Here is a 262,063-nt window from a genome sequence, read left to right as displayed (position 1 = left end):
TTTTTTTTTTTAATTCTGCGGAAGCAGCAATGGTCTGTGGCCAATTGATTTGGAAGCCCTGAGAATCTGCCTTCAAAGACCCTGGATTCAGGATGGTCTCCAGCATCATTTTCACCATTCCCAGCTGTGACATCTAAAGTTTCAAGGATAAATTCTCTCCTCCTCTGAGGATTACCACCCGTCTCTGCACAAACGTGGTCTCCTTTGAGCAGCATCCCCTTCCATGTTCATATCCCTGGCACCCCAGACACACCAGCTACATACATGCGTGTTCCGCTTACACCTTTCTCTTTTTTAATGAATGAAAGAATTGGGGACTGGGCTGGGTCTTCATTGCGAGGCACAGGCTTTCCCTAGTAGTGGTGCTCGGGCTTCTCACTGTGGGGGCTCCTTCTGTTGCAGAGCCCGGGCTCCAGAGCACAGGCTCAGCGGTTGTGGGCAGGCTGAGTTGCAGCACGGTATATGGGATCTTCCCTGACTGGGGATCGAACCCGTGTCCCCTGCACTGGCAGACCACTTCTTAACCACTGAACCACCAGGGAAGCCCCTGTCTCTGCTTTTTAGTATGCTCTCTAGGTTGGTCATAACTTTGCTTCCAAGGAGTAAGCATCTTTTAATTTCATGGCTGCAGTCACCATCTGCATTGATTTTGGAGCCCCCCAAAATAAAGTCAGCCACTGTTTCCACTGTTTCCCCATCTATTTCCCATGAAGTGATGGGACCGGATGCCATGATCTTAGTTTTCTGAATGTTGAGCTTTAAGCCAACGTTTTCACTCTCCTCTTTTCACTTTCATCAAGAGGCTTTTTAGTTCCTCTTCACTTTCTGCCATAAGAGTGGTGTCATCTGCATATCTGAGGTTATTGATATTTCTCTTGGCAGTCTTGATTCCAGCTTGTGTTTCTTCCAACCCACCGTTTCTCATGATGCACTCTGCATATAAGTCCAATAAGCAGGGTGACAATATACAGCCTTGACGTACTCCTTTTCCTATTTGGAACCAGTGTCTTGTTCCATGTCCAGTTCTAACTGTTGCTTCCTGACCTGCATACAGGTTTCTCAAGAGGCAGGTCAGGTGGTCTGGTATTCCCATTTCTTTCAGAAGTTTCCATAGTTTATTGTGATCCACACAGTCAAAGGTTTTGGCATAGTCAATGAAGCAGAAATACATGTTTTTCTGGAACTCTCTTGCTTTCTCGATGATTCAGCACATGTTGGCGATTTGAATCTGATTTCTCTGTCTTTTCTAAATCCAGCTTGAACATCTGGAAGTTCACGCTTCACGTATTGCTGAAGCCTGGCTTGGAGAATTTTGAGCATTACTTTACTAGTGTGTGAGATGAGTGCAATTGTGCGGTAGTTTGAGCATTCTTTGGCATTGCCTTTCTTTGGGATTGGAATGAAAACTGACCTTTTCCAGTCCTGTGGCCACTGCTGAGTTTTCCAAATTTGCTGGCATGTTGAGTGCAGCACTTTCATGGCATCATCTTTTAGGATTTGAAATAGCTCAACTGCAATTCCATCACCTCCACTAGCTTTGTTCATAGTGATGCTTCCTAAGGCCCATTTGACTTCATATTCTAGGATATCTGGCTCTAGGTGAGTGATCACACCACCGTGATCATCTGCATCGTGAAGATCTTTTTTGTACAGTCCTCTGTATGGTGATCTTCTAAAACTGTAAGCTCATATTTCTCTAGGTTCGGGTCCAGTGGAAAAGGAAGGGAATTTCTCTTTCAATAATCCCAAACAACAGTCTGTTCATCTCTTATATCTTAGTTACATGCCCTCGTGTGAGCTGTTCACTCTGGTCATGCACGTTCTCTGTTAAGATGGATCCTCTGGAGCCAGGGCAGAGCAACTCTACCTGAAGCCTGTGAACTGAACATTGGTCTGGGTGGATCCTCTAAGAAATTTTAGTTTTCTTGGCAAAAACAGTGGGTAAATTCCTTCATCCCTCTTGAATCTGAGATGATAAAATCCAACTTTTCATGACATTTTTCCATTTTATCTCTGGACCCAGTGATAATGAGACATATTTACTAAGTACATGTTATGTGCCTAGAACATTATTATCTTTAATTTTTTTAATTTCAGGAAATCCAGCAAGAAGCATTTTGAATTAGAAGCCATGCACACACACACATTTCAACATTTAAGAAAATAAAGGCTTAATTGGGAACCGTGTCTGTGATTTTTGATTCTCTGAATTGATCTTGTGGAGATCAGTTTGTAGGTAATATATAAAGTTCCCATCTTTGTGATACTTGATGAGAGATAATTTTGTTTTATAGTCCTGAGGGAAGTTACACTGATGATGCAAACCAAGAAGTTCGTGGACCACCCCAACAGCATGGCCACCACAGTGAGTTTGATGATGAGTTTGAAGATGATGATCCCTTGCCTGCTATTGGACACTGCAAAGCTATCTACCCTTTTGATGGTATGATTTTCTTAATGCATTGTATTTGATAAAATTGGTTCCTTAAAGCCTACATGTGTACTGAGTCCATGTCCTTATAGCTAAATACAATTGCTAGAAAATTATCCAGGCTTATTAGTGTGAATATTAACTACATTACAAATACAGAGATGTTCCTTCTATACGTGACATTGAAAGAAAATTGCCTATGTTACCAGTATCCTAATAAAGATTATTGTTTAATTATCAACTTTGGCTGATAACAGAATTTCCCAAAGAGACCTTACTAATGTACTCATCAGAGCTGAAGCTGCTTGAGCATAAAGCTCAACCCAGAAAGTGGAAGGCTGGTAGATACCACTTCATGCTCTTCCTTGTAAGTTGTTATCATTGAGTGGCTGGTATAAGGCAAATGGCATAGCTGACTGCCGCTACCATATCCTGAGTCTGTTGGGCATATTTTCAAATGTTGGAAGGAGAAAATGTAGCTTCTGACTGTGCCATCCTTCTCCTGTGGTAGTTGGAGAACAAACTGAGGGAAGGAAGGTGTGGTCCTGTCACACATTTTTAGTTACCCTTCTCTTTCTTGGACTTTGAAAAATTGTTTTCCTTCATTTCACCAAGGAGCAGAGTAACACCTTCACAAAGAAGTTGGTATAAAATGGTGTATGATTTAAGGTCCTTCCCTACCCATCTATGATTTTGGTTTTTAAATTGAGTAATTTTCAGTTATTCCTCACTCTGAGAAAACTGTGTTAAATAAGATCTTGTAATATAGACAGGAAGGGAAGAATTTAGCATATGTTAAATAAAGATTCATTTGTGAAAATTGTTACTGTTAAGCAGCTTGGGAATGGCTAAGGGATTGGGAAGAAAGAGAGGCCTGAGGCTGATGAGTTTTAAAGGAGGTTTGTGCTTTATGACTATGATCATTCTGCTTCTACAATCATATTCTTCCCTTATTTCTTCCAGCCCTTTCACTGTCTTGTTACTCTTTTCTTGATCTAAACTTCATGAATTTTCTAGATAGCACTGCCACTCAAATTTGAGGAAGGAGTTAGAGTAGTGAAATTAAGTTCGTGTACCCTGTCAAATCATACAGTATTGTTGTAGCTCAGAGACTTCATCTTTCACGGTTCTGCTGTTAATGCCAGCCTCACAGGGTTATTGTGCAGTTCAAATGAGATAAGTAGATGAAAGTGTAGGGCAGACTACAAAGCGTCATGAAGGTGTTGGTCATGAGAGTCAGTGTGCTCATAGTTCTATTGTATTGAAATCCAGCAGGGTTTCACATTGTTTTGTATTTGTATCTTTTATTCAAAATTGTTGTTATGCTTAAATTATGGTTGTGCTATGAAAACTCTCATTTAGGACATAATGAAGGCACTCTGGCAATGAAAGAAGGTGAAGTTCTGTACATTATTGAGGAGGACAAGGGTGACGGATGGACAAGAGCTCGGAGACAGAACGGTGAAGAAGGCTACGTTCCCACATCATACATAGATGTAACTCTAGAGAAAAACAGTAAAGGTGCAGTAACTTACATCTAAACTAATCGGCAACTTTGTAACACATATGACATAAGAATGATAACAAAATCAAAATGCAGTCAATGGGTGGGAATACATAAGAAAGCTTAAAGGGCATCCAAGATTTATTGTTCACTATGTGAGCTGAGCGTAGGCTCGATCTTAAGAGATGTGAGTATTACCACAAGAAGCTGTTCTTGTGACGCTTTACCATTTGAGTGATGTTGGTGTGAAGCTTAATTGATGATGCCTTTTGCTCTGTGTTCTGCTTAAGTCTGTGTGAAGGATTTGTGTTTTTCTGCCGTATAAATCATAGAATTTGATCTACTGGGCAGGAATCCATAGGTAGAAAGCTCCCTACCCCGTTACACTTTGCTTCAGGAAACACAGTGATGGTAGTAAACTCAAGTAAAACTGCACTGAAATGCTTGCTAATACCCAAAAGAGTGGTTTGGTATAGGAGTTTGAAATTGTAGCTACAGTTTCTAGGAAAAAGTAATAATAATTAGCTAATGGATAAAATACGAATGTAATCATTTTCGTTTTTGTCCCTGTTCTTAATTTTGGTTTCCCAAAGGAAGAAAACGGGCATGTAGCATATAATCTCTTTTGTAGTAGGCTAATCAAGAGATGCAAAATAAATGGGCCTGGTCTTGCTCTTAAGTGAATAAAATGGCTTTCTTTTGAGACCCAAGGATATTTTCAGGTTTTCTAGTAATTTTCAGTAATGTACAAGCTTTCTTCTGAATTAATGCTTGTATTTTTCATCTTGAAATGTCTTTTGAGAAATGTCACTTTAGTGATACTAGCATTTAGCAATTATACATAGGAAAGTGGATTCTAAATAAACTAAGAGGAAATCTTGCATGGTGGGGAAGTACTGGCAAATTTTGCCTGAAAGAAAAAATGACTTTTTTTCACTAACTGGGTTGGAGGAATATATCTGTACTATCATCGAGGGCATTTCCTCATTTTAACTGAATTTTCAGTTATTAGGATAGTTTTTTTTTCAACTAATTTTAATAAGCATTTGTGGGAAACACTGTACAGTCAAGATAGGCAGTGCTAGTTGTCTAGGGAAGTAAAGTGAGGAAGCAGTTAAGAGACTGGTCTTTAGTTTTGCTCATGTTCCAGCATTTTTTGGTGTTTTTAATAGCTGACTATAAAATGATTTTAGAGACATTTGGGATGGACGCTTTAAACTGGACATCCCTTTTGGTCTTACCAAAGGTCTTCAGTAATTGTTCTTTTCTTTTTCCTCCTGGACTGCAGGTTCCTGAAGAGGGTTTCTGAGGAAATGGGCAAGATGTTGAAGGAGGTTACATGCAGCTGCTTTTGGGGGGGAGGTGTTAGAGTTGTCAGGCTCAGAGAGAGTGAGAGAAGCAAGTTGCATGAGTGCATGCAGACATGATTATTTTTTACTAACTTCATTAGCATTTCCATGTGTTGTTTTAAAAAATCATTGTAATACCAACACTTAAACTTGTCATTTGTAGCTATTCATATAAAGGAAAAAAAGCCAACAATGGCTAACCTTTTTTTCCATCTGTTTTACTGATGTTCAAATTGGAAAGAATGCAGAGCTCTTATTAAATTTGACTGTCCTGACAGGACTGTCTGTCCCAGCTCTGTTTTAATTGGCTGTTAGACCCATTGTCTGTCAGAATCCTTGCCATTTGTCAGTGTCTGCCTGCGCCACCTCTGTGCTTGCTTAACATCCTGTTGCATGTCTAGAGTGATCGGGTTTAGATTTTTAGGCATGTCTTTATAATCCCTTGTTCTTGTGAAAGCCTTTGTTTTGTTTTACATTTGTGGTGCAAATCACTTTGTCAGACATCTCCACCACTAATGTTCCATCCTAGTATTTGTGTGTGCTGCTATAATGTCCCCACTACAGAACATTCCAGTTTTGGCATTATGAAGAAGTAGTTTGTGAACCTGAAGTATTTATGATCAGAAAAAGAAAACATCTCTGCTCTAGCCTACAGCCCAGTTGAAAGAACTCTTTGAAACATGATCGATCTTCAGCCCCTCAGCCTGGGAAGAACCTATAGTCAGCAATGAAATCCTGGCATAATAAACACAGAAGATACTCACCGCCTCAAGACAAAGGACTGTTGTCAGAAGTCAGCTGCTTCCATTCAAATGCTGCCTTAAACTAGAGTGCCTAAATCTGTTGATTGCCAACTCTACCACTACAGTGTCCCACAAAGGGCTTCATGTGTCAACTCAGTGTGACCTCCTTTAACTTGGCAGTGCTGCTGCCGCTGCCACACAACCTCCATGGGGGGCTTTTAGCGCTCTGCCACGTTTGATGGTGCATCTTCAAATTTACACATCAAGCTAAAGACATGTCCGAGTCCATTTTATTTAATCAGTGTTTTCAATGAGAAGTTTTATGGACCTCTCCCCTCATTGTCTTTAATTTGGGGTTACCGTGTTCTCATTTAATTAGTACAATGATAGTCTGTTTCCAAGTGATGATTTTATTTGAACTGGATAAAATATAGTGAAACTTTGTAATGATCTATGTGCACTTTTACTTGTAAAATGGGAGTTTCTGTATGTTTATACTTGTATATATAATTGTCATCAGTGCCCCTATTGCTCATGTTGTCCTGCCTTGCATTTGTGATTCTGTTAATGACTTGTATCTTTACTGATTTCTTAGTGGCATTTAATAGGGAGGTGGGTGGGGGTGGGGGGGATATTTGTAACATGGAAGATTGATTAATTTGGTTCTTTACTGTTTTGAGGGAAGAAAGAAAACGTGAAATGGTCTATGTATTGTTGGATTTCAAGCAATATTTTAGAAGCTGTGTGATTGCTTTAATAATTTTCCCCAGTGTTATTTGAATTGTACTACCAGTTATATTAATACTAAAGCTGAGTGGCAGTGGTGTGAAAGTGGATGCCATCGTAAGATCAAGTATGCTCCTGTTACACAGCTGACGTACAGTTTATTACCTTTAAGACTAGTAAACTATGAAGTTTTAGATTTTAAATCTTGTTACAGGGTTATTTATATAATGTGACATTATTCAGTACTGACAGACTACATAAAGTAGTTTTAAAATCCAGTGCTATTTTTATTTTCAAGGTTAGCGGTGAAGAGGAAATGTGATCTGGCTCTGTTTGTCTTCTGTACAAAGCCTGAAGTGCTTGTGTTTTTTTGGCTAATAGCCACAGAGGGCAAAGTTTAAGGCTTTCTTGTGAGGACTAACTGTTCTTTTCAAGCTACTGTTTGTTTTTCTTAAAGCAGGATTTGCTTCTGTAGGAGGCAGGTTCCTTCATGTGGAATAGTGCAACCTGTATATGGATTATTACAATAAGGAAGACATTTGTACTTGCACAGTTTAAATCATTCTTAAATTTGAACATGTGAATTGTCCAAAAGAAATCTTTAGTTTTTCAGTAATTTTTACTCTTTCTGTGCACATGTTGATTTCTTAATGTAAATGCTTTGTTTAAGATAGTGTTCTCTGTTGAGAATATTTTCATGGAATAAAATAATCTTTTCATGGTCCATTAAGGTGTATAGAATTATCTCTTATTATCGCTATGTGAATTAAAGAGATGTATTGGTTTTGTTATTGAATGTGCTACGCTCCAGGTAATACAACATAGATGGCTATACTCCATAAATGGAAGCATTTGTGTTGGGCAGCAAGTTTTGCAAAGCAGTTTTGAAAGTTATATTCTAGGTTTAGTTTCTCTCAAGCTTTCCTAAAGAAAAAAAAAAGTTAACTTTCTTTACAGTGAATAATAATTTGTATTTTTTAATCTTTGTTCTACAATAGTTGTGTTAGACTTTTTTACACCATCTTATACTCTGCATCCATAAGAACTGTCCGTATACTACATAGCTTGATCTAGTCTCAGGCTGGTCAGCATTTCCCTTGCTTCTGCTTTCCTAATCAGTCAGAGTGAGTGCCTGTGTCTTCATGGCATCTCAAAACATGGAAACAGAATGTTGGCCACAGTTAGTGTCATCATGAGATTTTAGAATGTCTTAATTTCAGAAGATTAACCTTTTTTAAAAGGGCAAATACAAAACTATGACTAGTAAGTTCTAGAAACTAAAAAGGAATGAAACTCAGAGTTGATCCTGAACAATGAGGGGTGGTAATTGTTGAGATGAAAATTTAGAGATCCATGCCAAGCTTCTAAGTAGGGACATACACAAAACAAAACATCAGGAAAACAACGCCTATCAGAATACTCAACAATGAAAAGGACTTCTACTATCTGAACCAAAATCAAGGAAGTCATATCCTACTTGGTAGGGAAAGATAACATCCTTATAGCAGTATTAAGGAAAGAGTAAAAGGAAAAGGGTCTCCAGACTTGTTGTAAAGGATAGATTTTCTTTGTGAAGAACATATTAGTGCAAGTGAAAAAAAAAAAAAACACCAAAAGCAATGAGCTCATATACCCGGGATCAAATATTGGGTTGTCTAAAAGGCTTGTTTGTTTTTTCCCATAAGATGGCTCTAGCAGTGCTTAGTTTAACAATTATGTTAGATTGTATTGTAACAACTGTCATATCAGCATGCATTATTTTTGTTTAGCCATTTTAATACTGAAGATGGAAGGAAAAAAGCAACAATTTAGGCATATTATGTTTGTTATTTTAAGAAAGGTGAAAACTCAAATACAAAAAAAAATGCAGTGTATAGAGAAGGTGCTGTAATTGATCAGATGTATCAGAAGTGGTTTGTGAAGTTTTGTGCTGGAGGTTTCTCTCTGGACAGTTCCACGGTCTGTTGGACTAGTTGAAGTTGATAGCAATCAAATCAAGAACATTACACCACACGGGAGATAGCCAACATACTCAAATCAAGTGTTGAAAATCATTTGCACCAGTGTGGTTATAGTCATCTCTTTGATGGTTGGGTTCCACATAAATTAAATGAAAAAAACCTTCCTGATCATGTTTCTGCATGTGATTCTCTACTTAAACATAATGAAAATGTTTTTAAAATAGTGATGGGCAATGAAAAGTGCATACTATACAATAATGTGGAACGGAAGAAATCACGGGACAAGCAAAATGAACCACCACCAACCACACCAAAGGGTGGTCTTCTCCCAAGAAAGTGATGTGTATATGGTGGAATTGGAAAGAAGTCCTCTATTATGAGCTCCTTCTGGAGGACCAGACAATTAATTCCAACAAGTCCTGTTGCCATTTAGACCAACTGTTTGTTCCCATTAGACCAACCAAAAGTGTCCAGAATTAGTCAAGAGAAAACAATCTTCCATCAGGAGAACATAAGACTGCATGTTTCTTTGATGACCAGGCAAAAACCGTTAACAACTTGGCTGGAAAGTTCTGATTGATCCACCTTATTTACCAGACATCGTGACTTCCAATGTCCCATTTATTTCCATCTTTACAAAGTTCTCTTAATGGGAAAAATGAAAAAATTCCTCAGAAGACTGTAAAGGGCACCTGGAACAGTTCTTCGCTCAAAAAGATAAAAGTTTTGGGAAAATGGAATTATGAAGTTGCCTGAAAAAATGGCAGAAGGTAGTGGAACAAAATAGTGAATACGTTGTTCAATAAAGTTCTTGGTGAAAATGAAAAATGTGTTTTTTTTTACTTAAAAAGCAAAGGAACTTTTTGGCTAATCCAATATATTCCTGGCTATAATCACTGTCTGTAATCTAAGAAACTATAGATAATGTAAGAGATGCCAAAATGTGGGGTGGGGGATTAGAAAATATAAATTGAAACATTTTTTTATTGATTTAAATGTGTTAATTTCTCCTGTACACCAAAGTGATTCAGTTATACAGACACATATATACATTTGTATGTTATATACACACAACACACACAAATTCTTTTAAAAATTCTTTTCCATTATGATGTATCACATGATATTGAATGTAGTAGGACCTTGTTTGTCCATTCTACATTTACGAGTTTGCATCTGCTAATCCCAAACTCCCACGCCATCCCTCCCACCTCCCATAGCAACCACATGTCTGTTCTCTATGTCTCTTAAGTCTATTTCTATTATGTAGATAAGTTCATTTGTGTCATATTTTAGATTTAACATAAAAGTGATATCACATGGTATTTGTCTTTCTCTTTCTGACTTGATAATGATGACAATCTCCGGGTCCATCTGTGTTCCTGCAGATGGCATCGTTTCATTCTTTTTTACGGCTGAGTATTATTCTATTTCTGTATATGTGCTATATCTTTATTCCTCTGTTGATGAATATTTAGGTTGCTTCCATGTCTTGCCTATTGTGAATAGTGCTGCTGTGGGCATTGGGGTGGATATATCTTTTTGAATAATAGTTTTGTGTGGGTATGTGCCTGGGAGTGGGATTGCTAGATCAAATGACAACTCTAGTTTTTTGAGGAACTACCATACTGTTCTCCATAGTGGCTGCACCAGTTTATGTTCCCACCAACAATGTAGGAGGGTTCCCTTTTCTCTGTACCCCTCTGGCATTTGTTATTTGTAGATTTTTTTTTTTTTAATTATGACCATTCTGACAGGTGTGAGGTGGAACTTCATTGTAGTTTTGATTTGCATTTAATAATTAGTTATGTTGAGCATTTTTTCATGTGCCGGTTGCCCATCTGAATGTCTTTGGAGAAGTGTCTGGGTCTTCTGCCCAAAATTTGTAGAATAAATTCTGTGAACTTTGACAACTCTTAAAAGTACTGGATAATTTTTGTCAGCATTTAAGAGAAAATATAATGGGCACCTGACCTGGTTCCTAAGAATAAGTCACATTTCAGTAGCCTCATTTCTTCCTTTAGATATAAATAGGAAATTCTACAGACATTAATTGCCCTGATTTCAGCACAATTTCAGTAATTAACAAGATTTCTTACTCATTTGTATAAGATTGTAATGGCATTATTGTAGAGAATGGGAGCTTGCAATGAGCTGATTTGCTAAACCCAAAATGTCAACCCTGAGGAGATAAGACCCATCATGAAATAAACATAAATCTGTCAACTCAAGAAATAGAAAATTACCATTTCCATCTTCAAAGATAACTACTATCCTGAATTTTATGTTTCTTGTTTTTTTCTTCATTTTACCACATGGGTTTTTTTGGTTGGTTTTTTCCTAAACCTGATGAGCTTTCCATGTTTTTGAGCTCTGTAAAGATGGTGTCACAGCCAGTGCACACTGAGATAGCTGCAGTTAATGCTGTGGAAGTGTTTCCTTACTGGTTGGCAGAAAATAATCCTGAAAAGTAGTAAAACTTGTCAATCCTGTAAGTTTCACTACATGTGGTTTATTTCAGAAACCACGTTAAACTCCGTGATGCATTTCTGGCTTGAGTACTGGAGACAGAGTTGAAGGTCTTACTATAGATATATGTTATTTCAGGTGTTGGAGAATCTTGGTTTTATAAGCCCCTTGAGTGGGAGGGGACCTTGGACAGCTAAGCTGAGGAGACCTCCCCTGTTCATCCTTCAAAGAATTGCCTCTTCCTGCTCAAGGGGAGGAGACATATGGAAGGAAGATGTGGTAGCACCTGGGGAGACTGGAAGGGCGTGTGGTAGACACTGGTGTTTGGGGGCATAGCCTCTTGTGGGGCAGAAATGGCCATTTCACCACTCAGTGGATGTGCATTTGAGCAAACTCGGGGAGTTAGTGGAGGACAGAAGAGCCTGGAAGGCTGCAGTCCCTGGGGGTCACAAAGAGTCAGACACCACTTAATGATTAAACAACAGTAGTGGCCCTTTAGGTTTTTTTTTTTTTTTTTTTTTAGCATTTTGTTTTATTTGGCATCTTATGCTGTGGTGGAGGGTAGCCTGCCTTGGTCATTAAAGAGGCGTGAGGAGAGGGAATCTACCAGCCTGTTTCATAACCCAGAAGAATATGGTAAGTGACAGCACAACTGCTCCCTTGGCTCATCTCAGACAAACATAAAGTACAAGTTCCCAGTTCTGGCAGCCAGGATCATCAGTCCCCACCCAGCTTGCTCCCTCTCCCTCATCTTTTGTGCTGTCTTTCTTCTAACTGGGTGCTCCTGCCACTGGCTCTTGGCATACAGCCTGCATCCAAATGGTACTGTTCTAACCAGTGAGGTGAGATGGGGATCAGCTGTGTGTCTACTGTCTCTGGGTGCCAGATAGCACATAAGTAAATTAATAACTAGCAACTGGAAGGGGAAGTCATTGGAAGAGTTTTCAGCCCTGTGTTAAATCATGGAGGCATTATTTAGGTGGTGGTAGTCAAGTCAACAAAGTTATACCAACCCAACCTTAATTATTTTATGGAAATTATTATTGATTGATTTGTACCACTTTCATTGCTTGATAAACATGTATATTTAAATAGTAAAGGGGATTATTTTAGTTGACTTGCACATTGATTTGTACATTAATTCATTAGTTCATACATGATTTATATATTAACATCCCACTTGTTAAGTATTTTCAATATTGCATAGTATCTTCTATTTATTTACTTATTTGGCTTTGCTGGGTCCTTATTGCTATGTGGGCATTTTTCTAGTTGCAGAGTGGGGTCTGCTCTTCACTGAAGTGCACGGGCTTCTCATTGTGGTGGTTTCTCTTGTTGTGGAGCAGAGGCTCCAGGGCACATGGGCTTTAGTAATTGTGGCACCTGGGCTCTAGAGTGCAGGCTCAGTAGTTGTGGCCTATGGACTTAGTTGCTCCGTGGTATGTGGGATCTTTCCAGACCAGGGATCGAACCCACGTCTCCTGCATTGGCAGGTGAATTCTTTACCACTGAGTCACCAGGGAAGCCCCTGCATGGTATCTTCTGAGAGTTGCTTTTTCCACTTAATAGATTTATCCATATTTATGCATAGTTCGTTTTACTGTGTATAGTATTCCATTATATAAATATACAGAATTTATCTGTTCTCCTGTTGATGGATATTTGGTCTATTTACTGAATTTTGCTAGAATAAACAGTGCTCGTATGTACATCTATGTGCATGTTTACTAATGTAAGTTTCTAAGATCTATGGCTAGGAATGGAATTGCTAAGTTATGGGTTATATTTATCTTTAATTTAAAAAGGTAACGCCACGTTTTCCCCTTGAGGTGCTTGTAACATTTTTACAGACTTACAAGTTAATGTATAAGGGTTATTTATTCTCCATATCCTCACCAACAATTTAGGAGTAAGACTTCAATTTTTCTTTTTTTCAGTTCAGTGGATGTAAAATAGCATTTTATTATAGTCTTGCTTTTTCTTGATTATTGATAATGTTGACCATCATATCATATTTATCATTGTGTTTCCTCTTCTGTGGAAAGCCTCTTTATATCTTTTGCCCATTTTTTCCTTAGGTTGGTTTCTGTATTTATTCATGGGTATTCTGACCAGGGTTGCAATCATCTCAAGGCTTTGACTCAGAGACTGGACTGGAGAATCCACTTCCGAAGAATCCACTTCCGAGATCATTCACATGATCCTTGCCATGTGGACCTCTTCATATGTTCATCACTATGTGTGGCATCTTGCTTTCTTTAGTGAGTGATCCAAAGGAGAAAAATTCAAGATAGAATCAGCAATCTTTTATAGCTAATCTCAGATGTGAATACCATTTCTTGGTGATGCAAACCAACCCTGGTATAAGTGGGAGGGGACAACACAAGGGTGTGAACACCAGGCGGCAGGGAAGGTCTGGGGTCATCCTGGAGGTTACCTGCCATACTAGGTTATTTTTACGTGCTGCTGATACCTTTCAGTTTTTTCAGTCTATCTAGGATTATCTTTTGAGGAATAGAAGTTCATTTTAATGTAGATCGATGCATCTTTCACATTTAATGCTTTCCTATCTAGTTTTAAGAAATTCTTCCTTGATTCAAAGTAAAAAAGATACTCTCCAGTGTTTTCTTCTAAAAGTGTTATGGTTTTGTGTTTCACATGTGGGATCTTAATTATTCTAGATTTTACTTCAGCATATGAGACAAGGAACCACCTCCTCTACCTTTCATTTGCTTCACCAATTGTTCAAGAATTATTTAAAGAATCATCCTTTCCCCTACTGATTGGCAATGTTATGCTCCTGTCATATATTAAATTTTTAATGACAGTTTTTTGATTACTGTAATTTAACTCATTATTGACTGGGGGATTTTTGCAGAAATGAATGCCTATGGCTGGCGATTTTTATTTTGGCCCAGTCAGTAATTAATTATGTTATTTCACTAACACTTTGCAGGTTATTACATGCAGTAGTTATATCTATAAAGTCTAGTTTTCGTGAAATGTTTGCAATCCACTCTAATGCAGAAGCAAAGGAGCATTCTCCAGCACCGTGAGTTGCATTTTCACTTTCTGTATCAGAATTAGTCACTAAAGTTTTTTGTCTTTGTTGGTCTAATACTCACATTGTCTGAGTCAGAACTATATTCTGAAGAACTGTTATCTGTGACACCAGTATATATGTTGCTCAGCCAATCAGAGAAAGTATCCATTTCTGCATAAGATGCACTGAAAATTTTTTCTTCACTCAAAATTTCACTATGTGTCCTTTTTGAAAATTTGTACATTTATAATATACATAGGGTTGGAACAAAAACCTGAGCACAAAATGTAAACAATAGTGACAGTCAAAAGTTGTCTAATGAACCCTGGATCATTTTAAGCTCTAACAACTTCACATGGTGATGTTAATTGTGCGTGCATGCTGAGTCACTCAGTCATGTCCCAACTCTTTGCGACTCTGTGGGCTGTAGCTTGCCAGGCTTATCTGTTCATGGGATTCTCCTGGCAAGAGTATTGGAGTGAGTTGCCATTTCCTCTTCCAGGGGATCTTCCTGACCCAGGCATCAAACCTGTGTCTCATGTCTTCTGGGTAGGCAGGTGGGTTCTCTACCACTAGTGCCACCTGGGAAGCCCTGATGTTAATAGTATCACTCTCTAAAAACATATTGTCTCCAGTCAATAGTGTGTTTTAATCATGAGCTTTTATATTTGGTAGAGCAGATACACTCCTCCATCTGTCTTATTTTCCTAACCATTGATGGTCTTGACTTCCTAGCCATTACAGTTTTAGGAAAAGCTTAATCAAGCTAACTTGAAAGGTCCTATTGAATTTTGAGTGGGGTTGCATTGAATTTATAGATCGTATTAAGAACTAATTGTCTCTAATACTGAATATTCTAGTTGATGAACATGGTTCCTTCATTTACTTCTTTTCAGTGGTTTTCAGATTTTTAATAGAATAACATTAAAAAATTTCTTCACCAAGTTCTGATAGTTCAGTTCAGTCGCTCATTCGTGTCTGACTCTGCAACCCTGTGGACTGCAGCAAGCCAGGTCTCCCTGTCCATCACCAACTCCCGGAGTTTGCTCAAACTCATGTCCATTGAGTCGGTGATGCCATCCAACCATCTCATCCTCTGTCATCCCCTTCTCCTCCCATCTTCAGTCTTTCCCAGCATCAGGGTCTTTTCCAGTGAGTCACCTTTTCACATCATGTGGCCAAAGTATTGGAGTTTCAGCTTGAGCATCAGTCCTTCCAATGAATATTCAGGACTGATTTCCTTTAGGATGGACTGGTTGGATTTCCTTGCAGTCCAAAGGACTCTAAAGAGTCTTCTCCAACACCACAGTTCAAAAGCATCAATTCTTCGGCACTCGGCTTTCTTTATGGTCCAACTCTCACATCCATACGTGACTACTGGAAAAACTATAGATTTGATTAGACGGACATTTGTTGGCAAAGTAATGTCTCTGCTTTTTGATAGGCTGTCTAGGTTGGTCATAACTTTTCTTCCAAGGAGCAAGCGTCTTTTAATTTCATGGCTTCAGTCACCATCTGCAGTGATTTTGGAGCCCCTCAAAATAAAACCTGTCACTGTTTCCCCATCTATTTGCACGAAGTGATGGAACCAGATGCCATGATCTTAGTTTTCGGAATGTTGAGTTTTAAGTCAACTTTTTCACTCTCCTCTCTCACTTTCATCAAGAGGCTCTTTAGTTCTTTGCTTTCTGCCATAAGGGTGGTGTCATCTGCATATCTGACATTATTGATATTTCTCCCGGCAGTCTTGATTGATTCCAGCTTGCGCTTCATCCAGCCCAGTGTTTCTCATGATGTCCTCTGCATATAAGTTAAATAAGCAGGGTGACAATATACAACAATATACAAATATTCCTAAGCAATGCTTAACATATGATAAAATATTCAGAAAATGTATAAAACATAATTGTACAGCTTAAGTTATTAGAAAGTCAGTAGCTTTTAAGTCAGGCAAAAAAGCATTACCAGCACCTCAGTAACCCACCACATTCCTCTCACAAATTATACCCTATTCTTTCTCTCATAATTATCCCAACCTTTTAAAAAAATGAATTTTAAATTTCTATATATTTTTATGCTTTATGTCTCTTGTAGATATATAGAGTGATTTTGTTGTAAATTTAGTTGATCACCTCTGACTTTTAACTGGAGGGTTCAGTATGTTTACATTCATAATGACTATTGATAAGGTCAGACTTATTTCTGCTGTCTTTGTGCCTGCTATTCATCTTACTTTTTTATATCTCTTTAAATATATTTTTGGTTTGTTGTTGTTGTTCAGTTGCTAAGTCGTGTCTCACTCTTTGCGACCCTGTGAATTGCAGCAGGCCAGGCTTCCCTTCACTATCTCCCAGAGTTTGCTCAAATGTATCCATTGAATCAGTGATGCCATCCAACCATCTCCTCCTCTGTTGCTCCCTTCTCCTCTTGCCCTCAATCTTTCCCAGGATCAGGGTCTTTTGCACTGAATCAGCTTTTCACATCAGGTGGCCAAAGCATTGAAGCTTCACCTTGAGCATCAGTCCTTCCAATGAATATTCAGGGTTGATTTCCTTTAGGATTGAGTGGTTTGATCTCCTTGCTGTCTAAGGGACTCTCAAGAGTCTTTTCCAGCACCACAAATTGAAAGCATCAGTTCTTCAGCACTCAGCCTTCTTTATGATCCTTTTTTAAATACTCATTTCCTGTTTGAGTTCATGTTCTCTTTATACACATTCATATATGAATGCTTTGCATTCAAAATGGGATAATTCCAGTATCTGAAGTTGTTGGGATTCTAAATCTTTTACCCGTAGCATTTTATTTTTCATGACACTGTTTCTGTTTGTGTTTTATATATATATATATATAGTGTGTGTGTGTGTGTTTTGTTACTGCTGTAAATCAGTTTCTTGGTTTTGAGTTTTATAAATTTTGTCAAGTTTACTCCAGACCTATTTGAGGACAGGCTTGTAGTTGCTTACCTGTGGAGACTCAGGTTTGATTCCTGGGTCGGGAGATCCCCTGGCGGACGGCATGGCAGCCCACTCCAGTATTCTTGCCTGGAGAATCCCATGGACAGAGGAGCTTGGTGGACTACAGTCCATGGGATCGCATAGAGTTGGACACAACTGACTGACTCACACTTTCACTTGTAGTTGCAAATCCTCGCCAAAGACCATTATCATTACAATTATTTTTCTTCTTGTAGATGTTCCCTCGTAACCTCTCTTTGCTGGCAAATTATTTCTTTTCCAGCCTGCTAACAGGGGTCCTTTAAGGATTCCTACTTAATGGAGGCATTTCATGTTCAGCTCCCTTAAGATACCATCTCCCATTCATTGAGTTGTTGTATTTGCCTTTAGGGCTACCCAGGGTTTTTAACTTCCTTTTACAGAGTTGATTTCAATTTGCTGTTGCTTTTGATGAGTGAGGTGGGAAGTAGAAGATTATTTCTTAGGGATTCCCTTTTCATTCTGTCAAACTTCAAATGAAGTGAAAGTGAAAATTGGTCAGTTGTGTCTGACTCTTTGTGACCCCATGGTCTGTAGTCCATGGAATTCTCCTGGCCAGAATACGGGCCTTTCCCTTTCCCTTCTCCAGGAGATCTTACCAGCCCAGGGATTGAACCTGGGTCTCCCACATTGCAGGCGGATTCTTTACTAGCTGAGTCACAAGGGAAGCCTAAGAGTGCATTAAAAGGTATGTTTATGAAAATTTAGTTAGAGGGATTTCTAAGAGCATTGGAGAAAAGTGGGATATAAAACTATTTGTGTGATCCCCATATTATTTAGAAGACAGGAAGAAAAAGCAGATCGGTAAGTGACAATTGGTGGCAGAGTGATAGAAGTTTATTATTGATATTTTAAAGACTTGTATTCAAATTCTACAATAGAAAAAAATTGAGACAGATACTGTTAAACTAGAAAGTATCCCCTTTGGGAAGTCAAAAACATAGAAAACTTATACTTATCAGCTAGAGGAAAAGTTACTTAGAGTGAAATAAGTGAAATAATGTCATGAAACACACTAGCATCTGGTGCTCACTTCATACCAGCCGCTGTGCTGCACGCTGGGCTTGAGGGTTAACTTGACCAAAGTCCAGCTGCTTGCAAGCACCAGAGCTTTTGTTGTAACTTAGGTGTTCTGGTGTCAGCTCCACCTTTATCACTATTTTACCCGGTCCCCTGAGCCAGATACCTTAGATTTTCTGTACCACTCTCTTGATTTTGGTTTACTATCACGATGTGGTGGCAAGGGAACAGGGTGCCCCAAGAAGGTAGGAGGTAGAATTATTGTACTACAATAAATTGTTTAGTATTAAAGAGACTGGATACAGTTGTTTCACAAAAAGATATATTTTCATATGACTATTTACATTTTTCATATTTAGTTAGAGAATATCATACAACTGATATCTTCAGTTTCATGCTTTTAAACTCTTCTATTTACACTTATCTGACATGGAATTAAAACTGAAATGGTCATATACCTCAGTAATAGAAAGCAACCAGTCAATATAGCTGGGTCTTCACTTAAATTTGCTGATCAACATTAGCAACAGTTACCTTAATAAATTATCATTTATTTTAAAATCAGTAGTAATTTTAAACAGTTCATAAATAAGTATGCTCTGTGCAATTTACATGTTTAATATCCTGTGGATACTAAAAGCTGTATATTGTCAGATTTGCACATTATTACTTTATCAAATGATAAGCTTTCTCAGAGGACAAAGTGGATAAGCTTGAAATTATATCCTAAGCTTCTCTGGAGAGTTATCAAAACTCCATCTGCTTTACAGGAGGAGGTTCCAGTTTACGTGAGAGGGCAGTTAAAATCTGATTGAATTTTTCATATCTCTCTGTCTGATTGACTTGTGCACCTTTGCTGCCCCATAGCAATCTCATTTGGAATTCAGTCTTGAAGACTTCACTCATTTCTTCATCTGGTTGAAAACCTAATAAAAACAAAACCATAAAAACTTCAGTTCTGCTTGAAACAGTGTTGAAAATAGACTGAAAACTTGCTCGTTTAGAGTAGGATCAAAATGAACATCTCTCAGAACTTAAAAAATGCCCTCAAGGGAAAATACAGGATCTTTCTATATAAGGAAGGGGAGAACACCCCCCACCCCCAAGGACCTGAGCAACTTCAAAGAAAGAATAACTAAGTCACTAAGATATGACAGAATAAAATTTGTGTGCGCAAGCCACCATGGTTTTAGTGCAGGAGTGTTCAAAGTATTTTTTTTTTAAAGCTTTTATCATTTACTTGTCATGATTCACCCTTTTTTTAGCTGCACAGTTTATAGAGTTGTGTAAACATCACACCACTTTAGAACCCTAGAAAATCCCTAGTACCTCTTCTCAGTCAATCCCTGAACCTACCCCACACCATTAATCTGCTTTTCATTGCTATTTTGCCTTTTCTAGAAATTTGATATTATTCCATATTGTTGCCTGTTAATAATTCCTTTTCATTGCTGAGTAGTATTCAGTTATATGGATATACTGCATTTTGTTTACCGAGTGGTAAGACATTTGGATTGTTTCCAGTTTCTGGCTGTTACAAATAATGCGAACATCTGTGATTAAGTCTTAGCATGGACATGTGTTTTCATATCTTTGGAAGTACTGGGTCATATGGTAAATATGTTTACTTTAAAGAAACTGTCAAACTCTTTTCCAAAATGTCTATACTGTCTTATATTCTCATCAGTAACATAATGAAGAGTGCAGTTGTGAACTCTGTTGTCATTCTAGATGGTGGTGGTGGCAGCTCACTGTGGTTTAATCTTATATTTCTGTAATAACTAATGCTTTGAACATTTTTCCATATAGATATCTGTCATTGTATATCCTCTCTGGTATATTGTCTATTCAAGTCTTTTCTTCTCATTGAGTTGTAAGAATATATTCTAGATAATAAGCCCTTTATCAGATGTATGTTTGCCAGATACTTTCTTCTAGTCTGTAGTGTGCCTTTTTACTTCCTTAATGATGTCTTTCAAAGAGCAAAATGTAAAATTTTGATTTATCAGTGTTTTATGGTTCATGCTTTTTATGTCTTAAGAAATTTTGCCAGACACAAGGAATTTCTGTGTTTTTTCATAGAAGCTTTACAGTTTAGCTCTTAGTGTAAAGAGCTCTGAGTGTATTCTTTGAGGTAAAATTGAAAATTTCTTTGCATGACATTCAATAGTTCTAGCACATTTGTTGAAAGATTACTTTATCCAGTGAATTACCTTGCCACCTTTGTCAAGAAACAGTTAACAATCATATGTTTGGGCCCATTTCTTAACTCTCTTTTCTGTGTAAGAGATCTGTTCTACTTATGGCCAAGGATGCTCTCAGTCAAGCTCTATGAGAGCAGGGGAAACCTCTAGCTTGAGTCATACAGACAGATGTTTCTCATCCTTGATTACTGCTGGAGTAGTTGGCTCTGTCATTAAATACAGTCCCAGCATCTGAATCATAGTCTCTTGGGTGGTGGAGAGGATAACAGAAGCCTTCTATTTCATTCTTCCATGTGATGCCAAAATATCTTTGGCAGATAAGCAACTGGAGGCCAGATGACAACTTCCATTCATTCAGTTAATCTGCTTTAAGCCCCTCTCCTGGGCAGGGTACTGGGGTATGTTGGTGAGCAAATTTCTGCCCTTACTGGGTTCACAGTTAATTCCAGCAATAAGAACTTGCTGTGAAAACCTGTAGCAGGATCAGCTGAGAAGTATCAAATACCTTTAAGGTGATTTGCTGTAAAACAGCTTAAAACATACTTTTCTCAAAATCCACTCTGATATATTGGCTTAGAACATCTAATGTAATATACTTATTGGTTTTGTATAAGCAGGCATTCTAATAATATCTACTGACTTGAATTATATATGCTTTTATTGTTTGAGCCACCAGGGGAGCTCTTATAATTAGCATCTGAGTCCTATACTGCCAACCCTGCTGGACTTTCTGAGGAAAAGAAACACGTATGTATTGCTTATACCTATAGCAGACATAGTGCAAGTTGTTTAGCCCCAAATTCTGTTTCTGAATTAACAACTTTGTTTTAGGTCAAAATAATAGACCTCTCCTGCCCCATATAGTTCTTAACCTTCTGGATCAAACTGTAGGTCCTTGAAGAGTTTTAAAAATTATACAGGGGTGAAGAGACAAGGCCCTTTTTCTTGTACTCACTTTTCAGCCCTCCAGCCTTCCTGCACAAAGATGCCAGGCTAAAAACAAATCTAACCATGTGATGACATCTTCTTATATTTAAAACCCTTCACTGGCTCTTCCTCAGCCACAGTCCTACATGGAAGGCCTTCCCACCTCTATCCCACTCTTTAGCCTAGCTGGCCACTCCTGAAGACACATGTCGCACTAACCCAAACCCAAGTTTGGATGTACTTGTGGTTTGTGCTTTTCTCCAAACTCTCAATCTCACAGCCTTGGCTTACGGCGGACCCTTTGATGCCAAGAGCAGAGGAGCTCATGTCCCAGTGTGTCTGGGAAGAAACAAGAATATAGATAAGTCCAATAGAACCCCAACTCCTCATGTGGGCCCATCACGTTTTCTAATAATGATTATTAGTGGTACTAATGGTAAACAAACTGACAGATTCTTTCTTGATCCTTTCTCTGTTTTCTTATACCACTGACACAAAAGAAGAGAGAAGCAGGATCCTTAAGTCAGGGAGGAATTAAGAGTAAGTAATACAAGAAATGGAATTCCCAGGTCTTAATCTTTCCTACTTGGTCTTTTTCTAATTGAGAGCATCGATGCTGTTTTCATTCCTTCATTCCAGTTACTGTGCAGAGTAGAGAGCAGCTCTTACCTGCCAGGATCCTCTCAGCATTCATCCGGTAGCTGTCTGCAGCTTCCGCCATGAGTCGGGCCGTTGCCAGATGGTTCAGCATAATCTCACAGCTTTCATCGTTTTTTTCCCACATGTCAGTTCCTTCAAAAGTGACAGCCTCGCGCTCCATTAAGGTCACAAGAGGCATCAGCAGTGGGACTGATACATTGTTTGGGGGAACACATGTGGACTCTGAAAAACAGGGGCAGGGATAAAGTTCTCCACATCATGTTTTTTTTCCCCAAGTTAAATGCAGAGAGTTTCAGTTGAAGATGGCAATGTAGGAGAGTCCTGGGCTTACTGCCTTCTGTGGACACAGTGAATCTATGGCTAAGTATGGAACAACTTCCGCTGGAAAAAATCCTAAAGACTGCATTGTGCAAATTAGAGAAGACCCACATAAAAGCAGGTAAGAGGGGCTAGGAGACTATCACACTATAAACCCTCCCCTGGGGCAGTGACCCACAGTCAGGAGGGAACTCAAAACCTGGAGCTTCAACCTGAGGAGCAAAGGGCTTGAACCCCACATGTAGCACCCCAACTTTTAAGATCAGCACCTGAGATACAAACCCCCCAAACATCTAACTTTGAAACTCAACACTGTACCTCTCTATAAGACCCCAAGGCTATAATTGTCTGAGAAACAGGTCTTAAAGGGCTTACAAGCTTGAATTCACCTAATCCAGAGCTTGGTACAGAGGCAGCCAATTGAGAGGTGCCTAGATATTATGCAAATTAGGCTCATTTGCCAATATTAAAGTTTTAGCCTGAAAGAAGGGCTTAGGAGGCCCTCAGCAAATGAAAGCTGATAAATGATGCAGTCTTTGTGTGTGCTCTCTGCCTTGCTCCAGCTCCTTGATATATCCTAGAAAAGAGGTTATGCCTTTGTCCAGCTACCTCTAGAACACTATACATTGCCTAGCTCTGATGGCCAAAGGGGCTTATGCCCATGGATCCTATAGGACTGTAACCTTTATAATGCCACAAGAAAAGAAAATTATAGGTCAGTATTTGCAAACTGAATTCAACAATACATTAAAAGGATCATATGGATTGATCAAGTGGGATTTATTCCAGGGAAACAAGGATGGCTCAATATTCACAAATCAGCATGACATACTGTGTTAATAAGATGAAAGAAAAATAATTTGATCTTAATAGATGCAGAAAAATCATTTGACAAAATCTGACATCCATTTATGGTAAAAAAAAAATTCCCAACAAACTGTATATAGAGGGAATGTACAACAACATAATGCAGCCACATATAACAAGCCCATAGCTAACATCATATTTGAAAAGCTAAAAACTTTCCATCTAAGAACAGGAATAAAAGGATGCCAATTCACCACTTCTGTTCACACCATACACAAAAATAAACTCATATAGACACAATACCATAAAACTCTGAGACAAGAATATAGGCAAAACATTCTCTGGCATAAATCATAGCAGTCTTACCTTAAATCAGTCTCCCAAGGTAGTAAAAATAAAAGCAAAAATAAAGGGGACCTCATTAAACATGTTTTTGCAAAGGAAACCATAAACAAAATGAAAAGACAACCAACAGATGGGAGAAAATATTTGCAAACAATGTAACTGACAAGGGCTTAATTTTGAAAATATACAAACAGCTCATACAATTAGCAAAAAAACAAATAGCCCCCTGAAAAAATAGGCAGACGGCCAACAGATACATGATGCTCAATAGACAATAGATGCTCAACATTGCTAATTATCAGAGAAATGTGAATCAAAACTACAATGAGGTATTACTTCACAGTGGTATCACATCAAAAAGTCACAAATAATGCTGGAGAGAGTGTTGAGAAAAGGGAACCTTCCTATACTGTTGGAGAGAATGTAAATTAGTGCAGCTACTATGGAGAACAGGATGGAGATTCTTAAAAAACTGAAAAGAGTTGCTATATGATCCAACAATCCCACTCTTGGGCATGTATCTGGAGAAAACCCTTAATTTGGAAAGAGGCCTGTACCTCAGTGTTCATAGCAGCACTGTTTACAATAGCCAAGATATGGAAGCAACCTAAATGTCACTCAACAGAGGAGTGGGTAAAGAAAGATGTGGTGTATGTATGTACATAATGGAATACTACTCAGCCAGAAAAAAGACAATGCCATTTGCAGCAACATGGATGGACCTAGAGATTATCATGCTGAGTGAAGTGAGTCAGACAGGTAGATATCTCATGATATCACTTATGTATGAAATCTAAAAAATGATACAAATGAACTTATTTACACAACAAGGTCCTTTTGTATAGCATAGGGAACTATAATCAATATCTTGTAATAATCTATAATGAAAAAATATTAAATATATAAAAATTATTTTGCTGTACACTAGATTTACACATCATAAATCAACTATAACTTCAATTTTAAAAGATGCATATGTGTGTGCACACACACACAATGGAATATTATTCAGCCATTAAAAAGAATAAATCCTGCCATTTGTGACAACACAAACTTGAGGGTATTATACTAAGGGTTTTATGCTAAGTGAAATATGTCAGAAGAAGATAAATAGCATGTGAACTCACTCACATGTAGAGTCTGAGAAAAACAGAAAGACCCCTTGAGCTCATGGATGTAGAGGACAGATTGGTGGTTGCCCGAGATAAAGGGAGAAGTGAAATGGTTGAAGGGATCAGAAGGTACAGATTCCCAGTTATAAAGTAACTCCTGGAGATACGCTATACAGCATGGTGACTATAGTGAACACTATATTGCATATTTGAAAGTACCTAGCAAAGTGAATCTTGAAAGTTCTCATCAGAAGAAAAAAAAATTTTTATACCTATGTATGGTGATGGATATTAACTGGTCTTATTGTGATCATTTTGCAGCATAATCAAATATTGAACCATTATGTTGTACACCTGAAGCTAATATGTAAACTGTATCTCAGTTTACAAAGTTAAGCTCAAAATGAGGTGACTGGTATCCTATGTCTTATTTTAGCAACTGAATACCTACAAGCAACTCTGTCATCTGATAAAGGCTTGATGACTCATTGACAATCCTGCAGATAACTTGGAGCCTTTATAACATGCCCTGCTAAAAGCTTTGCTCAAACCAGAACAGATAATGACACTGCCGAGCAGCCCCCAGGCCGCCTGTCCTGACCCTGTGCTCACCTCTGCCTTCATGCAGGATTTTGCTGAAAGGCTTCAGCTGTTTCTCATAGAGGATGGCGGTTTGTGTGTACTGGTGCCGCAGGGCAGTCCATGTTTTTTCTAACCGTGTGATCTGGAAGAAATAAAAGTGTTATAGCTTTGGGAAAGGCTCTTTTTAAAACTACCCTGGTGCTTAAGTTATGAAATGGATGATAGATGGACATGATAGAAACTCAAAGCAGTTGAAAGGAGAGTATAGAGAAAAGCTAATCCCTACCCACTCCCTGCTCCATGTTGCTTTCATGACCCATTAGACACACACACCTTTTAAAATAAATGCATATCATACTATACACATATTTTCCTGTTCCTTGTTTGGAAGTTATTTCACATAAGTACATAAAGAACAGCATACAACAGTCTTGTTTTATTAAGCTTCTAATGGTCCATTTATGCATAAACCATAGTTTAGCTAATTTCCTATACATAAGAGCTTTAAACATTTTTCTGTTATAGAATTATCTCAAAGATTTTGCGATGTGCACAAGTAAGAGAATATCTGGAGGATAAATTTCCAGAAGTAAAACTACTGGGTCAAGAAATAAAATCTTGGTAGGCATTGCCAACTGTCCTTCACAGAGTTTATACCGATGTAAGGATGTAGAATTATGATCTTAAGCATTTTAATGTTATTTTTAAGTAATAAAGTCTGAGACACATGGAAAATTGCCTAGGCCACATGATGCCACTGCTCATTTCTTTGGAATCATTTAGTCCGGACCAACATATGCCACTGACTCTGACTATCCTAATAGTCCCCCATTCACACCCTAAAACCAGCAAGCCCATGTCTGATGTCTTCTACATGAAACAAGGAAGGGGGGAAAGGGAACTAATATATAGGGAATGAGAGCCAATACTGTTAGGTATTTGAGGAATTTCATTTAATCCTCACAGTGCTCTGTGAGGCAGTATTTTGACTTCATTTTACAGATCAGAAGACAAGAGATTAGGTAACTTGGTCAAGTTTCACAGCTAAATGGCAGAGCTGAGATTCATTTCCTTGGCCTCTAAGAACTCCCTGTGTATTCCAAGAGGAAGGTGAGAAAGGATCACCATCAGCAGGTCTGCTGGGAAGGGGAGGATGTGGCTTATCTTCCTCCGGCCACCCACGATGCCACCATTTCTTCTCCCGCCCCCTTCTTCCCTGCCCTGAAGCATCCGCCTTTCTGAAAGGAGCCCTTATCTCTGGGCTAGGCCCACCTCCTGGATGCTCTCTCTTGATACCAGAAACAGAAGAGAAGGCAGCACAAATGGCTGTGGTCCAGGGTCAGGTTTAGGTGACCCGACACAGAAGTGACAGGACTCTCCTCTCTGGTTTTCCCTGGGCCTGCCACTCCCCACCACAAGCAGAGCCCCGAGCACTCTGGAGGACTCTGCCCCCTCACTGCTGAAGTGCTGCAGAAAGGGAGAGGATGAAGCTGCCATGGAATGGGAGGACCACCTACATAGCCATGTTCATGTGCTTTGGGGTAAGTCCCTAATTGCTGAGTTTGAAGTCATGGACAGCAACCATGTTAATGTCACAAAATTCCCCTTCACTACTCTCAGAGGAAGCTCTGGGCTGGGAAGCTATATGAAAAGCTAGCCTATTAAGTTCTCAGAATTATAGGCAGTTTTGGATAGAAGGAAATAAACATGACATAAATTAAAAACACCCAAATGAAAAATGATAACTCCTGTTAGTATAGCAGAAGTCAGTATATCATGAAAATACAGCTGAACTTGCTTATTTCAAATATTGACCCAAATAATTTCAGTGTATCTAAAGAATTTGAAAGTTCTTGGAATATTATAATGGGAATTGACCCTTCTCAAAATTTCCTGGTGAAAGCATGAAGCGTTTCAGCTTCTTGTTTGAAAGGTGACCTTGGTTTCATACAAGGAAATTATGTTAACATGCAGGATTTCAGAGAACCTGTGGCTGGCTGCGAAATAGCCAAACTAAATGAGTGGTGGCTTTGGTATGACTGGTTGCAGATTGGGTTTGTGGGACTGTGATCTCGTACTCGAAGTCACTGAGCATCTACCTCTATGAGGTCCACTTGGCTTCAAAAACAAATTTTCAGTTTCAACCCTCATTCTAAAAACAGGCTGTCAAAGCAGATAAATTCAAAGTGCCTGATTTCAGAAACTCTGCTTTAGGGGACTGTATGGCAAATGAGCCAGGAAGCTGAGTCTTTTAACAGGAGAGTCTGCTGTAGGTGACCTGAGGAACATACTTTGAGATAAACCACCCTAGGGATCCTCAGAGATCAGCTCCCCAAATGTCTTGGTTTCCTGGTCATAACCCCAAACAGCCTGCCCGCCCAGTGACCCAGATGGAAGCAGTCTTTCTTACACAACACACTTGAGCCAGATGTATCACCCTAACTGGTTCTTCAGGAACATCTGTTGTTCTTGAGGATGACTCTTCTTATTATACATCACAGAGAAAGTGTAGGTAGTCAGTGATTATCTGCTGTCTTTAAAAACAGAGCCAGAAACTTGCAACGCAGCTCTTGTTTGCCCCTTGATCAAAGCAGCTTTCACTAAGACACGATTTACCTTTTGAATTGACTAAAGTCACCTGTGGTTTGCCAGGCATGGACTTGAAGACCACTTTGCAGGGCATTAAGTACACCCAGGCCCACAGGGCTGCACACAGCAAGTGGAAATTTACCTGTGGCATTTCCAAGGCCTTCATGATGGCTGAGAAAGAATAGAGGTCCCCCATGGAGTCTTTCAGTTCCACTGCCACCTGGATGATCTTATTGAGGGTGGCTGCTCTCTCCTCCAGACTGCCCGTGCAGCCCAGAATGTCCACTGCAATGCCGATGGCCATCGTGTTGTGTCTGAAAGGAAGGAGATGAGCGATCAGGCTCAGGGCTAATAGGACCAGGAGGAAATGAAACCAAACTGGCCAAACTGCTTTGCACCATTTGCTGCTGTCTTCCTGAGACACACTGGCAGCTCACACAGTTAGGGTGCTGATTGCAACAGAGGGACCACCCCCATCAGAGTGACTGCAGAAGGGCCTCAGTGGGCATCCTGTGGAGAATCAAAAAGGACAGATACCCCAGGACATGGAGTGTTCAACCCTGGAGCAAGCGGCATGAAAGGGCCTTCCTGTGCTGAAGCTGCTCAGAAGTGCACGTGCTCCTTGTCCCTCTCACCATGACAGGTCCGCGGAGACGCCAGGTCCCCAACACACTGAGGAATCCTTTCCTCAGGGAAGTCCCTAAGCCCCCTGGACTGGGGGATGGAAGGGACAGAAAGATGAGATAATATGCTTGATCCAGGAAGACAACATGGATGTGAGAACAAGGGATGAGGAGCTAAGAATAGAGTGGCTTGGGTCAAGGGGCCAGAGAGTGAGTGGAAATGTGGACAAAGACTCAACAGTGAGCTGGCAGGATTTCTCTGTAAGGTCAGACCCTCATAGAAAGAAATTTTGTATCTACCAACAATCCTCCCTTTCTCACCCTGAACACCACGGGTCAACTGCGCAGACCCAGAACAGGAAGCAGAGTGGTCTTTTCTGTACAGACAATGGGATGGATATGAATGGGGTTGCAGAGAGGTCTCCTTCCTGGTGGCAGCAGGAAGCCTGCCTCTCCCTCCCTCTGTGGCCCAGGAATGGGCATTCCCCACCTTGGGCCAGAGTGAAAGTGAAAGTTGCTCAGTTGTGTCTGACTCTTTGTGAACCTATGGACTACACAGTGCATGGAATTCTCCAGGCCAGAATACTAGAGTGGTTAGCTGTTCCCTTCTCCAGGGGGTCTTCCTAACCCAGGGATAGAACCCAGGTCTTCTGCATTGCAGCTGAGCCACCAGAGTGGCCTTGGGTAAATTTCTCTCCAGGTACTGGTACGAGTGCTGAAGGTGAAGCGCTGATTCACAGCTATGGTCGCTACAATATGACTTGCCTCTGAAATTCTGGGGCCACCTTGTCCTGGAAATTCACAGCTAAGGATGATATTCCACGCTTCCTGTGCTGGTCTCCTCCTCACTCTTCTAGAGCAAAGAGAGGAGTGATTCATCTAGTGGCTAGCATTACCAGTTTCTCCAATGATTTTTAAATCAGTAACAGGCTCTGCTGTCTCTGAGCGTTTGCACATGTGGGTGTGCAAGGTGGTTGCTCAAAGTGTGACCTTAGGCTGTTACCTGACTGCTCCACTCCCCTAGTTCCTCATCTCTAAAACGGGAACAAGGGCTGTTGTGAGAAAGACTGTGTGTGTGTGTGTGTGTGTGTGTGTGTATAAAGATAATTAAAGTGCCTGACTCAGCAGTACCTAGCAAATAGCAGTTGTTCCTACACTGGTATCTATGTGTGCATTTCTCCCTCTGTATCTTGGTCCCTTTTGCCTGTCTCTCTTTCCTTTATCTTCTTTTGCTAATTTCCTGTCTTTCTTAATCAATGGATCTTTGAAATAGACTTAAAGTATATTTTTATTATGTTAAACTTATTGAAGAGTTCTGTTACCCATTTGCAAAGTGTTAGGGTTGAGATGAACATTTTAGCTGTTTAATAGTAAACTAACTTCCCATGTTGCCTTCAATTGATTCTTTAGTCAATGTTTTTTTCCTGTGTTTTAATGGCCCTTAATAAAAGACAGGTTCTCTATTTCTTTAAGACCTGGCTTTATATCAACAGTTAATTGGGTAATTATATCCATCCATTCGAACAACATTTGCCTCAAATCTCCTGCACACACTGCCTTGGGAAAAACAGCTCAGCAAGGCAAGTGTGTAGCAGAAGCTCCTGAGGTGGGTAAGAGACACAAAACATTTCAGAAGGACATCTCTGCTCACTCGCCTTGGAATGGGTGGTGGTAAGTTTAAAATGGAGGGGGGTTTATATTAGACTCTCAAACACAAGGGTATCATCTGATCCTGCAGGACTGCTATAACCTTTATTTAGTAGACATATTGTAATGGAGAGAACCACTCCCCAGGCCCTAGCAGGTAGATCCCACAGGTCAGTTCTGGATGGGGAAAAAAGCAAAGAGCCAGACCCCAGGCAGGCAGCAATCAGGAGAAAGAGGAAATGGATGTAGACAAGAGTGGAAGTCAGAAAATAGCCCAGAGAGAAGCCACAAGCCTGCTGACCTCAGCCTGCGCACCCATAATGCATGCCCAACACAGCTAATGAAACTGATAAAATTTAAAGGCCTGCAGGGCTTCCCTGGTGGCTCAGCGGTAAAGAATCCACCCGCCAATGCAGGGAATATGAGTTTGATCCCTGGTCTGGGAGGATCCCACGTGTTGCAGAGCAAAAAGGCCCACAGGCCACAGCTATTGAGCCTGTGCTCTGCAACAAGAGAAGCCCCTGCAATGAGAAGCCCGCACACTGCAACAAAGAATAGCCCTTGCCTGCCACAACTAGAGAAAGCCTGTACAGCCACGAAGACCCAGCACAGCCACAAATAAATAAGGCCTGCAACTGGGGAGTTTTCAGTCTGAAAAGCATCACAGGAGAAACAGGGATGCATGGCAGCACAGCTGGTCTCTGCTGAACCAACGACCATGGGCCCAGACCAGGAGGGAGGGCAGGTTAGTGGAAATGAGAAGCCAGGCCCCTGGGGCACGGGGAGGGAAGAGGATGCCTTGGAGAGCAGGGCTGGCATCTAGAAGAGTGAGCAGGGCAGGCAGGGAAATTCAGAAGTCAGACCTACCACTGCCCAAAGACACTGAACAACAAGCTGACAAGCATGCCAGGACAACGGCAGCAGGGCCACGTCCTGCCCTCCTGCCCCCAGAAGTCTCCGTTTGGCACTCTGGGTGCTTCCTGCGGGAGGCAAAGCAACCGAGGCACTGGAGCCATTTATTTGCTTCAGTCGGGTAACCTTGAAAGCAGCTGTTACCAACTCTCCCAGGCCATTTGAAATATAGTGTTTACTTTCTAGGGGCTAGCGGGAGTCTAGGACTACAAAGTCCACAAACCACATATGGCTATATTTATACACTTAAAATGCTGAAGAGTAAAATAAAACATTTCATCCTTCAGTTGCCACATTTCAGGTGCTCAGTAGTCCCCAGTGGCTAGTGGATGCTGTCAGGAGATTGCTGCCATCAGTGTTGTATTGGACTGCACTGTGACCCAGAACATCACAGAAAACCATGGGCGGGGATGATGGTGCTAGGGCCCCAGCTTCTGAAGCATCACTGTCCTCTTCTCAGGAGAAGCCAGGGCCCTGGCTGCCCACTAAAGACCACTCGAGTGCTGTGGTAACTGGGAAGCTGGTTGGAAAAACAGAAAACTCCAGATAACAAAACAGTCTTGCCCCAAACAACTATCTTTTCATGTGTATCAAAAAGGCCAACTTCTGTGATAATATGAGATTCTAGTCTAGTGCTTCTTAAAAACGTGCCCCGCTACTTCTGCCTTTCTAATTTCTAAATATCTGACGTGAGTGGGTTTTAATGGCCAGCCAGGGCCCTGGCTTTCCATGAGAAGAGGGCAGTGATGCTTCAGAGGTCGGGGGCCTGAGCGCCTCATCCCTTGCCCTCTGATCCCCCATTTGTCCACACTTCAAAAAAAACACTGTTCAGACCCTGTCCTTCCCAACTCCCCCCACAAATCCCCACTTCATTCCTAAAGCAGACAGGGGCCGCAGCTCAGGCTGGAGGGACGCGGCACGGCAGCCCCGCTCCGTCTGCCTGCAGCACTGCTCCCACCCCAGGCCAGCAGGGGTGACGGTCACCTGTGTTCCAGGGCTGAGCCTCTGCCGGCTTCTCCATCTGCCCATGGAGCAGGGTCGCGAACGTGCTTATCTGTTCCCTGACTTCCTCTTTGCCACCTGAGCTTCTCCAGGAATTCTCTGGTCATGGCTTCTGGGAAAGGCCTTCAGGGGCCCCACTTCCTTGAGCGAGGTGGCCCTGGGGCAGAGGGTACCTGGCCTCTCTCTGAAACCTGTAGCTCTGACAGCCTGTGGAGTTGAAAGGACCATAAGTACAGAACAGCACTACTCACCTTTCAATGATGTCCAGGCGCAGCTGGTGACCGTAAGGCAAGGTGATGAGCTCCAGCCCTGAGTTCACGCCCATGTTCTTCCTCATCTCTTCCGAGACTTCAAGTATCCTCGCGACCTGTCAAGAACACAGGTTGAAATGAACTGGACCAGGAAGTGGGCTTGCTGCCAACATGGAAAGAAATACACTAAACTGGGAAACTGTGGATGCACTTGACTTGTTGCACTTCTTTTTGAGCAGCAGCATCTGAAAATACAGTTTTAATATACTATTTGGAGGCTTTTGATACATATACTGGAATGTAAAACCTGGCAGGAAAGTACCTAGATTGGTCTGCAGATTTGGTGTTTCTGCCCGGCCAGAGAATGGTGTGGTTCTTCGAGCTTATGTCTAACATGGCTGGATCCTGCTGCTAGATTTGCCGCCAACAGCAGGACTGTGTGTGCGTGGAGCAGACTGATCCCCGGCAGTGGAAAAGTGGAGCTGCGTCCAAGTGCCACTCTGCTGCAGGCTCTGCCGTTCATGTTCTCACTTAATGGCAGGGCTGGCTCCTATTACCCGTAATTACGCCTCTCCTGGGCTCAGTAAATGCATTGTACATCTGGAAACTATTAGAAACATGTACGGCTATGTGAAACCCGAGGTCTCAAACACACCCACTTCTCCCCCTGAGAGGTCTTTCTTAAAGAAAATCTGGTTTGTTTGTCCCACTCAGCACGCCCCATCTCAGTTCCAGTGTGTGATCACAGCTTATTGGAATCAGGTATTAGTTAACTATAATCACAGCTTATAGTTATTACATTACCTCCAAATGCTACAACTGAGTCAGGGCATCTCTAAGACGGGGCTGGTGACACTCACAGAGCACTGATATGTTGATACTAACAGTGCAACGAGCAGATGTGCGTGTGTGCTAAGTCGCTTCAGTTGTGTCCGACTCTTCAACCCTAGGGACTGGAGCCTGCCAGGCTGTCCATGGGATTCTCCAGGAAAGAATCCTGGGGTGGGTTGCCATGCCCTCCTCCAGGGGATTTTCCCATTGAACCGGCATCTCCTGTGGCTTCCGCATTGCAGGCAGATTCTTAGCTGCTGAACCACCAGGGGAGGTCCAGCTAACAGATATAATGGGTCAAACCGTCCCTGGACATGTGGCAGGCACAGGACAATTCCCTTGTTCCTGTGGAGTTGTCCTCCACTATAATTATCCTGAGCATATGAACAGTCCAGGTGTCTTCATAACAGTCCACCAAAAACATCTGGCAGTTTAGCTGATATTATTAACCTTGACCTTTAACTTCTGTAGTTGAGCAAAGGCACCACCATCAGCCCTGGGGACGAGCTGTCCAGTGCAGACTCCAGAATAAGACTCAGGATTCATCTGCTCTTGGCCTCAGTTTCCCTTTCTCTAAACAACTGCTGAGTTTACCTTCCTCAAGGACTTTGCCAAGGATTAAATGACCCTAAAACCCGAGCTCTTTACAAAGCCAAGTTATGAATCACTGGCCACGTGCAAGGGGGAAGAATTCTGGCCTGATCTCTGGAAAGAGATTTACGCCTGGACCATGGCAAGGCAGCCCAGATGCACACCCTGGTCACCTGCAGCACACACACTTTGCTTGTTTAGACATCTGCCCTGTTAGAGGCTCCAAACCTAACACATTCAATAGCAATAACAAGAGTCAGAGGGTTGTCGTTGATTCACTTTTATTCTGGAAGCTGTTTTCCCCTCTGGCCTGTTTTCCTTCAGTGTAAACATGCAGTCCCCTGGTCACTTTCCTGACGTATTACCAGGAAATGCCAACACCTGGTTGCCCCAAGGCTGAGCTCTGGGACAAGGGGTCCTGAGGTCACAGTGCAGCCTGGATTAGGTCTCCTGGGAAAGCCTGGGGCCATGCTGCTCAGAGATGGAGAGGAAGGACGAGCACTTCTAGAGGATTCACTGTGAGCTGGACCCGTCAGAGCAGGATGACACCCGTCCCCATGAGACCCGGCTGCCTTCTGCTCTCCTGATCTTAGCCATCCTGGCTCTGCAGGGTCTCCTAGTTCCGCCCGCTCCTCATCTGACTGCCTGGGGAATGGCTGTGGTGACCCAGCCTTCTTCCCAGCTGCCAGGAACCATCTACGGAAAAATGAGGTCGCCGTCTTGGTTGCCCTCTGTAGAGGACTCTGATGGGCGCTCTGCACTTACGGGCCTGTCTCCCTCACTGAAACACTGCAGAGTGCCCTGAAGGCAGCAGAAAGAGTCCAGAAGTAGAGACTTAAAGAAAGACAGATTTTCCAGGCCCTCCCCCTGCGGACCTCATTTCCCTCACTACCCATCCAGAGTGAATCCTCCATAAACCAATACCCCTCCCTCCTATGGTTCTTGGCCTCTCAGTCTCTGCAAGTGTGCGCTGCCTGCCACCTGGAAGATGCTTTTGTGTTCGGCATCACCAACTCGTATTCAGGCTTCAAAGCTTGTCTCAGAAATCCGCACCCTGACCCCTCCCTCCAGTACGTTTGAGACCCTACCCTGGAGGTCCTGCAGAGCACCTGGACTGTGGTCCGAATTCTATGTCACTGTCGCTCCTGCCTCTCCCACCATGACCTGGCCTGACCTGGCCCACAGTTGGTGTTTAATCAAGGCTCAATACATAACACTAGGGAACCGTCACCCAGCCTCACTCTGGGGCAGGCACCGTAGAGGGCTTTAGTCTTCACAAGCACCTGGGTTGTGGCGCTCTTCTCCCTTTAGAAACTCTTGAGAGGCAGGGGAGGTGGTGTTAGACTCAGGCAGCTCACCCCCAGAGGCCAGGCCCTTGGCCACTGGGCCTGTCTCCGTCTAGCTTCTGCAGAGACAAGTGGGTAAGGCAGGGCGTTACCCATTCACAGGGTGGGAGCGGCTCAGTGGACGCCCACCCAGCCCCAGCCTCAGGAGGGGCTTACCCTGCTGCCTCCGGGCACTCAGGACCACCCACAGCCCCCACAGGCGGGGCTCTGGGCACAGGTGGGAACCAGCACTTGGGCCCTGGATGCTGCCCTTCGTCAGCTCTAGGCTCCCGGGTGGGCTGGTCTGGTTGTAGTTAGAGTCAGATCAGTGACAACAGCCTTTGTTTTACTTCTTAGTAAAACAAGCTCGCTGCTCTTGCTCTGTTGGCAAAGCCCTGAAATCAGTAGTTCAGGAAGAGGATAAGGAAATGAGGGAGGAAGGAAGATGAAACAGCCCCACCCTGGGGACTGGGGGTGGGCTCATGGTCAGGGTCTCCCGCTCAGGTCTCTGCCTCGCTGCCTGGGGGCTCCATCCAGGCCTCTTCCAGGGGTGCCTAAAAGCATACGGGGGGAGTGGGACCCCCACCAGGAGGACAGACGCAGACAGAGAAACAGAACAAAGAGGAGGCTACACATTCCTTCAGCTGAGAACAGACAGCCAAGGCAGTGGGAAGGTTCCAGACTCTGCTGTGAAGAGCAGTCGGGCCTCTCACCTCCTCCTAGACTACTACCAAGTCCTGCCTGAGAACACAGCGGGGAAGCATTCATTTCCTCCCAGAAATTAGGCTGTTCTGTAAACCCAGAGCCATGTTCCCACAAGGAACTTCCACCACCGAGAACTCAGACAGGTTCACACCAGGCTCCTGGCCTGCTGGTGTGGTTCTGCTGTCTCAGATCCAGGGCCTATTCATACTAACTAGAACAGGAGACTAAATCCTCTCCCTGCCCAAACAGGTTTAGCTCCCTCTGAATGAGGTAAGGTCTTAACAAGGAAAATTATCTGACCACTTGGGGCCCTGCTCAAGGACATCCAGCGAACCACACAGACAGCCCTTGTTCCTCCAACACAGCCCCGTTCCTGGCAGCCCCTTGGCTGTTCGCCCCAAAACAGCCAGCGAGTGCTTAATATTCCTCAAGACTGCTTTGGGAGGTCCCATGTGCCCTGTGAGCCTCCATCAACCAAGGAACTCCCTGGGGAATGCTTGGAGATTAGATTTCCTGCCATGATTCATGACCCAGGAAATTTATTTAGGAAAACCAGTTCCTCAATAAGCCCTGACCTTTGAAGCTAATTGACTTCACTGAGCTACAAACGAAAAAGGGCTTTAAATCTAAGGCCTCATCTGTTGCTCAAATGAAGGGATCTGTCTCCTTATATTAAGGGGTGGGCTGGGCACACCCCAGCCTTAAACGCTTGCTTTCGAGAAATTACTCTGAAGGATGAGGCTGTCTTGGGGCCAGCTATGAACAAAAGCCACCCATATCTAAAAGAAATGCCTCCTATCAAAAATGTTGATGATAACAATTAAAAAAAAAAATGATGACGTAAATAGAGGTTTATATAGTCACATGGAAAGACAGTCATGCTATGTTGTTCTATGAAAGAAAAAAGGTTTGAAGTGGTATGCATAGGCCTGTGGCATTTCTGTGGTAAACAAATAGATATGCATGCAATTATTTACACATCTACTGGCGGAACAAATGTTAACAACGGTGATCACCAAGAAACTGGATTTTGTGTGGTTTTCATTTTTTCTTTTCTCCTAATCTGTATTGTGTAATTTTTCTAAAATGATATCTTTTATAATTGTTTTATATTTTTTCTAAACTGAGCAAGTAACTTTAAAAATTTTACCCTAAAGACCATTTTCATAACAATAAAAATAAATATATAATGTACATATGTAGCATATAATAAAATAAAAACCACGAAGGCCCTGCTACTCCAGAAACTCCATTTTCATCTACAATCTACTCTTCTTTGGACTTGACTTCACCAGTTCTGATGGAGTGAGGCAGAGGGAGAACTGAAAATCCACACGAGCTGGGAGAAGGGCACGGCAGGGGTTGGGGGAGGAGAGCAGGGCCCTGGGTGGCCCTGTGTCCTTCTGTCCCAGGTGAATTTCACAAGTTTCCTGCCTGGGCAAGGGTTGTCACAGCCTGGGTTCCCACCCCTTCAATAAACCCCACACCCAGGTCATCATCTCCGTTGTCCTATGAGCAAACAAGTCACAAAGTAAGGCAGAATGAGGCCCAGACAGAGCCCCCTTCCAAGCCTCTGGAAATCCCTCCAGCACCTACCTTGCAGTCCGTGCTGAGCAAGTGCTGGGCGATGACCTTGGGGTCATTGTTGGTGAACAGTTCTTTTGCACGCTTCAGCATCGAAGTTTCCAGGGGCTTGTTCTCAGGAGGAAGCAGCTTCGACTCAAAGTCATTGGGCTTGAACGAAGAGGTGGTCTCTAGGAGAGGCATCACAAATGTGTCCTGGTCCTCCCGCCCTGTGTCCCCTGGGGCTGGCGGCGGCTTCCAAGGCCTTGTCCTGTCATCATCATCAAGGATCAAGTAGCTGGTGTCAGAGTTCCGGGTGCTCAGCCCCCCATTCTGCTTAGCTGTCAGCAACTCCACGTAGCTGTCCTGGGCACAGAAGGGCAGCCTAGATGCCCCATCATAGCCGGCCGCCAAGGCTGGGTTCAGTTCACAGTAGTTGGCTTCAGAGCTGAGCCAGATAGATGGAGACGGGGGAGCTTTGAGCAGGGGTGCCTTGCAGGGCTTGGGGGGCGGCTTGGGGCATAGCTGGCTGTCTGAGCCCCTCAGCGCCTCCCCTGGCCTAGCATCCGAGGAGACCCTCCGCACCACAGCTGGACTCAGAGTTGGCTCGCTACCCGTCCTGAACACTGGTGAGCTCGGGCAGGGGCTTGTGCCCACACCTGGGGACTGAGGGGGCAGCTTACCACCTGTGGAGGATAACAGAGGGTCAGAAAAAGCTCGGCTGTGAGGAAAACACAAAACAGACAAAACTAGAGTGACAGCTTCTGGCCCTCAATTCATACCCTAGAGTTTTGATTTTTACCCTCAAAAGACAAGCCAGTATGAACACTACAGGTCTGGTCTAGAGCAGTCAAGAGCATGTCAAGGGCAATGGTGGCCCCACGCCACTTCTTGGGGAATTCTAAATCCTGGTGACTGCCCACAGCTGGGCAGCTATGCCATTTTGTGGTCACGGAAGGTTATACAGTCAAAACAGGGAAATACATCGAGCTTGGAGGGCGGTGAGTAAACTAACCTTGCCCTAAGAAACATGTCTTTAGTCACATAGTGTAAAAGAGGGAGGGCCCTGAGTCACTCTCAAAGCCAGAGTGGATCCTGCCAGCTTTAAGGAAGAGACAGACACACATGGGGAAGGGAGAAAAAGATGCTGAGAAAAACCACTTTCAAGTAGTTCATGAAGGGGTGAGAAGAAAAATCACCCTGTGGTTCCCCAAGGAAGGTCAGTTACAAAAATAATGAAAAACAATCCCATTGCCTATTAACACAATTGCTTAGCTGGTTCCCCCACATTCCATACCATCTCACTCTTCCAGTTGTGACAGCAGAATGGAGAGGAAGCGGGGTTTCTACTAGGAACCCCAAAATCAACCCACTTACCCTCTCTCCAGGGAGGAGACTAAGGGGAAGGCGTGTTCATTATGATGACCACCAGTTAGCAGCTGGGCTCAGGGTCAGGAAACCTAGGTTCAAATGTTGGCTTTACCACTTACTAGATGCATCTAGACAGGTCAATTATATCCATGCCTCAGTCTCCTCACCCCAAAGAGGAGAATAACCATGCTCACCTTAAAGGCTTCTTATGAGGCTTAAAAGCTAGCAGACATTAAGCATCCAGGCTTTCCTGGTGGCTCAGATGGTAAAGAATCTGCCTGCACTGCAGGAGACCTGGGTTTGATCCCTGGGCTGGGAAGATCCCCTGGAGAAGGAAATGGCAACCCACTCCAGTATTCTTGCTTGGAGGATTCCACGGACAGAGGAACCTGGCGGGTTACAGTCCATGGGCCCACACAGAGTTGGACACAACTGAGTGACTAACACACACACAGACACAGAATACATGGGGTCGCAAAGAGTCGGACACAACTGAGTGACACGCACACATACAAAGCATCCGGCTCAGCGATTCGCATCTGGATACAGTTCTATGAACCCCTCAGCCTCCAGACGTGGAGTCTCATGTCTTTCCCAAATTACGTGACCAGATGGAGCAGGGGAGAGAGCCTGCAGAAAATCAGGGGAACACTGTCACCCTCCTCACCCCAAATTCCCAAAGACCTACCAATTGGCAGGTAACTTTCCGACTGGTGGGCTTTGAGGGACAAGGCTCTTCTGTCCTGCATGTGATCCAGGCAGGCTGGCTGGCTCCCACTCTTCTCTTTATTTCTGAAGCAAAAGACAGATAGGGCAGAAACATGTCATTAAATCGTAAAACCTTTAGGCAACGTCATGGAAAGTTTTAAAAAAAGAAAAAGATTGCTCAGAACGAGCGTGCTCCTGTACAGCCTAAGAGTCAAGGAATGTCGGCTGGAGGAGGAAATCACTGACGGGGTGATTAGTACATGACTGTGCCATGGGCTTCTTGCTGTGTCCCCAGGAGCCATCCAGTTAGATCCTAGGCTGCTGCTTCTGAGTCCTTCCATCCTGTTAAGCAGAGCAGGGTAAAGGTTTCAAGACACTCTCAGGAAAATCTGATAAACTGGAATGTGTACTTTCAACAGCGCCTAAAATTACTTACAGACCCAGGAGGAATGACTTGTATAACTAACACGCGTCCTCTGCCAAGCCTCACAGTGTCACAGTTAGGAAGGAGACTGTGGGGCAGTTTCCATTTCAGTGGAAAGTTCAGTGGAAAGTTCACCGTCCCCCAAATAACCTGCAGGATTGCCCAGGGAGGTTGTCATGCCCATTCAAAAGGACCCCACTGGGGGATCCCCTGGCCAGCCTCCTCGGGCTGAGTCCGGGAAAGGGCCGAGGGTCATCAAGCAAGCTGGGAGGCACAGAACACAGCATCGCAGGGAAAGTAGACCCTAACGACACAATTCACCAGCATGGCTCTGCCCCTTGCCAGTTCAGACTGGCAGTGTCTCTAATCGTGAAGCAGAGCGCAGCAGCGCAGGGAAAGCAGGCCAGCAGACCCTGACGACACAGTTCGCCAGCATGGCTCTAACCCTGCCCGTTCAGATCGGGAATTACTCTAATTAGCACCAAAGAACAGAATCTCTCGTTAGCTAAAACAGAAAGCACTGCACCAGTCGAGTTGTAAGGAACTTTAGTCGCCACCTCCAACCCCCAAACTTATGTTACAGAAATTGTGAAAGTTCTTTCCTACCTTTGCAGACAACCAGAGGAAAAAAAAACAAACCAAACAGCCCCCGAACTCCAGCAACAGAGAAATTCCAGCAACCCCTCAGAGATAAGGCAGGGCAGAGGGCAAATTCCAAAAGGCAGTGGCTTCAGTGAAGCGATATTTAAGCAGTGATCCCTGCCAGTAGTCAGACTCCGTGGTCATACACTGGCCTGGAATGTAACCTGGCTGAGCGCACACCTTTTCGGGGGGTGGGGGGGGGGCAACCATCTGGCCTGACGTCAGGGAATGTGGGGAGCCACTGGCTGGCGGGCAGGCGGAGGGGCAGGGCTTCCAGCCATCTTCCTTGTTGAGTCCACCCCACCCCCACATCTAGGTCTTTCTGGACCTGCAGCCTATGCCAAGTGTGATAAGGCTTAGGGAGCTCTGCTTTCAAAGGGCAATCCCCAAGAGTGGCTCTGTTAGGTTTGTGTTATCAACATGGAGACTTTCTAAGCTTTTCTTTCATTTTTATCTTAAAATTTTTTTTTTTTTTTGTATTTTCAATTCAGGTTGCTGAAGGTAGACCAAGGGGCCTCCCTTCCCAGCACTGTTTCTAGCAGGGGTTCTGTGGGTCACCCTGGCTCTGTTCACATTAACTCTCTACTCATCAGTTCATCAACCAACCCCTACTCCCAAAAGAACAGAAGATAGCATTTTAATATTAGGCTGGTACAAAAGTAATTGCAACTTTGGACTGTGAATTTTAAATCTTATAACTAGGCTCAAACACATCTTTATTAATCAAAATAAGAACCATTACAATCAACGTGTTTCTTTGCCAAGGAGAAATAAGTTTGTTTATTCCCGTAGCATAAAAATCCATGCTTTGAGATTCAATGAACTCTTTCGGAAAGCATTTTCTGCCTCCTGCTGGATGTGGAAGTATTTTCCCTGTGAAAAGTTGTTGAGATGAGAGGTCAGGTGAATATGGCAGATGAGGCAAAACTTTGCAGCCCAATTTGTTCCGCTTTTGAAGTGTTGGTTGTGTGACATACGGTCAGGTGGTGTGGAGAAAAATTGGGCCCTTTCTGATGACCAGTGGAGCTTCCCTGGTGGTTAAAGCATCTGCCTGCAATGCAGGAGACCCGGGTTCGATCCCTGGGTCGGGAAGATCCTCTGGAGAAGGAAATGGCAACCCACTCCAGTATTCTTGCCTGGAGAATCCCATGGATGGAGGAGCCTGGTGGGCTACAGTCCACGGGGTCGCAAAGAGTCAGACACGAGTGAGCAACTTCACTTTCACTTTTGATGACCAATGCCAGCTGCAGCTGTTGCAGTTTTTGGTTCATCTCATTGATTTGCTGAGCTTACTTCTCAGATGTAATGGTTTCGCTGGGATTCAAAAAGTTGTAATGGAACAGACTGGCAGCAGACCACCAAACAGTGACCATGACCTTTTTTTGGTGCAAGTCTGGTTTTGGGAAATGCTTTGGAGCTTCTACCCAGTCCAACTGCTGAGCTGGTTGTCGTCAGCTGTCATATAAAATCCACTTTTCATCGTGCGTCACAATCAGGTTGAGAAATGGTTCGTTGTTGTTGCATAGAATAAGAGAAGATGACACTTCAAAATGACAATTTTTTAAATTTGTGGTCAGTTCACGACGTATCCACTTATCAAGTTTTTTCACCCTTCCAGTTTGCTTCAAGTGCCAAATAACCGTAGCGTGAGTTCTTTGGCAACTTCTCATGTAGTTGTAAGAGGAGCTTCGAAGATGCTCTCAAATGGTTGTTGTCAACTTTCAATGGCCAGCCACAATGTTCGTCATCTTCAAGGCTCTCATCTCCTTTGCAAAACTTCTTGAACCACCACTGCATTGTACATTCGTTAAAAGTTCCTGGGCCAAATACATTGTTAATGTTGCAAGTTGTCTCTGCTTTTGACCCATTTTGAACTCGAATAAGAAAATCGCTTGAATTTGCTTTTTTTCTAACATCATTTCCACAGTCTAAAATAAATATAATGCATAGCTTCTTGCCAACTTTCCTTTTTTGGCAGTTAGATAACATGCACAAGGACTCTTCGCTGCATGAGAGACAAGTCCCGCATTAACCCAGGGCACATCACTTGTAATAGACGGTGGGGCTAGCTCAGCATTCAGTTCTCTGAACTCTTCTGCCCAAGATCCCCCAAGGGTCAGCCTGCAGCTCCCAGGCTCTCAAAGTCTTCTGTCTTAGGAATCTCATCTCTTCTGACCTAAGTCAATCACCCTTTCTGTGTGGACCAAGTCCTCATCTAAGCTTTCAGGACTAACTTTGCTCCCTAACTCCAGAGCTGTTGCTGGACATGGGCCCTTTGCAAGCCCACAGTCGCACCTCAGATGGAGCAACTGGTTTTCCTCCAAAGTCTACCCGCTCTGGTCCCTCCTGCGGTATCTGACTTGCCCGTCTCCACCTCCCCACAAGCAGAGTCTCAGGAAGCCTGGTTCTGAGCCTCCTGACTTTCCTCACTACTCCATCTGCATGGCCTGATCGTTCACAGCTCACTAGCTGCCTTCCTGCTCCTCTCCCCTCTCACCCTTCTTGCACATCACCGTTCCGTCTTGTTCTTAGGACACTGCATTCCCCATGTTAAGTCTCTGAGGCTCCTCAAACCCCTCAGTCTGGCACGAAAGCCTCCCTGATTTGGTGCGGTCATCTCCCTAAACCTCCCTCTGTCAGCCCCTGCATGGACAGACCCTTTGTTCCATTCCTCCAGTTTCCGCACTCTGAGCCATGCCTGCCCTTTTCTAACTCTGCAACTCAGGCTCTGTCCTAGCCCCCTCCCTCCAGGGGGACACCCTCCCCTCTGCAGCATCTATCCAAATGTCCCCTAGCTTTCAGACCAGCTGGGGAATCCTTACCTCCTTCACAAGGTCTCTCCTGATCAGCCTTCCCCTTCCTCAGCAACTGCACCTTTTTTTTTTGGCACCAGCTTGACTGGCAACTGGGCTTCCCAAGTGGCAGGATTTATAAGGAACCCACCTGCCAACTCAGGAGACCTAAGACACGAAGGCTCGATCCCTGGATTGGAAAGATCCCCTGGAGGAGGGCATGGCAACCCACTCCAGTATTCTTGCCTGGAGAATCCCGTGGACAGAGCAGCCTGAAGGGCTACAGTCCACGGGGTCACAAAGAGTTGGACACGACTGAGGCGACAGCGTGCAGCACAGCTGGGAAGTAACCGTGCACTGTCTTGGGTCAGCGATTCCGATGACACTCGGAGTCCCATTAACATCTCTCATTGTTCCTCTGCTCCTGTGGGAAGCTTGTCTGCCGAGCAGAGCTGGGCCCTGGCCAGGTGAGTGCCCCCCACGGTCCCAACACCACCCGAGGAGGCCCTGACTCACCTGAGGAGGTTGCCCCTGGGCAAGCCCTGCTCTCGGGCCTGGGTGCCGCCCACAGTGAGGCTCAGCCTCTTGGCCGCATCCAGTCTCCCCTCCGTGAGGCTGCCCTCGTGGGCCGGGTCTGGGGAGGAGGCTCCGTAGCGCTCCTCCAGGCAACGCAGGGGCACCGTCCTGTTGACGGGCTGGAAGATGACGGCTCCGCTCTGCTGCGAGATGGGCCGCCGGTTGCCCACGTAGCAGCGCACCAGGCCGGGGATGGAGTCGAAGCTCTCCATCTCAAACTGGTACTGCACGCGGCTGTAGGCCTCGCTGAGCCGCACCACCGTCCGGCGGATCTTGAAGTGCTGAGGCAGGTTCTTCCACTGGCAGGTCAGGACGAAGTTCCCCGGGCTGGACAGAGAATCACGAACCAGGAAGTCACCATCTCGCTGCATGAGGTTTTCTGACACCTGTGGGACAGAACGGTGAGTGAGGAACAGGCAAGGCAAGCTTAGCTGCACTACGGGCAAGCCTATAATGTCTCTTCTTCCTCAGTCGGCTCTTTATTTTGTCAAACTCTGAGAAGGCTCATTCATTCATTTATGAACTATTTGTTGATCACCTACTGTGTGGCATCACCGACTCAATGGACATGAGTTTGAACAAGCTCTGGGAGATGGTGAAGGACAGGGAAGCTTGGTGTGCTGCAGTCTATGGGGTTGCAGGGTCGGACATCACTGAATAGCAACAACTGTGTACCAAGTACTACCGTAGGCACTGCATTTATAGCAGTGAATGAAGCTGACCCTCCACTGTCTCAGAGCTTCTGTTTTCACCGGAGAGCTTCTATTCTAGTAGGACAAAAAAGGAACAGGTATGCTATGTCAGATGTTGTAAAGTTAAGGAAAAAGTAAATTGGGATGGGGGCTGTCCTTTTAAATACAGTGGTTAGGAGGGTATCAGGAGAAGATGACATCTATGCAGACCTGAAGGATGTGAAGTGATAAAAACTAAATAAGAAAATTTGTGTCTGGTGGGTCTGATTCTTTCTCTTCCTGCAACACCTGGAGGAGGATGTTGGTTGTCATCTATGAGTCATCCTCAGAGCCCTCTCCTACGAAACCCCTCTCCAGGCCTGGTGGGTGGGGAGGAGGAGGGCCTGCAAGAAGGTGGAAGCCAGGGACAGTAGAACTAGACCTCTGAGAGTGGCTCTGGGCACACAGATTATTCTGCGGGCCTGGAACAAAGTGGCTAGTCTCTCATCCCACAAAGTTATTGGGAAGGTTATATATTTGCATACATAATATATGAGGCTTCCCTGATCGCTCAGTTGGTAAAGAATCTGCCTGCAATTCAGGAGACCTGGGTTCAATCCCTGGGTTGGGAAGATCCCCTCAACGAGGGCATGGCAAACTATTCCAGTATTCTTGCCTAGAGAATCCCCACAGACAGAGGAGCCTGGCAGGCTACAGTCTATGGCTTTGCAAAGAGTTGGATACAACTTAGCAACTAAACCACTGCCACATAATATACACAAAGCACTAGTACAGTGACTGGAACATAGTAGATGTTAAAAAAATCATTAGCTATAAGGATATTGAAGTTTGTAACAAAAGGAGAATTTAAACTGTGTCTAGAATGGTTGTTCCCATAGCTAGTCTGCCTGGGTTTGCATTTTGGCTCTTCTGTGAGACAAGTTAAGTGGACAAGTTACACTCCCGTTACATCATCTGTAAACCAGGATGATATCTCCTACAGAGTAGCTATAAAGATTTAAAGGAGCAAAGTGTTAACTATGTATGTGTTAGTCACTCAGTCCTGTCTGACTCTTTGCAATCCCATGGACTATATAGCCTGCCAGGCTCCTCTGTCCATGGGATTCTCTAGGCAAGAATGCTGGGGTGGGTAACCATTCCCTTCTCCAGGAGATCTTCCCAATGCAGGGATCGAACTCAGGTCTCCTGCATTGCAAGGGGGCTTCTTTACCATCTGAGTCACCAGGGAAGCCCTTAAGAGTAAACTATAACGATCATTATTGTTACAGTCTTTAGATATACAATCTAGATGATGTATAGCTGAAAATTTATACTCATGGCAAGTGGGAAACAAATTTTATGATCATGATAAGGAGAGTGATGGTGATGACAGACATCAGATTTATAAACTTTGATAAGTTTTCCAGGACCTGCCAACATTTAATCAGCTAGCTCAGGATAGTATGTTACCATGGTTACCTTAAAATTTCATCTTAGCCTTAAAAATGTTTTCACACAGAAATTCCACTTCTTGGAATTGAGCCTGAGGAAATAATTATAGTGATGAACACAGTAGTTATCTTAAAGGGTGTTGGGAGAGTGCCCAATACAGAGTGGAGCAAACATACAATGGATGCAGACAATGGGGGCTGGTTGAGAACAACATTTTATAGCAGGAGAAAATTCCCAGGTTATATCACTTCTGTTAGACAGTGGGCTGCTAAGTTATAGGCAAAATGAGCTCAAACTTGATTTGGAAAAGTCTGGCAGGATTTATATCAAACTATTCCTAGTGGTTATCTCCAGAAGGGAGAATTATGGGTGAGAGTTTAGTTTGCTTCCTTTTTATTCTATTTTCTATAATCAATTTTAAACTAAAAGAAGAAAAACAAAGTTGAAATAAGAATTATTTCTTTGACTGTGCTGAGAATCTGCTACATTAAAAAAAAAACAACCCATTCACAGCATGATGCCCCTCCCCCACCCCCCGCCTTTCCTGTCCTGTTGTCCTGAGTGACTGACTGGTTGGATCATGTTACAATAAAAACTCAAGGAAAATTCTATACCTCAATTCTGCACTTATTTTTCAATTTCTATACTATTAAATAAAAAAACATTATTCATGGCTATGACCCAAAGGACAATCACACAAAGTATATTCTGGCCATGTGGTCGCTGGTATAATTCCTCTTCCCCATTTCTGGGCCGGGGGCCGGATAGAGGAGGGGTAGAGAATGAATAATTGCTGGCCCCACTAGGGTACAGGCGGCCTGTTTCTCTGGGTCACCTGCCCTGATGATACCCTCTTTTCACCTGAAATTAAACTACAGCCTTAAGAAGGAAGCAGGCTCCACAGGGTATGAGGCTGCAGGCAGCTGGCCAAGAGTTCAATTATCTGAACCACAGCCCAGCCTCATATTCCCCGAGGTGCCACCCTGCACGGCTGCCTTCCGCTGGGCCCATGTTTACAGACCACAGAACACCTGCTTTTCCTTCATCCCCTCACTGGCCACGGGCAAATGGACTTTGAATTCCTGACCTTAGCTCTTCCCAAGATCTCCTTAGAAACGGGCCTGTGTTAAGTCACCGCAAGCCACTTCATGTTATTTTGTTTGGGCTGAACTGGGGCTTGCTCCTAATGGCCCTGGGCACATGACCCTGCATGCAGGTGGGTACCTGTCGGGGGATGCGGCCGTGGTACCAGGCGTGGCTGCGCAGATCCTCACTGCTCAGCAGCAGCTCCTCCTCCAGCTCCTTCTTCAGCCTCTCGGGGGTCCTGTCCATGACGTGCCTCTCCTTGGAGAACTGCAACACAGGGTCCCCAGTCACCAGTGACCTTCCCACCCTGCTCAGACTGGCGAGCCCAGGCCAGCCACCCGGAGAAGACGGCCTTGCAGTCAGCTGCTTTGCTATCAAAGCGGTATGTGCCCAAAGCCCCGGTCAGGTAGAGGAGCCTGGATAATGATTACAATTAGCTGTGACCTTTCATTTCTCTGGCTGCGAGTGTGCAGTAAAATTTTCACCTGTACGCGGGGACTATGACAGCAGTTAGCCAAGCTGTTCCTTTTATCGGTCTGCTCGTGTAGCAGCTGAAAACATGGGGAGCAGGGTGGGGGGCACCAGGGAGAGAGAGAGGTGTGGGGCAGGAGGAACATCGAGGCTGCCTAGGGAGCTTCTTCATTCTCCTTCTGAACTGTCCTGACACCCAGCTGGGAAGGACACGGTCCCCACCTGGCCCTGGCGGGACAAGACTGTCCAAAGTGCTGCCTTGATGACCTGAACTTTTTGCTACTGGCCAACTCCAGTTTAGGACTGAGTTTGCTTTTAGAAACGTTTAGAGCAATTGGACAGAGTACTGTCTCCTGCATCTACTAACCGAAGTCTGAGTTTGTGTTTTGTATGTATTTTAATTTCATTTTTCTAACATTTTTTTATAACAGACTGGAAATTGAAACTGAAAGAACTGGCTCTTCCCTTCAAGCAATTTGAGAATCACTGTATCTAGGTCTTTGCCCAGCGGCCAGGACAGGAGTTCTCGGTGGGTAGCACTCACTGGGGTTTAATTTAGAACCCACGCCCACTTAAAACATGAGCTGAACTTGGACACCGGCCTGGTTCCCAGCAAAATCAGGCTCAGGGACTATGGCTGAAGGTCATACAAGAAGGAAAAGGTCATGTCCTTGTATTTTCTCAATTTGCCCAGCTTGGCCTCAAAAGCCTGTAGGAATCACAAAACTATCCTCATCATTCTGCCCTGCACCTTAGCAAGGAAACAGCCCCCAAACTGCCTTCACTCAAGGAAAAGACTGGCGGCTTCCATGGTGGCTTAGTGGTAAAGAATCCACCTGCCAATTCAGGAGACACAGGTTTGATCCCTGATCTGGGGAGTTCCCGCAGGCCGCAGAGCAACTAAGCCCACGTGGCACAACTATTGAGCTAGTGTTCTAGAGCCTAGGAACCTCAGCTACTGAAGCCTGTGCAGCTAGAGCCTGTGCTCTGCAACAAGAGAAGCCATTGCAACGAGACGTCTGAGCACTGCAACTAGACAAAAGCTCGCGCAGCAGTGAAGACCTGGCAGAGCCAAAAGAAAATAAATACATTTTTTTAAAAAAAGAAGAAGAAAAAGACTTCGGATTTTACTGCTGGATTCTTATCCTCAACCCATGAGGGCGCTGGCCGCAGAATGACTCCCGGGCTGCTTTCGAGGTGAGGCTCTCTGGCTTACCAATTATTTACTTCTCCCACCTCCCCTTCCCCTCCACTCCTCACAATGCAGGCCCTCGGGAGTGTTTGATGAATGAGCTGAATTTCTATCAAAGCGATGCTGATGCTGGCTGCCCACGGCGCCCGCAGGCATTAGCAGTGATGTCTGACACTGTCGGCTTCGATCATTAATTATGTACAGGTACATCTGAAGACAGCTCCTGGGGAAGACTTGAGTACAGAATGTAGGTTGTCAACCAGGTCACATGTGCTATTGGTTTATTGTCTGTCTCGCCTCCTGCTAGTCAATCAGCTTCATGAGACCAGAGCCCATCTGCCTACCTCGCTGTTGCCCTCGAGAAGTGCATGCACATGTGGGGTACTCCCTCCTCACTGAATAAACAGATAACCCAAGATGAAGAAGGTCTGTAACTTTTCTTAGTTATGAAAGTTCTGTTTCCTTTCAAATTATCTGAAACCCTGTTGTAGTTGGGTGTGTTGCCACACAGCTACAGGATGATATTCCTCAGTCTCCCTCTCTTACTGGGAGGTGCAGCCACATGACTAAGTTCTGGCCAAAGAAGGATAAACTGCCACGCTGGTGGGACTTGCAAGCTGAGATGTGATGGCTGGAGCTGCAACACCATCCTGGACCATGAGGAAGAAGCCAAGCAACAGGAATGGGGGTGGGGGTGGGGCAGGCAGAAGGCCTGAACAAGCCCAGGTCCCTCACAGCAGTAAGGCCAACACTCCAGCCCCGGCTTGCCCATTTCCAGGTCTTCCATGTAACCTCTCTTTTTTAAGCCTGTTATTTTGGGTGTTCCTGTCACTAGCAGCTGAGTTAAATCCTAGCTGATACTGTGACCCAGGCCTCTACTTAGCCACCCTGACAATCTGTATGCCCAGCCCCAATCCCTTGTCCTGAGCCCTGGACCCACTTCTTCTTGGTCTGAGCTCTGAAAATGCAGCAACCAGCAGGTCCCATCCTCTGCATAACCCTCCACTGAAACTGTACTTGCCCTGACCCCTAAAGTTATTGCCATACTTCCCTTTGCATTCTCCTTGCTCCCTGATACCCAACACCCAGGCCATGTCCCACCACCCTCACCCTCAATCTCTTTCTCAGCACCTCATCAACATCAAAGTTGTTTTTAACATTTTATACATAACAATCTTTTACTCTAGGTTTTGAGATAATATTGTTCACACTTGTTACCAAAAATATAAAGTCAGCTCTCTTGTTACTTCTGTCCTAAGTCCTTAGAGGAAAGTCCACAATTACCGCTCTCTTCCCCTATGGACTTGAGAGGTGGAGCACTCTAGGGAAGTACCTCGAGGAGAGAGGAAAGATCAGAAAGACCGACCCTCTCAAATAATCTCAGACAGAAACCAGACTTCAAAAAATAAGCCCTTAAGCTCCGGCATAATTTGTGAAGAGTCAGGAGGTTACACAGTTGTCTAGACTTGTATTTTAAAAGAGGAGGAGGAGAAGGAAAAGGGAGGGAGATGGGGAGAGGGGAGGGTGGGAGACAGTCACAGTGAGCAAGAACTGCAAAGGGCTGCTTATTTCAAGCTGGTGAGGGCTGGTTCTACCGCATTAAAAGGAGCCAGGTGGGCTGCTGGGAGCGTCTGCTTCAGCAGATGACGTGGGCAATGTCTCCCAAACCACTGAAGAGGCAATTCAAAAGTCACCCACATGTGATTGATCACCCTCATGATGAAATAGTGGTTATTTGGAGGGAGGATGCCTTCTAGACTTTCACTTGTAGTTTTAATCATATATATTAACACAACTTTTATTTTTCTCAAGTGCCTATTTTATGAACTCTTGACCTTGGTGACTCTGATTTTGCCACTGTAGGTTAGTATTTTGATCAGCTATCAACCCCATGGTTGGTGAGGGATGACCATATAAGAAAGTTTGGCAAAATGTATCCATCTGAGAGCACTGTGACTGGTACTTGTGCACCTTGAGGACCAGGAATGACCAGGATGCGTCATCCATACCTAGGACACTTGGCAGAATTCTGATGGCTGCCCCCAAACAACAGAACCTTTGCTAACTGTGCACCCTTCCACTTAACTGCTCCCATCTGGCAGGCATTTGAAATTTCTTCTGAAATGCCTCCATCTTGGATAATTTGGGGGTCTTACTGGCTCCGAAGTAAATTCTAGTCATTTAAGGTAACACGACAGTACCTCAGCAACGTTTGTTTTTTTTTTAATGTATTTGTTTTAATTGGAAGCTAATTACTCTACAATATTGTAGTGGTTTAGGCCATACATTCACATGAATCAGCCATAGGTGCACATGTGTCCCCCATCCTGAACCCCCCTGGTTTTTATCCCATTTGCATGGTCATCCGTGTCCTCTGAAATTCTAATTGATACTACTAATAAATCCTCCTGCCCTTCCTTAAATTATCTTCTAAGGAGAGCCTAGATGAGAGAAGCTCTCACTCATACACTGTTCACAGGCACTGTTATTTTATGCTCAGCCCAGAATTCAGCATGAGGAGAGACTGAATGAGGGACAGGTCCCAGCCCTCCGACAGCTTCCGATCTTGGGAAAATAGGGAGGACACAGCACATCTTTCATACCCGGTCCAGTCCCCATAGCCTTCTCTCCAAGCTGATCTCTTCCAGCTCTTTCACATGTGTTTCCACACACATCTTCTGAATTCATTGTGTTTCAAGGACTGGCTGGACACAAGTCATTCCCAATCTGCAGTGGGCACTGTGCACGCAAGCAAGTGTCCTAATTTCAGCTCTGCTCTCAGGAGGGTCACACTGGACAGATGTGCACTGCTCACCGACCATTTGGACTTTACATTCTTCAACTGCCAGACAGAGACAGCATGGAAATAATTAGGAAGAATCAGTCTCTTAAACAAATGCTATAGATGCTACTAATGACCACCTTATAGTTGTATAACTTTTTCTTCAGGCTCAAATTCTCCATTTGTCCTTAACTTTGAACTTCATTCCAAGAAGACAAGTCTGATTCCTTGTCTCTTTAGGGGAGACCAGAGACAAGGGACTTCGGTTTCTCTGTATAGGCTCTGGCCACCCCAAACTCCACCACACACAGTAGCTGGGGCATAATTTCCAGCGGGAGGGAAGATGCCAGGCTTTGGATCAAGAACATCCTGCCCATGAGCCTTGCCAGGTTCATTCTAGGGACCAATCCCACTTACAGCCACCAGAAGAGAAAGATGCAGTCTGGACATACATCTTCTACTCCACATCTTGCCTGAGTTGGATCCATCAGAGATTTGAGAGCAGTTGCTTTTTTTTTTGGAAGGGGACAGAAGGGTGTATGAAAATGTGCTGTGTACGTAAATTAAGTAATAAGCATACCTTGATCAGGAGAGAAAAGGAAGGAAGGAAGGAAGGAAAGGAGGGAGGGAAGGAGGGCTTGGTAACTACTGTGTCAGAATTACCCAATCACATGGCTCCACTTCTAAAACGTCTGGTCCCAGTCATTAGCACTGGGGTCTGGGATTAGAGGTAGGCAAACTGATAACTATGGCAAAGGAAGGGATGAATGAGGTCCACAACTGTCCAACCACATTGAAGTTTAGCTGGAAAATTCATAAATTACTATAACTGTTGCTTCTCATGGAAACCTGAGTCTAACTACTACTTTCCTATTGCTGGCATTTTCATAACCCTAGTATCAATGGATGTTACAGCACAGCCTTTAAGAGCTCGGGCCATCCTGCCCGCTACATCCACAGGCCACTGTGTCACTCACCAGCTGTGTGACTTTGGGCAAGTGACTTTATCTCTCTGTAGAGCTCCCAGTCTTCACAATGAGAATAATGTATGATGAAAGGTTAATAAGGATGAAATGGATCAATATCTGTGAAGCACTTATACTGTGGTACACAGATAGCACTGTTAATGGTTTTTATAGACATATCAGAACACTCTTCTGGTTAACTAGAATGGAAGGTTTACGTTTGAGATGTTTAAGGTCTGATGCACAGCCATGATGCAGGGGGCGGGCTGGGATCTGGGAGGAAAGCAGCCTGGTACTTGCGCACATGTCTACTGGCTACCTCAGTCCTCTTAAGAAGCCTCACTGTCCACCTGCCCCAGGTCCTCAGGTCCAGTTACGTGGCCAGGGCCGGTCCTGGCTTGCTGAGGTTGGCTCTGAAAATCACTCTAATCTGGAATGCACATCTCTGGAGCCTCACATGGCAGGCAAGTCTGGTCTTGACTTGCTGGAATAGCTGGAGCCGAGGAGATGCTTGGAAAACACATTCTGGAGGCACAGAGCCAGCTCCGCCGACGTGCTGGGAACCTCGATTAATGAGGAAACCTACATTTCAACAGTTCTCCGAGGAAAAAAAGCTGGTCCAGCCAGGGGAGGAACAGCTTGGGTCTCGTCTTGAGAGGGCAGCATGATGTGTGATCCTGCATTTCAAATCAGGCATGACAACGGGACCCAGCCTCTCAGGAGGTTTGCATTCCTAAGTGTGTGTGAGGGGGGGAGGGGGCGGCGTTGGTAATGAGGGAGGTGTGTGAACCGGAATCGTAATGGGTGGGAAAGGCCCAGAGCAGCTCATTTGTGTGTAGGAGACAGTTGAGAGGATTAGAAAAAGATGGCATCTGCATTATAATTAATATTTATTTTACTCTCTCCCTGCCTGTAAGAAAAGCTTCCCAGTTCCCACAGAATTTTAAATTGTGCAAGGTCATGGAAAGACCATGTCCCCAGGCTGGGAGCTGTGTGTGGAAAGGAAAAGATTGTGAGGCGCCATCGTGGGGCCACCGACAGATAGCTCAACTGGTAAAGAATCCGTCTGCAACGCAGGAGACCCCGGTTCAATTCCTGAGTCAGGAAGATCCCCTGGAGAAGGGCATGGCAACCCGCTCCAGTATTCTCGCCTGGAGAATCCCCATGGAGAGAGGCTCCTGGTCGGCTTCTGTCCACGGGATCGCAAAGGGTCGGACACGACTGAGTGACTAAGCGCAGGACACAGCTCAGGCTGCTGGCGGGCAGTGACAGCCTGGGGCCTGCCCTCACTGGGGCACAGTCTCCTAGAAGCCAACACAGGGAGCGGTTCAACACATCCCTGAGCACTGAAGACAGAGACTGAATTCTTATCCTGCCCCTCCAGATCCTTAGTCTGGGGAGGAGGAAGGAGAGGATAGGGTATCAGGGTTGGCCCTTGAGGGTAAAACTTGAGGAGGGAGAGTGCTTTGGGCATTTGAGCTAAGAGCACCTGGGCTCTATCAGATAGAGGTTCTGGTTGGGGGGGGAGAGGGGCTGAAGCAGACAGAGACATCCCGTCACAACATCCCATTTCTCCTCACCAAGAGAGCTCTATCTTTTCTCTACGTAAGTGGTTCAGACCTACCTCCCTGGCCATTGCTGGCTGACCCTGGTGAGTGTCCCTCACCCAAGCTGGCCCAATCAGAGTTCTTCCTGGGATCTTTCTAAGTGAACTGAGTAAAAGACACCCTACCTGCTCTGAAAATATCATGAGACTGGACGTACGGAGGTTGCTTCACTTTTTGACCTACAATGTGGATGAGACTGGGCTGGGAGAATGAAATCACTGTGGGAAGAGAAGAGGAGCAAGAGATGGAAGTGTCAAGTGGCATGCACGTCCCTAACCCCAGGGGATTACATCAACTTGTAAACTCCCCTGTGACCTCAGTTAGTCTGCACTGGACTCCTGTCACTTGTGACCAGAGAAGTCCTGAAGCTGGAAGGTGGGGATAGGACAGATCAGACAGAGGGGCACTGCAGGCTGAGGGCTTAGACCCCCACACTCCAGACAGTGAGGGTTGTTGACAATTTCCACCTGGGATGGCAACAGGTACAAAGAAAGAGATGCTTTTAGACAGATCAATCTGGCTGCAGAGAGCAGAAGGGACTGGACGGGGCTGGGGTTAGTGGCACAAGGCCAGTTCAGTCTTTTGAAAGGTGCTGATGGTGCCCAAATCCCCATTTCCGGCCTTTAGAGCTGGTGCCGTGGTAGGATATTTACCAGAATTCACTTCAGAGCTCAGATGTCGATATGGATAAATGGAACTCATCTTCTCTGGAAAGCCTGCTCTTTTCCCCCTCCCCCAGACACTGGCATCCCTTCTGCCCTCATTACTCACACAAGAACCCTCAGACCTGGTCCATAAGGGATACAGACATGCATCCTGCCCTCTCCTCCCAGATTCCTGAGCTTTGAACACATTACATTTCTCACAGCCTGGTGAGTTAAAGTACCACCCTGGCCGTATACTGGTATCTCATATAGAGAGCCAGGTCTGAATTCGATAAAAGGCCCAGGTCATGAGAAGGTGTGGATACATAAGTGGAGACATCTTTGTGGGTCCCCAGAAATAAGTGGCAGAGGCTTCACCGATGGGGAAAATGCACAAGGTCACTGCTAATAGGTGGTGGAATCCATGAATGTGTTAGTAGCTCAGTTGTGTCCAACTCTTTGTGACCTCATGGACTAGAGCCCGCCAGGCTCCTCTGTCTATGGAATTCTCCAGACAAGAATACTGGAGTGGGTTGTCATTCCCTTCTCCAGGAGATCTTCATGACCCAGGGATCGAACCCAGGTCTCCTGCAATGCGAGCAGATTCTTTACCACTGAGCCACCAAGGAAGCCCCTAAATCAGCAGATTTGGGGCATTAAAGTTTTTTGGACTTTATTTAAAGGGTCCACATGTTCCAAAGGGTCACAGTATTCTACAAATAAAAACCAAAGGCCAGAGATGCCCTTCTCCATCTGGCTGTGAGCTCCCTTTCTGAGGTACGCTGACCAGGGCCCTGGTCACTGGGACCTTCCCCAACTTCCCAAACACAGTCTCTCACATCCCTCCTCCATACTCTCGTCCTGTGGTCCAGAAACAGCAACCCCTCTGTAAGGGCCACCGTGCAGCCTGGTTGGAGCCCAGGCTGGCGAACGGGGAGAGGCCAGAGGAGGGACGGACGAGGAGGCAGGGCCTTGAAGGCCACACTGAATTAGTCTGATTACATCAAAGGGGCAGGGAATCCACTGTCACACACTGCGCACTGGGGCCAAGGCTCTCCGCCAGGCATGAGCTCCCGGGGGCCAGAGGCCATGGCTCATTAGTCTTGGCTCCCAGAACCTGGCCTGTGGCTGGCACACAGCGTGTGCCAGTAACCACGTATTGACGGGAACCCTGCTTGCCTTCTTGGCCTCCATGGGGCCTCCTTGTCACTGGGTGGGGAGAAAAAGAAATAGTTTGAAGGCTGGTCAAGAACAGGTGACGAAAAACAGTCATAGGTCAATGGAACGCAATAGAGAGCCCAGAAATGAACCCATGCTTTTATGGGCAATTCATCAACGACAATGGGGGCAAGAATATACAGTGGGGGAAAGTCAACCTCTTCAATAAATGGTGTTGGGAAAACTGCAGTTACATGTAAAAGAATCAAATGAGACTCCTTTCTCACACCACATACAAAAATAAACTCAAAACAGATTAAGGACTTAGATGTGAGACCTGAAACTATAAAAACTTCTGGAAGAAAACATAGACAGTACATTCCTTGACATCAGTCTTCATACTTTTTTCCTCCTCAGGCAAGGCAAACAAAAGCAAAACCAATGGCACTGCATCAAACTAGAAATCTTTTGCACAATGATGGAAACTATTAACAAAATGAAAAGGTCTCCTGCTAAGTAGATGACATTTGAAAACAATATATCTGATAAGGGATTGATACTTTAAATATACAGAGAATTCATACAACTCAACAGCAAAAAACCAAACAACCTGACTTTTTAAAAAATGGGTAGAGGATCTAGATAAATATTTTTCCAAATATGACCTAGTAGATGGCCAACAGGCACGTGAAAAGATGCTTACCATCACAAATCATCAGGGAAATGTAAGCCAAAACCACAATGAGACATCACCTCACACCAATCAGAATGGCTATTATCAAAATGACAACAAATAATACAAGTTGGAGAAAAGGGATTCCTGGTGCACTATTGGTGGAAATGTAAATGGGTATAGAAGCTGCGGAAAACAGCAGAGACTTCTCAAAAAATTTAAAGTAGAACTACCATAACATTCAGCAAAATTCCACTCCTGGATATTTATCTGAAGACAACAAAAATACTAACTAGAAAAAAATTATGTCCCACTGTGTTCACTGCAGTGTTATTTACCATAGCCAAGATATGGAAGCAATCTAAGTGCCCATCAATAAATGAATCAATAAAGAAGACTTGGCATATATACACAATGGAATATAACTCAACCATAAAAAAAAAGAAACCTTGCCACTTGTGACAACGTGAATGGACCCAGAGGCTTTCATGCTAAGTGAAATAAGTCAGGAAAAGACAAATACCATAGAATTTCAGTTATATGTGGAATCTAAAAAACAAAACAAGGAACAAACATAACAAAACAGAAACAGACTCATAGATACAGAGAACAAACAGAAGGGAGTGGGGCTGGGGGAGGACAGAAATAGGTGAGGAAGATTAAGAAATACAAACTTCCAGTTGTAAAATAAATGAGTCAGGGGATGAAATGTACAGTGGGGGGAATACAGTCAAGAATTATGCAATATATTTGTATGCTGACAGATGGTAACTAAACTTATCATGGTAATCATATGAATGTACAGAAATATCAAATCATTACGTTACATAACAGGAATTAACATAGTGTTATATACATCAACTGTACTTCAAAAACAAACAAACTCATAGAAAAAAAAGATCAAATTTGTAGTTACTAGAGGCCAGGGTCGGGGGAGGGAGAACTGGATGAAGACAATCAAAAAGTTCAAGATAAATAAGTTCTAGGGATATATGTACAACATGATAAATTAATACTGCTTCAATATTATTGCCTGGGAAATCCCATGGAGAGAGGAGCCTGGCGGGCTACAGTCCATGGGGTTGCAAAGAGTTGGACACGACTGAGTGACTGAACACATATGCATGTATGTTACAAATGTTAACACGTATGTTAAGAGAGTAAATCCTGAGTTCTCATCACAAGGAAAACAAATACATTTTTTTCTATTTTTTTATCTACACAATATGAGAGATGTTCACTAAACTTATTGTGATAATCATTTCATGATGTATGTAAGTCAAATTATTACGCTGTATACTTTATATAGTTCTGTATGTCAATTATATCTCAATAAAACTGGAAGAAAAAAAAGAACAGGTGATCTTGGCCACCTTTCTAGACTTAACTTGCATCTGTCTACATCTTGGAGTATTAGTACCCACTTCACTGGGCTACCTGACCTCATGTACCTGGCATTTAAAAAAAGAAAAAGGACCCGGCAGTGTGCCTAGTACGTAGTCTGTGCTCATATGGAACAATGTAGAATTTGAAGCCCCTTTAAAGATGCCTCTTAGCTACAAAAATAGAGTTGCTTCACCCACTAAAGAATTTAAAAAAAAAAAAAAGAATTATACAATCCATCAGAAGGTTTTAGAGATATCTGGTCTTTGAGAATTTAGCTCTAATGGAGTAAAAAAGCTAGGAGTTGAAACTACCAATTTCTACTCAGGTGTAGGTGTGTTTATTCTGTTCATTTCAGTTCCAAGTTAATAGTTGCTGGGTTTTTGAGTACCGCTAAATGCTTCCATCTGTGCAGGGTGACGCTGATCACCTGTAAGAAGGCACCATCCCTTGGTGACATGTGTCTCCGTATGGACACACACATGCAGTTACTCCGGCCAGTCACACGTCCCTAGCACACAGGACAGGGAAGTAGCCTGAGAGTGCAGGGAAGCTGTGTGTTTCGTACAAGGGCTGAGAGGTCCTGGTACAGAGATGACGTGTCCTTTGGGGCCCAGGCGGCTTAGTCATGAACATGATTTTTGTTGAATTTTTAAGATTGGGATGATTTTCTAGTCATTCATTCTATGATCGAGGTTGGGAATTGACTTGCTTAAGATTAAAAAGGAGGATGGACAGGAATGTGCACAAGAAAAGAGAGAGGGAGGGAGGGAGGGAGTTTCTGGGCTATTCTATCCTAGTTTAGAACATCAGGCCACAACAGCCAGAAAGCTATCAGGCTCTCAAACAAAGGTCTCTTTCTTCTGCACAGGGATGATTTTCTCAGCTGAGGGAGAGATCCACAACCATCCAGGCTGCTTGTCAGGCTCAACCAAACAACTCCACAGGTCACGTTTCTCCAGAAGTCTCATCCAGAAATTACGATCACAAACAAAAGTATCAGTCTCACTGCAAGTAAAACTGGTCTCATTTCTGAGCAAAGACCATGCCCTCTGATGAGCTGGTGGGAAACCCCTCTGGGTCTGCCATGCACTGTCTCTAAGCTGGCTGGAGCCAGGGCAACACAGGAGCAGGTAAACAGACCCTCGTCTGAAATGCGCTGAACTCCTGCATGTGATGATGTGATGGCTGCACCATTTGGATCCCTAACAAACGCTGTAAACACACCAAGAGGTGGAGCTCCCCCACCTTGGGAAAACCACACTCTCAATCACCTTTACTGGAGTATTCTGAAGCCTCACCAAGGACTGTCTTATAAAGTAAATCCACCTAAAAGTAAGATACTTTGGAGATTTCAGAAACTCAGCTCCTTTGTGCTGAATTTTAAGTAGTGGGCCAGTTTATAACCACATTCCAAAGTATATCAAGGGCTTTCAGAGATCCAACTGGTATTTTTACCGTTGAAAACCAGCATAAATTGATCATGAAGGCAGGGAATGAATAAATCCCAATTACTTCTGCACTCTTAACCTTAACCACAGGCTGAAAAACAAAAACCCACTTCTCCACCAGTTTCAGGCCCAACAATTTTTAGTACAAACCCTCAGCTGTTTCCATCCGAGGTAGAATGGAAGGAAATGGGATGGTACTTGTGGCACTCCTAAGACCTTGAAATGAAACAATTCATATACTGGTTTCTGGGTCACCTTTGATTGATACTTGCTGGCTTTCATGGCTTGCCCAGAAATATTTTATTATAATCCAAAGAAAACTGAAGAAAAGCTTGCATTCACTAATCCAACTTTTCCCACTGGGGTGCTAGGCTAGACAAATACAGTTTCTCACTCTAGTAACTGACTAAAACCAACGTCTCTACTTAAGAAAACACTTAATTTTGCAACTAAAAGTCCAAAGGGAAGAAATGTTAAATTCAAATTTTAAGCCTCCTATTTGGTAGGTAAAAGCAAATAGTGGCATGGGCATTTGGGCCTGGCCCAGCCCCGTGGTGGGCACACAGTGGTGGCCTGGCCATTGGCTCAGAGATGTGTACAACACAGGGACGTGATATCTAAGGAGGGGCCCTTCATACACAGCCATCGAAAATTTGTACACAACTGTTGCCCGGCAGATGGCAATACAGTGTCTTGGGGAAGCGGTGCCTTATTCTAATTCACACAAAGGTACGCTACAAGCTAGGAGGGAAAGGCCCTGGGCTGTCCCAGGGGCCTCTCGGCCTGTTTGGTGTTGGGCTCTTGACAAATGGGGATCTCTGGTCTCACTTGGGCCCCTTGCCTCTGAGCCCACTCCTCTCAATCCCGAGATTAAAGCTCAGTGAAACAGTCTTTGGGGGCAGGTTCCTAACCCACACATACTTCATCCTATTGGCCAGAGTTCTGCAGAAACAATCAGGTAGTCTTAAGTCAAGAACTTGATAGTCACTGGAACACTGTGCCTTCAATTAAACTCAAGGACTTCCTGAGTGTCCGCTGTGCTCCTCCCAGGCTAGATCGGAGCGGAGATGCAAATGTGAGTAAGAAATACCCCATGGCCTGACCTGGGCTACAGCTTCTCTGAGAAGAGGAGACATCTGAAGGGAATACACAGCAATAAATCACATGATGTTCTGCTGAAGTTCTCAGTGTTCTGTCTTATTAGAGGTCAGCGAGGGCACCTGGATACTTCTGAGAAAGGAATCCATGCCAAAGAGATTTCTGAAACACTTCACTTAATTTGATGCTAATGTTCAAGCTCCTGGGTGATACAAATTTCTCCTTTCTAAATCCTAGAAAGAATCTAATCTTCAGCAAAGATTCTACAGATGGGTTTTGATGCCGTTTTCCCATTTTATAATTAAACCTGAGTAATTTATCACACTTTACATCAGATTCTCCAGTGCCATTAAAAACGGATTTGCAATTTGCTGTTAAATTAAGATGCTTTATTTTCTTCTCTCTGGGTGATTTTCCTTTTCACAGACAAAGGATGAGACAGGGGCCATCAGATTCTTAACACAGGAAGGAAAATGCCAACAACACCCTTCCATCCTGCAGCCCAAGTCCAAGAGATTTCATTTTATTCATTATCAAACCTTATCAAGCTCTTATCGAGAGGCTCAGAAACCATGAGTAAGAAACGTGAAGAGGATATCTGTGGACCTCTGTGCTTATCAAGGTTCTGAGAAATTCTCACTAAAATTCTGCTTTCCATGTGTGTAAATGAAAAAGACTGCTTTCATTTTAATTTGTGCAGACCGCAGCCTTAAAGCAGCGTACCCACCAAGCAGGCAGCAGTAACTTAATCCTCCATTCCAAACTAATTACACTAGAATCATTCTGATTGGTACCCGCGGCTCCCTTTGATGTTAAACTCCTGTTGCCTTTTATCCCCAATCATTCTCTGGGCAAGGTGCCCCCCGCCCCCCCCACCTTCCCATCCTGCTAGATCATGAAGCTATTGCTTTTGAAGTTCGATTTCATTTTGATGAAACACCAAGGGATTGAAAATTATTTCTCACTGAAGGAGACCGATTTCAGTCTGAAAACGGCAGGAGGAATTCTAAGTGTGACAGAGTGCAACACATCCAACAAGAAGATGGCTCTTCCTTCCTTCAAAAGGTTACTCACACATGAAAGAACTCGCCCCATGTACTCATACACTGTAGGGGCTCCCCACCCCACCCCCCAAACCCGGCCCCAGGGGGTTTGCCCATCACGTTTCTTACCCTTTGGACAAAACATTATTTACTCAGGGGCTCACTCAGGGGCTCCAAGGGGGTCTCACCTTTCTCTGGTAATAGATACACTGAAACATGATGAGATTTTCAACAGGCCATTTGTTAGCATCCAGCCCTGCTAAAAGCTGCAGCAGGTACCCTCCCCTCTAGATCAAATTGAGATGATGATTTCCTGGAGCAGACATCCAAGTAACCCCTGTATTCTGGTTCCTCCCAGTGAGAAGTCGGATGTGCCCACACTTTCAATGAAGGCTGGAGGTCCCTGGTTGCACTTAATCATTTATTGGGTCAGTGATATGAAGGGCTTCAAATAAAAGCCGAGTACCAGTTCAACTAATGAAAACCTCCTCTAAACTGCTTTGCTCCCTTTAACCATGTCCTCAGGTGACTTCTGATAATAACCCCCCTCTCTCATAGGGTTGGCACACAGGCTAAATAAGACAATGCAAGTGAAATATTAATCGTTCAGTCTGGCAGTGAGATTCCATTCAGTAAGAGTAGTGCTTTGTTAACATCTACGGAGAACGAAAAACAGAGTCTTCCCTGGCTAAGGCAGACCCAGGATAAGGGTTTGGAGACCCACTGACCAGAGTTCAGGATGCAGAGAGCGCCAAACCAGAAACCTTACCACTGGTAATTCAAGCTTGTTCATTCAACATCTTAATTCAAATTATGAGTGACTTGGAACACAGCCGTACACCAAATGGATGCCCTATTTGCTCTTAAATAAGAATATCAGAAAATAAAAATCAATTCAAATACAATCCTTTACAAAAACCAACCAACCCCAAACCCAAATTCTATCCTTTCTTCACCTCAAATGAATGAGGCATTACTGAATAAACAAAATGCATTGTGACTGAGAGACACTAGGAGATGTAATTGAAAGAAAAAAGAGATATGCCAAACACGTGGAGAAAAATTCAAAGATTCAGAAAGCTTTTCAGTGTGGGGTGTGGAATAAATGAATTCCCAAATTCTCTCTTTCCAAAATAGCACATGACTAACAACTGTCTCAGAAAGTGCATTATATATCAGAGATAAGTATATAGTAGGTTTTCAGTAAAACTAAATGATTCATCACAAAATGGGTTTTGGCCAAGCATCAACGTTATGGTTATGGTTTCCAATAAACAAGTCACATGCATGCCACTTTAAAGATATATATTTCTCTCAGAAGAATTCAAAGGTCTTGACACCCACATAACTCATCTATTAAGTTTTTTTTTTTTTTTTTAAACACAAACACCATGTTAGATGTCATGGGCAGGATCAGGGAAACAGCAGCTGGACTTAGCGGGACAAGACACCTGATACAATACAGTTCATATCTCATGAATCATACAATGTCCTTGGAGTTAAAGAGGTAGCAAGAATAATTATATCTCACCAAAGAAAACATGACCAAGGCCGTGAATTTTCGTGACTCGCTTAGACTTTTGCAGTAAAGGATTGCCTGAAAACTAGAATCCAAGTCTCCCAAAATATACAAAGAACTAAACATGCTTAGTCTGTACAGAAAGGATGTGGGGAACATGAGGGCTGTGTTGACATATACAAAGGTTTGAGGTGTTCTCATCCTAAGATGACAGGTCACACATTCTTGGTTCAACTCCATAGAGAAATGAATCCAGACTCCCTCCTGTCTTATTTCTAGGTGTCTATTCATACCAACTAATTTGGCTTCAAATAGACATGCTGGAGGGGGAAAAGCATGCATCTGAAGGGTTTACACCCATTTAACTGAAGAATAATAATAGCTGGACATTGTAGGGCACAGATTCTGACTCAATACAAGGAACAACTTTCTAGTAATTAGAGTTTTCAAATGTGGGAATGTATTGCCTTTAGGGTACAGTACACCTCCCGTCTCAGGAAATGTCAAATAGAAGGGTAATGAAATGACCTCCTATGAAGATTCAGGGTCAGATGACCAGTTAGGAAGTTATTGCAGAATTCCAAGCAATAGCAGGTAATGAGGGACTATCCTGGTGGTCCAGTAGTTAAGAATCTACCTTCCAATGCAGGGGAAGGAGGTTCGATCCCTTGTTGGGGAACTAAGATCCCACATAACCTCGGGGCAAATAAGCCCACGTGCCACAACCACAGGGCCCATGTGCTCTGGAGCCCACACTCCACAATGAAAGATCCCTCATGCAGCAACTAAGACCTGATGCAGCAAAAATTTGTTTTTAAATTTTAAAAATAAAATGGTAAATAATATTTTTAAAAAACAGACAATGAGACCTGGACTAGTACAGTACTGGTGGCAGAGAAAGGAGGAAGGGGCATATGAGAGAAGAGTTTAGGAGTAAAGTCATGAAGACTTATCACTGATTAGACATGGAAGATGCAGAGGGAGAAGAGACATGGGAGCTACTGGAAGACGACTGAGCCACCAGCTTCCAGTGCAGAAGCACGAGCGGGGAGCAAGTCTGTGGAGGAAGATGTACATCCTGAGCCGTCTGGATGCAGCAGCTCACCAGGTGCTGAGAAGGGCTTGAGAATCCTCAGTGCAGAGGGGGTGTGCTGTCTCAAATGCCCCCCAAGATATGATGAGTTACAGAGGGAATATGAGAAGAGGGCTAGGGGACACTGGCTTTTAAGAGGCAGGCGAGAAAGAGAAGCTGAAGCACAGGTATCTTAGTCCCTTTTAGCTCCTGTAAGAAAAATACCACAGACTGAGTGGCATAAGCACAAAACATTTCTTTCTCACAGTTACTGGAGGCTGGGAAGTCTAAGATCAAGGCACTGGCAGACCCAGTGGTTGATGAGAGAGTGCATCCTAGTTCATAAATGGCCACGTTCCTGCTCTACCTCACATGGTGGAGGTGGGGAGGGCAAGAGCGCTCCCTTGGGTCCCCTTTATTTATAAGGGCACTGATCCCAATCACCAAAGCACCACCCTCTTGACCTAATCACCTCTCAAAGGGGCCACCTGCTAGTACCATCATAATCAGGGTTAGGGTTTCAACATGAATGGGGGGTGGTGATGGCAGACACAAACATTCAGTCCGTAACACCACGGTAGGATAGGTCGGGAAGGATGTAGGAGAAATAAGCAGAGTGCATTGTCCTAGAGGTAGAGAGCAGATTTCCAGGAAGGGATGGCCAACGGTGCCAAGTGCAGCAGAGAGTTCTAATAGCATCAGAACTGGACAGCAGCCACTGGACTTGGCGAGGACAGGCCTCTGGTCAGGTCAAGGGGGCTGAGTGGCCAATGGGAAGTGAGGAAGCAGAGACTGTGTTAACCAGCTCTCCGGATGGAGGAAGCCAGGGACCAGGAAGGAAGACATCGAAATGATGATTATTTTTAGAATAGGGAAGACTGGAGCTAAGAGGAAAGTGCTGGTAGAAAGGGACAGATTGAAGGTGCCTGCGGATTCTTTGGGAAAGGGGGTGGTCATGGGCACAGGTGGCAGGGCGGGCCTTGGTCTAGGAGAGGGACATTTCATCCGCAGAGAATGCAGGCAGGAAGCGAGGATCATGGATTCAGACACGGATAGAGCCGCAGCTTGTGGGGGCAGCAGTAGGGATGGAAAAGTATCCTGCCTGATGGCCTGAGCTGCTGCTGTGGAGTCAGAAACAGGATCTTAGGCATGCTAGAAACAGGCTTAAAGAGAAGCTGGAGGGGGAACATGTGAGTGAGCTGAGCAAGGACAAGCAGAGCTGATGGGAGGCTTCAAGGACAACAGCATGAGTCAGGGGAGACTCTGGTTACGCTCCTTAAACTCATCCTGCACACGGGAGGCTGACACCCAAACCTTCACCCACTCCCCGTTCTAAGTGTGCACTGGCTCCCCGCTGCCCTGTACCATCTGTGTGCTGACCTCTCCTCTGGCCTCATCTCCTTCCATTCCTTAGCTTCAGCTTGAAGTCCCATGTTGATGTTCTTTTTCTCCCCAGGGTGTCTTCCTCCTACCACTCCTTTAAATCTTGCCCAGAGTTACCACCTGAAGGAAGTTCCCTGACCCCAAATTGGGTTAATACCTCTGCCCAGCATTTCACATTATGCTGTGACTTCTCCCTGCCTCTGCATCACCAGGTACCTTGGAGAGAGCTGCCTGCATGTCCATTTCGCTGACCGGACACAGAATTATTCCTTTAGGACAGAAACTTTCACTCTGTCTCCCCAGCACCCATAGGCCCTCGAGACACATGCTGGGCATGGGGGTGGGGAGAGTAGATGAATTCTGAGTGGGAGGTTGGCTCAATGCTCCCTCAAATCACAACTAAAATTAAACTAGAATTAAACAATTCTAGCTTTTTGGTTCTTTGTGTACATGTGCTTTTGTAAAAATGCACACATATTAGAGTGGACACTGGGGAGAGTTCTCCACACAAACTGAAAGACTGATCATAGCTCTTTCATAAGCTGGAAAAATAGGCCGTGACATTCTCATGGCCAGAGCCAGATCCCAGCAGTAGCTCCGGGGCTATGGACACTCCCTGAAAATCCAGATGTGGTCAGGGATGCTACAGGAGTGTCCACCCCAGGAGGCACTCCCCACCTCTCCCCACCAGGACAGCCCAAGTCTCCTCTGCTGCCCCCGGGGATGTCCAAAATGTGCATCGGCTGGAAGGCCCCACACCTGTCTTTGAAGACATCCTTAAACCCGGCAACAGAGGCCTGAGCCCTCCGTGTACTGCCTGCTTGCACGTGGTGCATGATGACCTTTGTGGCCCAAGCGCCCCCACTCACCAGCATCCTCCCCTGAGTCAGGCACAGCCTCATCTATCTGCTGTCCTGGAGGTACCGACCCGCTAAAAAATTTTCCCAGGATCCCAGTCTCGTGTCTGCTTCCCACCCATGTCTCTCCAACAAAAACAAGGTCTCGGCCAGGATCCAAGCTCTGGGGTCTGTGGTGCAGGGGGCCCTGGGACCCAGCCTCTGTCAGGCATGTCCTTCCCCTGGTACTGAAACCAGATTCCCGCAGCCTCCAGATGCCAAGGGAACACATTTAGGTTTCTTTAAAAAAGCTGTGCTAGGCTTTTTTTTTTTTTCCCTTCCTTTGGAGGGCAGGAGAGAGAAATGAGCAACTACCAACCACCACAAGCAGGGGCTGAGTCACTTAGACATTTCCCCAGTGGTTTTCTTTTACCTCGCGCAGCAGCTCCACGACAAAGGCAACTGAGGCTACTGCCAAAGCTGGGACGTTCAGCAGTGTGCACACTGTCACAATAGCACATAGACCAGAGATGGTCACAGGGACAATGAGCAGGACCTTCCCTCCATCGTGTTCACTCTGACACAGAAAGGCAGCTCCCAATGAAAACAAGCTCTGAGGACCCAACTCTCCAAGGATGGGCAGTTGAGAGAGCCCAGGCCATAATGTATATTCATAGAGAGGCTCTAGATACATACTTCTTTCAGGGATAAGGGAAATGATTTAAAACAAAGCAAAACGCAATAGCACGATTTAAGCACTTCCCACTACATGGAACTTCGTGGCTACAAAGACAGTCACACCTCTGTAAGGGAACATTTATGCTTAAAATCCACTGCCTTCTAACAATAACTTCTCGTTGACTAGACCAGCGCCGCCGGACTTACTGACTGGTTAGCTGAGACTTACTGATTCATTTATCCTCCGATTCCCTACTCCAGCCTCCCTGTTGGTGTTCAGAAAGGTGAAATTAAAAGACACCTGCTACTTGGAAGAAAAGCTATGACAAAACTAGACAGTGTGTTAAAAAGCAGAGACACTGCTTTACCAACAAAGGTCTGGATAGTCAAAGCTATGGTTTTTCCAGCAGTCAAGTATGGATGTGAGAGTTAGACCATCAAGGAGGCTGAGCACCAAAGAACTGATGCTTTTGGATTGTGGTGCTGGAGAAAACTCTTAAAACTCTTAAGAGTCCCTTGGACTGCAAGGAGATCAAACCAGTCAATCCTAAAGGAAATCAACCCTGGATATTCACTGGAAGGACTGATGCTGAAGCTGAAGTTCCAATACTCTGACCACCTGATGCGAAGAACTGACTCACTAGAAAAGATCCTGATGCTTGGAAAGATTGAGGGCAAGAGGAGAAGGGGGCGACAGAGGATAAAATGGTTGGAAGGTATCACTGACTCAATGGACGTGAGTTTGAGCAAACTCCGGGAGATAGTGAAGGACAGGGGAGCCTGGTGTGGTGCAGTCTCTGGGGTTGCAGAGTCAGACAGGACTGAGTGACTGAACAACAACAAATTCTGCACTTGCAAGGTAACGCCTGTCTCTGGTTCCCCTGAAGTTTCTTGTACAATCACACCTACCTTCCTCAGGAGCAGCCATTGATATGGTGGCAAGTTTCAGCTTCTGTTCCTCTGCCCACATGCAAGGAGAATCAGAGACACGAGGGGCCAGAAGAAATAGGGGTTTGTCCCCATGGCCAGTTCCAGAAGTGGGCTCTATTGTGCTTCCCCCAAATTCCTTCTGCAGTTCTCTATGGATCGAAAGGTGGCCCTGCCACTGCCCCAGGAGGGAGACCTAGTATGTGAAGACCAGTTCTGTGTCTCCCTGAAGTCTCTCCTGAAAAGCTGAGGTTCACGCTACTCTTTCTCAACTGAACTGTTAACTGAAGTATTATCAGGGACAAAATTACCTTGTTCCATGTTCAGTTGTCTTCCTACGGTATTGGAGAAGGCTTCCCTGGTGGCTCAACGGTAAAGAATCTGCCTGCAATGCAGGAGCTATGGGAGATGGAAGTTTGATCCCTGGGTCAAGAAGATCTCCTAGAGGAGGGCATGGCGATGCACTCCAGTATACTTGCCTGGATAATTCCATGGACAGAGGAGCTGGGTGGGCTATAGCCCATGGGGTTGCAAAGAGTCGGACATGACTACAGTGACTTAGCACGCATGGTACTGGAGACACGCCACTGGTCCTGAGGCCACAAAACCTGATTTCTACTCCTGGTTCTCCACTAAACGATTCTGGGGCAGGGAGTTTCTCTGAGCCTCGGCCTCTCCTCTGTGGAAAAAGATAAACTATTGCCCTGCCTGACTCAGCGTGCCTTGAGACTCCAGTGAGATAACTTGTGAAGAAACTCAAAAGTCTTTTGCAAACGTAACGCATGACACTGTGGACTAATGCTCTCGTGGGAAGTCCTTCAAAGGCAGGAACCTGCCTCAATTGTCATTAATCACCCCCCGCCCCACCTAACAGAGTGCTTACACATGAGAAGGCTACAACATTTGACATTTAAGGATTTTCAAACTTGAATGTGCTCCACTAATGTCATGGATCTGCAATATCTTCATGGCGAACTCTTTTCCACTGGGTATAAGCAAAACATCCTTTCCTTTTCTTATTCGAGATGCAAGGGTCTTTTGTGAAATGAGTGCCTTATGTGAACCCTTCTGGGCTGTGAAAGCCATGACCCTTGACATGGCCTCAACTCTGAGAGCACCAGCAATGCCTGCATATCCTTGACTTCCTCTCATTCCTGGCCTCCCAATTAATTCCTTTCCGGGACATTTGTATACAAGTCCACAAGAGGCCCTTAAACACAAATGAAATTCTGCATTATCTCTGCAAATAAGATCTTATTCCCTGAAAGCGCCTGTGTACTTGGTCTCCTACGTGATGAAGGAGCTCTTATATTTTTAGTTTTCTTCCCATACAACAAACACTATTAATAACATTCTACTTTCTCCAGAGATGATATGGATTAGACCAAATGGAAAGTTACCATGGCTACTGCAGTGTTATTTTTGGTATGAGAAATTCATGCCAAGAGAAGCAGCATCCATGGTCAAGAACTGGAGCTTTATTTCCGCTTTGCTATCAGGCAATCAATCCTAATTTAATTTTGAAACTCTAATTACAACAGAAACTAATTATGAGCGGCAGGACCTGAAACCCCTAATTAAAGTGGGAGTCAATAAAGCGATGCAGCAGGAGGAGGGATTTGAGCACAGGGGCACTTTCTTTCCCAGGTAACTATCTAAGTAAAACAAGACAGGGAAATGCATACCAAGGGTCAATGGGGAACCTTGAGCTGGGTCTGAAGGTTTCAGGTTCTGGTGAATGAGCAGATCAGGCCCTCTCTGGGCTATGACGATGCTACAAACTAGGGGTGGGAGAGGAAGCCTAGGTAGAAAGGAAGGTGTTTCCATCAACAGTCAGTCACCAGGAGTGACCGTGTTGGGGAAGCCAGAGGACAGTTACAAATATGAGAATTGGATCATAAAGAAGGCTGAGCGCCAGAGAAGTGAGGCTTTCAGATTATCGTGTTGGAGAAGACTCTTGAGAGTCCCTTGGACTGCAAGGAGATCAAACCAGTCAATCCTAGAGGAAATCAACCCTGAATATACATTGGAAGGATTGATGTTAAAGTTGAAGCTCCACCACTTTGGCTACCTGATGTGAAGAGCAGACTCACTGGAAAAGACCCTGATGCTGGGAAAGACTGAAGGGAGGAGGAGAAGGGGGCAACAGAGGATAAGACGGTTGGATGGCATAACCAATTCAATGGACATGAATTTGAGCAAACTCCTGGAGATAGTGGAGGATAGAGGAAGCCTGGCATGCTGCAGTCCATGGGGTTGCAAAGAGTCAAACATGACTTAGCAAGTCAACAACAGCAACCCCATGTTACTGTGGCCTTTCTGGGCAGGTCCTGGAGGAAATAACAGCAGAGGAACAGGGGTCGCCAAACAGAATCTCACCACCCAGACCTAGATATTTATGGGTTATTTCTTAATATACCAAATGCTGAGTTGCACTTTACTGAATTAGCAGAAGTTGGCTTATGGGAGGACTTCTATTAGAGGGTAAACCTACTGCCAATCCCTGACGTGCACAATTCCCTTTGGGACCTCCCGGTCTATCTCTGACAGCTTTAAAATACTGTTAATGGCATGACTTCATCTGCCCCACACTAGAACGATCCATATTTAGGCCAGAAACCACATGGTCCTCATCACCCCCACTGGGCTCCAGGGTAGAAAGGGGCTTTTAAATGAGGGAGAAAACACTTTTAACCTATGATTACTCACGCTCCTTCAAATCCCCTGACAAAGAGACAGAAACGAACTTTGCAGAATGGTTAGAAATCTACTCTGAACACTCCAAAAGGGCAGTAAAACATGAAGCAGCCTCTCCTCTTCGCAGTGTATACTTTTCTACAAAGGGCTCTTTCTGCCTTTAACAGAGTTTCCTGTTAAATTTTCCTGTTGTAGCTTTTTCAACAGCACGGAACAAGTCAGTCCCTCAGGAGAGGGAGGTCTGCTGTCAGGGTGGGAAGAATTCCTTGAGAGCTTTCTTATTCCTATTTCCCATGAATAAATGAGGTCCCCAGTCCTGCCAGGGCCAACAGGATTTTCGCAAGGCAGACAAGCCCCCGGATCAACGACAGCCTGTACCAAACAGGATTCTTAAGTGTTGTCACAGGTGGGCAATAGAACAGAGGCTTGGTCTTGAAATAGTCAAATGAGGTTGTTTGAATATTTTTTATCAAAACAAATCGTGTATTGACATATTACGCAAAATCTTGGGTACTGATGTCTTGTAACAAAGGTTAAAAACGGGAGCAGTAAAAAAAAAAGTTCTGAATGCAAAAATGTTTTGGAACGTGACTATGATTTGAAAGGAGATATTTGATGGTTTTTGTACTTCTATACGTCATTGACATAAGGGAGCAGCGGGGTAAGCGAAGAGAGGGGCTCAGCCATCTCACATTTACTATGAACAAGGGAAGACAGGCAGAGAGAGAAAAAAGAAAAAATAGTCTTGAGCTACTTTGGTATAAAATTTCAGCCCAAGGAAATGGAAAGTCTCCTGAAAAACAGAGCTTTCTCGCCAAGCAAGACAAGGTGCCCCCTTCTTTGTGGCCCGATTCTGCTTGCAGGGGAGACATGCCACTAGGAGCTTGTGAAGATCCATCTGTCAGAGCAAGTGCCTCTGATTTTAGAGCCAGTGGGCTGCCAACTTTTTCTAGTGCTTTCAAGCCCTCCCAGAGTATCAGCTCTACCTTACATTTCTAACCACACCTACCTTGACTCCAAGGAAAGACCTGCGGTGATAGAAGCAGCACAGAGCGGCCGAGAGGGCATGGAAGGCATTGCATTCCTTAGGCATCTTTCAATCTTCAGTCCCTGGACCACACACTCTCTTTAGGGTTAACCGAGAGGGGTCTTGTGGCGTGACACCCCAGTCCTGCCGCAGCAGCTGTGCAGAGGAGGGAGGAGTGAGCGGCTCCTTCTCCCAGGCCAGGCTGGGACTTTCCCTCTTCGCTGAAGCCAATACGATCCACTCGCTCAATTCTGGCAGGCGGGTGTCCAGCCTGCCATGCACTCGGTGCCAGAAATCCTCATGTGACCACACTCGCTTTCTGATGAAATTCTAACCTCTCTCAGAAGAGGCTTTGGGCTTTAGCTGTCCCCTCAATTTAGAGACCCAGCAGAAATCATTATTCCCCCAGGGCTGAAGGCACCAGGCACTCTGCTTCTAGAGGCTGTGTCTGTTTGCCTGTCACCCCAGGACCTGGGAGTTCAAGAAGCACACATCACACCACTCCGCGATGAGAGAGAGGCTCCTTTGAGAAAAGGACCCAGAGGCGACCCGGGTGTGACTTTCCCCTGGGAGCGATCCTAGAAGTCCTGAGAAACCCGGGACTCTCCCAGACCACCCCTCAGAACTGTTTATTTTTAATTAGGATGCTCCTGGGCAGCCAGTTTGCAGCTGATGACGCTGGCACGGCCATCACTATTGGCAAAGCAATATTGCCTTTTGGTGTTTAATTAGCAAGTCTGTCAGCAAACACCCTGAGCAGCCCTGCCCTTCCCACCTGGCCATGCAGCAGTCTGTTAGGAGGATGGGGGACAGGCTGTGTACCCTCTTTTGACCCAACTGTTTTTCTCACTCCCTTCCTTCACTTTAAGTACTTCACTGTAACTGTTCACCCTGCCTAACCCAGATTCAAGGCATGAACCTTGCCACTAACACCACCAAGCGATTCTCCAGCACTTCTTAGGCCTTTATCCCTACCAAGAGCCCCCTGACACCTTAGCAGAAAGGAATTGCTTTTCTTCTTTCATTCCAGTCAGAGTGGATTCCCAACAATTCTTCTGTCTTTCTTTTTTAATCAAACCCAGATTTCTGCCTGTAGCGTTTCCTCTCCTACGTTCCAAATATTAACTTTCTGTGGCTTCGGCCACTCAAAAATGGAATGTGTCCTGAAGCTTTCTAAAACTTCACGCAGGCAGAAACTTGTAATGAGGAAGAAACAGAACCTATTCAGTCCAGAAAGGAACAATACCAGATGAGGCATGAGGGAGGTATGAGAAATATCCAACAGGGTTAGCCTCAAATCCTCAGGAGGCCTCGGCCTTTGGACTAGGTCAAGTCAGCCTGTAAAAATAGAGGATTGTTTGTTCAACGCCTGGTGAGCAGCTCCTGTGCTTGAATGAGGGCTCTGGAGAGTGACAGCCCTCACACTTCCCCAAAGGAGCAGAGGTTCAGCCTAATAAACACCCCGAAAAGGGCATGGAGCTGTCATCACAGAACAACCAGGGGGGCTGACTTCCTTTCTGGTCCCTCAACTGGCTCCCTCCTCCCCAACCAGGATTCCAGGGCTCAGATGTGCTGCCCTGGGTCCTGGGAGGTCCACCTGAGACCTTGGAAGCAAACACCAAGGTTGGGAGAATTTGTGGCTTTTGGAGCTGCAGGGGCCCTTGGTGATGGTTCAGTTGGTGGGTCAATACCGTCCCCCCAAGGTCTATGAACTGAACCTATGAGGAAGCATTTTCTCTGTTTGCCCTCATTTCCATTAGATGGGGTTCAAAGGGTAATAAGTCCGCATGAGCAGCCAGGGCCCATGGCCCCAGCAGTTCTGTGGAGGTGGCTCATCCATCTGACCAACAGCCACCAGGTAAGGTGTCCAGTTTGCACCTGCCATTCCTCTTTGGCTGAAAATGAGTAAGAAACATTGTCAGAGTGAGAAACTCCTCCAAAAGGCTGGAAAGGGACCATTCTCAGCTCAGGAAAAAGAAGAGAAGCAGCTCCTTAAATCCTGAACAGAAATTCAGTGAGATTAGTCAGCCAAAGCCTCTGAATTTCAATACCCTACCCCCACCCCCAGAAAGCGTGAATGAAGTGCATTCCTGAAAGAAAATTTATTTAAAAACACTCAGACTTGTAAATTACATAGAATTATGTAGTCAGGTGCTCCAGGGCCAGGGTGAAAGCAAAACAAAAGACACGCAGGTCACTGCAGAATCGCAGCTCTTGTCACCTGAGGTTTTCCCTGTTTATACCAAAAAAAAAAAAAAAAAGAATGTCTCCAAATGCACAAAGAATTGGTTCTGTCAGGATTAAAGAATGAGCTAATCTTATTAGGTAACTGTTTCCTAAGCACTGATTTTTTTTTGTTCCACACCAAAAATAATTTCTAAAGCAGCACTCAAAGGTTTTAATCAATTTCCTCTTGAAACAGCCAAGAAGAGAGACTAAAATAACATGATGTTATTGCAACTAAAGATGATAATTGCATGAATTTGTAAAGTGCCCTTCACTGACTTGTTACGCTTTTAAAGTCTCCCATCCACACTGATCAATTCCCCCACATTCTTCCCACAATGACGATTCTATTCTAGTTACAGAGAAACAGGACCAGAATGGTGAGCCACTCAACAGAGAACAGACAAAGGACCCAGAACTCCAGCCTGTGCTTTTGCCAGAACCTAGTATCTGATCAACAAATAGATTTTTCTAATGTCTTATAATTAAACTTGTCACACAGCCTCATGAAAACAGCTTGTGACCCGGGGCAGGGAGTCATTGCCTGATGATTTCCTACATGTGATTTAGGACCAGCCAAATTTGTATTCAGGGCTTTCTAAACACCATGCCCTTCTAGATAGGGGTCAGCATCTCTAATGCAACCCCAGCAACTGATAGAGGCGGGAGGCCAGGAGCAGGTAGCACAGAGCTCTGGGAACGCACTGTGCTCTCTAGCGCCCCCTCTGGCTTCCTGGGAGGTTCACTACTCAGCACCAAGAAAAACACCTGTTTAAAAAAAAAAAAAGAAGCCAGTGCTGGGCGGGCAGGTGAACCCTTGAAAATCCTCATGACCTCAGGTCAGATGCTGCCCACCATGTCTGGGGATAGGATTAGAGTAGAACAGAGGAAAGCTCCTGCACAAGCCATTCTTTCCCTGGGCAGCCCTAATACGAACCTGCCCTATTTAGTAACCATGGAAACAGGAGCTGCCTGCCAGTCATATTTCACAGAGGAGGCTTCTTGCCGGCAGCAGCCCTCGGGCTGGGAGGTGCACAGAGTCCCTTCCCCCAAGTGCCACAGTCCCCACTAGAAGATCAGCCTCCCTGTGAGGTAGGTGCCCTCTCTGACACGGAATGGCCAGGGTGGGGTGGCTGGGGGGTGGCGAGGTCTCCGAGGAGGAAGATATGCCTCCCAGGGACCTGCTTTTCCCTGGCAATGCTGCCCACACCTCCCCTCCCTGGGGCCAGCCCAGAAGCAAGGCGTCCAGCCTCACACACGACACACACCGAGGTGCTCTCGGTCACTGCCAAGCAGCCCCGAGGACGGTGACACTGCCCACGATGGGCAGCAGGCTGTGCCTGGGGGGCACTGGTCCAAGGGATGAGGCCTGACTGGTCTCTGCCCACAGGGGACACACTCGGAACATCAGTCAAGGGATGAACAGCAGTCCACACACTGAGACGCCTCACCCCCCTGGGAAGATCCATCCCTCCTGGCTTTTGGCCTCCACTAAACCTCAGCGAGCCAGCTCTCAGTGAACCAAGACAGCCCTAAGGAGCTAGCGTGTAAGGCGTTCCTCCTGGGGTAGTGGAAGCAGGAAGAGGAACCTGCACTGGCCCACTCCTAAGGACCCAAGGCCGCCTTCTGCAGCCCCTGCTCCCTGAAGGGCGTCCCGCCCCGGGCCCAGGAAGCCCTGGGCAGGAAGGAGGCATGCTTATCAACAGCCCTGCTTTCCTGGCACTGGCCTGTCTGCGTGATTCTGATCACAGTAACCAGGAGGTGAGGGGGCAGGGGAGGGGCTGGGGGGTCTAGGAGCACCCACCCTCCATAGGAGCCACAGGGCCGGAGGCGAACGGCTGGGAAACCACTGAAGAAGGAGGAGGCCCAAGGAAGAGGTCACCTCCTCCTCACGCCAGACTCAGCAGCTACACAAGATGCCAAAGACAGTTCAACACATTTTCCTATAGGCAAACGTGATTTAGATCCTGCTCCAAAAGGGAATGCAAACTGGACTTGGTGGGAGGAGGGCGGGAAGCGCCGGCCCAGCTCTTAGGGCCGCTTTGTGTGTTGCCGGCAAAGAGAGAGGAACGCAGAGGGTGCATTTACAAGCATCTGCTGTGCACATCTCTCTCTGAGGGTTCCCTCAGATTCCTCAAGGGGATGAAAGAGTATGGCTGTGAAATGGTCTCTATCCGGAAGCAGTATTGATCCGCTCAGCACATCAACAAAGAGACAGGATTCACAAACAGATTTCTCTCTCTACTGAGCCCTCTGTCCCCTCCACAAATTTGGTTTCTCTAACAGGCTACTGAAATTGTATAACTGGTAACGTGAAGCACGTGAAGTACAATCAGGTGAGCACCCAGCCCCGACTGCTTCCTTGAACCATCGCATACAATCTTGTCCCATACATCCCTCCACCAACACCATCACCATTTCCTGACACACCCCCAGAAATCCTATATTAGGCAAGCTCAACTTTCTAATTTTAGCATTAAGGCAAAATTAAAAGAACATGCATGAGGCATAATTCCAGCCTCTCAAACAGCAGATTCAGACTTTCTGGCCGTCTCAGCCTTCTTTGAGTCTATGAAAACCATGGACCCTCCTCTCAGAACAAAAGGCACATATTGTGATGTTCAACATACAGTTTCAGGGGATTCCTTGCCCTCTGAAGCCCTCCCTTACACCCCTGGGAGTCAGACTCATCTGAGACAATCCGCCACCCACCTCCCAAGCTTCCTTCCATCCTACACTTGCTGTGTGGGCGTTGCACACAGAGCCCTCATTTGTTCTCCTGTCATCGTAGCTCCTAGACCTTCTTCGCTATATGCTTTTCTCTTTCCCCTTCGAGCAACTCACAGTGACCACAAAAGCCCCTCAGAGATCCCCCACCCCCATCAGAGTGCTGCATAAATGGCCAGAATCTGCAAAGGCTCCAACCAGATCCAGCCACACTGGCTCCCAGCTCGGCTGCCACTGGCTCGCCCCTCTCACAAGCACTTCTGCAAAATGCATCTGCCAAAACAGCTTCAAGACAGCATGTTTCATGCGCTGCTGGGAGGTGGCAGGCTAGAGGGAAAGCAAGGCTGGGTTCAGGTCTTTGTTGTACCACTAGCAAGCTGGGTGTCCACGGGAAATTTCTTAACCTCTCTGAGCCCTAGTTTCCTCCTCCAACTTAGCAGTTTCTTTTTGGAGGATCAAGTGAAATAGGAGATAAAGGACTAGACACTCAGCCAATGTGTGCTTTCTTGCCCTCCAAAGGAAGGGCTCACAAAACCTGTCCTCCCAGACTATTCCTCCCTCAGGGAACACACCCAGCTGCATCCTAAGTCTCCTGTCCCTAACCCAAGGGGCAGGCTACAGGAGCCATGTCCTGCAAGGACAGTGTGGACAGCAAAGCCCTGAGCCGTTGACCGGCCCCAACTAGTACACAGTAGCTCTTAAGACTTGAAGGCCAGGAAACAACGAGAAGGAGTTTAGAGCTTCTTTAGCCATGAGATATTTTTTAGCCTTCAAATTTTAAGATCACATATTAAAACTGCGCATATGGTTTGAATCACACTTGCTCAGATAGCTCAGATGATTTCCTATGCCAGAGTCTCTGTCACTTGGGGAGTTGTTTGTTTTAACACACAGCATGTGAGTCCATAGCTTCTGCCCACTTGGCCCTCACTCAGGGGGACTCCTGGGTCCACCCGAAACCACCATGCTCTCCATGTCCCACCACTGTCCCAGCCAGTCTGAGTGGGGGTCCCGGGGCCCCTCCTTTCCCACTGTCCCCACATCAGGTTGACCGCAGAGCTGGGCTTCAGCCTATGTCCCACCTGGATGCCCTGCCTGATGCTCCTTCAACCTCCCCCACTGCCTGGCCCTCCAGATACTTGTCCTGAGACCAACCCTTCCACGTGTATCTAGAGTCCCCAGAAGGGCCATCTCCCATGTGCCTGACTCTTTCATACTTTACCAGCCCATGGAACTGGGTACATGGATGCCAACCATTTCTAGAATTGGAAGTGTCTGGACTAGCCCTTCCTTGGACGCTGTGCCTGCCTCACCCTGCTGCTCTCTCCAGACATTCTAGGTCACCTTTGGTTCTGCTTTCTGTCTGCACCTCCTCCTCACCAGTCCCTGACGGCAGGGATGGCCAGAGTTACAGTGCATTCTTCTAAGGCTACACCACCCAGAAAGGCTACCGAAGTTCTGAGTGGAGGAAGCAGCCAAAAGGGATGCTTGAGAAGGCAGGAACCCTGGGGCAGAGGGCGGGGTCGGCATCAGGTGAGAGGTGGATCAGGCAACCTCAACTCATTCCTGCCTTGAACTGGCCAAGAAAAACAGAAAGTGATCTTATTAATCTCTTCCCCTCTGTTTTCAAGCAAATTCCAGCCACCTCAACAAATTATTTCTGCTGGAAAACATCATTTCTTCATAGTCATAAACTGATCCTGGGGATCATTGGAGGGACATGCTGGATATTTATGCATCCTGCCCAAACAGCTATGAGAACCAGTCTAGACCAGGAGTTCTGAACCTCGGGGTGGGAAGGGGCTTCCATGAACCATTGGAAATTGTATACAAACCGTTGTATGAGTACCTGTTCATTGAGGGGAGGGGTCCATGGTTTTACCCAAGAGTCATGTGACTTAAAAATCCTCACTGATCCACAAAGACTTTCAGTGGCTCTTAAAGATGTAGCCTCTGAGGGTCTTACTTGGTCTACTTTCTAACGGAGAGACGAGTACAGTGGATACCCTGGTCATCATGGACATGAGCAAAGACAGCACCCCTGCCCTCGACCACCATGGGCACAGTCAAGTCTTGGCAAGGCTGCAGTTGGTAAGAGGAGATAGAGAGCTCTGAAGCAAGCAGAGCCACCTTCATTTCTGCTGTTGGAGTGACTTAAAACACCTGCGAGAGGAGGAGAGCTCCTTCCCCCAGCTGGCAGAAGGGCCTGTCTGCACGCAATACTAAGCAAATACAGAATAGCTTCCAATGTGACCCTCAGCAGCCCCTCTCCAGCCACAGCCTTCTGAGATGCAGTCCCTCCCACTAGACCGTGGCATCTTTCCACTTCTCAGCTGGGCTCCTCAAAGGAGCCTTCAGGACCTCATATGCAAGGTCCTCAAGAACCAGTATTTATACAGAAAACTTTTACCATAGTGTCTATTTAATACTCACACTAGGAGACACATATTATCTCCATTTCACATGTGAGACTGAAAAGTTCTTAGAGTTAATAATTAAAACGACTATGAATCAGAATGGCTGGCTCTATCGGACGCGCTCATGGAAGCAAGGATACCACCTGGTTGCCTGGAGTATCTTATCTTGTGCAAACCCCAAAGGCAGAATTATAGCTGCTGCAACCACCCTCTCCCTCCAACCGAGTGACAGATATTCTTGGCAACACAGACAGCAGGTCTCCTCTGAAATAGCCCCCATCAGAGGTCCTCGTCATTGCTGATGGGAAGGGGCAGGACATGTACAGATGGACACTGAGGCCAGAATCTGAGAAAAGCCAGAAGGCAGCAAAGCTGATAAGTGGAGGGCTAAGGGACAGACCGTCTTTGTGGTAAATGGAGATATCAACTGTGCCCATTTCTCCACGGGAACAGGCCGACTTGGAGGGTGAGCTGCATGGGAAAGACTGAACTGATTACCAGCTCAGAAATGACATTCAGACAGTCAACACTCGTGGAGACAATAGGTTCTTTCTGTCAGTGGTTCAAAGGACAATACAACCCTTGGCCTTGTGTGTGTACCCAGAGGAGTGGGAGGGCAGGGAGGAGGGAGTTATCAGGAAGAGCAGCAGGAACCTACCTGGACCATCCTCTAGGAACAACACACCAGCCTCAGGGTTAGGCCACTTGTGGCAGAGATGCAGGGATTTCTCCAAAGTCAAACTATACAGGGGGATCCTAGCCCTCTGCACCACCTCCCTACCTGCCACCTATAATTTCCCTGTTAACAGTATGGATCTAATAACTAAGCTGGGAGGCAATGGATATCCAGCATATAAGTAAACCAGGAGGGAGACAGGTTAGAGAAAGGCGAGTATAGGACTTGAAAAGATCAAAACAAAAATATCTTTGTAAAACCTAGAATTCATATGCCAACATTTCATGTAAGTATCCTGAATAGACAGTGACAGTGACAGACATAGCCTGATAGATTCTGATCCTCTACATTCAGGGGGGAAATGATGTAAATAACAGACAGTGGTTATTACATTTAAAACCTTTACCCCATGGCACGTGTACTCATGCTTGTAATGGTTGTGAGAGCCAATCAGGAAACTGAACACGTAACTCTCCAGGCAAGAATACTGGTGTGGTAGCCATTCCCTTCTCCAGGGGATCTTCCTGACCCAGGGATTGAACCTGTGTCTCCTACTTTGCAGGCAGATTCTTTAACATCTGAGCTACCAGGGAAGCTCCTAATGGTCCAGGAGTGGACATGTGACCTAAGTTAGATCAATCAGAGTCCTTCCCTGGGATTTTTCAAATCAGAGCAGAGGGAGAGGCCCACTTTTCCTTTCAAACCATAAGTTTTAAGTTTATAAGCTCAGAGCAGCCAATAAGCCATGTGCCCCCAACTACACGGAGAAGCTGATCTGAGGAGAATGCAACCAACATGCTGAGAGAAGCAGATTCAAGGTCTTAGAGTCTGGATGTGTTTTCCTTCCCCAGAACAGTCATCAACCCAGGACACTCCACCCCTGCCCTTCCCAGTGATAAGCTTCCTAGCTCACATCATCAGTTTGAGAGTTTATAGGTTCACTTTATCAGTGTAAGATTAGGTGAAACCTGAGAGTGAAATATAACACATTGTGTTCGGCTCTGCTAGAGTTCATATGTATAAGACATCATCCCTAAATCTGGAAATGTTAAAAAGGAGTCAACATAAACTGTTGCTACACGAAAACATGTATGATATGTGCCCTGGTAACAGGGTGGTACACTCATGTTTTAGTGATGGGTGGAAATTAGTGGTGCTTCACGGCCTACTGCAAGGTCACGCCGTTATAGAAAGGAGTTGTCATGAGTTCTCAAGGATAAAGCTGGCATGAGTTTGCCTGCAGGGAAGACAGAGGGACTCATGGAGTCGGAAAGCTCTGTGCCACTGACTGTAGGTGTGAGTTTTGCTCCCGCACCCACCATCCCTCCCAGGCTAGGGGAAACCGCTAACAAACAGCCCACTCCATCCTGCTCATACAGGCAAGAGCAGCATCTTAAGATCCCAGAGAACATTTCCAAAGGCTATTCTGTTTGGTAGAAAGCCTGAGGACCTGATTCAGAGGTAAAGGCTGAGATGTTTCTTTATAAAGGAGAATTTTATCAGGTACGATGGATTACCTGGGAGTGCAACTCTCATGACTTCTAGGTCAAAAGAAAGGAAATGTACAGCAACCCCAAATTATATTTGCGGTTATCTTCCGAATGTGTCCCCTAGGTAATCCTTAGGTGGGCACATCCTGGAAGGAGCCCTGGTGCCCGGGTTGTGTTGGCTTATGGGGTTTCCTTTGCTCATTGCTCTTGTTTATTTATCCCAGTGAGAGGGTCCAGCTCCAACCCTGTCTTCAAGCATCCAGCTACCGAAACACTCATTAAAATGATCTGTGTCCTTGTCTGGTGGCCTCAGGACCCAGGTCTCAGTCACTGTCATCACGCCAATACCCAGCCTGATGCCAGAACATTTGGAGATAGCATAGGCAATTCTCAATCTGGATCCACAAACACTTTGGAAGTACGATGCACAGTAGGTGTGTGTCCGTATTTGCAGACATGGGTTTCTTACTCATATTTGCAGAAATACTATTAACTATTTCGGACCCCCACCCCGCCCAAATAGTTAAGAACCACAGAGGCACAAGATATGACTTGGCACAGGGGGGGATGTGGTCCTCATGGGTGAAGCCTCCTTGCCATCCCCGTGGCTGGATTAGGGCTGGTTGTCACTTCGGTGTTCAGAAGCACTTGCCTCTCTCAAACTGGGAACTACCCGGGTTCCCAAACAGGAAGAGGCTCCCAGGACACAGTAATTCCCAATGCCCACCACCTGTGCTCTCTGTGAGCAACCCTGGAATGCTTTGCAAACCAGGAGAGAGGACATGGCCCTGTTGTGCTTAGGCTCCTTCCAGGAAACACCATGGGAAGACAGAGGGGCAGAGACTGGATCTGATGGATGCAGCTGGACCGCACAACTAATTTCAAAAAGCACCCAACTATGCCTGTGAAAAATAAAGATCCAACTGGGGACTGGTGGCCACAGGAAACAGGCCATCAGCTTCATCATTTCTTCTGTACCAGAAGCTCTTTTGAGAGTGTGAATGGGGGCTTTATGTAGTAAGTTCTCATAGACAAGCTAATAAATATGTGAAACGGCCTCTCAGACCAGGTTCCTGCAGCCTGGACACTGAGATCACTCAAGGAACAATTAGATGCCATCTGGAGAGAGCTGGGACTGGAAGGGCTGAGTGGCATGCTCTGGTTCCCAGGGTGTGACACATCCTCACTTTCACTGACAGAAAGGATGGATGGGGTCAGCCAGCGGATCCACGCTGGGGCAGAGAATGGGCAAATGCACAGTGATGAAGAAAAGCTTAAGGGCCAGGGGAATGTTCACATCCAACCCGCCCCAAGGAAATGTACCCCTTGAATGCACTCACACCCCCAAGCTGAGTATCTTCGCCATGAACCAAGCTTGTACCTCACCAAGACCTGGGATTCCATGGTTCTGATGTAAATGCAAGCAGAGCACAACAGCGAGTGCTGTGGCGCAGCTCTTCACAGCATACAGTGAGCAATGCCTTGACTGCATGAAACAGAGTTAGTGCTTACTGAGGCTTCACAGTCCACTCAATTGTAAAAACAGGTGGACAACTGTGAACCCATATTTCTGGGATATAGTCTCAGTTTTTCTTATTTTTACATGAAAAATTTGGCCTTCCCTGGTAGCTCAGATGATAAAGAATCCGCCTACAATGCAGGAGACCCAGATTCAATCCCTGGGTTGGGAAGATCCCCTGGAGAAGGGAATGGCAACCTACTCCAGTATTTCTGCCTGGAGAATTCCATGGATAGAGGAGCCTGGTGGACTACAGTACATGGGGTGCCAAAGAGTTGGACACGACTAAGTGACTAATGCTTCTCTATTTATGATCAGTACTTTAAATGTAAATGCAATTGTTGAGCAAGCTGGGTTAAAAAAAAAAAAAAAAGGATAGCTAGAGAAAAAATATGGATTAAGATAAACAGATAGTGATTATTTGTATTCTAAGCATTTCTGAAGCTTTATAACAGCTCAAGTAGCAGGAGGACAGCAGTGCTCACAGAGGTTTCAGGGCCCACAGGGGCCTCTCAGAGAGTCCATGAGGTCAACACTATTTGTGTAATAATATTGGGACCTGTTTGCCTTTTTTTACTGAGTTGATATTAATGCTGACAGAACAAAAGCCACGATAGGTAAAACTACCAGGACCATAGCAGTAAGCAAGGGGAAGGCGTAAACTCTTAAGTAGTCATTGTGTTTCTTGACCAATATGTTTTTTTTTTAAATTTCTTTTTTAAATGTTGAAAATTAGAAATATACCACTTTAAAAAAGAGCCCGTTTCACTTAAAGAGTCCTTCGTGAAGCACTAAGAATCATAGTAGTTTCCCCTCATATGCAGACAATATGCTCCAAGACCCCCAGTGGATGCCTGAAACCACAGACAGTACCAGACCATATACATGTATATATATATACACACACATACACCATGTTTTTTCATATATATATATATGTATATATATATATATATATTAACATACCTATGATAAAGTTTAATTTATAAATTGGTACAGTAAGAGAACATCTGAATTGCCAACATGACTAGTCTTGTGCTTTGGGGCCGTTATTAAGTAAAATAAGGGTTATGTGAGCAAGCACTGCAATACCTTGAAAGTCAGTCTGATAAAAGATGGCTACCAAGTGACTAACCAACATCACCACCACCAAGTGACCAAGGGACAGGATATGTTGGACAAGGGGATGATTCATGGGTTAGGTGGGCAGGAGTGGGAGGGCATGAGATTTCATTAGGCTACACAGAATGGTGCATGAATTAAAACTTATGAATTGTCAAAAAAAACACTTGAAAAGATACATGCACCCAATGTTCACAGCTGCATGGCTTACAATGAATTGCCAAGATATGGAAGTGTCCATCAAAAGATGAATGGAAAAAGATGTGTATACACAAGCGTGTGCACACACGCACACACACACACTCAGCCATAAGAAAGAAATTATATTTTGCCATTTGCAACAACTTGGATAGACTTGAAGGGCATTATGTTAAGTGAAATAAGTCAGAGAAAGACAAATAGTGTATGATATCATCTATATGTGGAATCTAAAAAATACAACAAACTAGTGAATATAATAATAAAGAAGAAGACTCACTCATGCAGAGAAAAAACTAGTGGTTACCAGTGGGTATAGGGAAGCAGAGAGGAGTAATATAGGGGTAGGAGATTAAGAGGTACAAACTATTAGATATAAAATAAGCTAAAAGGATATATTACATAATGCAGAATGTCATCAATATTTTATAATAACTATAAAAGGAGTATAACTTTTAAAAACTGTGAATCACTACATTGTACACCCATAAGTTATATAACACATTAACTATACTTTAGTAAAAAAAAATATTGTACCACCACATAAAAAGAAACTTATGAAATGTTTCTTTCTGGAATTTTCAGACCACGGTTGACTGGGTGACTGAAGCTGCAGACTGGAGGACTACTGTATTACTTTATTACATCTTGGCCCTTGAGTCCACGTCTCGAACATTCTGTGTGGCAAGACAGCATGCAGACATACAGCTCTTCTGCTGCACACCCCACATAACGGTTGTCTTGAGGGAAAGCAACTATGCCACTAAACTCTGGGCTGCACTAGCTGCTTTTCCATGGAGCACCATTTTTACTTCAAAGAGTGTCTGACAAACAATGGTTATTCAGACATGAGAATTTATTTGGCAGACATTTTCTAAAAAAATGAACAAAGTGAGCCTGTCACTTCAAGAAAAACAACTGACATTATTTGTTGCCATTGCTAAAACCTGAGCTTTTAACTGAAAATTAGAATTTCGGGAAACTTGTATTTATCACTATAAGTGGTAAATACTTTAATGATTTTCCCCAATACTTTAATGATATTTTTCATGAGTGATGATAATAATGAGTGTGAATTTTTGGTATTGTATAGTGATGTATGTTAATAGCTGTAATATCTGCATAACTTAGCAAACCAGTATTTTTCAAGTGATCAATGCATGATGATACAAAATCATGCACAGTTAAAATCCATTCACATTGCCAGACAGACCAATGGATTTTAAGGGAATAGAGTTTAAAAAAAAAAAAAGAAAAGGTCACTGATATGACTTCAGATTCCACACTGCAATTAACCTTTATGGAACTACAACTTTACAAGTTTTAGTGTAATAACAAAGAAAAATATCTCTAATGATCAGAAAAGGCTATTTAAAATACTACCCTTAGGGGATGAGAGGTGGGCAAAATGGGTGAAGGGGGTCAAAAAGTACATATTTCCAGTTATAAAGTGAATAAGTCCTGAAGATGTAATGTAAAGCACAGTGACTAAAGTTAATAATACTATACTGCATATGTGAAAGTAGCTAGCTAAGTGGTCTTGAAAGTTCTCATCAGAAGAAAAAGATTTTTGGTAACTATTGTATACTAATAGATGCTCACTGGTCTTATTGTGATCATTCTGCAATATATTCAAATCATTATGTTGTATACCTGAAACTAATAAAATGTTACACTAATTATACCTTAATACAAAAAGAGTATTCCTCCCTTTTTGAAATAAATTTTAGAATTGAAGTATAGCAGACTTTGTTCAAGCATAGTGATGCTTCCTAAGGCCCACTTGACTTCGCATTCCAGGATGTCTGGCTCTAGGTGAGTGATCACACCATCGTGATTATCTGGGTCGTGAAGATCTTTTTCGTACAGTTCTTCTGTGTATTCTTGCCACCTCTTCTTAATATCTTCTGCTTCTGTTATGTCCATACCATTTCTGTCCTTTATTGAGCCCATCTTTGCATGAAATGTTCCCTGGTATCTCTAATTTTCTTGAAGAGATCTCTAGTCTTTTCCATGCTATTGTTTTCCTCTATTTCTTTGCATTGATCACTGAGGAAGGCTTTCTTATCTCTCCTTGCAATTCTTTGGAACTCTGTATTCAAATGGGTATATCTTTCCTTTTCTCTGCGTTTGGCTTCTCTTCTTTTCACAGCTATTTGTAAGTCCTCTTCAGACAGCCATTTTGCTTTTTTTCATTTCTTTTTCTTGGAGATGGTCTTGATCCCTGCTCCTGTACAATGTCACGAACCTCCGTCCATAGTTCATCAGGCACTCTATCAGGTCTAGTCCCTTAAATCTATTTCTCACTTCCACTGTATAATTGTTAGGGATTTGATTTAGGTCATATCTGAATGGTCTAGTGATTTTCCCTATTTTCTTCAATTTAAGTCTGAATTTGGCAATAAGGAGTTCATGATCTGAGCCACAGTCAGCTCCTGGTCTTGTTTTGCTGACTGTATAGAGCTTCTCCATCTTTGGCTGCAAAGAATATAGTCAATCTGATTTCGGTGTTGACCACCTGGTGATGTCCACGTGTAGTCTTCTCTTGTGTTGTTGGAAGAGGGTGTTTGCTATGACCAGTGCGTTCTCTTGGCAAAACTCTATTAGCCTTTGCCCTGCTTCATTCTGTACTCCAAGGCCAAATCTGCCTGTTACTCCAGGTGTTTCTTGACTTCTACTTTTGCATTCCAATCCCCTATAATGAAAAGGACATCTATTTTGGGTGTTAGTTCTAAAAGGTCTTGTAGGTCTTCATAGAACTGTTCAACTTCAGCTTCTTCAGCATTACTGTTCAGGGCATAGACTTGGATTACCGTGATATTGAATTGCCTTGGAAATGATCAGAGATCATTCTGTCATCTTTGAGATGGTATCCAAGTACTGCATTTCGAACTCATTTGTGGACTACGATGGCTACTTTACTTCTTCTAAGGGATTCTTGCCCACAGTAGTGGATATAATGGTCATCTGAGTTCAATTCACCCATTCCAGCCCATTTTAGTTCACTGATTCCTAACATGTCGATGTTTACTCTTGCCATCTCCTGTTTGACCACTTCCAATTTGCCTTGATTCATGCACCTAACATTCCAGGTTCCTATGCAATATTGCTCTTTACAGCATTGGACCTTGCTTCCATCACCAGTCACATCCACAACTGGGTGTTGTTTTTGCTTTGGCTCCGTCTCTTTATTCTTTCTGGAGTTATTTCTCCACTGATCTCCAGTAGCATATTGGGCACCTACCAACCTGAGGAGTTCATCTTTCAGTGTCCTATCTTTTTGCTTTTCATACTGTTCATGGGGTTCTCAAGGCAAGAATACTGAAGTGGTTTGCCATTCCCTTCTCCAGTGGACCATATTTTGTCAGAACTCTCCACCATGACCTGTCCGTCTTGTGTGGCCCTACAGAGCATGGCTCATAGTTTCACTGAGTTAGACAAGGCTGTGGTCCATGTGATTAGATTGGTTAGTTTTCTGTGATGGTGGTTTTCAGTCTGCCCTCTGATGGAGAAGCATAAGAGGATTATGGAAGCTTTCTGATGGGAGAGACTGACTGAAGGGCAGCTGGATCTTGTTCTGATGGGCAGGGCCATGCTCAGTAAATCTTTAACCCAATTTCTGTTGAAGGGTGGAGCTGTGTTCCCTCCCTCCTGTTTACCTGGGGCCCAACTATGGTGGAGGTAATGAAGATAATGGTGACCTCCTTCAAAAGATCCCAGGCATGTTTGCTACACTCAGTGCCCCCAACCCTGCAGCAGGCCACCACTAACCCACTGGAGACTCCCGGACACTCAAGGGCAAGTCTGGGTCAGTGTCTTGTGGGGTCACTGCTCCTTTCTCCTGGGTCCTGGTGCACAAAGTTCTGTCTGTGCCCCCCAAGAGTTTATTTCCCAGCCTGTGTAAGTTCTGGCAGCTCTGTGGTAGGGTTAATGGCAACCTCTTCCAAGAGGGCTTATGCCATATCCAAGTGTGCTGCACCCAGAGCCCCTGTGCCTGTGGCAGGCCACTGCTGACCCATACCTCCACAGGAGACGCTCACACACAGTTCTGTCCCAGTTTCTGTGGGGTTCCTGGGTCCTGGGGTCCACAAGGTTTGTTTGAGCCCTCTTACCATCTCTGGCAATGAAAGTGAAAGAGGAGAGTGAAAAAATTGGCTTAAAGCTCAACATTCAGAAAACTAAGATCATGGCATCTGGTGCCATCACTTCATGGCAAATACATGGGGAAACAGTGTAAACAGTGACAGACTTTATTTTTTTGGGCTCCAAAATCACTGCAGATGGTGACTGCAGCCATGAAATTAAAAGATGCTTACTCCTTGGAAGGAAAGTTATGACCAACCTAGACAGCATATTAAAAAGCAGAGACATTACTTTGCCAACAAAGGTCCGTCTAGTCAAAGCTATGGTTTTTCCAGTAGTCATGTATAGATGTGAAAGTTGGACTATAAAGAAAGCTGAGCACCAAAGAATTGATGCTTTTGAGCTGTGGTGTTGGAGAAGACTCCTGAGAGTCCCTTGGACTGCAAGGAGATCCAATCAGTCCATCCTAAAGGTGATCAGTTCTAGTGTTCATTGGAAGGACTGATGTTGAAGCTGAAACTCCAATACTTTGGCCACCTGATGCAAAGAACTGACTCATTTGAAAAGACCCTGATGCTGGGAAAGATTGAAGGCGGAAGAAGGGGACTATAGAGGATGAGAAGGTTGGACGGTGTCACCGACTCAATGGACATGAGTTTGGGTAAACTCTGGGAGTTGGTGATGGACAGGGAGGCCTGGTGTACTGCAGTCTACGGGTTGCAAAGAGTTGGACACAACTGAGCGACTGAACTGAACTGATAGCGGACTTACAATGTTGTGTTAGTTTTTTGTGTACAGCAAAGTGATTCAGTTGTATATACGTGAGTGTGTGTGTGTGTGTGTGTGCATATGCTCAGTCGCTAAGTCGTGTCCAACTCTGCGATCTGATTGATTGCAGCCTGCCAGGCACCTCTGTCCATGGGATTTCCCAAGCAAAAACATGGAGTGGGTTGCCATGCCCTCTTCAAAGGGATCTTCCTGACCCAGGGACTGAACCTGGGTCTTCTGTGTCTAATGCACTGAAGGTGGATTCTTTACCCACTTAGCCACTGGGGAAGTCTCAATGTATTCCTTTGCGGGTAATTTTCCATCACAGGTTATCATAATATCCTGATTATGGTTCCGTGTGCTATATAGTATCCCTTCCTTTTTTAGTTACCTATCTGTGTCAGGCCAGATTTTCTTCAGACTTAAACCAAAATAACGTAACACAACAGACGGAAGCCTGAAGCAGATGCGAGACTCAAACTCGTTCTATTGGACACTAAAGAGATCTGCAAAATGTAAACCAATGCCATCCTTTTTTCCTCTCTAAATTTTGTTCTGGAAAATGGCTGTTTTCATAAAAATATGCTATTTATATTCCCATAATAGGTTTAATATTGTTATTTTTAATGAGCTAAATAAACATTAAAAATTCCTACACTGTAATTTCTAATACAATAAACCAATAGCTAAAACCCACTTAACAAAAGTTCTTTGCAGCCCTCGGTAATTTTCAAGCACTGAGAAGGGGTCTTGAGACCAAGGAGTTTGAGAATTTCTGCTCTCGTACCTCTCACCTACTTGTTTTATATAATTCTGTTTAGGCCATAAGTTTTCAGCATCAAATCTGGAGGAGGCTAAGGTATGTCAATAGAGGAGTATTTTTATTTTTATAACTATCATAAAAGCATTAATGATTATTAGAGAATATTTGGAAACAGAAATGTGAAAAACAAAACTCATGCGTTGCCAGGAAGTTAGTTTTTACTTATTACCCAACACCCAATCCTTCTATGTGTTTATCTTACAGAAATTCTCACACAAATGCACACCCAGCCATCTCAGGGGAAGGCCGTGCCATCCTTTCCAGTACGGTGCTTCATCCTTTTCTCCTACCCACGTCTAGTCCCACAGCAAATCCTGAGGCTCTGCCTTCATAGTATATGTCTAGAATCCCCCTTCCTTACCACCCCTTCTGCCATCACAGATCCAAACCATCACATCTCTCATCTGGATGGTCACAACTAGCTCCCAAGTGATCTCCCTGCCCCTGCCAGCAACACGCAGGCCACAGTGATCCTGAGACGGCTCCCCATTCCACTTTGTAAAAGTTCACATCCTTACGGGGACATCCTGGCCCTGTGCAACCCGCCTCGCGCCCCTTGCTCACTCCCTCACACCAGTTTTCACTGCTCTCCCTCAAGGCCACTCCTTGGGCCCCACTGGCCTCTACTCCATTCCTCACGGGAAGAGGTGAGCTCCAGCTTTATGGCCTTGTCCTTTCTGCGTCCTCTCCCCATCAGATATCACTCTTTTTTTTGGTTACCCTCCCTCCCTTTTTTTCCTTTGCCCACATTTTTTTTTTTTTTAAGCCATGAGGCTTGCAGGATCTTAGTTCCCCAACCACAGGTTGAAACCAGGCCCTTGGCAATGAGAGTGTAGAGTCCTAACCACTGGACCATCAGAAAATTCCCCAGACATCACTCTTGACTTGCCCCTCCTCTAGGAACTCGCCTTCTGGATGAGGCCTTCCCTGCTACCCTCTTTAAATTTAACATCCCCTTAACTCCAACAATTCACAGATCCTTCCCCTGGTGACTTTTTTCTGCTGAGTATGTATCATTACCAAACATGGTGTACTCTGCTGTCTTCTTTGTCTTGTCACTATTCCATCCCATAACATAAGCTCCATAGAGGCAGGGACATTGTTCTGTTCACTACTATATCCTCAGGCCCTGGAACAGTGACCAGCAGATGGCAGATAGAAACTTGATAAACATTTGTTAAATTATATGCCATGTCTAACAAATGTGACTACATTTGTTAAACAACAACAAAGCTGTTTTTAACAAGAACCCAAATGTCAGTAGGAAATCAGTTAAATATAACTATCTCATACAATGGCATAGTGGATAACCATTCAAAATAAGGAGCTAGATCCGAACGTTTAATACGGAATGATGTACAATGAAAAAAGCAGGTGAGCCATATGTAGTTACACATAATTTTTGGCAATCAATCAATCAATCAAATTGTTTCCCAACTCAGCCTTTTTGTTCTCTTAACAGTTTAACCATCTCAGAATTTCCTAGGGACACCTGAAGTTTCCTCACCTTTTCCATTCAGTAAATAAGAGAGTCCCTATTCTTCTTTGCTGGGCTTCCCAGGTGCTCAGTGGTAAAGAATCCACTTGTCAACGCAGGAGGCCCAAGTTTGATCCATGGGTTGGGAAGATCCCCTGGAGAAGGACATGGCAACCCACTCCAATATTCTTGCCTGGGAAATCCCATGCACAGAGGAGCCTGGTGGGCTACATACAGTCCATGGGGTCCCAAAGGAGTCAGACACAACCTAGCGACTAAAAAAAACACCACCACCTCCCTACTGATCTCTCCTGCCCCAGGCAGCCTGGGCACATACTTTCCCACAGGCTGGGGTCTCCCTCTCAGTCTCTAACATGTTCATAGCTCTCTTCTGCCTCACCTAATACCAGCTTCTTTCCTTTCAGGTATCAAATCACAATTCAAACATAATTTTTTTTCAAGAAAACTTCTTGGTAACAACATGTGAAACTTCAGATCAATGCCAATCCCCCACCTCAAAATCTACATACAGTACTGCAGCATGTTAGAGTTTTTGTCCAAGAATGTTAGACAATTTATTCTAACAGTAAAATGCCTTGACAATTTTAATTTGTCTTATATGAAGCTAAAGAAAATGATTTGCCATTTTACAAACTTTAAACAGAGGCCTTAGTTCTGAAGTTGTAAATGTAATGCTATGGCACACTATTACATTTAATATTATGCTTAAATGTCTCAGTATTTGTCTGAATACTAAATACTCAGTCATGTCTGGCTCTTTGTGACCTCATGGACTCTAGACCACAAGGCTCCTCTGTCCATGGGATTCTCCAGACAAGAATACTGGAGTGAGTTGCCATGCCTGCTCCAGGGGATCTTTCCAACCCAGGGATCGAACATAGGTCTCCCACGATGCAGGCAAATTCTTTACCATCTGAGCCACCAGGGAAGCCCACTACATTTATTTTTTTTCCATTTATTTTTATTAGTTGGAGGCTAATTACTTTATAATATTGTAGTGGTTTTTGCCATACATTGACATGAATCAGCCATGGATTTACATGTGTTCCCCATCCCGATCCCCCCTTCCGCCTCCCTCCCCATCCCATCTCTCTGGGTCTTCCCAGCGCACCAGCCCTGAGCACTTGTCTTATGCATCCAGCCTGGGCTGGTGATCTGTTTCCCCCTTGATAGTATACTTGTTTCAATGCTGTTCTCTCTGAACATCCCACCCTCGCCTTCTCCCACAGAGTCTAAAAGTCTGTTCTGTGTCTCTTTTTCTGTTTTGCATATAGGGTTATCATCACCATATTTTTAAATTCCATATATATGCGTTAGTATACTGTATTGATCTTTATCTTTCTGGCTTACTTCACTCTGTATAAGCCCATTACATTTAACATTAAACCTCCCAGAATCCACAGGCGGATTGCAGCCAAATGCTGTGCTGTTGTGTCGTTCAATTACCACTAGGGGGCAGAATTTAACAGCAAACGATTCCAATACTGAAGAGCCTGACCTCCCACTAGCCGGTTGAAAAGTGACTGGAACCCCATAGCTGATAACAAGATCCCAGAGGTCAGAAGCATGGAGGTTGCCAGAACTACACTTTTAAACAGTGTATAGTAGTATTAGTAGTAGTGCAACTCGCTCAGTCGTGCCTTGACTCTTTGCAACCCCATGGATGTAGCCTGCCAGGCTCCTCTGTCCAAGGAGTTTCCCAGGCAAGAATACCAGAGTGGGTTGCCATTTCCTTCTCCAGGGGATCTTTCCGACCCAGAGATTAAACTGAGGTCTCCTGCATTGCAGGGAGATTCTTTATCATCTGAGCAACCAGGGAAGCCCTCTTTACCATACACTTCTGCCTAAATGTGTGAGTGTTAATGGTGCAACTGTGATCCCAAAGTTTTATCCTATACTATGTTGGCAAGAGCAGAGAGGTCAGGTGTGGGAACCTCCTTGCTCTCATGAAATAAAAATCACCGAAGAATTTCTGAAAAAATTTTAGAGATGTGAGTGCCACTTATTCTGGGAAACTTAGAGATCTTCGGAACAACCTCACTGCCTCTCCCCTCAATTTAAATGCCCTTCTTATCTGGTTTTTAGGATCATCAGTCAGCCAGTCAGTTGCTAAATGTTTACTAAGAGGACAAGAAAGGGTCCTTGCCCTCAGAACTCACATTCTGAGGACTTGCCCTGAGAACTCACAGTTCTGAGTTCTGAGGAGTCGGTTGTTGTTGTCAACAGAACTATAGAATTTGGTACAAGTGCTATGAGGATAATAGAGTAATAACACTGACAGGGAGGTCAGGGGAGGCCTCTCTGAGGCAGTGAAATCTGAGTGGGGGTGCACCAGGCACATGAGAAGTAGGACAGTTACCAAACCAGCATTTCCTGAGTGTTATCTACATGGCAGGCCCTGCGCTAACAATTTTGTGAGCATTAACTCATTTAAGCCCTACTTCTCCCATTTATTGTTGAGGAAATTGAGCTCCAGGGAATTCTAGGAACTCACCCCAAAGTCACACAATCGTGAAGAAATGGCTAAGATGGGGCTGTGTATCTGTAATAGTTTCCTAGGACTGCTGTAAACAAGTTACCACAAACTTGATGGCTTTAAAATAGAAACATATTCTCTGACAGTTCAGGAGGCTAGGAGTCCAAAATCAAGGTGTCCCAGGTCCACCCGACCCCTGAAGGCTCTGAGGTGGGATCCTTCCTTGCCTCTTCCTGCCCTGTGGTGGCTGCTGGCAGTCCTCGGTGTTTCTAAGCCCACGCACACATCAACTCCCATCTGTCTCTGTCATCGCTTGGCGTCCTCCCTGTGTGTCCAAATTCCCCTCTTCTTATAAGACACCAGTCATTGGATTGTTTAGCTGTTAAGTTGTGTCTAACTCTTGTGACCCCATGGGCTGTAGCCCACCAGGCTCCTCTATCCATGGGATTTCCCAGGCAAGAATACTATCATTGGTTGCCATTTCCTTCTCCAGGGATTTTCCTGACCCAGCGATTGAACCTGCAACTCCTGCTTGGCAGGAGGACCCTTTACCACTGAGCCACCTGGGAAGCCCAGTCATTGGATAGGCTTACCCTAACCCAGCACAACCTCACTGATCGCATTTGCAATGATCTTCTTTCCAAACGCAGTCACTTTCACAGGTACTGGTGTGTTAGGACAGATGTCTTAGGACTTCAACACATCTTTTGGGGGTACACAGTTCAACCCAAGACAGCAATCTAGCACCCTCTTCAAACCACTCAGCTGTTCTACCACAAAAGAACCTTCCAGCCTAAGGAAAGGCAAAGACCCAGGGCAGCAGGAAAAGCCAGCATGGAAAAGTTTGTGAGTAAGGTGGATGGCAGGAGATGAGGTTAGAGATAGGCCACAAGGGGAGGGCCGTGAAGCCCAGCTATAAAGCTGATTCTGGTCAGAGGCCATGGCTTCAATCCTTGCTTATGTGTTAGTTCTCATCTCTTCACCACCTCTCTGACTGATTGGGATCTCAGAAGAGTCCTCTTTCTTCAGCCAAGGATGAAGGCTGTAGCACAAAACAAGAATGTGAACCTGCCATATCCCACTTACAGGCCAGACCAGGCTCCCTCGAGCACCTGCAGAGGGCAGTCCAGGCTTCGACCTTGATTCAAACCATCAAGTTTAGGAGTGTAGGGAGAATTCGATTCTGAGTTGTGACACTGACAAAATACATCTCAGGATGTCCTGGCAGAGCAATGTCTGGCCTGAGGAGTTATCCACTCAAGCCCCAGGCAAGAGCAGTCAGGACTGTAGCTGTTTCCACACACCTGCTCACCCAGCAGAGTGCTAATGTGACAGGACAGACGCTGCTGCTCAGAGCAGACAGGTCTACCTGACGAGATGCCAAAATATGTCCAGACGCAGTGTTGGCAACAGCATCATCTCTAAGATTGTGCAAGATCACACAATTTGCACAAGGACTCACTGCTGTGTCATCAGGCAAGGTCAAGGTGATGTTGATGACCCATGACTGCATCATGGAAGGGTCGGCATGAAAAGATGAGATTTTTGTTGAAAGCCTGCTACACATTGTTCAGAAGTGAAACAAGGATAGTGTATGTGTATACAGCCTAGAGGAGGGGTCTGCAAACCTTTTCTGTCAAGGTCCAGATAGTAAATAGTTCAGCTTTGCTACCTGTTCCGTCACAACTACTCAACTCCACCCTCATAGTGAGAAAGTGGTGATGCATCAGTGAATGGGTGTGGCTGTGTTTCTGTAAAATTTATGCATACTGACATTTGAATTTTACAACTTTTATATTCTTGTTTAAAAAACAACAACAAAACAAAACCATGTAGAAACATAAAACCTATTTTAGCTTGTGGACTACAGCAATAGACAGTAGGCTAGAATTGGTCCCAGGCTATAGTTTGCCCCCCTGCACACCCCCGCTGCCCCACCCCCCAGGCTAATGATAGCCCCAGATGCTTAACTTAACATCATTGTGGTAACATGGTCTTCAGTTGGAAATCTCCCTTCCACCCCTAAAATCCTTACTGCTTCTCCATCACCACCCCCATTTAAGTCCTGCCAGGAACTGTCAACTCACCTCATACAATGACTCTTAATTCTATCTCTAAAAGGCCTCCAGCACCCGCCCTGACTTTCCATTCCCACTGTCACTATCCTGGGTTAAGTTTTTTTTTTTTGGGGGGGGGGGAATATTCCTTTTTAAAATATACTTAATTGGAGGATCATTTCTTTTCAATATTGTGATGAGTTTTGCCATATATCAACATGAATTGGCCACGGTATACATATATCCTCTCCATTCAGGTTAGGCTCTTGATGACACTTTCCCCCTATCCAGCCTGACTTGACTCAACAATTACTAACACTCAGAATCTGCCCCCAAACTATCTGCCGAATGAACCAAAGCAGTAAAATGCCCACAAGCTCAGCTCTCTCTCCATCTGGTCAGCAGTAGCTGATGCAGCCCATCTCAAAACCCAAAATCCCCCCTAGACAGATGGCAGTACTTAAGGCTTCAGTTTGCTTTTTTAAAGTCGGGCTTGGTGAGGTATAATTTGCAAATAGCAAAAGTCACCCTTTTCCGTACAGTTCTATGAGATCTGAAATGACCCCAATCAAAGTATTTCCATCATTCCCCCAAAGTTGCCTTATTCCCTTCTGCAGTCGACCCCTCCCCCTCCCCCTTCAACCACTGATCTGTTTTCAGTACTGTGAGGTTTTATCTGCATCCAACGGTCCATTCCTTCTTAATGCTGAAGAGGATGTCACCGTGTGGGTCTGCAGTTTATCCGCTCAGCAGTCAAAGGACACTGGCGCTGTTTCCAGTTTTTGTCAGTTAGAAATAATGTCACTATAGACACTTACATACAGATTTCTAAATAGACATATGTTTTCATGATGAGGTTTCACTTTTTATAGATGGCCACATTTTCACAGACCTGCAGGATAGGATTCCATGGAATGAAAGAATATCCTCCATGCCTATTCTCACCCTGCCTCAGCAATCTTTTAAAACTATAGTAACATTAAGCATCCCAGGAGTATTTGTAGAGAAGGTTTTTGGGGTGGAGTGGGAGGAGCTAGATGGGAGCTGTCTTTCCTTGCTCCCAAGATGAGCCCCAGGGCTGTTTCCCATCCACTGCTGGCAGTGTTTGATCTTCTGGTCCATGGGGCTGGCACTGGCTCTCTGGATGTGCACACTCAGGCAAAAACCTGCAGAGCCAGCCAATCGGGCCATTATTTGGTTCGTATAACTTGTTAAAATCTCAGGGAATGTACAGCGTGCCATTGTTTTTGTAAGTCCCTTTCATGACTTTGTGAGCTGGCTAATTCAGAGCAGACTGGCCTGATTTCCCCTGCTGGAAGAAAAGACTTTCCTCAAAGACAGCTATTTAACCGTGACCATGGCTGCAACCATCTTGAGCACAAAGCGGGGATGGGGGCTGCAGCCTTGCCGCCCCTGCCCCCACTGAGGCCCCCACAGCCCGGGGCACTTATTCTTGGCGCTGGAATTCGCATAATTACTCCTCTTTTAATCTGCTGGGTGACCTAATGTAGTCCCAGCCAGCAGACTGCAGGAAATGGTCTTGTGAGATCTGAGCCTTGGGCAGACTGTCAAGTCTGTAAGCCCCTCTTAGAAAGAGCATTTTGGAGCATTAACCCCATAAAGGACGGGGCTCCAAGTGGCTCTAGACTCCTAAATAGCCAGTGCACACCCAGAGGAAGAAGTCCAAGGGCTCTGGTCTCCTCTCCAGGGTAAGGCTCCAGTTCCATCCCTTCACCTAACCTGCAAAGCAAGCTCAGAAACTGCAGATCTTCTTAGAAAAGCTCACAAGTGGCTCCAGCAAGAGTCCACCAGGGCTGACGACAAAAGAAAAGGCTATTCATTCACTAGGGAGCTTGTTGGAACAAAAGGCTACACTCTGTCCTGACACTTGCTAACAGCGGAGTCAGGAGAGCTGTTTGGTCTGCAGGCACTGTGCTATTTACAACCTGGCCTTGCCTATATAACCTTGGTTAATTTGAGAAAACAGTCTCCCCAATGTCTTCCCTACTATGCTATTATTATATTTATTTTTCCAATTTGTCTTTCTTAAGGACAATTTATTTTAAAACAAAAAATCTATAATAAACATTTCTTCTAAAAGGAAAATCACAAATCTATAATGAACATTTCTTCCTAAAAAGAAATCACCCAGCTCTGCTGTAGCTAATCAGTTCCTTTCCTAAAAATATATACTTTTAAGTCTCTCTCAGAAAAGACACTCTATTAATATAACTGTAAGGCTATGTGTGAAGAATCTAGAAAGAATGAGAATCTTCAGTCTAAAAGGCAGAAAAGACAGGAAATACTACAAACTGATAAAACTTAGTGTGAGTGTGTGTGGGGGGAGCAACTCCTGAAGGTTAAAGAAGTAGCCCCAGGAAAATATGAAGAGAATGATAAAGAGTGAAAATGGAAGCAGGTTTCACAGGTTCAAGAAGGGGTTACAGAAGTGAAAGTGTATGGATTATAATAGCAAACGCAGGTGTGTCGGCGGAAATCTCCAATCTTTTGAGGTAATATGACGGGTGGGCCATTATTATCTGTCACATCCTTGGTCTTAATGTTGGAGACACGACATAAAATGCCACCCTTGTTCCAATCGATGTGGCAGTTTTATGATCAAGAGTGACAGATTAGGAAGCCCTCCCCCCTCCAGCTTGCCATAGGATTTATTGTTGTTGTTCATTCGCCCAGTTGTGTCTGACTCCTTGCAACCCCACGGACACCAGGCCTGCCCTTCCCTCACCATCTCCTGGAGTTTGCCCAAGTTCACGTTCATTGCATTGGTTCCAGTCATCTCATCCTCTGACACCCTCTCCTCCTTCTGCCCTCAATCTTTCTCAGCATCAGGGACTTTTCCAATGAGTTGTCTGTTTGCCATCAGATGACCAAAATACTGGAGCTTCAGCATCAGTTCAGGGTTGATCTCCCTTAAGATGACTGGTTTGATCTTGCTGCCCAAGGGGCTTCCAGGTCTTCTCCAGCACCACAGTTGGAAGGCATCAATTCTCTGGCATTTTGCCTTCTTTATGGTGTAGCTCTCACAACCATACATGACCACTGAGAAGACCATAGCCTTGACTGTATAGACCTTTGTCGGCAGAGTAATGTCTATGCTTTTCAACAGACTGTCTAGGTTTGTCATTGCTTTCCTGCCAAGAAGCAATTGTCCTCTGATTTCACGGCTGCAGTCACAGTCCACAGGGATTTTGGAGCCCATGAAGAGACAATCTGTCACTATTTCCACCTTTCCCCTTCTATGTGCTGTGCAGTAATGGGGCCAGATACCATGATCTTAGTTTTATTAATATTTAGTCTTAAACTGGCTCTTTCACACTCCTCCTTCACTCTCATCAAGAGGCTCTTTAGTTCCTCACAGTTTTCTGCCCACAGAGGGCTACCATCTGCATCAGTTCAGTTTGCTTCAGTCATTCAGTTGTGTCCAACTCTTTGTGACCCCATGAACTGCAGTACGCCAGGCCTCCCTGTCCATCACCAATTCTCGGAGCTTGCTCAAACTCATGTCCATCGAGTCGATGATGCTATCCAACCATCTCATCCTCTGTCATCCTCTTCTCCTCCTGCCTTCAATCTTTCCCAGCATCAGGATCTTTTCCAATGAGTCAGTTCTTCACATCAGGAGACCAAAGTATTGGAGTTTCAGCTTCAGCATCAGTCCTTCCAATGAATATTCAGGACTGATTTCCTTTAGGATGAACTGGTTTGATCTTCTTGAAGTCCAAGGGACTCTCAAGAGTCTTCTTCAACAACACAGTTCAAAAGCATCAATTCTTCAGTGCTCAGCTTTCTTTATGGTCCAACTCTCACATCCATAGATGACTATCAGAAAAACCATAGCTTTGACTAGATGAACTTTTGTTGGCAAAGTAATGTCTCTGCTTTTTAATATGCTGTCTAGGTGGGTCATAGCATTTCTTCCAAGGAGCAAGCATCTTTTAATTTCATGGCTTCAGTCACCATCTACAGTGATTTTGGAGCCCAAGTAAATAAAGTCTGTCACTCTTTCCATTGTTTCCCCATCTATTTGCCATGAAGTGATGGGACTAGATACCATGATCTTCATTTTTTTGAATGTTAAGTTTTAAGCCAGCTTTTTCATTCTCCTCTTTCATCAAGAGGCTCTTTAGTTCCTCTTCACTTTCTGCCATAAGGGTGGTATCATCTGCATATCTGAGGTTATTGATATTTCTCCTGGCAATCTTGATTCCAGCTTGTGCTTCACCCAGCCCAGCATTTTGCATGATGTACTCTGCATATAAGTTAAATAAGCAGGGTGACAATATACAGCCTTGTCATACTCCTTTCCCAATTTGGAACCAGTCCATTGTTCCATGTGTGGTTCTAACTGTTGCTTCTTGACCTGCATACAGATTTCTCAGGAGGCAGGTAAGATGTTCTGGTATTCCCATCTCTTGAAGAATTTTCCACAGTTTGTTGTGATCCACATAGTCAAAGACTTCGGCGTGCTCAATAAAGCAGAAGTAGATATTTTTCTGGAATTCTTTTGCTTTTTCAGTGATCTAATGGATGTTGGCGACTTGATCTCTGCTTCCTCTACCTTTTACAAATCTAACTTGAACATTTGGAAGTTCTTGGTTCACGTACTGTTGGAGCTTAGCTTGGAGAATTTTGAGCATTACATTGCTAGCATGTGAGATGAATGCAATTGTGCGGTTGTCTGAACAGTCTTTGGCATCATCTGCATATCTGTGATTATTGATTTCCTCCTGCCTATCTTGATTCCAGATTGTAACTCATCGAGCCCAGCATTTCTCATGAAGTGCTCATGGTATAGGGTAACAGCACACAATCCTATCATACTCCTTTCTTGATCTTGAACCAATCAGTTGTCCCATACAGGTTTCTAACTGTTGCTTTTTGACCTGTAAACAGGTTTCTCAGGAGACAGCTAAGATGATCTGGTATTTCCATCTCTTTAAGAGCTTTCCACAGTTTGTCATGATACATGCAGTCAAAGGCTTAGCGTAGCCAAGGAAACAGAGATAGATGTTTTTCTGAAATTCCCTTGCTTTCTCTATAATCCAGCGAATGTTGGCAATTTGATCTCTAGTTCCTCTTCCATTTCTAAACCCAGCTTTGACATCTGAAAGTTCTTGGTTAGCATAATACTGAAGCCTAGCATGCAAGATTTTAAGCATGACCTCACTAGCATGGGAGATGAGTGCAACTGTCCGATGATTAGCACATTCTTTGGAACTACCGTTCTTGGAAATTGAGATGAGGACTGACCTTTTCCAATCCTGCAGCCATTGCTGTGTCTTCCAGATTTGCTGACATAATGAACACAAAACCTTGATGGCATCATCCTTTAGGGATTTGAATAGCTCTGCTGGAATTTCACTGCGTCCACTAGCTTTATTAAAGCAATGCTTCTTAAGGCCCACTTGACTTTGCACTTCAGAATGTCTGGCTCTGGGTAACTAACTACACCATCGTAGTAATCCAGTTCATTAAGATCTTTTTTTTTTTTTTTTTTTAAATACAGTTCTTCTGTTACAGGCCTAGGGGATCTTAAAAGTGTGGAACTAGAAGGGACACTGGCCCATCCCCTGTTTTCTAGTTGTGGGGAAAATGGAACTGATCTTGGGTGGCCTCAGTCTGCAGTGGCTTGAAGCAGGGTTCTTATTCCTGGCTAGAGACTGAGGTCAGGACACGGCAGTGGAGCATTGAATCCCAACCTCTCGACCACCAGGGATAGTGGCTAGTGACAAGGCCGTGGCCTGTCGGCTTTGTAGAAATGAATTTCCACAGAGAGAAGGAAAGTAGTAAAACAAGTAAAATGTTTATTAGTAGGAAAAGGTATGTGTGAATAGACTCACATGGGTAGACTCAGATAGAGCTGCACCCTCATGGTGGTTTGAATCACTTATATGGGGCATTTCTGCCAGGTTTCCTTTGGCCAGTCATCTAGCTTTGCCTGGTTCTGAGTCCGTATTTGGTTTATCTTGGGGTCTTCTCCTGTGTGTGCGCATCTCTTAGCCAAAATGGATTCTAGAGAAGAGGCCTTATGGGTAGGTTGACATCACCTACTATGGCATGATGCCCCTTTCTTTTTTGACCTCCAAGGAGTCTTTCTGCACATGTATAGTTGGGAAAATGCCCCTTTCTTTTTTGACCTCCAAGGAGTCTTTCTGCACATGTATAGTTGGGAGTCTCCTTTATTTTGAAAATGAGGAATATGTGGTCTCTATACTATCTTATCTGGGCAGGGCTCAGTTTCTCTTCCCTCCGGTGCCCCAACAGGGGAGAAACTCCACTTGCTTAAGCCTGGGCCCATCTATCTCCTGCCTCAGAAGCCATAGGGAGAAGGGGGTAAGTCCAAGGTCACACTGCTAATTAGACAAGAATGTGAGACAGGCTCCCCTCCCTGGAGATCTTAGGGGCTATGTAACTTGGAGTCTCCTATTGGAATGCTATCTGGGAAGGATAGCACACTGAGCTATTACCATGTATTCATATTTTAGTACAATTATTTTTATCAAATATTCTAAACAGTTAGCTGACAGAGGTCTAAGAAACTAGACACAGTAAATACTGAAGGCAGTAAAAATATGGCAAAAAATAAACGGGAGCAGTAAGCAGGGCTTCCCTGGTGGCTCAGATGGTAAAGAATCTGCCTGCAACGCAGGAGACCTGGGTTCGATCTCTGCGTCAGGAAGATCCCCTGGAGAAGGGAATGGCTGCCCACTCCAGTTTCTTTCCTGGAGAATTCCATGGACAGAGGAGCCTGGCAGGCTGCAATCCTTAGGGTCGCAAAGAGTTGGACACAACTGAGCAACTAACACTTTCACTTTTTCACTTTCAAGCAGGTAAAGCAACCCAGAAGAGAAACTCTACTACACAATTTTGCCTAGGGCTATTTCCTCTAAAAGCAATTTCCTCTATTTAAAAAGAAAAAAAAAATTAGTTTTATCTAGGGTAAGGAATGCTAGGTACGCACAGGAAAATTCCAGAGCTTACACCACTAACCAAAGTCACTACCTTAAGAGCAGGAGGAAGGTGCAGCTGCATGGAGGTTTCTGTTTTCCAGTCCACAAAAAGGGTGTTGTTCAGATACAGTGAAAGAGAATCAATTATATGTGATTACAGAAAAGTACCTCATGACTATACTTAACAGTTAAAATCAGACCTCGAAGATGATCATCATGTTTTAGGCTCCTGGCTTGGGGGGGTGTGGAGAGAGGAGGGAGATGGGGACATAAGGAAAAGGTAGAAAAAGAAAAAGCTCCCCTCTCTGGTGGTCAGAAAAGTAAAGAGACAGAAACAGGAGAATAAAGATACCAAAATTCCTGGGGGTTCTTTGGATCTACTCAAATTTTCTTATCACATCCAAAGAGGGAATTCACCACGTAGGGTAACAAGGTGTCCTTGGGAGGCCCCAGCAGAAGGTCAGCCTGCTGAAGAAATGAAAGAGCTACCAAACAGTTCTAGAGCTTCCCTGCCAAGCACTTTTCTCTCCAGTCTTCTCACAGAGGTGCTCCTCGTAGCCTGGCAACCGGCCCCCAGGTCCCCGATCATGCCTCTGTACTGATGTGCAGCAGCGCCGGCTATGAGAAGTCTTGGGAGGATACAGAGTACAAAGTGGACAGGACTGAACAGCGGATTCCTTCTCCACCCAGTTCTCTCCTGCCACAACACAGCAGCCCCATCACCCCGTGAGTTATGGGGTCAGCCTCAGTGTCTCCTCTCCTCTAGACATGAGGAGGAAGGGTGGTCCCAGACCTTTCTCTCTTCATCTGGGTACTGGAAAAACCAGCTGAAGATGGTTAGAAAGTCTCCCACGTTAAGGGAGACCTGGGACTGTGACTCCCAGCAGGATGAGAACGGCTGTCGGCTGGCCACTGCTGCTACTGCCGAGATGGACTCAGTCAGAGATCCGCTCGCTGCCCTCCCCCATTCTGAGGTCACAACGAACTCCTAAAACTCTGACTCTCAGAAAGGGCCCTACGTGACGCAACATACTTCATACAGAATCTCTACTTTTCTCCACGCCTGAGACATACTATGTGTACAAAGGGATGATGGGGAAGAAAGAGCTCAAAGTCAGGGGGCCAAACTGCATTCACCTTATCTACACCTCTCACCTCCCTCAATCATCTTCAGCCACCCTTCAGGCTCTAGGCACCAGCTGGCACCAATTTATGAGGCCTTTGAGGCATGGACTGGTCAGAAGCACTTGAGAGGGTGGCTAAGTTTGAGAAATGCTAGGAGACTGCACTGGCCCAAGACAACTGACTCATGGATCCATTCAGACCTTGAGGCCCAAGGCCTCTATGAAAGTGTTTTCAGAGCTTTAGTGCCCATGGAGACAAATGAAAATACCTTATATTTGCTCAGTAAGTCCCCAAGCCATATCTCCAAACCAAGGGCAAAATGAGAAAGAAAAAAAAAAAGTGATGAGGGATACAGAAATGTCATCTCTAAAGCTCTGACCAGATTCAGACAAGGTTGAGAGCAAAAAGTAAGCTTCAGAAGACCTCAGTGAGTCCTAGAAAAGCGGACTCCTTGAGCCACCACCAGGAGCAGATCTATCACTGCCAGGGAAAGTGGGGGAGCCCAGCAGACAGAAGCACCAACAACCCCAAGACATCTTCTTTAAGTCCCAATTTTTAACAGTATCTTTTATTTGTCTCTTGAAGTCTATACCTCTGATTGAGTTGATGTTCACTGCTCTTTTTAAAATTTATTTTTAATTGAAGGATAATTGCTTTATAATATTGTGTTGGTTTCTGCCATACATCAACATGAATCAGCCATAGATATACATATTTCCTCTTGAGCCTCCCTCCCACCCCTCTAGGTTGTCAGAGAGTCCCGGTTTGAGTTCCCCAAGTCATATAGCAAATTTCCACTGGCTATCTATTTTATGTACAGTAGCCAATACCTCTTCTGAGTCAACACGACAACCTGCAATGACCAATTCATGAATGAGATGCAATAGCTTAGAAAATATTAATACTAAAGTGAGTCCTTCCCAAAGTCTCTGCTTAGGTTTAGAATTCATCATTGGATTATCTCAAAGGCTGGGACTTTAGTAAAAGAGAAAAACTGAGCTGTGGAGTAGTGAGGAGGGAAGTGAGCACAGTCTGAATGAGCCGGCAGCAGGAGAGAGCCAGTTTCTGGGACGTGGAACAGAGTGAGTTCTAAAGGGCTGCTGTGATTAACACACTGAAGAATTCTAGGACACACTTTTTTATGTTACAGTCAAGTCAGATCATAGAGTATGACAGTGTCCCCTAATTCCTTGCGGTGCACAACCTGCCCAAAAGCATACGTGATGCACCCAGGAGGGATACAGACACACCACTTATAAAGTTCTGACCAGATTCTGACTCAGTGGCTCTGTTGGTTTAGGATTACATATTTGCTGCAGTTAAGCTGCAGCTCAGCCATGGTAGAAGAGACAGGAAACATGATACCCACCTCCATTCCAACAAACTCCACTATGACTGCCTCAAGTGACCACATGGTTCTACTAGAGTCTTCTCCTCCAGTAGAAGCTTTAAACCGTCCATCCTCTGGTCTAAAAGGAAGAAATGCCAAGACCCAGGGGCAGGCCCAGTCACAGGCACACAAAAAAGCAAGAACAGGCTTAAATGCTCTGAAACTGGGAGGCTGACCTTTGAAAAATAAAGACGAAGTATGGCTCCTAGGGGGCAAGCACTTTAAGTCCTAACTTGTGCCATGATTTCTCCTAAAAATGAATGACACACTTTGTCATGACAGATGAGAGTTCTCTTTTCTGTAGTAGGTGCTGGACATAATTACAGTTCTCAAAAATAAAACCAAACAAACATACACACCTGAAAACTGGGTGTGTGTGGCAGAAGCAGGAAGTGAAAGGCATTTTAAAACCTGTTTAGAAGTATTGAGTATTCAGATACATTGAACGTCAGTCCCACTGGAAAGTAAAAGAATTACACTGCTCATAGGTACAGACTAGCCACTGAACAAGAGGGTGGCTCCTGAGACGGAGCGGATGGCTCAGAAAGGCTCCCTGGTGGCGCAGTGCTTAAGAATCCACCTGCCAACGCAGGAGACACGGGTTCCATCCCTGATCTGGGAAGATCCCACATGCTGCAGAGCAACTGTTGAGCCTGTGCTCTGGAGCCCAGGAGCAGCAACTACTGAACCCGGTGCCCCAGAGCTGGTGCTTCACAACAAGAGAAGCCACCAGAGTGAGAAGCCTGCACTTCGCAACTAAAGAGTAGCCCCGACTCACTGCAATTAGAGAAAAGCCCATTAGTGCAGCAATGGAGGCCCAACACAGCCAAAAATAAATGAGTAAAATAAAGTCTAATAGGGACCCTTCAGTCCTCCACTGAAGACAAACAAAAGTTCACAATTCCTCGTCTACCATTCGAAAACCCAAAAACTCTGAAAACTGAAAAATTTTAAATAACTCATTAGGCAGCACAACAAACCCTAGCTCATTTGGTGACAAAAACAAAATGTGATTTACACGAAATCATCTGTAGTCTATTCATCTCACTTTGAATATTCTTACATTAAACTGCTGCAGTAATGAGTTTCAGCATGGGACGGTGACTCTAGCCCCCTTTAGAGGTTAGATATATGTACCATATTACCTTTCTAAAAAATTTTGAATTTTTAAAACACATCTGGTTCCCAGGGCTTCAGACAAGGGGGAACGTTTATAAACATATAACAGGGTGACATAAGAGCTCTGCAAAGATTACTAAAGGCCCAAGAGAGTCAAATTATATCCTGGTGGTTTCCATCTAACCAGCTTCCCACACAAGCCAGAAGACAACATTGTGTTAGCAATGGGAAGCCTGTTACCACAGGGCCCCTACCACATGTTAAATCCTGGTTCCTACCTTCACATATTCCAGAGTTGGGTCCAGAAGATGCTGATCCCTGAAAAGAGAAAATATAAACATGAGAACAATTGGGAACAATTCATTCTCACACTGGGTACAATGTATCTAACATTATTTCACCCTATTCACTCACATTATTAAGATGAGTCCACCTCCCCGGACAATATCCACAGCAAGGAAGTTAGAAAAGACATGTCTTTTCTTGTAAAATTCAAGCCCCAAATATTAGACTATTTATGGCTAGTAATCCTAGAGTCACTAAAGCACAAAAATCTGCCTAAAAGTCTGAGGTAAAGAGCTGTGAGGAGTAACAGAGACACCAATAAAGGAGGCCCTGCAGCCTTCGGACCAGACGGCTGTGCCACACCCATTTTGACAGAAAACAGAAGCTCAGGCGGGGAGAACAGCTGCCTACGATCACCCAGCACCCAGGTAGGTGACTTTTGAACCCAGCTCTGCTTCTAAATCCCCTTTCTGTTTTGCTGTCAAGCTGAGCAACTCATTCTAATTTTCTTTGGTACCCCAGTGGTTTTTCTCTCCCCTTCTAACGTCTGCTCAGATCTATTATGATACCATCAGGATTAACGAGACAAGTAAAAGTGAACGGCAGCAGTGTCACTGCGGAGGCTGATTTATTATAGTGGAAGAGGATCTCAGGCAAAGGAGGGGAGGGGGACACGTGAGAGCTGATGCTTCCAATACTGGCAGAGTTATAGCGAGGTGCCCACCGTAACACAGGATGGGAAAAGACAGCTGCCTTTAGAGACTTAAACTTCAGAAAACCAACACATTCCCCTGCAGAGATGAGATCACTTTTTAAAGAAGAGTGGCTCTGAAGCTGGTGGGAGGAGTCTTCTCAGGCAGGCGGGGAGGCTCTCAGTACATCTACAGAAAGCACATGGCCCTCAGGAGGTGGGGGATCCCCACCCACGGGCAGCCGCCTCCGCAAGAATGAGCTCAAGGCCAGACCCTTGGGGGCTTGGACACTTCCCTCTATGGAGAGACCCCCGGGAGACTGTAGCACTTCTCTGCCGAAGGGGGGCCGCAGGACCCCTGCTGGGACACAAGGAGTGGCTCCCACAGCCCAGGGGCAGCCCATCTTGTAAAATGGACCCCAGCCTCAGAGCTGTTCCTGGACTGGTCTGTCCACTGAGGGCTGCACACAGAGGCAGGCTGGCTTCCAAGACGCTCCTCTGGGCTGTGCGAGCACATGAGCTTCTGAAATGAGTCCCTTTGTAAGGCCAAAGTATCTGAGAAGGGCTTAAGCTCAGAGTCCCTGGTGCACTTCCATCAAAGAGGGGTATAAATCAGTCTTTCAGAGCCTTAAAACCAAGCATACTCCTTGCCACTAAGCTCGTGTTTGTTAATCAGGCATCTTTTCCCGAAGCGGCCGAGTCTGTCTGCTGCGCTGGGTCACCAGCTCTCCTTCTGCAGTCTGGACATCGAGTTGATGCTTCCAGGCTTTGTGACCATGAGACCACATGGCGAGGGACTATCAACTTTGTCAGCAGGGCTTTGGCCAAGCTCCCTTTTAAGTTCTCAAAGTCGTGGGTTTCTACTGAAGTAACATTTTAGGCTTATAGGCATCCAGTCTCATGCTAATCATCCGGTACGGTGGTCTGGCCCTGGGAGTGCCGAAAGATGTTACAGCCACTTGGACGCTGTTTCTCATCTTTTTCAAGTGTCTATTTTTAGGTATGTTCTAAAACGTCCATTATATACACTCATACACGTGTGTCTTAATGCATGGATAACAGTGTAGGTGTGTGCTGTTTATAGCATTGATTTGGTCCTGGGGATCTCTCCACACTAAATAATTGAAGACTCTGAAAAATTTTGTTCATGTGGGTTATATCTACTGATTACTGATATTAGTAATTAAGCTTGAGAAATTTGCAAGGTGTTTGTTAATTCATACTTTAAAGGTAAATCCATTAAAATGTTTACGTAAATAACATTTTTATGAAAAACGTGTTTTTATAGCAAAAATTTAGTGAGAATAGTGACACTGACATATTTTTGCAGATCTTGTTAACACCTGGTTTACTAGAAGACAGGTGAATTCTCATATCTACTTCTGTATTCAAAATGTTGTGATATTTTGGTTGAAACAAATGAAGAAAATCTACCCTCATGCAGTTATGTAATTGAAAAGGGAGGGATACTTTAATAGATTTTTCATATAATTATGGCTGTTCTACTTTAAGAACATACCAAACCTTGACAAGTAGTAGTTTCTTAAAGGTTAGCTGTGGACTCTGAAGCCATATCTCTTACTCTTTTCCATCTCTCCTGCACTTTGAATGGATCTTTTGTCCATGTCTGATTCTTTAACCACTATTCTGGAAAATATTGGTTCACTGAGTTATGCAGATCTGCCAAATTTTGACCCAATTCATTATAATGTTAAAAAAAAAAACACATTTGTTAATATGATCACTAATCTCATTAGAAGTTACTGCCTATAGGGAATTGTCAGGCTCATGGTGGAGGGTTCCATGAGTCTTCTAAAATTTTAATTTTTCACTGGAATTTTTTCATTGGCAACTAACAAGGTCAAATATTTTCCCTGAGCTTCATTTCACTCATTTTGGAGGAAATAGCTGCCAAATACCAAGACTACATAGTCATGATCTGTAATTTTAACTCTTTTTTTAGGTGTTCGAAGGTCATTCTTTTAATAAATTCTTTTTAGAATTTTGCCCAGGATCTGCTCTTCTCACCAGATTTACCTGTAAAAATCCTTTTCTTTTTACCTTTCGAAAGCTGATTGCTCTCTTTCTTTTCTAGAGATGGACCTGAAAACTGAGCTCCTTCTATCAGGACAGACCCCTCAAGCTCTGTTGGGAAGGGGGTGCGGTAACCAACACGGATCAGGCTGGGCGCTGTGTCTGGGTGGTTCCTGAGGCAGCCCCAGCTGCAGTCAGTAGGGTCTCCATTCAGAGGAGGGGTCACCTCCAGGCAGGGTGGCCCTTGTGAGACAGGCTGGGACCTGGGACCCTTTACTGCAAGTGTTTGTACCCAGACAAATATCACCTGGAGCAACAGAATACAAAGAAACCATAAGGGACTAAAAATAACTGCATCCACCCATGGTTGGGGCAGGTCCTGAGCAGCACGATACAAAAAGGCCAAAATTCAGCTGCCATTTCTGGGCTGCTGGGAGCAAAAGCAGCGTACTGCGCGCCCTCTGAACCCAATAGGACCAAGGGGGCTGGAAGACCATCTGCATCACCCTTCTAGCCCAACCCACCAGCCTTTCCTTCCCCTCATCCCATTTAAGGGACCAGCTCTCCCCCACCGGGGGCTGGTGAGCAAGGGCACCTGTTACTTGTTTTCACTCCCTTCTGTGGCATCACAAAGAACCCTGCCTGAAATTCTTGGCTGATCTCTTATCAGTTTCTATTGATTAAAGAGTCCAAGGACCCAGCTTGGTAACATACCTGCTCTCCCTACCACCCTGCTTTCCTGCCCAGTGGCCCCAGCACAGAGGAGCCTGGGGTGTTCCCCCAAGCATCCCCCCCAGGCTTGCATGGACTCCAGTGTTCCCATTTGATCCTCCACCACACACACTTCTCTTGGCAGAAGAGAAGGAAACAGGAGGTGCTGGCTAAGGATAAAAACTGAAGTCTCCTCCTGACTCCACCCCCAAGTGAACCCTGCTGAGAGTTCTGTTCATTCTGTAAGCAGAACAGTGCGTGGGTGCTAAGTCGCCTCAGTTGTGTCCGACTCTTTGCAACTCTATGGACTGTAGACCGCCAGGCACCTCTGTCCATTGGGATTCTCCAGGGAAGAATACTGGAGTGCATTGCCATTTCCTTCTCCAAGGGATCTTCCCAACCCAGGGATCAAACCCGTGTCTGCTGTGGTACCTGCATTGCAGGCAGATTGCATTCTTCTGCTCACCCTTTTCAGAGAGGCAAGGGAGTGAAGACAAAGAGAGTATGTTATAAATCCAAAAGCCTTAAAAATCATTGCCTTGAACCAAATTAAGAGTATACTGGGTTGGCCAAAAGGTTCATCAGGGTTTTCTGTACCATCTTACAGAACTCAAGCAAACTTTTTAGCCAACCCAAACATTTTAATGCAGAAGAGCTGTGTCTCCTTTCTCAGCCAGCCTAACCCTAACTCTAATCCATCTAACCACAAAGAAGACACAAACTAGAAACACAGCAGTTGGCCCTGTAGTCCCAGCCTCTAATCTGAAATAGAATATCCAATTATTCATATAAGACTGTGCAGCAAACACTCCTTAAACCACAGCTTTATACTCTCCAACAGAGTTCACTAGAAAACAAACAGAGAAACTTGGCAATATAAATGAAAAGCTTTTTTTGATCTTTTTTTTTTTTTTTGCTTATGCCAATTATGAATCCCCACCCATGTGAACCCATGATGTTGTGTGCATCTCTACCCCTGACAGTCTGGTGGGCACCATGGGCCCTCTGTCAAGCAGGCTGCCCTGCAGAGCATCATCCACAGACCTCAGGAAAGCAGCAGGATGAAACCGGACTCTCCTGTTATTCTGTTCTTAAGTTTATTAAGTTTTAAATAACATCACTGTGTTTACTCTGGTTAAATCATTCTTTCCAGTGTCCCACTTTCTCCAGTTCATACTGAGGATGTCTCTCTGGGAGTCCCAGAAATGTTACACATATTTACTATTTTAGTTTGTTTCTCATCAGTAACCAGGTTAATAATTTCCTCTCTCTTAAAGGGACACTTGAGCTAGAAGTGTTTGCTATTTTGAGTTAAGAGGTTCTCCACCTTGAATACACAAACAGAATTTCACTGACATAGATCTTTTCTGAGCAGTTCAAATGCAGATGGAGATGGAAGTGCCCTATGTCTGTCTTAAATGAGAGGATGTTTTAAGTGAATGGATGTTTACTTATTTAAATATTATAGACTAAATTAATGGCTAACAGTAATGTCACACGAATGTTCGTTTGGATACAACATAAAAAGGAAATGCCTGTGATAACGTGATTATTTCATACAATGGAGGGATGTGAGAAACTAGATCCAGCTATTTCAGATCGGGGCTCCCCTTAAACTCCACGAACACTGGTGGTGGTTTAGTCACTCAGTCATGTCTGACTCTTTGCAACCCCATGGGCTGCAGTCCATCAGGCTCCTCTGTCCATGGGATTTTCCAGGCAAGAATACTGGAGTGGGTTGCCATTCCCTTCTCCAGGGGAACTTCTAGACCCAGGGAATCGAACCTGGTTCTCCTGCACTGCAGGCGGATTCTTTACCAGCTGAGCCACCAGAGGCCTCCATGCACACCAGTGATGTGCAGAATTCGCACTCTTCCTCTGGTGCCTCCATGCATGTTTACTGTAATGGTATTTATACAATGGTATCTCCCTTTACAGGGTGAGCAATCCAAGAGAAACGATGTGCTCACTTCACACTCAGCACAGTTCTTGTATTCATCCCAAAACATTAGCAAGCAACTACAGTAGGCCAGACAACAGAAATACAAGAAGCAAAGACACAGGTGCTGCTTTTATAGAGAGGCTGCAGGCAAGAGGGAAAACAGATCAACCGATTCAGCACAATTCAAGTTAGAGTCAGTGGGAGGGAAGCCCCATAGACAGGCCTTGAGGCAACATCTGAGTTAAGGTTTGAGGGCTGAGTAGGGACTTGTCCCAGTGAAGCAGCTGTGGGCAGCTGGTGATGAGAAATCCTCAGGCAAAGAGAGAAGCATGTGATAATACAGTACATATGGGGGACCACAGCACTGAGGAGTTGACTTTCTGTTAGCCCTGGCCACCATCATCTCTCATGTGGACTCTGCAATACGATCCCCAGTTCTGCTCCATCTCTACAACCTCCACACATCAGCCAGCACGATCCTTACTCAGATCACTGCCCTGCTCAAAATCCTCTACTAGCTCTCATCCTGTCAAAACAAAACCTTGAGGTCCCCACTGTGGCCTTTGTGGCCCTGGATGGCATGACCTCGGCCAGCTCTCCAACCTGTGTTAGGCAGAATTTCAAAGATGCCCCTTTCCTGAGATTCCTGTCCCTTGATGACTTAATCAAACACTAATCCAGGTACTGCTGTGAAGGGACTTTGTAGATGTTAATAATGTCACAAGTCAGCTGACATGGGAGATTTGACACGAGGGAGTCTGTTGCCAGCGTGATGTTATGAGAGGGTCTGTGACAAGACAGAACCCACAGGAGATGAGAGCTGCCCCTGGCAGATGGCCAGAGCCCTCAGTCCTACAACCACAAGGAACTGAATTCTGCCAACAACCTGAATGAGTGTGGAAGCAGACTCCGCACCCCAGAACCTCAGGTGAGAATGCAGTCACTGACATCTTGAGTGAGACCCTGAGCTGAGAACCCAGCTGAGCCACATGGGACTTCTGCCCTACAGAATCTGTGAGGTAACAAATGAATGTTAGGTCACCAAGTTTGTGGTAACTTGTTATTCCGCAAAATAACATTGACACACTTGTTGCCTATTCCATCAAAGCCCTACCGACTTTTCTGTTGTGCAAACACATCAGGTCAGCTCCTGCTGCTGTGGCTTGGCATTCGCTGCTCCTTTGCCTGGAACAGTCTCCTTATATATACTTGAAGGGGCTTCCCAGGTGGTGCTAGTGGTAAAGAATCCACCTGCCAATGCAGGAGACCTAAGAGATGAGGGTTCAAAACCTGGGTGGGGAAGATCCCCTGGAGAAGGACATGGCAACCTACTCCAGTATTCTTGCCTGGAGAATCCCATGGACAGAGGAGCCTGCTGGGCTACATTCCATACGGTCGCAGAGTCAAATACAACTGAAGCAACTTAGCATGCATATACTTGAAGGCTCACTCAGGCCCACATCACTCAGATCTCTCTCAAATATCACTTCCTTAACCAGCCTACCTAAATGAACACCACCACCACACTCTATCCCCTTATCTGGCTTCATCTCCCATACTATGTGATAATTTATGATATGTTTATTTGCTCGAATAATTATATTGATATGTTTATAGTCATTGATTATATGATATAATCATATAATTATACGATATAATCATTGATTATATGATATGTTTATTTGCTTGAATAATTATATTCCCTCGAATATAATCCTGAAAGAGTGGGGCTTTCTCTGCTTTGTTCCCCTTGGTGTCCCCAGGGCTCCGCACATAGCAGTTGCCCAGAAACCACTTGCTGAATTAAGGGATAAAAGAACTACTAAGGGAAGCAGGGGGTTGGGGGAGGTAATAGGTCTGGTGAGGGCTTGGGAGATTGGGATGAAGAAGAGGCAGAGCCAGACTATCAGGGGCTTGGATGCCGTGTAAACATATTTACACTTTATCTTGAAAGCAGTGGGATTTGTTGAAGGCTCTCATGTTGGAGAATAACCAGAGATTTGTGTTTTAGAAAAATCTCCCTGCAGCAGTGTGGAAAACAGATTAGTGGGGTCCAAATGGAGCCAGGAAGACTAAAGGAAAGGATACTATGCAGTGTGGGTAAGAGATGAGTAGGCCTGGGTTAAAGTGACAGACAGAGCGTGAGGGAGACTTAGAAGGGAGAATAGATAGACCTTGGTAAATGGCAGGATGTAGTATGTGAAAGGAAAGACAGAGGTAAGGACACGCACTGAATTCTTTCTAAGGGAACCAGGTAGATGGTACCTAGCACTTGGTAGGGACTCCATACATTTGCTAAGAATGAATTAGCAAACACCTTTGCAGGTGGCACAGTGGTAAAGATTCTGCCTGCCAATGCAGGAGACGCAAAAGATGTGGGTTCTATGCCTGGGTCGGGAAGATCCCCTGGAGGAGGAAAAGGAAACCCACCCAAGTATTCTTGGCATGTACAGAGGTGACTGGCAGGCTACAGTCCGTGGGGTTGCAAAGAGTCAGACATGACTGAGCACACAGGCCTGCTTGCCTCAAGCACTATACTGTACTGACTACCAGGATCTGAATTAGAAAGACTTTATCCCTTCACCACCCATTTTCCATGGTTAGTAGTGCACACATGATTGCTGCCACTGAGCTACTGAATACCCCAAATAAGTTCTCCTTCCATCTCAACAGATAGTTATTTTCTGGAGTCCTTCACATCCCTCAAACTATGAACACAGAAATCCCTCCCTTAGGGTATAATAAAATATAATATTTAAGTAATCCCTTCGCACCAGCAAAAAGAGTTAACTCATGAAGGAAAACCAGGGAACAATAAAACAAAGGAGCTGTGCAGAAGCTAGATAAGACCGGCCAATTTTACATAACGCTTTGGTCCCCTCCCTCACCCCACCTCAGCTGCCACCGCTTGTTTATGTCTTTTCCGCAGGACTGTAAGCTCCGTGAGGTCAGAGGCTACTTCTGTCTTGCTCATCAATGTATACTAAGCACGTACCAAAATATTTGTTACATAGTAGCCAATTAATAAATAAACAAGGGCAAGGACAAATGAACATATAATGCACAATTAACTACCTTATATCTGTATAATCCAAACAAAGACTCAGAAAAATAGAAAGTTCCACACTGGGGGATCTTCATTTGCTTAACCTGGCAGAACAGGTAGTCTCAAATCTAAATGATAATCAAATTACAAAAGTATTTTCAAATATATCATTGAAGTCATAAGAAAGGGAAAGTCTCAGGAAACACAGACATATAAATAAAACAGGTACAAAAAGAGAACAAATTAAGAACACAAAATGTGAACAACAACAAAAAGATAAGGAGGAAAGCAGGGAGGCTAAGCCCTGGGTCCGCAAGATTGAGCAACTAACTCTGAAGTTAGTTCCCTGCATAATGCTAGAACAATCAGACCAGGAATACACCACCCACTACAGAAGGAATGTGCTAAATACAACACAACACCAAAACATGCTCTAGCAGAGGAAACCAAGAAGAGCTACTATCTCCACCATAGATTCTGATGGAAAAAAATAGCAGTAGTAATAGTCTCCCCTAAGGATGTGTAAACCACAAGTCATCCTTTGGGATGCAAATTTATATGACGTGCTTTCATAGAGAATCCAAAACTCAGAAAAATATTAAAGTGTCTGGGTTAGTGGCACCATTAATTAGTCAGGGAACAATGTAAAAGTCCTTTCTGGAGGAAAACTTCATCAACAGAAAGCTACACAGGATATCCACAAGTTTGGTTAAACATAAACTCCCTTTTAGACATAATTACATACACCAGAAAACAAGCCCCAGTGACAATCTCCAAAATTAGCAGAAATGACAACAGATTGAGATCCCTAAAGAATTCAGATATTGGAATTTCAGATGTAAGTTATAAAATAATGATGCATGATAATTTTTTTTAAAAGATGGAATAAAAAATGTGAATAAACAGGCAGATACAAAAATAATCTAACATCTAGAAATTAAAAAAATAATTGATCACAACATCTAGATATAAATATAAAAATAATCTTATAAATAAGCCAGACATTACTAGAGAAAATATTTATGAATTAAAATAAATTATACAAAACACAGCAGAGAAAGAGTCAAGGAAAATATAAAAGAGACACAGAAGGTAGAATGAAAAGGCTTACTTATATGTAACCAGAACTCTTGAAAGAGAGAACAGAGAAAGGCAAAAAGCAACAGTCAAATAATGACGGGAAACCTTCAAAGTTAATGAAAAATACTAATTATCAGATTCAGGCATCCCATGAGTCCTAAGCAGTATATAACAAAAATAAACACATTTTAAGGAAGTTATAGCCCACCTAAAACAAAGAGAAGATCTGAAAAGCAGCAGGAGAGCAAAGAAAGGTTGCCCTGACAGCAATGACAATCAGACTGACAGGAGGTTTTCATCAGCCAAAAGGGAAAGCGAGGAGCACAAAATTTCTTGCCCAGAAAACCACTGAGAACAAGGGTGAATAGAGACAATCAGAGACAAATAAAAGTAGAGGATACCCTTCAGGAAAAGGATGCCAGAGGGAAAACTTAGGATCTAAGACTGAATGATGCACAAAGAGACTGGTAAATATATATGCAACTCTAAAACAGCACTGATGTGAAAACAAGACAATGTCTAATCCGTGCAGTTAAAAAACAATCAATCAAGTGTTGGTAAGAATGTGGAGAAACTGGAATCCTTGTTCACTGTTGGTGGGAATGCAAAATGGTACAGCTGCTGTGGAAAATGGTATATTGGGTCTTCCAAAAGTAAAAGTAGAATTCCCATACAATCCAGCAATTTATCTTCTGAATATATACCCCCAAAATTGAAAGCAAGGATTTTGAAGAGATATTTGTGCACGTTTATAGCAGTATTATTCACAGAAGCCGAAAGGTGGAAGTAACCCAACTGTCCATCAACAGATGAATGGATAAACAAAATGTGCTATACATACAACGTGATCTATACTATGGAATATCATTTGGCCTCAGAAAGGAAGAAAATTCTGACATATGCTAGAATACAGAAGAGCCTTAAGGACAATATGGTAGGTGAAATAAGCCAGTCACAAAAGACAAATACCTATAAGGATTTCACTTATGTGAGGTACCCAGAGTATCAAAATCATGGAGTCAGGAAGTAGAATTGTGGTGGCCAGGGGCCGGGGCGGGGAGGGAATGGGGAGTTGTTGTTTAATGGGTGCAGATTTTCAGCTTTGCAAGCTGAAGAGAAATCTGGAGGCTGGTTGTACAACAATGTGAATGTACTTAACATTACTGAACCATGCACTTAAAAATGGTTAAGAAGGTAAATTTTATGGCATGTGTAACTAACCACAATTTTAAGAGACAAACTAAAACACAGGGCAACACTGACATAGGAGCCAAGTGGAAGGTGCCCGAAGCGCATGTTCTAAATCCTGCATTGCTCGGAAAGAAGGAAAGGTATTGTTTTACTCTATTATGTTGTATAAAGTCATTTAAAGGTATTTTTAAATCACTAAATGAATAGGAAGAGAGTTTTTTTTTTAAAAGACAATTCAAAATAAGGCAGTTAAAAAAATGACCATAGGTTAGAAAAATGTACGAACAGTACAGACACACAGAATAAGAGGTAGCTATAAACCCAAATCTATCACCAAACATGGTAACTGTTAACCAGATTAAACTGAAGACAGATTTGCACAACGTAGAATATAGCACATGTAGGATACAATCAAAGTGGTTATTTTGGAAGAAACTAGAGCCTTAAATGCTTACTTTTAGAGGAGACTGAAATTAACTGTTTCCAGCTTAAGTTAAGAGAACAGAACAAACATTTTAAAAATAGACTAAAGATTTCTTAAATGCAGAAATAAAAAAAAAAAAACGATACAGTAAGGGAGGAACAAATGAAGCCTGGTTCTTCAGGAGCCTAATAAAAATAAACCTCCAACAGATATAATCAAGGGGGGAAAATGAGAGAAGGCACAAAACAGCAGAGAAATAAAGTGGGGGTATAATCAGAGATCCCTGGGTCAGGAAGGTCCCCTGGAGGAGGAAATGGCAACTCACTCCAGTATTCTTGCCGGAAAAATCAGAGGAGGAAACTGGCGGGCTCCAGGCCTTGGGTTCACAAAGAGTTGGACCATGACTGAGGGGCTGAGTGCTCACAGCACATAATCATAGATACAAGCGAGCGCAGTCAGAGAATATTATGAACATCTTTATACCAATAAATTTGAAAGCTTAGGAAAAAAACAAATTCCGGGAAAAATAATACTAAAATAGACTCAAACAGAAAACCTGAAGAGTCCTATCTATAACGATTAAAAAATTGAATCAGTTGTTCAACAGCTACAGATCTAGATGGTTTTCCTAACCAGGAAGTTCTGCCAAACTTTGGAATTTATTACTATGAAAATTATATAAACTCTTCAAGAAATTTGAAAAAGAGGATATTATAATTTTGATGCTAAAGGACACCAGGTTAATAAAAGAAAGAAAAAGAACAGGTTAATCTCACACATGAAGAGACACACACAAAAAAATCCTAAAACAAAGTGTTGACAAACCTATTTTAAGAATCCAAGAATGTATAAAAATACATCATAATCAAACAGGGCTGACTCCTGGAATAAAGGGTCAGTTTAACTTGAGAAAATCTATTCACCACATTAACGTTAACAGATTAAAGGAAAAATCATTTGGGGGTTCTAATTAATGGGGGGAGGAAGAGGATTTAAAAAAATACCACCAACTTTTCATGATCTCAACAAGGAAAAAGCTAACTCATCACAAACTATAAATAAAAAAGGACAAATATATCTGGTTAAAAACCTCATTCTTATTGGTGGAAGTACTGAGTGAGTGAAGTCGCTCAGTTGTGTCCGACTCTTTGCGACCCCGTGGACTGTAGCCCACCAGGCTCCTCCATCCATGAAATTTTCTAGGCAAGAGTACTGGAGTGGGTTGCCATTTCCTTCTCCAGGGGATCTTCCCGACCCAGGGATCAAATCGGGGTCTCCCACATCACGGGCAGACGCCTAACCGTCTGAGCCAAATCATTACTAAAACCAATCAACCGATGAGAAACAAGATGAGGATGTCCCCTGTCACTGCTCTGATGCACTGTCCTGGAGGTCTTAGTCGGTGCACTTAAATAAGCAAAAGAAATAAAAGTGTAAGAACTGGGAAAGGGAGAAGAAAACCGTCACGGTTCACAAACGATGACTATAGAACACACCAAGACTCTATACAAAGCTGCTAAGTAAGGCACAGTTCCCAGATATGAAGGCACTGTGCAAAAATCATCAACTTAAAATTACTGAGGTGAGGGACTAGAAGGTTTATACATCTGAGTGGAGTTCTAGCTTGCGGGTATCCACTTACCACAAATGACCTCATTCCTAGAACATTTAACTGAAATGCAATACCAAAAGACTTAAGACGAGTGTGACCAATAGGCTTCTTCACGTGTAGTAGTCATGCCAAAGAGGACCAACACTGCAGCCTAGGGGACTACTGGTTTACCTTAACCAACCCATGTACGGGGGCACATCAATAATCAGGAAAGGTGAACCCAATAACTGGGAGGAAGTTCACCCTTTGTTGGCAACCTCGTCCTACGTGCATGTGGACATGGCCTTGGAACTTAGAGACCTCAGTCACTCTGTCCTCCAGCACGAAGTTCTATCAACATCTCAACACCTTGGGGAGCTGTGGGGTTAGAGGTGTGGGGGGAGGAAGAGACAGCAAGAGGCTTTGCATCTATTAAGATTTTCTTCCATTGGCCGATATTCCTGATTAAACCCATGTTGTTTCAGGTAAGATTAACATGTGGGAGAGTATAGCATTCTCATCTTATATTTTATTAGATGCTATACATGATTCGAAGGCCTTGTCCATCTCACCAGCCTCATCTCCTCAACATGCTCCTTATGCTACAACAAATCCAAGCTATTTGGAATTCCCTGAACCAAGAAGTCTATAGAGTTCCCATCGTCTTTCTATTCATTTCCATCTTCTCTGACCACTCTTTCCCCTTCCTTCCTCCCCAGCACCAACTCACAGAATTAATAACATCTCATTGGCACTTATTTTCTATGCATTATAAAACATATAAAGAAGTACACATATTATATTGAATTATAATTGTCATAATATAAAACTTTACTATAACAAATAATAACTCAATACAATATGTATACGCTTGTTTATTTCCCTTACTGGACTATAATCTCACTGAGAATAGGGACCATATTTTATTTCATTCACCTCTGTAGCCCCAGAGTACAGCGGCTCAATCATTATTGGTTTGAATGAATGAGTGTGAGTGTGTGTGTGTGTGTGTGTGTATGTGTGTATGCGTGTGTGTGTGAGTTCTCTCCACTTTGCAGAAGATCTAGACTCTAACCCTTCCCACCACACTCCATGGGTTCGTCTAGGGAAGAATAACATTGGAGAGAAAGAGGGAACATGAGAGAAATGTTGTTCTTGGACTGACGGGCCTCCTCATGAAGGAGATAATATAGCCACAGGCCTGTGACTGAGCGGTGATGGCCACAGACAGAACTCCCTTAGCAGTGGAAGGTCATTGCTGTCAGGCCAGCACCTAGCTCCCCAGCCCCTCTGAGACTAGATATTTTCAAAGTGGTCTTGAGAAGCTGGATGCTTCAGCTGCAAATGAATATATCTGGACACGTTTGAAATGCCAGAGAGGAGGTTAACCAGGGAGATAACCAAGAGGACTGAGAGTGGACCACAAGGTCATTTCCAACTGTTTATGGGAAAATGAAGAACTAGATGCTTAAAACAGGACTGGCCTGGTGAGTGGAGAAATGACATCACTTGGAAAAACACGAGCTAGTGTGTAGTTAGATGGACAGTTTCTCTACTGATACTGGAATCACATTAAAGTTGCAATAAAGAGTTACTTTATCCTAATTAAATTTAAAAGCACAGCAAAGGAAACTATACACCAGATGAAAAAAAGCGACCCTTGGAATGGGAGAAAATAATTACAAATGAAGCAACAGACAAATGATTAACCTCCAAAATATACAAGCAGCTCATGCAGCTCAATATCAGAAAAACAAACAACCCAATCAAAAAAATGGGCAGAAGGCCTAAGTAGACATTTCTCCAAAGAAGACATACAGATAGCCAATAAACACAGGAATATATGATCAACATCGCTCATTATTAGAGAAATGTAAAGCAAAACTACAATGAAGTACCATCTCACACTGGTCAGAATGGCCATCAGCAAAAAACCTGCAAACAATAAATGCTAGAGAGGATGTGGAGAAAAAGAACCTTGTTGCTCAGTTGGTGGGAATGTAAACTGATACAGTCACTATGGAGAACAGCATGGAGATTTCTTAAAAAACTAGGAATAAAACTACCATTAGTACGTACTCAGCTGTGTCCGACTCTTTGTGACTCCATGGACTGTAGCCCACCAGGCTCCTCTTCAAGACTACATGGACTGTAGCCCACCAAGGCTCCTCTATCCATGGGATTTCCCAGGCAAGAATCCTGGAGTGGGTTGCCATTCCCTTCTTCAGGGGATTTTCCCAATGCAGAGCTCGAACCCTCACCTCCTGTATGAGTAGGCCGATTCTTTACCACTGAGCCACCTGGGAAGCCCCATGTAAAACAGATAGCTAGTGGAAATTTGAAGTATGACATAGGGAGGTCAACCTGGGGCCCTGTGACAACCTAGAGGGGTAGGAGGGAGGTTCAAGAGGGAGGGGACATGTGTATACTTATGGCTGATTCATGTTGTTATATGGCAGAAACCAAAACAACATTGTAAAGCAATTATCTTCCAATTAAAAATAAAAATAAATAAAAAAATTTTTAAGTTACTTTCTCATGCAATGCAGGGGCTTATTATATGCACTGTCTTTGCTAATTAAAAGAAGGATGTGCTCTGTTAACATTGTAAGTGAATGCTACTTTAATCTTTAAAAAAAAAAGAAGCCAAAGGGGGAAAAAGAAATCACCCATAAAAGTTAATTATGAAATTAATTATAAAATATGCATACGATTGTGCTTTAAAAAGGGATGTAGCTTTAAAACAGAGAACTAATGCCTCCTTAGCCGGAGCTTGGAACAGACTCACGGCCAGCGAAGTGAGTTCAATGGCTGAGGTGAGGTACCCCGCGTGGGGGCCTCATAACCCAATTCAGACTACTCTCCTGCCTGTCCTTTTAAAAAAAACAAACAAACAGAGAACTATAACACTCTTAGATGGGCATTTCCGACAATATATTTTGTTTCATCCCTTTGCAAAATAAATAAGAGATTTACTCACCCACATCTCAAGACATACTTCTTGATTTCATTTGTTAAAGCTGGCTCACTTGTAGTTGATAGGATTAAGGTTGGTGCTTATTTTATATTCTCCTCCCAGGGTTAACCCATGACATGAGTTTTCACTAATACAAAGAACCTTAGGGGTATGCCTTGATGATTAAACCGCTTTGCTTTAGAGTAGAAGAGTGATCTAGACAGAAGCTCACTGCTCTGTAGTGGAGGAATTCACCTTCTGTTTCTGTTTAGAGAAAACAATTCACCAGATGGGAGCTGGGCAGCCAAGTGTAACCACTTCCCTTGGTCCAATTATTAAACTCAATTAATGCTCCTAAAATCACATTAGCTTCTTTGACAACCAAAGAATACTGCTGACTCACTCTAAGGTTGCAATTACCTAAATCCTGGAATATTTTTTTCACATGTGGCTATTAAGCCAAACGCTATACATTTATTTTGTTTTTTGGCCTCAGTGCAAGTCTTTGTCTCTCCTGAGTCCTTCTGGTTGGGCTTCCCCGATGGCTCACCAGGTAAAGAATTTGCCTGCAATGCAGGAGACACGGGAAACTCGGGTTTGATCCCTGGGTTGAGAAGATCTCCTGGTGAAGGGAATGGCAACCCACTTCAGTATTCTTGCCTGGAGAATCCCATGGACTGAGGAGCCTGGCGGGCTAGAGTCTAAAGGGTCGCAAAGAGTTGGACACGACTGAGTGACTGTGTGTGCATGCACACGCGCACACACACACGCACACACACACACACACACACACACACACAGTTCTTCTAGTTAGGTTTGGTCTGTTGTTTCAAAATGCCAAGATCTTTTTTGGATCTTCTATCTCTTTGACATATCAGTTATTCCCCCAATATTCATAACATCCACCAACATGATGTTTATGTCAGTATCATTGTCTAAAAGATACTTCAAAGTTGGCTAGAAATGGACTAAGGACACAGCCTAGAGAGTGTTTCCTGTACCATCATCTGGCCTGCAATCACTTTCATCCTAAGGATATCACTGATGACTGACACCTGAATATACACCTTCTCAACGGTCCTCTAATCTACCAACAAAGTAACCCCAGGAAGGAAAGTGAAACTAGTCTGACCTGCTTTTTGGCAAAGCCCTGCTAATTACTACTGGTTGTTGCTTCCTTCCTCAAGAATTCAAAAATCATTGTTCTAATAATCCTTTTTAGAATATTTCCTGAGATGGATGTCAATCTTACCATTTTATAGATTAATTTTATCTCCCTAGTTCCGTTTTGGAAATTAAAATCCTTATCTATCTTCATCTCTCCTGTCACTCTTGGTGATGCCAGCATTTCTCCAATGCTGTGCACTGCTCTGGTGGTCTCAGCCTTTCTTCTCAGGCCTTGGGGCTTCAGCTTATTTGGTGGCATTAGAGCCTCTTGTCATGGCCTCATCTACTATCCTCCTTCACCTCTATCCTACCCTTTCCAATCAGAGAAGTCATTTCCTGAACCAAAAAAAGAAAAAAACGCAAGCTGAACAGAAGCTCAGCAGTTGGGTTTCTCTCACATCCCCCTCTCTTTGGTTTTATTATTCCAAACATAATTTCTGAAAGCCCTTTTTGTTACCCATAGCATTCCTCACAATCCTCTGCTCACTCTGCACTCGATTTCTTTCCACAGCCCAGAGCCACCCTCTGATACGGGCCTCGGCTGCATGGCCCGACCTTCCCTAAGTCTGGGTCCAAGGCCAGAACAGCCCAGAGCAAGTGGTGGCACAGTGAAGGCAGGCTCTGAGGGAAGGTTACCTAGAAAGCACAGCCTGCAATCCCCTGGTCAAGGAGAAAAAGTAACATGATTCCTGGAAAGATGTTAGAGTCAGAGGTCAAGAAAAGTAGAATTGCTTATTGAGCTACTGGAGTGACTAGAGGGCAAAAGTGTGGATGGGAAGGCAGGTCAGCAGCAAGGAGAGAAAACAGGTGCAGGTGAGCTCAGATGGCTCAAAACCTGCATCCCCTTCTCCCAGGGCCATGAGCTCCTCAACTGGACAAAAGCCCTGGCCTGTCTTTGAGTCTCCAGCACACAAATACTCAGTGTACTAGTGAAGGAATTTATCAGATCAGCCCTGGCTCATCATTGCTATCGTCGGGGGGATCCTGTACCTGGGTCAGTCCAGGCTGGAGACAGTCCTTCCTATACATCCTTAAACACAAGTGCTCCCTGGATGGTCACAACATACCTGTTCCTCCTTCAAGCTCTGGTCAGCATGCTGTTGTCAGTTGTCCTGAACTGCATTTCCCTTTCAGAGCCTCAGACCATGAGACCCTCTTTGTCATTTCCCTCAACTTGGGGAATCTTTCTTCCTACAGCCCAGGGTAGACTGTAGCTGAGGACACAATTCCTGTCCTGGTGACCAGGGATCCTAAGGCCCGGCTGCTTCACAAACTCCTGTTTCTTTCACTTCAGCAGCCAATTCCTATTCCTATGAGTCAGTTTCTATCTCATCTGAAAATACAGCCATGCCTGATGAATGTGTTCATGACATACACCGAAAGAATGGCAATTAAACCGCCTCCTCAGGCAGATTCCTTAATCATGTTAAAACAGCACCATTTAAATCTCCTACATATCACACTATGGTGATTCTCTACAGGAATCCAAGGTTAATACCAAGCGGTCCTGGTTGACGAAGACCTGATGTGGCCATGGGTCAACTTGTGTTCAGCAGAACTCCAGGACAGCATTAAGTTAAAAGCCACTGTTGAAATCTTAACTTGGCAGCAGTCAGTCAAACTGAATAGAGTAACAATGAGGAAAACCGTATCAAGGCCAGTATGTCTCTTGGCAGGCACAGAGGGTCTGGCATCAGTGAACCATCAGGCTTTGGGCTGGCTAAGCCCAAACACAGCACTTTTGATAAAAGCAGATGCTTTGTTTGGCGGGTGTCTATCTGCCCTGCCTCCACTCCTACTGGCCCCATCCACCCTGCCCCCAACCATTCCCCTCCCCACTCACTGCTAAAGGAGTGTGTTTGTAAAGGTTTCTTCTCAACTAACTCAGAGACAGAATAAAAGTACTGCTTTTATTCTGTCCGACTCCTTGTGACCCCACAGACTATACAGTCCCCGGAATTCTCTAGGCCAGAATACTGGAGTGGGTAGCCTTTCCCTTCTCCAGGGGATCTTCCCAATCCAGGGATCGAACCCAGGTCTCCCGCGTGGCAGGTGGATTCTTTACCAACTGAGCCACCAGGGAAGCCCAAGAATACTGGAGTGGGTAGCCTATCCCTTCTCCAGTGGATCTTCCCAACCCAGGAACTGAACCAGGGTCTCCTGCATTGCAGGCAGATTCTTTACCAACTGAGCTGTCACGGAAGCCCCAAAGTGCTACAGTTTTGAGAAAATAAAAGGAAAGACTTCACTCAGCCAAACATATATAGGAACAGGCACTCCAGGCCCCTTTTCCAGGGCAGGCACCTTAGAAAAACAGCCCTCACCCCTCAGGCAAAAGTCTGAACACCAGCCACAGTGGTCTATGTAACCTCTGTCCACGGAGCTGTCGGGGGATGCATAGAACCGCCAGGGAAGGAACCAACCGCAGGCATAATCACCACACTGCTGACACAGGCCCAGAGGGAGGGCGGCCCCGGGGACACGTCTGCTTTAATCAAATCAAAAAACGGTTTATAAAAAGAATCAAGTAATGAAAAAATGTGTTTTGTTTTACTACGTACTTAAAAGATTAGATCTTTTCCTGTTGAATTTTGTCTCTCATCCCCACCTTCCTTTGAACACCAACCATGTGTGGTTCCTGCCTCATTTCTCTGCTCCCCTCTGAACACTCAGCCTCCTATGCTGACTCCCCAGAATGGTCTGTGCTCGCGTTCCTCCTGGCTGGGCCCTAGGGGCCCTTGCCTTTATGCTCTATACAGCTCTCTCCCTGGCCAATGGCATCCATTTCTGGCTTTAATATCATTTGTATGCAGACTCCTAACTTTATAACTTTAGCCCAGACCTCTCTCCATAGCTCCAGGCTCACAACACCAACTGGTTGGTTAACACCTCCAGTAGACACGCATACATCTCAGACTCAGCACACATAAAACAGAAGTCTTGATTCTTTGCAATCGAACCATCACCTCCTCCTCCCAGGAAAAAGCAGCCCGATCACCAAATAAAGCCCTGCTCCTCTCCACTCTTCCCCGCTTCCCCACCCAGCTCCCCGAGTCATGCTTGACTGTCCCACTCCCTCATCTCTCTCTATCTAACCCTCAGTAATTCCGGTAGATTCTACCTACAAAATAGATCTTGAATCCACCCACTTTCATCTCCTCTACTACCCTCCCAGGAGAAGGGGATGACAGAGGATGAGATGGTTGGATGGCATCACCAACACAACGGACATGGGTTTGGGTGGACTCTGGGAGCTGGAGATGGACAGGGAGGCCTGGTATGCTGCGGTTCATGGGGTCACAAAGAGTCGGACACGACTGAGTGACTGAACTGAACTACCCTCCCAGAACAGACCTCCTCTGTTCCTGAACTTCTGCAACCGCCTCCTGCCCTCCTTCCAACTCCTATTCCGCCTTCAATCACTTCTCCACTGAGTCTTCTACTAACTGAGCCAGATCATGTTATTCCCTTGCTTAAAACTCTTTAAAGGCTTCCCTTCGAACTTCGGAGAAAATCTAAACTCCTGAGTGAGGTCTAGACCGGAACTAACAGAAATATAATGTGAAAAACATGTAATGTAAACTTTCCTAGTAGTCCATTGAAAAGAAAGAGGTGAACTCAATAATGTTTTAACTCTATATTTCAAAAATATTATCATTTTAATACATTGTAATATAAAATATTAATGAAGTAGTTTACATTGTTTTTTTATATTAAATCTTCAAATGTTCCCTCCTGGAGAGAGGCCTTCTCTCTCCCCAGTTCAAGGAACTCAGGGCTGTCTGATATGACCTTCCTTGTACCTCCTCATTCAGTTTAGTGCCCTAAACTGGGCACTCCCCAAGGCAAGGCCCACATCTATAATTTATTATCCACTGGGGACCTGGTACCCAGCACAATGTGCGTGCTGAGTTACTGTCGTGTTCGACTCTCTGTGGCCCCATGGACTGAAGCCTGCCAGGCTTCTCTGTCCATGGGATTCTCCAGGCAAGAATACTGGAGTGGGTTGCTGTTTCCTGCTCCAGGGGATCTTCCCGACCCAGGGATCAAACCCACGTCTCTTGTGTTGTCAGTCAGATCTTTCACCACTGAGCCACCTGGGAAGAACCCAGCACAATACCTGACACTAAATAAACTCAATAAATACTCAGCAAAGAAGAAACAGTGAAGACACTGACATTAAGCACAAGGACAAGGGCTTGGGCCAGTTCACCAGGGACAGACTCTATCTCAGTGCCATGGTGTGCTGACTTTCCGTGCGCCATGGGGTTGTCAGACCTGTAAGCTTGAATGGTGGCCAAGATGCACTGCTGCAGGGCCGCTTAGAGCAGACCCAGATAGAGGGATTCCGGCCAGACTGTCAACACATGGGAAACTTTCTCCCACGGAAACCTGCAGGCATTGAACGTGATCTCAGGTTACATACGAGGATTAGTAGCCTCCAAGCGCTGGCCTTTGGCCTTCCAGGAGGAAGGAAGGGCAGAAACCAACATCTAAGCCCCTGTTCCATGTCAGGTCCTGGGCTAGGTGCCTTCATGTGGGGTTGTATTTGACCCCCAAGCCACCCTTTGAGGACATGGAGGTCAGAAAGATGAAGTAACTTACACAAGGTCACAGAGCCACCCAGTCTGTTTGCTGGAATCAACCCCAAGGTCACTAGCTGCTTTCTTTGGTATCCATGGGTACATCAACATCCCAGCAATATGACCAGTGGCCTTCAGGGTCAGGCGTCACCCAGCAGAGTTGGCAGAAGAACAAACTGCTATGATCAGGTGGAAGTGAGAGCAAGGACATGACCTGTTCCAGCCAGACTCCCAGAGGCAGCAGCAGGCTTACGAGTGAAAGTCAGAGCAGTGCCATTCAGTGGAAGCTGCAGGCTTAGTGACAGCAAATCTTCACAGCACCCCTCAGAGGCATTATGCTCACCCTCGGTTTATAGTTTCGAACCTGTCCTAGTTCACACACCTAGTAGTGGATGAACTGAGACCTCCTGGATTACATGACTTGCGTTCTCTCTGTCCACCCCTGACTATGTTTGCAAGTGATTCTGGAACCACAGACATAAAGGCTGGGTCAACATGGAAGGTTTCTCAGACTTCTCTAATTTGTAAATAACAGCACAATCCAAAAACAGGAACACCCTCAGTGCCTGTGCCTGGGGCCTTGGAGGAGAGAAAGCTTGAAATTCTGCAGGCAATCCTGCAGCTAGTCTCTTAGAGACAGACTGGGTGGTGACAGCAGTAACAAGGCTGTGAACAGCAGGGTGGCCGCGGAGGTGGCGGAGGGCTTATCACTCCTGTGGCCCCAGTCCAGTCTCCAGAAGGGATCTCCTAATCAACAAGAGCAACTTCCCCAGCTCCTACCTCCTGGCCTGGCTGGGATGGCTCCCCAGTCCACATGTGATAAGAATACGAGTCATCTGTAACTGCAGAGCATCTTCTGTCTACAGTGTGCTTCAACCTATCCTGAGGGGTGTGACAAACTCATAGCTTCTGACTCACAGAAGACTGACAAACCTGACTTTTGCTCCAATAACATGCAGGAGGCCTGAATAAACAGGAATTTAAAGCAGGTTTGTGGGGGGCTGGGGGAGGAAAGATGTTGAACAGCTCCACTTAACAAGGATGGCTTTGTGTAAGTCTGATCATTTTCTTGGTTGTGGTTTGCAATCAGTTAAAAAAAAAAAAAAGTACTTCAGTTTTCCCTCAGAACAGCTGAGAATGCACAGATCCCAGCCTTTAGGTTGAAACCATCCCTGCGGGTAGAAGATTTAGGACTACTGTCAGGCAGCTCGTGGGCCTGCAGGCATTCCCCATTCTCTGGGCTCCCCCAACCCTGGATTGGTACCAGATGCCCAGCAGGGGCTGAGCTCACCTCTGACCCAGCTGCACCTGGCCTCAGCACATCAGGGGCCACCAGGGCCAGGACATGCACCATTGCTTGGAATTTGCTAACCCATCTGCAACAGCTGCACTTAAACACCAAGGGGCATTTCAAACTGTTCATAAAACTTAACTTCAAAATTTAAAAATAAAAATTCAGTGCATGGGTTACTACTTTCTGGAGACATTCTTGGCTGTTAAGCCATTGCTACTCTGCTAACTCAATAAATGTACCATCTACTAAAAAGAATTTATTCATATTAAATAGCCTTTTATCAAATTTAAGCCCAACTTTTTCTCTGTGCCCAAAGAGCTTCCAATTGATAGACAGCAGACATGCCCATGTATAAAGCATGCAGATGCTTGCATGTGGACCTTCACGTAGTAGATCCTTCTGATTAACGTTGTGCTAAAGACTACTCTATTTGCATGTCTGGGGGAGCATAAATCAATAGTTCTAGAACTTGGTGGCTGTGGAAACAACTTTTCAGATGAGAGCACCGACACAGCGCAGAATTAGTGTTTGGAGAAGGGTCTTCTGCCCAGAGCCTGTGTCTTAACACTTCAGCTTCAAATTTGAAGAGCTGACACTATGACACAGAAGGTTACTTAACTGCCTGGGAAAGGATACGGGATTTTAAGTTGGAATAATTCTGCAAACTTTCTGGCCCCCATCAGTTAAAACACTTGTGACTAGTCAGTCAGCTCCACTCATGCAGATTAATGAAACACGGCATTGTCCAGCCACATGCTTCCACAGCACAGGGGGTAGAAGGAATTACGCTCTCAGCAGCTGTTCCCAGGAATGTGCGCCTCCACGTACCCATGGGCAGGGAGAGGACCAACAGTGGACTCCAAGCGCTGACCCTTCACCTATCCCGGCAATGCTGACCTCTCATAACAGGAACCAGTCTCCTCTCAGCCCAAGGAAGGTCCCAGATTGAAATAAAAATTCATCCTTGAAGACAGATGAACCCAAGGGACACCAGCCAAACAACGCTAATGTCAAGAGGAAATCCCATCTGCAGACTGCTCAGAGAAGCCTTGCTCAGCCTGTAGAACAAAGGCTCCTTCTGTGACACCAGGCAGCAGGTTTAAGAGCGTTGGGCTCCTCACTTTGGCTACTTTTCAAACCACAAGTATATCCAAGGGCAGCCAAGATAACAACAGAGCCAAGAGATACGGGTCTCGGAACAAGGAGACCAGTTCCCCTTCCAGGCCCGCCTTCTGCCTGCTCTTGGCGGCCAAGGCTCTGGCCTCCTCAAGGGGGGTGTCTGAGACGCTGCAGTCAGACCCTGGGGACTGAAGTGTTCATGCGAGAAGATAACTCAGAGGATGCCCACTGCAGAGCCAGCCTTCTTGCAAGGCTACAGAGCACAGTGTTTGGGGAAGGCACTATGATAGTTTCTGAGTCCTAATCCTAGCTCAGTCACACATGAGGGTCTAATCTTAGGTGCCTCAACCATTCAATCCCTGAACCATTGAGCTTATTGATGACAACCTGATGCTGCTGCTAACGATGAAATCTGCTGTCACATAGGGTTATGATGTTCAAACAAGATAACTTATGAACAGGAAGATATTTTATAACTATAAAATGTAAGGGATAATAATTCATGTGACTATGACACATGTTTATATGACAGCTTATTAATGCAAATTGTTAGGTCAAAAGGAAGACCTCCTCTGCTTTGCCTGGGGCCTTCCACAGGGTTGATATTTACTTAATATTCAATCATAAAGGTGACTTTTTAGTGATTAACAAAGTAAACAAATTTGTTGGAAAAACAGCGAACTTGCAACTTAGAATATTTCACAAGACAAGGAGGTGCTGTCTGGAGCACTTCCCTCTGAGTATAGGCGGGCCCACATGAGGAGTTGTGGGGGGTCACTCCCCAAGATGGCTCCACCATCGTCATGCCAACCTCAAGTGTGATGGAATGGAAGGCTTGCAGGCTTGACATCTGGGCAAGTTGAACTTCAGCTACTCTTAGCTGAAGTTAACCCCTGAATTCACTCTGAAAAGAAATAAGGCCAGAAGAGTTTATCTGAAACAAGGCAAAAAAAAAAAAAAGAGAAAGAAACCAATAATCTTGTTAAAAGTAGACCTAACTAGTCTTAGGTCCCTAGAGTCAGGGATTCAGAACTCTAAAACACACACGGCTCCCAGCTTCCAGTGGTGAGTGAACCAGGGTGGTGGGTCTCACAGCTCTGCCGGGCTGTCAGAGCTGAGTTAGGAATAGAAATGCTGTTTCTCTCTCGAGGTAATTCTGTCCAGCACCTTAGTCACACTTTCCACTCTAAAGGCTCAGGTTCTCATTCAAATAGCCTGTGCCCAGCTTTTCACTTTCACAAAATGTTACTTGTTGACACTCTGACTTGTTCCAAAAAGTAACTGAGGCAGCTCATAATCTTATTAGGAATACTTAAAAGGATTTAGGGAGGAAAAAAAAAAAGAATATAAGGTGCTTTGAAGTCCTCAAAACTGAGAACAACTCAGGATATTTTTAAGATGTGTCAGGTAAACAAAATACATTAACAATAAGGCTGGGGAGTGGGGGAAGAGGACTTTAGATCCTTTGACACTCAGCATAATTTTGAAGGATGTGCATTACTTCCTGTGCTGACCTTTAACAATAAGGTATTTTTAGTTAAGAAAAAAACACGTGGATTTAGATGAACATAATTCTGAATCAGAAACAAACCTAAACCAGCAGTACTTGCTAAGTCTTCCACAGCCTGGACTTTAAACTCATGACTTGTGTCCACCTCCGATAAGATCTGAGATCTGATCTATGTCCACGTTAGTCTTCCCGTTAAAAAGCTTTGAACTGCTGGCAGGCTGACAGCCTGGGCCTCAGGAGTTTATTGAGAACCTCCTCAAGCTACAAAGGGTGACTCCATTACTACTCCCGGCCCCTGGGAGATCCCCCTGGTAAGAGCAGACACCTAGCCTGGACTTTGTGAACCATCTCCATGTGGTAGCCCATGGATATCTAGCTCAGTATAGAGTTTAACTTAATAAATAAAAAGTGGCCACAGGAAGCCAGGTAATAGCGGTTCTGACTCCAGCCTGGGCTTAATTCTGGCTAGCTGGAAGTTATTCTCCTTTGCTGCCTCACAGCCTCCTTAAGACAGGGCAGTGACGGCTCTGCGTCTGCATCGCCGTGCATCAGGTGCCCATGATGTGATATCAACATTACCGTGCACAGGTGTGAGCTTCCATGCGCACCTGTCATCAGCAGACCACCCACCTAGACTCTGCAGAGCAGAACCATCTGAAGCCCAGAACACCCTGGGAAACTGTGGGGTCTGATGTCAGAAACACTGCAGACTCTCCAGTGCTTTCTCCAGAAACTATCTGGGCTTCCACTTATCTTCTCCTGTAATGCTGCAATTATACAACTCATTCTGAACTCTTGCCTGTCTAGTCCTTTCCCAACATGTGTAATATTTGTCTCTCAACATGCCACACTCCAGCCACAGGTCACCCTAGCTTGTTTTCGGTTTTTCAAACATGTTCCCACCCCCGGTTCCTTGCACTTGTTCTTCCTATGCCTGGACAGCCTTCCACTGACTCCTCTCCTCAGAGACTCTATAAAAAAAATATAACCCCAATAAATCTCCAGTATATTACTATTTCCCCTATATCACTGACTATAATCTGCCATTGTCTTGTTTATTTACTTGTATTTATTATCTGGATCCTTCACGACAATGTTTGCTCTGGGAGGACACCATTTCTCATGTTCCACTGCTATCGTGTCAGGGCACATATTTCCCCACCCTGTAAGAGGGCAATGATTTGATAGCTAAGATGTCGACTATGTCAGACCATCCCTTTAGTTAAGATACTCAAATGATATGGGCAGAATTTTACTGGTGAAGCAATAGTGCTTACAAAATCAACATATTCTAACTAACACAGGTGTTCAATATACAGGTATTGAACAAATAAATGAGCTAGGACCAAAGCAGTTTTCTTTGCTACAGGGCTGGACAGAGAGAGAGATGTCAGGAGATACAGCAGAAGAAACCATCCCCCTGCTTACCAACAGCACTGGCTGCTGGTCTTATTCAACAGAAAATGAGGTGCAGCGGTCCTAAACCAGCTCCACCAGCAGGGTCACAACTAGGCCCATTTCAGACCCAAAGAAAAAGCCTTTACGACCATGAGGCTTATTTACCCAGGTCCCTGGTGGACAGAAGAAGAAATCAATTCCTGTTCTAAGGTATTCTGAAGCTGACTTGATGATGGATCCAAAACCAAACACAATTTTATTTCAGCTTGTTGACAACTAAACACAGGTATCCCCACTTTTTGAAAGTGCGCTTGACACCACTTTGCTTTTACAAAACCACCTACATTAGTACTTGATTTCACTAACAGAAGTCTAAAGAGGAATTTTGCTTTTGTGGAAAAAGGTGAAATACGAAAAGAGCGTTCAGCGTCTGTTTCCAGGAAACTGTTGCACAGGCAGTGCACACGCAGAGCAGCAAGAGTAGCACCACCAAGTTCCCTCCAGAACTACACGCAGCATCTCAGCATCAAGTCACCCTGGCCCTGAGCTGTCCACGAGCATCTGTGCTTTATCTCCATTTGTTTTTGCATCCATTAGTTTTATGCATCCATTAGTATGATATGTCCTAGGGTAACTACTGCTTCACACCATCTCAGCTTATGGAAGTTTTCATAGGCATGCTCTGGATAATGGGGACGCCTACACAATTATAGACATCCTAACTATAGAAATCCTGGCATCTCTATAGAAATGGATGGATGCAGTTCATAATCTGATGCAAAAAAAAAAAAAAAAGCCGTGGTTCCTTCTGAGGGATTTAATGATACAGGAAGCTGACCTTAAAATACTCATAATATCCTCCAAATTGGATGATGTTAAGAAACGGTTCTTTTTTTACATGTTACAGTTTTTTATGCTGTGGCTATATGTTTTTTTTTTTTTTTGGCTATATGTTTTTTAAAATAAGAGTCCTTGTCTTTGAAAGACATATACCAAAATATTCACAGATAAAACGAAGTCTGAGATTTGCTTCAAAATAGTAACAGAGCACAATAAAGCTTTGCCTGAAAACAATAATAATACCAGAGGAAGGAAAGTGGGTGGGGTACAGACAAAGCAGCCAACCACGAGTTGATAACTGTTGAAGCTGGGTGATGGGTCCATGGGAGTTAACTAAACTATCTGTTCTACTTTGTGCATGTTTGATATTTTTCCTAAAAACAAATTTTTTTTTTAAGCCCTTTAAAACAAATCATTTTCATTTGTGAAATTAAAGAAGCTACCTGAAGGTGAAGGCTTCGCCTTTCCAGTCTTGCAGGTGCTGCTCCTGGATGACGTCCTGGCTCAGAGGTGAGTGCTGCCGTGGGGATCTGGAATGGGGGAGGGTCCCCACATGACTGAAGTTATCACAGGACCTGATGGGAGGAGGGCCTTTCTTCTTCCGGGGAAGGGTGCCATGTATAGACACATCTTGATAGGCATCTGCACGACGCTCAACGAGAGGGGACTTGCCGCTCAGAAGGTCCATGGATGAGGCGAGGGGGAACTGGTGATTCACTGGCATGTTTCTGGGAAGACTTGCAAACTTTCCTGCAGCCATGATCCTCAAGTCTAAGGGGGGAAGAAGAGAGTGAAGCCATAAATCTAAGAAAACTATGAGAATTGACTTCCTCGTAACAAAAGAAAATGCTCACGAAGTGTTAAAGGATAAACATCACTTGTGAAATTTACTGTGATGGGAAGTTGACTTATCCCCTTTTTCATCCTATAGAGGAATTCTCCTGGTCTGGCAGCAGGTCCACCAATGTGTGTGTGTGTTAGTCACTCAGTCGTGTCCAACTCTTTGCGATCCTGTGGACTATAGCCCACCAGGCTCTTCTGTCCATGGAATTCTCCAGGCAAGAATACTGAAGTGGGTTGCCATCCCCTTCTCCAGAGGATCTTCCTGACCCAGGAACTGGACCTGGGTCTCCCACATTGCAGGCCAATTCTTTACTGACTGAGTCACAATGGAATAGGGCAAATACATTTCAGAGCCTTTAGAGACATACGAGCCAGTTTATTACTTCATATGACTGAAGCTGACGGAAAAGCATGACTAACAAAAAAGAATACTGAGGAAGGATAATGAGCTCATGCATTCCCACCACCCTACAAGCAATAAGAACAGGTGAAAATGGCAGGAGTTCCTTAGCTGCTAGAACACCTTCATCCAACTCCTCAGTTGTGCTACCCAGAGAGACAAGACAGATTGCTTCTGGTGAAGACCTGGTGCTCATAAATAAATCAATGTACGCTAATTAACGAAGACGGTCAGGGTTCAGGAGGTGGGCCACTCTTCCATACATCAGTGGGCTCAGCTGGAGAGGAAAGCCATGGGGTGGGGGCTCCATGTACAACTGTCCCCCCGAGGGGTCAGGGACCCGCCTATCACCAACAGGGTTAAGCAATGTGCATAGGTGCCTGCGGAGTCAAGGAAGAGTGGGAAAGGCAAAAAAGAGAAAAAAAAATGGTCGAGAGCTGCATGGAAAGAAACGAAAAACGCTGTGTGTGAAAGCAGCCTTAGCAGTTGTTCCCAGCCATCACCACTAGCAGAGCATTCACCCTGAGCAGGGTTAGTACCTCTATCCTCTCAATAACTATGGCTTTGATCTAAGCCAAATTAAATGATATTTTAAAGGTCAATATAGGGCTTCCCTGGTGGCTCAGTGGTAAAGAACCCACCTGCCAATGCAGGAGACACGGGTTCGATCCCTGATCCAGGAAGATCCCACATGCCACAGAGCGACTAAGCCTGTGTGCCGCGTCTACTGAGCCTGTGTTCTAGAGTCCGCGCTCCACAACAAGAGAAGCCACCACAATGGAAGCCCAGGCACCACAACTAGGAGAAGCTCCTGTTCACCACAACTAGAGAAAAGCCTGTGCAACAATGAAGACCCAGCGCAGCCAAATAAATAAAATTATAAAGGCAAATAAATAGAGAAGAAGAAACATAAGCTTGAATAAAAATTAGGGCTACTCCCAGGAGACAGAGGGTTACAGAATCTGTATCCCTAGTCACGGTATTAGATGGATCCAGAGATGACAGCTGCACAGCTAAGCCCCACGCCCTGGCCTTCCCCGAGCCTGATGAGGAACACGCCTCTTCACCCTGCAGTCCGTCCTCAAGCCGGGCAATCCCCGTTCCTCACAGACCACCCTCTCCCCTGCAAAGGGAGCGGTGCTGAGTGAAAACCATCACTCTCCAGCACCACTGCAGACAGTGCCACAAAGGACCTGGGGACCTGGGACTTGGCTTGGGGACAATCAAGAGGAAGAGACTCTGGTAGAATAAGAGGTGGAACCAGAGCAGTCAGCAGAGTACGCAGAGGAAACAATTGACAACACACACACACACACACACACACACACTCAGTCCACTGTTCCCACACGTGACAGAGACAGACACCGAAGTGCTGGGTGGAAGGAGACCCTTCATTTAAGGCATATAACCTGAACCCCGTCCTCAGTTTTCTGCCTCAGAACCTGGTAGTTCTGAAGCCCATCTGCTCCATGCGTAAGTGGGACCACACAGAAGGCCCGGCTCCCTCCCAGCGGGTGCAGACAATGGACTGTCAGTCCCCGTGTGGGCCCCTCCTGGGTCTGGCCAGTACCTGGCACGCTGTCAGCACTTGTTTCATGTTAATCATCATTATTAAAAAAGAAACCAAACTCCTCAGCCCTCTCCTGAACACGGGTGACGTAAGCCGACTAGGATTCCCTCATCCCACCCGTACACACTCACAGTCATGAACTTTCACCTGTCCGAGTTGTCAGCACCTTTCTTCTCCACAGACAGGCTTGGATCAGTCCCAAGAACCTGGTGGGGAGACCCAAAGCCCCACCCCGCATCCCACAGAATCTCTGCGTATGCAAAGGCCCATAGTGTTGATCGCGTCTATCTCCAGGCTAGGATGACAGACAAGAGTTACACTGGCTCCAGTGTCTCCAGCAGCCTGTTTCCTCTCTGCTTATCCAAGATCTATCTATTTCAAGTCTGAGCCAAAGTGCTTTAGAATGCCCTTCAGCAAGTTATCCACACCTCGATGTATTCTCGAGGGATGTTAACATCTGCTTTTCCTACTTTCAACTCAACAAACATTTAAGTGCCCACTCCAGATAAGATACTCAGAGAAACAAAGATGCATAAATCTCAATCCCTGACTATGAACTCGAAGAGAATACAGTTGACATTTGAACAACTCAGGGTTAATCTGCATGTAATTTATAGACAGCCCTCTGTATCCACAGTTCCCCCACATCTACAGATTCAACTGACCATGGACTGTAGTATTTACTACTGAAAAATATCTGTGTGTAAGTGCACCTATGCAATTCTATGCACCACCCCCACCCCCACTCTGGGTGGCTCAGTGGCTAAAGAATCCACCTGCAATGCAGGAGACTTGGGTTCGATCCCTGGGTCAGGAAGATACCCTGGAGAAGGAAATGGCAACCCACTCCAGTATTCTTGCCTGGGAAATTCCAAGGACAGTAGGAGACTGGTGGGCTACAGTCCAAAGGGTTGCAAAGAGTCAGACACGACTGAAGGACTAAACAACAACAAAATGACCAATGCAGTTCAAACCTGTGTTGTTCAAGGGTCAACTGTAATATAACTCATTGATGGGACCCTTAAGATGCTTGGGGGAAGAACAATTAATTTTGATAAAAGGGCTTAAGGAGGATCTCAGAGAGGGTATCACTGGAGATGAAGGATTTTGAAAGGCTGGAAACTGTAGGGAAAAGCCTTCTAAGATGATGTGGTAACAGCAGATGCATAAAGGCGGGAAGTACCCACACAAGCTCAGGAACCTAAGTTGTGCAGTGCGGCTGGAGTGAAGCTGAGAAGCAGTTCCTGGAAGAAGCACAGCTTAGGGCCAGATCACAAAGTCTTAAAGGGTGTGTTGAGGTGTTTGAACTTGACTGTCAGTGCTAGGGAAACTCAGGAAGAGATGGATGGAGTCCAGTCTGTGCCAGGGTAGGCAGCTCTGGTGATTCTGGAGGGGAGAGAAGGGCCGTGGGGAGGTCAGTCAGGCACCAGCAACGAGCCAGCAAGGAGTGATGAAGGACTCCGACCTGGGACAGTGGCCACGGGAAGGGAAAGGGAGGGCAGAGCGAGGGGCTAAGAGCTCACGGCCTCTTGTATGGGAGGAAGGAGGCCACAGCCATGGGAGGACAGTGCTTTGCTGTAACACACTCAGTAGCACAAGGGGTGACCCCCTCAGGACGGAGGGTAACAAGTTCACCACTGGGGCTGCTGAGTGTGAGGTACCAGTAGGACAGTTCTGTCTCGCAGTCTAGATACCCGTATGTTCAATTAGAGGCCAGTACAGAATGTAGATTTTCAAGAGTCATCAACATGAAGGGAGTATTTAAACCAGAGAGTAGATCCCTCAGCTTGTTATTATCAGATGTGATAACAGATGTGAAAGTACCTCTTAAACTGTCAGGAACCATGCAATATTCCATGAATTATATCCCTGGCCTCTCTCACCTGGACTGCTTCAAGCCTATAAGGACCAACGCCAGGGATGAGTTCTAAAAAAGCGGAGGCTCTCAACCTGGATGCACATTAAGAGTCCTCGGAGAAGCTTCAAAAATTCTGACACCCAAGCCGTGAACCAAACCAATGAAGTCACAATCTCGGTGAATAGGACCCTGGCATCAGTCTTATCAAAACCCTTGCAAGTATCATTCAATGTGGAGCCAGGTTTGAGAACCACCAGGTAAGTGAGTTTCTTTGGTACAGAGCAACTGACACTCAGATTACTTTCTGGGTAACAGAAAAGAATGACAAAGAGGAACAGTCAGCCAACAGGAGCATTCACTAATTCTTCTATCCAACACACATCTAATGAGGGCCTGCACTGGGTGGGTGTTGGGGATGGTGTCAAATAGGTGTCCTCACGAGGTTCCCATCCTATGGAGGAAGCAGACAGTAAGTAATGACCTTATGTATTGGTGAGTCCCCAGGCTATGGGGGCACGCAGAGTGGGAACTGGGGTCTAGATGAATCTAGCAGCCAGGAAAGGCTTCCCAGAGGAAGGGGTACTGACCCAAAGGCCGTAAAACAGAGTTTAATAATGGGAGGATGAAGATCATCCTAGTTGAAGTTTCCTGTGTTACAGTTAAATTTCTCAGCTGCAGATAAATTGGAAATACACAGGCCAGGCTCTCCTCAACAACCTGTTGCCTCTAACTTGGGACTCTTCCCCATTAAAATATAGCCTCGTCCTGTGACTATTCACTGGGAAAGACTGGTTCCAGCCTGGGTCCAATGTCAAGCTTGAATCAATCCAATGGTGAGGGAGGTGGGCCCTGGCCAGAGACCCAACTTTATAAAAACAAACAACAACAAACTAAAGTGGGGTGGGGAATGGAAGGGCGAACTACAGGTGGAAGAAACTCATTTGCAGTCTGTAGGTTGCTCTGTTTCCTACTTATTTTTATTTTTTCCAGACTCCAGGAACCTGGGGGAAATCCAGAGGTGGAAGTGATGGAATCTAGGTTCAAGGTACGTACTTTCCATTCTGCCAGAGAAGCCACCTACCACAGCTGACCACTAGGCAGAATCTCAGCACGTGATATGTATACGGGATCGCAGAGGATCAAGCTCCTTCCCTTTTCCAGATAAGGAAAATAAATGTTCATTCACTCAATATATATTCTCTGAGGGTTTACAGTGTACTAAAACTGAGGCTATAACAGAATAGATAAGCTCCTCCTCTCATGGAACCTACACTGCAATGGGGAAGTTCAATCAACATAGATAAAAAAACAAATTAGGGAATATCCCAGTCATAAGTGCCCTAAAGAACATGAAAGGGTGGTCTGAGAAGAGCTTTTTGAAGAGGGAACTGTGACATGAGACCTGAAAAGAGAAGGAACCAGTCAAGAGAAGATTGAACTCCCTTCAGTTCCAGGCAGGGGATTCGGCAAATGTGAAGGTCTTGAGATGGGAACACATGGGTTGGAAGAGCATGATGGAGACTAAATTCAAGTCTCCAGTTTCTGGCTCCCAAGTTTTCTCCACTTGGAGATGTTTGTGTCTCGATGTTCCTAGCCATTATGTACTATTTAATTTTTGAAAATCAGACACGGTGTGACTCAGAACATAGGCTTTGAAGTAAGCCACTCACAGGTTCAAATCCCTACTCTGCCACTGACTTACTGTGTGGCCTGGGACAAGTGACAACCTCTCTGACAGTCAGTTTCTCATTTGTAAAAATGGGTTAACAACATCTACTTCATGGAGTTGTTGTGAAAAGTGAATACAATTGTGTATGGAAAGCCCTTGACATACAGCAAGTATTCCAAAAATAGCAGGTCTCCTCTAAGCAGGGCAGAGACCATGTCTGTCTTGCTTGTCATTGCATCCCCATCACAACGAGAGCTCACAAATGAAGTCACTGCTTCTGGGGAAGACTGCAGCCAGGAAGGATGAGGAGGGAGATGTTTAAACCGAGAACAAAGAGGTAACGACACCCAATCAAGTATGACAAGAGCATAGATACACAGGCACATGAAGTGAGCCCACATGCAGTCTTTAAAACAAAAGCCCCGGTGAGACTTTGGCCATCTGACTTCACCTGTGCAGGTAATCAGACACAGCGTCCTGACTTCGTCTAAAGCCCGATCTTGAAATATACACAAAGGTCAAAGACTCTACATCTTGATAGCAAAACATGAGACCCACGTGTACGTTCAAAGAGCTGAAATCTCAGTAGAGATGACAGTGAGCCTGACATTCTCCCAATCTATGTGCTGCCTTCTTGACCCTGGTCAGCAGTTATGCTCTGAAATGCTTGTGAACAACAGGCGTGACTCCTTTCCTTTACAGTCTCAAAGAAACTGATGATCGCAAGCAAGTTGAGGCAGAGATAAGCAGTCTGTTTGGATTTTTCAATCTTACTTCTGAAATGAGATATTTTCAAGTTAAATTCACAGACAGTCATGGGATGTGGGCTTTAAGAGCTTTCCGTTGTATTTTAAACTCTGGAAGTGTAACCCCCTCCGCTGCCCTGTTATGACCACGACAGAGAAGTTACAATCCAGATCTGTAGCTGTGTATCTTCTCTGCAGAGGCAGATAGGAAGAGGAGATGGCAAACCTCACATATAAAGCTGGCTTATCCACTCAGAATAAAGTTCTGCTTGGGTGTAGGAATTAAGAGTATCCCTTTACTTTGAAGTATATTATGAAGTCTAGCCAAATGATTGAAGTATGAATAATTCTTCCATGGATTGAATTTCAAGCAACACAGCACAGGATCTACATGATAAAAGTCTTAAGATTAGCATCCATTCGACAAGCAGTCCTTTCTATATGAATAGGAGATTGAGATCTCCTGTTAGTCATTCTGGAAATGTCAGGCTTCTCAGGGAAAGTTGGAGTCAGGGCGTGAGAGAGCCATTAGTGTGCAAGTTGTTTACAGCTACATTCCATATGTCCCCTTGTACACTCACGTACAACTGCTCGGCCTGTGGCTTCCCCTGTATTAACTGAGCAGCCCCTTCCCACTTGTGACTTTCTGAACCGAGGTCTCCCCTTCCTCCCGGATCTCGATTCACTCCTTGGCAACAAGCAGGGAGATTGTCCGTTCTCAAACTGACCTTCCCTCCGCCAATGTGTCTTCCTTGGAAAGATTTGTGTAGCCGTGGTAGATAAGAGTCAAGGTTTAAAATGCATGGCTGAACGCACGGCTCTACTTTCTATTTCAGCTAATGGCTTCAGGTGAAACATACACGAGGTTAAGAGAACAATCTTTCACCTCCTCACCCTGCTTCAAGCGAGTTAAAACCAAAACCAGAGTTTTCCATCACCCCCACCCAAGCCCAGCCACGACCCTCTGGGTTCCTCCACGAAACACACCGCCTCGACAGCTGCTTCGGAGCCCACTGAACTTCCCACGACTGTCCACACCTGATCAAACTTTTAAGGTGGAGGCAGCCTTAGCGGGTAAGGAAAGACGGGCTGAGACCGGAACCCACTTCGCGGTGCGCCCACCGTTCCTCCTTTCCCTGCCTTCACCTCCCCTTCCCTTCCTTCTCCGACGAAAAGGGAGCCACACAACCAACTATTCATTCTTTTTCAACAAAGGGAGAGAGGGAGGGAGCTGTTGTCAACAGTTACGGGGCGGGCTCCTTCGCTTGCTTTGCAGACTTTCCAAGAGATTAGTGGAGAAACTCGCCTCCTCCAAGCCCAGGGCTTCCAGCGGAGCAGCCCCTACCCCCACCTCCCTGGCCCTCGCATCCCGCGACCCTCACCGGCTTCTGGGGCCGAGAGGGAGGGGACCGGGAGGCGCGGCTGGACGCTCAGGGGGTCGGAGAAGCCAGCACCCGGGAAGATGCAAAGAGCAGAGATGCTCGCTGCGTGTCGCCTCCCGCCGCAGGCCCCGTGTGGGGAATCCTAGCCGGTTCAGAGGCCCCCTACGGGCGCAACCCCATCCCCAGTTCAGCCACTCCGGCCCCCAATCGCCAACTCGGCTGGGGGAGCGGTAGGGGGTCGCTGGCTCTACTTTCCCCATAGCCTAACTTTCGCTAACAAACTTCCCAGTCAGTCCTCCAAGGGAAGGGGGAGGCCGAAGGGCCCCGGGAGAAGCCGCACCTCCGCGGGACACGCGGCGGAGACTCACCTCCAGCGCGGCGCCCGGGTTCTCCCGCTGGGGCTCAGAGGAGCCGCACGGTCGGCCCCGCGCCGCAGCTGTTCCCGGAGTAGGAGCGGCTCATGATCGGTGGAGCGCGCCCACCGGGAAGCCGGCGCGCGTCTCTCTGTGCGCGGGGCGGCTGGGGCTCCGGTTCCCTCCCCGGCCCCCGCCCGGGCCCAGGCAGCAGCCGGCGCGCCTCTGAGCCGGCGACGCGCACTCGGGCCCTCAACTGGTGATTTGCGGCTTCTCGGCCCCACCCCGGCGAGCCTATTCGCGCAGCCTTGCGGAACCCCCCGCGACATTTACATGCGCTAACCTAGCGTAGCCCTCCTCTACCCGGATTTTAGTTTGGCTCTCCTCGTACCTCCTGAGAAGCCAGTCCTCAGGTGTATGTAGATCGACCACCTCGTCACTGTACCCCCAGGGGAGACAACCTCCCCAATCCACCTCTCCCCTCCCCGCGTAATTTAACTACCCGACAGATCTGATTTGCTAGTCTGCAGACACCTGGCTGGCTTTCTGTTTAAAGGGGTTTTGATGGGATAAAGACCCAGGTAACCACAAATGACCAAAGCCCTGGGAACAAGCAAATCAATTACACCCATCTGGACATGGGTGTAATTTACCCTCCCAAGTGGGAGGTGGAAGCTGCACTCTAGTACTAGATGGCTTGGGAGGGTAAAAAATTGGAGCCTAGTGGAGGACTACCAGTTATCAAGACCTGTTATAAAGCTGTAGAAATAGTAATTGGGAGCAAGGATAGACAATAGAATAGAGTCCATAAACAGATCTACATTATAAGGTCACTTGATTCACATAGAAGATGCTGATGTGATGCACTGGGGAAAAAAAGGTGGTCTTTTCAGTAAATGATGCTTGATCAACTGAAAAGCCACATGGAAAAAAAAGAAGAATCTTGACCTCTACCCTGGTGGTGGTGGTGGTGGTTTAGTCGCTAAGTCGTCTCTGACTCTTGCGATCCCATGGACTAGATCCTGCCAGGCTCCTCTGCCCATGGGATTCTCCAGGCAAGAATGCTGAAGTGGGTTGCCATTTCCTTCTCCTGCCTTATTTTATACCAAAAAAAATCAGTTCCAGACGGATTTTAAATCTAACTGTGAAAGATAAAACAATAAAAGCATCTAAAGTAAATATCAAAACAATTTTTTTCGTGACCTTAAGGTAGGCAAAGACTTCTTAAACACTCACAGTACTAACCATAAGGGGGAAAAAAACCAAAACAAAACCCTGATCATTAGAAAACATTAAAATTAAGAACTCCTGGGCTTCCCCAGTGGCTCAGTGGTAAAGAATACACCTGCTAACGCAGGAGACTCTGGTTGGATCCCGGACTTCAGAGGATCCCACATGCCAGGGAGGGACCAAGCCCTTGTGCCACAACTTTGAGCCTGTGTTCTAGAGCCTGGGGGCCCCAACTACTAAAGCCCATAAGCCCTAGAGCCCTTGCCCTGAAACAAGAGAAGCCAGTCAGTGAAAAGCCAGCACTGCAGCTGGAGAGTAGCCCCTGCTCGCAGCAATGAGAGAAATCCCATGTAGCAACAAAGACCCAGAGCAACCAAAAATAAATAATTAATTTAAATATTAACAACTCCTGTTTAAGACACCATCAGTGAAAAATCAAGCCACAGAGAAAAGATTATTGCAACATACATATCCAAAAAAGGATTTACATAGGATATATAAAGGACATTCACAGATCAGCAAGAAAAAGGCAGAAAAACCCAACTGAAAATAAGCAGAATATTTCAACAGGCATTTTGCAAGCGGGGATAAACAGTTATTTCTCAAAAAGTCAAAAAACATACTAAAAGGTTCTCAGCTTATCTCAGAAATTCAAGTTGAGGTTGCATTGTGATCTCCCTTCACACCCACCAGAATACCTAAAATTAGAGAACTTTGTATAACATTTTAGAGACCTGTTTGGCATTATTTTCTATGTTAACATAGAGTGTTTGACCTAGCAATTTCTTCCTTAGTTATATACCCAAAAGAAATATATACAATATTCACCAAAAGACATGTTTAAAAATGTTTATAGCATTTCTCTTTATAAGAGCCCAAAAGAAACAACTCAAATGTCCATTAATAGAAGAGAGAAAAACTACGGACTACTATAAGGATGAATGAACTGTGTCTACACTCAACAAGATGTGTGACTCTCATGGTATGTGATGTTGAGTGAAAGAAACTAGGCACAAATGGGTGTATGTAAACTTCAAAAACAAAACATATCTATGATGTTAAGGGTGAAGACAGTGGTTATCTTGAGCGGTGTGTAGTGATAGAAGGGGAACCCAGAGTTGCTCTGGGTGCTGCTAATATTCCCTCTCTTGATCCAAGTGCTGATTGCATAGACATGTTCTATTTAATAAAAATTAACTATCTCTCATTTTATAAAAATTGGTTTTTTACACTGCTCTGTCCATATGTTTTCTTCTAATAAAAATGTTTTTTAAATGTGCCATGTTGGTATATTTTATATCATTTTCATTCCTTTGAGGACAAGCCATTGGCGAATCTGCAAAATTCTAAGTGTAGCATCCTCAAGAATCAGTTTCTATCTTTTACCTTATGGGTGCTTTTGTGGGTTGGTCTTTATCTTTCCTACCTCATTAGAAGCATAAACTTTTCATTTTTGTTAGATTTTCCCAAAGTGTTTAGTGCAGTGAATGTCAAACAGACCAGCTGCTATACTTCTAAACTGAATTATTAGAAATGCATTTACTGACTTTCTGCTACTCTGAAGTGCCACTGAGAACAGTGGTAAAACTTTGGTTTTTCTTGATTTTCAAAATTCCCTGAGCACCTACAATGGGTAAAAATTCTACTAATGAAGCATCATGACAAGGTAGTAACAAAGACTAGAAGACAACTCACACCCAAGAGGCCTTAGGCAAGTCACTGTTCCTCTCTGACCCTCTATTTCTTCATGAGTGAATGAGCAAATAAATGTTAGGAGTCAAGGAAATAATAGATGTGAAAGTGCCTAGCATATGATAGTTCTCTTCAACTATTACCAGATCTGATGACACATCTATCACAATACCTCTGTGACACAGGAGGCATCTCTATCATTAGATAACATTAAATCATTAGATAACATTTATATGGAAGGAATGGAGAAGGAAATGGCAACCCACTACAGTGTTCTTGCCCGGAGACTCCCATGGACAGAGGAGCCTGGCAGGCTACAGTCCATGGGGTCGCAAGAGTCGAACACGACTTAGCGACCAAACCACCACCACCACCACCACCATGTGGGAGGAAACAGACTCAGAAAGATTAAGTAATTTCAACCACAAATTCATTCAACAAACATTTGATGTGTGTCTACTATGTGCTGAGCCATAGCTAGTGAGAAACAAAGTCAGGATTTGAAGCAGATATTTTAACTTCAAGTTCAGTGGTCTTTCCACCACATCACAACTACTTTCACATTTGTATCTCCATTGCCTAGCACATAATGGGTGCTCAGTACATTAATGGATGAGTAATGGGAGTATTTTTAATATAATCTTTTGATTAGGTAATATGATTCTTGTTACACAAATTTTATATATACACAAACACACATATATATGTGTATATATATGTAATCTCACACACCCCATTATATATACATGAAATGGTATGCAGTGATAAGTTCCCCTCTCTAACTCTTTCTCCCATCTGCCAGTCCCCCTCCCACTGTAGGTAACAACTGCTTTTAAAATGTGTGCCTGACCAAGTTTCTCTAAGTGTGTGTATTATTCCTCACTCCTACACAAAAAGTAACATACTATATCCATAGTTCTATACTTTATTTTATTTTTTTCACTTAATATATCTTGCAGATTTCCCCATACTAGTGCACGGTATTCCTTTGAAGAGAGGTATTGTACTATATTTTATTCAATCAATGCTGTATTGATGGACATTTAGGTTGTTTCCAGTCCTTTCCTATTACAGACAATACTGCAATGAATAATCTTTTATATACAGTATTGATATGTATATCTGTAAGGTAAGTTTCCAGAGGTAAAATTGGCGAGTCAAAGGTATGTGCCTTTGTAATGCTGATAAGTAATACCAAGTTGCCTTCCACAGGGATTACACGAGTTTATACACCCCAGCAATATAAGAAAATGTCTATTTCTCCACATCCTTTCCCAAAGGTATTAATTTTTGAATTTTTGCCAATCTGATAAGTAAAATGTGAATTTTAGTGCAATTTAAATTCTCAGTTCTCATAATAAGTGCTCATGTTGAGTAGCTACTTGTTTTTCCTTTTTGGAATTCGCACTTTCATTTTTCTATAAATTTGTAGGTCTTTTTATTATTTTTATAGGACGTCCTTCCATATTAGGAAACTTAGCTCTAAGATTGTGGTATGAACTGTGAATATTTTTTCAATGATGATATTAAAGAAAAAGTTGATATATGTAAAGCAATGTTATTTCAGGAAGCTCATTCCAGAAGCCACATGGAATGAACTAGAGAAGAGAGAGCCAAGGTGGGACACTAATTAGAAGTCCACGGCAATAGCCAATTGTCACACAACAAGAGTTTTGACGTGGCTGATGACAGTGGAAATGAAAGTTAAGGGCCAAAGTTATTACCAATAAATAATTAGCAAGAGTTAATAATCAGCAATGATAACAATGACAGTAACAGTAGCTACAATTGTTTTAGGAGTAACTACAACCCAAGAACTGTGCTAAGTGCTTTACAAGTTTTAAGCTGTGAATATCATCGTCCTTAAAACTCATAAAGTTTTAAGCTGGTACTATTGCTGCCCCTATTTCACAAATGAGAAAAGTGAAGAAGTTAAGGGACTTAACCCAAATTCACTCTAGATATAAGTGGAAGAACCTAGGCTAACCCCAGGTCTATCTGACCCAGCTGCCTGGCAGAGTGAAGGACAATGATCAAAGGTCTGCAGGCTGAGTGCCTGACTAATGCCTGGCTTGATGACAGATATAGAGAAGCCGGGGAACAGCTGCCTCTGACTGGAGAGCAACACGCTTACTCATAGGGGCACTGAGCATTTTTCAGTCTTTCACGTACATCATCACTCTTCCCTCAATGTCTCTGTGAGTCAAAGGAGGTAGTATTATCCCCATGTTACTGATGAGAAGACTGAGGCACCATGAAATCAAACAACCAGTTCATATGTTCTATTCTCTGAGAAACCTTCTCTGAAACCCAGAGCAGGGCATATTCCTAGATTATGTGTGCCTTACAGTCTTCTTTCCTTCCAAGAATTTGTCACAGTTCATAATTACACATTTATTTTTGTTTAACACCTGTTGCTCTATAGTCTGTAAGATCTATGCCTGGTTTTGCTTTTACTTTGGTCCTAGTTTGGAGCACATAATTTGTGTGTGTGTGTGTGTTTGTGTGTTAGTCGCTTAGTTATATCCGACTCTTTGCAACCCCACGGACTGTAGTCCACCAGGCTCTTCTGTCCATGGAATTCTCCAGGCAAGAATACTGAAGTGGGTTGCCATTCCCTTCTCCAGGGGATCTTTCTGACCCAGGGATCGAACCTGGGTCTCCTGTGTTGTAGGCAGATTCTTTACTGCTGAGCCACTAGGGAAGCCCATAATTGGCAGGCAGGAGATATTTATTGAATGAATGAATGAGCTCCAGGCCACTAGACCCTTCATCTTTGGTATTACATCATAAAGCTCCCTAAAGCTAAATAATGTAATGCCATGGATATGGGCTGTGCTGTAAACAATTTGAGGATTCAAACTTCTTTAAGTGTACAACTAGCTTCCACTTTAATGTTTAGACAGCAAAACCCTGGGCTGCTTTAACCAAAGAGACATATGAAAAGACAACACAACCAGTGAAATGGAGTTGATGACTTCAGGCAATGCACAAGGCTTTGTCAGGGAGCACTTAGCTAGGCACTGATCACCACCTGCCACAAAGTAATTGGTTGAGCCTCACCCCGTAACATCATTAGTTACCAGTAGCTGGAACAGGCATTGGGCAAAATGCACTTTAAGGAAGAATAACTCCTAAAATTTAAGCTTTACCCCTCTACATGGTAACAAGTAAGGAACAACAGATGTTTAAGCTATCACTGATGAAGGTCATACAGAAGATCTGAACTTGAACAATCATAGACAGAGAAACTGAGAATTCCTTGGGGTTACTGTCCCAAAGAAGGGGCAGCTCTGACATAGACCAGAGGAGCAAATGCTGTGGTATTTTCGGAATTCTTATCCTCTGAAGAGGATCCATGAAGAGCTAGCCATGGGCCTGGTGTCATGGGAATCCCAGTCTTCCAAGCACAGAAGTCAACTCAGCTTTCAAGAGGCCTATATGATGGCCATAAATGCCCAGTAATATCAGCTAGAGAAATCACTGTAGGAGGACTACACTTCAATAGATCCTCAATAAATACTTACTTACTGAATGAATGAGTGAGTGAAAAAAAGATGGAGTTCTTGATAACACAGGCTCATTTTCTACACAAGGCACATATTTGAACCACCAGTTCATGGAACTTGGACCCTCATCCCCAGTTACTTCCTTAATTTGATGACAAGTTTTGCATTAATTAGCTTCTCAACTTAGGCAATAATTGGAAAAAATACTCTAAAATGCCTGTGGATAATTATGGAATTCCAGATGATTTTAATGTTCTTATTTACACAGCTCCAGACTTCGCTGGTGGTTCAGATGGTAAAGAATTTGCCTGCAATGCAGAAGATACAGGCTTGATTTCTGAGTCAGGAAGATCCCCTGGAGAAGGGAACACAACCCACTCCAGTATTCTTGCCTGGGAAATCCCATGGACAGAGGAGCCTGGTGAGCTATAGTCCATGGGATCACAGAGTCGGACACAACTGATCGACTGAACACACATGCACATAGCTCCCTCTTTCCATTTTTTCTTCAGTAAGCATGTATTATTTTTATTATTAAAAATGTCACTTAGAAAACCAATTCATTGAGCCCTACCATATGGAAATCATTACCAACCCAGCCTGATATGCAGGTGAGTGCATCAACAGGAACTTCTGGCCTTGAGGGGAATACAGGACAGGTACAGAGAGGAGGACTGGCTGTGACAGAGGTTCCCTGTGCTGTCGAGAAACAGGGAAGGAGAGTGGAAAGTACTGGGGGACAGATGCTGTTGAAAAAAGCAGACGCTGGTGAAAATAAACAAGAGGAGTTTTGAAGAAGAAATGCTTTACTGTGGAAATGAAGAAAGAGGAAACAAACGTTTGTGAGACCTGGTGCAATGGCCACCTGGCTGCCCTCTTGAGTTACAACCGGGAAGGGCTCAGCTTAGAGGCTGCAGGCTGCCCAACGGGCAGTCTACTGGCAGGTAGAGGGGAGCCCTGCCAGCACCGTTCTGGTGCAGAAGGAACCTGGACAGTCAGAGGAAATGAAGGGAGTGTGAAGCCTACCAGCTCCCCTACACAGGAGAAGCCAGGCTGATGGGAAAACCTGATCCACTTGGATGTCCTCATTCAACCTTTGAGAGCAAAGTTGGCCTTCCAGATGAGTAGGCTTCAGCCTAGGAGCACGGTGTGTGAAACTTGGCTGAGACACTCACACCTACCATCTTATTAAAAAAAAAAAAATTCTTCCTAGCAATCTTATCACTTAAAACTCTGTCATTAGTTGCTCATTCCTTTGTGTTAGACACTGACCTCTACCATCCTCTTTTTGTAAAACAATGTTAATCCTTAATGGATGACTTAATAGAACACAGGCTCTAAAACCGTGCCCACTGCCCAGGAACTCTGCTTCTAGGAATCTGTCCTGCAGAAAAGCTCACTCATCCGTAGACAGGACGATATTCACAGCAGCGTTATGTGCAGTTAAAAAAAAAGTGGTTATCTGCACAGAGATACCTAAATTGTAGCATGTCTATACTATGCAGCTGATAAGAATGAGATAATACTATAGGTACTGACACAGAATGATACCTGTGAAATATTAAGTGAAATAAACAAATTGCCTCATTAATGCAAAAATAGCGAATTTGTGTGGGGATTATGTGTCTACATGTATAAAACGTCTGGAAGAATTTCCCCCAATCATACTGAGGAGTTAAATGGACAGAAAAGAGAGAGGGGACTTTGCTTTTTCCTTTATGTTATCCTAATCTGTTTGCATTTTTTCCAATGGGCACTGATTGCTTTCATAATTAAAAATAATTTCTACTGGTGGCTCAGACAGTAAAGAATCCACCAGCAATACAGGAGACCCAGGTTCAATCCTTGGGTCAGGAAGATCCCCTGGAGAAGGGAATGGCTACCACTCCAGTATTCTTGCCTGGAGAATTCCATGGACTGGTAATTTCATTTAGGAGCCTGGCAGGCTACAGTCCATGGGGTTGCAAAGAGTTGGACAGGACTGAACAACTAATGCATACACTACTGTGTATCAAGTACTGTTCTAAGAGCTTTATGCATATTCACCGATTTAATCCTACAATAATCCTGTGAGAGGGCACTTTCTTAACCCTTTCTACAGATAAGAACTTGGTCCTTGCCCGGGTCACACAGAGATATATAAAGGTATTGAGCTTTGAACCCATGCCAGTTGGCTCAGACTTCGTGCTCTTAATCACTATAGTGCCTCAAAAAGATGACATAAATAAACAGATAAATAGCACTGCTTTTAGAGTCAGACACACCTGAATCCCAGTTTTTGCTGATTAACTGTGTGATTCTTAGCAAGTGTCTTACTTCTGGGTCACTTTCTCCATTTGTAAAATGGAGATGATCGTCACATAACTCATGAGACCATTATGAGAACTACACAAAATATGTTTAGTGCCAGGCATTTAGCAAGTACTTGATAAACACAAACTATTTCCTCTATTAAGCCTAAATGACCAGCCCTTTACTGTATGTTAATTTAATTGGCTGTTTTCTTGATTGACTGCCTGGCAGCATCTGGCGCTTTAGAGGTAGGGAGGAGTTGGGAACACGCAGGGAGCTGGGCTCAGACCCAAAACTTGAAAAGTGCTGAATTAACACTTCACAGCTTGGCCTACAGCCAGTCCCTGGTGGCTCAGATGGTAAAAGCATCTGCCTACAACTCAGGAGACCTGGGCTTGATCCCTGGGTCAGGAAGATCCCCTGGAGAAGGAAATGGCAACCCACTCCAGTACTCTTGCCTTGAAAATCCCATGGACGGAGGAGCCTGGTAGGCTACAGTCCATGGGGTCACAAAGAGTCGGATACGACTGAGCGACTTCACTTTCACTTTTTCACTTTCTTTCAGTCCAGTTAAGAAAACAAAATTAACAGTATTTAGGTGAGTTTCAAAATCATTCTGGGGTAAAATGTCATCTTTCCATTTTTAGAGTAAGGGTATTAAGGTTCGGGAATTTGTCCAAAGTCACAAGCCAATTAAATAATAGAGCCAGGACTGAAATTTAGCCTTTCTAATTCCACGTTAACCCTCTATTCACAGATCCCACTGCCTGAGTTAGATAGCATCACTGACTCTATGTTCATGAGTTTGAGCAAATTCCAGGAGACAGTGAAGGACAGGGAAACCTGGCATGCGCGGCCCATGGGGTCAAAAAGAGTAGGATCTGACTGAACAACAACAGCGGCCACAACCGTCTGAGTTGCAGTGGGGATACCCTGGTTGGGCAGTGGTGATCACGGCTTCTCAGAAGAAATGTGCTAGAAAAGTGATGAGTCTGGGAGGAACAGTACCACTGGGGGAGTGCCCTACCCATTCAAGTGCGGCTGTTGCTGACGGTGGGAAATGACCTCCCTACACTGCAGGGATGACAAGTGTGACAGACCGCTGTGGGTGGGGTCCACACAGCGCAGGGGCAGATTCAGTTCAGTTCAGTCACTCAGTCGTGTCCGACTCTTTGCGACCCCATGAATTGCAGCACGCCAGGCCTTCCTGTCCATCACCAACTCCCGGAGTCCACACAAACCCATGTCTATTGAGTCAGTGATACCATCCATCCATCTCATCCTCTGTGGTCCCCTTCTCCTCCTGCCCTCAATCTTTCCCAGCATCAGGGTCTTTTCCAATGAGTCAGCTCTTCGCATCAGGTGGCCAAAGTATTGGAGTTTCAGCTACAGCATTAGTCCTTCCAATGAACACCCAAGACTGATCTCCTTTAGGATGGACTGGTTGGATCTCTTTGCAGTCCAAGGGACTCTCAAGATTCTTCTCCAACACCACAGTTCAAAAGCATCAATTCTTTGGCGCTCAGCTTTCTTCACAGTCCAACTCTCACATCCATACATGACCACTGGAAAAACCATAGCCTTGACTAGACGGACCTTTGTTGGCAAAGGAATGTCTCTGCTTTTAAATATGCTATCGAGGTTGGTCATAACTTTCCTTCCAAGGAGTAAGCGTCTTTTAATTTCATGGCTGCAATCACCATCTGCAGTGATTTACCCTGCCCCTTTCACTCTGCTGTTTATCTGAATAGCAGTCATTCTACAAAAGGGACACAGGCCATTGTGGAGGAGGCAGGGGGCTGCAGGCACGTGGCTGCTGGAAGCTGGGGGAGGGTCCAGAGCACAGCCCAGCCCTGAGCTCTCAGCTCTGCCTCTCAGTTCAGTCGCTCAGTTGTGTCTGACTCCCTGCGACCCCTTGGACTGCAGCACGCCAGGCCTTCCTGTCCATCACCAACTCCCTGAGTTTACTCAAACACATGTTCATTGAATCGGTGATGCCATCCAACCATCTCATCCTCTGTCGTCCCCGTCTCCTCCCACCTTCAATCTTTCCCAGCATCAGGGTCTTTTCGAATGAGTCAGTTCTTCTGTCAGGTGGCCAAAGTGTTGGAGTTTCAGCTTCAGCATCTGCCTCTAGCCTCGTCCTGATCCTTGCCTATTTTCCCAAAGCACCAGAAGTCAGGCAGGAGCCAAGGAGGAACTGTTCTCTTCTCTTGTGAGACTCCAAGCCCGCCACCCATTTTTGAGGCTCAACCAATCCCTGGGAGGTTGGGGTCATTACAAGCCTCCAGAGAGAAGGGAGAGCAACTGGGGAAATGGATCAGAAAGAGGCAGAGTTCTCAACCTTTTTTCCAGCCAGACATTAACATTGCATAACTTACTCCCATGTGAATGCCTGGGGTGTTTGAGCCCAGGGCATGAGGTGCGATTCCACAACTTTCTCTTTCACTCAAGACACCCTTTGGTTACTAAAATGTGGATAAATATTACAGCTGGGTTTTTTTTTATGCTTTTGTCTCTACTTTTATGTATGCTTGGAAAACGCCATGATGAAACATAAAATTTAAAAATCCCTTGGATGTGTAAAAGTGGTGTTATGATAAGGACAAGGTTATGTCTATCAGTTTATTTTTTAAATAAATTATTTACAGCCAGTGGTACTGCATTATCAGTAGTGAGGTAACTCCGTACCCCAGAGGCAGAGCAGCTGGGACAGCAAATTGGAAAACTGGCTGAGGTCATACATCTGATCCTTTTCTTTACTCCGATTCCTTCCTCATATGAACCTGTCCCTCCCCAACATCCTCTCCCCCCATCCCACTCGGTTGATGTGGGGCACATCTTAGGTGGTGGACATTTGGAATTCCTTTGATGGTCCTGTTGGCAGTATTGAGGTCACCAAATAGAACAAAGTCAAACTCCTTGAAAGAAAAGCAACGACAAGCCTAGACAGTATATTAAAAAGCAGAGACATTACTTGGCCAACAAAGGTCTGCCTGGTTAAAGCTATGGTTTTTCTAATAGCCATGTATGGATGTGAGAGTTGGACCATAAAGAAGGTTGAACGCTGAAGAATTGATGATTTTGAACAGTAGTGCTGGAGAAGAGTCTTGAGAGTCCCTTGGACTGCAAGGAGATCAAACCAGTCAATCCTAAAGGAAACCAATCCTAAATATTCATTGGCGGGACTGATGCTGAGGCTGAAACTCCAATACTTTGGCCACCTGATGTGAAGAACTGACTCCTTGGAAAAGACCCTGATGCTGGGAAAGATTAAGGGCAGGAGGAAAAGGGGACAACAGAGGATGAGGTGGTTAGATGGCATCACTGACTCAATGGACATGACTTTGAGCAAACTCCAGGAGATGGTGAGGACAGGGAAGCCTGGTTTGCTGCAGTCCATGGGGTTGCAAAGAGTTGGACATGATTGAATGACTGAACAACAACAAAACACCCTGGAATTAGTGTTAAGCGTTGGCATTGAGGAGTAGGTTACCAAATGTTCTATGGGAGAAAAGAGCCTAAATTGCAATGATAAGCAGGCAGGAATTTGCTATATGACACGGGGAGCTCAAACTCAGTGCTCTGTGACAACCTAAAGGGGTGGGTTAGGGTGGGAGGGAGGTTCAAGAGGGAGGGGACATATGTATACCTATGGCTGACTCATGTTGATGTATGGCAGAAACCAGCACAATATTGTAAAGCAATTATCCTCCAATTAAAAATAAATAAATCTTTAAAAATTTTGATAATAACAGCTATGTTTCCTAGCACTAGACTAAGTGCTTTACCTACGTCTCAATCCATCCTTTTAGCAACACAGAGAGGTAAAAGTTAGTAAACCCATTTCACGGGTGAGAATAGAGGCAGAGAAATTAGCCAAGTTCACATGGGTAAGATGTGGAGGGCACTTGACTGGACTCTCTGACTTCACTGCCTACATCACCTCCCATCATGAGTTTGGGTTGAATGGCTTGAGAATGGTGGGGAATAGCGGTGTGACTCTTGAAAGAAGCAAGCTCGCTGGGGTGGGGTAAGACCTGAACATATTGCTCAGCACTTGGTAGGAGGGGCTCAGTAGATATTTGTGAACTGGGTTCTTGAACAGACTTTCAGAAACAGGATGGGGGTGGGTAGGAGTCTCCAGTGCATTGGGGTCCACAGTCTGGGCCTCCACACACTCTTGAATATCCCTCCATGGCAGGAAACCATGTAGACGGGTCACAGGTGTATGCCGAGTCCTTGAGCATTTCCTGCCCTGAGTGGTCAGGGAGTGGCAGCCTCACCGTTCCTGGGGGCTTGTCAGAAATGCCGATCTCGGCTCCACCCCAGACCTACGGACTCAGAACCTGTGCACTAACCAGCCTCCCAGGTGACACGTGCAAAGGCCTGGCTCAGCAACCTCCCACAGGGGAAGGTGTCAGCTGTCATCCTGGGCATCCCCCGTTTGAGGCTTAGGCAGGCTAAGACCATGTGCAGCCTAATCTCCTCCCACTGGAAAGACCCATCTGAATGGGAGTGGGATATCTCAGTTGTCAGCATTTCCAGGAAGTTCAAGCCCCCGTGTACCCACCATGTGACCCCGTCTGTCTCAGGGCTCATGAACTCGGAGGGTGTGACAGGCGAACTTCCTCACAGTGTGACCAGGCAGTGACAAATGCACCACATGGAAGGAAATTAGTGAATAACCCTCGCATATTCTGCATTGAGTCATGCTGGCCTTCCTTGGGGATGTGCTACAGCTGATTAGACTTGCGGTTTCTGTTTCTTTGTTCAGAGTATACTGCTAACGAACACCCTAGAGAGTGTCACACAGAACGTAAGTACTGGGGACAGCAGATCAGGTGGTTCCCGACCTGGAGGTACCTTATAAGGAAATAATAATATACTGTTACCACCGTTGGTCACAGAGAGAAAATAAAGGACAAGTAAAATGCTTCTGCCAACACAGACTGTACAGTAATGATTTGACAACTAGTAGGGACAGAAACTACTAACAGGAACTCCAGGGACCCTCCCCCCACTCGCCCCCCCTACCCCGCAAGCTCCCTCCCCTCTCCCACACTGCCCTCTCCCATTTGCTCTGGCCTCAGTGTAGAGTGTCATCTATAGTGACTGATGGTGGCCAGCCCTGCCCACTGCTTGAGTTCCTACAACGGGCATCTCTGCATGGTTTGCCCATTCGATCCTCATGGCAGTGCCCTGAGTTAGTATTACGATCCCTACTTTACAGATGAGGAAATTGAGGTTAAGTTGCCCAAAGTCACATGTCCAGAAAGTATTAGAGGAATATAGATTTGACAGGGTTCTAAAGCTCAGGTCTCTCCTTCCACTCCTGGCTACTTTAAGCTCACCTGGCTCCTTGGGGAGTTGCAGGGGAGGGATACGCAGAGAAGGGAGGAGAGGGTGGTACCACACCAGTGGCTGTCGATTCCACTTGTGTGTCCCTCTGGTGCCAGGTCCCGGACTCCACTTGCTCTGCATGAAGGGGAGAAAAGGGGACCCTCCCCAGTTCTCAGAGAATTATCTAAGCCCATCAAGTTTGGGGGATGGTGTTAACTCCTTTTTAGAATGGACTGTTTACTGATTCTGTTTGGAAACAGAGATGAGGTAACTTAATAGAGCACTTTTGCTTTGAAACCCAGATGACAAGTACTACCATCTGCTCTTGGAACCTGGGAGCCAGACAATAAGGGCATAGAAAGATGGACAGGACAGCCAGTCAAAGGGAGCAGGGTCAACGAGTTGATTCAAGTTTCAACCACCCTATTTACAGCTGAGACAACTCTTCAGAGGAGAGATGATCCAAACCCAGACCCACAAATGACTCAGAGCACACTGTTCTGTCTCTCCACCAGGACACCAGAAACTGAGTCTGTTATACTTCTTTCAAGGTAGAGCTCCCCAGGTAGATCCTTGCTCAGCATCCCAAACGTGAGCCCTCTGGACATGAATCCTCTCCTTCACCTCTCTCCAGGGCTCTCCTCTTGCCTGGCCCATCTCTCCCTGTTCCCTTCCCAGGGTCTCTTCCAAACCTCTCCTCCATCCAATCTTCTCTAAAGTCCTCTTTCCTACCCTGATATCAGTGTTCTCAAACTTGCCTGATCATCATAAGAATCACCCGGGAAATTTGACCATGCAGATTCCCAGCTCCTCCCCCTAGAGGTCTGGATTGGAAAGATCCAGGTGGAGACCAGGAGACCCCATGTTTAACAAAATCTCATGTGTCCTTTTGATCAGGCACGTTTGGGAAACCTTGACTGTCCTCCCCCTGTTTATGCTGGAGCTGGCTACAGTCCTCAGCACCGCCTACTCCTGTCCTGTGATAGCACCTCTGAGGCCCAAAGGACACGACCTCTCAGCTCCAACAACCTGCACCTGTGCTTCACTTCCTCTACCATCTTGTTTCTCTCCTTTCTTTCACCAAAGGCTCTGCAGTTGTCTCTGCCCCAGGCCTTCCACTGACATTGTTCTCCCTGAGGCTGATGATGATTTACAAAGTACATGATCTGGTGGACATGATTCAGACATTGTGTAATTGAACTTTTTGCTAAGCAGACATTCATGACTACTCCCTTTTTCATGAATCTTCCTATTCCCTTGACCTCTGAGACACCATTTTCCCCTGACTCTCTTCCTACATCTTCCACAGTTTCCAGTCAGTCTTTTCTGCTGGTCCCCTTTCTCCAGCCACCTTGAAAGTAGACATAGCCAGGTCCCAAGCTCAGCCCACTCTTCCTGGTCATCACATGCACTTTCATTGTTTTAATGCAACCTGCTTCTTGTGCTTCAGTTTTACATTCAAATGGCCTGCTAAGTGTTGATTATGGCATGGGCAGTTCAAAATTAGCACTTCCCAAACCTAACTAACCCAAAAGCCGGGTCCTCCTCCTTTTGTATTTTCATGTGTCAGGATGATACTTCCATTCAACTGGTTGCCCAAGCTAGAACCCTGGAAGACATCCTGGTATTCATTTCTCTCCATCACCACACCCCCACAATACACAGCCAACCACTCACCGAGTTCTGAGGATTTCATGCCTAACTAGTCCTCAAATTCACGCCCTCCTCTCCTTCTCCCCATCATGTCTCCAGTCAGGGTCCTCATTCTCTCTCACCTGGACATCATCTCCCAGCTGGTCTCTCTCCTTCCCATCCTGCCCTCTCCCAGTCTGTCTTCCACTCAGTCACCTGAGTGACATATCTAAAATACAAGCCTCATCCCATCTCTCCATCACTTAAAGCCCCTCAGGAGCTTCTTGCCACCCACAAGTTGAAGTCCAAACTATCCAGGATGGCTCTCCTGAACTCATCAGTTTATTCCATGCCTCCATGCCAATGCTCACAATTTTATCCTTCCTTTATCTAACCAACTTTCAGCTCACCCTCTTCCCTCAGCCTAGGCATCATCAAACTTTTTGGCTCTGTTTGGCAAGGTTAGTGATCCTTGAAAGTATTCCTCTAACACTCTACACTTACCAGATTACATTGGCAAACTCAACTGCTAACTGTGGAAAGAAAGTTTGAGGATAGTTTTATAGGTTTACAACCTCCCTCCAGCCCTAGTTGTTACCATAGTGACTGAGAGCTGGCTCTTCCTTGCACCTGTGAATGTGTCTGAAGCCAACCCTCCCCTCCTACTGCCTCTCAGAGTGAAGCAGGAGGACCACCCAGGAGTCAGCCCACCTTTATCCCGGATCCTCAAAGGGAGTGGCCTCTCCTGGCTATTGGCAAAGCTTCCAGAAACTTGGCTTTGAACCATTCACGGCTAACAGGTGGTCCAGATATTCTGGCAGGGACCATGAGTTTAAAGTAGGGGAAGATGGAATCATAAAACACCATGTTTTCAGAGCACCTAAGGCCCAGGTCACTGGTGAGGGAATTATGTATGCTGGGAGCATCCTGCCCACATACCTGCCTCCTTCAGGAATCCTGAGACGTCAGAGTAAGCCTTTACGAGGTCTATTTACAAACCAATCTGCTGGCCCTCTGGGAAGAAAAGTGAAGAGGTTGGACCGATGCTAGAATCCTCAGAGCTCCAGAGTGTACTCCCTTGAACACAGTGGAAAGCGGATGCTGACTTCAGCTTCTGCAGAAGCTCCTTGGATAAGCAGGGGATTCACACTGGTATAGGAGATGGGGTATATAATACTGCTGGGCCTTGAGTGCCAAATAATGTCAGAGAGAATAGTGTTGAATTGGAGTCTGTGGAGCCCTTCAAGTGTCCTCTGGCCTGGCCCTAGTCAGGGGTCACAGCTCCTTCTACAGAGGGGGCTGGAAAAGCTGACAGTGTCAGTCTCTCTTTTGTGGCCTATCAAAAGCCATCCATGCTATGGGGAGGGTTACAGCATAGTCAGGAGCAATGAGTTCAGAAGAGGCAACAGAAGCAGCACGGCCAATCCAGGTCATTAAATCAGAGCATGGAAAACAGGGTTGCCATGTACAGCTGTGCACGTTGTTCACAAGGTTGCTCCGATGAAGCAGTAAATGAGGCCTGAAATCCAGCCTGTGCACCCATTTGCCAAGTGGTGTGTCCTGGTATAGAATCACATTTTCTTAGAAAAGGAGGTCCTTGTTTTTAGCTTGCAAAAAGGGTTTGTTTGGGCTTGCAACAGCCCTAATGGAGAAGACATTGATAACAGTAGTGAGAAAGCTTAGGTGATGGCCAGAGTAACTCAGGACCTGGCAGAAAATGATGAGCTTGGTATACTCATGACTATGGCCCCAGCCACCTAAACCCTAATGTCCCGTTCCTGAACAGGCTGGAGGACACCTGGTTAAGAGGGGTTTTGGAAGCCCAAGGGACCCTCCTAGTGGGGGGCTCAGAATTTCAGCCTACTGAGATGTTGCCCAGCCTCATGGTTGTGTCCTTCTTGTCACCCCCTCACCATCACCCCACTCCTTCCTGCCCATCTCCAGTCATCCAAGGCCCCCATGGCCAGAGGAAAGATCAGTATATTCAGAGTGTGGCCCCAGCCACCTAAACCCTAGTGACCCATTCCTGAACAGGCTGGAGGACACCTGGTAAATAGAGGCAGTCTCCTGAACTCCATCTGTGACCACCACTTCTTTCTGCTGCTAATGGAGCCCTCAACTGGAGACAAGGCACCCAGCTTGTGAGTGAATGCCAAAAATGAGAAGGGGCTGCTGAGTTTTCCCACTTTGTTCCTTTCTTATTTACAGCTTTACCTTAACAGCCTCTACTTTTGGTTCTCACTCCATGGGTTGTAATCTGCCAGGGGAACTTACAGGATTACAGCCTCATTCTGACAGCTAACCGCATACAACATAAGCGAACCTGGGGGTTGCCTCCTGCCTTTTTGTCTTGGGACAGAAGGTAGCCATGCAAGTTGAGGAGCCTCTTGGGCGCAGATGTGGAGAGGAGGCTAGAGTAGGGGAAATTAGTTTTTCCGCACCTCCAGCTTTTTGATGTTGTCCGTACATGGTCATATTTAATTCTCCAACAACACTGTAAAATAAATATCATCTCCATTTATAGATGAAGAAACTTTGCTCCAGAGAGAAGAAATCTCCCTGGTCAGCTAGGAATCTCTAGGGATCCAATCTGAATTTCCTGGTCTGTCTGACTCTGACACATGGGGTTTTTTTTTTTTTTCACCCACAGTATGTCACCTGCAAAGACTCTCCCTTGAGGAGAGAGAGACTCAGAATAGCGAAAAGGAACTGAAATAAGCTTGAGGAGTTTTGCTTTAGCAACTAAAGCATATCCCCCTAGGATTTCCCTTCCCGTTCATACTTCCAGAACATTCTCAGGAGACATTTCATTTCTTCCCTCTCCCCCATGCCAAGGATTTTACACAGGTAAAATCATTGCATTAAAGCTGTACCTTGTGAGGGGGTGGAGTGCATAGAATTCTTGAACTAATTACATGTGAGCCAACAGGGAAGAAATTTCTTTACCTCCAGCTAGCTTCTCAACCCACTGCTCAGCCAAAACAGCATTTCTCAGAGAACAATTGCCAAGACCCACAGTTGAATTAATAAAATGTGAGAGCAGGAAGGGGCTGTAAACAGTCATAGCCATGTTTACTGAGAACTTGTTATATAATAGCCAAGCTCTGTTCCAGGGACATTACGTAGAGACCCATTTAATCCTCAGAGTACAAACAAGGAAACTGAGACCCAGAGAGGCCTCAGCGCTTGCCCAAAGTCTCCCAGCTCTTATGATGAGGCCTTGGAATCAAACTCACACAGTCAGACTCCTACAGGCAGCTCTACCTCCAAAGATTGTTTCTCCTCGCTGCCCCCAAACTCACTTCAGGGGTGAAGAAACAAGCCCAAGTGCAGAGCCAGGCAAGACGCCGGATCTTCTGAGGGAGAAGCAGGGCTCATGCCACCATCCAGCCAGGGGCTCTGAGCACCCAGGACTCCAGCTGTATGCTAACTGCACTTCACTCAGCTCAGATTTTAGATCCCACATAGTGCTCCGAACCAGAAAATTCTTAAATATCTATTATCTGTCCAACATCTGTACTGCACTTGAGCATCCCTGATGGGCTCACAGAAGGCTAAATATAGCTCCCCTCTCCCCTGCTCAGCAGCCGGATACAAACAGAAGCCAGGAGGGATGGTGGCACTTCCCGCATCCAGTGGGGCTCGGCAACGACTCTAAGAGTCTCCTGCAAGGCCAGCAAATATTTTGATAATCTTTCCCCTACAGGATCCTCCTGTGGAGAACAAATGGACACAGTCGGAGCTATCTTCTCAGCAGATTCCACAGGAAGTTACATCAGTGGAGGGGATTTTGATGACTTTTGGGAAGGGAAGCAGCCTCAGAGGCAAGGGTGTGGGGGGCTGGTGGTAGACAGCATCGAGGCGGAGGCAGACAGGGTGGTGGTACTAGAGCAGCCTTCAGACTCAGTCAGACCTGGGCTTGAGGACAGGTCCTGCCACTGGAGGCTGTGTGACCGCACAGATTGCTTTGCCCATCTCTGGTCCATAGCGTCCCTATGTAAAATGGAGATGCCAAGAGCACTCACCTCCTAGACGGGCCCTTGAGAATCACACACAGTAACAGGGAAGAGTCATGCATGGGGCCTGGCCTTTGCAGGTGCTGAAGAACCATAAATATAATTGTCCTCGTAGGATCTTTCACTTTCTTTGAAAGAAGCTCATAGGATGTGTTGTCAACGGTCACTAGGGCCCTTTACAGAGCTTCCTTTAGGGGGCCTGACCCAAAATATGCTTTCCGGAGTAGAGGAAGATCCCTGAGTGACAGGCCACCCCTTGGCCACAAGTTCCCACCAACTGGAATAGAAGAAACTCGAAGGCCCATCCCTGCTGGCCACTATCTCCCACATACGTGTCTGGTCAGGTGGGCAATAGGAAAGCCCCACAGATTCCATGCACGAGACATTTCTTCACAAAGGCATAATATTTTGAAAAAGATTTTTAAAAATGAACAATTATAAGAAGCAACACAATACAAAGCCATTCACAAAAATGATGCGGTACAGACTGGGCAGCACAGCATAGAGTGCAGTTGAGCAGGACCACAGCGGGGGGTTACCTATTTGACATTAGTGACGTGTGTTGCTCCCCTCAAGCCCATGTTCTGGGCCAGCCCCCAGGGCTTCTTTCCAAAGATGCATTTGCCTCTCTTTTCTGTGTCTACAGGCCCTGCAGGAGAGGGACACAGAGGGCTGCCCTGGAGGCCAACATTCTTCTGGTGACTCACCAAGCAGGTAGTGGGTGCCTGAGGCAAAAGAACCACTTCCTGTGTTGCTGAGCCACCAGTCATTTAACTGATATCTGCCCCATTGCTGTCTTCTCTCCTGAGAGTAGCTGAGTCACTGGCAGAGGCAGGGTGGGACCTGACCCAGGAAAGGGGATGGGTGAAGATCCCAGAAAAGGCATGAACCTGTGGTTTGGGGTGGAGTGAGAAGTGGACACACTACTTTATCCACAAAAGAAGCCTCACCTTCCTAAAGGTATCGACCCATCCCACCTAAATCCGGGGAAAGACACTGTCGTGGTGGAGAGTATTAGGGCCAAAACACATGCCCTTGTGCACATCCCACCCCCACGCACATCCACACCCACACAACACACATGCCCTTGTGCACATCCCGTCCCCATGCACTTCCACACCCACATACCCATGTCACCGTGACAGATGCCTTCCTGAAGCTGAACCCAGGCTAATGCTTCCTTCACACTATCCAAGCATCCTGTTTGATGTTATAGGAGGAAAGTAGGAAAGTATGTGTTTGATAGAGTGGTGTATGCAGGAAGGTTGAGGGATGGGACAGATTTCACGTAGGGAGGGAGAATGTTGCAAGAAACCCAAGCACATGTGCCAGAAAAAGTCTTGAAAAACAACTGCAGTTTAACGGTCTCCTGTCTGTGCTGTCAACTTAGCTCAGGCCTGAGGTCAGGGGAGGGGCATGGCCAGCTTCTTACAGCCAGCTGACCTGGTTCTCGGACACAGCACCTGGTTTTGAGCAATGAAAGTAGCCCCTGTGGCCACCAGGCCCTCCAGAAGCCCATGGAGTCTCTAGGCTTAGGCCCAGATCCTGCCTGATGGAGCAATGATGTGTCCTGTCCATGATCTGACTCTGCAGCTTCAGCCCTAGTGTTCCCTTGGAGGCAGCCATGGGCCATGATACTTCAAGACAGAGGTCAGATCACAGCCTGGGCCCTCTCTGGAAACCTCACACCAGCCAGTGGCATGGAACTGGGCTGGTTCCAGCCCCACCAGGAGCCCTGGGCATCATATTTCAGCACTTCTGCTTTAGCTCCTCCCACAGGAAGGAGAGGGTCTGCTTCCAACTTGTTTCTCATTTCAAGAATACTGCAGTCCCCTTGGGAATCTTCACCTTTTCATTAGAGTCACAGTGGCAGCTAGCTACCCATGCACTTCAGAGGCTTTAGGGCTGATTGCCATCAATTCCAGAGCCGTGGTCTCTGCGAAGCAAACAGGCCCAGGACCCCCAGAAGCATTCTGCTCTCTGTGGTCCAGGGTGGGCCGCCGAGGCCGGCGCCAGACTGAAGAACTCATAGGTGTGCCTGCCATAGCAGCTTAGACGTGATGAAGAAGTGGAATTTTGATCAGGTCAAGCCATCCTCTACTTACTAGAGGCGGGGGAGGTTACACATGCTATCTTGTGGTGAGGGATCTTACTTGGAGAGATAAAGAATATATCCATAAAATAAGAAAACTACTTTTTAAAATTATTCATTTTTTAAAGGTCAGTGTTGCATGTGTGTATATCAGTGCCCATGCTGGGGACTTTTTAAAAAGGTGAACACCTACACACACTTTCCTATTGTATGTACATATAAAGATAACACATACTACATTTATATAATGTATTATGGTTTACAAAGTACTTTTATATGTGCATTCATTCATTCATTCATTAACAAAACTTCATGAGCCCCAACAAGGAACCAGACACTTTTCCTTGGCATGCAGTGACATAGCAGGGAACAAGGCAGGAAAGACCCCCACTTTCACTGAGTGCATGCTCTAGTTGGGGAATCAGACCATAAACGTCAGACAAGGGGCCAGCAAGGTAATTTCAGGGAGCAATGAGTGCTCAGATCATGAAGTTAGGTAAGGCCAGCACTATATTGTCCAGCATGGCAGCCATTAATTACATGCGGTTATTTACATTTAAGTCCGAACTGATTAAAATGAAATAAAATTAAATATTCAGTTCTCCAGTTCACACTAGCCACATTTCAAGTCCTGGAGAGCCATATGAGGATAGCAGCTAGTGGTACAGATAAAGAACATTTCCATCATTGCAGGAATGTCCACAGGACAGCAATAAACTTGAGTGACTGAGCTGATTTTGCCCGAGTGGTCAGGGAAGCCCTCTCTGAGGAGGTACCTTGAGTTGAAACCCCCAAATGAGAACTAATAGCCGACAGACCTGGGTGGGGGTGGAGAAGTGGGCAGAGAGTTCCAGGCAAAGGTCCAAATGTTGGCGTGAGTTTGGCAAATTCAAGGAACAGAAAGGAGGTGGGTGGGATGGAGTATAATGGGCTGGAAGGTGGGGAGAAGGGAGAATGGTGAGGTCAAAGGTAATAATACAAACAGCTAGTGGCCATTGAGTGTGTGCCAGGCATCCATGAGGTCAGCTCTATTCCTCCTTTCACAGATGATAACACAGACACAGAGGAGTAGACACGTTAGCAAAAGTCACACAACTTCTGAGGGGCTGGGCCTGGGATTTGCATTGGGCAGCATGGCCGTGGGGCGCTCAGCCTCTCCACAGAGACTTGGGCTGGTTAGGAACTCCCTGTGAGGGGTTGGGACCCTACTTGGGGGTCATGGGAAGTCATCGCAAGTTCTTAGGCAGGACAGTGACCTGATTTATTGCTTTTTTGAGCGCTTGGTCTGCTCATAGCAAAGAGAATAGACTGCAGAGGGGTTTACTGCATTAATCCAGAGATACCATCACTGTGTTTCCAACTAGGATGGCAGCAATTCTTTCTATCTTTTAAAGCCTAGTGAACACTGCACTTTTTTTGGTGGGGGGGGGGGCATTTATCTTCAAGGACTTGGGCATAATGCTTCATTTAAAAAAACTCAGAACACATTAGACACACCCCAATAATCATTTAGCAGTAGGAAAACCAGTTTTTGCCAGTCTTCCCTAATTCCAGTTAAAGATTCTTTCCCATATTCTTTAGATTGTTGTCAATTAAGCCAACCATCTTCCTAAACAGGGAAGTTGGTCCTGGCTCCACCAGGGTTGCTGCTACAGATAGGAGAAGAAGGTGGAATCATGCCTTGGGTGGGAACCCAAGGTGTGGGGTTCGTGTGTGACAGATGACCTTATGAAGTCTTTACTGTATTTGTTACAATATTGCTTCTGTTTTACCTTTTGATTTTTTGGCCCCCGTGGCATGTGGATCTTAGTTCCTCAACCAGGGATAGAACCCACACCCCCTGCATTGGAAGGTGAAGTCTTAACCACTGGACTATCAGGGAAACCCCCCTATTGCTTCCTCTTTCTCTTCTCAGAAGGGATGGGATTAAGGGGAGCAAGAGGGGTCAACTTGTATTTCCCTTCCAGCCACAGTTGCCTCCTGAGGCCCAGGGTGTGGTGGCCCCTTTGGGGCACAGGTTTAGGTCTAGGTCACAGCCCTGTGATTCTCCATATCTAAGACCCTTTCTCCTGTGTCAGGCTAGCTAAGCTCTCAGCAGCTCCCTTTCTTCATCCCTAAAATGAGGATAATTGTTGCTAACTATTGTTCTATCTCATAGTGCTGTTGTAGAATGAAACAAGTAGAATTAAAGAAGTAAAACAGAACAACTATCCTTGCTGGCTATGACATCAGATGATTAGAGGGTAGGGAAAAAGGTGGCCAAAGCCCAAAGCCCGGTCTCAAGGTGATGACGAGTAACGATCCAGAAGCACCCAGGAAACAACTGCCCCGGAGCCTCTGTGGGTGAGGTAGGAGATTCTCCTAAGCTCCAGGTGCTGCCCCAGAGGCCGCTTCCTAGGCTGGATTGATACCTCCGTGTAGCCCAGGCCGCAGTCCTGCTGGCTCATTGCTGCTGGTGCTCCGGGGGCAGAGTGGCAGCCATTGGGCCCCTTCCTACCTTGCCTGTGCCCTTCTCCCTGGCTGGGTTTGGTTAGGAGCTGCTCCTACAGCCTTCTCAGTCTGGTGTGAGGAAGTTCGCGTGGCGCAGGCGAGGCCAGGCCGCTTTCTGTGTTCTGCCGGAGGGTGACTGACGCAGGTAGCAAGCTGGTTGGACCCAGGTCTGCGGTCTCTCCTGAGGTCGCCTCTCCGGGCTGCGGGGCTCACACGGCTCATGCCACCCCAATGCCTCTTTGCATGTGGTCTCAACAGCTGATGATATCATTCTAAGTAACAGTGACCCACAAGACAGCAGTTCCTTTTTTTTTTTTTGTGCCAGAACCACTTTATGTAGATTGAGCCTTTCTGCCAGGTAAAGAAGGTCTTGACCTTTCAGTAGTAGTAGAGGGAGGCCAGTAAAATGTGATTAGGAGCTAAACCGAGTTTGAAACTGGCTCCATCACTTACTTGGGGACAAATTACTTAATCTCAGGTTCTTCATCTGTAAAACGGAGATAGGCTGTGACTGACAAGTAGTAAGTACTTAAATAGGTGTTTAAAAAGTAAATTTCAATAACAGGGGATTGGTTATACAAAGTCAATATAATGGAATACCACACAGTATTCTAAATCTCTATTATAAAAGAACTGTGATATGGAACTATATTCATGATCTATTACCACGTGAAATGACAGACACTAAAAAAAACCACAGTATACCATTATTTTTGAGAAGAAAATAAATCTATATATGGTGAAAAATATAGTGAACATACATATACTAAAAGGGTGTTTTTCTATCTTAAAATATGAGTGTTCTGTGTGTTATTTTAGTAATAAAAATAATTAGAAAACAATAAAAATTATTCAGTAGTTACAACAACACTTTTTCAAACATAGTAGATGTACATAATCCAGAATAAGTGATCATGCTTTAAAATGATGATCATGGTACTAATAGTGATTCTAACAGTTCCCAAGCCCAGATCACTCAAAGCTGAGGCTGACACGTGACCACTACCACATGCTTTAATGATTAGCAAAGTGTTACCATCAAAAAGGAAAAAATAATAACATCTTACACTTATACATGGCTATAAATACTATTTTCCTTCTAGAATAATAATAATAAACACTGACCGTACCAACACAGCCAGATTTAAATCTTACCTACACAACAGGTGACCAACACATATAAATAACATAAACAAAGAAGGAAATTGCAGTATGTAGACACAGTGAATTGAGCATGCTTTGCAAGGTGGTGCGAGAAGGGAGAATTGCATGAGTAGACAGGATAGGGTGGGGTGGGGGAGCATTCCTCCAGCCATTGAGTCAGAGGTTTCAAGAAGGAAACGGAACTTCAACTTCGGGGCCTGCTAAAATAAAGGAAGCAGATAAGCATCTCTTTTTACTGCTCACTTGTGTAGAACTTGCAAGGAGAAAAGAATAAGAACTACTCCCTGAACCGTGACCTTCGGCAATGAGCCGCCTTCTCAGCTCTGTCCCCAAGCCACTTCTCACCCTGCTCTAGGGGCTTTCAAAACAATGAAAATCCCCAGACAAGCTGGATTTGGGCTCTGATGGATGGGACTAATGTGAAAATGAACCCTCCGTGTGTCAAAGAACAGGCAGTAGGATGAACCCAAAGACCATCTTATCGTCACTTCCAAGACCTGGCTGTACACAGTCCTCCCAGGAACACTCGCAGTTTCACACATCCCTTGCCCGAATCCAGCCAACAGTGGGTCCTGGGCAAGCTGTCATGATCTCTTTCATTTTCATATTTCTAGCTCGTAAATTTTCTACCTAGCATCTGATTACTCTCAGGAGATGTCAAGAACTGTGAAAAAAGCAAAATGCTAGTTTCTGAAATCATGCTGGCTAAATGAAACTTCTGACAGACAGAAACCTGTTTCAAAACTCACACAGACTTAGAGAATGAACTTATGGTTGCCAGGAGGAAGGATGAGGCAAGGGGAGGGATATGGACATGTACCCACTGCTATATTTAAAATGGATAAGCAACAAGGACTTACACTACGGCACATGGAACTCTGCTCAGTGTTATGCCTGGATGGAAGGGGCATTTAGGAGAGAATGGACACATGTGTATGTATGGCTGAGTCCCTTTGCTATTCACCTGACATTTTAATCAACTATGTGTGCATGCTCAGTCACTTCAGTTGTGTCTGACTCTCTGTAACCCTGTGGACTGTTACCCTCCAGGCTCCTCTGTTTATGGGATTCTCCAGGCAAGAATACTGGAGTGCATTGCCATGCCCTCCTCCAGGAAATCTTCCTGACTCAGGGATCAAACTTGGGTCTCTTACATCTCCTGCATTGGCAGGTGGGTTCTTTACCACTAGCCATCTGGGAAGCCTGTTAATTGACTATACCCTAATACAAAATAAAAAGTTTATCTTTTTTAAAAAAGAAACTTGTTTCAGTTCCCCCTTCTATCTTTGCAATGTCACCACCATAAAGTCCCTTGTGTAACTTGCTTTATTCACAGACCATGTTGAAATCCACACGAGAAAGATCATTGCAGTAATCCCTTAAACACCTGAACTAGCTGGAATTACTTCTTTCCAAGAAAGCATGGGGTCCCGGGTCTGTACTGGCTCCTCCCAGGGCTGTGCCCAGAGCACAGGCAGGAGAGGTTGGCAGGCTGTTCTGTTTTTCAGTGAGAGCTGGCAGTGATTATAACACCCAAATAGATGTTCTCTGTTGATGGTTGTGGGGGATCAGCTTTTAAGCTTATTAAAACAGGGGTCAGGAGAACTGATTGCATATTTGAAGAAGGAAAGGAAAAGAATCACTAGGAGGAGAGACACAATCACCTGAGAAAAAGTCCTCCTTGTGTTTAAAGAAAAGGGAGGCTGGGGAGCCCGCATGAAGTCAGAGCTTTTTCCTTCCAAGAGCAGCTGGTTCAAAGCCAGGGAGAAGGAAGGGATGAGGGCTGTCACAGGCTTCCTGAGGGCCCCCGACTGGGAGGCACATGAGGTAACACCAGGCCTTCCCCAAGATGAGGCTGTTTCCCTTGTCCTTTCAGCAGGACCTGCTTTCTGACCCGGAGAGCTGGAGAGGCCATGCTGATTTACAGCCGCCTCTCTTTCCCCTTCTTTCTGATCCTCCCAGTCTGTGGTCTGTTCAAAGCACACTCAAGGGAAACAGAGGCTAATGAATCTGCCTAACCGGAAAGTGGTTTTGAGCCAGCACCAGTGCAGTGACACACGCTTTGTCTTATAACGGGTCCCTTGCGCTTCAGTGGAGCGGGGCTGTGTCTGCGCAGGTGTTTGCAGAGGCGCCCAGAGCCCAGAGCCCACTCCCTCTGTGGGGACCCTGTACACGGATGTCTCCAACCCCTGGTGTTGGATGAGGGCTGGCCGTGGTGCGGGCTCAGCGGGCAACCCTCCCCCCAGAACAGCAAGGAAGAGGGAGGGGAGAACCTCCTGGACTAGAGATGAAAAGAGGGAGAAGAAGGCAACTTCGATGAAAAAGCAGTTGTATTTTTTAAAAAATTCTATGTATCGTTTACAATTTTAGATTGGTGGAAAAAAATCCTTTACCTGGTTAACGTAACCCTTCTCTGTAAGGACTGGAGTTTTGCTCCTATACCATTATCTTGGTAGAATTTATTTCTTTGATTAAACAGCATATAATTCTTTCACATCTCTATCTCAAATACATACTTTTTAAAATGAGAAAAAAGACATGACCTTTTCAGAATTAAGTCACAAAATAAATAGATCTGCTCAGTGCTGTGTTTTCTTTGCTTTCCTTCTTCAAAGCTGTTTTGGGGAACACGTGTATCTTTAGATTTCTTTTCACTGATGAAAAAAAAGGTTAGACTGGCTTGACCAAATCCACAAGGGCATGAAATAAGATTCCAGGAGAGTCACTATTTTCAAAACAGTACAGATCCACTGCTGGTGGGACAGGGTGTAGAAGAGCTAGAGGTTGAAAACCAAGAGAGGCTGGCCAAGAGATGGCCCCTTTCCTCGTGTGTCATTGCGCCTACTGCAGGGACCGTCTGGGAAGCCAGGCAGGCACAGCCATGCTGTGCCGGGAGCAGCTTTCTCCTCAAGGCTCTGGTTTTTGTCGCCTCTTCCGTTGCCCTTTGAAGGGGATTTCTGCGTGGGGAGAACTAAAACCCCAAGTCACTCATTTGGAGGGACCTTATCTTGGCAGGGCTGATTGCAGAATCTGAAGAGCCCACCAAGCCCTGCCCCCACCCCTCGGCTGTAAATCATCACTCTTCCCTAATGGATGGCTGCTACAGCTGAGAGCAAGTCCCCAAGGTGTAGCCCTGAGTGATGGCCATGAGCTCAGATCCCTGAACCCTGACTGTGTTCCAGCTCGGCGTTAGCTGCTGCCCCTGATTCCACTCACCTCCCTCTACTGTCCATCTGCTTATCTTCCACTGAAGTGGCCATTCCACTCCTTGAATCCTTAACACACACAGTCTCATGCCTGTTTTTTTTAGGTTTCTGAATACCTACGTGTCTCTAAGAGCCTCCTGCTCCCCCTTTATGCTTCTAACTCTCTTTATGCGACCGTTTTGCAGACTCCCTAGGCTTCTCCGGTGGCTCAGATGGTAAAGAATCTGCCCAAAATGTGAGAGACCTGGGTTTAATCCGTGGATCAGGGAGATCCCCTAGAGAAGGGAATGGCTACCCACTCCAGTATTCTTGCCTGGAGAATCCCATGAACAGAGGAGCCTGGTGGGCTACAGTCTATGGGGTTGCAGAGTCGGACACGACTGAGCGACTAACCCTTTAACACGAGGCTTCTCTGTGGTGTCTCCTCCCTCTTTTCTTCTCCATCCTTGCCTGTCTCTGGACACTGCCCTTCCCTCTCTTCAGCCATTTCCCGTTTCCTCGCTGGCTCCTCCTCCTTTCTGCCCCTTTTCTTTTTCACACTCTTTCTTTTCTCCCATCCTCCTCTGCTGCCCACCATCAGCCCCACCACATCACTGACCCCCAGGGTACCTGGATGAGCATCACAAGGAGATGAGGTGCAGTCCCTGTCAAGGATGGCTAACTTGGCTTCTCAAGGGTTTTCCCTAACTCTCATGGTTACAATTCATAATTAAGGGCAAATGAGGACAGGACTCCTCACAGCTGTGTTGCTATTCTCTTTATCTCATTTGTCTTAGAACCTTGACTTCCTGGGTCCCCAGGGTTGGTCCCCTAACCATCCAGTTTCTTGTTGCTCCTGAAGAAAACTTCTTAGTAAGATGCCCAAGGCCACCCCTGACAGCTCTGGTCGCCACTGATCTTTCAGTCTCATATAGTGTCACGTTTGCTGTTTGAACTCCTAGCACATTGGTCTTCCTTCAGTTTCTCAAATTTGCTAGATACCCTCCTATCTTAGGACCTTCAGTCTCGCTATTCCCTCTGCTTGGAACATTCCACCTCTTCCTCTTGCTTTGTCTAGTTAACTCCTTTTGTTAGTTATCTGTGGCTGCGTAACAAATTACCCACAAACCTACCAGCTTAAAACAGCAGACGCCTTTTATCTCACAGTTTCTATGTTTCAGGAGTCTGAGAGCAGCTTAGCTAGATGGTTCCAGGTCAAGGATCTCTCAAGAGGTTCCATCTACGGGGTGAGCCTGGGGCCCAGTCTCTGGAGCTGGAGGGTCCCTCCCCAGCTTTTTTACTTTGCACTTGGGAGACCTTAGTGCCTCTCGGGCTGTTGGTGACCTGAGTTCCTTGCTGCATGGCCTCTCCATGGGCTGCCTGAGTGTCCTTAGCATGTGAAAGTCTGCTTTTCCCAAAAATTAATGATCAGAAAGAGAGAAGGGGCCCAGAACAGTAGCTGTAGTCTTTTGTAGCCTAATCTTAGAAGGGACAGATCATGTTTTCTGCTATATCCTATTGGTTGAGCAGACCAACCCTGGCACAGTACAGGAGGAGACCACATATGGTCTGAAAACCAGGACATGGGAGTCACTGGGGATCTTCGTGGGAGGCTAGCTAAATGATCACTTCCTGTCCCTTGATATGTATTTGTAGGGTTTTGTGATTAAAGTTTACAGTCCATTGGACCATAAGCTTTTTGAGAACATGTATCTATTTTGCTCATGTATCAACCAGCCTTTGCTATAGAACAAACCAACTGAAAACTTAGTGGCTTTTAAAAGTGTTCATTTATTATTTCTAAAGTGTCTATGGCTCATCAGAGTTCTGCTGACCTGGACCAGGCTCTGCTGATCTAGCTGGGCTTGTTCATGCATCTGGCATCAGCTATTAGTTGGGTTAGCTGGGCTTGATGGACCTGAAATAGCCTCCCTTCTAGTGAAGGCAGGTGACAGGTCATTGGCTGGGACAATGAAAGTGAATGGGCCTGTGTTTCTTATTATTCAGCAGGCTAGGTGGGTGTGTTTCCATGGTAGCTCTAGGGTTTCAAGAACACAAGGCCTCTTGAAAGATTTGGAAAAGGTACAGTGTCACTCCCACCACTTTATATTGGTCAAGGAAAGTCACAAGTCCAGGGTAGATCCAGAGATGGAGAAATAGACACAACCTCTTAAGGGAAGAGACAAAAAGTCACACTGTAAAGGGGCTTGGATGATGGGAAGTGGAGAACGCCGCCATTTTTGTAAACACTTTTCCATGGTACACCAGAACTAGCACCCACTGTGTGACCCCAGGCAAGTTTTCCTTTACCCAACTGAGCCCCATTTTCTTTTTCCACAAAATGGGGGTGCCTATCTCAGAACTGGGGGCTTCCCTGGGTGGCTCAGTGGTAAAGAATCTGCCTGCCAAGCAGGAAACACCAGTGCAATCCCTGGGTCAGGAAGATCCCCTGGAGAAGGAAATGCCAACCCACTCCAGTGTGAGAATCCCATGGACAGAGGAGACTGGAGGGTTACAGGGGTCACAAAAGAGTCAGACATGACTTAGCCACTAAATAACAACATTTCAGAATTGCCATAGGGTTCAAGTGCAATTGGATACACAAGTGTTGAACATGGCGGCAGGCACTGAATAAATGTCATCCCCTTCCCTTTACCCTAATGCCCTGCATCACCTTGACATCTGGCCATGCCAGTCCCAGCCCTGGCTCACCCACCCTGTCCCAGGAAAGCTACATCTCTGCATCTCTTGCACATAATTAGTGGCATCAACATGAGTACAGTTAAACTCCAAGTAGTAGTGCAATTCCTGCTGCTACAGATGGGCAGGAAGACCACCAGTTGGAGGTGAGTTTTGCCACTGCCTGGCTCAGCTCTCTAATTCTGAGACCCAGGGGATCTTCCTCTGTGCCTCTCAGGTGTCTGGAGGCTCAGCTGCCTTCTCGTTTGCCCTCCAGCCATGTGCTGCTTAGGTCTACTTTGTAATCTTCTAGACAATTCTGCTTTCCAGGTTGGCTGCCTTATCTCTACATCCTTCCCTTTTCTTCTTTACATCTCCTTCATTCCCCCTATGCCTCCTCTAACCCCCAACCTATCTTTTTTTTGAGCTTTTTCCATCTGTCAGGCCATATGCTATGTACTTTTTCTAACTGCCTCAGGATTTTTTACACCAACCCTATGGCATAAGAACTATTACTACTATTTCCCTGATGAAGAGACTGAGGCCCAGACAGTTCACATAACTTGCTCCACCACTCATGTGGTGGGTGGTAGAACCAGGATGAAACCTGAGTTCTGATCCCAAAGCCTTTACCCTCTTCCCCAACCTTAGACCCTCTATCTTCTTGTTGCCTAGTTGTGCGTCCTGTGGCAGTGTCCTGCTAGAATGTTTCTTCTCCTATGTGGCTGGTCTGTGTGTTATTGGTGTTTTGTGAAAAATTACCACCTTCCTGGATTTCCCTGGTGGTACAGTGGATAAGAATTTGCCTACCAATTCAGGGTACACAGTTTCAATCCCTGGTCCGGGAAGATTCCACATACTGTGAAGCAAGCCTGTCAATGCCATAACTACTGAGCCCCCAGTCTAGAGCCTATGCTTTGCAACAAGAGAAGCCACTGCAATGAGAAATCCACACACTGCAACTAGAGAGTGGCCCCTGCTCTCCACAGCTAGAAAAAGCCTGCTCACAGCAATGAAGAACCAGCACAAACAACACCACCAATAATAAATTAATTTTTTAAAAAAAGGAAATAGCCACACACAAAAATTTACCACTTTCCTCCTCAACTCTTCATTCTCCTTTTCCCTAGGGAAGTGCAGTTCGACAGAACTTTCTACAGTGATGAAGATGTTCTCCACATTGTCTATTATAGTAACCTCTAGACACGTGGCTTTTCAGAATTTTTGATATGTACCTAGTATAACTGAGAAATTGCATTTTGAATTTTATTTAATTGTAATCAAGTTAACTTAAAATAGTCACAGGTGGCTAATGACTGTATCCGCCAACTCTAGGGTCTCATCTTGGGGAAGGGAGGACGAGGAGTCAGGGTGGGGAAAGGATGGGGAGAGAGGACTTCTGATGAAGCCACAGGACTATTTTCTCTTGGATATTGAGCTAAGACTAAATTCACATAAGGAAAACTCATTTAATGATGTCCAGATTCCTGGTTCAGGTCAGCAAGAATGTTTGGGCCTAGGAACTATTTTGAGGCTCTTCAGCGAGACAGACTTCCTCTGCAACACTCAGACTGAAATGAACTCATCCCAGTGTAGAGAAACAGTGAGCAATCACTGCCGTGAAGTGTCCTTCAGTGTGTGCTAGGGAACTCAACATTCAGTCAACATAATTTTTGGCATGCTGTTTGCAATTCTATAGAGCCTCCCAATCTATATAATTGAATGCAGATTTTAAAATCTGCACACAGAAACTGAAGTGCTATTTTTTTTTTTTTTAAATCAAGACAGCTTCCAGGACTTCTACCCAAAGAGACTTCCAAAATGGTTTAGAAGGGCATGGCAACCCGCTCCAGTATTATTGCCTGGAGAATTTCACGGGCAGAGAAGCCTGGTGGGCTACAGTTCATGGAGTCACAAAGAGTCGGACACGGCTGAGCGACTAACACTCTGCTGCTGCCGCCAAGTCGCTTCAGTCGTGTCCGACTCTCTGCGACCCCACAGACGGCAGCCCACCGGGCTCCGCCGTCCCTGGGATTCTCCAGGCAAGAACACTGGAGTGGGTTGCCATTTCCTTCTCCAGTGCATGAAAGTGAAAAGGGAAAGTGAAGTCGTTCAGTCGTGTCTGACTCCTAGCGACCCCATGGACTGCAGCCTACCAAGCTCCTCCATCCATGGGATTTTCCAGGCAAGAGGACTGGAGTGGGTTGCCATTGCCTTCTCCAGACTAACACTATAGTGAGACTTTAAAGATGAACCAATTTCTATTAGAAAAATCTGCTCAGTTCTGGAAGCAAAACAGTCATTCTTTAACCCATTTATTCACCCAACTTTTCATCTACCACCCACAAATATTGTCTGAGTTCATAGCAAGTTCTAAAGTGCAGGTAGGGAAGGCAGAGTTTAAAAAATGAGAAAGAAAAATAACTTTTATAGATTCAACTTTTTAATTTTAGAAGTAAATAGGTTAGGTTTCTTGCTAGTAACCCAAAGGATATGGTGTTTAGTCCATGCTCTTAGTATCTTTTACCAGGTATTTTTTTTTTTATCAGCATAGAAATTTATTTGAATTCAAAATAATATGGTTATATTTAGGATAATGTAATAATTATCTAAAGCACATATCATTGGCTCTGAAACACTTCTAAAGAAGTCATTCTTCTGAAGTAAAAAAATATGTAGTAAGAAAGTACAAGGAAGCAAAAATATATTTAAAAAAAAAGTCTGCTGAGTACTGGGAGTTGTTACAAGAGGGACACACCAAGATACTATAACAGGGTCCAATTTACATAACATGCAGCAAGGTGTTATCTTGCTTTATCAACTCTTGGAAAATAAACCATAACCTCAGAATGCAAGACCACCACCACTGGGTTAACAGGACAAACTTCCTGAGGGACACAGGGACACATAGTAATTCACTATACTTCTCCTTTCCCTAACTTGTTTCCTCATACCAATTTCTTTTCCTTTCTTGAGGATAGGTTTTATCCTGTTGAAAAAAACTGGTCTTATTTGTGAAAGTGTGAAAGTGAAAAGTGGAGTAAATAATATTCTGATTGAAGCAGGCAACGTTTCAGCTGAAGATGCTCAGGAATTAAACTTTTGAAAAAGGTCAGTTGGCTAGCTAGCAGAGACCATCAGTGGCTTGCAGAAAAGGAAAAAAAAAATTCAGGTAATATGTGTTTGCTAAATAGATAAAAAGAATAAGCAGTTAAAAATGGGTGAAAAATCCCAGGGTTTACTGTGACCCAGACAATCAAAAGCAGACAGGTGACCTCTGATTAAGCCCATTTACTTGTGGAGTGAGCTATAAGGGGCTCCAAGAGAGTCTGGTTTCCAAAAGTGTCCACAGTCAAAGGGCAAACTCAGAACGTCTCCTCCTCTCGTAGAAACTGGAACACGGATGAGAAGTCTTTTTTTGAGTAGCCTTTCGCGCACATCAGCCTGTAGATCTGATGGGCTTGACTGCCCAGAAGGATTGGGCTCTTGGTGCTGGTAGCAGAGTCTTGTGCTAATTCCAGATCCTTTGCCATGAGTGTTGTTCCGAATCTGCCCTGATAGTTATTAGCCGAGGGAACTCCATCCATCACCCCAGGTACAGGATTATAAGTGTCACTTGACCAACATCGTCCTGAGCTCATATTTAGGATTTTAGCCAAGAATTTTGGGTCAAGCCCTAACCTGATTCCCGGATTCATAGCTTTAGCAGTTCCAATCATACTAATAGCTAACAGCAAGTTGTTGCAGATCTTCGCAGCCTGCCCTGTCCCAACAGCGCCACAATACACCACATTGGAGCCCATGCACCCCAGCAACTCTTGGGCAGCAGCAAATTCTTCTTCGACTCCTCCTACCATAAATGTGAGGTTCCCCGACTGAGCGGCTCCCACACCACCAGAAACAGGGGCATCCATGAAAACTGCTCCCATTTTTTCAACTTCTTTGGCCAGTTCTTTGGAAACCATAGGATCAATAGTACTGGAATCTATTAATAGTGAGCCTTTCTTCACTTTTTTTAGAATTCCATTTGCTCCAGAATAAGCTTCTATAGCACTGATGCTGGTGGGCAACATGGTAATAATTCTGTCAGCTTTTTCAGCTACATCTGCTGGGGAAGACACTACCTGTTCACCTGCATCTATAAACTCTTTGCAAGCATCAGGGAACACATCATAAATAATAAGTGGATAGCCATGTTTCATGAGATTTTTTGCCATTGGATTCCCCATGTTGCCGACTCCAATGAATCCAAATGGAGTCTTAGAAGCCGTTGACCTAGAACACACTGCTGTAAGGTTGGCCACCGCGGGAGGCTGCCAGCGGCTCCAATACCGGAGGCCGGAGGCGGCTCCACAGAGCCGTAAGGAGGCTGCCATGCTGCCCCCGCCCCGCCTCCCCACGGTGACCTCCGAGGCTCCCGGCCCACCCACTGACTGCCAGGGTGCGTGGTATGGCGGGCGGGCTCTACCAGGTATTTTTTTATCTGTTCATTTATTGATCAAATATTGCCAAGTTTCTTTAATGCAGACTGTCCATTTAGTTATTGTCACAAGAATTTTGAGGTTATAAAGCACTTAAATTGTACTGTTATTAGAGAAGTTACCTCAGTAAACTGCAGTTTATCTCTTCACACTTCTCTCTGGAGTGAGGGTCCTTGAGAGCTAGCACATGATCATATTGACTACAGTGTCCTCACTCCCTAGAACACCACCTGGAGCATAGTGGGTGCTGGTTAACCATAGAAATATGGCATTTGGCTAGATCCATGATCTACACAGCCAGCAGTCTGTCTCTAGCATGGGAGTCAAAAATCCCAAAGGAATCTGAAGTAACTTGCACTGAGATCAGCCTGCCATGAACTCACTGAATCCCTCCTTTCCTTAGTTACGTTTTCAGTCTCTAGTGTCTCAAAGAATAAGAAATTGTCTAAGAGCAACAGGATCGTCTTTCTTTCCTTTTTAATCCACTCTCTCACTTTCTGGGCATACGTTCTAAAACTTCACCGAGTTCAAAGGTTGTCCTCTATCTGCCCATAGCAACACAATATTTGGTGAAGATTTAAAGATTATAATACTTTCATCCTTGACTTTCATAGTTTCATAAACTTCTGTCACACTCATTTTTAACTTGTGCCTTTACAGATCAAAATGTATTCTTCAAAGAACCTTTTTTTGAATATGAAAGTCACCCATTCTGCCTGTTTGTCATCTATATATACTCTTCTCTGGATGTCTCTCATAAAGTCCAGTAACAAAACCTGTATGGGTACTGATTCATTTATTTGAACACTTGTTCAACAAATGTTTATTGCACTACTATGCGCCAGGGGCTTCCCTGGTGGCTTAGTAGTAAAGAATCCACTTTACCCTGCAACAGAGGGTAAAAATCCAGTGAGTTTACCCTGCAATGCAGGAGATGCAAGTTAAATCCCTGGGTCTGGAAGATTCCCTGAGGGAGGAAATGGCAACCCACTCCAGTATTCTTACCTGGGAAATCCCATGGGACAGAGGAGCCTGGTGAGCTACAGTCCATGGGACTGCAAAAGAAATAACTGAGCAAAACAACAATTATGTGCCTGGCATTACAATTCCATATTGAGTTAAGACTGAATGAAATTACAAACCAGGAATGCCTTCTTGTTCTCCCTCTGCTATGCTCCCTTGCTCAACTTCTAAACAAATACTGTTGCCTGTTATGGGCAGAATGGGGTCACCTCAAAATTTATATGTTGAAATCCTAACCTCCAACACCTCAGAATGTGACTGCATTTGGAGATAGGGTCTTTAAGTAATTAAGGTAAAATAAGTCATATGGCTGAATGCCTCTCTAATATAGCTGGTGTTTTTTCATATGAAGACACAGAGAGAAGCTGGCCACCTATAAACCAAGGAGACAGACCTCAGGAGAAGTCCACCCTGCTGACATCTTGATCTTGAACTTTCAGCCTCCAGAACTGTGAGGAAAATATATTTCTGCTGTTTAAGCCACACAGTCTGAGGTACTTTGATATCGTAGCCCTAGCAGACTAATACCTTGGTAATTCAGCACTCCTCTCTGTATCTTTTCTTTTTTCTTATTTTCTTTTTTTTTTTTTACCTTCTTCTCTTTGTTTTTTCTTATTTTGAACTGTTGATCTCTTAGAGATGTTTACTTTCCACTTGTGTATCTTCTTTCTCTGGCTAGTTTGTAAGTTCCTCAAAAAAAAAAAAAAAAAAAAAGAGGGAAACAACACACTGTCTTTGGGATTTTCACCTACCCCTGTGCAAAAAGTGGGGCCATTTTAAAGTTAAGGAAGCGAATGACCTGGGGAAATAGACTAAGTTGCCCAACATCTCTCAGCTGGCCAGTGGGAGAGATGGAATTCGCAGTAGACCTACCTGGTTCCAAAAGCTGCCAGACTTGCCACCTCACCAGTCTGCCTCCTTGAGTGACTGAGCTGGTGGCTCACAATTACCTGAACACCTCAGGGCTGGCCCATAGCAGACACCTGAAAACTATTTATGGATTTGATTTAAATAAATGCAGATGCTCTGGTTGATCCAGGGCAATTCATTTGAGAGCAGACAGCACCTCTCCAGGAGAAATGGAAAGACCTGAGGGGTTAGGCATCATTATCTCTTCCTCTCCCCAGCTGACAGATAAAAGCTTCAGGCTTGGCCTTCACTCTGCATGTTTTAGATTTGTGTCAGAACAAGGCACAAACCTTAATGCATTTGAGTAGCCTTCAGTCAACTTGCAATTATTTGTAGCGACAGGGAGCAAAGATGACATATGCCAACACCACCAAGTTTCCCAGGGCCAAGAGTGTCAAAACTTTTTTCTAGCTGGAGGTCAAGTATTTCACCTCCAGCAGAGAGGCCTGCAGAGAGTGAATGCCGCAAGAGCCTTAGTCAAGCTGCAGGGGTGGGAAGGGCAAGAGGCAGGCCAGGAGCAACTGCCCAAGGAATCAAGCTGTACTGTGGCTTAAAACATTCTGGAAACAATGGCTATTTAGCTGCTCTTTTACAGTGAAAGTGCTTATAAAAATAGATCTGACCTTACGTGCTTTTCTATTTTCTATATTCACGTGTATTTATTATCTATTCAAAAATCAATGAACTTTTTTTGGAAAAAAGATCTGCGTAATCCTACATCCAAAGCCTAAAACAGTGTAGAGTTGACTTAAAAGCACTGGCCTGGAAGTCAGTGGACAGGGTATTAGTTCCTTCACTGCCACTAATTTTGTTTCTAGAATACACATTTCTCCAGCTTAAACACCCAGAAACCCAATCAATTACAGCGTAAATTCCAACTCATTAGCCTGACCAATGAAATCGGGGTGATCAACTTCTTTGCAGATTTCCCTAGAAACAGACCCATAGATAGGATTTGGGGACAAGCTGTACAAGATCCCTGAAAGAAGGTGATCCACACAGCAGAGTAAGGCAGTGGGGATGCGAGAGACGGGGAAGGGAGAAACACCAACAAGGGTGCCTTATGAGCTGGCGATCACTGTGGGGAAGCTTGGTTCAATTTCCCCAGGTTCCTCCAAAAGACTGTGTAGACACATTATCTGATCAAGAGCTTGGAAGCTGGGGGATTTGTTCATCAGCTGCCTTTCTCATTGGCTGGCCTGAGGGGACTAACTCCGCAGCACTTCTGGTCTGCTTCATACAAAAGCTGAACCTGTTCTCTGGACCAAAGAATGCATTCAGGCAGAGAGACGCAGGTGCCTGAACTAGGAGACTGCAGATGGGCTGGAGAGAACACAAATGTGGCCACAGTACTGCACAGTTCTTTCTATCAAGAGATGGAATCTATTTCTTCACCCCGTTTATCTGGACTTGTCTTTTAGGGGATAGAATGCAGAGGTTGCAAGGTTATGGAAGGTCTTGGCCTGGACCTCAGGAGACCTTATAGTGTCTACTTTTTTACTCTTAAAACTGTGCTGCCACTATATGAACAAGGCCAGGCTACTGTCAGTGCCCTTTTGCTTACTTCAGAGCTTACCTGCAGCTTTGGACAGTTCCCTTCAACGCTTTATTGATTAGCTTCTGCTGTATAACAAACCACCCCAAATTCAGTCACGTGAAGAGGGTCTGCTTCCAAGCTTACTCATACGGCTGATGACAAAATTCTAATAGTTCCTGGCTGACTGTTGGCCAGAGGTCTCCATTCTTTACCATGTGGGCCCCTCCAGAACTTTGCTCACTCCACGGCTGTATTCTACTGGTTAGCAGAGATCAACTGTGAAACACTCTAGGCAAGGGCTACCCAAGGATGTGAATACCAGGAGGTGAGATCACTGGGAGCTCCTTACAGACTGCCTACCTCACTACCTCTTCTCCATCATCCACCAGTGTCCTCTGCTGCATACTCCACTCTTCAAATCACTTACTCATTCCCTGAATATGTAATAATGATAACAGCTATTAATGGTATTGCAGGCCTCCAAAGTGCCAGGTGCTGTGATGTGATAGTTTATGTATAAAAGCCACATTCCTTCTTGACCCATGTACCCTTGTCCCCTGGGAAAAGATCTCCTGTGATATTGTGACACAAGAGCAAACATGTATTTGGTAATTGTCCCCAGTTCCTGGCACAGAGCTCCTAAAACCCTTGGAATTTCTGAGTGACGGGGTAAGAGGAGTGTCTCTGTTAGTCATAATGAGCCCCTTTCCACCATCCCCGCCTTCCCTGGATAGCGCTGCCTTCGCACGGCCAGTCCACTCCCCAGCCACGGGGCCTGGTGGAGAACCAGGCAGGACTGATGCTGTCAGGCTGCTCCCCGCTTCTGCCGCTCCACTGGTGAGGAATGTGACTCCTACCTGCCTTTGTTCTTTTCCAGTGAAAGGAACTCAGAATCACTTCAGTCAAACAACAACAAAAGGTAGAAAAGATGAGGACTTTCTGAGGCGCAAATGGAACACACTCCCACGCATACCATACACACCAGGCCTGGGAGCTTGGTCCCTGATCTTCCCTGTTACCTCCTCCTTGCTTAGGAGGAGAAGAGGAGGAGGAAGCCCGCTGGAACCCCCAGTGCTCTGGGGCGTTCCCTGCGCTCTCAAGGTGCAATCTGCCTTACCACACGCCCACTCTGGGTACTGGGGGTGCATCAGGGTGCTGGGCAGCTGCAAAGAGCCTGAGCCAGCTCCCTGGGCACTGCTGGCTGAGACCATGGGACCCCTGGTAGCAGTGTGCAGATAGCAGCCACCGCAAATGGCCGGACTGACATCTCTGGATGCCTTAGAAGCTGAAGGATGCCTCGGGCAGGAAACATTTCAGAGGCATTTAGGTGGGGCAGGAAGGAAGGGTAGGGAAGGCCCTCTGAAGTCAGCACAGTGAGAGCCAGCCATGAGGGGGAAGCGGATGGTTACTTAAATCCTGCAGACCAGCGCCCAGGACCGATAGCTCAGAATCCTCAGGAATCTCTTGAGTCTGGTAGAATACAGCAATAGACTGCCCATGTTGTAAGAAAATCCACCTTCACTTTGTCCACTCAGAAGAATCTTAGCACCCTTTCAGATGTAACCTGAATGTCCCCTCCCCTGGGAAGTCCTCCTTGACTGCACACAGCAAGCATTCCTCCATAGGAGCACACATGGCCTTGTATTGTGATTCTCCCTTTAATGACATTGAACTTTCCATAGCGATCCACTGCCTGGTGGCCCAGAGACCTTGGAAACAGACTGGCACTCTCAGAAAATGTATGTTGAACTAAGTATGATGGGGAATACTAAGGAAGTTTCTGTATGTGCTCTAAGAAGGAGACACTCCACTCACCAGGCCCGATCTTCTACACTAATGAAATAAAGGTGTCTCTCCCACAGGTTCCAGGGGGAATTGTTCTTTCTGAGCTTTCGAGGCTGTGACCTCTTAACTCTGGAAGGGCCAGGTGGTAAAGAAGGGAGGGGGCAAATCCTGGAGCCAGGGTTCTGTGGGCTCGAATTCCGTCTCCACCACCTGCCAGTTGTGCGGCTCTGGGCAGGATAGCAGACAGCAAAGTACTGACCAAGGGGACTCTGGGTGAGAACTGAACATGGTACCACAGGCCTGGGTACCTACAGTTGTGTCTGGCACAGGACAAGCAGTCTGTAATGTCAGCTCATATTATTCATCCTGTTTCCCCGGATCACAGGAGCAAGGCTCCAAACTATCTCAGGGAATACCTCTAATGTGTCTGGGGACATCAAGCGTGGTGGGGCCTGGCCATCACTGCTGTTCCCACAGGCTCAGGCCAGGTCCACTGAGGCAGAGGGCCACCCTAGACCAGTGTCAAAAGAAAGGCCTTTGTAAGGGAACAGGGCTGAGGGGTGACCTTGGCTCCAAGTGCCTGATCCCATGCACTCGGGAGCCTCCCCAAATCTCTGCATCCTGGTTTGGGATGCTAAATGAGAGCCTGCTTAGATCTCAGGCCTGCCTTTTTGTTTTTGGCCTCCTGGCCTTTGCTGCTGTCCTCAGGGACAGGCTATTTTAGGTAGCAGTCAAAATAAAACTGAGATTAACCCAGAATTCTTGGCAGTCAAACAATACCATAATTATGTGCTTTTTAACTTCAGAAATCAGGCAGCTGAAGCTGACCCGCAGGGTCTCTGGGGTGCTTTGAGGATAATAAGGCCTCCATCCTGCACTGTGTCACCTTCACACACCCTCTGCTGCAAGCGGCCACCCAAGAACCATCAGGCTGTCAGGGTCACTGTCTCTTCTCCGGGGAGTCATGTTGTCCCACAGCAATGCAATCTGCTTTAACACTAGAAGAACACAGCAGGTTTGAAAGGGCAACGGACTACTTTCTATATCATAAATCCCTCTTGCAGAAGTTCTGGTCCCAGGGGCTGGTGGCCCGGAGGGAACAGAGGATGCTTGTCCTGCAGGGCTGGTTTTCAGGGCAGGAAATCACCCACAGGAATGTGTCTGTGCTTTGATTGCCAGCAAGGGACGCAGACCCCCTCATCAGGGCAAACAGGCCCCTTCCTCTTTGCTGGGAGCCGAGGGGGAGGGGAGGGAATTAGTCACACATATGAGCAACAGGATTAGGTCCCTGAGAGTAAAAGCCTCACTCCAAGCCAGAAAGAGGGAAAAGAATGGGGGATTCAAGGAGCTGGGGGTGGGGGGTCGAGATGATGTAATAAAGGTCAAGGCCTGAAGAACAAAGAGGCAGCCGTGATTAGAAGCTTCAGGCAGATCTCTAAGCTCCCAGAAGCCAGAAAGGAACCACCAGACCCTAGTCCCAGGACAGCCCCAAGGTGTGGCTGGAAAATCACAATTTTTCCCCAACACTGACCTAGCCCTGGGAGTAAGGTGCTTCTGGAAACATGATGTTCCTAACAGAATGCTAGATACTAGCCAGGAAAATCGACCTAGCAGTGAGACTGGAAGTAGGAAAACATATGCCAGTGCCCCTGGCCAAGCTGCCTGCTGGCAGGGAGGCAAACAGACAGCGCGCCATGGTTGTGCCCTCAAGGAGAGGCAGGTGGGGCAGTCCCGAGGCCCTGCCCTCCCACCCGGAGTGCCCGTGGCCCCACGGTTACTGTGTTGAGGGCTGAGTCCCTCTCCTGCCTTCAGGAGCCCTCCAGTCCCCACTGGCCCAGACTTCCTGCCAGAACTCCTGGGAGGTACCCCAGAGGAGTGCGTATTGTCAAGGATGGATACCCACTTCCTACCTGCTGCTAGTTTCTTTGATTTTTACTTTTGTCTCAAAAGCCTGACATGTCTGTCTTTCTCTGCCACACAAGCCACAAGAACAACAAGCCCTGGGAAGCTGGTCCTGGGGACCGGACATGTCTGGAGAAATGATCCTGTCTCAAGACAAGACCTTGAGCTTGTCTGGGGGCAAAGGAAACAGCTGAGTGATAGCAGGTGAAGGAGGCCAGGAGCTTTAAACAGGTGGGCCTGGAAGCAGCTCTTCCTGGTAAAGGCTGATGTGGTTTCATGCTAGAAGGGCTGCCGTGCTCTCATTTTCCATCCTGTGTGGTCTCTTAATTGGAAAGGGAAATCACATTCCAGTGTGAAAACGAAGCCACTGGGCCACCTCCCTCTGGGGATGCCTGGTGGCGCTTGTGTCCTGCAGAGCTGGAAGAACTGGACTGACTCCTGTCTGGGGTGGAAGGGGCTTTCGACAGACGGGTTGGGTGGCAATAAAGTGATTAACAAGAGATGGAAACTGACTCCACTGGGCCTCAGCCGGTGCCTGTGGGGCTCAGCCAAAGGAGGAACGGGGATGCCTAGAGAGGAGTAGAAGACCCTTGAGTGACGGCACCCTCTGCCGGTGGCTGGGGCTCCTGTCTGGCCCCCTGGACTGGGGACATTTATAAGGAAAGGGCCACCATCACCACCAGTCCCATCACAAGTGGATTTCCTAAGGGCTGTGTCCAAAAGCCTTTGGAAGGAGGATGGCCCTGCTGACTTAAATTTTGGACTTCTGGCCTCCAGAAGAGAGAGAGAATAAACTTCTACTGTTATAAGCAACCCCGATTATGGTCATTCGTTACAGCAGCCCCAGGAAACCAATACCGCTTATATCTGTATTTCTAACACAGGAAAGAGATTTGCATACCAGTAGTTTATTGGAGAGTCCTCTCAGAAACATTACCTGCAAGGCTGTGAAAAAAAGTGGGGTGGGCAGAGGGAAAGGCTGAACAGTGATGCAGTTGTAACATCTCAGCCTATTCTGGGGCAGTGAGACTGCACAGTCCTTCAGAGTTGTCTCAATCTGAGGCTAGGGGGCTTCCATGGGGGCTCGGTGGTAAAGAATCTGCTTGTCAATGCAGGAGACACGGGTTCAATCCCTGGTCTGGGAAGATCCTACATGCTGCAGAGCAACCAAGCCTGTGCGCCACAACTATTGAGCCTGTGCTCTAGGGCCCAGGAGCCGCAACTATTGAAGACCATGTGCCCTAGAGCCTGTGCTCCGCAATAAGTGAAGCCACTGCAACGAGAAGCTTGAGCAAGCAACTAGAGAGTAGCCTCTGCTGGCCACAACTAGAGGAAAGCCCACACAGCAATGAAGACCCAGCACAGCTAAAAATAAGTAAATAAAGAACACTTGAGGCCAAGGGGCCAGGACTTGGTACGCCTGCATCAACTAGTCATTGGATGTGAGCAGCCCCCTGGGAGGGGTACAGTCTTGGGGTGGGGGCAGCTCTCTTCAGAGGAAAGCAAGGCCTGGGAGGTCTCAGCTGTAAGCCCTCAGCAATCGCTAGCCCCAGCATCTGGGGAAACGAAAGCCTTCAAGGTCCTGAAATGGAGAACTGGGGATGTATCAGCAGGAACTAAAATACCCTTACAGGTTTCTCTAGCCTCCTTAATATACATTTTTAGTTTTAGCATCGCATGTATAAAACACCTGAGCTTTCAGTATGTTTGTACAGAAATTTAGCAGAATATATAAAGTATAAACCTATTATTAAAACATCGAGTTTTCTCTGTTGAAGAATATAGAACAAGCTAATTTTAAGGAAGTAGAACTATGTCATACGACGAAATTATCATGTGATTTTTCTAGGCCACAGTTTCTTTCTATATATACCTAAGTTCCAGACATACTGGCTGTATTTCAGTTCTTCCGGATGTCTCTCTTGATGCTAGCTTGTTTTTGACGTGATCTGTTCTCTCTGCCTGATGAACTTTCCTCCCTGGAGCCCACCACTGCCTCTGAACCCCTGACTCCCTCTCGCTCATCCTTCCTAAGCTGAAACCCCACTCTCACAGAGATGCCTTTGCTGATGCCCCCTAATTAATCCCCCAGCAGCACCTCGAACTTGCCTTTCTATTCCTCATCATGCTTCCAGTTGCTGCTTCATCGGCTTCAGGCACATGGCTGACAGTGCGAGTACAGGGGTATTTGTTGAATTGCGTCTGTCATCTTGCAGGCAGGGCTTGGGGTCTAGACTGAACCTTATTTACTACTCTGCGCCTTCACTGCTCACAGAGGGCTGTGTACTTGTGGACACTTGCTAAATGTTTTTGAATGGCTCAGTGGGTGTAGATGGAGAGAAGGTAGATTCTGTATGCATATCTATATATATGGGCTTTCCAAGTTGCTCCAGTGGTAAAGAACCAGCCTGCCAAATCAGGAGATGTAAGAGACACAAGTTCAATCCCTGGGTCAAGAAGATCCCCTGAAGGAGGGCATGGAAACCCCACTCCAGTATTCTTGCCTGGAGAACCTCATGGACAGAGTAGCCTGGCAAGCTACCGTCCATAGGTTCACAAAGAGTCAGACATGACTGATGCAACTTAGCGCACACACACACACACACACACACACACACACATATATATACACACAGACGTGTGTGTGTGTGTATATATATATCTGTGTATATATCTTTATTTATACCTATATCTATATACTCAAACTGATCCTCCTAATACATACTTTGGCCACCTCATGAGAAGAGTTGACTCATTGGAAAAGACCCTGATGCTGGGAGGGATTGGGGGCAGGAGGAGAAGGGGATGACAGAGGATGAGATGGCTGGATGGCATCACCGACTCAATGGGCATGAGTTTGAGTAAACTCTGGGAGCTGGTGATGGACAAGGAGGCCTGGCGTGCTGTGATTCATGGGGTTGCAAAGAGTCAGACACGACTGAGTGACTGAACTGAACTGAATACCCAGGAGCTGAAAACTCACAGTGTAAGGCTCACAGTGAGATGCTCTCCTCGGGGTTTCCAAGACCAGCCCTGCAAAATCCATGCATCCAGCACAACTGGCCTTCTAGCAAGCATTAGAGGGAAATTCTGGCTTGCTTTGAAAACATCTCTGGGATCTTCCCTATAGAAGATTTCAAATAATATATGTCCTCACCAGAACTCATAATCTTAGTCTAATCATGAGAAAAGCACTAAACAAACCTCAATTATGGTATATCCTACAAAATACCTGACCAGTTCTCCTCAAAACTGCCGAGGTCATCCCAATAATGAGTCAGAAGCTGTCACATGGCAAAGAGTAAGGATGCATAATTGCAATGTGGAATTTTGCATGGGATCCTGGAGCAGAAAAGAACATTGTGGGAAAACTAGTGAAATCTGAATAAAGGGTAGAGCTTAGTTAATGATAATATACCAGTGTTGGTTTCTCAGTGTGACAAATGTTCCATGTAATGTAAAATGCTAACAGTAGGGGAAACTAAGCTAGGGGTATGGGGAATTCTGTTCTTTCTTTGCAACTTTTCTGTAAATCTCAATCTAATCTTTTTTTTTTTTTTTTTTAATTCTGGGAGAAACCCAACACCAATTCCATGCCAGGGGAAAGCCACGGAGCCTGAACAGTCCCCTGATGAACTATTTTATTGGGTGGGGAGTAGGCTGGAAAGGAAGGAGGTGCGAGGTCAGGGGCTCAGCTATAAAAACACATCCTAAATGGGATGAAAACATCAGTGGGAAGCCTGTGTCTTATATAAATATGTAATAGATATCAAAAAATATATATTTCAGGTGCCACCTTAATCAAAGCAACTTTCTCTGCCTTTGACACAGTGCATGGCTGAAAGGTTTCACATACAGGTTCAAAACCCCATGTTTTCACTCCTTCCCTAGCTCAGGTCAAGTGATGACAGTGTTAACACCCAGCGTCTCTTCACACACAGCCCTATTCAGGAGTGAGTAATGCCCCAGGCCCAGGAGAAGTGGGGTGGAGGGACCAGCCCTCAGAGGCTCTAGGTTTTGAGAGGCTTCTCCTCGCTTGCCCCTACCTCATGGGGGAATGAAGGCAAGAGTGCTCTGACACCAGATCCTCATCCGGGAGGTCTCCATCCCGGAGCCCCAGGGCAAGGCTCCACAGGGGGTTGGCAGGCCAAGCTGGGAAACAGGGCTGAGAAGAGCAAGCCTCTTGGGCAGGTGGCTTTTCCCTAGTGTCAGCAGGCTCAGGAGAGAGTTTCCTCTCCAGGGAAAGTGAGAAAGAGAAAGAAAACAATTAGCACAGGCAGGGAAAAGAAAGAACGTCACAGAACCAGCTTCACAGTATGGGGCCAAAATTAGCAGGATTGGTGGCGCAGGACAAGCCCTGGGTGAAACCTTTTTCGGGACAACATGCTTGATGCTAGAGGAGATTTGTGAGACCATGAAGCCACGAGGACAGAAAGAGCAGCCCTGAGAGTGGCGGTGGGCAGGGAGTGAAGAGGACTGCAGAGCAAAACCTGGTTGGAGAGACCTGAACTTGGACAAACGACTCAGTGGTTGCCATGGAGTCAGAATAGCATTTCCCAAGCCCTTGTCACACGGCCAGGCCACTCTTGTCACCTGCTGGGATCACAGCCAATGGCTCCCAACCACCTTCTCCTGCCCTGAGGGAGCCTCCACTGTCCTTCAGCTGCGTCACCTGCTCTGAAACCTCGAACCCCAGAGAATGTCCACAAAGAAATAAAGAGGTTTCCATCTCCTCCTGTCTGACCCTTCTGTCTGACGTCTCTCTGGGCAGTAACTCCAGAATTCCCCAATGCCAACCAATCCCTGCCAAATGGGGACTCTCCCCTCCATGATTGGTAGCAATGGTCATTTCTAAACAAATATCAGCCTTGTGCAAACAACAGCTGCAGAGACAGAAGTGCTTGCCCTGCACCCAAACACTCTAACAGTGGGGCTAATATCTAAATACCTGCAAAGCAGCAAAATGAAATACAAAATTGAATTTGGGAGTAACATGTACACATTACTGTATTTAAAATAGATAACCAACAAGGACTGACTGAAAAACACAGGGAATTACACTCAATATTTTGTAATAATCTATGTAGGAAAAGACTCTGAAAAAGAATATCTATATATGTATGTATGTGTGTCTATATGTGTGTATATTGAGACCAAAGTGGCATTTTACCAGGTGCTTATGGGAAAAGAGCTTGGGAAAATGAATCTTCACCAGACTCTGGTTTGTAGGCAGCTTTAAAAAAAAGTCCGCAAGGTTTCAGGCTCAAAGGAGACACTCCCTCCACTTGCTGTGACCCTGCAGGGCCTGCTTTGGCCCAGTTTGCTGGATTCACGCAGTTTCCTATTTGGAGGGGGGATTTAGATTAGACAAAGGCCATAGGTTTCCCCTTAGTTTATAAAGCTTCAGAAACAGCTTTCTACTGGAAGAGAGAAGGAAACTCAAGTTCATTAGAAGCTTATTTGGTACTACGAAGTACCTCTGAATCACTGAAGGTTAAGTGACACTACCATGTAATTCTTTGAAAATATAATTCTTTTTTAAAAAAACTGTTGATCTAAAGGTTCTGGAATGGAGATAGTATAAGGGAAAAGCACATGACTTCAGATTCATTCATAAACATAAATTATAACTTGAGAAAAGACTTTTCTCCCCTGTAGTTCATAGGTCTTTGGTCATTTATCTTCATGTTGATTATCAAAAAAAAATCTAACTTCTTAAATGGAATACTTAGTTAACTAAAGTATATTGGGTGGCTCAGTGGTAAAGAATCTGCTTGTCAGTGCAAAAGACATGGGTTCAATCCCTGGGTCGGGAAGTTTCCCTGGGGAAGGAAATGGCAACCTGCTCTAGTATTCTTACCTGGGAAATCCCAAGGAGAGATTAGCTTGGCTACAGTACAGGGCATCACAAAGAGTCAGTCACTACTTAGTGACTAAATAAAGTATATTGGATGTAGATTTTGCTTTTGAGAGCACTGAATTCACACATAAAAAGTAAAGAAGCAGAGGCATCATGGAACATAGGAACAGAGTCTATATAGTGTGCATGCAAGGTCCAAAATTAAACCACTGATACAGAGTAAAAGATCCAAACTGGTCTGATAATATAGGACCTATTTTGGACCTGTGAAACCCATCTGGACCAAGACTGAGTCAAACAGAGATCTTATGAAAAGAAAAGGTGAATATGAAGGTGAACTCCCAAGAACAGCTCTTAAGAACTTTTTAAGCAAATGAAGAAGCTCATTATCATAAAAACAGCTAGTAAAAAAAAAAAAGTTCCCAAAGTATAGGCAGATCATGAAGAATTTTTAGGGTGGTGAAAATACTCTGTATGCAACTATAATGATGGATACATGTCCAAACGCTTAGAATGTACAATACGAAGAGTGAACTATAAGGTAAGCTATGGACTTTGGGTGATTATCACGTGTCAGTGCAGGTTCAGCCTTGGTAAAAAATGTGCCGTATGTGAATGATGTTGCCAATGAGGAGGCTATTGTGAGTGGGTCAGGGGGTGTATGAGAAACCTCTATACCTTCCTCCCAATTTTCTTATAAAAAGAACAAGTTCTTAAGGACTAAACACACTGAAAACCCCAAACATTTATTTTCTAAATCCTCTCCCATCACTGGGGAGTGATGATCAATCCCCCAACTGTTATAAGTGTTTCATACAAAACACTGTGTTGGGAAGAGGAACAGGAGGACGCTGGCCTGGGGGTAAGGCCGGGCTTAGAGACCCTTGCCCAGGACTGCACTGGGGTAGCAGCCTCACAGGAGGGTGCTGAGGATTAATAAATACCCGCTTTCTAGCAAGGAGCTATGAGCTCCTCAGATGAAAGTCACAAAGTAAACATACGCCGGAAGCCGTCTACTCAGGAGACTTTAGCGCAGCTGCTGAGGGGGTGTGTGTACATGCCTGTGTACATGTGTGTACCCCTTTCCAGGTCCTTTTATTTGCTCAGAACTCTTGGCCCTTTGGGTACCAGTGCAATTTAAATATTATTCATTGTCATTTTTTCTTTCAAGCCTTAGGCCACATAGGCAGTAGACAAGTGAATTTGAAGAGCACAACATAAAACCAAAACCCAGTCTCTGAGTAGAAACTGGTGGCTTCTCTCCTGAAAATCTGGCCTTATGTCCTTTCTACAGGGAGAGGAGGAACTGAGTCTTTACTGGAGGAGGAAGTTCAAGGCTACTGAGGTGAGCAGGCTGGATGGCAGCCGGCAGACAGGATGAAGAAAAAGAACAATATTTCACCTTGGTAATTACATGGCATCTTCAGGCCAGTTCAAAGTGTTCTACACACCTCACCTAATGGATATTTACAACACTTGAGAGGTATGGAAGAGGTGGGCAACATAAACCCATTGCTGAGATGGGCAATCTTGAGGTCCAGAAAGGTGATGTGTTTTCTATACTCTATGTTTCAGATGAGGCCTGCAAACCCCTCAGGGTCCAAGAAAGTATTCCAGAGTAACCATGAGCATTCTCTGTGAGAACTATTAATTTTTCATTCATTTTTATGCTAATCTAAAAGAATTAACATTTTGTTGTATGTGTGACTCCCGAACAAGGTGGCACTAGTAGTAAAGAATCTGCCTGTTGATGAAGGAAATGCAAGAGACACAGGTTCCATCCCTGGGTTGGGAAGATCCCCTGGAGGAGGATATGGCAACCCACTCCAGTATTCTTGCCTAGAGAATCCCAGGGACAGAGGAGCCTGGGGTCACAATGAGTTTGACATGACTGAGAGGTTGAGCATACACACTGACAACAGAATACTGACATCATTTCAAGGCACACACCTGAGTTTGTATTTATAATCATGCCCTCCAACAGTGCCTGCATGCATCTCTTAGTGTAGTATTCCTCACACTGGAGTGCATGGATGTGTTTGGGGTTCATCAGATGCCCTAGTTTGGGAAACATTGCTCTGTGACATGGAGCCTTCTGGTAGGATCTGCTACACTGTGGTTGAATCTCAGTCATAAGCCAGACGGAAGTGGTGGGACTGCAATGGCGTGGTTCCCACAGCCAGAGAGACCAAAGGGGCGGTGCGTGAGGTTGTGATGTGGCCTGGGCTGACCTCTGGGGAGGTCAAATGGGGTGAGTGGGGACATGGTTTCCAGGGCAGTGGTGATGCTTGTAAACAGGTGGTGGCAGCCTTACAGTGTTGCAGGGGCCACACAAGGGCCAGCTCTCATGGGCAGAGGCTGGGGCATCCAGGCAGGGCAGGGTCCCAGCAAAAAATGTAGCATCACTCCAGTTCCAGCAAAACTCAGGGCAAACCAGGAAACCAAGGCACGGAGTCAGTGGGCCAAGCTGGAGGGGATTCAGAAGAGTGGGCACACAGGGGACACCCCTCCCTGGCACCCCAGCACCAGGTTTAAGGCAGCACAGGGACTTCTAGTGTGAAACACTCTCCACCCAGTTAGCTCTTACTCACCCTTCACTTATTACATTAAGTGTCAGTTCCTCAGGACTTCCCTGGTAATTGGGTGGTTAAGAATCTGTCTTGCAATGCAGGGAATGTGGGTTTAACCCCTGGTCAAGGAACTACGATCCCAGAGGCCACGGGGCAACTAAACCCATGCATCACTGCTACTGAGCCCGAGCCCACGCCATCTAGAGCCCTCGTGCCACAGCTAGAGAAGCCGCACACCACAACCAAGACACAGCACAGCCAACAATTAGAACAGTCAGTTCCTTCGGGACATCCTCCTTGACCCCCAGACTAGACAGGCCTCTCTGCCACACACAGAGAGGTGGGCGGCACCCACACGGCCCGCCCTTCTCTGTGACTCTCTTCCACTGATGATTAGCTGTTCCGGGTGTGTTTTCTGAACTGAACTGTGAGGCCCCCCTCCCAAGGACAGGGGCTGAGCCTGTCCTGTTCACTGCTGTGTTCCTCAGCATGAGCTCATAGCAGGGCTCTATAAATGTTGCTGATGAAATAAAAAACAATGTGACTACCAAGTCTTTCTGGTTTGAGTCTCCAGTGCACCCTCTTGCTTAGTCAGAAGAGGACCGGACCTGGTTATGCTGAGCCTGAGGTGGCAGAATTCGATGCCGAAAGTTTGTAAAGCAACATTCTCCAGAGATGCTCTTTTAGCCCTGTGCCAGGAGCCTGAGTTGTTGGATACATCTGCTGCCATCCCTTGTGATTCCCCTGATGTAATAGTCCAGAGTCCTCTTCCTTTCCTCAGCTGCGATCTCGCTCCCAGCAGACAACATGGGGCCTTTCTGAGACTTTCCTCAGCACCAAGCCCTTCTGCTTTTGGAGACCACATCCCATATCAAAAACCCTAAAGTGCTCGTTCACCTCACATGAAATGTAACATATTTCACCATGAAGGAGGTAGACTCAGATGCAATTGACTAGCTGGAATCCTATTATATTTTTTTTTCCTAGTTCTACCAGTTTATTGCTACCAACTCATCTCCCTCCACCCTTGTGCACACATGCCCAGCCATGTAACCCCATGGACTGCAGCCTGCCAGGCTCCTCTGTCCATGGACTTTTCCAGGCAAGAATACTGGAGTGGGTTGCCATTTCCTTCTCCCCTATTACATTTTGTAGACATTTACTTAAACATTTTTCAGTTTTGTTATTATGGCTTCCTTTTCTTATTTTGGAAAATTATATCCCCCCTCCCCAGCTCTCAGAATTGTTTATAGACCCATGAAAAGCTAATTAACCACTTATTGGATAATGTGTCCCAGGTTCAAGGAAGCTATGTCCCACAACCTGAGCCACCAAACAATGAGACTCAGACACACCTATTGGAAGTACAGCATTCAGCAGCCTCCCTGTGGATTCTGTAGGCAGAGCAGAGGAAGAACATTCCTGCTGTCAGCATTAAGGACCAGGTCTGTGAGTGGGTGGTGGGCACTCAGTCCAAAACAAGGCATTTGGAATGTGTAACAATTCGGCTAGGCTAGTCACTGCATACTGGCTGCAGCCACAGAATGTAGAGAGACTGGGAGGAGAAAACAGGGAGTGTGGTAACAAGAGGTGGGAGGACAGAGATGCTCATTTAAAAGTACAATTATTAAATTAAGCTTCCAAACTTCCATTTTAAAATAACAGATTGAACATCCAATTTTATGGAATGAGGAATGGTGATGAGTCTACTTAGAAAACGTGCCGGGCATTATACCAAGTCCTACAGAAAGTGAGCAGCCCTCAGGTGGTTCGCGTGTGTAGAGAGAGTAGGTGAAATTACCTAGCACAATATGACTATGTGAGCAGAGAACAGAAAGCAATAATCATGGGGAACTGGATGAGGAGACAGTAGGTAATGGGACCCCAGGGGGCTCAGGAAGATCTCACAGAGACTATGGCTTCTTAACTGGACATGAAAGAGGTCATAAGAAGAGGGGAACAAAACTCCAGGAAGAGGAGGCAAAATGAGTAAAGCTATACAAATAAAAATTAATAATGGCTTTCACTGAGTGCTTTCTAAGTACCAGGCTCTGCTCCAAGTACCTCACAGTTAGTCATTCTCCTCATAGCACTGCTATGGTGATATTGTTATTCCACTCTACGGGGCCAAGGAGCCTGAGGCACAGTCAGACCCCAGATCCCCATCTTTAACCTCCTGGCCTTTACCCACATAGGTTTGGGAGGGTGGAGAGGGGGGCCAGGACGGAAGAGGCCACTAGGTTGGAATTGGAGAATCGGATGAGGCAATAGAAATTGGAGCAGATTGGGAGGATTCTTAAGTGCCATGTCAGGATTTTAAATTTTATCCTATAGACCTTTCTCAGAGTGGCATCTGTTGGTCATCTGCACGGGCCTCATCTCAAGCTGGTGGGAATGCAGAACCCTGGGCCTCACCCTGCCCTACTGAATCAGTAGCTCCAGGATGGGGCCTGGTAAATCTTAATTTTTAAAAGCCCTTCGGGCAATTCTTCAGCACACTCAAGTCTGAGAACCACAGCTATAGGCCATGTGGATACACAACCATTTTTAAGTTGGGGAGTAAATGGTCAGATATGCTTTGTAGAAAGCAGTTTTGAGTAATGGATGAGTTGAACTGGAAAGCCTCGAAGCAGATGACCAGCCAAGAGCCTCCTGTCCTCTCCAACCATGGTGATGGCCTGCACAGAGAAACAGCATTACGGAGGGCACTGCAGATGGAATGATAAAGACAGGGTCCTACTGGAGAGTGAGGTGTGAGCAATTACAGCGAAGTTTCTACTTGCGTGGCCGATGATGAAGTTGGGAAGTAATAGAGCACAGACATGGATTTAGAAGACTGGAGCTCAAATTCAAGCTCTGGCACCTGCCAAGAGTAATACAGTGGCACCCAAATGTTTTAACTTGCAAACTGAGGACAGTATCACCCATCTCATGGAATTGTTGTGAGGATTAAATGATATACCACAAGGAAATACACACTTTCCTGACACTTGATAACTTTTCATGCTTGTTTCCAAAAAGGGAGATTAAAAAATAAAACTAAATCGAGGAGAAGAACCTAACAAGCATTCCCAAGCCACAATCACAGTTGGAACCTCCCCCTCAAAGCCCACCCAGCAGGTCAATGACCGGGCTGCCCCATCTCAGTGCCAAGGATGAGCTGAGCTGGGAAGGAATGTGCTGAGGCTGAGCAGAGCTGGCCGCAGGTCAGAGATGAGTCTCCACCTGGCACCGGCATCATTCCACAGGGGTAGCAGCTTCTCCCACAGCACATCTGTGAAGTTCATCACCAGAAGACTGGGCAGGCTAGGGCAGACCACAACCAAGTCTAGGAAAGCCTGCTGGAAGACCACTTGGGGTCTAGGAGCAGAGGAGCTGCAGAGATGCTGTCCTTAATCAGGTGAAGGGGGTCCAAGATTAGGTCTAGGGTTGCCAGATAACATACAGGATCCCCAGCTAAATCTGAATTTCTGATAAACAGTGAGTCATGCTAAGCTTAAGTATGCCCCATGTAATATTTATACTAAAACATTATTCATTGCTTACCTGAAATTAAAATTTAACTCGGTCCTGTATTTTTGTTGGCTGAATCTGGCAACCTTAATCGGGACCCTGCAGGTCTGCACAGGTTAACCTTGGAGCCAGGACAGGAGAACAGGAACAAGGCGAGGAACAGAATGGTCAAGAGGGTTTGCCTGAGTTCTCTGTGGATGACACAGTTCCTTGACCCCATGGAGGAGGCTGGTGGGTCTGGAGCTGGCACTGCCTCTGACCTGGAATTCCAACCTTGACTTGTTCATCAAACATTGAACTCCTTCCTTCTTCTTTGTTGTACAAGTTAATCTCCCAGATTCTGGCCCCCGCTGGGTTTCTAGCTGAGCAGCTGTGAGATGACCTCCCCTTCCCTTGGGAACTGGTCCTTCCTGATTGGCATGGCTTCGTGGCGGCTGGCACATCTTAGGTGACCCCCAACTCTGGTTAAAGGAGGTGTTTTGGGGCTACAGAAAAGCTATGAGATGGGAAATGCAGTTAAGCTACCAAATCTGGGAGAAAATTAGGTTCATGTTACACAGTGATTAAAACAGTTAAGTGTTAATAAGTGATGTACCTAGATGTTCATATCTCCTGAATTGAAGGCCCTGTATATTTTTACAAATCCAGTAGTGACTGGTTACAATCTTTAAGCTTTGATCTTTTAATACAGTATTATACTTTTCTAAAAATAAAAAATTGACTAAAAATGTGTACTGTATAATCTTTGGCTCAGTTAACCTTATCTATAGAAATTTAGCCTCTTAGATCCTGAGGCAGAGCCAGCTGCATGGATGTATAAACTGTACAGGGCTCGGGCTCAGAAGGGTCCCATGCTGCTGCCGTCTCGTCATTCTTAACTTCTGAGCAAGGGACCATGCACTTTCATTTTTGTACTGAGTCTCACAAATGATGTACTCACCCCTGTTTTAAGTGGATGGAATGTGCCCAGAAATCAAGTTTAGTACACAGAAGAAGAAGAGAGCTCCTGAAATTCCAGCCTTGAAAACTCCGAACTTGTGACACGGTGGCACAAAATCGAGAGGAAGGCAAGTCAGGTCAGGCAGGTACCTTGTCACCTGGAAGGTTGCTCCTGGTGACACAAAATGCTGACACCAGCTGCCAGGCCTTGCAAAGTCAGCACGCAAAGTCAGGCCACAGAGATGCTCTTTCCCACGGATGCGGGCATAAATAACAGAAACCTAAGGGGCTGGCTGTGGGGAGGAGCATTCCTGCCTCGGCCGCAGGCTGGGACAGACATTTAATCTCACAGGGCGGGAACTTTGCTGGTGGTCCAGCGGCTAAAACTGTGCTCCAATGCAGAGGGCTTGGTTCGATCCCTGATCAGGGAACTACATCCCATGAGCCGCAACTAAGGGTTTGTGTGCTGCAACTGAAGATCTCACATACCACAACTAAGAGCCAATGCAGCCAAATAAACAGACATTTTAAAAAATGCCACAGAGCACCACCTCCGAATCCACAGCCTGAGTCTCCTGACCCCCATGAGCCGTTAGGGTTGGCTTCACCTGGTGGGCTTAGTTGGTGTGCCCTGGGTGGGCCTGCGACTTCTGGTGAGGTGCAGGGGAGAGGGTGCTAGGGCTTGTCCCCTCTGCTCACTCAACATTCTTTTCCTTCTTTTGTCTTCTTATTCATTCCCCCTGATCTCAATCCCTGGTCCTCTGTCTCCTTCCAGTCCCCAAACCCCTGATGCACCTGGGTTCCCACAGAATCAGTGGCTCTGCAGAGCAGAGGTCAGGAGGGGATGGCCTTTCCCATCCTTTTTGTTCTAGTCCAGTGGCCCAGCCTAATATCTTTGCTATCTTAGGTGACAGGCATTACGGACTGGCTGCCAGGCCGAAATGCCGAGTGGGAAATTCAGTAGAGCGGGCCTTTTGTTTGTTTCTAATAGGAAGTTAGGAATTACCCCAGAGTACCAGCTGTGTTTTCAGCTGACAGACTTGTGTTCAGCCTTGGATAAAAGTGCTCCTGCTGACTTCCACATCCTCTGCCACCGGCTTCACTGATAACAGCAGCAGATGACCCAGGTAGAGCTTGGCTTTCTGCCTGCTTGCTGGTCTCCACTCTAGAGTCCTTGCTTGGCTGACATCAAGTGACCAGTGTCCAAGTATGCCAGATGGCTTCAGAAAGTATGCTTACCAGAGTCAGATGTAATTCAAGATGCTGGTACTTGGAGGAAGGTCTATGTCTATCAGTTAATGGTTGGGGTTGCTGTACCCCCAACATTCCAATAACAGCAACGCAGCAAGGCCCAGATTAAGACAGTAGCTTGCAACAGGGAGGAACATGCCAAATAATCAAAGACATTATTTTTTTTCTTTTAGTTTTTCATGTTTTTAAGAAACAGTAAAGAGCAAACAGAAGACTCCCTTCTGATCCCCAGCCTCCCATTTCTCATTCCCAGAGGTGAACAGTATCACCAGTTTCTTGATTATTTTTCCAAAGACATTCTTCAGACACAGTCCTACACAAATGAATATATTGCCCTTTTACTTTAAATAGAGAGAATAGCATACTACGAACACACTCTACACCTTGATTTTTTCCCTTAATAATGCAGCTAGGAGAACATTCCTTTAACGATACATACATATCGACCACATTTAAAGAATTGCCTAAGGACTTCCCTGGCAGTCCAGTGGTTAAGACTCTGCACTTCCAACACAGGGAGCACAGGTTTGATCCCTGGTTGGGGAACTAAGATCCCATATGCCACATGATGTATCCCCCCCCCAAAAAAAGTAGAATTGGTGGGTCAAAGGGGGTGAGCATCACTACTATATATAAAATAGATAGCTAACAAGGATCTACTGTATAATAGCACAGGGAAAGATGAAAAGAAAAAAGAAGGTACGAGTCTTTTTGATCACTGCCAATTAATCAGGTGACTAGCATGGTACCATCCTAGTTTTAATTTGAAACCTCTGATTATGAGTGAGGATGACCTAATTTATTGGGTTGATGTTGTTTTTCTCAACATACCCCAAGAACTCTTTACGTAGTAAAGAAATTATTCCTTTGTCATTTATTTTGCCAATATTTTCCCCACTTTGTCTTCTGAGATTGTTACTAGCTTTTTTTCCTTTTTACTGAGGTAAAATTCACATACCATGAAGTTAATCATTTTAAAGTATACAATTCAGTGGCATTTGATATTGTGCAACCATCACTTCTAGTTTCAAAGTATTTTGCTTCTGGGACTTGTAATAATTAATAATTTAAAAATTTTAACATTTCAATTGCAATCACTTTTTTATGGTTTCTTGGCTTTTTGTCACAAAGCTCCTGGCTCATCTGTTTTCTTGCAGTTTAACACTTCCTTTTCTTTCCAAACTAAATTTCAAGATTATAGTATCAGAGCTTCCCTGATGACTCAGTGAATAGTCTGCTTGCCAGTGCAGGAGACACGGGTTTGATCCCTGGTCCAGGAGGACCCCACATGCTACAGAGCAATTAAGCCTGTGTGCTGCAAGTACTGAGCCTGTGCTCTAGAGTCCAGGAGCCACAACTACTGAGGCCTGTGAGCCTGGAGCCTGTGCTCTGCACCAGGAGACGCCACTGCAGTGAGGAGCGCGGGCACCACATCCAGAGAGTAACCATCACTCCCTGTAACTAGAGGAAAAAAGCCTGAGCACCCAGCACAGCCATAAATAAATAAATGAAGTTTTAAAAAATAATAAAATGCTATCTTAAAAAAAATCATCATTTCAACCACTGCCTGATCAGCATCTTTGTTCCTCCTTTCATAAAGCCTATTCTTAAACCCCAACCTTGGCTCTTTTCAACCACCATCCTGCCCTTTGCTGCTCCAACCTGGGACTGTTGAGCACTGCCAGAGAAAAATCATACAACCACATTGACTCATTCGATACACAAATAGATATTATTATTAATGTCTGATACCTCCATGCAGACAGCACAGTATAGTACTAAGATCATCAGCTCAGGTCAGACTGCTCAGATGTGAACCTCACTCTGACACCTGTTAACTCTGTGACCTGGGGAAGTTTCTTAACCTCTCTGTACCTTGGGTTTCTCATCAGCTAAATGAGGTTGTTATGAGGATTAAGTGTGTGTCAATATCTATAAAATAGAAAAATGCCTGGCACGTATCAAGAGCTCAATAACTATTAACTATTGTAATTATCATTACTATTATTTTAATCCTTACAATGACACTGCAAGGAATGCATGTTGACAGGCTAAAAAGTAGCTTCAAAGAGGTTAAATAATTTGTCCAAGTAACACATGATACGTGATGGACTCAGAGTCCATGTACCGACCTCCACACTATGATGCCTCAATGCAGAGATAGGAACGGAGAGTTGTCTGGGTCTGGCATCTCAAACCAGCATTTCTAACCCTGAAGATGTCCTTTTGAATGTACCCAAGGCATTGGAGAAAGGGAGGTGTGTGGTGCAGGCTGTCAGAGTGAAGACACCTATTTGGAAAAACAGTTAACCAACCAGAAGGTTGTAGGAGCAGAAAGAATTAGGGATATTACACTTGGTCCATTACGCTTTCCTGCTATAATCAATCCAATGAGCTCCTCACAGCAGAATTTTAGAAGCAGAGTAGCTCCATATAACTAAGGGTCTTTACAATCTAAAGGGAAAAATGGGAGCCTGTAGCTTAAGGTTTAAAGCAAAAGGCACTCTAGATCGTTGTGGGTGACAAGGTGCTAATGGTTTCTAATAATCTCCCAAACTGGGTTAAGTGTTTGTCACATGGGCTGTGATTAAAACCCCTGCTCCCAGGGGACCCTGGCAAGTTTCTCTCCATCTGCCAGGTTCCATTTTCTCTAATTGGTTTTAGCACCTGGGCCTGCTTAAATGGAATTTGCACCTATTAGTAGCAGGTTTCTGTATACTACACAGATTCCATCCTTGTTGTCTACTTTTGGTAAAAGAAATCCCTCCCCAAACTCAATTAGACTGAGAATTAAAATCCCCAGTACTAAAAACCTCTACTGTTTAAATACCCTGACAAAATCACCCTAGGTTTCTGTTGAAGTTCATTATTTTTTTTTTTTTTTACTTCATAATTCTTTTTTTTTAAAATTAATTTAATTTATTTATTTATTTTGTCATACATTGATATGAATCAGCCATAGATTTACACGTATTCCCCATCCCGATCCCCCCTCCCACCTCCCTCTCCACCCGATTCCTCTGGGTCTTCCCAGTGCACCAGGCCAGAGCACTTGTCTCATGCATCCCACCTGGGCTGGTGATCTGTTTCACCATAAATAGTATACATGCTGTTCTTTTGAAATATCCCACCCTCACATTCTCCCACAGAGTTCAAAAGTCTGTTCTGTATTTCTGTGTCTCTTTTTCCGTTTTTCATATAGGGTTATCGTTACCATCTTTCTAAATTCCATATATATGTGTTAGTATGCTGTAATGTTCTTTATCTTTCTGGCTTACTTCACTCTGTATAAGGGGCTCCAGTTTCATCCATCTCATTAGGGGACTGATTCAAATGAATTCTTTTTAATGGCTGAGTAATATTCCATGGTGTATATGTACCACAGCTTCCTTATCCATTCATCTGCTGATGGGCATCTAGGTTGCTTCCATGTCCTGGCTATTATAAACAGTGCTGCGATGAACATTGGGGTGCACGTGTCTCTTTCAGATCTGGTTTCCTCAGTGTGTATGCCCAGAAGTGGGATTGCTGGGTCATATGGCAGTTCTATTTCCAGTTTTTTAAGAAATCTCCACACTGTTTTCCATATTGGCTGTACTAGTTTGCATTCCCACCAACAGTGTAAGAGGGTTCCCTTTTCTCCACACCCTCTCCAGCATTTATTGCTTGTAGACTTTTGGATAGCAGCCATCCTGACTGGTGTGTAATGGTACCTCATTGTGGTTTTGATTTGCATTTCTCTAAATAATGAGTGATGTTGAGCACCTTTTCATGTGTTTGTTAGCCATCTGTATGTCTTCTTTGGAGAAATGTCTGTTTAGTTCTCTGGCCCATTTTTTGATTGGGTCATTTATTTTTCTGGAATTGAGCTGCAGGAGTTGCTTGTATATTTTTGAGATTAATCCTTTGTCTGTTTTGAAGTTCATTATTTTACAGATTGAAACATGGAGCTTTTTTTGGTAAACCTACTATTTAGAAAACAAATAAACAACAAAACCCACACAAAACTATTTCAGAAATGCTACCACACAGAAAAGAAAACCTCTTGCCAAAATGCCACCATATAAAGAAGGCAATTGAAGAAAAGGGCATTTGTTGACATGCCACCAACATCATATTGAACAGAACTGGAAAGAAAATTAATATCCTGCTAAACTCTATAAACTTTTCTTCAATCACTCCTTTTAAAAAATGCAACCTACATTTTAAAATCATATTTACTAAAAGTCAACTCTCTTTATGTAAGGATAATAAAATTATTTGACTCAATTTGGGTATCAGAAAAAATTGGGGTACTAAATTGGAAATAGTTCAGAGATTACTGGGTTGGATAACATAAGACCTGTGTTCTTAACAGAGATGCTAGGTTCACTTATTGCTGCACAACAAAATTACCCCAAAGTTAGTGGCTTGAAATAGCCATCATTTATTGTCTCTTACAATTTCCTTGAGTTGGGAATTTGGTTCTGGCTCAGATCTTCTCATGAGACCACAGTCGATGTCTACAAGGGCTGCGTCATCTGAAGGCTTGACCAGCAGGATCATCTCCCGAGGTGGCTCATTTGCTTGGCTGTTGTCAGGAGGCCTCAATTCTTCTCTACACGGGCTTCTCCGTGGACTTCCCGAGTGTCCTCAAGGTGTGAGGATTGCCCCACTCCAGACAATTCAAGAGACTGAGGTGAAACCCACAGTGCCATCCGAGACCTCCACCATGCCATCTACCAGGCTCTACTGGTCACCCAGCCTGGATGTCATTCAACATGGGAGAGACTACACAGGGTCATGAACAGACACCAGGGGGCAAGACTCACTGGGGGCCAACTTAGAGACTGGCCACCCCAGGTGGCTCCAACACTGACCGTTCCAAGATGCCTTCTATTGATGCCAAGTCTTCTTATTTTCCCATAACACTGAACTCCACTCACCCCCACCCCACTAGATGCTTCTGCTTTCAGTTATACAAAGAAATTTAGACCTGAATAGCATTGTAGTAACCACCTATTCCAATTCCAAATGTCCCTTGGGATTAGATATAAAATGATGTGTTTACATGTTTCTCTACTCCTTGAGGATGGGAACTATGTCTTATTTTTAAGTATCCCTGGTGCCCAGCATAAACCCTGTAAAACAGGTTAAGTTTTTCCTGTCTTGGATGAATTATTTTTGTTCTCTTGACCTCAGTTTTCTCGCTTGTAATGGGCTAATTTTTTTAAGCCACTTGCACTTTATCACATAAATAGCTTTGTTTCCTAGTGGAGTGTGGTCCTGTGGTATGACCGCTCTTCACTGCTTCCTGGAAGCATCCCCTTTTGGTTTGGGATAGAGACAGTCCACTGGCTGTTGTGCTGTGGGAGCAGAGACTCTCAAAAGGCAGTGGTGGGATAAATTGTCATCAAAGGGTTCAGTTTTTGAGCCAAAACTAGTTCAAGAATACTTCCTAGATGTATTGCACCAAGGGAAAAGAGGGACAACAATTTCAGACAAACAGACTCCCTCATTTACCAACTGATCTGATCATTACTCCCCTGCTAGAAATCCCTTTGGTTCTCTACTGCCAACAGCAGAACTCAGATTCCTTAGTCTGCATTCAGGAATGCAAGCCACCTTCCTCTTCAGAGACCCTTGCTCCAGGCATGCTGCACATTGGCTGTCCTGTCTAGGGCTGTGGTTTCTTTATCCATGATAATTTACCCCTATGTAGGCTATGCTTTTTCCAGTGGTCATGTATGGATGTGAGAGTTGGACTGTGAAGAAAGCTGAGAGCTGAAAAATTGATGCTTTTGAACTATGGTGTTGGAGAGGACTCTGGAGAGTCCCTTGGACTGCAAGGAGATCCAACCAGTCCATCCTGAAGGAGATCAGTCCTGGGTGTTCATTGGAAGGACTGATGCTGAAACTGAAACTCCAATACTTTGGCCACCTCATGTGAAGAGTTGACTCGCTAGAAAAGACCCTGATGCTGAGAGGGATTGGGGGCAGGAGGAGAAGGGGACGACAGAGGATGAGATGGCTGGATGGCATCACCGACTCGATGGACATGAGTTTGAGTAAACTCCGGGAGTTTGTGATGAACAGGGAGGCCTGGCGTGCTGTGATTCATGGGGTTGCAAAGAGTCGGACACGACTGAGCAACTGAACTGAACTGAACTCAGCCTCTGTCAAACAAACTCTAGGCCAGCACTATCCAAAGATTTCTCAAACAGAGTATAAGTTGTTTGGGAAGTTGTATTCCCAAAAGACACTTGACATTAAAACTATATGAAATGCATGAAAGAAATGACACTGTGTAACTTTTCCTAAAACATTTCACCTAATAGGGAGTGGGAAATAGACTATATATGAATTAATTGTGCCTTCTCAGGGTCTTATTTGATGTACCAAATCATGCTAGGGAGAAATTTGGGCCCAGGAAAAAGAAAGATTTGGAGGCGACTTTCCATAACAAGTGGGCTAGTAACCCACACAACCTAATCAACCCTGAATATTCATTGGAAGGACTGATGCTGAAGCTGAAGCTCCAATACCGTGGCTACCTGATGTGAAGAACCAACTCATTAGAAAAGACCCTCATGCTGGGAAAGATTGAGGGCAGGAGGAGAAGGGGGTGACAGAGGATGAGATGGTTGGATGGTATCACTAACTCAATGGATGTGAGTTTGAGCAAACTCTGGGAGATGGTGAAGGACAGGGAAGCCTGGCATGCTGCAGTCCATTGGGTTGCAAAGAGTCAGACACAACTGAGGGACTGAACAACAACAATAGTAACCCAAGCAGAGGCAGGTGGCCCTATACATAGCCCCAGATGTACCATAAGTCTCACGAATCAGTTTCCAATGCCCTGGAGCATACAGCCTCTATATTGGGAGCTTCATAAAAAATAAATTTACTTAAACTTATCCAATAAGCCCCTTTCACTATTAAAAGATGGCCCATATGGGGGAACATCTGATTTAGCTTTTCCTCCAGGCACTTGTCCAATGTGGTTTCAAGCAGATGGTGTTTTCCCAGGTTCACCCCTTCAGAAAATGTTGGGAGGACTTTGCTGAGACCAGTCAATCACCCAGGAAGTACAGACAAGCCCATTCTTACCAAGTTACTCTTAAGTACACTGACCTCATTATTTGCTCATAATGTGAACAGGTACTTATTCAATGCGTCTCTTTGTAAAGAGATTATCAGTTCGCCTGTGGGCCCATCATCTCTCTGTCTACATTATAGTTGTCTGTTTCTTTAAAAGGAGGGTTATAGCTTCATGGTGGCAATGTACAATGCCATGTAAGAGGATGCGGGAGAAGGGCAGGAGGCGGCAGAGTGTGAGGTGACAGAAAGTGCTGAGAAAACCGGTGGATCTAACCTAGCCAGGCTGGATTAACTCACATCCAGGGAGGCAGCAGACTGGATGCAACAGTAGCCACACCCATCCACGTTGTACATCACAGTTAACCAGAGCTTTCACGTCTCCCATCTCACTTCACCCTTGCAATTGCCTGGTTAGATAGGCATTATTATCCCTACTTTACAGATTGGAAGAGCCAAGGCTCAGAGTGTGATGAGGGTGTTAGTCACACTGGAAGTGAGTGGCAAAATCATTTATTCCCAATGGGGCTCGATTGCAGAGCCAGCTCTCGGGACAGTACAAAGTTGGTGGGGCTGTCCTCACCAGTCTCTAGCCCTCAGAATGGACTCTACCAGGAGTAAATATCCCCATTTCTGGCCTACCTCAGGAGAAGCCCTCACTACCTCAGCTTCTCCAATAGTGGCCCTTTCCATGAACAACCAGTGAGTCTAAGAGAGAACATGGGACCCCTTCCCCCATACTTGAATTGTGACTCACAGGCCACCCACCTGCAGAGAGTCTGGCCCTTCTGCACACAAGGGAACCAGGGTTTGAAAAGACTCTCCAAGAGAAATCAAGAAGCATATTGGAACTTCCCTCCAGGCTCTCTCTTGGGCAGCTTCCCTTGAAACTCAGTTTTCCCCATGGTATTGTTGATGACAAAGCAGGCTGAGACCAAAGCAGATGCCTGCCCTCCATTTCTACAGAAACTTCTGTCCCGCCTTCCTTGGTTTGGGCTTCCCCAGACCTCCCTCATTGACATGATTTATTGCCTTCATTAAATGGGATACTTAGCCAGATTCAATGGATTTCATGTCTTTCCCACAAGGAAATCCCCTTAGGAAGCAAGCTGACATGGTGTCTGAAAGAAGAAAAGAAACTGCGAGTGAAAGCTATTCGCCCAAAGAGAAACTCTGCAGTTTCTCTAACTTGACTTTGAGCTGGGCCAGGACCGAAAGGCATTTCTTTTTTAACTTAACTGTCTCCAGGGAAGAAATCAGGCACACATGTCTGCCCTACACAGCGGGTATATCCCTTCTTGGAGATGGCTGGGGCTTCAGGGGGTTGAAGACCTTGTGGGTGACGTCAACTCTCTTCCCACAAACAAACAGACCCTTTCAGAAAGCCAGGTGAAACCCACCACGTGGTGTAGGGTAGACTCTCCATGTCACCTGCCAGTTTTGTCTGGTGGAAGTGAAGAGGAAAGGGTCATTATTGGCTTGGCAGCTGGATTCAGCCTCTGCCTGCCTGCAAGGAGTTGGGCACTTTGATGACAGACTATTTCACCCTGCAGCAAATGAATAGAGCTTTTGTCAACATCATCTGTGGTGGAGCAGGGTGACCGACTGTTCAGTTGCTTTTAGAACTGCTTTATCATAGACTTTTCTTGTTATTCAGAATTTACTCAACATTAGCTTCTTGGGCTAAAATCTTTTATGCAAAGGAAAAGTGGGTGATAAAAAAGCATTTCTCTCTCTCCCAGCCACTCATCATCCTTTTTTTCCCCCTTGAATCCACCCCCTCCAACCCAGCACATAATCAAATAGACATTCCACAGTCTCTTAAAACTTGTTAGGCAGAAAAAAAGGGTCCCGGATTCTCATTCTGTCTCTTCCAGGTGTTCATAAGTCTGTGTGAAGGATGGGAGTGCCTTCCTGCCTTATTCACTCATTTGTTGGTTTCCTCATCTAAAAAGTGAGGCTATTCACAAATTTTACTCCTGGGCATGTTTCTGAGGGCAGATGAGGAAAAATGCTAAAAGAACTCTTCAGAAGACAGAAGTATTTACTCACTCATATGTAGGGCTTGTGTGAGTTTAGAGGTTAGTTAGAGGTCTTTGGCATAATAGAAGGCTGCAAGTTTAATGAATAATTCAACAGAGGTCTCTTGCTTTTCTTGGGCTCTCCCAGGAGAGAGGCAGCTGACTGTGCATCAGCTCTTGGAGTTGTGAGCATGTAGGGCAGGAGGAGAACATCCAACTTGCTGAGGGAAGTGGGCAGCAGTGGCCACCGGCCCTTGTTCCTGAGAAGCCTGATCTGGGTGTCATCACTGTCCCAGAGCTCGGAAAGATGCTCCGGACACAGATGCTACAAGGTTGCACTCAATCCCAGAGTCCTCCTCCTAAGCCACAGACCGCCCGCCCCCAACCGTCTCAGGATGCCTTTCGCAATGAACATCTGCAACCCCAGATGTAAAGTAGAGATGGTCTATGCTCTTAATCCCGAAAAAAGGAAAGCTTCATGGGTAATTTAGAATCTTAAAAACAAAATGAAAGAAAACATGAATACCTTTTGCTGAGCAGAGCAATTTTCAGAGCAGCATAAAGGGAGAGGCTGTTGCTAAATTGGTTCTCCCCACAGCCTGTGGGCATCCTCGGGGAACAAGGGTTGGCCCTGCACGCACTCCTATGAATGTACTCCTTGCGCTCCAGGCTCAAAAGCCCAAATCCACACCCTCCCACTCTGCACCACACCTTAGTTTCAACTTTCTCTTTCTTTGTTATCCCCTTCCAAGCCAAACTTCTTAAGAAAGGTCTAGGCTCTGTCCTTACTAATATGACTCACTCCCGAGCTCCCTCTACTCTGGCTTTCACTCCCACTTGCTCCTGATCACTTCCTGATCTTCTGCTCCAGGGAAGATCCCACTCAGTCCCGCTCAAAGCCCTCTCTTTCTGGGGCTCCTGCAACACTGCGCCCTCTTACTCTTCTGAGTCTCCTTTTAGTTTCTGATTCTTCCTTCTTGGTTTCCTTCACTGACTCTGGATCATTTGCCTCTTAAATTTTGGCTTTTCTCAGGGTCCTGGTCATGGTCTTCTTTCTTTTTCTTATTCTTTATATTGTAAGCAAGCATTTGTCATTATTTTTATTGGTTAACAAGACCCTCTGAACAGCCTTCTTCAGTTGGAGAATCCCCCACCTTAAGAGTTTAGGTGAGAAGCAGAGAGAGTCTTAAATACTCACTTTCTCAGCTTCCCTTAAAGTGTCCTTTCCTCTGGCAAATAGATACACCTGAAACCCACCTTGGACTGGGGCACCAGCCTCCGCAGGCATGCACTGAGGGGCTCCATTCCAGCGAGGATAGATGCTGCCATGTCCAAATCTAGGGTCCAGTAGTACAAGCTGTGGTCTCCATGCCTGTGTTGCTACAATCAGTGTGAGAGCCACCCTCTGCTTTCCACCAGGATCCATCTCTTAAGTAACAGCATCACATCTGCAGAACTTACTGTCTTTACTCCAAGTTATTGAGTGAACCTCTTAAATAGTTCTTGATTTTGTCTCCTGTGTTCCAGCATCACTACATTAGATTAGGATCTCACTTACAGTATTGAAACAGCCTCCTAGTGAGTTTACCTGTCTTTGCCTCATGCCTTTCAATCTAATTTGCATGACTGCAGACTGATCTTTCCCAAACGTAAAACTGACTTTATTGTTCCCATGTTTAAAGCCTTCCAGTAGCTCCCCATTGCTTTCAGGATAAAATCTGAATCCTTTAACATGACACTCAGATGCCGTCCCCTACAACTGTCCCCCATGCACCATGCTCTGGCCATACCTAACTGCCTGTGTTTCCAGCACAGTGTTCCCACACACGCTGCCCTGATTCCCACCTCTAGACCTTTGCTCACTACAAACCTGGAGATGCCTGCCTGCTCCATCTCACCCACCTGCCAGCAGCAATAACTCATCAAGTGCCTCTGATTTCAACTGAAAGCCAAGCCTATTGGTTCATTGGAAGGCCTTCACCTTAAGAAAATGGAGATGTCTGCTTCCCTGTATCCAGTGTCTCTGGAAGAAACAGAAGCCTAGGAGAACAAATAAATAAAACTCTCATTCATTTATTTCTCCAGCATATATTGAATGACCACTCAGTGTTAGGTACTAGGTGTTGGGATTGAGCAGTAGGCAGACAGTCCTCGTCCATCCTCGTGGACATGGCAGGACCAGCTGAGCACGTCCTGTCTGAGGCCAACCTGACATCTGGGCTTCTGCACTCTCCTGAATTCCACTCCAGTTCCCCGCTCCCTCACTGCCCTCCCCACCACCAGCCAGATCCCACCTTCTTCTCTACACTCCTCTCACAGATGGCTGCATCTTAATTGTTGTGTCCTTTACTCCACCTAGCTTGACCTCCTTAATCTGTCTGTCTGTCATCTGAAAAGTGAAAGTGTTATTCCTTTAGTTATGTCTGACTCTTTGTGACCTCATGGACTATAGCCCACCAGGCTCCTCTGTGCATGAAATTGTCCAGGCTAGAATACTGGACTGGGTTGCCATTTCCTTCTCCAGGGGATCTTGCTGACCCAAGGATTGAACCCGGGTCTCCTGCACTGCAGGCAGATTCTTTACCATCTGAGCCACCAGGGAAGCCCCCTTGTCTGTCATCTATCCATCACCAAGAACTGGTTCCTCCTAGAAGCCCTTGCTGCCATGGCTAACTCCATTTCTTGAATCAGATGCCCTGACTATTAATTATTCAGTCCAGGCTGAACTTGAGTTGGCCACAGTCAATAATCTTGTGAATTTAACCCCTTGGCTCTTCTCTAGAGGGAAGTAGCTACTCTAATTACCATCCTTTCAGCCTCTCAACCTCCCAAACTTACACCACTGTTTACTTGCTTCTCTCCCCATTGGATCACTGCAAGTCTTGCCATTTAAACTGCCCTCATTACCTATAATTTTCTATGTCTGGCAAATATTTACTCTTCCTTCAGACTGTGCAAAGGTCACCTCACCTGGGAAGTCCTCACCCCATCCCTACTTTTCCCCCACATTACTTTTGTGATATGCTTGCATCTTTATTAGCACTTTCCCAATTCCACTGTAATTCTGTCTTCCCCCCAAAGCCAAGACAGTGTCTTAAAGCATTATTGTGTCCCCTGTTCTTGACCCATTATGTGACATAAAGCAGACTATGATATACATGTAAGTAACAAAGAGTTACCAGTCAATCCTAAAGGAAAGCAGTTCTGAATATTCATTGGAAGGACTGATGCTGAAGCTGAAACTCCAAGCCATCTGATGCGAAGAACTGACTCATTGGAAAAGCCCCTGATGCTGGGAAAGATTGAAGGCAGGAGAAGAAGGGGACAACAGAGGATGAGATGATTGGATGGCATCACCAACTTGATGCACATGAGTTTGAGCAAGCTCTAGGAGTTGGTAATGGACAGGGAAGCCTGGCATGCTTCAGTCCATGGGGTCGCAAAGTGTTGGACACCACCGAGTGACTGAGCTGAACTGAACAAAGAGTTGGACATGACTGAGCGACTATCACTCACTCACAAAGTAAATGCCAGGAGAAAATCCAAATCTCACACTGAATTCAAAGCTCTAAAGTTAGATCACCTTTCCAATGTTCCCTTTCTGTAAGTGGCATATAATGGTTACACAATGAATGAGATGAGCACATGACAATGTTTGTCTTCTGGTTCTAAACAGAATCCATCTTCCATTTTTCCTTCCCCTTTTACTCAGTGGCAAATGTCTAACAGCTGGTTCCCTGGAAGAAAGCCCTGTTTTGTAGAGTTTGCCAATTTCTAGGGTGTAAATACTCTTACCACAGCTAATTTCAAGCCACCGACATGATGGTTCTGCATGTGGAGCTGGGGAAAAAGTGTTCCATGACTCATGAAGCTCACAGGAGCCAGTTCCTGGGTGCCATTGCCTTTTTTCACTCTTCACAGCTGATCAGTCCAAGTCTGCTCATCCTTAACTCTCAACACCCAGCTCTTCTTCAGCACTTCATGCCTGACCACATCTCCCTTTCCTTCCATATCTCACCTTATTTTCCAGAGGACTCTCCCTTTCAAATGTTACAGTTTTCCATTGCATTGGTTTCCTGTGGCTGCTGTAGCAAATTGCTACAGACTTGGGGACTTAACACAAATGTGTTCCCTTGTGTTCTAGAGGCCGGATGTCTAGAATCAGTCTCATTGGTCCAAAATCAAGGTGCCAGCAGCCCCGGGTTCCCTCTGGAGTGTCTAAGGAAGAATCTGTTCTTGCCTCTTTCAGCTTCTGATGACTGTTGGTGTTCCTTGGCTTGAGACTACATCACCCCAAGCCCTGCCCCTGTGGTCACACTGCCTCCTCCTCTTCAGTCACTGTCAAATCCCCCCTTCCTATCATAGGGACACTTGTGATTGCACATAAGGCCCTTCTAAGATAAACCAGGATAATGTCCCTATCTCATGATTCTTAATGAGTCGTATCTACAAATACCCATTTTCTTAGAAGTCAGCCTTAACAGGTTCCAGAGATCTTTGGGGGCCATTATTCAGCTGACCACACTCATTATTTTTGAAATAATGGTTTCCCCCCTTTAAACCTGCCGTGGCGCTGCTTCAGCCAGAATGGAAAGCAAGCACCATCTTTTGCCCTTGCCAGTGTGCTAGGGCATTCTCTTGTGCTTTCCTCCGCTTGCCTGGCTTTTTCTAGTCTGTCTGGCTTACCTCTGGTGATCTCTCAGCCATTAATAATCCTAATTTCCTGCTGACAGTCTTTTGACTCATAGTAAATAGAAGGTTTGTTGTCCAAAGAAAAGCATACATGGAGTTATTTCAATGGTTAAATAACCCACTAGACACTAGCTTGTGAGTATGATGTGCTCTTAGTTGGTGTGTGTGTGTCCTGACTATGCCCTCCATCAGAACAGTTCTACAGGATGTGTGAAAGAATGGGCCAATCAATCCCAAGAAAATGTTGATAATAAACTGGTCATAAATTATGTCAGGAACACATCTCCCTGAAAAGTAAAAATGAAAGTTGCTCAGTTGTGTCTGACTCTCTGCGACACCATGGACTGTAGTCTATGGAATCCTCTAGGCCAGAATACCAGAGTGGGTAGCCTTTCCCTTCTCCAGGGAATCTTCCCAACCCAGGGATCAAACCCAGGTCTCCTGAATTGCAGGTAGATTCTTTACCAGCTGAGTCACAAGGGAAGCATATCTCCCTGGGGACCAGTTATAATGGCCCCATAGGATGCTCATTCATATATGTTCATGTATCTAGAAGTACATCCCTTTGTGAAGTAATTAGCCTCCAACTAATTAAAAAAAAAAAAAAGAAAAATAATAAAAAAAAAAAAATTAAAAAAAAAAAAAAAGAAGAAGTACATCCCTGTTCCCAAATGTAGAACATTTGGGAAACATGGGAATAAAAAAAACCAAACATAGTCTAACCTACCCTAACCATTATTGATATGTTGGTGCCAATTAGATTTTGATGATCATCTTTCTGCAAATTGCTTTTCCATATTTAAGGTTATTTCTTTATATCCATGAATTCCCAGAATGACTGGGTCCAGTTGAATATTGTTAAAAATATTTCACCTCACTTCTGGGTTTTGGTGGCTCTGTACCATTTTCAGCCCAGAGATCCAGACCTCCTGAGATCAGCCTACCTCTACCTGTCCAAGCTCCTTCCACTTCATTCCCCCATGAAACCACCCACCACAGCCAGGCTGAACTCCCTGTCTCTTACATGCCGTGTCTGTCCTGTGGCTCTGGTCCAGCTTCTCAGGTCTCCTTGAATGCCCAGTCTTCGCAGATTGCCCATCCCTTGCCTCTCCTCCAAGGCCTAGTTCAAATCTCCTCTTGGGAAAAATCTTTCTTTAAAAAGGCTGCCACATGTGGGGTTAGTGTCATGCAGGGAAAAGAGTATCTGGTTTGGAGTCAGACTTTCTGGGTTCATGTCCATGAGATCCTTGAGATAAAGTCATTCATCCCTCAGGGGCCTCAGTCTCCTCCATTCATAAAACAGGAGTTGTGATCCTGGTTCTGATGGCCTCCAAACTTGTCAGAATAAAATAAATAAAATGAATAAAATAATCATAGAAAATGTTGTTTAAAAGCTTCATAAATACAGGGCTATAATGCTATTTCTTCTTTCACCAGTTCTCCTTTGATCTTTATTGTCTATGCTACATAATTGACAGCACTTGATAGATGACCTATTTATTCTTTAACTCTTCACATACCCGGAACTATATTCTTGCCTGGTATAATATTGTATAGGAAGCTGGCTTGATCGCTATAGCCTGTGTGTGTGTCTCATCCCTTCAGCTAGATTGGAATGTATGCGGTAGGAATGGTATCTTACGCTTCTATTGTTCCCCATGACGCCCTGAACAATGCTGAACACAATGAAGGTGCTGAATGAACACTGGACTGGGAACTTATGTAGCCTTACTACTGTGCCACGCCAGTTTAATTTCTTCTTTAAAAGTTTAACTTACTAAGTTTCAAATTGCAAGATGATCTGCATGAACCAGAGGGCACTGTGTACATCTCAAAAATGTGTTACTGGGTCCTTCAACAAAAAAGGGGTGAGGGTGGTGGTGGTAGAATTGTATTAATCTCTCACTACATCTTCCAAAGCCACAGGAAAAGAACATGTTTGGACCTAAGTATTTATTGGTCAGTGTTCCTTCATGGTTCTCCTTTTTATCACCCTTCCCCAAGTTTTTTTTTTTATATATATAAATTATGAATAAAGTAAAAGGAAACAAATTAGGTGATGCCATTTTCCACATGAGCATTTCAACAGAGAGAAAATCAGATTCTTTAACAGTGTCTAGGAAACTATGTGGTATTGGTTGAGCACATTTTAAGAAGATCCAACTTCTAGACACCCAAATTTATAAAACTGAAATTAGGAAGCAAATTTTCACAGGAGTCTTTTACTAGGAAATTCCTCCTTCTTTTATCATTCCCGAATCCATTAAAATAGACAATATAAAATTAATTTTCAGTCATGAAATCAGGACCACAAGTACTAAGTGAATTGCATCTATTTATCAAAATCTTCATTCTTGATAAATTTACTTGCTCGGTGAGTCATTTGCTTAAAAATGATCTTAGTTTTTTACTTTTCCTGCTTTGGATTTAATATTTCAACTTAAAGCTATGTGATAAATGGGGTTTTCTTATCTTAAGATGAGGTGCCATAACTGATCTCTGTTGAAGGAATTTGTACTCCAATTGAGCAAGGATTATTCTTTCAATGTTCCTTCAATACTTGGCACTGAAACAAGAAATCTAAAATTAGCTGCCTTCAGAATCCAGGTGTAGGCTAGGTGGAAGCAATTCAATTTGCCCCAGGAAGTCACAGAAATTGTTGAAACAGTAAATAGAGGTCTGGTCAAACTGTTTCCTTCACTAAAGCCAAATTTTCAGGACTGTCTCTTTCTGCAAGGAGCAGAAAACCACAGTAATTCTGAGCTGAAAGGGACCAAAGAGGGCGTCTTGTATAAATACTTCAGCTCAGGGGATGAAGCGACTGCCTTTCTGAGCCTGCTTCCACACTGCAAAATGGAGTAACCGCTCACTGCCTGCCCACCACTCAAAGGTACTGGGAGAATTAAGTGAATGGGCATTTTTTTTTCATAAGAAAGAATGAAATAATGCCATCTGCAGCAAAACGGACGGACCTACAGAATGACTATCATCAAAAAATCCACAAACAGCAAAAGCTGGAGAGAGTGTGGAGAGAAGGGAACCCTCCTACACTGTTGGTGGGAATGTAAATTGGTACATCCACTGTGGAGAACAGTATGGAGGTTTCTTAAAAAGCTAAAAATAGAGCTACCATATAACCCTGCAATCCCACTCTTGGGCATATATTCAGAGAGAAATGTGATCTGAAAGGATACCTGCACCCAAATGTTCACTGCAGCACTATTTATAATAGCCAACTTTAATGGAAGCAACTTAAATGTCCATCGACAGAGGAATGGATAAAGAAGATGTGGTACATATATACAATGGAATATTACTTAGCCATTAAAAAGAATGAAATAATGCCATTTGCAGCAACATGGATGGACCTAGAGAGTCATACTGAGGGAAGTAATTCAGACAGAGAAGGAGGAACATCACATGACATCCCTTATATGTGGAATCTAAAAAGAAATGATACAAATGAACTTACTGGCAAAACAGAAAGACTCACAGACTTAAGAAAACAAACTTGTGGTTGCCAGTGGGGAAGGGATAGTTAGGGAGTTTTAGAAGGTCACGTACACACTGTTATATGTAAAATGGATAATCAACAAGGACCTGTTGTATAGCACATGGAACTCTGCTTAATGCTATGTGCCAGTCTGGATGGGAGTGGGGGTGTATATGTATGGCTGAGTCCCTTAGCTTTTTACCTGAAACCATCACAACATTGTTAATTGGTTGTACTTCAATACAAAATAAAAAGTCTAGAGTTTGAAACAAAAATATGGATGGATCTAGAGATGATCATACTAAGTAAGTCAGAAAGAGAAAGACAATATATGATGTCACTTATAATTGGAATCTAAAATGACACAAATGAACTTACCTATGAAACAGAGAGAGACTCACAGATGTAGAGAACATAATTATGGCTGCCAATGGGGAGGAAAGGTAGAGGAGGGATGGACTGAGAGTTTGGTATTAGCAGATACAAACTATTACATATAGAATGGATGAACAAGACGGTCCTATGGTATAGCGCAGGCAACTACATTCAATATCTTTTGATAAACCATAATGGAAAAGGATATTAAAAAGAATGTGTATGTATGTATAACTGAATCACTTTGCTGTATGGTAGAAATTAACAGAACACTGGTGGTTAAGAATCTGCCCTGGAATGCAGGGGATGTGGGTTTGATCCCCGGTCAGGGAACTAAGATCCCACATGCCGTGGGGCAACTAAGCCTGTGCAGTACAACTACTGAGCCCGTGAGCTGAAACCAAAGATCTCATGTGATGCAATGAAGACCCTGTGCCGCAACTAGGACCCAACACAGCCAAACAAATCAAGATAAATAAATCAATATTTAAATACCTGACCCGCAGAATCCATGAACATAACAAAATGGTTGTCTTTTGGCTGCTAAAGTTGCGCTGTTTGTTACATGGCACTGGTGATGGCAAAGTCACACCACAACCAGGAACAGTACCAAGCCCTGTACTTGCTCTGTGCCGGGCACACTGGCAAGCACCTCACACACTGACCTGACTTCATCCTCACCACAGCTCAGTGAGGAAGTCATGATTTCCCATCTCACAGGGAGGAACCTGACCATGAGAGGGGCTAATGATTCACTCAGGTTCCACAGGGACTTGACTGACACTTGGGTCTGTCCTGAGCACAGCCCACTCCTAAGCCACAGCTGAGTCCTCCAGTCCCAGGGCCTTCTCCTGTCTGCTTTTGGCTCTTCTCCATTTGTCATTTACAATTCCCATCTCTTAAGGGCTAGAACAAAATCTCTTCATATTTCTGATCTGATCAACTTTCAAGCTGGCCTGGTACCACCAGCGAGGTTCTCAGACTGTGAAACCACTTTGCCCATTCCCTAAGGCTGAAACAGCCAAGCTCTGCTTTGCCTCATAGGCCAAGCCCATCAGATCTAGTTTCTTCTAAGCTGTGGTGAGACAGTAACAATTCACAGAGCAACTCATTCACACAGCCAAATCTCAGAAACATTCTGTGGTGGGGACTTCTCTGGCAGTCCAGTGGTTAAGACTTCATGCTTCCAAAGCTGGGGCCGTGGATCCAATCCCTGGTCAGGGAACTAAGATCCTACATGCTATAGGGTGTGGCCAAAAAACCCCAAAAACTGCTGTGTGACTCATTTACCCTTGGTCCCCAGGGTTATTAGCACACTAGTGACAAATTATCCAGAAGGTTCTCCATACACTGGTGAGCTCAACGCACTCCATGGGCTGCCAGCCTCCAGACTGCTCCTAAGTGAGGGGGTGTGGCTCAGGCTGCTGCCCTGGTAAGGTCTTTCCCAACTGGAAGGGAAAATCCATGGTAGCACTGGCCCCAACACCCTCAGATCCCCTGGAGCTACAGATCTACCCAAGGACCCAGATAAATGCAGGTGCCTTTGAGTGTCTTCAGGGATGGCACTCAGGATGCACCTCTTTGCCTTGCACCTACAGATCTACCATGGCTGTTCCCGTGTACTCTCTGAGTGGTAGCACCTGCGTGCTCAGTTCGTCCAGCCCTCACCAAGCCCAGACCTCAGGCACCTCTCGCTGGCAAGAGGCCACCTCTTCAAAGGCAGACATGCAATAGGGTAGGCACTAACTCTTCCAGCGAAAACTGCCTCTACCACAGAGTGGGGAGGGAGCTGGCTCCTCATCCTAGCGGTGAAATCCCCCATAGAGCCCCTATCTCCTGTCACCTAACTGCTTTGCTCCAGAAAGATCTCTGACTAATCAGCCAGCACCTCCAAGTCTGGAATGACTCTACAGCTCATCTATGGGAGATGGGAGGGTTCTCTTCCCAATTGGAGCTGGCGCTGAGCCCTTACCATGTGTTGGGCATTGAAAATACTAAGGTGCACAAGCCAATTCCCGATCTCACTTGCAGATGAAGACATCTGTTCTCAAGCTTGTCTTCCAGGTATACCATCAGGTGTCAGTCAGTTGTGACAAGTCATTTATCAATAACAGGATGTATCAGATTTGAAGTAAGAGTGGGTGTGTGATTGTATACACAATATCGTTGCTTAGGGAAGGGGTTAATGATCCTCCCATCTCACTGTAAGGAAACTCATTCAGACATGGGAAAGGGGGCTGGAACAGGGTGGTCTGAGCTCTGTGAGAGGCATGTGGTGAATGTCACACCTGTGAGGGTCATCAGTCTTTGACCTCAAGGCAAAAGGCTGAGAAGTGCTGGACCCCAGCGAGGGTGGGGGTATGCCCAGAACCACCCTCCATACAACCAGCAAAGGAGCCTGCTCTACTTTTTCTCCCAGAGAAGGGACTAGCCAGCAGTAGGCTGCCTTTCAAGAAGCTGACAAAACAGAAGGGAAGGTTGTCTTTTGATTCTGGCAAGATTTTGTTCATTTGTTGTATGTTTAGGAAAAGAACAGTGCAACGGTACTAGCTGCAGCAATGTCTGTCCTGTGAGCATCCCCTCTCTAGCTCTTCAACTGGTGACCCATGTTGAAGCATATGGTAAACTTACAGAACATTTTCACATTCACTGTGGTAGGCTGTGACCGGTTCAAGTTTAAGACCCTTCACAGTAGGTCTCACTGCCATCTCCACGTGAAGAAACGACCTCAGAGAGGGTCTGCTCCTAGTCCGCAGCAGGTAAGTGACACAGCTGGAATTCAAACCCAGATCTTCTGTGTCCAAACTATATTCCTTGTATTACACTCAGGTGTGTTACACCCAGCCTCGTCAGGGTGAGGGACAAAGATGTGGCTACGTCTTCAATCTAAGGGAATGGAGGCTCCCATCCATCTAAGGGGAATGGAGGCTGATCTTGCGTTGTTAAATGTCTCACTGGCTCATGGAAGCCTGTTTCTCAGTAGTGGCCATGGAGCAACCTCTCTCGGCTTAGCCTGTCCTCTTGGCTTTGTCTTGGCTACTCTCTTGCAGAATTTCCTGTTTTGAGTAATCACATATCTCCTCTCCACATACACTCCCAGGACCATTATAGGTCTGGCTGAGGGGAAAGGCTTCTACTTAGAGCTTTGATAATCAGTTCAGACCAGTGACTGCCTAAGAGTCCGCTGGTCTTACTTCCTGCTATTGGAAGACAAGATCACCTACCAGGTGCCATGGTCACCACTGAGCTGGCATTTGGGCTCTTTTGCATGTACACTTAAGGGTACATTACTGTGATTTAAATCTCAGGAAATCTTGCAGCAAAGAGAGAGTGAAAAATGCTCCCACAGCCAAGGAATTTTCACCCCTCAAAGTGTTTCTCAATCAAAGTGTTTATTGAACTTCAAACTGAATGGCCATTTAAAGGGTGATAGCAGCCCTCCCACAGTCAAAAAAATGAAACTTTTGGCATCATTAACGTTGAGTCTTGGCTCAAGGTTCGAAGACTGCATGGAATTCTGCCCCATATACGCAAACATTTCGAGAACTGCTCAGTTAGCCTGCCCGGAAAAACAAGCCCACGTCCTGCTGTCTTCCTTCAACTTTGATCTTGTCAACACAGGGATCAGTGAGAGCCTAACTTCTAAAATGTTGGACTGTGGGATGATTTGAGAGAATAGCACTGAAACATGTATATTGCTGCTGCTGCTGCTGCTAAGTCACGTCAGTCGTGTCCAACTCTGTGTGACCCCATAGACGGCAGCCCACCAGGCTCCCGTCCCTGGGATTCTCCATGTATATTACCATATGTGAAACAGATCGCCAGTCCGGGTTCGATGCATGAGACAGGGCACTCAGGGCTGGTGCACTGGGATGACCCTGAGGGATGGGATGGGGAGGGAGGTGGGAGGGAGGTTCAGGATGGGGAACACATGTACACTCATGGCTGACTCATGTGAATGTATGGCAAAAAGCACCACAATATTGTAAAGTAATTAGCCTTCAATTAAAATAAATAAATAAAAAACAAAACAAAAAATAATAAAATAAAACATTGGACTCCTCTGTTCTCTGAACATGAAGGGCAGGATGCAGAGTAATCATATAACAAGTGATGGATCCATGGTTGTCCATGGGGACACCTGCTGTTTCTCTAGCACTTCATCCTTCTGGAAGGCTTGCAGGATATCATTTGACCCACACAGCGCATCTCAGGGGTAAAACAGAGCAAGACTTTTAAATCACCATTATGTGGATGAAGGAGCAGAAATTTATAAATGTATAAAGAAATACAGGATGAAAGAGTGTGTGCGTGTACATATGCACATGCCCAGAAAGGAAGAAACATTCCATCATTTAAAATTACCTAAGATGACATCTGATGATAGGGGCTTTTGTACCATTTTAATTTTTGTTTATTATTCCATGTCAGGGTTATCTGGAGTCACACTGACTCCAGGGCTTAGACCAAACAGAGTGGGAAATCCCAGAGACAGGAGCCAATCTGTAGCTGAAGTTCACCTGCTCTGGACACTTAAGTGGGGGAGAACACGTCCCCTGTCACGCGGGCTGCCGGGCTCTCCTGTCTACAGCCTCTGACAATCTGAGTGGATGGTGGAGAACTGTCAGCTCCACAGACAAAATATATCAGAATTTAGAGCTATGCATAACCCTAAAGGACAAAAGAAAGCTGACTTTTCATTGCAGGTAGCGTTTCTCCCCATTGGGGGAAATTGGGTTTCCAATTTTTTCTCCCCAATTGGGTTTCTCCCCATTGAGTGTTAGTGCCCTTGGCAGTGTGAGTTGCCCCTATTCTAGAAAACAATGGCAGGTCCAGAGTCATCCAAAGGCTATTCTTGGGGTGCTCAGTCTTAGCCATGTCCCCTTCACTCTATCTCTGCAATACCAACCCCTGGTCTAATAATCAGCCCTATTACCTCCAAGTAGCACAGAGCCCTCCATCCCTCCCTCTTAGAAACCAGCCCAGAGGCCAACCTGGAGAGCTCGTCACTCACTTTATGTGACATAAGTTCTTGTAAACTTTGTATTTGACTTTTCCTTCTCCCTGGGGGATCTTGGTATTGGGTAAAAAAGCTGATGAAGCAAGTTAGTATCTTGTGCTTACTTTCCAACTTCATCTGAAATTGTTATAAAATGCATTTAAAAAATTATTTTAAACAAAAACATTGACAGAAACTAAAGGGGCCTCAGTTAGTTCCTAGAGGTAATATATCATTTGGACAGATGTGTGTCTGTGCGCATTGTCCCTTCCCCATAAGCACCTCCTGGGGGAATGCACAGGTACAGCCTCTAGAAAGGATTGGAATGATTTTTGGCACCAACAGCCCTCAGAAAATCTCATGGCTTTTAGACTATTCCCTTGCATTCCCATTGTGTCAGGCACTATTAAAAGTTAGCCTCCAGGGGTTCCCTGGTGGCTCAGTGGTGAAGATTCTGCTTGCCAATGAAGGATCATAGGTTTGATCCCTGATCTGGGAAGATCCCACATGCTTGAAGCTATTAAGCCCTTGTGCCACATCTATTGAGCCTGTGTTCTAGAGCCCAGGAGCCACAACTACTGAAGCCCCTGTGCCTAAAGCCTGTGCTCTGCAACAAGAGAAGCAACCTCAATGAGAAGCTTGTGCACTGCAACTAGAGAAAAGCCCACGCAGCAACAAAGACCCAGTGTGGCCAAAAATAAGTTAATAAGCATTAAGAAAAAAAAGTTAGCCACCAGTGTGGGGTTCTTGGCCTTACAAAATTTATACCCTAGGCTTGTAGAGTTTTCTGGAATGGGAATAGGAGACACTGAGCTGTTCTGAGCTTTTGGGGTTTGAGATGGGGATCTGAGGATGTGAGCAGTTGTGGCTCCCCCTCACCCCCAGGTTGGAAGCCATGGTGACTGGGGTCTGTTCCAGATCTGACGAACAGATGAGTGGGCCTGGCCTCTGGGTTCTTTGCTGAGAGGCAAAGAAGAAAACCTTCACTCCTGTTTCCCGTCATAGTCAGGGGATTTGTGTTCAGACTAAGGAAAGCCAGAGATCTTCCTAAAGGAGCGCACATCCTGGGGCCTGGAGCATGAAGCCAGACCAAGTGGGGAGCACCCTTCCAACTCCCCTCTTCTCCAGAGGAGGAGCAGGCCATACAGCTCCCCAGCTTCTCTTCCTTCTTATCTTTTCCTCTTAATCTTTGGCATCTCACTCACTTGTTGAATTAGCTAGTGGTAAGACTAACTGCATAATTTCCCAGCTGACCTCAGATGAAGGGCAGTAATGTCTTTGTGAGGTAAATGTGCCCAGGCCAGCAGGAGTAAGATGGATTCTGCAGTGTGTGTTTAGTCAGTTGTGGGACAAACAGCTGAAACTCTCTCATCCTCTCATTTTCCTTTAACAGGGCCAGACAATCCCCCACAGGCTGCAGAGGGTGAGGCAGGCATCCTTCAGCGTGAACTCCTTCTTCCTGGGTCATTCCTTCAGCAACCTCCTTGCCACACTGCTTCTCCCACCGCCCAGCCTCCCTGCAGACCACTGCCTGGACTTCGGGGCCCACAGCCCTCCGTCCTGTGTCTCCAAGTGTAATGGGTTGGCTTCCTTTGGGGAACAGACACTGGGATGGAGATTTACATGCAATTACTGGCAAGTGTGCTTGGGAACGGTACTGCCAGGGAGGGAGAGAAGGCTCACACCATGGTGAGGATGCACCATCAGCACGGAGATCTCACCACCCACCACCCAGAGGAAGCTCTGAGGCTGAGTCAGCCCTTCAGAGAGGTCCTGAATGGAGACAAAGGGCTAAGAGTTTGTACCTCTGCATCATCCAGTCATTGGAGGCAGCTGACCCTGGGGTGCGGGCAAAGCCGTGGGCAAAGCAGCTCCCTTTGGGTGAGGGCAATTTCTGGGGAAGGACTGAGCTCTCCCCACCAGCAGGCAAACTCTCCTGGCAGTGGGAGAATGAGGGACTCAGCTCTGATGGGAAGGCCAACAGCACTGCCTGCCAGGGTGCAGAGAAAGAGGAGGAGGAAGCCGGGCCTCTAGCTTCCACTGCTCCAGGTCAACCCCTGGGAGTTGACCTGCTTGTCAGGAGACAGGGCCAGAGGAGAGAAGAAGGGCTTCCCAGAAGCCCCAGCAGTGGCTGGAAAAGAACACACATTGGCTGGGAACTGCTGGGCAGGCCTGGCCCACAGAAGGTGAACTGGCTGCCGTCTTGGGGGAGAGAGTCCAAATGACCTGCCTTAAGCCTAGGTGGGTCTGACACAGTCAAATAATGTCTGAGAAAAGCCCCTGATTGGGAGCCAGTTCTAGGATGGTCTAAATCTATGCCACTTTGCCGGATTCCCAAAGATTACTGCAACAGATAAGCAATACTCTGCTTTGAGCATCCTGGTGTATGTCATTTTTAAAGTATGGCAGAGTCATGGGTCCCCAGGAGGAGAATATCTGAGAGATGTTCGCACCAAACTTAGGAGCAAAGTCTGCCTATCTTTTCACCTTTCTTACATGTATCTATCTTCTCCCTCCAAACAACTCGAGTTCTCTGAGTCACTTAACAGATCCGACTTGGTTCTCTGCTATCTTTTTACCCTCGTGGCATTATTGCTGCTGCATGCTAAATCGCTTCAGTTGTGTCTGACTCTTTGTGACCCTATGGACTGTGGCCCGCCAGGCTCCTTGTCCATAGGATACTCCAGGCAAGAATACTGGAGTGGGTTGCTCTGCCCTCCTCCAGGTTATCTTCCCGACCCAGGGATCAAACCCAGGTCTCTCAGGTCTCCTGCATTGGCAGGCAGGTTCTTTACCACTAACGCCACCTGCCACATCTTTATTTTTCCATCTCATTTGAGAGGAGAGACAGTGTTTGGTGGCTGAGGAGAAGCTGTTGGGGGACAGAATATGAGAAAAGTCTGGCTCTTCACCACCTCCAACCCTTCTCCAGGCTGAGTAGGGAAGTGGTTGGTGGAGGCAGGTGAACTGTGGAAGGTTCCAGGTCTGCATGGCCCAGCCAGTGTAACTGCCAGCACGCCATTAGCTCTCTCCCCTACACTCCTAATACAGAACTGGATATAACACCAGCTTACCACTGTCCCCCAGCTAACCTCACAGAATGTGGACTGATGCAACCACAGCCTGTGACATAGTTAGCCAGACTCTGGTGACAGGCTTTCAAGTGTGGCAGGGGTGAAATATTGCCCCAGTGGTCTAGAGGGCCTGTGCCACCAGCAAAGAACCATTATGACAACAGGAAGGCGCCGAAAGCCCAGCACAGTGTAAACAGGAAAGATCTCTGTCTCCCTCTCCTCTTCATGAAAGAGAGGGAGAATTTAACCCTCTGGTGCTTGGCTAATTTCCACAGCAACAGTGGTCGGGGCTATTGCAGGGCCCCCACCCCACCCGGAGCAGCTCTGGGCTGGAAGGCTGCCTGCCCGGCCAGGGCAGGGGTGATGCCTGGACCTGTCAGCTGGTGGCTTCTGTAGGTTCTGGGAAAGCAGCATATGGAGCTGGGAGCAATGCAGGAAACTTATGGGATTTTAATTTTTTCTAGCCTAGTGCTTTTTCTTCCTTTTTCATTCCAGCTGCATCCATCAAACATTTAAATACTCACGTGACATATGTTTATTGAAAACACCAACAGTCCCTGGAAAATCCCTGTTCTTCTCTTATATGGCTTCTTCTAGTCATAAGGTCCTGCTCCCTCTTCTCCATGGAGATACCCCTTCAAGACCCACCTCTCTCGCAAAGCCGTCACTGCTCATGGCTGCTTGCTGGCTCTGATCTCCCCTCGCTTCTCCTTCCCTCTTGCACCGTACTCCCTGCCCTCTCCACCCCGCCTCAAGATCCCTCAGGTGCACTCCCTCCTCTCCAGCCTAGCTCAGGCTCCCACCATCCCTTGCTCTTTCCTGTTCTTCCAGCCTCCGTCCTTCCCCCTTCAATCTATTCTCTTGGCTGCAGTGTTCATCCCCAAAGACAAATATGATCCTGTCATTGAGTGATCTAAACACATCTGTAATAGCTAACATTTACTGAATGTTCACTGCACGCCAGGCTCTGTTCTAAGTGCTCTTTATGTGAAACTTGTCTAAATCTCACAATAAACTGTAAAGCAGGCATTATTTCTCCCATTTCACAGATGAAGAAACTATGGCTCAGAGAGGTTAAGTAGCCCGCCTAAGGTCACACAGCTAGCAAGTGGTAGAGCAAGCATTTGAACCCAGGCAAACAGATTTCAAATACTCCCCTCTCAAGCAATGTACTGAATTATTTATGTACTGAATGAATTATTCAGCTTCTCAATGACTTTCATCAGCCCTCAGGATAAAGTCCGAACTCCTCAGTAGTCAAGGTCCCTCACTTTAGACTCATCCCTTTTCATGTGCCGACAGGTACACTTTACTTCCCCACCCCTGAGTGATGTGCTGGTAAATGTTTAACAGTTGGCTCTCTGGAAAAGAAAACCCTGATACAGAGCATTTCCTGATCTCCATGGTGTAGGCACTCCCACCATGGCCGATTTCAAGCTGTGACTATGACATCACTGTACAAGGAAGAGATGTACTCAGCCAGGAGGAAGGAGTGGGCTTCAGGGTCAGACACACGGCAGGCCCTGCCCACCTCTATCATCCACCATGACTCCACCCAGCAAGAACAGTATACCTTGGACCACACACCACCCATCCACCTGATCACTAACCCAAGGCTCCTGTGTTGATCTGGAAAGTGCCAGTGAACTTCCACCTTCCTTTCCTCTTGTTCACCACCTACCTCTGGTTGTCTAAGGGCAGGGTTGAGAACTCCAACTAGACCACAAAGGCTGATGACCATCCTTTAGACAGACACCTGTCCCCTGCTTGCCACAGCAGGGTTGACCTACCCCGGCCATGGCCCTTCACCCAGAACACCCCATCTGCGATAGTTACGTCTTCACCCCTAAGAGATAATGCATCACTATTGCTCTAGCTGTGCCCTGTCCAGAGACATCCTGGCCTCTCCCCTCCTCAGCCCACCCACACTTCCAGGGCCCCATCTCTTCTCCTTATTTAATGTGATAACAGTCTCCAGATAAGGATGTCGCTGGCCCTCTACTCAGATGACCCATAGGCTCTTCTCCTCAGCAGTTCTCATTGATCTTCCTTATCCACAGACCCAGTCTTGGCTCTATAATCCCACCCTGAATGACTCAGACCCCAGGGCCCATCCACAGACCTCCGGGGAAGGTATCTCCCCAGCTGTGACACATGTGTGAGATCTCCCATCTAAGCAGGACCTCACCCATCAGTCAAGCAGCCCTTGGGATGACCATCCCTGCTCAGAGGCTGGAGAACCTTTCTGGCAGGCATGAACCAGAACGGACATCCTGGAGGATATTCCTAGGGAAAGGGGCTTTAGGTGTTTCCTCCACAGCTCCTAATTAAAGACCAGGTAGTTGGGCTTCCCTGGTAGCTCAGTCAGTAAAGAGTCTACCTGCAGTGCAGAAGACCTGGGTTCGATCCCTGGGTTGGGAAAATCCCCTGGAAAAGGAAATGGCAACCTGATCCAGTATTCTTGTCTGGGAAATCCTATGGACAAAGGAGCCTGGCAGGCTATAGTCCATGGGGTTGCAAAGAGTCGGACACGACTTAGCAACTAAACCACCAGCACCAGTTTACCCAAGGCCAATCCTTGTTTTCCTTTCACTTGTCCCCAGTGCGAAGTGTGATATCCCACGGGGCACTGGGTGTGGCTTGCGAGTGACATTTTCTTGTTAATTAAATGTTTACTGTGGTATCACTGCATAAATCATATACACCACATAAGAATGCCAGTTTCTACATGTTTATGACTGAAGGTCAGCACTTCCCACGGGGACCACAGTGAACTTCCCCATTCCTATGTTTCTGAATCTTGTGGTACCTGGGGCCACCTCCGTGATCGCCAGTGAGCATCTTTAAAAACAGTGGCAATTCCCAGAGATATGTAGGGCAGCAGGTCAAACATAAAGAAAGTTTACTCAGGGGCGGTTCTAGTTTTGGACTGGGCCATCACATAGCACTGGTGACCCCTCCAGTTGAGTCAGTGAGTTGAAAGCACTTCAGAAAAGTGAAGATTTGGGACAAATATATTAGACGGCACTCAGCGTGTGTGCATATAGAGAAGGGTGATTGCCATGGGCAGTTTCAGAGATGGTGCTGATGATGACCAGGCTGCCAGACGCCTTTCCGACGAAACCCAGAGATGAGAGTGCCCAGGAGGTGGGCAGCCAGAACTCTCCAAAGATTTATCTGCCCAGATGAATTTTCTTTATAACTATAGGAATGCTGGTCACTCCTGCTGCCTGGGCCACTGAGCTCTGTCCAGAGAAAGCCCTGACTTCTGGGGACACCCAGCCTGAAGCTGAGCATGCCTGCCTGCCCACACGTCCCTCCTGTCCCCTCTCTCCTCCGCTGAGCCCTCTTCAAGTTGTTTAAATGACCTCAAGGGCTCCTCCATTTTGAGGATATCAGCCATAATCTAACTGTGATAAATGGATTGTGCTGGCTCTTTCTAAGTCTCTGTTGGAGGTTTCTAGGGAATTTCTCTAGTGCTTATCTGATCAACTGGGGGCAATTCACTAAGCTCCCACGTAATGGAATCTGCTCTGAGCTTCAAGACATTGAAACAAAGACACGTAGACAAAGATGGCTGAGATAGAGATTCCTAGTACCACAAAGGCTGTGAGAAAGAGAAAGATCTTAGTACAGAATGTATAGCCACAGGGGTAGGGGAGGAGCAGGTACTTCAATCCTAAATGGCAAATGTGCCACAGTGTGCCTCCTCTTCTAACTAGCTGGCACATCATTGTTTTAGAAGCAGTGATTCTGAATCTGGTACAAGACTACAAAGAGTGATCAAGTTAAGAAAGATCCACACCGGGCCTACCCACACAGGATGGAAACTGGGCAGAAGCAAACAAGGCAGTGAGAAAGAATTTTTGCTGTGTAAGAGTTTAGGCTTGGATTTCCCTGGTGGACCAGGGGTAAAGAATCCGCCTGCTAATGCAGGAGACACGGGTTCTATCCTTGGTCTGGGATGATTCCACATGCTGCAGGGCAACTAAGCCTGTGCACCCCAATTCCTGAGCCCGTGCTCTGGAGGCTGAGAATTGCAGCTACTGAACCCTGTGCGCCCTAGAGCCGCTGCTTCACAACAAGAGAAGCCCGAACACCACAACTAGAGAGTAGTTTCCACGTGCTGCAACTAGAGAAAGCCCGCGTGCAGCAATGAAGACCCAGCACAGCCAAAAATAATTTTAAAAGAGTTTAGACTTTTTGAGGTTTGAACCATATAAATATATTACTCCTTTATAAAATAAAATGTAAAAAATCATACAAAGTTAGATTTACTCTATTTTGAAAAAATAAATATAACATCCAATACAACATTTAGTTAGGCAGCTCTTCTGAAATTAGAGGTTATAAAAGTACATATTTAAGCTCCAAGCCCCTTCATTTGTGCTCTGCCTTAGTCTAGGGACAGGGACATTGTGGGGCTGCGATTGGCTGAGGTCACGCTCAGTGACCATCAACATGACAGGTGGGACTAAGTGGTGAGCAGGTGCCTGCCTGCAAGGCTGCAGCTTCAGAGTCAATGCCAAGGCAGTGATTAGTGACCCTGTTTGCAGCAGATAGGAGGGGATCTGAAGAAGCCAAGTGTCCAGGTGGGAAAGCCTGCCCAAAAGGTGAGTGAGGCTGGAAGGATGGGAACAGCCGCAAAAAGAGATGTGCAGATAGGAGGAAATAGAGGGGAATCTGTGCCAAAACATGAGGTAAATCGAGAGACAATGCACCCTGGTGGGTTTCAGCTGAAAAGCGTGGTGTAGAAACCTCCACAGCCCATAGGAGCAAACCGGCAAGTCAGAGAGGCACTGGCCATGCAGACTGAGCTCGAAGACATCTAGGGGAGAAGCCAGGAGAAACCCCACTGCCCAGGGAAAGAGGAGGACGTGCCCAAGCCTGGTGAGTGGAGAAGTTAAAATAGAGCCGAAAGAGTGATCTGGACACCCAGAGGGAGGATGCGTAAACAAAGCAAGGGGTGACTGTGCAGAGGAGAATGGTTTATCCCGAAAAGTCAGCAGCAGTGAGAGTTTTAATTTCAGCCGCAGCCATCCCAGAACCCCTTGGGGAGGCAGCCCAGAGGAAGGCTGGAAGGGCTCTTCGGGGGCCTCGTCTTTCATGGGGATAAGGTATCTGGCAGCCTCTAGAACAGGACTCTGCCTGGGAGACAAGCTGCTTTCCCTTGAGTCATAAAATCCCTTCTCTGGGCCCCCAGGGGCACCAATTTTGCAGTATGTCGCCCAAAGGGACCAAGTAATTACGGGTGAAAACCATCCCTTTTAGCCCAAAGCTATTGCCTCTCCCCCTGCTCAAGGACAGCAGGCTGCAAGACCTGAGCGCTGCGTGTCACCACACTGGTCCCCAGGGGCCTCTGAGCGCTGGCTCAGACAGGCCCCGGAGTGTCCAGGGCTCAGTGGGGTAAGATCAGCACGCACACTTCCAAGACAAGCAAAGAGAGCTAGCTCTATAATTTCCTGACACTGAGGGAGGAGACAGAAGGAGCGCAGACCGGATAACTTCCCCAAAAGCCCAGCTGGCAAGCACACCCACACTGTGAGGTTGCAACTCCCTGAACTAATTAAAAGGCAGAGCAATGAGAATGTCTGAACTGCTGCATAAGCATCTCTTGGGGAAAATATGTTTACGGTATTGCATACCCAGGGCTCCCCCTTCACATCCCAGAGCCAAGCCAGACATAGGTGACTACAGTTTAGAGCTGAATGTGTGTGTTTGGTGGAGTAGGAAATGGCAACCCACCCCAGTATTCTTGCCTGGAGGATCCCATAGATAGCAGAGCCTGGTGGGCTACAGTCCATGAGGTTGCAAAGAGTTGGACGCAACTGACCAACTGAGCACATGTGTGTAGGGATGTGTGGGCATGTGTGTGATGGGTGGATAAGAACTCAGGCACAGAGAATTATATTGTGTGATGGGAGACAGTCAAGGCAAGCTACCATCTTCCTTCTGATTCCCCTCAAGGATGGAAAAATAGGTAAAGGTCTTAAGTAGCATCACAGAGGAATTTATGTGGCCATTGGTTGGGGGGACCCTCCATCATATAAGGAGACATTGCAGTATCTCAATCTCTGGGAGGTGTTTTTCTCTCTAAGTTTAACCACTTTTTATTTGAGTTTAACCTTGCTAGCAGCCAGAATGGGCCAAATCAACATTAAGAGTTTTTTTCTGCTTTCTGAATCTATGAAAAGAAAAATTATTTCTAATTTTTTCCTCATAATGACACTTAATCAGGTTTGGAAAATTCCCCTGGTGCTGAAAGTCTGAAGCACTTTCTTATCTGCGGACTGGGGGTCCCAGAGGGAGCCCAGTCAGCAGGGTCCCTTCAGGAGCTCTGTCCATCTCAAGGTTCACTGGGAGTTATTTGATGAGGATATCAAGAACATAACTGAGCCACAAGATGCCAGATTAAATTCTGACATCCAAAAAGAGAACAGGGGCAGCACGCCCCCCATCTCTTTCCTGGGGAGGCCTCTGGTGGGGCCTGGGCTTTATCCTAGTACAGTGATGGATTGCACTGTCCAGGCTAATGAGAAAGAAAGAAGAAAGACCATTGCACAAGATGCTGGGAAGTGTCTTAACCGTCCCTTGGCCCAGATTCCACTCGGAATCCATCCCAAGTCTTTGGCAAAAGAAGACTTTAAATTGAAACAGCAAGAGAGCCCTTTGAAGCATCTCAAGAGTTGTGACCTTGGCGGGGGAGAGCCTGCCCCATCCCAGGTGGGCACCGCAAAGGAGGTGCAGCATCAGGACCGGCAGAGACAGTGATGGTCGATGCAGGCCACCTGCAGAGGAAAGTGTGGCTCTGACCCCGGCCTCAGGAGACCTGCTGCTGCTGCTGCTAAGTCACTTCAGTCGTGTCTGACTCTGTGCGGCCCCAAAGACGTCAGCCCACCAGGCTCTCCCATCCCTGGGATTCTCCAGGCAAGAACACTGGAGTGGGTTGCCATTTCCTTCTCCGATGCATGAAAGTGAAAAGTGAAAGTGAAGTCACTCAGTTGTGTCTGACTCTTAGCAACCCCATAGATGGCAGCCCACCAGGCTCCTCCGTCCATGGGATTGTCCAGGCATGAGTGCTGGAGTGGGGTGCCATTGCCTTCTCTGCAGGAAGACTTGAATTGTCACTAAAAACTGTATGAGGCCCCTGGGACTCTGTCAGGTGAAAGCTGGGCTGTACCTTCAGCGGGGTTGGAGTTTCAAGCCCATAGAAATTCAGTAGGGAGGGAGCTCAGAGTGTAAGATATTTTTGTTTCCACTCTGTTACCCCTTTCTGACTGTCCCTCAGACAGGCAACAGGTGGGGAGGTATTTTATACATGGATGGTATGTAAACTGACAACATCCCTGTGAACACATCAGAAGACATGAATTACCTGTCTTCAGAGAAAAAGAAACGAATGATTCAAAGGTTATTGATAATTTATCCAAACTCCATTTTGTGGGTGGACTATCCATAAGCAGGCAACTGTTGGGAAGGGAGGTTGTGGGTGTAAACCCCACCACACCCTCATTTTTCTAGATAATTAACAAATTGTTTCAGGACCACAGACAGCAGCAGATGAGCTCCAGCTAGGTGCTCAGCCCACCCCACCCCAATCTGGTTCTTCTTTGCCAATGGTTGTCATCTCTGGTCCTTTACACCCCACTCAGGCTCTCAGCGGAAGCTCTGAGGACCTTCTGATGAGGTGCAGAGAATGGCTTAAGGCCACTACCCTGTACCTTTAGCACCAAAATGAGAAATCAATTGTCTTTATTGCCAAGTCCTGTCCTCATCCAATACTAATAACACTAGGTAACGCTTATTAAGTATATCCATGTTCTGTATCCTCATTTTATCCTTACAACTCTATAAGGTTAATTCTATTTTTACATCCATTTTATAGATGAGGAAACTGAGTCACAGAAAGAGGAAGTGATTTGTCTGAGGTCACAAAGGAAATCTGGTTCTTGAGTCCATCTCCATCGCCACTCTGCCGTGATGTGTTCTTGAACTTAGATGCAGGATGAAGGCAAAATGGTAAGAAACATGAAACTTTGTAGGCCAACTTGGCCCGTGAAGTCATCAGGGACCTGGAAAAGCCATCTGCTGTAATGCCTTGGACTTGGGAGTTCTGTTTCCTATTAAGATTCTGTCTCTTAGTATCCTTCAAAAACTAGGGCAGGTTATATAACTTCTCTGTGCAGCTCTTTCCTTCCCCAGTGGAACAACTAAGTGGACCTGGCATCATGGGTGGATCTGGAATAGGTAAAATATGCTGAAGCTGTTAAGGAAGAGAAGTCAGGAATTAGAATGTCTGTTCAGTTTTGTAAAGCGTGTGGTCTTCTGGCCTAGATGAGAGAATCACTGACTTTTAGAACTTTCAGTGCTTGCAGATCTTAGAGCCTATGTTTAATAGTATTGGGATGAATGCTTCATCCAACACAAGTATCCTTCTAGCTACACTCCTGAGACAGTGCTGGGGCCCTTCAGAGCCAGGAGGCTCTTTAAGTCACCTAGAAGCCATCTTTTGTCTGCAGGGCATCCTTCCTCCACCAAATGTACCCAAACAGTCTCATAGCAGTCTCCACTGCTGCCGTTTACATTGCACCATGTCTGCCTTGCTCCCACCAGAATCTAACCCTGCCCTCTGGAGAGGCTTGAGTAAATCAAATCCCACTGCCCAAGGCAGTCCTGGCATGAAGGTGAGCTCTGATGCTCTCTTTTCCATGCTAAACCATTCCACCTTCTTCAACTGACATTAACCTCATTTCTACCACCCTCACCATCCTTATTACTCTTCTCTGAGTACACTTGGTTTGTCAATTGTCCCCCCAGCCTTCCGTTGATTCTCCGAATATTTCCTGAGTGCCTTCTGTGAAGACAGCAGATACTGAGAATGCTAGAAAAAGCATAGTCTCTGTCTTGAGGAGCTCACTGTCTTGGGATAGGAGGGTGGAGTACTCCTAAGGAATTGCAATATAGTGTGGGAAGTGCTATGACAGGGGTAAACCCAGCGGACTCTGAAAGCCCAGAGGCTGGGGAAGCTGACAGGTGGAGAGGTGTGTGTGTTTGCTGGAAACTGCACTCTAGAGGGGGGAGAGAGGGAGAGGAGACCAGTTCTGGGAACTGCTTGTGGTTTGGAACTACAAGACTAAGGGTTGAAGGTTGTGGGTCAGTGGGGGATAAGAGATAGGCTTAAGATCAACAGGGGTCAAATCATGAAGGCCATGGTATGAGACTATTCTGAGGGTAATAGGGAGCTCCTGAAGGTTTGTAAGCAGGAGGGTAACACAATCAAATTTAGTTTTTAAGAACAACGACTCTGATTTCTAAGTTGGAGAGTGTATTGGAGGTAGATGTGAAATGGGAGGCAGGTGATGTCATTGCCAGCTCAGAACAGAGCACAGCAGAACTCTGACCTCTGACCTTATTCTGGAAGCTGAGTTTCTACGGAAGCTGCCTGCAAATGCGAACTATACTGGTAGCCACAACTCACTCCTGTTTCATGTTCAGGGGTACAAACCTTTTCAAAAGGAACAGTAATGTTAGCTTTTTCCCAGCATCTATCTTTGCAGACAACTTTTTAAGATTTAATCAGTTCAGCCCCTCCTTTAGGATTATTGAAATCTTTGTGCATCTTAATTCAACTCCTTCATCTTTATTTAAGGGGAATACTGAAGGACTTGCCAAAGGGCACGTGGGGTAATTAGTGGTGGAAACAATGCTGAACCCCAGTTTCCTGACTCCTAAGCGAGGCACCCTGTTATTCCACCTCTCTAGGAAACTGATCTGTTTAGAGAAACTAGAATCCAGATTGACTAGCAGTCACTTACATGAAAGAACAGGTCTTAAATTACAGGCCCCAAAGGCAGGAAGGGGAGACCCTATACCCTTTTCCAATATTACCTCTTATTGACTAAAATAATCCCTGAGTTAGAATCTACATTCGACAGGGATGGCATTACAGGTCTTCAGACAGCTGAAGATCACAGCTGTTCAAACCCAATCATCCAGGCACTTGACAATGTCAAAAAGCTTGAAAGAATTTCACAGAGTGAAAAAAAATCTTACAAGCTAATGAATGCTTAACAAACGCTTCTCTCTGGAACTGAACTAGTTCAGATTGTAAAAGCTGTTCAGGGAGAAGGGACAGGTGATGGGAAATGGGACACTCTCTGTGGGGGAGATGGGGAGGGAGCCAGCGTACAGAAAGCTTCCCTGGATGAATGCCTGGAGAATGAGGGTCCTTCTCAATTAGGACCTAACCCCTTGGTCTCTGACAGATTTCTTACTGGAGCCCATGAGACCTGGAGACTGGTTTCCTTGGGCCCTGTGTATTAAAGCCTCTGACCCTCAGTCCTGAGAACCTGCACAGACAATGTGCAGAGCCCTGTGCCCAGGTTATCCTGAGACCAGCACACCCTAGGTTGGTCCATACCCCCTATCCAGCACCACACCTTCATTAGCTCTCTTCCTCTTTGTTTACTTTGCCTGGATGTTAATGCTTTACCACTTTTTAAAACAGAACTGACCTCTACTTCTAACCAGCTCATCCTGCATCTCCTCTGAGAACTCAAAGGACCTCCACCCTTTCCCCAGACTCTACCCTCTCCCCACAATCTCATCCCCCACTTGAATCCACACCTCAAGTTCCACTAGAGCAATGCTTTCCTACTATCCCCTGTTGTGAAGCCAAATGCCATTATGGAAACTTCAGACTTGTCAGATGAGCAAGCACTTTACTGCTCCCTTCCCAACAAACATATGCTTATCTTTGAATAACTGTAGATCAGCCAAATTTCATCAAGGTAGTTAAGAGCAGTGAGGAACAATTCCAAAATTGGAATTGTTCAATTCCACTCTTCAGGGAGAGATTGTAAACAAACCTTTTATCTACTTTTCAAATAACAGACACCATAAGTATTTTTTTTTTTAAAGAGGAGAAACAAATCAAGTCATAAGCATTTTGCTCTGAGCCCTGATCTTATTATCTAAGCTGGAAAGGAAGCCCCACAGTCTGGACTGAGATGTTGACCATATCCCCAACCCTTTCCCTGTGGTCAACAAAACCCTCTTCAGTGAAGCCTCGGCCTGAACTTATCCAGTTTGAGATGAGAAGCAAGAGCCTCATTAAAGCCATCAACTGGAGAATACTTTTTTAAAAGAGCATTTTCTATAGCATTCTATCTGGTTTCTCACACATCTTCAGTGACACCTGAAAAGCTTTGTTGAAGTGAAGTGTATTTGTCTGTGTCTGGGTTACTCAAATTGCCTCTCTTCTCTGCCAGGAAATTCCGATTTCTGGCAAGAGATGCCCACATGAAAAGAAAGGGCTCGCTGACACAGAGGACTTCCAGAGGATTAAACACAAGCCACAGTTGTTCTTTTTTTAAAAGAATGAACTAAAATAAAAGCTTATTCTGCTCACCCACACAAAATGCTGTTCTCAGAGAGGACACAGTACTGACTGCTATTGGCCTCAGAGACATTGTCTACATTAGCATTTAGTGTCTTAACTTTAAACACCAACTGAACCACTGCAGCGTGCAGGTGAGTCTGCGTCTAACACGCCTCAGCCCCACCCCTCCGGAGCCAGCACACTTACCTAACGACACGATGCCAAGGCTTCACCTCTCCCGGCTGGGGCTTCAAACACGAGGGGACTCAGGGGGCATCCGCTTTCAACCACAGAGCCGGGGGTGCTGGCGTCTTCTCTTCTAGGGAGCCAGGTGCACTCCTGACCACCCAGCCGCTGGGGAATCACAAGGTGATACCGTCAGGTCTGGAAGGTTTGCCGAGCGATTGCTTCATACCACAGGGTGCTTCCTGCCCCCAGCTAAAAGAATGAAGGAGGGGTTTCCTTCAGAAATGCAGATTTTCAACAAAATTCCTTTTCTCTGTGTGTACAAGATGGTGCATTGCAATATTATCTGTAAGAGGAAATAACTGGGAAAAAATGCTGCCAACTGGGGACTGAAATAAATGATGAGATTTCCATGTACTGCAACAACAAAAAAGAGATTCTGTATTTGCTGCTAAGGCCTCTAATGTATACTGCAAGGTGAAAAAAAAAAAAAAACAACCCCAACAGATAGTACTTGCAGTAAGGTCCAATAGCATTTATTTTTGTATATGCTTAGAAAAAATGTGTAGAGCGATTCACAAGAAACTTGGAATAGCGGAGACCCTGGGGAGTAGAACTAGGGCAGGAGGAGTGATCTGACTTTTTGGCTCATTTTAGATTTTCTTTTTTACCTTGTGTATACACTTAGTACTCTTACAATAAAAGAATTTTTAAAAATTCCTTCCTTGCTGAAAAGTATTTTTGTCAGCTACACAGGAGCTTCCAAAAAATAAAACTTCTCCATCATTAATCAAGCTGCAATGGATGATTTTGAAAAGAGAAACTCAGTATCCTAGAAAAGTATACTGAACAGCAAATCTCAGTGAGTTTGGGGAAGGGAGATGGTGGCTTAGTCACTCAGCCGACTCTTTGCGACCCCATGGACTATATATAGCCCACCAGCCTCCTCTGTCTGTGGAATTTTCCAGGCAAGAATACTGGAGTGGGTTGCCATTTCTTTCTCCAGGGGATCTTCCAGACCCAGGAATCGAACCCAAGTCTCCTGCTTGGCAGGCAGATTCTTTACCACTGAACCACCTGGGAAGCCAATAGATATATAAATAGCAGTAAAATAATGCTAGCAAGTAGGAAGAGATGAAAGAGGAACAAAACAGTATGTAAGATCACTTTATGAGGAGAGAGAGATTACTCCCAGTTAGAGGGGAATCAGGGAAATTGATGGAGCAGGGGAGGTAGCATTTAAGCCAGAGCCTGAGAATAAGTAAAAAATGAAAAATGCTAATGAGATATAAATTCATCTGAATTTGAAATCAGATTCCCAATATATACAATAATTTCAAATTTTAGGAAGATGTGAGGCAGAAGTTTTTTGGATATTCATTGAACTAAAAGATGAGTAAAAATAGTTGAAAGCCTGAACATACACATTCTGCAAAAATGTATAAAAAATGTATAACTTAACTTCATCCTATGATAGTCTAACTTCTTTACAAAAATACTCTTTACTGAAGTGTAAATATTTTCAACACCAATTTCTCTGCAAGAACAAGGCATAACTTCTGGGGAAGGGAAGAATCTTCAGAAAATAGATTCTGATACTGCCTCAAGTTGAGAAACACTGAATTAATGTACTGCATTTTATTTTTATAATTGTATATGCTGGAAAATTTTAGCATATAGAAAAAACAGTATCATGAACTCCCATGTACCCAACACCAAGCTTCATTATTTAACATGGCTAATCTTGTTTTGTACCTAACCCATCCCCTACTCTCCTGACATCTTCCAAACATCGTGTTGCTTTATTTGAGAGCATGTTTTTTCATTTTGTTTGTTTTTTGCTGTTTTTTGTTTGTGGCTGCACTAGGAGGCAAGTGAAAGCTTAGTTCCCTGACCAGAGATCGAACCTGTGCCCCCTGCAGTGAAAGCACAGAGTCTTAACCACTGGACCCGCAGGGAAGTCCCTGAAGTTTTGTATTCTTATATTAAGAACTCTTTTTTTAAACATTATCACCACACCATTAAGATATGTTTTTATTAAAAATTTTAATTTTATTTTATTGATGTATAGTTGATTCACAATGTTGTATTAATTTCTGTTATACAGCAAAATGATCCAGTTATACAAATATATATTTTCCATATTCTTTTCCATTATGGTTTATCACAGGATATTGAATTTAGTTTCCTGTGCTATATAGTAGAGTCTCATTTAAAGATAAGTTTTTTAAAACTTGCCAGTAACCCCTCTATATCATTAACTATCTAGTAAGTATTCAGATTTCCAGACACGCGCTATATATGGGATTTGGTTGCTATGTCTACTATGTTCATAATTATTTAAAGGTTCTGTTTCTGCTTTTTCCTCGTAATTTATTGGTTGAGGAAACCAAGTGACTTGTCCTGCAGAATTTCCCACATTCTGGACTTCACAGATTATATACCTGTGGAGTTTTTCAGCATGCTCTTCCATCCCTTCTGTTTCCTGTAAATTGGTAGTTAGATCTAGACTTGGTTTGATTTGGGTCTAATTCTTTGGAATAATAGATAATGTCCTGTTTCACTCTGTGATCCTAACTGCCATTGATGACTAGGATTGAATAGTATCCCTCACAAAAGATATGTTCAAATCCTAAACTTCATGCCCATGGAGGTAATTCAGGTTAAAATGAGACCCACATTAACCCAGCACTTATTAGAGGAGGAACATTTGAACACAGACTCAAGGAGGTCATGCAACCACAAAGGCAGAAATCAGAGTGTTATATCTACAAGCCAAGGAATGACAAGGTTTGCCAACAAACACCAGAAGATAGAATAGGAAAGGAAGGATCCTCTCGTAGAGTTTGAGAGGGAGCATGTTTCTGCCAACACCTTGATTTCAGACTTTCAACTGCAGGACTGAGGGGCATTAAATTTCTTTTTTAAGCTACCCAGTCTGTGGTACTTTGTTATTGTAGCCCCAGGAACTAATACTATCATCCTTGCCTAGAACCATTATTTCTTTTAGGACTTGTCAAATGTTGACATTCCTTAATTATTGACTGGAATGCTTCTATAAAAAGAAACATCTCCTTCACTACTGTTTGAAATTCAGTTCATACGGCGAAAGTAGATAACATGTTTACTTGCCTATATTCCGAACAGTAAGTTGGTTTCCCAGTATCATCCAATGGTGGTTTGGGGTTGGAATTTTTTTAGCATCATTATGAATATTATGAATTTTGAACATGATTCACATGTTTTAATTCTTTTCCATTTTCATGTTTAAATTGTCCCATACGTGGTTAGTTAGAGCCTTGACAGGTTGGCTCTGAGTCCTTTTGACATGACTCCAGGAATTTCAGGTATGTTGTGATGTTCCAGGTTGATCACGTACATTGCCTGCCTCAGACCAGAACCATCCATCTCCTCAAGAAGCCCTGGTTCCCGTTAGTGGGAAATAGTATTAAGGGACTAAACTGGCACTCAGGGCACACATTCCATGTGACTGGTCATTTTTTCTAGGTCTTTTCAGTAGGCAGAACTAGGAAACAGACTTTCAAAATAAGAAAATGTATCAACAGTTCATACTAATATTTTCCACTCAAATTTAAGACTATAAAATGTTTACTACATTATTAAATTCTGTGTTTGCATCTCTTTGTCTCTTCTGGTAAAATTCTTGGTTTCTATTAACATTAACATAATTACTTACTTACTTTATATGTAGCTAATAATTTCAGAATAATAATACCAATGTTATTACTAACATTTTATTCTGTTAAAAATCTCTTGAGGGGCTTCCCTAGTGGTTTAGTGGTAAATAATTCACCTGCTAATGCAGGGGACATGGGTTCAGTCCCTGCTCCAGGAAGCTCCTACATCCCTTGGAGCGAATAAACCCATGCGCCACAACTACACAGCTACTGAAGCCCTCACATTCTAGAGCCTATGCTCCATGACAAGAGAAGCCACCGCAATGAGAAGTCCTTGTACCACAACTAGAGAAAACCTGCATGCAGCAATGAAGACCCACAGCAGTGAAAAAAAAATTAATTAAATTTTTAAAAATCTCTTGAAATAATTCCTCTTGGTTGGCCACCAACTCAATACACAGTTAAAAACATTTTATTTTGATTTTAAGGAATTGCCTTTTTCAATTTTGATTTAATTTAGTCTATATTTTATGTAAATTATTCCGATGAGTCCAAAATCAAACCTACAAGACAAGGTATATTCTGAATCTAGCTTTTAATGGTGTTATTTCCTAGTTTCCTCCATTCTCCTCTAGATAACTGTTTAAAAATTTGTGACTCCTGTGTTTTTTTTTTTTAATGAGGCAAAATCACTGTCAACAAGGACTTTAGTGAGGTGACTTTACATATAAGTGAACATCTTGGTGAATTTTTATCAAATATACACACTTATGTAGGCTGATCAAGATAAAATATATTTCCATCACCCCAGAGGGTTACCTTTTCCCCACTCCAAAAGTCAATTGAGAAATCCCAGAAATAGCTACCATCTGATTCCTACGCTGATTAGTTTTTTCATTCCTGACTTTCATGTAAATGGAACCAACTATACAGAGTGCACTCTTGTGCCTGGTTCAGTTAACATGCCATGTCTGAGAATTATTCATGCTGTTGTATCAGTTCATTGTCTGTTATTGCTAAATAGTATTTTATTGCATGAATGCACCATGATTAATTTATCCTTTCATCTTTTCTCGATTGTTTTTAGACTGTGTCTGATAGGAATAAAGCTGCTAAGAACTTTCTCATAGAATTCATCTTTTTGTGGATATTACTATTCATTTCTCTTGGGTGTGTACTCAGAAGTGGAGCTGCTGGGTCATAGGAAGTGGTCTGGAGCCAGCTTGTACAGCTTGGGGCCAGTTATGTGCATTTCTTCCCAATTTTACTTTCAATGACTTCCCATTGGTAGCTTGAAATCAGCCAAGGGGGAAATATTTATCCCAAGGGGGAAATATTTACACCATGGAAATAGGCAAATGCTATAAATCAGGACTTCCTTCTCCTCCACCCCCAAACCAATTGTTAAAGGTTTACAAGCACACTACTAGCTACAAGGAAGTTACATAAATTTGTTAGAAACAGCTAATTTCCCAATGGTTGTATCATTCTTATTTCCACCAGAAGTGCATAAGTGTTCCTATCGCGCCTCATCTTAGCTAGCACTTGGTATTCAACTCGGTTTTAAAATTTTTAGCCATTAGGATGGATAGGTGGTATTTTCTTATTGTAATTTTTATTTTCTTGATGACTAATGATGTTCACTGTCTTTTCATTTGCCTATTGACCTTTTGATGTTTTGGTATGTTGATGCTTTGTCTTCTGATTTGACTAAATTTACTTATTAGTTCTAGTAGTTTACTTGGAGATTCCTTTAGGCAAAGGACTAAATGTCCTTGTACACAATCACATTATACACTTTATTCATTATAAGCTTTATTTCATTTCCAATCTTATATCTTTTCTTTTACCTTATTGCACTAAAAAAATAAGTACTGCATATGTTTTTTTAGACAAATTGTAGCATACCATACATGCTTTAATTAATCTTGCTTTCTTCACTTAACTCTATATCTTACAGCATTTTATACTAGGATATAGACAGAATAGTGCTTTTTATAAAATTATTTTGGGAATTCCCTGTCAGTCCAGTGGTTAGGACTGTGCTTCCACTCCAGGGAGCATGGGTATAGTCCCTTGTCAGAAAACTAAGATCCCATAAGCAGCATGGCCAAGAAATAAAATTATTTTACCAATTTGAAAAGTTGTGGCAACACCCTGGAGAACTCACAAAAATTATATGCTATATGGAGATAAGTCAATAAGATCTCAGAAATTTATTTCTTGGACCTTCCATCTATTGGCTGGCTGATTTTCCTCAGGTATAGTAATCTGTTGACAACTTGATAAGGTCTAGTTATGGGAGATAAGAGATCCCTCTGTCCTGATTGAAGGGCCAGAAATATACATAAGAGGATGTATCCTCCTCTGTGGTCATAGCAACCCACCTGGTGTCATCAGGCTCTCCTTGGCAACCCTACCATATATCCAGTTCCATTTCATTGTTTCAGTACTCATGTTTCAAGAACATTCATGCAATGCAGAGACTACATACTTCATCCAATCTTATATGCATGTTCCTCAAATATATCTATAAATACAATGTGGTCTGTGAAACTTCTTGGACTTAGCATTTGTATACATATATATATATATATATACACACACACATGTATATATATATGTGTGCATACATACACACACACACCCACCTGTGGGAATAATTTTCAATCTAGACCACTGTAATCTTGCTGAAAAACATAGGGTATTACATTTGGGCTTCCAATCTTGTTCGGTTGGATGCTACTCAGAAAGAATCCCGTGTCTAGCCCTGCAGCCCAGCTCCCTCTGAGCACCTAGGAAGTGGATGGAGCCATACAGCTATCTAAGTTTTAAATGCAAACACCCTTTAGCACAGCAAGTTCACCGATGTAAGTTTATCACTTCACAAACATGCAGCATGCATATGTTCAAGGGTTTATTGCAACATTATTTGTAATAGAAAAAGAAATTCTGGAATAACCTAAATGTCAGTGGGTAGAAGACTGGTTAAATTATGGCTCATCCATATAATGGAAAACTATGCAGATGTTTAAAAGAATAATAACTGTCTGAATGTACTGTTGTGGCACACTCTTTAAGATAAATTGATTTTGAAAAGCAAGGTGAAAAAGAACCACTATATTATGATCACAAGGGTATAAACTTGAAAGGAGATAAATTATAGAAAAACAGATCTGGATGTAGTTATATATGTGGATGAAAAGTGAAAGTGTTAGTCATTCAGTCAAGTCTGACTATTTGCAACTCCATGGACTGTAACCCGCCAGGCTCCTCTGTCCATGGGATTCTCCAGGCAAGAATACTGCAGTGGATTGCCATTCCCTTCTCCAGGGGATTTTCCTGACCCAGGGATCGAACACAGGTCTCCTGCATTGCAGGCAGATTCTTTACTGTCCAAGCCACCAGCGAAGCCCATCAGTTCAGTTCAGTCGCTCAGTCGTGTCCAACTCTTTGCATTCCCATGGACTGCAGCACGCTAGGCCTCCCTGTCCATCACCAACTCCCGGAGTTTACTCAAACTCATGTCCATTGAGTCAGTGATGCCATCCAACCATCTCATCCTCTGTTGTTCCCTTCTCCTCCTGCCTTCAATCTTTCCCAGCTTCAGGGTCTTTTCCAATGAGTCAGTTCTTCGCATGAGGTGGCCAAAGTATTGGAATTTCAGCTTTAGCATCAGTCCTTCCTACAAATATTCAGGATTTATTTCCTTTAGAATGGACTGGTTGGATCTCCTTGCAGTCCAAGGGACTCTCAAGAGTCTTCTCCAACACCACAGTTCAAAAGCATCAGTTCTTCGGTGCTCAGCTTTCTTTATAGTCCAACTCTCGCATCCATACATGACTACTGGAAAAACCATAGCTTTGACTAGATGGACCTTTGTTGACAAAGTAATGTCTCTGCTCTTTAATATGCTGTCTAGATTGTTCACAGCTTTTCTTCCAAGGAGCAAGCATCTTTTAATTTCATGGCTGCAGTCACCATCTGCAGTGGTTTTGGAGCACAAAAAAATAAAGTCTGTCACTGTTCCCACTGTTTTCCCATCTATTTGTCATGAAGTGATGGGACCAGATGCCAAATGCAGGTAAAAGCACTTACATTTCTGGAGGGTTACACTATTAACAGCTTCCAGTGGGGGCCTGGGAAAGGACCGAGCCTCTAGCAAGAGGAATGGGCCTGGGAAAGGACCAAACCTCTAGCAAGAGGAACCTCTAGCAACTCTTCTTGGTGGTGAAGAGTTGGGTGGTTGGAGACAGAACTGCTGCCTCCATGAGCCTGCAGTACTTTCACATGTCTGTTGAACACGCTCCATGCTCTGGGCACCTCCCCACTAGTGCAGGCCTGGGTAGCACAAGAGCACAACATACAATGAATAGTTAGTGTGGCAGGCACTTTTCTAAGTGTTTGACCTCTACTGCCTCATCCTTGAAGCTCACCGAGAGACTGCTGCTCTCTTCCGTAAGGAAACTGATCCTTTCATGGGATCATTAACTTGCCCAGAGTCACACAGCTAGGAGTGTGGGAGCTGGGAGTCCACTCTGCTTGTCTCTTGTTGCAGCTGGAGCTTTACCCACGACTCCCACCTCCTGCTCCGTTTCCAGGCACCTGGCATTTCCAGTTCTTCCACTAGGTCCCACTTTTCTAGTCTCTGAGACTTGCCCTGAGATACTTTTACCCAACCCTTCCTTGCTCAGTTAACTCCTGCTCGTCCTTCAGCTTTATATTCAGATATCATTCCTCAAGGATGGGATGATCATCCTCCTCAGAGCCTTTCTGAAGGTAGCTCCTTCCCTGTTTCCCTTTACCTGCTATCATAGAATCAGAAGTTCGAACTTCCCTGGCAGTGCAGTGGTTAACACTCTGAGCTTCCACTGCAGGGGGTGTGGGTTTGATACCTGGTTGGGGAATTAAGATCCCACATGATGCATGAGACAAGTGCTCGGGCCTGGTACACCGGGAAGACCCAGAGGAATCGGGTGGAGAGGGAGGTGGGAGGGGGGATCGGGATGGGGAATAAGTGTAAATCTATGACTGATTCATATCAATGTATGACAAAACCCACTGAAATGTTGTGAAGTAATTAGCCTCCAACTAATAAAAAAATTAAAAAAAAAAAAAATCCCACATGCAGTGTGGTGTGGCCAAAAAGATAAAATTTAAGGGGCTTCCTTGGTGGCTCAGTGGTGAAGAATCCACCTGCCAATGCAGGAGACATGGGTTTGATCCCTGATCCAAGAAGATCCCACATGCCTCGGAGCAAGGCATGTGTCACAACTACTGAGCCTATGCTCTAGAGCCCAGGAGCCACAAATACTGACCCCATGTGCTGCAACTACTGAAGCCCATGGCAGTCTAGAGCCTGTGCTCCAAAAAAGAGAAGCCATGACAATGAGAGGCTTGTGCATCGCAGCCAGGGAGTAGCCCCCACTTGCCACAATAAGAGAAATGCCTGTACAGCAATGAAGACCTAAAACAGCCAAAAATAAATAAAATTTTAAAAAATCACATGTTAAGTTATCAGTCTGCCCACAACCTGTGCTCAACCTGGGCTCTTAGGGGAGAGGAGGTTGTCTGACGGTCTTAGTTATTAAAAACCTCAAGTCCTGGTAATGGGTCATGGTAGAGTTTTGATTTTTTGACTCTAATGTATCTCTTGGCCGATATCAGAAAAGGCAGTTAAGAACGAATGGCAAGATGGGGCGAAGGAGTGGCCAAAACCAGCAGCCGAGTTTCTAGCAGTCAGATTTAATTGCATAAAACTTTGAAAGAGACAGCATGGGTGTGAATTTTAGGCAACTCACTTTTGCTTAGGAGGCAGGGTCAGAGAGACTACTCATGGGTTAACAGAACCATCAACAGGGCAACAACTTCTAATTGAGAGATGAAATCCCTCAGGGCCTGTAAACAGCCAGAAGGCCACTCCGCCTGTGCTCACCGTTCCCATTCATCCATCCTTTTTTTTCCACAAATATTCACTGAGCTCTGCTCTGAGCCCTGGGAAAGAGGATCAAGAAGAAGAGAAAGCTCTTGACTCCAGGGGGCTGACAGTCTAGTGGAGACAGTGAGCTCAGTCACTTAGTCATGTCTGACTCTTTGTGACCCTCTATGGATTGTAGTCCACCAGGCTCCTCTGTCCATGGAATTTTCCAGGCAAGGATCCTGGAGTGGGTTGCCATTTCCTCCTCCAGGAGAACTTCCTGACCCCTAGGGATCAAACCCACGTCTCCTGCATTGGCAGGCAAAGCCTGCATTGCAACGAGCTTGCATTGAACCACCAGGGGAACTGGAGATGATAGTTAACTATTAAACAAATATAGAAGGTATCAGGTGGACATAAGCAGGATGAAGAAAATAAAGCAGGATAAGACAATTAGCAAGTGATATGAAGGGCTGTTTTGGGCACAGGGTTCAGAGAAGCCCCCCTCTCTGAGAGAAATCTGGGTGAAGAGGCAAGTAAGCTTCATACAAAACTGAGGGGAAAGATGTCCCAGGGCAACATTAGTCATGTTGACAGAAGGCCATTAGAAACCTGAGCCTCTTCCTTCAGCGCTTTTAAGTAACTGCTTAGTATTTAAGTCATTCAGGAAATGAAGACACAGTCATAACACACGGTACTCCTGGGTACAGGCCAGGGGAATTGATCCAGGCAGCTGCAGCAGCCCCCTCCCACCCTTTCATCTGCATGAGGCCTCTCATGCCCACCATCCCCACCTCTCCTGCCTCCAGGAAGGGAACAACCTTACCCCAGCATTTCATCTTGAATTCAGGGCCTTTTAATCCTGGGATGACTCATGTTCCTGTAGCCCTTGTCCTCCAGCTGAAACGCAAACCTCTCAGGACATGTCTCCTTACCCTCAGCCCTGCCTTGTTTCACGTCCTTCCTGCTGACCTCACCTCTCACCACTCATGGGATCCCCTCCCATTCTTCCTCAGTACCACCTCTGGGGCCCCACGAAAGGCAGACAACACCCTAGACCTCAGCCTTCCCTCCCTGAGGGGCTCCTCAGCCTTCCTTTACCAACTTCTCCAGGGACAGCTGCCCATCCTGCTACTTCCTGTCCCAGTCTCCAGGTGCTCTGCTTCTCCCCTCCCTTATAGAAAACTCTGGCCATCCACCCCTTCTCCCCTCTGCTTTTCTGGGTCTCCCATAATAGTTACAGTAAATCCCCTATATATGAATGAGTTCCATTCCAAGAGTGTGTTTCTAAGTCTAATTTGCTCTTAAGTCCAACAAAGTTAGCCTAGTATCCAACTAACACAATTGACTGTATAGTACTGGACTATAATAGGTTCATAACACTTTTTATACAAGTGAGACATGAAAAAGAAATGAACACAAAATATTTTTACTCTTATAGTCAGTACTTTGAAAAGTACAGTAGTCCAGTACAATAGCTAGCATACAGGGGCATGTTCACATCCTTGAATGTTCACAACTTGGAGGTTTGTATGTAGGGGACTTACTGTATTGACAGATTGACTCAGAGTGTTTTTTGCACTCCAGTCCTCATCATCACCTAGGGAAATGTCAAAACCTGGTTGATAATTCTCTTAAAACACTGGTTTCACAATTCCTTGGCTTTTTCAAATGTAATGATTTTCAACTGCTCTCTACTCAGACACTAAAAGCGGGAAATGGTCCAAAACAGAAGCATAGAGACTGGAAAAGAAAAATGACATTAGGTGTACAGGAAGCAAAAACAAGATGGCAGAGCCAGGATTTTCTTTAGAAATAAGGTTGGGAAGCTCAAAACTCCACGGGGAGGGTGGGTTTGACATGCTTTATGGATGTTTAAATTTGGCTTAAAAATTTACTTGGTCTGGTCAGAAATGAGAGCATTCTGGTAATTTTGCTTCAGTTCAATTCAGTTGCTCAGTCATGTCCAACTCTTTGTGACCCCATGGACTGCAGCACACCAGGCTTCCCTGTCCATCACCAACTCCTGGAGCCTGCTCAGACTCATGTCCATGAAGTAGGTGATGCCATCCAACCATCTCATCCTCTGTCTTCCCCTTCTCCTCCTGCCTTCAATCCTTCCTAGCATCGGGGTCTTTTCTAAAGAGTTGGTTCTTCACATCAAGTGGCCAAAGTATGAGAGTTTCAGCTTCAGCATCAGTCCTTCCAATGAATATTCAGAACTGATTTCTTTTGGGATGGACTGGTTTGATCTCCTTGCAGTTCAAGGGACTCTCAAGAGTCTTCTCCAACACCACACTTCAAAAGCATCGATTCTTCAGCACTCAGCTTTCTTTATGGTCCAACTCTCACATCCATACATGACTACTGGAAAAACCATAGCTTTGACTTGATGGACCTTTGTTGGCAAAGTAATGTCCATGCTTTTTAATATGCTGTCTAGGTTGGTCATAGCTTTTCTTCCAAGGAGTAAGCGTCTTTTAATTTCATGGCTGCAGTCACCATTTACAGTGATTTTGGAGCCCAAGAAAATAAAGTCTGTCACTGTTGCCATTGTTTCCCTATCTATTTGCCATGAAGTGATGGGACTAGATGTCATGATCTTAAGTTTTCTGAAAAAAATTTTTTTTTTTGCTTAAAAAGACATATTACTAAACATACAAAGAAGAATAAAATACACTGAAATCTCACTATCACTAACCATTGTTTGCTGAATAATAACGTCCATTGAATTTTCAGAGTACTTTTGCACATTTTACTTCATTTTAGTCTCAGAACAGTCCTATCCTGGCTCTCTGGTATGAATCAGGCCCATTGGTTAGAAATCCAGACATTGGTGCATTGGATCAACTGAGGGTGGCTTCACCAAAAGGTCCTCTGGGGGCCCAGGGCAGGGAGGGCCAGTGGGAAGAGAAAGGTACCCAGTATGTACAGAGCCATGGAGAAGAGAAGAAAACCCAGTTCTGCACAGTCCAGCTGACTGTCTAGTACAAAATAAATATCATGGCCATGCTTCAGTAAAACTCTATTCCTGGACACTGAAAATTGAATTACATTTAATTTTTACATATCACAAGATATTATTACTTTTATTTTCTTCAACCATTTACAAATGTAAAAACCATTCTTAGCTCCAGGGTCATTCAGAAACATCCAGTGAGCAGGATTTGGACCATGGACCACAGTTTGCCAATCCCTGGTCTGTGACAACACACCCATAAAGGAACCTGACAGCTGGTACTCTGTTCACAGACTAATAGTGATAAAAACAGCTGCCATTATGAACACTTGCTTTATGCCAAATACTGTGAATATGGTTTATATATTATCACTTAATCTTCATATAGTCATGTAAATTATCCCCCTGCCCCCACTGTAAAGTGGCTATCTGCCTGAGATCCACAACCAGTAAGGTTAGGAGATTCTCCCTCTGTCTACAAAGATTATACTCTGAACTAGTATGCAGAATGCCCTATGCTAGCTCTCTGCCATACACAGATCTGGGCCTTAAGTCCTCTCATTCTACCTATCCATCCTTCTACAACTTCCTGATGTTTGGCTGTTTTAACTCTTATTTCATCTTCTCTTTGCTCCCCAACTTAAGATTTATCTTCTCTCTGACTTGGCAGTTATTCAGTTAGAAACCAGGAAATCTGTCTCTTCAACTTTATATAGATCCATGAGTTTGGGTCAGGAAAGCTTGAACCAGCATGAGGTGCCTTTCTTGAGGCAAATGGAAGCCAAAAGATGAGTTTCATCTAAAGCCCTTACAAAATGCCTAGTGTCAAAGCCAGAAAAACTCAGACCAGTGTGAAGTCAAAGATGAGAGGATCCAGGAGAGAGGGGCACCAAAGATTAGGTCCTGTGTGGAGCTGGGAGGGAAGGGAAGCAAATTTAAGTCCAGTTTAAGTCCAAAATGGGTGAATGGGAAAGATATACCATGTTCTTGAATCGGAAGAATCAATATTGTCAAAATGACTACACTACCCAAGGAAATCTACCCATTCAAAGCAATCCCATCAAACTAACAAAAGCATTTTTCACAGAACTAGGACAAAAGATCTAAAAATTTGTATAGAGACACAAAAGACCCTGAATAGCCAAAGCAATCTTAAGAAAAATGGAGCTTCGTGAATCAGGCTTGTTGACTTTAGACTACAGTACAAAGCTAAAACAGTATCTACTGTATCAAAACAGTACAAGTTCAGTTGCTCAGTCATGTCCAACTCTTTGCAACCCCATGGACTACAGCATGCCAGGCTTCCCTGTCCATCACCAACTCCTGGAGCCTGCTTAGACTTATGTCCTTTGGAGTTGGTGATGCCATCCAACCATCTCATCCTCTGTCTTTCCCTTCTCCTCCTGTCTTCAATCTTTCCCAGCATCAGGGTCTTTTCCAAGGAGTCAGTTTTTGCATCAGGTGGCCAAAGTATTGGAGTTTCAGCGTCGGCATCAGTCCTTCCAATGAATATTCAGAACTAATTTCTTTTGGGATGGACTGGTTTGATCTCCTTGCAGTTCAAGGGACTCTCAAGAGTCTTCTCCAACACCACAGTTCAAAGCATCGATTCTTCAGCACTCAGCTTTCTTTATAGTCCAACCCTCACATCCATACATGACTACTGGAAAAACCATAGCTTTGACTAGACAGACCTTTGTTGGCAAAGTAATGTCCATGCTTTTTAATATGCTGTCTAGGTTGGTCATAGCTTTTCTTCCAAGGAGCAAGCGTCTTTTAATTTCATGGCTGCAGTCACCATCTACAGTGATTCTGGAGCCCAAGAAAATAAAGTCTGTCACTGTTTCCATCATTTCCCCATCTATTTGTCATGAAGTGATGGGACCAGATGCCATGATCATAGTTTTCTGAATGTTGAGTTTTAAGCCAACAAAACAGTATGGTACAGCACAAAACCAGAAATAAAGATCAATGGACTAGGACAGAAAGCCCAAACACACCTATGGTCAATTAATTTATAACAATGGAACAAGATGGCATCTTCAATAAATTGGTGCTGGGAAAACTGAACAGCTACCTGTAAAAAATGAAATTAGAACACTCTTTTAACACCATACACAAAAATAAACTCAAAATGGATTAAAGACCTAAATGTAAGACCAGGTACTATAAAACTCTTAAAGGAAAATATAGGCAGAACACTGACATAAATCGCAGCAATATCTTTTTGGGGGCTTCTTTGGTGGTCCAATGGTTAAGAATCCACTTTGCAATGCAAGGGATACCAGTTCAATCCCTGGTCTGGGAAGATCCCACATGGAGCAACTAAACCCCCACACCACAACTACTGAGACTGTGCGCCTACAGCCTGTGTTCCACAAGAGAAGTCACTGCAATGAGAAGTCCATGCACAATGAAGAATAGCCTTCAGTCATTGCAACTAGAGAGAGCCCATGTTCAGTAATGAAGATCCACCACAGCCAAAAATAAATAAATAAATCTTTTTTGATCCATCTCCTAATGAAAATAAAAACAAAAATAAACAAATGGGACTTAATTGAATTAAAAAGCTTTTGCACAGCAAAGGAAACAATAAACAAAATGAAAAGACAATTCATAGAATAGGAGAAAATATTTGCAAATGATGCGACCAACAAGGGATTAATCTCCAAAATTTACAAACAGCTTATGCAAGTCAATATTAAAAAAAAAAAACCCAATCAAAAAATGGGCAGAAGGCCTGACTAGACATTTCTCCAAAGAAGACATACAGATGACCAAGAGGCACATGAAAAGATGCTCAAGATCACTAATTATTAGAGAAATGCAAATCAAAATTACAATGAGATACCACCTCACACCAATCTGAGTGGCTATCATCAAAAAGTCTACAAACAGTACTGGAGATGGTGTGGAGAAAAGGGAACCCTCTTACACTGTTGATGGGAATGTAAATTGTGCAGGTACTGTGGAGAACAGTAAGGAGATTCCTTAAGAAACAAAAATAAGCTACCATATGATTCAGCAATCCCACTCCTGTGCATATATTCAGAGAAAAACATAGTTCAAAAGGATACACGCATCCCAGTGTTCATTGCAGCACTGTTTATGATAGCCAAGACATGGCAACAACCTAAATGTCCATCTGTAGATGAATGGATAAAGAAGAAGTGGTACACTTATACAGGAGAATATTAGTCATTAAAGAGAATGAAATAATGCCATTTGCAGCAACATAGATGGACCTGGAGATCATCATACTGAGTCAAGTAAATCAAAGACAAATATCATATGATACCACTTATATGTGAAATTTAAAAATATGATACAAATGAAATTATTTACAAAACAGAAATAGACTCAGAGAACAAAGTTATGGTTACTAGTGGGGGAGTACTAGCGTGAAGGGCAGATTGGGAATTTGGAATTTACATGTACACACTGCCATATTTAAAATAGATAACTGGAACTTCCCTAGTGGTCCAGGGGTTAAGAATCCACCTGCCAATGCAGGGTACATGAGTTCAATTCCTGGTCTGGGAAGGCTCTCACATGCCATGGAATAACTAAGTCTGTGGGCCATAACTACTAGATCTACACACGATAGAGGCTGGGAGCCACAACTACTAAGCCCACACTCTCCAGCTACTGAAACCTGCATGCCTAGAGCCTATGCTCTGCAACCTGAGAAGTCACCACAATGAGAAGCCCACACACAGCAATGCAGAGTAGCCCGTGCTCAGTGAAACTAGAGAAAGCCCATACATAGCAACAAAGATCCAGCACAGTCATAAATAATTTTTTTAAAAAAGAAACTATTACTGAAAAAATTAATATAAAATAGGTAACCAACAAGGATGTACACAGGGAACTCTGCTCAATACTCTGTAGTAACCTAAATAGGAAAAGAGTTTGAAAAAGAACAGATCCATGATATGTATAACTTAATCACTTTGCTGTACACTTGAAACTAACCCAATATTGTTAATCAACTATACTCCAACATAAAACTTAACAAATGGATAGATATGGTGCACTGGGAAGACCCAGAGGGATCGGGTGGAGAGGGAGGGGAAATCGGGATGGGGAATACATATAAATCCATGGCTGATTCATGTCAATGTATGACAAAAACCACTACAATATTGTAAAGTAATTAGCCTCCAACTAATAAAAATAAATGGAAAAAAAAATGGATAGACAGATGGATGGATGAAGCAGACAGCTCCAAGGCTACCCTTCAACTGTGGTCAGCTTTAAGGGCACTGGACAGGCAGGCCTGGCTTGAAGGTGCATGGTCAGAGCAGAGAGGCTCACTTGGGACTCCCCTTCTGCGAGAAGCAGTGTTCTTGGGCACCACTCTGCATCTTCAGCTCCACTGTTACTGATCCAGGGCTAGAGGAATGCTTCCCAGCTGGGTCCAGATGAAACGATCCATGTACTATAGAAAATCAGAGCTCAGACCAAGCAAGGCTGATGTCTAAGGGGCATCTTTGATGGTGCTGACACTGGGGCGGGGGGCAATTTGGCTCCAGAGAAGGCAGCTCATTTTGAGGCCAGTCCCCACACGGCAGAGTTCAGTGCTGGGTGGAGAGGGACTGAGAGGTCGTGGAAGGACTCCAGTCCCAGCAGAGGAAGTGCCGCGTCAGGAAATCAGTGCAGAAGTCCACTATCCATAAGTCCTCAGCAATCATTCCAGAAGATGAGGAGGGACAGCCCCCTCTGGGGTCAACAAGAAGAACATCAGGTTCCAGGAGGAGCCAACTCGAAGGGCTGAGACCTCAGTGGGTTCCCAGGCTTGGAAGGCAGTGAGGACCTCAGAGAAGGACAGACTGTCTTAAATAATACCCCCAAGTCCCAAGCCTAAAGGCTAGTATAAGATTAATAAATTTAACTATAAACTTTAAACACTTCTGTTTATCAGAAGAACCATGGGGCTTCCCTGGTGGTCTAGTGGTTAAGAATATGCCTGCCAGTTCAGTGGGCACAGGTTGATTCCTGGTCCAGGAAGTTTCCACAAGCCTCGGAGCAACTAAACCTGTGCGCTACAGCTACTGAGCCAGCGCTCTAGAATCCAGGAGCCACAACTACTGAGTTCATGCACTGTAGTTAATGAAGCCTGTGAGCCTAGAGCCCATGCTCCGCAACAAGAAAAGCCAACACAATGAGAAGCCCACATGCTACAACTAGACAAAGCCTGTACACAGTAACAAAGATCCAATGCAGCCAAAAAACAACAACAACAATTAAAAAAAGAAAAACCATGAAGAAGTGAGAAGACAAGCAACAAACTGGGAGAAGATATTTGCAACATATTTGATCAACAAAGGGCTGATACGGAGAATATATAAAGAACTCCTACTAATCAATGGTATTATCTATAAAAAGGTAAAACAGGTGAATAGGCAAAATTTAAGAAGACTGATAATATCAGAGGATGTGGAACATTCTGCTCTGGCAGAGTGTAAATTAGTTTAGCCACTTGGGAAAATAATTCAATATCATATAATAAAGTTGAAACTTGGAAATGGCAACCCACTCCAATAGTCTTGCATGGGAAATCCCTTGGGCCCAGGAGCCTGGCAGGCTGCAGTTCATAGGGTCGCAAAAGAGTTGGACACGACTTAGTGACTAAACAATAACAACAAAAGTTGAAACTACAAATGCCCTATCATCTAGGAATTGCCTCCTACCCTAAGCTAGAGCTTCTCACCCTTGGTATGATTAACATCTTGGATCAGATAATCCTTCATTAAAAGGGGCTGCCCTGAGCACTGTAGGATATTTAGCAGTATCCTTGGCTTTTGCCCCCTAGATGCCAGAAGCAAAGCTCCTATCATTAGTCACAGAAACCAAAAATGTCTGGAATATTTGGTGAACATTTCCTGTCATTGCTAAAAATCACCCCTGGTTCAGAACCACTGCCCTAGGCTCTTGTGCACTAACAGAGTTCTACAAGAATGTTCACAGCAGCGCTGTATAAAATAACAAAAAGCATAACACGTAAGAAAAAAGACTGGAAAAAATATGAATATCCAACAAGAGGATGGACAACTAAATCGTGGTAAACAAATGCAATGAAATATTACGCAGTTCTAAAAATGAATAAACATCTCCCAACAATAAATGACTCTCATAGCTGTTGGGGGAAACAAAGTTGTAGGAGAATATGTTTAGTATGCTAAACCTGTATGCAGGTCAAGAAGCAACAGTTAGAACCAGACATGGAACAATGGACTGGTTCAAAACTGGGAAAGGCTGTACATTGTCACCCTGCTTATTAAACTTCTATGCAGAGTACATCAGGAGAAATGCTGGGCTGGAGGAAGCACAGGCTGGAATCAAGATTGCTGGGAGAAATATCAATAACCTCAGGTATGCGGATGACACCACTCTTATGGCAGAAAGTGAAGAGGAACTAAAGAGCCTCTTGATGAAGGTGAAAGAGGAGAGTGAAAAAGCTAGCTTAAAACTCAACATTCAAAAAACTAAGATCATGGCATCTGGTCTGATAACTTCAGGGCAAATAGATGGCAAAACAATGGAAACAACGACAGACTTTATTTTCTTGGGCTCCAAAATCACTGCAGATGGTGACTGCAGCCATGAAATTAAAAGATGCTTGCTCCTTGGAAGAAAAGCTATGACCAACCTAGACAGCATATTAAAAAGCAGAGACATTACTTTGCCAACAAAGGTCCATCTAGTCAAGGCTATGGTTTTTCCAGTAGTTATGTATGGATGTGAGAGTTGGACCATAAAGAAAGCTGAGTGCTGAAGAACTGATGCTCTTGAATGGTGGTATTGGAGAAGACTCTTAAGAGTTGCTTGCACTGCAAGGAGATCAAATCAATCAATCCTAAAGGAAATCAACCCTGAATATTTATTGGAAGGACTGATGCTGAAGCTCCAAAACTTTGGCCACCTGATGTGAAGAGCCAACTCTTTAGAAAAGACCCTGATGCTGGGAATGATTGAAGGCAGGAGGAGAAGCAGATGACAGAGAACAAGATGGTTGGATAGCATCACCAACTCAATGGACATGAGTTTGAGCAAGCTCTGGGAGATGGTGAAGGACAGGGAAGGCTTGTGTGCCTTCATGGGGTCACAAAAATTTGGACACGACTGAACAATGACAAATATTTAGTATCAATATTTCAATAAAGCTTTAAGCATGCACAATCAGGACTTCCCTGGTGGTCCAGTGGTTGGGAATCTGCCTGCCAATGCAGGGGACATGGGTTCTATCACTTCTCTGGGAAGATTACATGTGCTGTGGGGCAACTAAGCCTGAGTGCCACAGTGCTCCCGCAACAAGAAAAGACTCGCTATGAGAAGTCCATGCACCACTACAAACAGTAGCCCCTGCTCACCACAGCTAAAGAAAGCCTGAGCACAACAACAAGGACCCAGCACAGCCAAAAATAAATTAAATACATTTTAAAATAAATTGAAAATAAAAATAACCCCACTCACAACTATGGATAGATCAACTAAACAGAAAATTAACAAGGAAACACAAACTTTAAACGACACAATGGACCAGCTAGACCTAATTGATATCTATAGGACATTTCACCCCAAAACAATCAACTTCACCTTTTTCTCAAGTGCACACGGAACCTCTCCAGAATAGATCACATCCTGGGCCATAAATCTAGTCTTGGAAAATTCAAAAAAATTGAAATCATTCCAGTCATCTTTTCTGACCACAGTGCAGTAAGATTAGATCTCAATTACAGGAAAAAAATTGTTAAAAATTCAAACACCTGGAGGCTAAATAACACGCTTCTGAATAACCAACAAATCATAGAAGAAATCAAAAAAGAAATCAAAATATGTATAGAAATGAATGAAAATGAAAACACAACAACCCAAAACCTATGGGACACTGTAAAAGCAGTGCTAAGGGGAAGGTTCATAGCATTACAGGCTTACATCAAGAAACAAGAAAAAAGCCAAATAAATAACCTAACTCTACACCTAAAGCAATTAGAGAAGGAAGAAATGAAGAACCCCAGGGTTAGCAGAAGGAAAGAAATCTTAAAAATCAGGGCAGAAATAAATGCAAAAGAAACTAAAGAGACCATAGCAAAAATCAACAAAGCTAAAAGCTGTTTTTTTGAAAAAAATAAACAAAATTGACAAACCATTAGCAAGACTCATTAAGAAACAAAGAGAGAAGAACCAAATTAACAAAATTAGAAATGAAAATGGAGAGATCACAACAGACAACACTGAAATACAAAGGATCATAAGAGACTACTACCAGCAGCTCTATGCCAATAAAATGGACAACTTGGATGAAATGGACAAATTTTTAGAAAAGTATAACTTTCCAAAACTGAACCAGGAAGAAATAGAAGATCTTAACAGACCCATCACAAGCAAGGAAATCGAAACTGTCATCAAAAATCTTCCAGCAAACAAAAGCCCAGGACCAGATGGCTTCACAGCTGAATTCTACAAAAAATTTAGAGAAGAGCTAACACCTACCTTACTCAAACTCTTCCAGAAAATTGCAGAAGAAGGTAAACTTCCAAACTCATTCTATGAGGCCACCATCACCCTAATTCCAAAACCTGACAAAGATGCCACAAAAAAAGAAAACTACAGGCCAATATCACTGATGGACATAGATGCAAAAATCCTTAACAAAATTCTAGCAAACAGAATCCAACAACATATTAAAAAAATCATACACCATGACCAAGTGGGCTTTATTCCAGGAATGCAAGGATTCTTTAATATCCGCAAATCAATCAATGTAATACACCACATTAACAAATTGAAAGATAAAAACCATATGATTATCTCAATAGATGCAGAGAAAGCCTTTGACAAAATTCAACACTCATTTATCATTAAAACTCTCCAGAAAGCAGGAATAGAAGGAACATATCTCAACATAATAAAAGCTATATATGACAAACCCACAGCAAGCATCACCCTCAATGGTGAAAAATTGAAAGCATTTCCCCTGAAATCAGGAACAAGACAAGGGTGCCCACTCTCACCACTACTATTCAACATAGTGTTGGAAGTTTTGGCCACAGCAATCAGAGCAGAAAAAGAAGTAAAAGGAATCCAGATAGGAAAAGAAGAAGTGAAACTCTTGCTGTTTGCAGATGACATGATCCTCTACATAGAAAACCCTAAAGACTCTACCAGAAAATTACTAGAGAACTAATCAATGAATATAGTAAAGTTGCAGGATATAAAATTAACACACAGAAATCCCTTGCATTCCTATATACTAACAATGAAAAACACAGAAAGAGAAATTAAGGAAACAATACCATTCACCATTGCAACAAAAAGAATAAATACTTAGGAGTATATCTTACCTAAAGAAACAAAAAGACCTATACATAGAAAACTATAAAACACTGATGAAAGAAATCAAAGAGACACAAACAGATGGAGAAACATACCGTGTTCATGGATTGGAAGAATCAATATTGTCAAAATGGCTATTCTACCCAAAGCAATCTATAGATTCAATGCAATCCCTATCAAGCTACCAACGGTATTTTTCACAGAACTAGAACAAATAATTTCACAATTTGTATGGAAATACAAAAAACCTCGAATAGCCAAAGTAATCTTGAGAAAGAAGAATGGAACTGGAGGAATCAACCTGCCTGACTTCAGACTCTACTACAAAGCCACAGTCATCAAGACAGTATGGTACTGGCACAAAGACAGAAATATAGATCAATGGAACAGAATAGAAAGCCCAGAGATAAATCCACGAACCTATGGACACCTATCTTTGACAAAGGAGGCAAGGATATACAATGGAAAAAAGACAACCTCTTTAACAAGTGGTGCTGGGAAAACTGGTCAACCACTTGTAAAAGAATGAAACTAGAACACTTTCTAACACCATACACAAAAATAAACTCAAAATGGATTAAAGATCTAAATGTAAGACCAGAAACTATAAAACTCCTAGAGGAGAACATAGGCAAAACACTCTCCGACATAAACCACAGCAAGATCCTCTATGACCCACCTCCCAGAATATTGGAAATAAAAGCAAAACTAAACAAATGGGACCTAATGAAACTTAAAAGCTTTTGCACAACAAAGGAAACTATAAGTAAGGTGAAAAGACAGCCCTCAGATTGGGAGAAAATAATAGCAAATGAAGAAACAGACAAAGGATTAATCTCAAAAATATACAAGCAACTCCTGCAGCTCAATTCCAGAAAAATAAATGACCCAATCAAAAAATGGGCCAAAGAACTAAACAGACATTTCTCCAAAGAAGACATACAGATGGCTAACAAACACATGAAAAGATGCTCAACATCACTCATTATCAGAGAAATGCAAATCAAAACCACAATGAGGTACCATTACACGCCAGTCAGGATGGGTGCTATCCAAAAGTCTACAAGCAATAAATGCTGCAGAGCGGTGTGGAGAAAAGGGAACCCTCCTTTACACTGTTGGTGGGAATGCAAACTAGTAACAGCCAATATGGAAACAGTGTGGAGATTTCCTTAAAAACTGGAAATAGAACTTGCCATATGACCCAGCAATACCACTTCTGGGCATTACACACTGAGGAAACCAGATCTAAAGAGACACATGCACCCCAATTGTTCATCGCGCAGCATGTTTATAATAGCCAGGACATGGAAGCAACCTACGATGCCCATCAAGCAGATGAAAGGATAAGGAAGCTTGGTACATATACACCATGCGAATATTACTTCAGCCGTTAAAAGAATTCATTGAACCATCCTAATGAGATGGATGAAACTGGAGCCCCTTATACAGAGTGAAGTAAAGCCAGAAAGATAAAGAACATTACAGCATACTAACACATATATATGGAATTTAGAAAGATGGTAACGATAACCCTATATGCAAAACAGAAAAAGAGACACAGAAATACAGAACAGACTTTTGAACTCTGTGGGAGAAGGTGAGGGTGGGATGTTTCAAAAGAACAGCATGTATACTATCTATGGTGAAACAGATCACCAGCCCAGGTGGGATGCATGAGACAAGTGCTCGGGCCTGGTGCACTGGGAAGACCCAGAGGATCGGGTGGAGAGGGAGGTGGGAGGGGGGATCGGGATGGGGAATAAGTGTAAATCTATGGCTGATTCATATCAATGTATGACAAAACCCACTGAAATGTTGTGAAGTAATTAGCCTCCAACTAATAAAAAAATTAAAAAAAAAAAAAAATTGAAAATAAAAATAAAACATGCAAAATCAAATAATATTTTATCTATATAGTACCTACATTGATAGTCCAGTAGGTGGTACTTCCCCAAAAAGCCTGCAAGGGTATTTCTGGTCCCACCTGTTTTTCCAGAACCTGCCTACTCTCCCATCAACAGGTTCAGGCAGTGACCCCGCCCCTTGAACCAGGTGGGACTTTGTGGCTGCTTTGACTAATAGATGATATATGACTTTTGAGGCTAGGTGGCCAAAGTTCACACAGCTTCTGTGTAGTTTTCTCTCTTGGGAGCTCGGGCACCATGCTGTGAGAAGGCCCAGGCCTCAGCTCAGCTCCTACAGCCAGCTAGTGAATACGTCATGGAAGAACATAGATCCAAAAGGCCCCAGGTGAGCTGCCCCAGCTGATGCCGTATGAGACACAGGTGAGTTTTTCCTACACAATCCTGCCTGCAGGACTGGGAGGAAAATAAAGATTGTTACTTTTACACCACTAAATTTTATGGTTGTTTTTGAATAGCAATAGATTTCTAAAATAGATGGCAAAACTATAATGAAGAGCAAGTGAATGATAACATAAAATTTAGGACCCTGGTTACTGATGGGGAGAGGGCTGGGGAATGTGATGGATTAGGGGCTGTGGGGAATGTTCTAGCCAGGTGGCTGAACCCACTGACAGACAGTGAAATCACCCTGTCCTTCCTACTCTTAGGCATCTTCTGGGCTGAGGGTGAGCAGTTCTTCCTAGCGTTAAAGAGCTGCAGAGAAACTCAAGCCCCAGGGAGGAAGGTGTCCTGACTACACAGCGTGGGCCCAGCCGGCTGCACCTGCCTGCTGCCCTTTCAGGGTGGGCCCGGCTCCTCTGAAGGGCTAGAGGAAGGTGGAGAGATTCTCTCCCTAGGCTGTGCTTTTCTGGTTGTTTAATCAACACTTACAGTTATCTGTTGACATTTTGGAAACAAAACCAAGTGTCCCTGAAAAGACAAAGTGAGCACTGTGCCTCTGAGCCATTAGGAGTATTCAGAGC

The 262,063-nt window shown here is 44.8% G+C and overlaps 3 protein-coding genes and 1 long non-coding RNA gene across 8 annotated transcripts in view; 2 read left to right on the top strand and 2 right to left on the bottom strand.

Annotated features, from left to right (window-relative positions):
- Positions 1-7,477, top strand: part of FNBP1L (formin binding protein 1 like) — a 115,231-nt gene extending 107,754 nt beyond the window's left edge. Inside the window, exon 16 of the mRNA XM_043460610.1 lies at positions 3,794-7,477. Coding sequence (XP_043316545.1) covers positions 3,794-3,972 — 179 coding nt within the window. The 3' untranslated portion in view covers positions 3,973-7,477. The remainder of the gene's footprint in view (positions 1-3,793) is intronic.
- An 11,070-nt stretch (positions 7,478-18,547) lies between these two features.
- On the bottom strand, positions 18,548-237,456 carry BCAR3 (BCAR3 adaptor protein, NSP family member). 5 transcript variants are annotated; one of them, XM_043460603.1, is made up of 12 exons: positions 237,342-237,456; positions 134,552-134,879; positions 106,525-106,564; positions 47,094-47,222; positions 43,687-44,132; positions 39,293-39,396; positions 37,267-37,919; positions 32,219-32,334; positions 27,926-28,097; positions 25,225-25,336; positions 22,040-22,252; positions 18,548-19,165 (listed from the first exon to the last, which is right to left on the bottom strand). In XM_043460603.1, the coding sequence occupies exons 2-12, from the start codon at positions 134,866-134,868 to the stop codon at positions 18,987-18,989; spliced, it is 2,481 nt and encodes an 826-aa protein (XP_043316538.1). In that variant the 5' UTR covers positions 134,869-134,879; positions 237,342-237,456; the 3' UTR covers positions 18,548-18,986. The 5 variants fall into 5 exon arrangements, with proteins under 5 accessions (XP_043316538.1, XP_043316539.1, XP_043316537.1 ...); XM_043460604.1 differs by lacking the exon at positions 237,342-237,456 and adding an exon at positions 167,233-167,250; XM_043460602.1 differs by lacking the exon at positions 237,342-237,456 and adding an exon at positions 142,945-143,169.
- On the bottom strand, positions 177,215-178,629 carry LOC122436674 (3-hydroxyisobutyrate dehydrogenase, mitochondrial-like). The gene has a single exon (XM_043460607.1). The coding sequence runs from the start codon at positions 178,627-178,629 to the stop codon at positions 177,619-177,621; it is 1,011 nt and encodes a 336-aa protein (XP_043316542.1). The 3' UTR covers positions 177,215-177,618.
- Positions 237,457-261,297: 23,841 nt separating the features above from the next.
- LOC122427636 overlaps positions 261,298-262,063 on the top strand; it is a 13,174-nt gene continuing 12,408 nt past the window's right edge. The window contains exon 1 of the long non-coding RNA XR_006265503.1: positions 261,298-261,461. This is a non-coding gene — a long non-coding RNA (uncharacterized LOC122427636). The remainder of the gene's footprint in view (positions 261,462-262,063) is intronic.

The sequence above is a fragment of the Cervus canadensis genome, chromosome 2, assembly GCF_019320065.1.
Source record: "Cervus canadensis isolate Bull #8, Minnesota chromosome 2, ASM1932006v1, whole genome shotgun sequence".
Taxonomy (NCBI): Eukaryota; Metazoa; Chordata; class Mammalia; order Artiodactyla; family Cervidae; genus Cervus; species Cervus canadensis.
Note: the sequence above shows the minus strand (reverse complement) of the source record. Positions and strands in the feature narration are given on the sequence as shown.

Bases quoted from the DNA above. Each gene is read 5' to 3' on its own strand.
- LOC122436674 (XM_043460607.1), bottom strand. From the start codon at position 178,629: ATGGCAGCCTCCTTACGGCTCTGTGGAGCCGCCTCCGGCCTCCGGTAT.
- BCAR3 (XM_043460603.1), bottom strand. From the start codon at position 134,868: ATGGCTGCAGGAAAGTTTGCAAGTCTTCCCAGAAACATGCCAGTGAAT. The intron at 47,223-106,524 runs GTAGGAACCAGG...CCTGTGTTGCAG, and splicing joins CAACTCTGGAATATGTGAAG to TTCTCCAAGGAGAGGCACGT. The intron at 44,133-47,093 runs GTACCCACCTGC...TCTGTCCCACAG, and splicing joins ACGGCCGCATCCCCCGACAG to GTGTCAGAAAACCTCATGCA.